The sequence below is a fragment of the Dipodomys merriami genome, unplaced genomic scaffold (genome assembly GCF_024711535.1).
Source record: "Dipodomys merriami isolate MVZ:Mamm:240054 unplaced genomic scaffold, mDipMer1.0.p SCAF_84, whole genome shotgun sequence".
Classification (NCBI taxonomy): domain Eukaryota; kingdom Metazoa; phylum Chordata; class Mammalia; order Rodentia; family Heteromyidae; genus Dipodomys; species Dipodomys merriami.
This window is the reverse complement of record NW_027206446.1, coordinates 3,409,440-3,671,939: the sequence shown is the minus strand read 5'-3', so window position 1 is coordinate 3,671,939 and position 262,500 is coordinate 3,409,440. Positions and strand designations below refer to the sequence as shown.

Here is a 262,500-nt window from a genome sequence, read left to right as displayed (position 1 = left end):
ATAAAAATCTACCCTTTTCAAAGTCCGTCTGGCCGGGCACCAGTGCTAGCGCCTGTAATCCCGGCTACTCAGGGGCTCTGAGGATCCATCTGAGGACAGTCCATGAGACTCTTATCTCCAACCACCAAAAAGCCAGAAGTGGCGCTGTGGCTCAAGTGGTAGAGCGCTAGCCTTGAGGAAAAGAAGCTCAGGGACAGCGCCCAGGCCCTGAGTTCAAGTCCCAGGACCAACAAGAGTAAAATGTTGTTTCATTACACACTTACTTAGTTCAGTTCATTTATTTGTTCATTTGTTTATTGTGTGCCAGGACTGGGGTCAGGCCTCCTGCTCTAGTTGATCTTTAGGTGCTGAAGGCTGGTGTTTGACCCCTTGAGCCACATACGTCCGCCGTAGCTTCTTGTGGATGAATTGGAGATCATAGTCTCTCAGCTGTATCTGAGAGACTCCTGAGGAGCCGGGATTACGGGCGGGAGCCCTGGCACTGGGCCGCGTTGCTAACACCCGCTCTGTGTTGTCAGACCTTTCTTCAACGCTATGCTGGCAGTGCTCCACACTGGATTGAGCTGAGAAATCACGCAGGGCAGAAATGGAGGGGGCTCAATGGCAAGGAGGTTATCAACAGGTAAGCCATCAGAAGATACCCCACTTCCGAGACACGTCTCCCCAAGACTGCTCAGAAACACTACACCTCTCCTCTTTCCTGTTCCCTGCTTTTAATCTTTTCCCTTTCCCCCCCTTGGTCCGTGTGTTAGATAGGAAGGCTGCGTGGGAACACAATGCTGGCCATACGTGTTACATGTTTATAAGGGTGGGATTTTACCTGTTTTTTTAATTTATCTAATTAATTTAATTTTTATGAACAGCAATTGTTTGCACAAAGTGTTTTATTTATTGAACATGCCTCTCTGTGTCCAACGGCACCTTGACCAGAGTCCCCCCACCCACTCCATCCCCTGGCCGACCCCATCATTTCCCTGTTCCATTTTCACACATGGGCATAGCTCACGCGACTCTGTCCGCCGTCCAAGCCCCTCCTGTTCACAGCCCCTCCCCCACCCCAGTCTAGAAAACGCTTCACATTCTCACTTTTCCTTTTTCTTTTCTGTCTTTTTTTGGTGCCAATCCAAGGGCTCGAACTCGGGACCTGGGATCTGTCCCTGAGCTTCCTTTACTGAAGGCTTAGCGCTCTGCTACTTGAGACACGGCTTCGCTTCCAGCTTTTTTTTTTTTCTTTTTTCTTTTTGAGTAGTTTATGAAAGATAAGAGTCTCATGGAATGTCCTGCCTGGGCTGGCTTTGAACTTGGACCCTCAGATCTCAGCCTCCTGAGTAGCTGGCATGAGAGATGTGAGCCACTGGAGCCTGGCAAATTCCTAATGTTCTATTTTGTGACTGTAATTGTTCCAAAATGATTTCACCATGGCACCTCACACCTGTGAATATTTTGAGCTTCTTTTGCTCAAGGCTAGCTCTCTACCACTTGAGCCATAGCACCATTTCGAGCTTTTTCTGTGTATGTGGTACTGAGGAATTTAACCCAGGGCTTCATGCATGCCAGGCGAGCACTCTACCACTGAGCCACCTTCCTAGCTGAATATTGTGTTTTCATGTGGATGATTATGTGCGTAAGTGCACATTCACAAATGCACAGCCATAGATGCACATGAATATGCACAGGGCCCTGTGTGGGTTCATGTGTGTTTGTATTTGGTGCTAACATCCACCTACTCCTTGGAGTTCTTGAAGGAAATCCAGAATTTGGTTACATTCTTTGTTATTACCTAGATCCCATTCAATAGTGGCTTCTGGTACCTATTTCTCAACAGGCTGGAGAATGAGTCATTAGTGTGGAAATAGGCCAAGAGCGATCTCCACCATCAGGAAGGAGATGGGCGATGGGAAGAAATGTCTTCTTTTGTTTCCCAGCTTTATTCCTGTGGGGATAAAGACTAATATTTTTAATACCTAATTTCTTATTGGCTTTTTGGTAAATAAACCTAGAGAACCTTCCCACTTCTGTGGTCATTACCTGTAGTTAAATGGCATTAGCTTCTTGAGGGATGTGTAATCACTTCGGTATTTATCTTTGCTGTTGGAAAATGTAGTTGGACGAATTTCTCAGTCTCTTTAAAAAGAAAAGTATACCAGGCGCCAGTGGCTCACGCCTGCAATCCTAGCTACTCAGGCAGCTGAGATCTGAGGATCACAGTTCAAAGCCAACCCAGGCAGGAAAGTTTGTGAGACTCTTATCACCCATGAACCACCACAAAGCCAGAAGTAGAGCTGTGGCTGAGGTGATAGAATGCGAGCCTTGAGCTGAAGAGCTCAGGTACAGTGCCCAGGCCCTGAGTTCAAGTCCTGCGACTGACCAAAAAAGAAAAGAATCATCCTTTGAAGACATGACAAGGGATGGATGGAGCACTTCACCCTTGGCCCTACCCACCCACCCAGGGAATTCTCTTCCTTCTTGGCTCTTATCTGTATGCATTAAATTATGATTATTTGATTATTAGACTGTCAGACTCCTGACCATAACAACATAGAGGAGCAAAGGCCGCAGAGGCAGAAAATGACATGTCGGAAATAATCCCAGATTGCTTTCTGATTCACCAGGTTCAACCGTACAGAATCGGAGCGGTGTGCGTTTCTCAACAGCACAGATGTGGGTCAGATGGACTGTCAGGAGAGACTGCCGTGGATTTGCAGCAAAGACATCAGATAACAAGGAAGTCGCCAGGTGTGGTGGCTCACGCCTGTAATCCCAGCTGCTCGGGAGGCTGGCGCTACTGAGGACGGAGGTCGGAAATCTGTCCCGGCAGGAAAGCCTTGCCTCCCACAAACTACTCAGAAAACATCTGAAGTGGCACTGTGACTCAAGCAGTAGAGCGCTCGCCTTGAGAAAAACGAATCTCAGGGACAGCACCCAGGCCCTGAGTTCAAGCCCCAGGACCAGTGCACACACACACACACACACACACACACACACACACAACACAAACAGAAACAGAAACAGGTAACCGTGGACTATGTGTACACGAAGGCCTTGGAACTGTGAAGCTGTTGGCATGGACGCTACTCTCTGAACTGGAAAAGAAAAGACTCGAGGAGCAAACTTCGTAGTTCTCTTCGAAATCTAAACAGAAAGGCGGGACGGAGCAGAGAGACATTCCACAAAGCCAGGATGCTATTGGCCTCAAGCTGACATGACAGACGGATGCATAACCATATCCAGGAATGAGTGAATGATGACTGGGGGCGTGACTCAAGGGGTAGAGCACCTGTCCTGAGTTCAAATCCCAGTATCAATCCCCGCCCCCCCCCCCCCGCAAAAAATTGTGATTGTAAAATTGTTGACATGCACTTTATGAACTTTCTTAAAGCCAGAGGTAATATAATGAGCAGATTTAAAGTTATTATTTATTGTTGAATGACTACAAAACATAAGCAACCTGTCAGGCATTCTCATTAATCGGAGGAGTTAAAAGATGGTAGAAAAATATGAGAAGGTAAAGACCTGGTGCCGGTGGCTCACGCCTGTCATTCCAGCCGCTCGAGAGGCTGAGATCTGAGGGCGGAAAAATCCTTGTGATTCTTATCTTCAAGGAAGCAGCAAAAGGCAGACGTGGGTGTGTGGGCCAAGTGGTAGAGCACCAGCCTTGAGCAAAGATCGAGGACAGCACCCAGGCCCTGAGTTCAAGCCTAGTACTAGCCCCCCACCCCAAAAAAGTAAATAAAGGGAATTTTGATTGATATCACAAGATGTTATTTGTGGACAAATGCTTATAAAACTAAGCTTTGTACTATTTTCTCCACGTAGAGTGATTTGTCAAATAACTTTACACATTTTTCCTTAAAAGAATAGGAGATTTTCCATGTTCTCCTCAAGGTAGACAGGTCTGTCTTTAAGAAGAAAACTCTGTGTATTGTTTTTTTCAAAGAAGAAACAGAAGCCAAGAATATGAGGAGTATTTGTAAAACATTTGTGAAAAGCTGGAGCATGTGCAAAGTGCGAGCTGGTCCATATCTGTAAGGAAATACTTTGCAACTTTGGTGAAACTCTGGGTGTGAATCCAGCCGGGGCTGATCATCAGCATGTGCTTTTTCCTAACCAGTTTTGTCCTAAGTATTTTTCCATGTGCAATTTTTTTCATGTGCAATAACGTGTCTTGTTTCTTTGTATTTTTTTTGTATTCAGCACAAGTATAAGCTGCTTTTGTATGTGTGTGAAAATAAAAAGTACAATAAACATCATGGTTTCCAAGAAGTTCTCATTCAAAGTGGACTTTAAAATATGTTACAAGAGGCCAAGCACTGGTGACTCACGCCCATAAACCCAGCTGCTCAGGAGGCTGAGATCTGAGGATCACAGTGGGAAGCCAGCCCTAAGCAGAAAAGTCTGTGAGACTTTCATGAACCACCCAAAAACTGGAAATGGAGCTGTGGCTCAGATGGTAGAGCACTAGCCTTGAGCAAAAAGAGTTCAAGGATAACACTTGAGCCCTGAGTTCCAGCCCGAGGACCGGCACACACACAGACACGCACACAGACATAGACAGACACACAGACACAGACACACACACACAGACACAGACACAGAGACACAGAGACACACACACACACAGACACACACACAGAGACACACAGACACACAGTCACACAGACACAGACACACACAGACACACACACACGCAGACACACACATAGAGACACAGACACAGACACACACACAGAGACACACACAGACACACACAGACACACACACACAGACACACACACAGAGACACAGACACACACACAGTCACACACACACAGACACACAGACACACAGACACAGACACACAGACACAGACACACACACAGACACACAGACACACACAGTTCTATCTGTAAGATCTGCTCACTTTGGGTAATTACAATCAATTGTGGTGAAAATATTATTTATAAGTTGTGCAATCAGTACCGAGGCTCCTCAGAAATCGGTGCTGGCACAAAAGGCACAGAAGAAAATGGTTTATTGATGTCTTTTGGGGTAGCTACTTTTCCCACTTCACTGAGCGAGATCGAGCCACAGATACGTTTATCCAAGGGAAGTGTTTATCAGTGAAAAACCCCGGGGCCATTTATTCCACCAAAACTCAGAATTCGGTGGCGCGGATAGGATTCGATTGTCTGACTAAAGACCGAAAACCACCATGATAATGGTAACAAAAAGAAAAATGATACAACAATGCTCATTTTAAAAAATGAAAAACATGTTTGAAAAGCAGAGGTGTGGTTAGAGCGGAAGAGCACCAGCCCTGAGCAAGAACGCAGAGCCAAATCACCGGAGGCCCTGAGTTCGAGTCCCGCGATGGCGTCAAAAAAAAAAACACAGAAAAAGAATTCTGGTATTAAAACCTTGAAGTCATTGGTGTGCGGGAACACCGGCTGCAGCGCCCCCTGGCGGCGGTGTGAAAGAAGTCTGTGTGTGCATGCTGCGTGTGTGTGTGTGTGTGTGTGTGTGTGTGTTTCTGTATTATTAAAAAGAGTGAAATGGGTCAGGTGTGATGCTGCATTCCTGCAATCCCTGATCTTGGGGGAGCAGAGGTTTAGGAGCGTGAGTTTCGGGTCAGCATGGACCCCAGAGAGAAACGCCCCCCAAAATTCAAAATCAGAAGGCTTCTTAAAAAATCACTTTTTCGATGACTACAAATTTGCAGATTTTAGTCCCGTGTATATTCATTGTGGGATCTAATGTACCGTTCTGCTATCTATCCATCTGTCAATCATCTAGCTATCATCTCCAAATCGATCTATCCACGCAGTTTGGAATGATTAAATCAAGTGGCCTGACGTATCAGTCATCTCCAATTATCATTCAGGGAATCAGACTATTTGAGGTTTATTTGGCAATTTTGAGACGTTCATCACTATGAACTACAAATCTTTACTCAATACCCTACACTTAAAAGTATAGGGACTGATTTGCCAGGCACCCGTGACTCACGCCTGGAATCCCGGCTACTCAGGAGGCTGAGACCTGAGGATCATGGTTTGCAGCCAGCCTGGGCGGGAACATCCATGAGATTCTGATCTCCAGTGAACCACCAGAACACTGGAGGGGGTGCTTGGCTCAAGTGGTAGAGCGCCAGCCTTGAGTGAAAGAGCTCAGGGACAGCGCCCAGGCCCTGAGTACAAGCCTCAGGATGGACACACACACACACACACACACACACACACACACACACACACACAGGCCCAAAGAGAGCCAGCCAGGGACACCTTTAAAGTTGCTACTCATATTGGGCACCGGTGGCTCACGCCTGTCATCCCAGCTACTCAGGAGGCTGAGAACTGAGGATCAAGGTTCAAAGCCAGCCTGGGGCAGATAGATCCCAGAGACTCTTATCTTCCTCCAATGAACCAGCAAAAAGCTAGAAGTGGGGGTATGACTCAGGTGGTAGAGCGCCAGCCTCGCGCAGAAAAGCCAAGCAAGAGGGTGAAGCCCTGAGTTCAAGTCCCTGTGTGTGTGTGTGTGTGTGTGTGTGTGTGTGTGTGTGTGTGTGTGTGTGTGCCAGTCATGGGGCTTGAACTCAGATCCTGGGCGCTGTTCCTGAGCTTTTTGGCTCAAGGCTGGTGCTCTACCACTTGAGCCACAGCTCCACTTGTGGCTTTTGTGGGATCATTGAAGACAACGAGTCTCGTGGACATTCCTGGCCCGGCTGGCTTTGAACCATGATCCTCGGGTCTCAGGCTCCTGAGTAGCTGGGATGGCAGGCGGGAGCCGCTGGGACTGGGCAGGGCGCCATCAGTTTCCTAAGCTGAGAGTTGATATGCAATGAAGAAAGACGTGCACATGGGCTGTGCCGACGAGATTCCTAAGCTCGCCACTCAGGATCAGGAACGAAGCCCGTCCGCTTTCTCCTCGTGGGTCTCCACTGAGAAGCCGCCATGGGAGGCCTGGAAAAGAATGGAAAGACACCCAGAGAAATAAGACTGCCTCTCTCAGGGAATGGCCAAGAAGGCTGAGCGGTCACCCATGGCCTCCAGGAGGCAGCCTCTGTTCTGGGGAGACGGAAAAGACCTCTTGAGGTCCTGGTTTGATTCCTCAGCACCAAAAGGAATCAAACACAATAGCCGAGTCTGTGCGTGAACTTGATCATCTCCTCAGCCTTCCAGATCCACGAAAGGATCGGTACTTTTGTTGTTGTTTTGCTCTGTCGGTCCCGGGCCTTGAACTCAGGGCCTGGGAGCCGTCTCTGAGCTTGGCTCTCCCGCGCTGGGCCACAGCGCCACCTGCAGGAATGGCTGATTCTTGACCTCCAATCGCAGAGGCCGACATTTTAACCCAATGAAAACGAGATTTCACCTTAGGGAGACCACATCAAGCTTTGAACTAAAGCAGACCGCAGAACAAAAGGGTTTGCTTTCCTCGCATCCACACACAACGGCTTTGCAGAGGGCTAGCTAATGTGAGGGAACCTGGTTCTGGAAGTTTCCAGGAAGAAGGCTATACAAGATGACTAAAGAATAAGCAGAAAGCCCAGCACTGGTGGCTCACACCTGTCATCCCAGCTTCTCAGGAGAAGGGGATCTGAGGATCAAGGTTCAAAGCCAGCCAGAGCAGACATATCCTAGAGATTCAGCTCCAATCCACGAGCAAAACGCCAACAATAGAGCTGTGGTTCACGTGGTAGAGCGCCAGCCTGGATGAAAGCAGCCAAGTCGGATAGCTCAAGCCCTGGGAACAGAATGACTATCCCCCACCTGTCACCCAAACCACGTGGGAGACTGGGATGGGAGGATCATGATTCGAGGCCAGCTTGAGTTTCTAGACAAGTCTATAAGCTGCCTTCTCAGTCCACAGCCGGGCACGGGGCCACATCTGACATCCTGCACCGTCAAGCCGGGGCAGGAGAATCTGAGAGATCCATTTCAGTGGAGGGGAAAAGGGTCACTGTACAACAATTGGAGGCCAGAAATGGGTGGACAGCGGTCTAGACTTGCACGGGGGCAGGAATTGAGATCCTGTCTTTAAAAACAGATGGACAGACAGACAGAGCTGGAGGCGTGGCTGGGGAGCAGAGATCCTCCCAGCACACGTAAGGCTAAGAAGAAAGAAGAAAAAGAGAGAGAGAGAAAATAAAAGACAAAGAAAGGGCAAGAATTACAATGCCAAGTCGCCCTGTCTCCTGGGGAATTGTCTGTCCTGGCAAATAGTGTCACGATTGGTCACGACGGGTTTAATTCCCATGTGAACCGAAATAAATAACCTAACTTAGAACTATTAAAACATAGATTGATTGCACTGGTGTGTTTCCATGAGTGAATAAGAGGTTCTCTGATATAGCAATAATAAGAAAAAGAGACAGAGAAAAAAGAAGAGAGAAAGAAAAAGAGAGAGGAAGGAAGGAGGGAGGGAGGGTGGGAGGGAGGGAGGGAGGGAGGGAGGAAGGGGCAGTGAGCTCCCTGGGAAAGGGAGGCCACGCCCCGACCACGCCCCCTCGCCCCGACCACGCCCGCCCCGGCCACGCCCCGGCCACGCCCCTTCCACCCTGGCCGCGGCCTTCCAAAAGGCCAGGCCCCTCCCCGGCCACGCCCCCTCGCCCCGGCCACGCCCCCTGTCCGGCCGGTCACATCCCCTCTCACCCCCTCCGACCACGCCCCTTCTGCCCTGGCTGCGGCCTTCCACAGCCAGGCCCCTCCCCTGCCACGCCCCCGCCACGCCCCCCGTTGGAAGCGATAAATAGCCCGCGCCAAGGCTTCCTCGTGTCCTGGGGAGCCATGGAGAGCACGTGCGTGGAGCCAGGGTGAGCGCGGCGGGGGGGGGGGGGAACGGGGAGAGCGCGGGGGGGCCCGGGGAGAGCACGCGGGGGGCCCCGGGGAGAGCGCGGGGGGGGCCGGGGAGAGCGCGGGGCGACGGGGAGAGCGCGGGGCCCCGGGGAGAGCGCGGGGGGTGGGGACGGGGAGAGCGCGCGGGGACGGGGAGAGCGCGCGGGAGGGGGGGAACGGAGAGAGCGCGGGGACGGGGAGAGTGCGGGGGGCCGGGGACGGGGAGAGCGCGCGGGGAAGGGGAGAGCGCGGGGACCGGGGAGAGCGCGGGGAAGGGGAGAGCGCGGGGACGGGGAGAGCGCGGGGGCTGGGGAGAGCGCGCGGGGACGGGGAGAGCGCGCAGGGACGGGGAGAGCGCGCGGGGGGGGGGGGGGACGGGGAGAGTGCGGGGGGCCGGGGACGGGGAGAGCGCGGGGACAGGGAGAGCGCGGGGGCTGGGGAGAGCGCGCGGGGACTAGGAGAGCGCGCGGGGGCCGGGGAGAGCGCGGGGCCCCGGGGAGAGCGCGGGGGGGGGGGGACGGGACGGGGAGAGCGCGGGGGGACGGGGAGAGCGCGCGGGGACGGGGAGAGCGCGCGGGGGGGGGGGGACGGGGAGAGCGCGGGGGCCGGGGAGAGCGCGGGGCCCCGGGGAGAGCGCGGGGGGGGGGGGACGGGACGGGGAGAGCGCGCAGGGACGGGGAGAGCGCGCGGGGGGGGGGGGGACGGGGAGAGTGCGGGGGGCCGGGGACGGGGAGAGCGCGGGGGCTGGGGAGAGCGCGCGGGGACGAGGAGAGCGCGCGGGGGCCGGGGAGAGCGCGGGGCCCCGGGGAGAGCGCGAGGGGGGGGGACGGGACGGGGGGGGACGGGACGGGGAGAGCGCGGGGGACGGGGAGAGCGCGCGGGGACGGGGAGAGCGCGCGGGGACGGGGAGAGCGCGCGGGGGGCCGGGGAGAGCGCGCACGGGGGCTGGAGAGAGCGCTGGGGGGGGGGGGGACCAGGGAGAGCGCGAGGGGCCGGGTTCTTGAACCCGGGCCTGGCGCCGTCCTGAGCTCCTCCCTCCAGCCTGGTGCTCCCCTGGGGCCGGTTCCCGGGCGCCTCCCACCGGGACCTGCTCCCCCCAAGGATGGGGTGGAGCCACACCGGGAAGCCGGGGAGAGCCCCTCCAGTGAGCACAGCCAGCGGGGAGCTGCGGGCCGAGCGCCAGGGCCGGGGTTCAAGACCCGGGGCTGGCAGAGAGAGGGAGGGGGAGGAGGGGGGCGGAGAGCGGAGGCGGGAGGGGCCGGTGGAATTCACACCCTTAGATCCTTAGTGAATTTTGTGATCACAAAACGAACAATCAAAATCTTCCTCCTCCTCTTTCCCCTCCTCCCCCTCTTCCCCTCCTCCCTCTCCTCCTCCTCCCCCTGCTTCTCCTCCTCCTCCCCCCTCCTCCCCCCCTCCTCCCCCTCCTTCACACTCATCCTCATTGTTGAAGCTGTATCTGCAGCACAGTGGCTTACACACACACACACACACACACACACACACACACACACACGTGTGTGTGCCACTCCCTATCTGCTTGGCTTCTTGGTGGGCTCACTGTCGCCTCCTTGGCCTGTGTCTTTCAGCAGGAGAGAGGCTGGGACGGGGGCGGTGCTGATGACCTCCGTGGGCACCCAGACTTCAGGTGAGCCAGACAGCGGCCAGCGCCCTTCCAGAAGGCCCCAGACCTTTCCTGAAACGATCGGGCCTGCTCTCCTCTCTCTCCACCCAAATGCCTTCAGCCCCAAGGCAAAGGGAAGTTCTCACGAGAGCCGTGGGGTGCTTAGATTTTTCTTTCTGCCATTTTTGGGCAGCTCTGTACAGGTAATGTAAAAGGAAAAAAAAGATAGAGCCAGGCACCCGTGGCTCCTGCCTGTCATCCCAGCTACTCAGGAGGCTGAGGTCTGAGGATCCCGGTTCAAAGCCAGCCTCCAGTGAACCACTCAAAAACCAGAAGTGGAGCTGTGGCTCAAGCAGTAGAGCACCAGCCTTGAGTGAAAAGGCTCAGGGAGGGCTGGGCAGGTGGCTCAGAGTGCTCGCCTAGCATGCATGAAGTCCTGGGTTCGATTCCTCGGCACCACATACACAGAAAAAGCCAGAGGTGTGCTGTGGCTCAGGTGGTAAAGCACTAGCCTTGAGGAAAAGAAGCTCAGAGACAGTGCCCAGGCCCTGAGTTCAAGATCCAGAACTGACCAAAAAAAAATTATAGCTTTTGCATATAGATGCTCAGTTTTCCCAGTACCGTTTATCCACATGGTATTTATTTTGTATCTTTGACTCTTTTTTTGTCTCTTTGGACAAGTCCCCTATCTGCATGAGGGTTTGTGAGATTTCTATTTTTCTATTTTACACCAGTGCCATGCTGAAGTAATTTTTTTGTAATTTCTTTGTTTTTCCTTTTCTTGTTTTATGTTGGTCCTGGGTCTTGAACTCTTAAGCCTGGGTGCTGCCCTTGAGCTTTTTCATTCAAGGCTGGTGCTTTACCACGTGAGCCACAGCTCCACTTCCAACTTTTTGCTAGTTCATTGGAGATAAGAGTTCCATGGGTTTTCCTGCCTGGGGTGGTTTCAAACTGCGATCCTCCGATCTCAGCCTCCTGAGTGGCTGGGATGACAGGCGTGAGCCACTGGCCCACACTTCAACCAGGTAAACCTTCATGAGAAGACTTTATAAAACAGGATTGGTCTAGACTTTACACCGTGTCTTATCTTCTCAATGAACAAACACTGTGCACTTTGTGTCATGCTTAACCATGGGGAAATATTAGTTTGGAATTGAGTGTTGATCTCTGTCCCTTTTTGCCACACTCTACACACACTAGTCACGGCGATGCATTATCTTTTTATAGGAAATAGCATCTCATCCAACTTTTCATTCAAGGTGATCTTGAGACCCTGGGGAATTCTGAAAATGAACCCAACAAGAACAGAAAGAAGACTCGTGTCCAGAGAATCGTCTTGCTTGTCTTCTCTCTGGTGTTTATAGTGACAGTGGGAGTGGCCATACCTTTAATAGGTGAGTTGTAAAACAATGAGATTTGGCAAGCACCCGAGCAGTGGCCCACGCCGGTCATCCCAGCTCCTTGGGAGGCTGAGATCTGAGAATCCAGGTTCAAAGCCTGCCTGGCGGGGAAAGTCTGTGAGACTCTGATCTCCAATGAACTGCTCAGAACAATCCAGAGGTGGAGCTGTGGCTCAAGCAGTAGAGCCCAGCCTTGAGTGTAAAAGCTCAGAGACAGCACCCAGGCCCTGAGTTCAAGCCCCAGGACAGACACCAAAAAAAATAAATATATAAATAAACACCTGATTTGATACAGACTGGGGAAAGGGGAAATGTCTGAGGTAGGGATGAATTGTTTTGTACTTTGTCATAAAAACAGGATGTTCCTTTTTAATAAATGTTAATATGAGAAGGATAACAGGGGAGACATTGGTCAAATGCTCAGAACTCATGAACTGGCATGCTGAATCTGCACCCCATCTGCACAGCGCCATAAAAGATAACAATCTACGAATGAGTAAACAATGCCAGTGCTTAGGTTAGAACAGTCTGTAACACAATCAGCTAAAGACCTAACCAGAACCAAAACGAAAAATCCCGCACGTGAATGCCGGGCACCGTGATCCAACATCCTGCCGGCTGTGGAGCAGGAGAGTGTATTTGAGGCTGGCAAGAATACATAGCGACTTCCAGACCAGCATTTTGAGAAGAAAAACGAAGTCACCCTTGAGAAGAATAGGTGCATGACCGTTGTCTAGCTGGAACTAATTAGGTGCTGTCATGTTTCTTATTAATAGACATGCAGCCTGAGAAGTGAATTTCGTTACTGATGTGGGGACAGCCTTGAGGGGTCTAAAAGTCCTAGTTGAATAGAGTGCGTGCTCAGACGCGGGTTCTGGAGGAGATCCAGGGCCCTAGTAACTGGGATGTCATCTCCCTGAGCACCAGGCGGCTCACGCCTGTAATACCAGCCACTCAGGAGGCTGAGATCTGAGGATGAGGGTTTGAAGCCAGTGCAGGCAGGAAAAGTCTGAGACTCGCCAATGAACCACCAAAAAGCCAGAAGTAGAACTGTGGTTCAAGCGGTAGAGTGCCAACCTTGAGTGAAAAGGTTTAGGGACAGTGCCCAAGCCCTGAGCTCAAGCCCCAGAACCAGCACTAAAAGAAAAGAAAAAAAAGACTCCCAAGGAACCACAGTGCTGCATGTGGTCTGTTACTAGAAGAAATATCATGAGGTTCAGGATTCTCTCTCCCTCTGTATCTGTCTCAGATAGATAGACAAATAGAAGGCAGACAAGTAGCAATAGATAGATAAATAGGCAGAAAGATAATAGATGTGGAGGGAAACAGAGACAGATGAATGATAGACATCTATATGTTATAGATGATACGTTATCCATAACCAGTGCTCGGCACAGGGTGTGTACTGACAGCTATGTTGTTATGGAAGAGCATGGCCCCAGTGGGTAATTCTATGCAGCTGACCTATGGAAAGGGGCCGGAATCACAGTGTGTTTCTGTACAGCGCTGAGGGGAGAGACACAACATTGGCATGAGTGTCTGATAGGAAACGTTTTTCTTCCAACTTAATCATGAAGAAGAAGAGGAGGAGGAGGGTTGAGAAGAAGAAGGAAGAAAAAAAAAAGACAATTATTTAGGAACTGTCCTTACTTGGAAAAATAGAAATAAAAGGGTGTAGAGCCTTGGCTCCTGGAGCGGGGAGGGATCTTGTTCAACAGAACAAATCGACCTTTCCAATTGGATAGAGAATACTCAGGACTTTCGGTCTTTGTTTCCGTCCTATGTAGTGGTAAGCCGGGAATCTCTCACAGTCTCTTTCCTATGCCCGGACAAGTGGATCAGATACCTGGGAGTATGCTTCTTCTTCTCTGACAAAACAGCCAGCTGGGAAGAAAGCCAGAGGTTCTGTGTCTCCAAGGGAGCCACCCTCGCGGTCGTCGACAGCTCCCTAACACTGGTAAGTCGTTTTCTTGGTGCCTGTGCTGGGGCTTGAACTCAGAGCCTGGGTGCTGTCCCTGAGCTTTGGTGCTCTAACACTTGAGCCACACCTCCACTTCTGGCTTCTGTTTTGTGTGCTTTCTTGGAGATAGGGGGTCTCCCATAGTTTCCTGCCCAGGTTGCCTTCAAACCTACATCAAACCAAATCTCATTTTCCTCAGTAGCAGGGATTACAGGTGTGAGCCACCAGCACCCGGCTCGTTTGACTTTTCAATTATGAGTGGAGATACTTAGGAACAATACGGCTCTGAATGCATGGTGCCGTAATCCCAGCTACTCGGGAGGCTGGGATCTGAGAGGATCGTGATTCAGAACCAGCCTGGGCAGGAATGTCTGTGACACTCTTACCTCTGATTAATCATCAAAAAGCCAGAAGGGAGGCTGTGGCTCAAATAGGAGAGCACTAGCCTTGAGCACAAAAGCTCAGGGACAGAGCCTAGGTTCTGAGTCCAAGCCCCAGGATGGGCACCAAAACAATAAAAAAACGGAAGCACGAACACTGAGAGCTTTCCAGGTCTGAGATTTGATGGAGTGCTTCCTGAATGAATACTCCTTCTGAAAGTGTGGCTATGAATCCATCATTCATTCCAGAACTTCCTCCAGTCACATTCAAGTTCTTCTCAGTACTGGATTGGCCTGAGACGGGAGGCAGGATGCATGTGGCGCTGGGTGGACGGAACTCTACCCCCTAACTGGTAAGTTGTGCTTTACCATTCCCACACCTGAGCCAGGTAAGATCACACCTCCCTCTACCCTGCCCTGTTCTTGGAATCTCTGACCAGTACCAAAATGGCCACAGAGAGAGGATGATGGCGAAAATCATCATCAAATAACTTAATCCATCATCCTTCCTTCCTTCCTTCATTATGCTGGTCCTAGGTCTTGAACTCAGGGGCTGGGCCCTGTCCCTAAACTTTTGTGTTCAAGGCTGGTGCTCTACCACTTGAGTCACAGCTCCGCTTCTAGCTTTTTGATGGTTCACTGGCGATAAGAGACACATGGATTTTCCTGCCTGGGCTGGCTTTGACCCATGTTCCTAGATCTTAGCCTCCTGAGTAGCTGGGATTATAGGTGTTACCACTGCTCAGCAATTTAATATGTTTAATCTCCCCAAGCGTGATGCTCCCTGGTCCTCGTACCATCTGATTTCCACGGTGCCAAGAGGGCATCGCATTAGTTCTTACAGACAATACTGATGTGTAGACATCTCGAATAACACAATAATCTACATCACAGCTGGGCACCAGTGGCTCACCCTTGTCATCCTAACTACACAGAAAGCTTGATCTGACAGTCACATTTTAAAGAGCCACCAGGGAAGACCAAGTCTGAAGACTTCATCTCCAGTTCACCAGCAAAAATGTCGGACTGAAGAGAAGAGGGGAGAAATACAGACAAGAATCCAATGTACAGCCTACAAAATTAAGACAAGGGAGGGGAGGGGAGGGGAGAGGTGGAGGACTTGGATGAATAGCTTTCTTAAATAGCAGCTCCTCTATACAACTGCTTAAAGATAAGAATAAAAATTGGGCAGGGAAGGTGGCTCAGTGGTAAAATGCTTGCCTAGCATGCATGAAGCCCTGGGTTCGATTCCTCAGTACCACATACACAGAAAAAGTCACAAGTGGGGGGCCGTGGCTCAAGTGATAGAGTGCTAGTCTTGAGCAAAAGAAGCTCAGGGACAGCGCCCAGGCCCTTAGTTCAAGCCTCAGGACTGGCAAAAGAAAAAAGAAAGTAAAAATAAGGAAATAGGAAAAAAGCTGTACTGGAGGTATGGTTGGAACAGTAGAGCACCAGCATGGAACAGAAAAGGGCAAGCGGTCACCTATTTAAAATATCTGGCAGTACACCTACACTTCTTCCCACCATATACAGAATGTCAGGCAGGTTGTTGGTTCTGGTTTTGTTGTTTATGCAAGCTACATTTTAGAGCAACCTCAAAGCCATGCAGATTCCCTTGGCTTTCTATTTGTGTTGAGCTGCAAACACTACTGGGAGTCAACAAACCTTTCCCTCTCGCCCCTCCCCACCCACAGACACATCTAAGAGTCAGCGGATCTCCTGGCTCTCTTCTGTTGCAGGCTTAAGGTGACCGGGTTTGGAATATACGCATACCTGCACCGAACTGGAGTGGACCCTGCCCTTTTTCACTACAAAAAATGGATTTGCAGCAAATCACTCTGGGCCCCTCCAAGGAGTAAACCCACTGCAACGGGGGATGGGTGCAGCCTGCATCCTATACAGCCTTGTTCCACGTGTGGAAAATAAATATTACATTAATATACATTGGTGGGAAACACATGGGAATATAACACGAATATTAACATGTAGGCAAGGGCATGACATTCATGCAGAAATGTGTTCGCTGTTGTTTCCCATCAATTCTTGGAATTCAAGATGGCTGTGTCATATACACATGTGTGCATCATACGCATTCTATATGGAATGTATATAAGCACAGCGTATGTGGAAGTGTGTGTGTACCATATATCATGTGGAAATGAGAATACTGGGTCTTGTTCCCACAGCCTGGCGCCTTGCTGGGTGGAGGTAGCTTTTCACCCCACTCTGAGAAGCCCAGAGGTAAGACTGGCCATTCTTTGAATTGCAAATGTCCTGCTATTTAGCTCCAGGAAAGCTTTGCTTCTGAGAAGGCTCTTGATTTTCCTTAAATGGTCTGATCTGCTTGCCCGAGTATTTCCCTATTTAGTTTTCTTTGCTGGCCCTTGAGTATTTCCCCTCTAGGGTCTGCTTTGCTGAAGGCTTCATCTCCATGCCTAACACGTGGTTTTAGCTTCATGCAAGTTATGTTGTGGGCTGCAGGTCTTTGAGACAGGAGTCTACCTGCAGACGCTGGCTCTTCAGTAAAGACTCCCAGTTTGACCTCCCCAGGTGTAGCTTGTCTGTTTCTTGCAACTGAATTCTCATATAACAATATCATAGGTTATAAATGTGACATATATGATTGTGTGTGCGTGCACACACACGTCAGTACTGGGGATTGAACTCAAGGTTCAAACCTTAAATTTTTTTAGCTCAAGGCTGGTGCTTCACTACCCGAGCCATAGCTCCACTTCTGGCTTTTTGCTGGTTAACTTGAGATTGTAGTCTCATATCCTTTCCTGCCCAGGCTGGCTTTGATCTTTGACCCTCAGCCCTCTGAGGAGCCAGGCTTTCAAGTGTAGGCCTTTCGATGGATCTCAATAGGGACATAATCTCAGCCCTACAAGCTTTTTTTTTAATAGATGAATTTATGTGGTTGGTACCAACTCAAAAGCTACTGTCAATTAAGACTTTTTTCTGCTCAAAGTCTTAATCCAACAGAGGGTTGGGGGTTTAAATTACATTTACATTTTACGACCTTAGCTTGTACTGTTCACTATCACAGATGACTGGCAAGTTTTGCCCAGTTAGACAGACATGGGCATTAGGCATGCTTACAAACTATCTTTCCATGACCTCCTGGCTCTGATCAGTTTTTTTTTTGGGAGGGCCAAGCTCAAGTAACTCAGGATCCGACACCATTTTTGTCATCTAAACAGTTGCTTGTAAGTGCCTCTGGATGGTTTAACATTGTTGGGGTCCCCGGGGAGCCTTTTTCCATGCTGGGATAAATGCACTTTTGGCATTTTCCTTGGCCAGTCGCTGGACTTGAGCTCAGGGTTTGAGCGCTGGCCCTCAGCTCTCCAGCTCAGGCCTAGCACTTGGCCACTTTTAGCCCCAAAGCAACTCGGCTTTTGAGCACTCTGCTGGCAGATTAGAGACGACAATCTCACAGGGACTTTTCTCTGCCCTGGCTGGCTTCCAGATGCAGTTCTCAGATCAGCGAGTTTTTACAAACTGAAAGCAGCAAAGATGATCATTGGAAGTAGTTCTATACACATGGTCTTTCCTGGAACTTACTAAGTAAGTTACAGTTGATGCACTTGTCCTGTCTTACTGTGTACCTGATGGAAACTGTTAGAAAAAAAAGAAAGAGAAAGAACTAGAAGGGCACACTGGAATGATCCTAATGGATCTTTTCTACTTTGAAATAAACCTGTAGGACTATTTCATTTTTCAAACTTTTTTTGGTTTCAGATTTTCCCAAAGGGGAAACCACTTTAACCCCTTTTTGTAATGTTACTATTTGCATTTAAATGCTCTAGGCCGAAGGTTTAAAATGCCCACTTTTTATCTACAGTCTGAGTTACCTTTAGGAAATGAGCAGTTTTGCTTCATGTCCAAGAATCCAGACTTAGCATCTCTTTTTTTAGAAATACATCCAATTGTAAAACAGATCCTCTGCTCATACACCCCTGATGGTCTAACTTGTGGGGATTCGCATTTGTTTTTATTATCCCGCATCGGCAGGCTTTGGGTCAGGTGTGATGGAGCGAGGTCGGCAAGGCTGTGGCATCTAGCGTGTATGGACTGTCGCCCTCCCGATCTCTCTATATTGGTTAAAGACCTTCTTTGCAGGCTGATGGTTAGGCAGTTAAGACAACTTAGTTCGCTCTTTGCATGGCTGGACACAGGAATGACGTGACCCACAGCCTACGCAGTTACCAATCTCATTGGCCTTGGGAAGGAAGCCATCTTTTCTAACTCCTCTCCCAAGGACTTTTCCAAGTGCTGGTTTTTCCTTGGGCTTCACAGTCAGGTCACACGGTTGAAAGCGATGTAGAAGAAATCACAGCCTTCATGGAGAAAGGGTTTTACTTTTCAGTAAGCGGAATACATGGTAACACCACATGAAGCAGTCAGATCGCCCAAGTCCCCGGCTTCTCGCTCCCCCTTTCCTGGACGTCCGCGTGGTTCTTGGGCTGAGTCTGATGTCCTCTCGCGGTGGTGGTGCATGGCCTGGAACTGGGATTTGCTCATCTCGACTTCCCAGACACCAGGCTCTCCATCACCTCTGGGCTAGCCGCCCCCCTCACCCTGAGAGTTGGGACCCCAGGGGCCTGGGCTTGTGCCAGACCCACACATCCACATCCAGCTCACCGGCCCGGGGTGCGTGCTGGCCAACAGCACTCTCTGCACCTAGCTCCTGGCCGTAAGAGCCCGCACCTCGTTGATCTGGACGACGGAGCCCAGTCTGATGATGACCTAGGAAGCCCATCCAACCCATGGTCGTTTGGGATTTATGCACCCAGGACGCCCCCATCCTGCAGCCTCTCTACCTCCTTCCCGTCAAAGCTCTTAGGATCCAAGCCCTCCTGCCCCCATCTACCCCCACCCCCTTGGCTTACACTGCCCACACAGTCCCCCTCTGCTGTGAATCTCCCAACCACCAGCTCCTAACTTGCCTTGTCCGGTATCCGCTCCACTTCGGTCTCTGTCTCTGTCTCTCCAGACTGAAGATCATTTCCTACTGAATTGCCTCCCACCGACATCGCCCACCCCCAGATTCCCTCTTCTTCCTGTAGCCGTCTTGGAAAACGGTTGGTCAATTACAAACTCCTTCTGCTAACTCCCGTCCCTGCCTCCCTGCCTGCCTGACTCTCCAGCCTCCTGCTCTGGCTAACACCTTCTTCCCTTCCACACCCCAAATCAACGGGCCGCTGCCCTGTCTCCATCACTGGCAGTGGCTGCCTGGCACCCTGGACCAGCTTCTCTCTCCAACGGCTTTTCCTTTCACTGCTCTCTCCTTTTCCCACCCCAAAATGTCTGTGGGACTCAGACCATAATTCAGTTCTCTTTCCTGAGTCCACCCACTTTGGCATCTGAATTCTTTCTCCCTTGAGCCAAACTCCCCTAGGAGGCCACAAAATAACAATCCCTCCCTCCCACCCTGCCTAACGTGGTGAGCTCGCCTGCTCTCTTAAAAAACCCGCTCACCAACCCCTCCCCCCAATCTCTGACGGGGAAACTGAGGCCTAGGAACAGATAAAAGACACCTGGTGAGTTTTCGAGATAGAAGACACTTGGTGGGTTTTCTACACCCTCCCCCACTCTTCCACCGGCTAACTCTTCTTCATTCGTGTAGGTGTTAAATGATTTCAACTCATATTCATATACCTTGCTAACAGAATTCCTGCCTCCCCTCACAGGCTATGGAAACTGAGACAAACAGGTTTCAACTTATTGTCAAATTTCTAATCCTAAGTAACTGTTTACAGCCATCCCGGTACCTCTCGCCAGGGAGGGACTTCTCCACCCAGTGCTCTGATTCTGCATTAACTTCTTGAAGTTGCCAGTCTCTAAATACCTCCTCTTTAAGCCTGGGACGGCTCGGGCATCCGGAAGACGCCATGCCCTCTGCCTCCACGTTCCTTCCCGTCCAGTGCCTGGTCTCCTGGCCTGTTCTGGTCTGGTCGCCATGGTGACCCACTTCAGCTCTCCATTGGTGCTGGATTAGTTGGTTGGTGTTGGTGGTATTGTTTCTATCCTCACTGCTCTGTTTCCTAACTGAATTAAGTGTATCCACGGGCTCCAAGAGTCGACCCTGCAAAATGTGGCTTCTCCTTTTCCCCGCCTTATTATAAAAGTCCCACCCAAATTGCAATGCCAAGGGGGGGGGCATCTGGGTTCCTTAAAGCTGCTGGAGGATGGCAGGGGGTGGGGGGGCCGCTGCCAGGGATGGAAACTCCTACAGGGGAGAGGTGTGCCCTCTGGCACACTCCAGGGCCCTGTGGTCGGACAGGCAGCTCGTTGGCACCAGATATTGCATCCAAACACCTTCAACAATCTTATTTCACACTGGAAGCATGGCTCAAGAGATTAACCAGCCAAATGCTAAAAGTGGCCGTGTGACTCAAAGTGGTAGGGTGCTAGCCTCAAGCAGAAGTGCTTAGGGACAGTGCCCACACCTTGAGTTCGAAGTCCATGAATGCCAACGGGGATGACTTAGCCCAGCAAGGAGCAAACCACAAGAGGAGGCCAGGCCTGACAACCAGGAACTGTGGACGGGAGTAAGAGGAGATGATATGTTTGCCCTTTCAAAATTAACCAGAGCTGGGAAGTCAATGGAAATGTTAACAAGCTTGTCCATCTAATGCCCATAGCTGTCTACTTTCCAACGGAACCACCATTTACATTCTTGCCTAGTAACCTGCTATTTGTAGCTATAATGTCTTAGACCGAGGGCTGTTAGCCTTGGCAGCTCCCTGAGTCTTCCATGTCAAAGGGCTGAAGACGTTAGATCCACCTGGGAAGGGCCCTGTCTGTACAGGTCCAAGGCTGCCTCACCACTAGATTCATCTTAGCACATCGAGTGCCACCTGCCTAACCAGCCTTCTACTCCTGAGTCTACCAGACCAGTCAAGCCAACTTGGATCCATCTAGTCACCCTGGCATCACAGAAACACCAGGTGATAAGGGTATCAAGGGCAGAAACATCACCAGCCATCCCATCCACCCCAAACAAGTAACATCTAACCCATTGCTTCTTGGGCTGGCCCTGTCAAATCTGATATTGGCAACCCAAAATACCAGTGTGGAGAATCCTCTTTCTCGGAGTCCTTGCAGGACCACGTGCATTATAAGGTCTGGTTTCACCTGTCCCAAACTTTTGTCTTAGGCAGGAACTAGACATAGGCTCAGGCCCTGCCTGCTTCTGGTGTGCCAACCCGAAGCGGCTATAAATACCATCTCTGCTGGCTCCTATAACGGGAAAGCCTTCACACGAAGGATCAGCAGACGCGCTGATGCAACGCACGCCCCAGGGGATCATGCCAGAGAATAACACGTGCCCAGGTTCAAAGTTGCACCCGTGACTGTGTGGAATGAAACAGAGATAACTTCACTTGTGCCAATGATGAACACACCTTACATGCGAAGGGACCTGTTTCCTTACCCAACGGCTGGTGTTTTCCCTGTGAGAGTTATACTCTTAATTATATCCCTGCTTCATAACTCCAGTGCTGCCTGAACCGCCTAGCTGTTGGAGATCTTCCATCCTCAACATGTGGTCTAGTGCCGAAGGAGAGCTACACATTGCTTTTCCTCACTTGGGATACCAGGACTGGTGGTAAGAGCCTATCTATTTGGCATGCATAGTAGCAAAAAGCATTACCTACACCTTCTCTGACACTGCACTGCTATCCTGGACAATCACACTGCCCTGATTACTCTTACTCCACCACCCACGGTGCGAGGAGATTAAAAACATGTGCTGATGCACAGTAGCTATGCCATCAAGAAACAAGTCGAACATCTCAGAAAACTTGAGGAAACTAGCCAACAGAATGAAGGGGGAAGGGGCTGATTCCGGCAGCTTACTCCCTGGCTCAGGCCTGTCCCTTAATTGCAAATGTTTGCCTCATACTAGTTGTGCCATTCAGGTGCATGAAGAACGTCCTTATGGGAAAGATGAGACTTCTCATCAGTCAGTCATTCAGATGCTCCTAGGAGGATCATCTGGTCCACTGTCCCCCCCTTGACCAATTCGCCCCTTTCTCAGCAGGAAGCAGCTCTAGAAGAAATGGTCTTTGGCCCTGCCCCCAACCTGGTCCCACCCTCATCCAATTATTAAACGAGAAACATAGGCTCCCGCACGGAGTCATCTGACTACCTTATTGCTTTCTGATGTTTGTTGTTTTGTATTTTCTTGGTCAGTTCTGGGTCTTGAACTCAGGTCCTGGGCGCTGTCCCAGAGCAATTGTGCTCAAGGCTGGCACTCTACCATTATGAGCCATAACGCCACTTCCCATTTTCTGGTGGTTCATTGGAGGTAAGAGTCACACACACACACACACACACACACACAGAGTCTCTCGGTCTTTCTGGCTCTGGCTGGATTTGAACTATAATCCTTAGGTCTCAGCCGCCTGAGTAGCTGGGACTCCAGGCATGAGCCACCAGAGTCTGGCTGTTTTCTTTTCTTGTCATCTTCTTGGTTGGTTTCTCTGTCTCTGGGAGGTTGGGGGGGCACAGAAATGGAGGGACAAAGGGTGAACAAATGCAGCTGTGGCCCTCACTTACATGATGTGACTGGCCGTGAGTGGACAAGTTATTAGGGGAGAAAAGGAGATGGTGCGGAGACAAAACCCACCACAGTTAAGATAAGAGGCGTAGGAGCTTCAGTTGAGGATCTGGACTTGGCCTGGTGGAAGGTGAGAAATCTAGAGGTCAGGAAGGAACTGAGCCAAGAAAAGGGGATTCTGGGTAATTAGCCATTCTTGGGTAATTCATGGATGGGAGGCTTCAGAGTGTGGTAATAGGGAGGTGCACTGTTGCGCGGAACACCCCCACACAGCTCCGACATTGAGAATGGGTCTGACTACTTCTTTCATTTATTTACATCTTTATTTTGTTCAAGACCAGAGACTCGAACCCGGCATCTGACGCTTTCCCTCCTTGGGTGGCGCTCTACCACCCGAGCCACAGCTCTACGGGTGACTTTTTGCAGGGGGGGGGGATGAATGTTCATTAGAGAGAAGAGCCTCACAATCTTTCCTGCCCAGGCTGGCTTTGAACTGTGATCCTCCAGCCTCAGCCTCCTGAGTAGCTGGGATGACAGGCGTGAGCTACCGGTACCCCGAAAGCTGTGTGTCCTGACGTGAGTGTGTATGTGTGTGTGTGTGTGTGTGTGTGGTCCTGGGCCTTGAACTCATGCCTGGGCACTGGCTCTGAGCTTTTTCACTCAGTCTGGCGCTGCACGCTTGAGCCATAGCTCCACTTTTTGCCAGTTCGCTGGAGAGAAGAGTCTCACAGACATTCCCTCCCCGGGCTGGCTTTGAACCGCGATCCTCAGAGCTCTCCCTGGCCTCTTCACAAGGACTTCGATTTAGATGGTTGCACACACCTTTGTCCCCCCATTTCTGAGCCTGTCCCCCCTTCACGTTCCCAAAGGCAGAGATGTGAACAAACAAGATAGAAAGGGAAGAAATGAAAACAGCAACAAAGAAAACAATCCTCTTGTTTCCGTTTCCTGGAGTTCATTTGGAGAGATGTGGTTTCATCCTTCAGTCCCACTGCGGGAATGCCAGAGTCCCGTACACTGATCACGTCCTGGCTAGTTTCTTTATTTACTTTTAATTGTTTTCTGCCAGTCCTGGGGCTTGAACCCGGGGCCCAGGCTCTGTCCCTGAGCCTCTTTGTGCTCAAGGCTAGTGCTCTACCGCAGCTCCACTTCTGAGTTGTTTATTGGAGATAGAAGAGTCTCACGGACTTTTCTGCACCGGCCGGCCTCCAACCATGATCCTCAGACCTCAGCCTCCTGAGCAGCTGGGATGACAGGCGGGAGCCACCGGTGCCCGGCATGTCCTGGTGTGTTTTAGACGCAGCTTCTGAGTATTAGAGAGAGCACATGCGGTCTCTCGGATCCCAGCTGACCTCACTTGACATGAATTGCTCCATGCATTTCCCTGCACATGGCGTGATTATGGAATATTACACAGCCATGAAAAGAACCGTGCAAGGGAGGTCTGTGATTCTTGACCAATTTCCCGACGTGTTCGACTCTGCAGTGACCACCTCGTACCAGGAGGTGTCGCCGGTGAACCACACGCAAATTAAAAACACAGTTGTGGGTCCAAGGCTGAGCCAGGCAGCCAGGCCCGAGACTTCCATCAGGCCTGTGTAATCACATTGCTCCGGATGAAATCCTGAGGGAGGAGACTCACGGGGTTAAACCTGTTCACACAGCCTCTTCTGACATTTGTGCAGACTCCTCATAGGCCCTGGAGTCTGGTGGCTCACGCCAGCTACAGTGTCCCGACCCGCAGGACTTCAACCAGGGCAGTGAACCTAAGCAAGAAGGAATGAAGGGACAAGAGACACAAAGAAGGACAGCAAGACAAGGATTCTGATCAAGCTGCCAAATTTTATTTTTCACACAGGGGTATTTATATGCTTAGAATAAGGAAGCTTTTTCATTGGGCGTAGCAGCTGCAGGATGCTTGCTTAGGGCAATGTGAAAGGGTGGTCAATAGCAGCTACCTGGTCTTTGTTTGGGGCAGGATGCAAAGACCAGATTCTGTAAATAGCCTCGAGAGATGTTCCATCGAGATAGTCAAGCTTATCATGCAGAGAGACTTCCTGCAGGAAGCTGAGATCTGGAGGATTGGGGTTCAGAGCCATCCAGGGCAGGAAAAGACCTGTGGGGCTCTGATCTGCAATGAACCACCCAAATGATACACGTGGAGCTGTGGCCCAAGAGGTGGAGCCCCAGCCTGGAGCAAAAGGGGCTCAGGGACGGCGCCCGGGCCCTGAGTTCAAAACCCAGGACTGACACACACTCACAGAGCGAACTGCGAATCAGAGCAAGATGTCAGGGAAACCAGAGGAAGCTGAGGGGACAGGACGCCGGGCTCCGCGGGTGCCGTGGCCGGTGCTGCCCGGCCCCGAGGCTGCGGCCACGCACGGGCCACACGCGAGCCACGGCGTCCTCCGCTACAGCATGCTAGATCTACATGCACGAGTGCGCATGCGTGCGTGTACACACGGACGCCGAGCTCTGACAACTGTTCACTTCCTGCCCGGCAGAGAGCAGGAAAAGGGGCCGATGTTTGTGAAGATAAGGGAAGGGAGGGGGTGACACAGAGACTTTCCCAGCGCAGCCCAGTGCAGCCCAGCGAGCCAGCCCTCAAAGACGAGTCAGGGGGCGGAGCCGGTGTCAGGGGGAGGAGCCAGCATTAGGGGGCGGGGCTGGCGTCAGGGGAGGAGCCAGCGTCAGGGGCGGGGCCGGCGTCAGGGGGCGGGGCCGGCGTCAGGGGGAGGAGGGGAGGTGATCTGGCGTTTTCTGGAAGGCGCAGGAGGGCGGGGCTGGGGTTCCCCCGGGTTTCCCCCCCCCAGGGGAGACCTGGAAGGACATCTAGAATCTTCTCGGGCTCCCTTTCCCGCGCTCCGGTCCCTCGTTAGCTTGATTGGTGGACGGTGTCACGCGCTGCCCTAGGCCTCCTCTGATTGGCCCCCTCTGGCTATGCCCCGCCCACCCTGGCCAGAAGTGGGCGGGACTTCCTCCCGGGCCGGCGTCCTTGGCCCCGGAGAGGACAGAGCTGCCTTAGGGGCGGCGTGGGGCCCGGCGGCCTCCCCTGCCCGGCCTCCTCCTCCTCCCCACCCGGCCTCCTCCTCCTCCCCACCCGGCCTCCTCCTCCTCCCCAGCCTCCTCCCGGGCCTCTTCCCCGGCCCCGGCCTCCTCCTGCTCCACCGCTCCGGCCTCCTCTGCCCGGCCTCCCCCGGCCCCCGGCGGCCTCGCCCGGCCCGACCGTGCACGCGCAGCCCGGACGGAGCCCCGGTTGCCGGTGAGTTGCCCTTGCGCCCTCTGCTCCGGGGTGGAAGGTTCTGGAATGTGCTCTGGGCCTGGGGTGGGGGTAGGGCCTGACCCCGGGCCTGGCGCCGCGGGTGCAGCCGGTGCTCACAGCCGGTGCTGCCGACACCTGTGCACTTGGCTGTGTCCCGGAGACGAGCCAGCACCGGCCTTCCCGCCCGGCCGGCCTCGAACCCGGATCCTCCGCCCCCAGCCTCCTGGCTCAGACCCGACACCCAGCAATGAAGCACCTTAGCCTAGCGGGTTCCCATCCAGAGGAAGCGTCTGTTCCCCCAGCTAGAGAGAGTTCTGGAAATCCTCCTTAGCCCTTGCAGCGCCCAGAGCCCATCCCCGGCTTGTCACCGGGGGGGGGGGGGGGGGGGGGGGGGGGGGGGCGGGCCTGGTGTGTGTTGCTTTTGTTTTTGTTCCCACGTGGTCTATGTGCACTGACCAGCCACGGCCACCAGGGGGTGAGCGCCCCTCACAGAAACAGACATCGCCCTGACAGACACAGACATCACCCTCACAGACACAGACAGCGCCCCTCACAGAAACAGACATCACCCTCACAGACACAGACATCACCCTCACAGACACAGACATCACCCTCACAGACACAAACATCACCCTCACAGACACAGACAGCGCCCCTCACAGACACATCACCACAGCCCTAGGCGGTGAGTGACATTTTCTTTAACTCACACACACACACAGCGGTGTGTGTACGCTTATACATAGTAGTCATTTTATTTCATCCTTATGTTCTACCTTTAAGAATATTCTACCTTAAGAAATTTGGGGGATTCACTGGGGATCAGAATCTCACACACTTTTTTTTGGTCAGTCCTAGGGTTTGAACTCAGGGCCTGGGCACTGTCCCTGAGCTGCTTGTGCTCAAGGCTAGCACTCTACCTGAGCCACAGCGCCACTCCCAGCTTTTTCTGTGTAAGGGGAACTGAGGAATCGAACCCGGGGCTTCCCGCATGCCAGGCAGGCCCTCTGCCACTGAGCCACCTGCCCAGCCCTCTCGCATTTTTGTGCCCAGGCTGGCTTTGAACCCTGATCCTCAGATCTCAGCATCAGTGTAGCTGGGATTGCAGGCAAACAGCGTGGGGAGGTTTGTTTTGTTTTGTATCCTGTGAGATTTTTAAACAGGTAAGGCACTTGAAAAATGATCAAGACAAAAAGGGACTCGGGGATATTGAGAATCACGCTCCCAAGTCTGGGAAAATAACCAGGGCAACGGGGTGTGAGGCTGTTTCTCCAGGCAACCTGCTAAACCTTCCAGCTTTATTATATGGCCAGGGCCGGCCAGTCTAGGAATGAGCACTATACACCACAGAACAAGAGACCCCTGTCCAGAGATTTTACTTCCTTGTGGGAAGAAAGTAGAGATGAGGGGTTAAGTCAGTAGGTAAAAACACACAGTTCTACTGCAGATTAAACTGTAGCTATATCTTGCTCACAGTTTTTTGGGGGGAGGGGGGAGAAAGGGCTTTTGGTAGTCTGTAGAGGAAGAGGAGGAAGGAGGTTAGTTTCTGAGGACTGGGAGCTCCAGATCTTGGCTCACAGCTCTAGCTCTAGCTCTGCAAAAGGCGGATTTGGTATGGTAAATAGCTCATGTTGTGGTTTTTTTGTTATTTTTGGTGGTGGTGGTGCCAAGAGCTCCACTTCTGTCTCTCCCCCTTTTTGTGGTAAGAACCCGCAGTCTTGCCTGTTGGGGCTGGCTTTGAACTGCTATCTTCAGATATCAGCCTTCTGGTGAAGTCATGGGGCTGAATTTTAAGCAATTTCTCCAGCCATCCTGGTGCCTTTTGCAGAGGAAAGGGAATTCCCCAGTGCTGAAAAGCTTCAGGTGCCAGAGGCCATTCATTGAGTGCAAATGCCTAGCTCAGGGTGAGCTAAGAGAGCTATGCAGATGCTGCTCTGATCCTGCATTGATTAACTCCCCAAATGGCCTTGGGGCAGCCTTTAAGCAGACCTAAATTCTGCTAGTACCTGAGTATGTCCAGAGAGGGTCTGGCATCTTGTCTGCATGCTGGGAGGAGGTGGAGGACTGCCTGGCTTTCTGGAGAGAGGGGCTGATAGGTTACTGAACCTGTCAGTCTGGTGTCTAGGGACTGGGAGTGTCCCGTGACCCCGCCCTCTGGCTGACCCTATTTAAGTCCGGCCAGCACAGAGGGGGGAACTCCATGGGTCCTGCATCCTGGCTCCTGGCTGGTATCAGTCACCATGAAGTGGGCTGACCCACTGGACAAAGTCACAGACGCTGACCAGTATCTTAAAAAGCTGGAGGTTGTTGGGCTGACCGGCCGGGGCTGAACTCAACTCCGGAGTGAGCAGCCTCAACCTCAGATGGCTCAGGGTTTATAAAGGCAAAAGGTGCATTCTTTTAGAGCAGGTGCAAGCAAGCCGGTGTACAGAAGCAGAACTGAGCAGTTATTCTTAGCAGCACTCTCTATTTTGAGATCTGTTTTGTAGTTTTCTGTTCTGATTCTACTTTTCTCTTGTTCCGTACCCTGCCTTCTGTGGGGCTGTCTTGAAACTTATAACTAGGATCTTAAAGGAGCCTTCTTTATCATATCACCAGTGCGATGGGGAAAGAGTCCACCACGCAGACACAGCCTCGTGTAAAACGATGCCTTTGTTGGGGAAGTGGAGGGCTAACCGCCCAGGGACGCAGCAACCGCAAGCGGCCCCCATGTGAGGGCATGTGGTGGACCCTGGGATTGTGACACACATCAGGGTTGCATGTTCGTGTCAGTGGCCACTGGGTTACAGTCCATCTCTTAGGAACAGTTTGAACTGTGGTTTGAATTGGCGTGCACACGTGGGGCCCCACACAGAGCAGGCTGATAGTCTCACTCATGGCGGGCAGAGATAAGGCTGCCCTTTCCTGGAAGCGGGAAGGTGGCTGGGCTGCTTCCCTGCTGATAACCAAACAGGGCTGCAGATCCCCAGCCTTATGGCAGCAGTCAGCAGGCTTCCCACATTTCCTGGGGTCTCAACAAACAGCTTATTTCCTGACCCTGGGGGCCTGTGAGAAACCAGGATTTTTATTCTGGGTGTGGGGTGGGACTCCTGGTATATTAAAAATGGATTCTTTTTGGGTCCTCTTAACACCAGGAGACCCAGAGAGACAGAAGTTTCAAATTATACCAATAAAGAAAAGAAACGAGCAACCCTTTAGGAGTTAGGTGTGGCTCGGCCGTTGGAGCGCTTGCCAGGTCCCAAGTTCAAGTCCCGGCCTTGGACCTAAAATTAAGAACTAATAATAAATAAATGATATCCGAAAGGTGACAGTTCTGACTTGCTTCCTTTGTCAGCATTCCTTGTGTCTGAGTTACTTCCCTGTGTCCCTGCACCCGAAGGGCAGCTTGGAGCGTTTCCTGTCCATCAGTCTTGCTGGAAACGAATCCCATCCATCACTGATGACCCCTGCATTTCCTCTTTATCACCCAGAATCCCACTAGAGAAACAGGACGCTCTTGAGTGTTTACATATTGAAATAGTTAATTAAAAAAGCACTGCTTGTTGACATAGCACTGAAAATAAAACAAGGAACTGGCAGTGGAGAGCTGCAACAAGACTTCCTTCCTGCTTCAAATATAGTATTGCCAACCAGAGATTGGAGCTCAGGACCTTCCACACACACACAGCGCTCCACCATCAAGCCATGCCCCCAGCCCCTTTCTGCCTTGGTGATTTTAGGGTCTCACGTTTGTCCCCCTGAAACCAGCCTCAGACCAGGATCACAGACACAGCCCAACACACACAGCTTGTGCATTGACATGGGGTTCTGGGGAAACTTCCGGGCTGAGCTAATTCAAACCACAGAGCACCCACATCTCTGGCTCCGAGGGGCCAGGGTTGACAGATCACAGACACGCCCAGCCACGGGGAACACATGGCTCACAGGCCTGGGCTGGAGAGCGCCCACCCACCCTTGGTGACAGCCTGTGGCACTTTAGGGCAAGATGGTAGAACCTTCCATGGTGGTGGCCTAGCAAGAAGAAACTAGGCCATTTGGGAGTTCCTAGGGAAAAGACGCTAGGTAGGGCACTGGGGGCAAGGCCAGGGAGCAGTCTGGTCACCGTGGGTGTGGTCCGGGAAGGATACTAGGCCATGGGGACATGACCTAGCAAGGTGAAGGAAGGTATGGGGAGCGTGGCCCTGAGGAAACACGAGTTGGAAGAATGTTCCAAGCCAGCCTGAGCACCCGCGTCCCCCAGAAAAAGAACTTAAAGGGAAAATGGCCCGGCACCAGTGGCTCACGCCTGCAATCCCAGCGACTCAGGATGCTGAGATCTTATGAGTGCAGCACGAAGCCAGCCCAGGCCAACTCTTCTCTTGAAGCACCAAGAAAGGCAGAAGTGGCCCTGTGGCTCCAACGGTAGTGTGTTAGCCTTGAGCAGACAAGCTCATGGACAGGCCCTGAGTTCAAGTCCCAGGACTGGGACCTTCGTCCTTGTGCGAGCTGCCAGTGACCTGAACCATCACAGCAGGTGGCCTGGGCCTGGGTCCCCCAGCTGCAGGCTCCATGGAGCTCAGCCTCAGTTTCCCCAGCCAGTCACCAGTGTGGTGTGCCCGTGCGGTTGGGTAGAGCAACGCAGCACAAGCCCGGATGCCGACTCTGGGGATGAGACCGCGCGTGCGCCATCTCCTCCTCCAACTCCCTGGTGTTTGTCTTGGCTTGTGACCCCGGGCACTGGGCCATGGGGTTTGAGAGCGTCCTAGAAAGTGGGAACACCAGGCTAGGGACTCCACGTTGCCAGGGGAGGTGGAGTCAGGGTTCAGTGCTAGCTTCCCCCGGGGCGGGGAGTGGAGTCTTTTGAAATCCCCTGGAAAAAAAACCCGTAAATGGCAGGCAGGCCTGGGAAACTGAGGCCTGGGCCCAGGCCAGGTGCCCTCAGCGGAGCAGATGCCGGCAGGCATGGGGGCAGGGAAGGGTGGGGACTCTGATGCCACCAGCTCCAGACACACAGCAGAGTGGAATGTCACTGGGGATTTCCTGAAGGTCAGGGCCATGGGCCATGGGCCACGGGAAGAAGAGGAAGACACGACTCCTAAGTCAGAGCTCGGCCTCAGTTACACACACAATGATCCCCCCCGCCCCCACCTTTGGTCAGACATGGGGCTCGAACTTGGGGCCTGGGTGCTGTCCCTGAGCATTTTCTGCTCAAGGCCAGCCCTCTACCACTTTAATTCATTCCTCCCACCTCTGCCCTCTTGGGAGGCGATTGGAGGTGAGTCTCAGGGACTTTCCTGCCCAGGCCAATTGGAATCAACCTCCTCAGACCCCACGCATGAGCCACTGGCGCCTTGGCGCATTTGTTTAATATTCTTCCAACCATCTGGCCTGTGTTTGCGTGCAATTTAATGTTTACAAGTTAATCAGGCATCTGTCCGAACATTGACGTTTAAACAAGCCCTTTCTTTGCTCTGGCACTACTTCAACAGTGAAATAAGCCCTTCGGCTCATATTATTTCTACAGAGTTCAGATGGAGGCAAAGTCAAGTTAGAACTATGTTTATGTTGTGGAAACTTTCTGGGGCCAGCCATGAAGTCTGTGTTCAGAACAGCCTGCACCTGGGTGAGGAAACATCGGAGCACACAGGTGTGCGAGTTGCCCAACTTGTGCTAAGTCTGGGCCAAAGGCTCATCCAGCTCAGTTGTACCTTGGTGTGTGTATGGGTCAGTCCTAAGACTTGGAGCTCAGGGCCCGAGCGCTGTCCCCGAGCTTTTCTTGCTCATGGCTTTACCCCTTTGAGCCACAGCTCTGTTTCTGGGTTTGGGGTGGTTCGTTTTGTCGGAGATGAGAGTCTCCCGGACTTTGGTGTCCAGGCTGGCTTTGAACCGCGATCCTCCATTCTCGGCCTCCTGAGTAGCTGGGGGTCGGTCAGGTGTGAGCCGCCAGTGCCCTGGCTGCCATTTTAATTTTGCCACTTGACTGTGCAACTGTCGCATAAACCCAGGGCAGTCATGACGTCTGCTACTTCCTGCCGCAGGTGCATTTTCCACTAGAGATCTGTCTGAAGGCTTTCTTTGTACTAGGGTTTGTTAGTGAAATGAGCTCCCTTCCCACAGCTCAGCACGCTCCCTTCCCAGGCAACACCAGACCCATGTGGCAAAGTCAGTGAATCATCAGCCTCCAGCCCCCGTACCTTGGGATGGCACTCCTCTGGGGCAGCTACCACCCTAGAAGGCCGCCAGAGCCCCTTAGAGTGACTTCAGGTCTGGGCAGCCGCAGGACCCTTGTCTACTATACATCCTAGTCTGCCACGATGAAGCCCCTGGCCCGCATGTCCACACCAGGGTCTCCGCCTCCTGGCCCCTCCCAGCCCCTCCTAACCCCCTAGGTTACATAGGTCACCCCAGACAATAGCCAGCGCTGCTTCTCACTTCTCCCTTGTGAGAAGGGGTCTTGCTGGTCCCCCTTTCCTGGCAGTAAACCTGTTCGTTGTTCTTTGTACCTGAATGTCTGTGTGGTTCCCTGGATGTGGACCTGGTTACCAGGTGTGATCCCAGTATATTAGATACGTGAAACTGTTGAATCCTAATAGTACTTGGACGCACTGAGTTGACAGTGATTTCTTTCATTACCCTTCCTCCGTAGAGAGAAGGGTCAGTGCTTGTGACTCTTGCCACAAGTCCATTGACAAGACTCAATACCGAAAGCACTTTTGGTTGTTGGTGGTGGCGGTCCTGGGGTTTGAACTCAGGGCCTCTGCACTGTCCCTGAGCTTTCTTGCTCAAGGTTATTGCTCTACTATTTGAGCCACAGCGCCACTTCCGGTTTTCTAGTGCTTCATGGAAAATCAGAGTCTCATGGAGTTTCCTGCCCAGGCTGGCTTTGATCCTCAGATCTCAGCCTCCTGAGTAGCTGGGATGATAGGTGTGAGCCACAGTGCCCAGTAAGATGTTTGTTTGTCTTACGTCGAGAGGCCCTAGTGTCTTGTGTAATTCGAGGTCAAGGCCAAAGGTCAAAGTTGAGTCTGTCTCAGTGGCGTGGGCCGATGGCAGGATGGAGAAGCTCACATCGCAAGGAGCCAAGATCAGTACGATAGTAACCCGAAATGCCAGGACAGTCTTCCTCCAAGGACAGACCGACCGCCTGAGACCTCAATCATGAAGCCCACCTTTAACGCCCCACTACCAGCTACCACAATCATCCAAAGGCAGAGAAACCCACCACTTTGTGATCTTCTCATCTCTGGAACATTCTCACACACACCCTGAGTTTCCTGACCTCAGAGCAGCTCCCCGCCCACCTTCATCCGCTCACACCCAGGCAGGTCTCTACCCACGACTCTGCGACCTTTAACTTAATGAGCGACATGCTCTCCGTCAAGCAGGACAGAACATGACGCCCTGTGCTCCGGGGTAGTTGGATGTCCAATGTCAACTTATGAATAGGCAAGTCCAGTGTTGAAAGTTCAGGAAGCTGGGCAGGTGGCTCCGGGGTGGAGCGCTCGCCTCCCACGCACGAAGCCCTGGGTTCCAATCCTCAGTACCGCACACACAGAAAAGGCCAGAAGTAGAGCTGTGGCTCAAGTGACAGAGCGCCAGCCTTAAACTAAAGAAGCTCAGGATGCAGAAGAAATGGAAGCCAAAGCTGAAGATGAACTTTGTGGGCAGCAAAGTCCAATTTAAGGAACACGAAGCAGCCCCTCCTAGCTGAGAACTCTAGACTTGAAAGTTTTCCAGTATTGAAAACTTCAAAGCTGAATATTTCTTTTTTCCAAGTATTTAAATGTTCCAACAGACCAGAACATCAAATGCTGTTTTCATACAGTAGCTCCGTCACACTAAGTATGTTTTAAGCACATGGCTTAATTTGACTAGAGACAAATAATTAAGCTAAAAACAGTCCTAAAATTAGGCTTGTGATTTCTATCAATTTTATATGTCTCAAAATTGGCACCCTTTGTAGTTCAGTGCCTCCAGGAGATTTACTAGGGCACCCAAGACAGCAATCCCAAACTTTCTATATAGAATGTATTCCAGCAAATGTCAAATAAAGTTCTGGATATTAAAAAAAAAAGAAGAAGAAGAAGAAGAAGAAGCTCAGGGGCAGTGCCCAGCCCTGAGTTCAAGTCCCAGGACTGGCAAAGAACAAATAAAAAGTTCAGGCACTGGACTAACTTGAATAAAGGTTCGCAAATGATATCAATGTGGGGTGTGTGTGTGTGTGTGTGTGTGTGTGTGTGTGTGTGTGTGTGTGTGTGTGTGATGTGTGATGTGTGATGTGTATGTCAGTCCTGGGACTTAAACTCAAAGCTTGAGTGCTGTCCCTGAGCTTTTTGCTTAAAGCTAGTGCTCTACCACTTTGAGCCACAGCGCCACTTCCGGTTTTCTGGTGGTTCATTGTCTAACAGACTTTCCTGCCCAGGCTGGCTTTGAACTGTGATCCTCAGCTCTCAGCCTCCTGAGTAGCTGGGATGACAGGCGTGAGCCACTTAGGATAGTCCATACATCCTTTATAAGAAAGATTTTTTAGTGACGCTTTTATAAAAATAAGTTGGATGGTTTGGCCTATCTAGCTTAACTACCAAGGAGTATGAATTTTTGTGTGCATGCCTGTCTGGGAACTTGAACTCAGGGCCTGGGCACTGTCCCTGAGTTTTTCACTCAAGGCTGGCATTCTACCTCTTGAGCCACAGCTCCACTTCTGGCTTTTGGTGGTATGTTGGAGACAAGAGTCTCAGAGACTTTCAAGCCTCAGTCATCAGATCTCAGCCTCTTGAGTAGCTGGGGAAATACAGGTATGAGCCGCCAGCGCCCGGCTCCGAGATTTATTTAAAATTAATGTTATTCTTCCAATATTTCCAGCATGGGTTTTTGTTTTTGGGTCCGGTCATGGGGCCTGAACTCTGGGCCTGGGCACTGTCCCTCAGCTCTTCAGCTCAAGGCTAGTGCTCTACCACTTGAGCCACAGCACCACTTCTGGCTTTTTTTTTCTTTTTGCTTATGTGGTGCTGAGGAATCGAACCCAGGGCCTCAGGCATGCAAGGCAAGTGCTCTACCACTGAGCCACCTTCCCAGCCCTCCAGCATGGGTTTTATTTCTCACAATCGATGGCGATTATCACATGGGAAGACAACAGGTGTGCTCGGCTGGTCCCTTCCATGTGATTTTATCATTTCATTCTCATTGCAGAGATGATAGAATATAAATCTGGGTGAGTCTCACATTACATGGAAATTTCCACACTGGCAGCAGGACAGATTTCACCTTTACAATGAAACCCAGGCCCTGGTGGCTTGACTTCAGTATACTTACTGTAATCCAGACAGACTGGTTTAAAATACATTGTATTATGAAGAAGACTGAGAGCAGTAACTTTTGCAGGTGATCTTCAAGGAGAGAGAGGAGTTATGTTTGAGTTTAATTTAGTTACTACAGTTTAGGAGACATTTTTTTTCTTGGTTGTGGGGCTTGAATTCTGGGCCTGGGCGCTGTCCCTCAACTCTTCAGCTCAAGGCTGGTGCTCTACCAACTTGAGCCACAGCGCCACTTCCGGTTTTCTGGTGGTTCATTGGAGATCAGAGTCTCACAGACTTTCCTGCCCCAGCTGGCTTTGGACCATGATCCTCAGAAATCAGCCTCCTGAGTAGCTGGGATGACAGGCGGGAGCCACGGGTTCCCGGCCATTAGAAATGTTTGTCACGTTTCAGACCGTCCTGCAGAGAACAGAGGACAACATGACAGTTTCTTTTTTCTTTTTTTTGGTGCTAGTCCTGGGGCTTGAACTCAGGGCCCAGGCACTGTCCCTGAGCTTTCTTTGTTCAAGGCTAGCGCTCTACCACTTGAGCCACAGCTCCACTTCTGGCTTTTTGGTGGTTCATTGGAGATGAGTCTCCCGGACTTTCTTGCCCTGGCTGGCTTTGAACCTGAATCCTCTGCCTCCTGAGTCTCTGGGATGACAGGCGTGAGCACCACACTGGGTCTAATCTCCCTATTAATAGGTGAGACTTTGTTATATTCCCGCATGGAGTTTGGCAGGAAAATACAAACATAACTTTTAAATACTTTCAGTAACTTTAAAGAGTTCGAGGGAAGTTGAGTTAAAACACACCTCCGCCCAAATCCTCTTTCTCTCCAGGCCCCCCGGGGGTGACTTCCGGCTCCTTCTGAAGCCAGAGGCGCCATCCTGGAACCCCGAGGGTGTATTTGTGAGTCTAGATCCTTCCCTGTGTCTGAGCGACCGAGGACCGAGAGTCATGGGTCGGGGAGTGGGAAGCACTCACAGCCAGCAGCTATGGAGTCCAGAGCCAGAGGCCATGCTGCCAGGGTGTCCTGTGACCTGTCACGTGACCCTCAGACGTGTGCGTCAGCTGACCAGCACAGATACCACTGGTGAGATCATCGAGCTTGCCTCATCTCACAAACAAAGGGGGCGCTGGTCCTGGGGCTCGAACTCAGGGCCTGAGTGCCGTCCCTTAGCTTTTCACTCTAGGCTGGTGCTCCACCACTTGAGCCACACCTCCACTCTGGCTTCCTGGTAGTTCATTCGCTGTAAGAGTCTCACAGGCTTTCTTGACTGGGCTGGCCTCAAAATGGGATCCTCAGATCTCAGCCTCCTGAGCAGCTGGGATCGCAGACGTGAGCCACTGGTGTCCGGATGAAAGTCTTCGTGTGTGTGTGTGTGTGTGTGTGTGTGTGTGTGTGTGTGTGTGTGTGTGTGTGTGTGTGTGTCCCTGAAATGCTTTTCCTGAGTGGATCTGAGCCCTTGGGAGGAAGGCAGCTCTAAGCTTTAATGGAAGGCATGGCATGTCTGGTCATGTGTTGTGGTTTGTGAGCTCATGTTCAGTTTTGGTTTCTTGTAAAGCAGGAACTGTTCCCGCCAAGGAAAACGACATTTATGCATCCCTGACTAATCTAGAGAACAGGTCACATTCCTGAGTCCACTGTGATTTTCACTTCAGAATCTCCTAAGCTGTAGTAGCCCTGTTGTCTACACTAGTATGTAGATTAAACTCAGACATCCAGCCACTCTCTCCCCTGCAAAAGTTATCCCTCTCAGCCCCATGAAAACACAACATATTTTAGGCCAGTCATAGATAGGTCTGGATTAGAGCAACTCATACTGACAGACAAGCCACCAGGGCCTGGGTTTCATTGTAAAGGTGAAATCTGTCCTGCTGCCGGTGTAGAAATTTCCACGTAACATGAGACTCACCCAGGTTCATATTCTATCATCTCCGCAATGAGAATGAAATGATAAAATCACATAGAAGGGATCAGCCAGACACCTCTGCTCCTTTGGCATACAGCAGTCAACTTGTGAGAAATAAAGCCCACGTGGAGATAGTGCAAGAGTTGCATCCCCTCCCCTACCCCTCCCCCCACCCCACCTCCACCCAGCACACGAAAAATAGTGTCCATAGCCAGGCCCCGGCGGCTCCTGCCTGCCATCCCAGCTACTCGGGAGGCTGAGATCTGAGGATCACGGTTCAAAGCCAGCCCAGGCAGGAAAGTCCATGAGACTCTGATCTCCAATAAACCACTCAGAAAACCAGAAGTGGCGCTGTGGCTCAAGTGGTAGAGCACCAGCCTTGAGCTGAAGAGCTGAGGGACAGCGCCCAGGCCCAGAGTTCAAGCCCCACGACACGACCAACAACAACAGTTAGACTTATTTTAGGACAACAAGATAAAATAGGGAGACAGGGAAAAGAGCTAACTAAGCCTTTCAAACTCCCTGCCCATCACGGGGATGGTTCTCACCCCTCACTTCCTGGCCAGGATCCTGACACCCAGAGACGTGCCCGGCCACCCCGCAGTGCTCCCCAGAGCCAAGCTGGGTGAGGTGTACCCCGAACGTAAGCGTTCGTCAGATTTGCCATGTTCTCTTCCTGTCCCTTTACCTGGGCGTGGAGACGTGTCAGCACTTTCTATACTAAGGAGACGGATCTAGATTACCATTGTATGACTCCAGTTCTTTTTATCCATTTTGTGTCTCCGTCCTGGGGCCTGAACTTAGGGCCTGGGCACCGTCCCTGAGCTTTTGTAAAGCTCAAGGCTGGCGCTCTACCACTTGAACCACAGCACCACTTCCGGAGTAGATACGAGTGTTGTGGACTTTGCTGCTGGCTTTGAACCATGATCCTCACATCACCGTCTCCTTTACTCTCGGGAAGATGGCGTCCGATCCTGGCTTCCTTGTGTGTCTTGTCAGCAGTGTTGTCTTTGGTGTGGTTCTGTTGTAAGACAAGTTTTCCTTAGAACAAGGAAGAAGCCATCATCCCTCACTTTATGGGTTTTTTTCTAGGTGTGCCACTCCTGGGGCTTGAACCTGGGCGCTGCCCCTGAGCTTTCAGTCAAGGCTGGTGCTCTGCCCCTTGAGCCACAGCTCCACCTCTGACTTGTTGCTGGTTCACTGAAGATAACAGCTTTACGGACTTTCTTTTCTTGGTTGTCTTTGTACTGTGACCCTCATATCTAAATGTCTTGAGTAGCTGGGATTAAAGGCATGAGCCACTGGCGCCTGGCACTTTTTATTTAGGTGTCAAATTTGGAAGGAAAGGATTGAAGGAGAATGACAGAAAGTGTCCCGACCCGCAGGACTTCAACGAGGGCAGTGAACCTAAGCAAGAAGGAATGAAGGGACAAGAGACAAGGATTCTGATCAAGCTGCCAAATTTTATTTTTCACACAGGGGTATTTATATGCTTAGAATAAGGAAGCTTTTTCATTGGGCGTAGCAGCTGCAGGATGCTTGCTTAGGGCAATGTGAAAAGGTGGTCAATAGCACCAATAGTTTGGGGCAGGATGCAAAGACCAGATTCTGTAAATAGCCTCGAGAGATGTTCCAGCGAGATAGTCAAGCTTATCATGCAGAGAAACTCCCTGCAGGGCTCTCGACAGAAAGAAAAGCTGTGACTTGAAGTGATGTTGATTCGTTTCCATGTCTGATGGTAGACAGCAAATTAGGAATCAGTGCAAAGCTTTAACGTAGAAATTATCTGGTCTTGTTTGAATCGGAATGGTTGCTTGTTGCTAGATGAAGAATTGGAATGAGGGAGAAGCGTGGAAAAGGTGACACTGATCAAGATGTATTGTATTATCATGACAGACACTAGCACTCACACCTGTAATCCCAGCGACTCAGTAGGCTGAGCTCCGAGAATCGGTGTTGGAAGCCAGCCTGGGCAGCCAAACTCACAAACCTCTCATCTCCAATGAACCAGCAACAAGCCAGAGGTGGGGTTGGGGCTCAAGTGGTAGAGCACCAAACAGCCTTGAGAGAAATACTAAGGGACAGCACCCAGGCCCTGAGTTCAAGTCCCAGACCAACACACACACACACACACACACACACACACACACACACACAGAGACAATATGTTATATTCCTAAACTGACATGGTGCATTGAAATCCCTTTTTATGGCTATTTGAAACTAAAAGCATTTTGAAATTAAGGACTAAAGAGAAGAGGCAACGGGCATGACTTTAGATGGGAGGTGGAATTCCCCATGACTAAGAAGAGAATTTCCATGTAATGAGTAATTCTATGCAGGGTTCCAGAAGCTAGCTCATCTCACTGAATTGTCTTTGAATGACTTGTTCGAGAGAAGAGTGACACAACGGCTGCTGTTCATTTTAATTTTTCCATAGACAGGAGCCAAAGAGCAAAGCTTTGCCCTCAGCTTCACAGTTCTGAGCAAGTGGCTTATCAGAGTGAGAAATTTGCATAGACATCATCTTGCCAATCTCACATCTAAGCCACTGAAAATGACAGTTTTGTGAGGTGTTGGTTTTGTGGGGAGGGAGGGACAGGCTTACAAGGCTGTTGGTCTGTTGAGTTCACTTCTGCCTTTGCTTAATACTCTCAGGACTCAGTCTCCTTGCCGAGTTTATGGTAGCTAAAAGTCTCATGGATGGGCTGGGCAGGTGGCTCAGCGGTAGAGTACTTGCCTAGCATGCCTGAAGCCCTGGGTTCGATTCCTCAGTACCACATGCACAGAAAAAGCCGGGAGTGGTGCTGCGGCTCAAGTGGTAGAGCGCCTCCGTCCAACCAAGGGGCAAGGGGTGAATGAAGGCACAGCTCTGTTTATTCCCGCAGAAGCCTCAGCTGTCGACACTTTCTACATTTGTCAGAGGCTTGAATCCCCTTGTTCCAGGACCCACCGCGCCAACACGCGCAGATGGTACACCGCCTTCCCTGTTCTGTTTCAAAGGGTCTTTGTCAACCATCTCCTCCCGCAGACAAGCCCCTGACCCAAAGCCAAGGAAACACTTCCTTACACGAAAGGGAAGTTCCTGCAGCCGGAGCGTTGGCGTCCAGGGCCGGAGCTGTGCTCACACAGAGCCAGTCCTGCCTCCTCTGGGTCTGCCACATCTGCCCCTTTTAAATGTTTGTAACTTGAGCGAGTGTCTATCAGCCTGGCCCTGGCAGAGGAGCAGATCAGACATCACGGGAGGAGTGGCAGCGAAAGCAACATCAAAACAACAAACAGCAAAATGCCAAGAAATACCAGAAGCAGTGCGGTCACACATTTCCCAGGTGGAATCAGTGCTGGCAGTGGAGATCTGATGAAGCTAAGTCTTCCGGGTCTGCTACCCTTAGGGTGGAGAGAGAGGCTGGAATCAAACATCTGCCCCCTTTGCTGCAGAATATCAAAACACAAATTACCATGCGGCCCAGTTCCATGAGTAAGTCACTGGCTATTGGCCCAAATTCCACTTCCATGCATTTAGGAGGCCTGACTCAGATGCACTGATAATTAGCATGGCATGCCATTTGTTAATATATTTTGTTATTTAAAAAATACTGTACAGAGGAGTTACAGTTACATGAGCAAGGTACTGAGTCCATTTCCTATCCAGCCTTGTTACCTCCTCCTCTGATTTTCCCTACCATCCCTTCCCTCCACACCTCCCCAACTTCTCCCTCCCCTTCCCCCTAAGTTATAAAGTTCCTTTTCAACATTGAATCCTGTACATCTCATTGTTACAATGGGTCAACCTGTTTACTTATTTCAGCATTTTGTGATTTCCCTTCCCCTCCCCAAATTATAAAAATGTATATACAAGATGCAGGGCACCAGAATCACATACCGTGAAAACGGGTTCTACCATGGGGGAGAACATACAAAAGAAACAAAAAAAAAAATCACATAGTACATTAGAAATATGTTAAAAACAATAGAAAGAAAAAACCACTTGTGTCCCTAACATGGGGTTCATTTCGCTTCATATCATCTTATATGGTCATATGTACAACACTTTTGAGCTTCTCTGCTTGTCCTAGACATATACTAGATATTGCAAATAAGGGAAATCATGGGACCTATGTTTCTTTGGGCCTGGCTTACTTCACTTAATATAATTTTTTCCAAGTCTTTCCATTTCCTAACAAATAGGGCAATATCATTCTTGCTGATGGAGGCATAGAATTCCATTGTGTATATAGACCACATTTTCTTGATCCATTCATCTACTGAGGGGCATCTGGGTTGGTTCCATATCTTAGCTATGGTAAATAATGCTGCAATGAACATAGTTGTGCTGGTAGCTTTAGTATAGTCTTGTTTGTGATCATTCAGATAAATGCCCAAAAGTGGGATTGCTGGGTCATAAGGGAGCTCTATGTAGAGTCTTTTGAGGAACCTCCATACTGCTTTCCAAAGTGGTTGAACATGTTTACATTCCTACCAACAATGCAATAGGGTTCCCTTCTGTCCACATCCCCTCCAGCATATTGTTATTAGAGTTCTTGATTATAGTCATTCTAACTGGAGTGAGGTGGTATCTCAATGTTGTTTTGATTTGCATTTCTTTTATGGCTAGAGAGGTTGAGCAATTCTTCATGTGTCTATTGGCCATCCTTCTTTCCTCTTCAGAGAAGTTTCTTTTTAAGTCTTTAGCCCACTTATTTATTGGGCAGTTGTTTCTTTGAGGATTTGTTGTTGGAGGATTTAATTTTTTGAGTTCTAAGTATATTGTAGATATGAGACCCTTGTCCCTTTTATGGCTAGTGAAGATCTCCCAATCCATGGGCTTTCTATCGATCTTGCTAGCTATGTCCTTTGCCATGCAGAAGCTCTGTAACTTCATGCAATCCCATTTGTCCAATCTTTCTTTGATTTGTTGTGTTTCCAGGTCTCTATTAAGAAAATTTCAGCCTGTGCCAAGGAGACCTAGGATTTCTCCTGTTCCATCCTGTAATGTTTTCAGAGTGTCTGCTTTGACTCCAAGGTCTTTGATCCATTTGGAGTTGATTCTGGTGCATGGGTGATATAAAAGGATCTAGCTTTAGATTTCTACAGCTGTTAAACCAGCAACATTTACTGAAGAGGCTGTCTTCCATTCTATTTTTTTTAGCTCCCTTATCGAATATTAGATGGCTGTAGGTCTGTGGGTTCATTTGTGGGTCTTCAGTTCTATTCCATTGGTCCTCAGGTCTGTTCTTGTGCTAGTACCAAGCTGTTTTGATTACTATGGCTTTGTAGTAGAGTTTGAAATTTGGTATTGATATTCCTCCAGCACTGTTCTTTCTGCTCAGGATTAAAAACAATCCTTAAGACCCCTATTCAGAGTTTTTTATTGTTCCATATGAATTTTTGGATTGCCTCTTCTATTTCCTTGAAGAATGAGGTTGGACTATTGATGGGCATCGCATTGAATTTGTAGATAGTCTTTGGCAGTATTGCCATCTTCACGATGTTGGTCCTTCCAATCCAGGAGCCTGGGAGTTTTTGCCATTTTCTAAGTTCTGCTTTAATTTCCTTTTTCAGGTTTTTAGTTTTTATCGTAGAGGTCCTTCACTTCTTTAGTTAACTCCTAGGTATTTTATTTTTTGTGGGGCTATTACGAATGGAGTTGCTTTCCTGATTTCAGCCATGCTTTTCTCATTGTTGGCACACAGAAAAACCATTGATTTTTGAGGGTTAATTTTCTACCCTGCTATTTTGCCAAAGTTTCGAATCAGCTTGAGTAAGTTGAGAGTGGAGTCTGGGATTCTTTAAATACAAGATCACGTCATTTGCAAAGAGGGAGAGTTTTACTTCATCTTTCCCTATTTGGATCCCCTTTATGTTTGCATCTTGTCTTATTGCTCTTGGTAGGCATTTTAATACTAAATTGAAGAGAAATGGGAAGAGTGGACATCCTTGTCTCGTTCCTGAATGTAGAGGAAATGGCATGTCATTTGTAACTGGATCTTTAGCAGTTTTACCTGATTAGTAACAGGATGTCAGGCTCAGAACTAGTCACAGCACAGGCTCACGCCCAGCCGATTGAATACAATGCCTGGCCCCTTAAAAACAGGTTAGGAAGTTAAAGCAATTAAAGGGTTAATAACACTCATGGAATGCAAGGCCAAAAATATCCATTCAATGGGAAAGGACAATAATAGGGAATTTACTAGGCTTTACAGCACATAAAACAAGTTGGGCTTCACTAATTGTGAGTTTAACAACTCTTAAGGCTTTAGCTGCTCTAGGCATAAGAACTCTTGGGGAAGCTGGGTTAGAGTCGGCTCCGGAGTAACTCGCAATGAGGGGAGACTCCAATGGATGTCCCCAGTAACTTCTGAAAATCATTGAGAGTTTGCAGTTGCTCAGCCCTTGTTGTTTGTGTTTGGGGAGTGGCCCCGCTGTGGGAGATGTGATGTCCTAGATATGACAGAGGATGTTGTCTCTGAACAACAGTCAGGTTGTACAGCCATAAAGACTGCTGCTCATTCTGAAAAATAAGATTAACCTGTTCCTCATCTGATGCTCCAGTCAGGATAGATTACATAGGCAGAGGGGGACTTCCTACATATGGGCTCCATGGCCTTGTCCTCAGGGAGTTGGCATAGTGCGGGGCTGTGGGCCATTTCCTGGGCAGCGCTGTCCATTCGTATTTGTCCTAGGGCTGAATCATATTAATGCTGGGAGCAGAGAAAGCACATTTTTCCCCATCCGCTAGATACAGGGGTATGGGGGAGGAGGAAGCAATCCTTCACCCAGGCACTGATGGCTCACGCCTGTCATCCTGGCTACTCAGGAGGCTGAGATCTGAGGATCACGGTTCAAAGCCAGCCCAGGCAGGAAAGTCCTGAGACTCTTATCTCCAATCAGCCACTAAGAAAACTGGAAGTGGTGCTGTGGCTCAAGCGGTAGAGCATTGGCCTTGAGCTGAAGAGCTGAGGGACAGCGCCCAGGCCCAGAGTTCAAGCCCCACGAACGACAAAAAAAAGCAAGCCTTTAAACCCAGTACCAATAAGGACAAAGATAAGGGAATAGCTGTTGGTGAGGGCAAGCCAGGTTGCAAGACACCCATAGGGAACATAGCTGTATTAACCTCCGGCAGGTCCTGGAGAAGTTTCCATTTCCCTCATTTCTTTTTAATAACAAAGAAAAGGGTATTCCAGGAACTAGCAGAAGGCTTAATTTGGCCTTGTGACAATTGCTCGTGAACCAGAGCCTTGGTAACGTCAAGTTTTTTCCTAAGGCAAAGCCACTGATCTACCCATATGGGTGTTGAGGTCTTCCAGTAATAGGTTCTGCATGTAAAGCTGCCATTATCAGCGGCCTGTTAGAAAACCCCAGCCCTGTCTGTGTGGGTTAGCACCAGGCTGGTAACGTCCCAACCTCCCTTTCCCTTGTGGTCCCAGACCTGACTGTGGATGTAAGCACCCAGCTGAGACCACATGTCACGGCCCCACAGATTTACTGGAAGATCAGGCAAAACAAGGGGTTGGACCATTCCCAAATGACCTTCCTTGGTCAGCCACTGCAGCATGGCAGAATGTTTTTTTTTTGTCGGTCGTGGGGCTTGAACTCTGGGCCTGGGCACTGTCCTTCAGCTCTTCAGCTCAAGGCGAGCACTCTACCACTTGAGCTACAGCACCACTTCCGGTTTTCTGGTGGTTTATTGGAGATAGGAGTCTCACAGTCTTTCCTGCCCGGGCTGGCTTTGAACCGTGATCCTCAGATCTCAGCCTCCTGAGTAGCTAGGATTACAGGCGTGAGCCACCAGCGCCTGGCTGGCAGAATGTTTTTTATGGGGAGGGTGGTCAGTTGTGGGTCTTGAACTCAGGGCCTGGGTGCTGTCCCTGAACTCTGTCGCTCAAGGCTAGTGCTCTACCACTTGAACCAGAGCGCCACTTCCGCTTTTCTAAGTGGTCGATTGGAGATAAGAGTCTCATGGACATTTTTTGTGCCCAGGCTGGCTTTGAACCGTGATCCTCAGATCTCAGCCTCCTGAGTAGCTGGGATGACAGGCGGGAGCCACTGGCAACCAGCTCGGAAGAACTTTAGGACAGGCCTGTGCCCTGCAGCAGGGTGAGGCCCTCTTCTGTTGGTCAGGAGGGAGCCAGTGTAGGACAGATATCACCCAGACATCAGCTCAGGTGTCAACTAGGTCTGAAAAAGCTTCCCTCTGATGGACAGTTCTACCTCAGATGGCCCTTGCCCAATTCTCTGAAGCCCCAAGGCCTTATCAGTTGAGCCACGCCTCAATTTCCATACCAGAAAGAGGAACTAAAGGAAGTGGAGTCAAATGAGCAGTGGGGAGATGGGCAGGGACCAGCAAGGTTCCTGTTTCCAGCCCAGCAGGAATGTGACCCCCCTGGGCAGACTAATCAGTCCTTTCGTACTCCAGCTGGCCCTGCCCAGCACCAACTCTGCTGTTTGCCTCTGTCTTGTCAGAAAATAAAAAGTTGGAAGTCCCCAGTGTCCCTACCCTGCTCCTTGGACTGCAGACACAGGTGGAGGAGTCTGGGTTACAAGAAGGTGGGAATTGCCTCCCCACCCCCTTTATTTTTTGGTCAGTGGTGGGGCTTGAACTCTGTGCCTGGGCGCTGTCCCTCAGCTCTTCAGCTCAAGGCGAGCGCTCTACCACTCGAGCCTCAGCATCACTTCTGATTTTTTCTGTTTCTGTGATGCTGAGGAATCGAACCCAGGGCCTCATGCATGGAAGGCAAGTGCTCTACCACTGAGCCACCTTCCCAGCCTCATGGCACAGACTTTCCAGGCCTCTAACACTCCTGCACTGCAACTGACAGCCCCCTCTCCCTCCACATCTGATGTGCAAAGGAGGGTCTCTGTATTTTCCCCTCCGACAAGGATTTTATAGAAACAATTTCTGTCTGGTGATTGGGGTCAAGACTCTCTTATTCCAAACAGAAAATGTCTGGGGGGCTGGGGGGACAGCATGTTTTCCTCTGAATTTTTAATTCTTGACCCGCCTTTTGTCATGTAGCCAAATCCACCGTTCCCTCTTCAGAGAGCCAGGGACAGAGATTCTCTACAACCTCAAAAAATGCCTCTAGCCTCTTTGAACTTACCCTGCAGCCTTTTTCTTCACAAGGGTCCAGGGCTGTCCGAAACAGTCACCTTTTTTTTTTTTTTTTTTTTTTTTTTTGTCGGTCGTGGGGCTTGAACTCTGGGCCTGGGTGCTGTCCCTCAGCTCTTCAGCTCAAGGCGAGTGCTCTACCACTTGAGCTACAGCACCACTTCCGGTTTTCTGGTGGTTTATTGGAGATAGGAGTCTCAAGGTCTCTCCTGCCTGGGCTGGCTTTGAACTGCGATCCTCAGATCTCAGCCTCCTGAGTAGCTAGGATTACAAGTGTGAGCCACCAGCACCCGGCTAACAGTCACCTTTCTGGACTGGGAAGGTGGCCTCGCACGCAGGAGGCCCTGAGTTCGATTCCTCAGCACCACATAAACAGAAAAAAAAAGGAAGTGGCGCTGTGGCTCAAGTGGTAGAACACTAGCCTTGAACTAAAAGAGCTGAGGGACAGCGCCCAGGCCCAGAGTTCAAGTCCCGCGACTGACAAAAAGAAAAGAAAGAAAAGCAGTCGCCTTCCTTTGCTCTGATTCACCCCCATCTTATGTCTCCTCTCCTTTTCTACTTGTGCGCTTCGCGGTCCCCGTACCCAACCGTTTCTGTGCTGGAGAAGTCCTCCGTGGGGTTTCCTTGGGTCCCTGTTGGGGGCCAGTGGGCCCAGTCCAGTCAGGGCAAAAACAGGGGCTCCCGAGGGGCAAGGGGTGGACGAAGGAGATGGAGAGAAGGCTGAAGGCACAGCGGTGTCTCTTCCAGCAAAAGCCTCCGCTTTATTATTCCAGGACCCACCATGCCATCAAGTGCAGCCTGCATACATCTTCCTCCTCCTATCTCAGAGTTCGCCCATGACCCAGCAGTCCCACTTCTGGGCATTTACCCACATGATTACAAACAAGGTCATACCAAAGCTACCAGCACAACCATGTCCATCACAGCATTACTTACCATAGCTAACATAGGGAACCAACCCAGATGCCCCTCAGTAGATGAATGCGTCAAGAAAATGTGGTATATATGCACAATGGAATTCTATGCCTCCATCAGAAAGAATGACATTGCCCCATTTGTTAGGAAATGGAAAGGCTTGGAAAAAATTATATTAAGTGAAGTAAGCCAGGCCCAAAGAAACACAGGTCTCATGGTTTCCCTTATTTGCAATAACTAGTATAAGTCTAGGACAAGCAGAAAAGGTCAAAAGCTATGTACGTACGACCAGATAAGATGATGTCAAGCAAAATAAATCCCATGTTAGGGACACAACTGGTTTTTTATTTCTGGCTAATGTTTTTATTTTTATTTTTATTTTTTTATTGTGAAAATACTGTACAGAAATAATGTGGCTATTGTTTTTAATGTATTTCTAATGCCAGTCCTGGGGCTTGAACTCAGGGCCTGGGCGCTGTCCTTAAGCCTCTTTGGCTCAAGGCTAGCACTCTACCACTTGAGCCATAGCACCTCTTCTGGCTTTTTTTTGCGTATATGGTGCTGAGGAATCGAACTGGGGACTTCATACTGAAAGACCCCAGACTCCTAGGATACTTTCGTCTATGGGAGGGCACCCCAGAAACCAAGACTCCAAACCAGTAGATGCAACAAGCAAGAGGAGTTTATTCAGCGTTTGCGCAAACGGTCTCTCTGCCCCGGCAAGGGAGAGAGCCCCGAGCAGCGGTTACAGGCAGAAACCCCAAGATTGACACATAACACAAGGCGTCTGGAGATTGGCCCGTTTAGAGGTCACTGTACACTCCAGCTATCATTTTTACTACGTGGGGAAGTTTATAACACTCTTTGTAAAACAGTTGGCTCAGGGCAAGTCTAGGGGGAGCAGTCACCCTGGAAGGGAGTTTACAGAGTTACAGGCTTGTGATTGATTAACATTTGGCCTAGTTTGCTGGACTTGCCAGGTGGTCCTTATCTTGGGTCCCATTCTTGGGTCCCATTTGACGACTTGGGGAATTTACTTGTTTGTTCTTTATTTATGACCACAGACCTTGTCCCGGGGCCGGCATCTGGGCTCCGAGACTTTTTACTCAATTCCTTATTTCCAGGAAAGGGCGGGGGGGGGGGGGGGTTAGTGCTAGGGCAAGCAAATTTACAAAAGCGAAATCAGCAGTTAGCAATTGTAAAATGTAATTCTAATTTTTAATCTTTCAATACATGCTAGGCGAGCACTCTACCACTAATTCATATTCCTAAGCCACAAAAGCGTTTATATACAAATTATATTACAAGATAGAGAAGCTTTATAATCTGCTATTTCATCCTTGTTGGGAATCATCAGTACAGTGTAGCTGCTGGTGGCTCACGCCTGTAATCCTGGCTGCTGAGGTGGCTGAGATCTGAGGATCACGGTCCAAAGCCAGCCCCAGGTATTTGGTTTTCAACTAGCCAGGCACAGCAGGGAGGCTCTTGGCAACTCAGGAGGCTGAGATCAGAGAATGGAAGTTCAAAGCCAGCCTGGGCAGACAGATCGGAGACTCTGATGTCCACTCAGCCAGCAAAAAGCTGGAAGTAGAGCTGTGGCTCCAAGCAGCAGAGTGAAAAAGCCCAGAGACAATGCCCAGGCCCTGAGTTCAAGCTCTAGGACCAGCAACTCACCCAAAAAAAGGAAAACCAAAACCACTACAGCAACTGTAAATAGTAGATTATAAAGCTTCTCTTTGGCCCTCTGTGGTGGTCAATAGAGGCCAAGGCCCGTGGTGGACTTTTGATTATTTCCACTTCCTTTATGGCTAAGGAGCCATGTGCATATATATGTGTCCAGCCAGGATGAGAGGCGCGAGCCCCAGCCAGGAGACCCCATGCAGCAAGGACCCCGAGGTGGCTGCACACTGCACGTAGCTGCTCGGCTTGCTGCAGATCCACTTCCGCTCCGTGTAGAACCGCGCGCTGCTGATGCCCACGCCGTTCAGAAAGCCGCACTCCCCAGCTCCCCTCACCTGAACCCTGCAAACAAGCAGAGAAGGAGTTCCTACTCATACTGGAGTCTATGCTTTTTACAATTTGTCCTTTGTGTCAGTCCTGAGTTTGAACTCAGGGCCTGGGCGCCATCCATGAGCTCCTTTTGCTCAAGGCTGGTGCTCTACCACTTGACCCACAGCGCCACTTCCTGTGGTTCATTGGACATGGAGTCTCACGGACTTTCCTGCCCGGGTTGGCTTTGGACCATGATCCTCAGATCTCAGCCTCCTGAGTCGCTGGGATGGCAGGCGGGAGCCACCAGTGCACAGCTCTGCCATTTTTTTTTTTTGTTGCACTTCCATTCTGGTTTTTGGATTTTAGTTTGTGTGTGTGTGCGTGCCTGGTCCAGGGGTTCGAACTCAGGGACCTGGACCTGTTCCTGAGCTTTTGCACTGAAGCCACAGCTCCACTGCCAGCATTTTGGTGGTAAATGGGAGATGAGGGTCTCACAGACTTGGGCTGGGCAGGTGGCTCAGTGGTAGAGTGCTCGCCTAGCATGTATGAGACCCTGGGTTCGATTCCTCAGTACCACATACACAGAAAAAGCCGGAAGTGGAGCTGTGGCTCAAGTGGTAGAGCACTAGCCTTGAGCAAAAGCTCAGGCACAGCGCCCAGGCCCTGAGTTCAAGCCCCAGGACTGACACAAAACAAAGAAACAAAAAGATGGCTGATACGTACAAGTTGCTGAACTCGGTGTTGTCTGCCCACTTCCAGCTGTGCTGTGGAGATTCCCTTCTGAGACCAATCCAGTGGTCGTATGAATCTCTGTGTCTTTCCAAGAAATCCTGTAATAAAACACAATCAGTTGAAAACAGAAGTCCTTGTCTGTCAGAGGATTTTTTTTCTTTTTCCTTTTTTTCCCCCAGCCCAGGGGCTGGTTTTGAACTGTGATCTCACGTCTCACCTCCTGAGTATTATAGGAGTAATTATTTCTTTGTCTTTGTCTTTTCATGTGTGTGTTTTTATGCCAGTACTGGGGCTTGAACTCAGGGCCTGGGCATTGTCCCTGAGCTGCTTTTGCTCAAGACTAGCGCTCTACCACCTGAGCCACATTCCCGGCCCTGTCCTTGAGTTCTCTTGTTCAAGGCTTTAACACTTGAGCCACAGCGCTCCTTCCAGCTCTTTTTGACTGCTTAATTACAGACAAGAGTCTCACCGAAGTTCTTGCACAGGTTGGCTTGGAAATCACGATCCTCAGTTCTCAGCCTCCTGAGGAGCTGGGATTATAGGTGTGAGCTACTGGCACCCACCCTTCATTCTGTTTTAGCTTTCACCTTACACAACCTGTCTAATTTCGGGGTGTCTTTTAGCATGTCACAGAAAAGAGAAGCCCCCAAAGCGTTTCTTACCAACTCCTCCTTGCTGTCAAACTTGACGAGATTGGCACCAAAGGATGCACAGAAGGCCTGACTGGAGGTCCAGTTCCTTACATCATCAGAAAAATAATAACACTTATTCCCAAATCCAATCCAGGCTCCAGGGCAAGAGGAAAGCAGCCTTGTCTCCGGAATGCGGCTTTCTGTTGGGTTCACTAACACACAGACAACGGATTAGCTACTCATCATCCATTCCTTTCCCTGCCCAGACCCCAGGCCTAGACACAACTCTTCATTGGAAGCCACTCACCTGCCGTAAGCACAGCAAGAAGTCCAAGTGCGGTTGCAAGCAGAACAACATTAATGAGCACGGAGCAGTAAAATTTCCTGGGTGTGATGGGTGACAAAACTCCTAGGCATTTTCCTGGGAGAGCTTTCACTGGAAACACTGAAAAAGGAAGGTTTGAATCTAATGAAATACGAAGAAGGAAGGCAGTCCCCGCACGCCTGAAGCCCAGGACTCGATTCCTCAGCACCACACACACAGGAAGGGCCAGAGGTGGCGCTGTGGCTCAAGTGGTAGAGCGCCAGCCTTGAGCTGAAGAGCTGAGGGACAGCGCCCAGGCCCAGAGTTCAAGCCCCAGCATGATCATCTATGAGAGCTTCTATAAATATGTCATATGACATACTATCTAGTATATGCGCTCATGAATATATACTGTGTATAACATGACATAGTATATACTGTATTACACTACATGGACTCTTACTACAGACTGTTATCTTATAGATCATAATTTTACATATTGTGTTGTATAAAAATTACAATATAAGATAGGTAAAGTGTATAGTCAATGAGATAATATACATACTATTTTCTATAAGATAATATAAAAGAATACTATATGCTATATATCATAGAATACATATACTATGATATAAAGTATATTTAACATGAAATATGAATATAACTACATGCAATAAGTTATAAAATTAAAAACAATATAAAATATAAGTATATGATATATATTTTACAATATAAAATATACATTCTATGTATGTATATACAGATACTATATGATGCTAATTATATGTAATATAAAATATATGTACTGTATATCATAGTATATATGCTATATGATGTATAATATACTATATGATGTATAATATATGCTATATGATGTATAATAATATAGTATGTAATGTATATTGTTTGTTAGCCCATCTAAATACTATGTTAATTAGTATGATATACTGCATAAAACATGTATGATAGGGGTTATGATACATGTTGCGCTACATATATAAAAACACAATGAGCAGTCTTTATGTAAGTATTTTATTGTCACATTAAACCAAACACACAGGGACTCCAGCTGGAATGGAACTTGCACGCACTGTTTCTGGAAACGCCAGTGGTCCTGGCATTTTAGGACATCACTCAGAGAGCACGCCCGTCTACCCTCTTCAGCGGTTACCTTCCACGTCTGCCCAAAAGCCTGCACACAGATGCTCCCTGCAGTTTCTCTTGTACGCTGGCCCCTCCCTCTGTTTGCTGGATTCCTGGCTCTCAGCTTAAAGCAGGCTCCAGAGCAGGAGGGAGAAAAGAAGCCTCACACCTCGGGTTGTTTTTTAAGAATCTGACTAAATTTACTATCGAGACTTCCTTCAAGAGATCAACAGGTGATAATGTCACTCACAGTTTCCTGCTGGCTTTGCTCTGTGTGTGTGTGTGTGTGTGTGTGTGTGTGCGTGCGTGCGTACACTAGTACCTTGGGCCACAATCTTTTTGCCCAGGCTTGCTGCTTGACCTCCACAGCCAGGCCTTGAGCCCAGCTCATTGGTGGTTTACTGGAGATGAGTCTCATGACTTCGTTTGAAGCCAATGATCCTCAGATCTCAGCCTCCTGAGTAGCTAGGATGACAGGCGTGAGCCACTAACTTAAGTGTAATTAATTGCATTTCTAACAGGGTAACAGGGGATATCTATATTTGGAAGCATAGGTGGTTGTTGTTTTCATTTTTACTTGATATGCACTGAGTGTGTTTGTTTTTCTTCTGCTGTTCTTAGTTTGGATAGTTTTCTCTTCCCTTCAAAATTCCTATGCCTCTCATTCGGCCCTCTGAACACAGTTGCCCTCAAATTCTGTTAGGAAAGACTAAAATTGCCTCCTAAAAGACCAAAGAAGTCAGGTACCCATGGCTCACATCTATCATCCCAGCTACTCAGGAGGCTGAGATCTGAGGATCACAGCTTGAAGCCAGCCCAGGCAGGAAAGTCTATGGGACTCTTATCTGCAATGAACCAGCAAAAAGCTACAAGTAGAGCTGTGGCTCAAGAGTAGAGTACTAGTCTTCAGCACAAAAGCTCAGAGACCAAATGCAGGCATTGATTCCAAGCCCCAGGACTGGCACACAGACAAAACAAGGAACAAAGAAATGACAGGCTGAACTTATGAAACCTGTTTTGTAAGCATTACTCTTGGCACGAGGGTTTGCTGAGTTTGCCAAAGGCAGAACTTGCTGATAATCTTTTTTTTGGGGGGGGGAGGGGTCTGGTCATGGGCCTGAACTCTGGGCCTGGGCGCTGTCCCTCAGCTCTTCAGCTCAAGGCTAGCGCTCATCACTTGAGCCACAGCGCCACTTCTGGCTTTTTTTCCTTTTGCTTATGTGGTGCTGAGGCTCGAACCCAGGGCCTCATGCATGCAAGGCAAGCGCTCTACTACTGAGCCGCCTGCCCAGCCCCTTGCTAATAATCTTGTTTCTGCTGGGACAACAAAAAGGATTTTTTTTCCTTCCAAATAAGGAAATTTTCCACTCTGGCAACTGATCCAAACCAAAAGGGAAAAAAGAAAAAGTCAGGGCTCTGTTTCTGATTTTTCACATAATTCTCTTTGCTGAAAAAACAAAAAACAAAAAACATTCTCCCCAAAGCCATATGAGTATCATCTGAAGCTGGGATCTATTTCCAGCAGGAGTTGGACCGAAAGCATTCTCCAGATTCCTACATGTTTTAGTAATTACAAAGGACCTACAATCCATAAGCTCTTCCCAGTTTTGTAGACTTTTTCTCTGTGTGTGTGTGGATATGTGCATGCACAAGTGCAAGTCCGGGGCCTTGAACTCAGGCCCTAGGCACTGTCCTTAGTTGCTTTTTTTAACTGAAGGCTGGCGCTCTACCACTTGAGCCAAACCTCTGCTTCTGGCTTTTGCTGGTTAATCAGAGATAAGAGCCTCACTGACTTTACCTGCCTGGACTGGCCTTATGCAATGATCCTCAGATCTCAGCTAGGATGACAGGCAAGAGCCAATAAAGCCCTGCTTCAGGGCAAATTGTGCAAGGGTTGCAGTAGACATTGCAAGATTATGGTCATTTTGCCATCCTGCCCCAGTGCAAATGAAGAGAGGAAATAACCTGGGAAAGAGAAAAAGAGGAAGAAGAAGAGGAGGGGAGAGGAGGGTGAGGAATAAGAAAGAAGAAGAAAGAGGAGGAAGCAAGTAACAGAAACTCAACTCTGCTCCCCCTCCAAACCACTTCCCATTCCTTACTACCCCAACTCAAGTGACACATCCCAGATGCAACCTTCCCTCCCTCCATCCCAGACTGAGCTGCCTGTGGCAGATGCAATCCTAAGGAGCCTGACCGGGAATTGTCTGCCTGGACTCATGGATCGGGTTACCTGCTTACCTGTTGGCCTGCTTTCTGGGTCCTCTGTGGAAGAGAAATCCCTCTGCAACATTCCCACTGAAGTTTCCAGAGATGTCATTTTTTCCCCTCCCAGCTCTGCTCAGGCGGTAGGACTGGAGCTGGGACTCATGGAGCTGGGATCTTGGCGCTGGCTGCGATCACGTGGGAAGTGGACACATTTCCTAACGCCAGACCCCTGGCTCCTAGCCCTGAGGGAGAAGAAAACAAAACCAACCCCGGGGAGGAATTAGGACGCGAACATGCATTAGAAACCACACGATCCATAAGTTCAGAATGAACCTCTCCATTCCCACCCATTTCAGACACACCTTCCAGGCTAGCACAACGCGGGGAGCAGGGAGAATTCCCAGCTGCCATCGGTTAAAATAGTGATTTTTAAAGAGCAGGGCCTCCCTAAACTGGGATGCATTTTTTAAAAAAATAATCATGAAGCAGGACAGCCGCTGATTGGCCCAGTCTGAGATCTTATCTTGAGCATCTGGAGTCCAAAGAATCTAGGGCAGAAATGGTTGTGAAATTCCTCACTCCTTCACCGACAAAAAGTCAGGAGTTAAGCGGAAGAGAGGTGGCTGGGCAGCAGGGTCTAGAGCCAGCTGTGCGTGAACAAGCTCAAGGATAGCACGTAATCATATACATTAAAAAGAAAAGCAACAAAAATAACCAAGACACACAAAAAAGAGCCCCCCACACAAAGAATAAAAGATAAATCCCTAAAGCATGCGCATGAACAAGCTCAAAGATAGCACAATAATAATAATAAATTAAAAATAAAAGCAAAAAAAAATAACCAAGACACACAAAAGAGAGCCCACACACACACAAAGAATAAAAGATAAATCCCTAAAGCATGTGAGTGAACAAGCTCAAAGATAGCACAATAATAATAATAATAATAATAATAATAATAATAATAATAAGTTTAAAATAAAAGCAAAAAAAATAACCAAGACACACAAAAAAGAGCCCCCCCACAAAGAATAAAAGATAAATCCCTAAAGCATGTGAGTGAACAAGCTCAAAGATAGCACAATAATAATAATTTAAAAATAAAAGCAACAAAAAATAACCAAGACACGCAAAGAATAAAAGATTAACTATGGACGGATAGGAGTATGACTCAAACAATAGAGTTGCCAAAGAAAGAAAAGAAAAAAACAGGAAAGGCAGACTCTTGACCACTAGTAACAGGCACAAAGCCATGAGCTGCAGATGCTCGAACCCACAGGCTGCTCTCAAGCCGGACGCAGGCAGCCCTGCTAACCCGCCCAGGGCAGAGAGAAACCGACCAGCGCCAGGCTCAGTACTCACACGCCACGGTGAAGCCAGTCCCAGAAGCTGATCCCCGCCAGAAAGCGCAACAAATAGCAGACGTTGATCCCTCCCCACATGCATACCAGAGTGCAAAATACTTCCGCATAACCACTGCCAAGTTGTGCAAGTCCTCCTTCTTCCTGGACCACATTTTATACATGCACAACCTATGTGTGTGTGTGTGTGCATTTTAAACAAGATGCAAACTTCATAAATGTCTGGGCTGCAGTGGAGATGTACTCAACTGTCCAAGCCAGTGTGAAGTCCAGGGTTCCAAGTCAGCTCCATGAAAAGAAGAAGCCCAGCCAGCATGGTGGCTGGTATATAGAAATAATAATAATAATAATAATAATAATAATAATAATAATAATAATAATAATAATAATAATAGTATAATAATAATAATAATGGGCAAATGAAACTGGCAGCCGAGGACAGAGCATCACGTGGCATTTGGGAAGGGGCAGGTGGAGGTTGAAGCCGCAGGCAGTCTCTGGTCACATGGCCAGCACCCACAAGCAGGATTAACAAAGATGGAACCAGAATCAGGACCAAGGGCAGGGCAGGAGGTTTGACACACCCGTTTCCTAAGCGGCCTCAGGGAGGGAGGTAACCAGGTAACTGTGGATGGTGGAGACCAGCCAGGAGCAGGAAGGCATCTGCCCTGCCTTCCCGGGCGGCCCGCCAATGCCTGTCATCTGTCAAGATTGAGATCCCAGGATGGCCCTTCAGATGCATCCCGGGCTGGAGAAAAGCCCAAACCAACCACCAAGAAACAAACAAAAAGGCACTGAAGTAAAGGGGTCAGGTCTGGCCACATGGTGAGTGGTAGGGTCTGGCTTCTTGTCTTCATGCTGGGGGAAGAACACACACCCCCCCCAAACACACCATCACCTGTCTCCCAGGTGATGGGCATGCCTGGATCGCAGGAGGCAGGGCTGGCAGTGCCTGGGGCTGGGAATGTCCTGAGGATCCGCCCCCTGTGCCCACCTTGGCCCAGACCAGCCTAGCCTGGAGGCTCCATACCACTGTGTCTGTGATCGCAGCCTGGAGGCTTCATACCTCTGTGTGATCACTCTGTGTCTGCATCCTGGCTCTGGATGTTGGCTTCTGGCTCCTCTGCAGTCATCACCGAGTCCCAATTCAGCTCTCCATCAGAACTGAGCTGGCTTGCTGGTATTGTTCTTTCTTTCCCAGCTGTGCGGTGTGTATCTGCGTGCTGCTGCCCTTGTAACACCTGTTCACTGTATACTACAGACTCCAACATCCTATATTTTAAAAGGTGCTGTTATCAGCACTTTGAGCAAGCAAAAATAAAAGCTCAGAAACAGCCATGAAGCCCCCGAGTTCAAACCCCAGGACGAAGCCAATGTGTACGCACACGTGCGTGCGCACACACACGTGTGCGCACACACGCAAGTCAAAAGCAACAGAATCTTCACATTTTTTGCTCACTTTGAGGAGAGAGAAGTTTTCAGAATGAGTTTGAAGCTTTAATTTGACATTTCTAGAAGTTTCCAATTACAGTAATACCCCATTCGTGCTGATGCTTATAAAGCACACACAGGGCTGTAAACAGTTCAAATATAAACATTTACACAGATCCTAACTACTTAAACAGTAACAGAACCCATAAGGAACAATGCCTATTCCTGATCTTGTGATCAAATGCAAGAATGTTTCATTTCTGTTGTTATTATGGTTTTCCAGTCCTGGGGCTTGAACTCAGGGCCTGGGCACTGTCCCTGAGCTGCTTTTGCTCAAGGCTGGCGCTCTACCACTTGAGCCACAGCACATTTCCAGCTTTTTTTGTGTGTATGTGGTACTGAGGAATCGAACCCAGGGCTTCATACATGCGAAGCAAGTGCTCTACCACTGAGCCCACGTTCCCAGCCCAAGACTGTTTATATTCCCATTTTAATTTTGAGTTTTTAGTGGACTTCTGTTGTGCTTTTTCTTTATCTCTGTGCTGATCCTGAATTTAAGGCCTCTGAGTGTGTGTGTGAGTGTGTGTCTGTGTCTGTCTGTCTGTTTGTCTGTGTCTGTTTTGTTTTGCTCAAGGCTGGGCACTCTACCACGTGAGCCACAGCTCCACTTCTGGCCCTCTTTTGGTGCTTCAGTGGAGATCAGAGTCTCACGGACTTTCCTGCCCGGGCTGGCTTCGAACCCTGATCCTCAGATCTCAGCCTCCTGCGTAGCTGGGATGACAGGCGTGAGCACCGGCGCCTGGCTTCGGCATTGTGTTTGCAGTCACTAGCGTCAGATGCACACCTCCTCTTCCCCTGTGGGCCGGCTGTGGCTGCAGAGGGACCCCCTGCCCTGGGACATGGGCCGGAGGGTGGCCGCGTCGGCTCCCTGGCCTGCTGTCAGCAGCCTTCTACAGTTCAGTTTTGTTTTCTGGGAAGATGAAACTGAAGTCAGTTTTCAAGAACTTGATCCCCAGGAAGGCCAGTAACTGGAAAACCCACAGGATTTCCTGACCCAGTGAAACCTCTGCTCTGGGAGTGGGCCAGCCTCCCCCACCCCACCCCCTGCCTTACATAACAGCCTCATTAGCATGTCCCCGCCCCCACCCCGCCCCTCGGGCCGGCCCCGCCCCTCGGCCTGCAGGCCTCAGTCAGAGGCTGAGGCTGCTGGGTCAAAGCTGCTCTTTCCAGTCTCTCTCCTTCCTCAGATGTCCAAGGCTCCATCCAGGGGTGTCAGAAAGGGGGGAGTCCCGTCTTCCTGGCGACACCAAGGCAAAGGAGTGGAGGGCAGGGGGCTCTGGGAAAAACGGGGTGTGGGACACTGGGGTGCTGGTTTGGTTTTCTCTCTCTGGGCCTTTGGAAGCACGGTCCCCCCCAAGCCAGAGCTGCTGTCCCAAGACAGCTGCTGTCCCCCCAAAAGCAAACGGTTCTGCAGGGCCTTGGTAAGGAGGATCTGGGGCCCACCGTGACCCTGGGTTTGAAGAGGCCTCCATCTCTGTGTCTCTGCTCCATGGCCTGGGCCTTTCTCTCCAGGGGCCATCGGCTGCCGTCTTGAAAGCCTGGGACAGGACACAGCTGTCAGCACCCATGGGTCGCGTCCTCCCAGCCAGGCCTGGCTCTGAACCACTGCCCCCACCCACCCAGCACCCCTGGCCCTGAACCACTGCCCCCACCCACCCAGCACCCCTGGCCCTGAACCACTGTCCCCACCCACCCAGCACCCCTGGACACACCTAGGCCCGTGGCCTCCTCGTCCTCCTCCTCCTCCTCCTCCTCCTCCTCCTCCTCCTCCCCCTCCCCCCCCTCCTCCTCCTCCTCCTCCTTCTCCCCCTCCCCCCCCCTCCTCCTCCTCCTCCTCCTCCTCCTCCTCCTCCTCCTCCTCCTCCTCCTCCTCCTCCTCCTCCTCGCTGTCCCCCAGGCCCCCTGTTAAACCTGAAGCCCGTGTCTGCACCCAGAAGTCTGCACCCAGAAGATTGAAGAGCTGTCCACCCCTGGCTACTGTGGACTACATTAGGTCTTGTGTGTGTGTGTGTGTGTGTGTGTGTGTGTGTGTGTGTGTCCTAGATCTTGAACTCAGGGCAGGGGCGCTGTCCCTAAGCCTGTGTGCTCAAGGCTGGCGCTCTACCACGTGAGCCACAGCCTCACTTCTGGATTTTTGCCGGTTCGTGGAGGATAGAGGCTCATGGATTCCTGCCCAGGTGGCCTTTGGACCCCGACTTTCGGGTCTCGTGAGTAGCTGGGATGACAGGCGTGAGCCACCATGCACTGCCGCGGACCGGGTTCTGTGGGGACGATGGAGGACACCTAGGGGAGGAACCTGGAATAGGATGGGGAGATGGCAAACAGACAACTCACACACATTAGGAGTGGATGCTGAGTGCTGAGTGCTGAGTACGATTTAATGCAGAGGATAACAAACTTTTATAACAGAAGTCTTCATAAGAAAAGGGGCAAAAGGTTACACAATCTTGCTGCAGGGCTTCATTCTTGGGTGGTCACCAGCTGGTCGCCTGAAAGGCACTTGTTTCCGGCTTATCTCTAAGAAATATAATGGGTTTGGACGTTTCCATCTAACCATTAACCTTATTTCTATAGAGGCCTTAATTGTCCCATAAGATCTTTCCTGTTCCTTCTTTAATAGTAAGGTCACGAAGGCCTAGATCTAGCAAGTCTCTTAGTAAATGAGAGTACCAGGAAGTTCTTTCTCCTAAGTAGTTATCTCAGCAATTGCCATACATTCTTTCTGTTCTAGCCGCGCCTAGAGCTTTACAGACAATTCCTTCTGCTGAAGTGACTTCATGAAACCCCCAATACTTTTATATTTGCTTATGGCTTGTCTACTAGCCTCCATAAGAGGGGTTTCAGGGTAGCACTTAACTCTGGTGAGTTAGTCATATTTTTAAGACACTCATCAGATATTGGAGTCGTCAACACTCTTAAGAAAGAGCTTTGACTAAGGGAACGTTGAGCATGAGTAAGTACAATGAACAGCAGCAACAGTAAAAGATTAATAGGCACTCCTATACAGTGAAGAAAAGAAAAGCAGGGCCAGAAACACATCTTTCCCAGGGGTTTGCCAGCCTTTCCAAGAGTAGGCCTCTTAGAAGCCCTATTCTCCGAGGTAGACTTCGGTGAAGTCCCAAAACTTGGAGATAGGTTTCTGTAAAGCCCCATTCTCTGAGGTAGACTTCGGTGAAGTCCCAAAACTCAGAGATAGGTCTCTGAAGCCCCTATCTTGGTCTGATAGATGGTTTCCCATGCTAAGCAGACTCCACTGGAGTAGGCGTGGCAGCGCCCGGCTCGTGGCCGGGCCTCACAGGCCTCCTGGGCTTGGGATCCGACATCTGTAAAGCCTTGGGTTCCGCTCCCTATCTCGGAGGTCCCCAGAGGTGGCACTCTGCCCCCCGGGCCCTATTTCTGTTTATTCCTGTGTCTGTGCCCGCTCTTTATTTCTGTTTCTTCTCTTCCTTCTCCCCGGCTGCCTTCTGGAGAGAGGCCTCAGCTCTCAACCGATCCACCCCCCTTCACCAGATCTGGGGGGCCCAGGGGACCCCGCGAGGTTACTGGCCCCACCTCACTGGACTCTCAGTTCTGAGTTGCCTCAGTGTAGTTTCTCAGTTGAGGGGGTGATGGGCTGAGTTCATCCGTTTAAGGCAAGCCAGCTGCGCCACTTCCTCTTCTGACCCCTCGTGGGGGGGCGGTGCTGGGAGATCTGGGTGGGGGTGGGGGGGACCCCAGGATGTGGGGCAGAACTGGAGGGGTCATGGAAACTTGACACCTGGTTTGGGGCCCCTATTTTCTGCCCAGGAAAGCACAGAGCTTGTGGGAAGCAACTGTCCCCCCTCCCCCTTTCCCCTCCCCCTCCCCCTCTCTCCCCCCCAGGAAGCAGGGGGGTTCCAGACCTCGAAGTGTGCTTCTCATCAATCTGTCTGTCCCTGAAGTGTGCTTCTCATCAATCTGTCTGTCCCTGAAGTGTGCTTCTCATCAATCTGTCCAAGGTGTGCTCATCAATTGTGACCAGGGTTCTAAAACAGAACAAAACAAAAACCCCCCAAAAATCCACCAAGTAACTGCTAGGGGGATTTCAGGATACAAGGAACAGCACCACTGAACAGCTCTGCCCTTTCCAGTCGTTATAATTTACTTCCCTGAAGCAGTTGTACACAAGGATTTCCCCCCATAATGTCAGCCATCCTGTTTTTGTTCAAGAGAACTAAGCTGGCGTTTCCCCAATAAAATCATTTCCTTCACTCAGTCCAAGGGAAACTCCACCACCACGCCCTACTGTGGGTCATTTGTTAATGCTTTTCTGGGTGTGTGTGTGTGTGCGCGGACACGTGCGCCAGAGCTGGGATTTGAACTCAAGGATTCATGGCTTGGCTTTTTCCACTCAAGGCTGAGGCTCTGCCACATGACCCATGCCTCCAGTTTGGGTTTTCTAGTGGTTTATTGGAGAGATGAGAGTCACAGACTTCCCTCCTGCCTGGACTGGCTTTGAACCACGATCCTCAGATCTCAGCCTCCTGAGTAGCTGGGATGACAGGAGTTAGGATGCTACTGGAAGGTTTTAAGTAGAGAGATATAGGTTAACGGCAAGGAACAAGGATATGTAAAGACTTAAAATGCAGACTGAGTTCACAGGATCTCTGAGAAAATACTGCAATTAAACTCTCAGAGCTGGGTCCCTGAGGAGGCCCAGGTCGAGATCTGAGGATCGCGGTTCAGAGCCAGCCCAGGCAGGAAAGTCCACGAGACTCTAATCTCCAACAAACCACCAGAAAACCAGAAGTGGAGCTGTGACTCCCGTGGTAGAGCACCAGCCTTGAGCAAAAAAATGTGCAGGGACAGCGCCCAGGCCCCGAGTTCAAGCCCCAATACTGACATACATGATAAAACTCAAAGAGATTCAAATATGCTACTCACTCATGCCCATAATCCCTGAAGAGCTGGTCTTACAGGCTTCCCCCCCCCCCAACTCTGTGTCTCACACCGAAAATGGAGGAAAACAGAAACAGGCCAGACTCAATCCACAACCTCCAAACCCCCGGGAAGATCCAGGCCCCTCGCTGTTCGATCTCAATAAACAGCCCTCGTCTGTGGAAGATGGAGTCCAGCAATTCCCTCTCCATTCTCCTCCATCTTTCCAGCAGCCTGGACTTGCTCCCAGGTCCTGAGTGATGGCTGTAATCCTGTGGAACAGAAGCTTGAGGGCTGGGCAGGTGGCTCAGTGGTAGAGCGCTTGCCTTGCATGCATGAGGCCCTGGGTTTGATTCCTCAGCTCCCCATAAGCAGAAAAAGCCAGAAGTGGCGCTGTGGCTCAAATGGTAGAGCGCCAGCCTTGAACTGAAGAGCTGAGGGACAGCACCCAGGCCCAGAGTTCAAGCCCCACCACCGACTAAAAAAAAAAAAAAAAACCAGAAACTTAAGATCAGGAAAAAGGCTGAGAGAAGGTGGCAGTTCTGGTGGGTAGCAATGGCACAGGCAAACAGTCCCATGAGAGTCGGTTTGCGTAAATGTCAAGCGGTCGACCACGAGGAATCGGCCACGTGCGATGCAGTCAGGGAGTCGCTCTGTGTTACCGCGGTGGACGCAGCTACACAGGCTGGTCCAGGCAGGATCTAGGCTAGACCATGGCTGGACTGTCACATCGGCTGCTGGGTAGCTCCCAGATTTCTCCCCAGGCTGATTAAAGACACTTGACAAAGAGAATGACGGCCTTGCTGCTGGGGCATCAGTATTTCAACCGCAGCTCGCCGGATTACAGACCCTGTAAGAATTCACAGCACATACCACCTGCCACCTACTAGAACCTGCAGGGCTTCCGTCTTCCAAGGCCTTCCTTACTAGCTTTCCTCCTCCTTGTTTACATGTCCTTATCTCCTTCCCGCTGTCAGGTTTTTAAAGAAGAGGCCACGCTAGGCCTGGTCTTCAGGTGAGGGGTAGGTTTATTCATCGCTCTGGCTGGTACCAGGCCCGGCTGGCATGCTGTGCAGCCGGGAAGGAGGGCGTCTGGCCAGGTGGATCCAGATGTGGCCTCCGCGGATGCAGCTGTGGCCAGCGGCCTCGGGAACGCGGGTCCTGGGCAGGGTCTGCGCACCAGCCGGCCAGGAGCTGAGCTGCACCTCAATCCTGTCACTACTCCCCTGGATAAAGACGGTTCCTTTTAACAAACAGCTCGCTCGGTAATGAACTTCTCTAACACCAAATTTACAGTCGCAGTCCAGGAACACACATGTCAGGGAACACTAGTACCAAGAAATCGAGGAAGATGCTTTTGACGCCATGAGAACAGTTCTCGTGGATGACGGTGGGATTCTGTGGAATGTGTTCTGGATTCTGTGGAACGTGTTCTCACACACACATTTAAACAAAAGTTTTTAGGCACGCTTAGGGTTTTCTTTTTTTTTTTTTTGGCCGTAAGTGTTTTGGCATTCCAGTGGCAAAGGGATATTGTTTTGCCCAACATAAAACCACGTGGTCAGAGTCAGAAAAGCAGGCAATGCCAAACAACATACCAGGCAGTTTTGACACACAGAATTTCCATGCTTACACACTGATAACAAGAACAGATAAACCTTCAAAGTCAGTGTTGGTGATGAGACACATCAGTACATGAATTGGATGTTTAACCCCTTGAAGAGTGAAGAGGACAAAGCTTGGTGGGGGAGTCGGGTTGTAAAAAACCCATCCTGGGGCTTTGCCTCTTCCTAGCTGGCAGCTTCCAGAGAACTGGGGGAGGGGGCGGCGGGACAGGTTTGTAAGGGGAAGAGGCATTTAAGGGGAGGATTTGGCATAATGAGTGTTGGGTCTTCGTCCATCCCACGAAAGATGGACGGGGTCCAAGGAAAGGTAAGTGCGGCACTCACCCATTCCCCAGCCTCCCTCAGCCCAGGAGACAATCAGACACAGCAGGGAGCCAAATCCAGCAGGTAGAAAACTCGTTTATTAACAGAGAGCAGCCCTTTTTAAAGCCAAAAAGGGCGGGTGGCATGGCAAGGGAGGAAGAGGAACCAATCACTGTCAAGGTCACAACCTATCATGCACCTGAGCCTTCACGGGTGGTTAGGCACTGATCGGAAGGTCAATTGGGCTCTGCCCACTCTACTCTCTCCCAGTGCCATCTTTGCTGCCCATGTGCTCTACAGTAAATTAGGCTCTGCACACTCAACCCCCTCCCAGCGCCATCTTTGCTGCCTATGTGCTCCACAGATTCCCCCTTTTTTTTGTTTTAATGGCAGACCCACCTCCCAGTTAGTTATCCTTTTCCCTCCTCTGTAAAGGTTGTTTTAACAGGATTACATTAATAAGGATAGCATTGGCTACACAGGGGATTCAGACAAATCTGGGGGTGAGATTCACCAGACAAGGATAGGGAGGGCCCTTGTGCATGATCCAAGAGCCCGTCCCAGTTACCTCACATCCCCACCTAGCACAGTAATAAACATCAGTCCCACCACAGTTAGAAATGTCCGAAGCAGTTCAATTAATTCCTGGGCACCTGGTGTCTTTTAAGTAAGCCAGTTCCTTGTACGTGCCTTTAAGCTAGCACAGGGGTCAAGATGACCTTTGAGCTTTACTGTCAGCTCCCAATGGCTCCCAACATCATCTCCCCCATCTTTGTTTAAAGAAGCGAACCCGCCTGTCTTAGGTTGGGTGGATCTCCTTGTCTGCCTTACCCGTCATCAGGAACTTCTTCAGAGCGAAGCTGAAGGCTCTGTCTTAGGTTGGTCAGACTGACACCCCCTCTTACCCATCTCTGGCTGCGATTCCTTTCGGGGGGAAATTCATTCATTTGGAGCTTGATAACTGGCTGGCTAAGGTCATAAGAGTTTTGCAGTGCACGTATAATGCAAGGAAGGCATAGAAAAAACCATCAGCAAAAGCATTCCCAGGCCAGGAAATGTCACTACTAGTCCTTTAACCTTAGTGGAGGATGGGATAGCAATCTTTGCCACTTCAGAGTCCAGAGGTGGGGATTGTTCTAATCCAGCTATTTGCCTGTGGGGTTGGACAAAATCTAAGCTGGAAGCATAACAAAAGGTGGTTGTTTAACAATAAGTATGGATTCAATGCTGCTATACAAGCAATTAGTAAAAGAACAATTAAAGCAGGTAACATTAAAATAATTAACTCCTACAAAAATATGAAACAGTCCATAGGGTGGTGATCAAAATGAAGGTCAGGCCACCAGGTCGAAGGGACAGCTTCTCTTGTGGTGATCCTGACGATTTCTGCATTGCCAGTGTTGATCACTGCCCAGGTCACCTGTTGAGGTTGATGCAGATTCCATAGAGCCGTTCACAGGATCGGGAGAGTCAGGACAGCCAACAGCTGGAGTATCGCCATCTGCAATTGTTAGAGAACACAAGAGCTTCTCAAGGGCTGGTTGTCCTTGGGGATGGTTAGTAGTTATCTTTCTGGCTTTCTTCTTTTAAACACAAGCCTCGGCCACCAATGCCATTTTTCTTTCCTTGTTGGTTAGCGTATCCTTAGGCATCCTCCTGTATAGAGGAGATGGGTAAAAACTTAAGGTTTCTGGCAGGGATCCAAATCAGATTTTTCCCCTATGGGAAAAACGCATCCAAATCCCCTGCCCATGGTAACTAGGGGGTCAGGTCCTCTCCATTGTTGTGTCAGAGGGTCCTTCCACCTGACTTTCACTTGGGGCTTAGGGTTTAGTTGTCCCCAGTGCTTCTGAAAGCTGGATTCAGTTGCCCCTTTTGAAAAATTTAAAATGTGAATGGTAAGCAAAGCTATCTGTAGCTGTATATGGGGGCTCACTCCCCTTTTTTGTTTTATAGGCTATCAGAATACAAATTAAAGGGTTTTGAATGTCCTGAAGGGCCATAATTATGGACAGCATTTCTTTATATTGTGCTGACCCTTGACAAGGTTGAAATCTTTGCTGGCTCGGGGTCTTTCGTTGCTCTTCAAAGGCTGCATACGCAGAGCCTGCTTTACCTCCATCAGTAAAACAAGGAGGGTGCCAGGAATAGGCATAGGAGAAAATAGAGGAGGCATTTTGAGGGGAAGTCCCCTTAACATGACAGTCCATTTGGATGGCCCATAATGGCAGTCAATTTGGCCTAGAAACCCCTCCAACTAGAAAGCAAGACAAGCATTGGCTCGAGTGAGCCACTCAACAACTGCCATCCGAAAAGGAAAAACAATGGAGTGAGGGTCGAGGCCATAATGCCTTTGGGATTGGGCCCTTCCCTTGAAAATAGCATTGGCAAGTTTGTCTGCCTGAGAGTACACCCAAGGTGTGCCCCCCAAGGGAGTGTGAACACACTCTAATGGCTCCCCACTTTGAGTTAAAACTGCAGATATGAATGTGACCCCTGCAAACAACCAAAGGGAAATGGGCTCACTAATAGAATACCTCTTTAGGGAAACTTCATCCAGTGCTTTTTGGAACTGCAAAAATATTGCCCTATGGCTGTCTGTAATTGTAATAACTTCTTGTGGCGTCCTGTCTTTTAGCAGGGCAAATAAGGGCACAAGACTATCTTTAGGGACAGAAACCCATGGCAACAGCCAATTGATTTCCCCTAAAAGACTCTGAAGTTGGGTTAAGGTTAGAGAGGCTAGAATATCCAGCAAAGGGTTAAGGGGTCTGGCCTGAGTCAAGGTAAGGTGGGTCCCGAGCACCTTAAAAGGAGCTACCTCTTGAATTTTATTAAGGGCTATGGTAAACCCCCTTTTTTAATATGGTGAGAACCGGGGCCAGAAGGCCCTCCAGGCAGCTTGGGTCTCGGTGCCCCAGAATTATATCATCCATGTAGGCATAGGCAACAGAGGTATCTGAACCCAGCACAGGCCCTAAAAGTGTGGCCAAGTATTGTTGGCAGAAGGCTGGGCTATTGGCCATTCCCTGTGGCAGCACCGTCCATTCAAAACTCCGATCAGGCTGGGAAAAATTAAGAGAAGGGATGGAGAAGGCAAACTTCTCGCAGTCATCTGGATGCAGAGGGATAGAAGAAAAACAATCTTTAATATTAATCACAACCAAGGTATATTCTGAAGGTATGGCGGGAGTCCAGGGCATGCCTCTTAGGGGCGTTCCTACTAGCTCCATCCTTTCATTTATCTTAGGTAGGTCTTGGAGCATGCGCCAAGTCCCAGAGGCTTTTTGAATAACAAATATGGGTGTGTTCCAAGGACTCCTAGAAGGGCGTATGTGCCTAAGGTTTATCTGTTCCTCCACCAGAAGGTGGAGGGCTTCAAGTTTAGGTTTGGTCAATGGCCACTGCTCCACCCAGATTGGGCTTCCTGGCTTCCACCTAATGGGAGATACTCGGGGGACAGTGGCCTTTAGGATTGGGGGTGCACCTGAGCGGGTCCCCTATGTTCCTCTCTGTAATTATGAAAGTTAAAAAATCCTTTTCCTTACCTCCCTCTCGATCCTGTTTAAGCCTTTATGCTTCTACCCCATCCAGGATATCATCATAGGATGCTCGATGGTCTGTAGTGGCCACGGCATCCATTTGTCTTAGCATGTCTTGCCCTAGTAAATTGGCAGTGAGGTTCTTTGCCACTAAAGGGTGTATCTTTCCCTGTTCTCCATCTGGGCTAGTCCATGTCATAAGGGCAGCCATCTCTGGACTGGGAGTTGGCTTCCAGTCCCAGGGCACTTCCTCCTCCCTGAGTATGGTTCGATCTGCCCCTGTGTCAATTCAGCAGTAAAACCTCTTTCCACCTACGAAAGTACTCATTTTAGGGTGGAGTCCATCCACCAGGGAGACGGTCCAACGGGCCTGGGTCGCCCTGCCATGAGGCTGCCTGGGCCTCACAGCCGAGGGGGTTCCTTCTTGAGTGAACGGGGCTGGAGGATGCCCCTCCCCTAGTTTAAAGGCTTCCCATCTAAATCAAACTTGGATCGACAATCCTTTTTCCAATGGTATCCCTTCTTGCACCTAGGGCAGGGTGTAGGGGGCGGTGTGGGCCCCCCTGGCTGGTTGGCGGGGGGATTGTTGTAAACAGTCCCTCTTAAAGCGCCCCTCCTGCCCGCATTTAAAACAAGTCCCTCTCCCAGATGATCTTGGGGTTCCTCAGCCCTGGGCTGCCAAGCACCTGGGTAATAGCCTCAGTCATTGCAGACGCCTGAGCCTGGAAAGCTAAGCTAGTGATTGGGACTGGTGCTGCTGCGTTCCCACATCCTGCGAGGGTACCACCCATCTGCTCAGGGAACTCTCTCTCAATCCCCCACAGGCCATGCGGTGGTCTGCATTCATCCCTTTCCAGACCAGCAGCTTTACAAACTGATCTCAGAGGTTCCCTGCCGGCAGCTTGTGGTGAACACTCTGTTGGACTCAGTCTATGAAATCAGGTAGAGGCTCACCCGGTTTTTGTCTCACTCCTGCTATGGGGGACTCAGTAGGCCCATCATCCAGTTCGTACCACGCGGCAAGTCCTGCCTGCCTCACCTGGTCACAGTACGGGCCAAGTATTGCAGCCTGTTGGACGCCAGTGGAGTGCCTTCCCCCATCCCTGCTAACATAAGTAATAGGTATCTCGGATTGAGCCTGCCGGTTACTCTCCGCTCGCACTCTGCATTCCTCCTTAAAGAAGGCACACCATTTAATAAACTGAGAACTGGTGAGGATGGCTTTGACCACGTCTATCCAGTCCTTGGGGACACACGGGTGATAAGCAATGTCTTGTAATATCGTCTGGGCCCAGGGAGAGTTTGGGCCATCCTCCGCCACCGCCTTGTGGAGCTCTTTAAGATCCATTCCAAGGGCTTGTTAGCTCCTGGTGCCACATTGACGGGATACGCTTGGGGAAACAAATCCTGTGGCCTAGGGTCCGGGCTCTCGGGTGGCCCTTCCCTTCCAGGGTAGGTCTTCCAGTAGGTTACTTCCCCAGCCCTTGGCCCCTCCATGGAAGGTTGGTAGGGGTCTGGGTCTTGCAAGTCCCTCTCGCAGGTCTCGTAGGGCGCCGTACCTCCCCTCCAATCGGGGAACAGAGAGAGGGCCTAGGACCGTCAGTATCAGCTGGGTCACAGAGGGTAACCTTCACCCTCATTTTGACTTCCACTGTGCGTGTTTCAGTGCGTTCCCGATCGGATTTGACCCTTTCCTTTTCCTTCTCACTTCCCAAGTCCTCCTGTACTCCTAGGCCTAATGTTGCCTCCTCCTCCTTCTTCTGTGAGATAGCATTACCCATATTTAGGGTTTCACTTACCCCAAGAGACTGCTTAGCCTCGGCCGGTATCTTTTCCTTTCGTGCCCCACGTTGGGCACCAGATGTTGGGTCTTCGTCCATCCCATGGGCAGGGTCCAAGGAAAGGTAAGTGGCGCTCGCCCGTTCCCTAGCCTCCCTCAGCCCAGGAGACAATCAGACACAGCGGGGAGCCAAATCCAGCAGGTAGAAAACTCGTTTATTAACAGAAATGAAGGTACTGAAAAGTGACTGAGTAACTGGACAGAGAGCGATTGGAAGAGGTGAGAGGAGGGATTTCTCTTCTGTGGCTCCTAGAGGAGAGATCGAGAATGCAGACTTTGAAGAGAGTGGACTCAGGAAAGAGAATAAGATTAATCGTCTGAGTCCCAAAGACAAAAAGGACTGGTTCCTTTCTATTTCTGGGTGGGAAAGGGAGAGAGCAGTAAAAGACAGAGGCCAGCCTCCATGAGTTTCCCAGCCAGACACTGTCAGCCACAGATCAATGAAACCCCGGAGCAGAAGCCCTGGTCTTTAGGGTCTGGAAGGGAAGAAGGTGTATCCGCCATAGCAGGGGGTTGAGAAATGTGGAGGGGCTGGTTTAGAGGGAGTTTAAGAAGAGCCGTTGGCTTGTTGTTTTACCTTTGGAAGTTTATGCCCACCTCCACCTTGTGACAGACAGGCAGACAGACAGACAGGCAGGCAGCGGGCAGGGGTCAGCAGGAGGAGTTTGCTTGGAGCAGACAGATGGTTTTAGCCTAGAGAATCGGGACCAACGGCACATAGCAAGAGTGTAGTCAGAAGAGCAAAGAAGGAGAAAAGGATCTTTGGTGCTGGAGGTCAGCCAAGAAAAGAGAGAGGGAGGAAGGGAGGGAGAGAGACAGACTTACGAGATCAGGAGTTGCTTTTCTAGAGGAGATGTTTGGGAGACTCATGGCAGAGAAGGACTTAGGTTTTGGGGACCTCAGACCCCTCCCTGCTTTGTTGGAGAATTGTTTATGTAAATCAGTCAGAGGAAAAACTGAAGGTTCCAAACTTCGGCCAGCGGTGGCCGTGGTTCAGTGAGAGCAGATTTCAGCAGCAAACCCGTCGGGGTTTTTGCTTTTTGACTGTAACCGGTCAGCCCAGAGTCTGAAGCTCAGACCGCAGGCCTGCCAATGGGGTGTCTGTCTCCGGGAGACAAGTTGGAAAATTCGGTAGGATTTTGGAGCCTGCCCCACTGAGCCAGGCGTCTCTGGTGCTTTGGGAAGGCAGATGGACAGACGCCAATAATTAGGAGAGGGTGTCCTCAAAGGTCCTAATTACATGATGCCAGGGGGTCAGGAATGGAGGGACACCTGGTCTGGGGACCCCACAGACAGGAAGGACCTGACCTTGCCCTGAAGGCTTTTGGATGTTGGATGGAGGTGGTCAAACAGTGAAGATCCGTGCCGGGCACCGTGGCTCCCGCCTACCATCCCAGCTACTCGGGAGGCCGAGATCTGAGGATCGTGGTTCAAAGCCAGCCCAGGCAGGAAAGTCCATGAGACTCTGATCTCCCATGAACCACCAGAAAACCAGAAGTGGCGCTGTGGCTCAAGTGGTAGAGCGCCAGCCTTGAGCTGAAGGGCTGAGGGACAGCGCCCAGGCCCTGAGTTCAAGCCCCACCACCGACCTGGGAAAGGGAAGGTGAAAAGCTTGGTGAGAGGTGGAGGAGGGGACCCAGCTATTCTGGCGCCTTTCCTCACCCGGGGTTCAGCCCCAAATGTTGGGGAAATGGAGGAAAAGGGAACAGGCAGAGGCCGGACTCGATCCCCTACAGGCAAGGGCTGTTGATTGAGGAACAGCGAGGCGCACAGATCTTCCTGTGGGTTTGGAGTCTGTGCCAGGGACGGGATTTGGGGGTGCACTTATATAAGGCTTCACAAAGAAGCAGAGAATTTAAAAAATGGGCTGGGGTCCCTGAAGGGTTGACCCCCACGCTATAGTCCCAGGTCCATGCAGACGCCAGGCGAAATCCAGGCATGTGTGAACTTGTCTGAGGTGCAGGAGGGCATCCACCTGCGCCCGGCCTACACACCCCATTGTGGGCCTCCTTGCTCCCATCCCAACCCTCTGCCGCAACCTCCAAACCCACGGGAAGGTCTGTGCCCCCGCCCCTGTTCTATCTCCATCAACGGTGCTCACCTGTGGATGATCCAGCCCCAACGATTCCTTTTCTGTTCCCCTCCATTTTCCTAACAGTCTTCTTGGGATGCAGGGCGAGGACTTGGCCGGGCGCTCCGTGGAAGGCAGGGCGGGCATTGTCTTTTGGGGGCTCAGGCGGGAATGAGCCAGCAGACCAGCACGCGAGCACACGCCTGTGCTTTGCTCGACCCCGGGGAATTAGGCAGAACCCTTCCTCCATACTCCAGTTGTCTGTGTGGCCATACATCAAGTAGAAGCAGGCGCAGGGCCTGGCCTCTCTGCTTCCTTTTTTTTTCCTATCTTTTTTAGTGCCAGAGCTCAGGGCCTGGCCACTGTTTCTTAGTTTGTTCCCCCCCCCCAACAATGGCGCTCTGCCATTTGAGCCACCGCTCCCCTTTCCGTGTTCCGGTGGTTCACTGGTAAGAAGAGTCTCACAGACTTTCCCTCCCGGGGCTGGCTTTGATCCCGGATCCCCAGATCTCAGACTCCTGCAAAGCTGGGATTACAGGCATGAGCCACAGCGCCCAGCTCTGCATCCATGTTGAGTGTTTCATGGTTCTCTCCACAGTGTCTCTCACAGTGACCTTGGGGTTCAGGGAAGACAGAATGGATAGAAACATCTTTCTGGGGAGTTCCGGGAAGATGGCGGAGGAGAAGCTGTAATCTGAACAAGTTCTCGCATAGAAAGCAGTTTTAGAGTTCCAGTGAACAGTCCTAAGCCAGAGAATCACACCAAGTGTGCCATCACAGGACAGAGAGTTAGACAAGAGAGAGGAAGCCAAGGCAAAAAGAAGCACCTGAGTGCTCGCCAGCAGCCGCGGCCGCGGCGGCGGCGGCGGCGGCAGGGTCGCAAGACCACAGCCGGGGGCCATACCTGAGCGCTCACAGAGAGTCCGGGACGAAGGAGCCAGACGCAGCGGGCGAGCGGATTCTACTCAACACCAGCAAGAACCAACAAAGAGCGGACATCTTCATCCTGCAGCTTGCAGACCAGAGACGACCCAGGATCCAAGACTCGGCGTGAGTAGAAGCCCGACTTCCTCACTCCTTCTCAGGGAGCAGAGGAGGGAAGGCCTCCCCTCCCCCCCCAGCACCGGTGATCTCCATCTTGGATACCGACAAAGCTCGGAGGAGCTGCCAGCTCCAACCCAGGCCTTGGAATAAAACGAGTCATTTAGCAGGTCACAAGAACTTAACGGCAAAGTGACCTGCCAGACTCGGCTCCATCCAGGGAAAAGTCACCCAGCTCAGGCGCCAGCCATTGGAGTGGCTTCCCTCACTGAGTAACCAGAGCCAGAGGCTGCCCCTCCCTCTAGCAGCCTCAACAACCAATTGAAAAACAGAATCCCTGAGAACGGCTCCAGTCTGGGCTCTGGGAGATTTTTTTTTTTTTTGCACAAAACAGCCCCAGGAAAAAGCTACTGATTGTTGAAAGGCCTCAACTCTACCCAGAACCTAGCCTCACCACTGCATCCCTCTCTTTTGTGATTCTCAAAGCAGATCACCCTCCTAGAAAACTAACCTGGGAGGGGGATCTCAAAATCTTGGGTAAAGCAGAGCATTTTTCTGCCTCTTCCAACAAACCGACTTAAGAAACCAATCAAGCCACAGGACCTCAAACTGACCAGAGACTCCAACAAAAGGCTGGTTACAGACAAAAGGGAGATACAGGATTCTTCCCACCCCTCCCCCCCCAAAAAAAAATCAAAGGACTTTTTTTTTTCTTTTTTTCTTCTTCTTTTCTTTTTTTTGTTTGTTCTTTGTTTTTTGTTACCTTATATATATATATAAATTTTTTTCTCCTTTAAAACTTTTATTAATCTTTAATTTTTGCCTCTTCTGAAAAAATAATTGATTTCCAGTAACTTTTTTTTGTTTTTTCTCCTCTTATAATTTTTATTTTAGGAATATGTAAATGAGCGTTTTCCTTTCTTTTCTTATCTTCTTTCTCTTTTTCTTTCTTTCATAATTATCTTTTTGTTTTTTGTCTAGCTCTACTGAACTTCTGATCTTTTCTTCTCCCTTTCCCATCCTTAAAGTTTTTCACATCTCCTCTATGTCCCTCCCTTTCTCACAACATATTCACATTCCTCTCTAAATAGATGGTCTTTTAATCTCTACAATAACATTAATTTTTACGTTTCTATTTTTTTTCTGGTCTCTTTTCATTCCCCTATCCCTCTCTTCTTTTTTGCTCTCTCTCTACTTGCATCCTACCCAACCCATTTCCTGCATTGTGATTAGGACATAGTTAACTCTCCCTGTGCCTCCCCACACCAATCTATTCCTATTTTTCACCCACATCTCCCCCTAATCCTAATAATTTCTGGTTTTCCAAATTCTTTTCTGCGGTTCGAAGTCCTTTAAAATATAGTTGTTTGATGTTGAATAGATGTATCTGTTGAACTAGATTGTATCTGTAGACTATTGACTGTACAAATGCAAACTTTGGTTGATGGTTGCCTTAAGATAGTGTTCTAGCACAAAACTGGTACTATCTTCATCTCAAATGGGCAGAGTAAGCCGGAAAAACACAAGAAAAATGGCAAATTCGGGTATCTCAATTCCCAATCTTGATAATCAGGGGTCAGATCAGATAATGAACAATCCAGAGGAGAGTTCCCAAATAGCTCTACAAACACTGGTGGCAAACATGATAAATGAGAAGATTGACAACTTACAAAGGACACTCTATGAGCGTGATAGGGAGAGAGAGGAGGTATCCCAGAAGTTTATACAGGAATATCATAAGCGTGAGGAAGCTACTCAAAAACTGATACAGGATTTGCATGAACAACTTGGGAATACTCAAAGAGAAAGGGAGGAATGGCGTGAGCAGGCTGAGAACACTCAAAGAGAACTGCAGGAATCCCACGAACGTGAGGAAGCTAAACAAAGAGTAATACAGGAATTGAGAAACCAGGTAGAGAACACACAAAGATCACTAAAGGCATCCATAGAATCCATTAACAAAGAGCTGAAGGAAGTCAGGGAGACCACAAAGGGAATGCTGAATGGAACCCAACAGAAGGAATGGGAGTCCAAAGAAACCATATCCAATCAACTAAGTGATTTGAGGACAAACACTGAACACCAAATTAAGGAAGTAAAGAGATTCATACAAGACCTAAAACAGAGCTTCAACAAAGAACTTGAAGCCATCAAAGCTGACCAATTAGAAGGAAAAGAGATTAAAAACAAAGTAGAGAGTCTTGACAGCAGGTTAGACCATGCAGAAGATCGAATCTCAGGAATTGAAGACAGCCTAGATATTATAGAGAAAGAACATACAACCATCCAAGACAAGTCCAAGAAATATGATAGATCTATCCAACACCTGGAAGACACCATCAGAAGGCCTAACTTAAGGATAATGGGTGTAGAGGAGCACCTAGAAACAGAAGTTAATGGTCTAGGAAATTTGTTTAACAGGATCCTAGCAGAGAACTTCCCAAACATGCAAAAAGATAGGCCTATTCAGATACAAGAAGCCTTTAGAACCCCAAATAGACCAGACCAGAATAGGACATCCCACCGTCACATTATAATCCACACAGGATCAACTCAGAACAAGGAAAAGATCCTTAAAGCTGTCAGGGAGAAAAGGGTAATCACCTATAAAGGGAAACCAATTAGAATCACCTCAGATTTCTCAGCAGAGACAATCAAAGCAAGAAGAGCCTGGAATGATGTATTCCATGCCCTAAAAACAAACAACTATCAACCAAGAATACTGTACCCAGCTAAACTCTCCTTTATAACTGAAGGCCAAATAAAAAGCTTCCACAGCAAAGAAAAATTGAAACAATACATCTCCACCAAACCAGCTCTACAAAAGATTCTTAAAGATGTCCTTCACATAGAAAACCAACAAGAACACAATAAAGGCCAACAAACTGCACCCAAACTGAGAATCCAAGAACCATAGGAAGAACCCAGTTTTCGCAGCCCCCAAGAAGGTAGATAACATGGCAGGAACTCCCAAATACCTCTCAGTCCTATCTCTTAACGTTAACGGACTGAACTCTCCAATTAAGCGACATAGACTGTCTAGTTGGATTAAAAAACAAGACCCTTCTATCTGCTGCCTGCAGGAGTCACATCTTGCCCGTAAAAACAAACACATTTTCAATGTTAAAGGCTGGAACAAAATCTACCAAGCAAACGGCCCTCATAAACAGGCAGGAGTTGCAATCCTAATATCAGATAAAATAGACTTCAAATTAAAAATCGTAAGAAGAGATAAAGAAGGTCGCTACATACTAATTAAAGGATCTCTCCTTCAGGAGGATATTACAATTCTAAATATCTATTCGCCAAACAATGGAGCACCCAAATTTATCAAAGAAACACTACTTTCCCTCAAATCCCAGATAGATCCAAAGACATTAATTGTTGGGGATTTTAACACACCACTCTCCCCACTAGACAGATCAACTCGGCAAAAACTCAACAGAGAAACCACAGATCTAAACAGCTGCATAGATCAACTAGACTTAACAGACATTTACCGAACATTTCACCCAGCAGCATCAGAATACACGTTCTTCTCAGCAGCACATGGAACATTTTCTAAAATAGACCACATTCTAGGCCACAAAGCAAACTTGTCTAAATTCAGAAACATTGAAGTTATACCCTGCATTCTCTCTGACCACAAGGGAATAAAATTAGAACTCAACACCAAAAGCCACCAAAGAAAGTCTGGTATCACATGGAGGCTAAACAACACACTGCTGAATCAAGAGTGGGTCATGGAAGAGATTAGAAAGGAAATTCAAATGTTCATGCTATTCAACAAAAATGAACACACAAATTACCAGCTCCTCTGGGACACAGCAAAAGCAGTACTCAGAGGCAAGTTTATAGCTCTGAGCTCCTACATCAACAAATTGGAGAGATCTGAAACTAGCAATTTAATGACACATCTAAACCTCCTTGAAAAAGAGCAGCAAGATAAACCCCAATCCAGTAGACGGAAAGAAAGAATCAAAATTAAATCAGAATTAAATGAATTAGAATCCAAAAAAACTATAGAAAGAATCAACAAAACAAAGAGTTGGTTCTTTGAAAAACTTAACAAAATTGACAGACCCTTAGCAAATCTTATCAGAAAAAGAAGAGAACACACCCAAATTAATAAACTCAGAGATGAGAATGGAAACATCACCACGGAAACAACCAAGATTCAGAACATTATAAGGGAATACTTCTCAAAACTTTATGCTAATAAGTTTGAGAACTTGACAGAAATGGACCTTTTTCTAGCAAATATTGACATGCCAAAACTAAACCAAGATGAGTTAAACTATCTTAACAGGCCCATATCAAGCATTGAAATAGAAACAGCAATAAGAGACCTCCCAGCTAAGAAAAGTCCAGGACCAGATGGTTTTACAGCGGAATTTTACAAGGCCTTCAAAGCAGAGCTCACACCAATTCTCCTCCAACTCTTCAATGAAATTGAAAGAGAAAGCTCACTACCGAACACATTCTATGAAGCCATCATAACCCTCATCCCAAAACCAGGCAGGGACTCATCAAAGAAAGAGAACTATAGACCCATTTCTTTGATGAACATTGATGCAAAACTTCTCAACAAAATTTTGGCCAATCGACTTCAACAATTCATCCAAAAAATCATACACCACGATCAAACAGGATTCATTTCAGGAATGCAAAGCTGGTTCAATATACGCAAATCAATTAATATTATTCATCACATCAACAGGAGCAAGAACAAGAACCACATGGTTATCTCAATAGACGCAGAAAAAGCATTCGACAAGATCCAACACCCCTTTATGATGAAGGTTTTGGAAAAATTAGGAATCCATGGAACATTCCTCAATACAATAAAGGCTGTATATGACAAACCTACAGCCAGCATTATACTCAATGGTGAAAAACTAAAGCCATTTCCTCTTAACTCAGGAACAAGACAAGGATGCCCACTCTCTCCACTTCTCTTCAATCTAGTATTAGAATGCCTAGCTACAGCAATAAGACAAGATGCAGACATAAAGGGGATCCAAATAGGGAAAGAAGAAATAAAACTCTCCCTCTTTGCAGATGACATGATCTTGTATTTAAAGAATCCCATAGACTCCACTCCCAAATTACTCAAGCTGATTCAAAACTTTGGCAAAGTAGCAGGTTATAAAATTAACCCCCAAAAATCAGTGGCTTTTCTGTATGCCAAGAATGAGAAAAGTGTGGCTGAAATTAGGAAAGCAACTCCATTTGTAATAGCCCCACAAAAAATAAAATACCTAGGAATTAACTTAACTAAAGAAGTGAAGGACCTCTACGATGAAAACTTTAAAATCTTGAAAAAGGAAATCAACACAGAACTTAAAAAATGGCAAAACCTCCCATGCTCCTGGATTGGCAAGATTAACATCGTGAAAATGGCAATACTTCCCAAGGCTATCTACAAATTCAACGCAATACCAATCAAAATTCCACCCTCATTCTTCAAGGAAATAGAAGAGGCAATCCAAAAATTCATATGGAACAATAAAAGACCCCGAATAGCAAAAACACTTCTAAACGGAAAGAACACTGCTGGAGGAATATCAATACCAAATTTCAAACTCTACTATAAAGCCATAGTAATCAAAACAGCTTGGTATTGGCATAAGAACAGACCTCAGGACCAATGGAATAGAATTGAAAACCCAGAAATGAACCTACAGACCTATAGCCGTCTAATCTTCGATAAGGAAGCTAAAACAATAGAATGGAAGAAAGACAGCCTCTTCAGTAAATGGTGCTGGCAAAATTGGTTAACTACATGTAGAAAACTAAAGCTAGATCCTTATATATCACCCTGCACCAGAATCAACTCCAAATGGATCAAAGACCTTGAACTCAAAGCAGACACTCTGAAAACATTACAGGATGGAATAGGAGAAACCCTAGGTCTCCTTGGCTCAGGCCGAAATTTTCTGAATAGAGACCCGGAAACACAACAAATCAAAGAAAGGTTGGACAAATGGGATTGCATAAGGTTGCAGAGCTTCTGCAGGGCAAATGACATAGCTAGCAAGATCAATAGAAAGCCCACCGACTGGGAGAAGATCTTTACTAGCCATACAACGGACAAGGGTCTCATATCTAAAATATACTTGGAACTCAAAAAATTAAACCACCCAACAACAAATCCTCAAAGAAACAACTGCCCAATAAATAAGTGGGCAAAAGACTTAAAGAGAAGCTTCTCTGAAGAAGAAAGAAGGATGGCCAATAGACACATGAAGAAATGTTCAACATCCCTAGCCATAAAAGAAATGCAAATCAAAACAACATTGAGATATCACCTCACTCCAGTTAGAACAGCAAAAATCAAGAACTCTAACAACAACAGATGCTGGAGGGGATGTGGACAGAAAGGAACCTTACTTCATTGTTGGTGGGAATGTAAACTTGTTCAACCACTTTGGAAAGCAGTATGGAGGTTCCTCAAAAGACTTCACATAGATCTCCCCTATGATCCAGCAATTGCACTTTTGGGCATTTACCCAAATGTATACAAACAAGACCACACTAAAGCTACCAGCACAACTATGTTTATTGCAGCATTATTTACCATAGCTAAGATATGGAACCAACCCAGAAGCCCCTCAGTAGATGAATGGATCAAGAAAATGTGGTATATATACACAATGGAATTCTATGCCTCCATCAGAAAGAATGACATTTCCCCATTTGTTAGGAAATGGAAAGGCTTGGAAAAAATTATATTAAGTGAAGTAAGCCAGGCCCAAAGAAACATAGGTCCCATGGTTTCCCTTATTTGCAATATCTAGTATAGGTATGAGTCAAGCGGAAAAGATCAGATAATGTGATGTTAGGAAAACGAACCCTTAAATATGTATTTTAATGTTTTCGTTTCTTTCATTCATGTGTTTCTAACGCATTTATAAGATTATTTCTTTGTTGCTTTGTATGTCCCTCCCCCACAGTGTAACCCCCGCTTTCACTTTATTTGATGTCAGTATAACATGTGGAGGAGATGGGGACAAACAAGTCGTTTAAGGATTCAGGTGGACCTGTTGTAACAAGGAGAATTACAAAATGTCATGTCAAAGCAAGCTTTACAATGTCGGTGTGTGGGGGGGGGTATGATTGGGTGGCGGGGAGGGGGGAGGCTGGGAAGGGAGGTGAAGGGTAAACAAAGGAGGAGGCTGCAATGCTTGGTAAGAAATGTATGCATTATCCTGCCAATGTAATTGTAACCCCTCAGTACAGTGTGTTCTCAAATAAAATAAAATAAAATTAAAAAAAAAAAAAAAAAGAAACATCTTTCTGACATGACCTGTGAAGAACAGTAGAGGCACACGGGGCAGCAAAGCACCCCCAGATGAAGACGGGCCAGGCTGGACCAGGAAGCCACCGCTCCCTTCCCATGGGAGCCACAACAGAGATAAAGATTTCTCCAGAACCCAGAGAACCAGAACGGAGACAGACACCAGCCAAGGTCACTTGTAGCTGAAGGCCACAATCCAAAACCAGCACAGTGGGAAAGTCCCTGAGAGTCTTGTTATTTGTTTTGTGCCAGGCCTGGCCCTTGGACACTGTCCCAGCCCTTGTCCTTTTATTTTTTGTTCTACCACTTGAACCACTTTTTGGTGGCTCATTATCAGTGAGAGTCTTATGAACTTTTCTGCCCCAGCTGGCTTTGAACCACAAATGTCAGCGTCCCGAGTAGCTGGGATGATCGGTATGAGCCACCAGTGCTGGGCCTGTGTAACTGGAATCTCCCGTTAACCACCAAACACACACACACACACACACACACACACACACACACACACACACACACACACACACACACACACACATATATATCCAGAAGTAGAGCTGTGGCTCAAGTAGTAACCTTGAGCAAAAAGTGGAGACAGTGCCCAGGCCATGAGAAAGCCCCATGCTGGAACAATCAATAAATTATAACAAAGCAAGCTTTGGTGTGCTCTAGTAGAGCCAGAGGATCTAAACAGGAGATAAGATGCACATTTGAAGCATTAACCAGCCTCAGGCCATAATGTCTTTGTCTTGTGTTCCTTTTCTTCCCATGTCTTGGCATTTCTGGCATTGTACTATGTATGGGCAGGGGTAAATGTGCCTGAATTTTCTTTTTCTTTTCTTTTTTTTTGAGTCAGTCCTGGGCCTTGAATTCAGGGCCTGGGCGCTGTCCCTGAGCTTCTTTGGCTCAAGGCTGGTGCTGTACCACATGAGCCACAGCACCACTTGCAGCTTTTTCTGTGTCTGTGGTGCTGAGGAATTGAACCCAGGGCTTCAGGCATGCGAGGCGAGCACTGTAGCACTGAGCCACCTGCCCAGCCCTGTGTCTGAATTTTCAAGTTCGGGATCAGAAATTCATTCTTACCCTTTACTTATGCATGAAGCTGAGGGAAATGATCCCCTTCGTAAAGAAGCAAAGGGTTAAATATTCTGCTGAGTTTATGGCTCTCTCCACAGAAAGTACTCCGGCGCCCTCTGTTGGGAAGTTCAAGTATAGCAACTTGGAGGAAACTGATTCATTTGTATCCAGTTTATAAATGGTTATCTTAAAGTGATAGACAGTGCTAGCATGCATGAGACCCTGGGTTCGATTCCTCAGCACCACATATGCAGAACAAGCCAGACATGGTGCTGTGGCTCAAGAGGTAGAGCGCCGGCCTTGAGCAAAAGCAGCTCAGGGACAGCGCCTAGGCCCCAGGACTGGCAAAAAACAACAACAACAAACCCACAAACAAACAAAAAATGAGCGCGTTTCTCTGTGGACCCTGCCCCCCTTCCCTCGTTCTCCCCCACCCCCAGTGTTTCCCTCCCGTCCCCACCCACGCGTGGTGGAGTTCATTCTCCACCTGGTGTCCAGCCAGGACCACGGCTGCCTTGGTTTCCCCCTCTGTCCCCCCATTTCTGCATCCCCCTCACCCTCCCAGAGACAGAGAAACCCAACCAGGAGACAAAAATGAACCCTTCTTGTTTGCCTTTCCTGGGGTTCGTTTGGGTGTGTGTGCTTGGATAGGATCCCGGACACAGAGAAACCCAGGCTCCCGGCTTCCCTCATTCCTGGGAGGGTCACAGACGGAGGTTTAGTGACGCTTCAAACATGGGAACTCATCCCTTAGGCCTTGAATTCAACCCTGAGTAAGAATGTCTGGACGAGTCACAAGCAGGCAAGCAGACAGACCAAAAGACCAGCAGAAGGATGGCAGAGTGTGGGAGCTGTCCTAGGGAGAGAAGACACACACACACACACACACACACACACACACACACACACACACACACACACGTGCACGCAGGCACAGACAGAGACAGGTGGACAATCCTGCACAGAGAGACAGACACACACACAAGGAGACACCCCGAGAGACACACCGCTCCTTGGGCAATTGGGTTTTACAGGGTAAAGGCTTTGGGCCTGCCGTCTGTGTGTTGGGGCATCCTGTCAGGCAGCTGTGAAATCTTGGGTGAGAAATGCATCCCTCAGCAAAGGATGCGTTCAGCGGCCTCTCTTTGAAGCAAAGATAGCAGCGCTTCTAAGTTTCTAAATGCCATTTCTGGGATGCCTTCCCCAGGCCTCAATTTCCTTAAATCACCCTCCTTCGTGTCCCCTAAAATGGCTTTGTTCCCTTCATCTTCAGGGAAATCAGGATGGGCAAGCTCGCAGCGTGAGTCTTCGGATCCTGGGATGACATGGGAAGATGGTTCATGGGATTGCTAGGAGCAGACATCTTGCTCAGCATCCTTTGACTCTGAAAAGGAAGCCAGGTCCGAAAGGAGAGAGGGTAATAAACCACAGAGACAAATACCCCGCATAGTAAGGCCATCAGGAAAACAGCAAGTGTGTTCTCATCAAGTCGCTCACGAAACTACGAACAGGGTCGGACGCAGCACTAACCGGCGCGGGTCCTTCCTGCGGGGCTGGAGATGAGTCTCTTGGAGCTTCCTGCCCCGTCCAGACCAATAGATGGAAATGAAGACAGGGGCCAGGTGATCATCATAGTGGAAAACAGACCCGGGCCACCTGCGTTGTAATGGCGGCAAGTGTACAGGCTTGGCTAACGTTGGGACCCATCTCCCCTGCATCCGGGGAAGCCTCTAGTACAGCATTCTCTTCACCCTGGGGCGGGGGGGGGGGGGCAGCCAGGACCAGAGTCTGGTCCCACAAAGCAATCTGGTGCCCGGCATAGATTTGGTCTCAAGAGCCCATTGGTCGCACACCAGTCAGTGGCCGTGAGTGTTTCTCCTCCAAACTACCTCCCTCGCAGAACGCCGGGCACATTGCCAGACCAAGGCGTTTCCACTTTAGCCCAGGGGGAAAAAAATCATCAAAAAGGCACATAGGTTTTTACACACATTTTAAAATGCTCATTAACACTTGAGACCCAGCCGGGCACTTGTGGCTCACGCCTGACATCCCAGCTGCTCAGGAGGCTGAGATCTGAGGATCTCGGTTCAAAGCCAGCCCAGGCAGGAAAGGTCCTGAGACTCTGATCTCCAATGAACCACAGAAAACCAGACGTGGTGCTGTGGCTCAAGTGGTAGAGCTCCAGCCTTGAGCGGAAGAGCTGAGGGACAGCGCCCAGGCCCAGAGTTCAGGCCCCACAACTGACCAAAAATAAAAAATATATAGCATGCTTAAGGACTGTTTCTATGACCTGCTTGTTTTGATTACTTTTGTTTGTTTGTTTGTTTTGGTTAGTCCTGGGGCTTGAACTCAGGGCCTGGGTGCTGTCCCTCAGCTCTTCAGATCAAAGTAAGCACTCTACCACTTGAGCCCCAGCGCCACTTCTGGTTTTCTGAGTGGTTTACTGGAAATAAGCATCTCATGGAGTTTCCTGCCCAGGCTGGCTTTGAACCTTGATCCTCAGATCTCAGCCTCCTGAGTAGCTGGGATGACAGGTGTGAGCCACCAGTGCCTGGCTTGAAAAAAAAACTCACAACTTTTGGGCTGGGCAGGTGGCTCAGTGGTAGAGTGCTTGCCTACCATGCATGAAGCCCTGGGTTCCATTCCTCAGGACCACAAACACAGAAAAAGCCAGGAGTGGAGCTGTGGCTCAAGTGGTAGAGCACTAGCCTTGAGCAAAAGCAGCTCAGGGACAGCGCCCAGGCCCTGAGTTCAAGCCCCAGGTCTGGAAAAAAAACAAAAAACATGACTTTTTATTTTCATAACACTGGGTGAAATAGTATAGAAAATCTCAAGAATTGGGATTTGGGGGGAGGGGGGACTCCTATCTTAACTCGACATGAGTTCCTCACTAGTCTCATTTTTCTCTTGAAAAAAAAAATCACTCAAACAGGTATTATAAGAATGAGAACAAAGCCAGGTACCCGTGGCTCACCCCTGTCATCCCAGTTACTCAGCAGGCTGAGATCTGAGGATCACGGTTCAAAGCCAGCCTGGGCAGGAAAGTCTATGAGACTCTGATCTCCAACCAAGCACCACAAGTCAAAGTGGAGCTGTGGCTCAAGTAGAGTAGAAAAGCTCAGGAGTCAAGCACTGGTGGCTCACACCTGTCATCCTAGCTGCTCAGGAGGCTGAGAACAGAGGATTGTGGTTCAAAGCCAGCCTGGGCAGGAAAGTCTAAGAGACCTTTATCTCCAATGAATTACAGAAAAAGCTGGAAGTAAAGCTGTAGCTCAAGTGGTAGAACCACCAGCCCTGAGCAAAAATGAAGCTCAGGGACAGTGCCCAGGTCCTGAGTTCAAGTCCCAGGACTCACACACACACACACACACACACACACACACACACACACACACACACACACACACACAGAGTTCAGGGATAGTCCCCAGATCCTGAGTTCAAGTGCCAGGTATGGCACTAAAAAGAAGAAAAAAAAATAACAATAATAAAGAACAATCAAGACGTTCTAGAATGTCATTCCAGAAAGATCAAGTGTGAGAGGCCTTTTCAGTTCAGCCTCTGTCTCGTGTGGGTGTGGGCCGCAGGCGGACAGCAAACCACTCTCCCACGCCACTTCCGCCGGCACTTCTGTCTCCCACAGAACCTGGACCTGGCCTTTGCTGCTAGAAGGTCTCGTCTTCCTCCAGCCATGGACTTGCCCATCATATATGCTGATTTACGTCTCGCCAGGGCCCCCGCACAAGACAGCGCCCCCTCCTCCACTCACCCGCCGGGTAAGCGCTGGGTTTGGTTGCTGGGTTCTGTGCATCTTCCGTAGGGCTGCTTTCCTCCTGTTCTTGGTGTGCGCTTTCGTTGCTTGGCCTGGCCGTGGATGATGATCCTTTGGGAGGTTTAACACCTCCCACCTTCCTGCCCTGTTACCATCCTCTTCTTTCTCTCCTTCAGAATCTGAGCTTTGCGTCTCCCCTTGGAGCTTTGCTCCGTGCCAGCGGTGCTTACGGCTCCCTGCACGCAGTCCCAACTCTGAGATTCCGTGACTGTGTTCACAGGATCTCTGTCAAATACCCCCAGAGTGCCAGGCACCCGTGCTCACGTCTATAATCCCAGCTACCCAGGAGGCTGAGATCTGCAGATTGCATTTGCCAGGTAGCCCAAGCAGGAGAGGCTGTGAGACTCTGATCTCCAAGGAGATGGTGGGAAGAGCCAGACATGGAGCTGTGGCTCAAGTGGTAGAGCGCCAGCCTGGAACACAAAGGCTCAGAGACAATAAGCCCAGGACTGGCACAGAAAGGAGGAGGAGAAACACAATACAAAAAGCTGCCGGAGACTTAGGGAAGAACATTCTCGAATTACAACCTGATGCTCTTTAAGTTAAAGGTAGAACTTTTTTTTTTAAGTCACAGGATACAGAAGATCAGCAATTAACCTACTTACTGTTTCTCTTCCTCTTTCTGTCTCTGTCTCTGTCTGTATCTCTATCTTTCCCTCTCTGTCTCTCTTTCTCTCTCTGTCTCTCTGTCTCTCTGTCTCCCTCTCTCTGTCTCTGTCTGTCTGTCTGTCATCTGTCTGTCTGTCTGTCTGTCTGTCTGTCTCTCTGTCCTAGGGCTTGAACTCAGGGCCTGGGCGCTGTCCCTGAGCTCTTTTGCTCAAGGCTGGTGCTCTACCTCTTGAGCCAAATCTCCACTTCTGGCTTTTTGGTGGTTCATGGGAGATCAGAGTCTCACCAGTTTTCCTGCCAGGGCTGGCTGGGAGCTACGGAGTCCCTGGGATTACAGGCGTTGAGCGACCAGTGCTGGGCCTATTTAATGTGTTTTCAGAGTTCAGGAAGTTCCTGGCGTGAGAGAGCTACTTGGGGATTTCTGGTGCTGTCAAGGATTTTCATCCCTGAGCTTAAAGCAGAAACCTTAAATACCACAAAGTCGGAAATCCCCTCAGAGTGCAGGTAAAAATAAAAGAGAGGAAAATGCAAGGATTCCTTTCAAGTCAGGGAAATCATACATTAGAAATGGCAGGTCTGGAATGAAGGAGAAGAGACTAGAAACTGAGGAAGAAAAGACTTCACTAGCTATATGTTATATTTGCTATGATATATGTACATATTTACACACACACATATATTGTTGTATTTTCTTCTGAATTCAAACTGAATTTTATGACAATATTACCATCGTAATTACATTTCCAATCTAATTCCATTGGTGGAATCTATGTGTTATTATTATGTTTTGCTATTCACCTATGTTTTAATGCAATTAATATGTGTTCAATTATTAATACCATTCCATTGTGATTGTTTATTAAGGTATCATACAGCGGGGTTACAATTCTGTAAGTTGGGTCACGAGTACCGTTCTTGGTATGTCTTATATTTTTAGGGTTTCTTGTAGACACAAATTAAGTTATCCATTTTCAGTGGGACCCTTTGGCTCCCGCCTGTCATCCCAGCTACTCAGGAGGCTGAGCTGGGAGGATCGTGGTTCAAAGCCAGCCTGGGCAGGAAAGTCCATGAGACTCATCTCCAGTGAACCACCCAAAAGCCAGAAGTGGAGCTGTGGCTCAGGTGTAAAACACCAGCCCTGAGCACAGAAGCTCAGGGAAAGCATCCAGGCCCTGCGTTTAAGCCTCAAGACTGGTGTACACACACACACACACACACACACACACACACACACACACACACACTCTGTCATATAGTCAGTCTATAAGCCTTTTTTTTCCTGGTGCCAGTCCCAGTGCTGTTCCTTAGTTTGTATCTTCCAGGCTGGCGCTCTACCACCTGAGCCACAGCTCCACTTTTGACTTTGTGCTTGTTAATTGGAGATGAGTCTCAGGGGCTTCTCTGCTTTGGCTTGGCTGGGGATCAAGATCTTCAGATCTCCGCCTCCTGAGTAGCAGGGATTACAGGCGTGAGCTCCTCTCCTCTCCTCTCTGTTCTTTCCTTCCTACCTTCTTCCTTTTTCCCTTCCTTCCCTCTTTCTTTCATTTCTTTTCCTTCCTTCTCTCCTTTTCTTTCTTTTCCTCTCTTTGGTTTTCTCTCTCTCTTTCTTCTTCCTTTCATCACATGGGGATTTGAACTCAGAGCCTTGCCAGGCAAAGTCTTCCGCTTGACACAGGGCATTCTTGCATCGGGTAATCCGGCTGCCGTTTTCCCTGAGGCTTCGGGGAAGCGTTTCACCTGGGAAACTCGAGACTAGAAATGCAGGGGGGGGGGGAGTCCCTTCAGCATTGTTGGTCCAGGGCCCCAAAGCTGCGAGCGCAGAAAGTCGGACCTCTCAAACCAACCCTGAAGCAACAAACACCTAAGAAGTAGAAGGTGCTCAGAGCAGTGTAGACCTTGGCCACGGGCTGTTGTAAAACCACAAGCAGCCTGGGCCCAGGGCTCTCACCACACACCGGGGGTTGATCTCAGCCCGGCCACAAAGTCCGGATGGACGTGAGCAGCAGAGACCTATTTTTCTTTGTGGCCAAATGGCAAATGGTTTCCTCTGTGAACTTGGGGAATAACACACACCAGAAATAGCCAGTGACGCACGCCTGTCATCCCAGCCGCTCAGGAGGCTGAGAGCTGAGGATCGCAGTTCAAAGCCAACCTGGCCAGGAAAGCCCATGAGACTCTGATCTCCAAAGGACCTGCAAAATGCTGGTCGGAGAGGTGTGGGTCAAATGGTACAGTGCCAGCCTTGAGAAAAAAAATAAAAAAGGCTCAGAGACATTGCCAAGGCCCTGAGTTCAAACCCTCACACACACACACACACACACACACACACACACACACACACACACACACACAGAGTTTTTATTTTGTTTTAGGCTTTTTTTTTCTTTTTGTCCACTGTAGGGCTTGAACTCAGGGCCTGGGCGCTGTCCCTCAGCTCTTCAACTCAAGGCTAGCGCTCTACCACTTGAACCACAGCGCCACTTCTGGTTTTCTGATGGTTCATTGGAGATCAGAGTCTCACAGACTTTCCAGCCCAGGCTGGCTTTGAACTACATTCTCAGTTTTCAGCCTCTTGAGTAGCTAGGATTACAACCAGCACCTGGCTGTTTTTGTTTTTGTTTTTATGCAGGTCCTGGGCTTTGAACTCAGGGCCTGGGTGCTGTCCCTGAGCCTCTTTTGCTCAAGGCTAGTTAGTGTTCTACTGCTTCAGCCACAGCACTTCTGGCTTTTATTGCTAGTTTGTTGGAGATAATACCTCATGCCTTTCTGTCATCCTAGCAACTGAGGAGGCTGAGATCTCAGGACCATGGTTCTAAGCCAAGCCAGAGCAGAAACCCCTGTGTGACTTTTATCTCTATCACCAAAAAGCCAAAAGTGGAGCTGTGGTTCAAGTGGTAGAGCACCAGCCTTGAACAGAAATATTCAGAGGTAGTTCCTAGGCCCTGAGTTCAAGCCCTAAGATTGGCGCATGCACACACACACATACACACATACACACACACACACACACACACACACACACACACACACACACACACACACACACACACACACACACGTCTCATAGACTTTCCTGCCTGGGCTGGCTTCAAACCATGATCCTCGCATTGAGTAGCAGGGATGGCAGGGCTGAGCCTCCAGCGCCCGCTGAACACGTATCTCTTGCTCCTTGCAGAGGGGTGCCGGGGGCCCTGTTGGCACGGGCTGGCATGGAAGCTTTTCTGCGCTGCTGTAACTCTGCTGGTCCTGGGCGTGGCTGGGCTGAGTGTGGCAGGTGAGTAAGGCAGCATCTCAGAGCTCTTCCTCTGTTTCCATGGCCACGCTGAGCGCATCTCCACGTAGTCTGGGCCCTGGAATGAGGGGCAAACTCTGAGTGTTGCAACTCCTATTCCAGACCCATTGTTCACCGCCCTCCCCTTCCCTCCTGAGTCTCCAGATGCCTCTCAGAGTCATTTATGGGGAAATCACACATGTGCCACAAACTTAAACTAAAAAGAAGTCTCCAGTGTTGCTGGGAGCCAGTGGCTCACACCTGTCAGCCCAGCCACTCAGGAGGCTGAGATCTGAGGATCACCGTTTGTAGCCAACCTAGGTAGAAAAGTCCGTGAGACACGTATCTCTCCAACGAACCACCCAAAAGCCAGAAGTGAGCTGTGGCTCAAGTGGTACAGCACCCGCCTGGAACAACAAAGAAAAGATTGTGGCCTGAGTTCAAGTCCCAGGAGCCCCACAGAACCAAAAGAGGTCACAGCTGGGACCCAAAGATGAAAATAGCCAAGCAAGTTAAACTTTCCCAGGATTTACGGTGGACTTCCGGTGGATTCCACTTGGTGGACGCCAACCTCTCCGTGAGAGCAGACAGTGACACTCGATTTGGAAAGGGACGGAGAGTTGAAAAGAGCATTTCCTTAGGTTGATTTATGTCGTGTAGAATAGATAACCCAAGATTGAGGCGTTCCCTCCTTTGATGATTTCCTCGTGTTGTTTTTGGGCTGGCCCTGGGGCTTGAACTCAGGGCCCTGGCACTGTGTCTGACCTTAGTGCCCAAGGCTGGTGCTGGACTCCTCCACTTCTGGCATGGTGGTGACTCAGGGGAGATAAGAGTCTCAGATTTTTCCTCCCCTCTCAAGAGTGAGACAATCCATTGAGCCACCGTGAAAGGTGACAAACACATTTATTCACACTATTTATACCAGAAAGGGGGCCTGCTACTCCCTTGTCCTGAGCTAGATACCCAGAACCCAGAGCAGCCTCAGACACCAAACCTCCAAGCTTCCGTTGGGCAGCCCTGACCTTTATGAGTCGGTCTGCAAACCTCCAACCCAGGCCTCCAGTGCTCCAAAGCTCCAGGGCTCCGAAGGGGCAGGCTTTCCCTTTTGCCCCCTTCCTCCTCCTCTGCAGGCCTCTGCTCGCTCCTCAGGCCGGCCCTGCTCTGCTCCGGGAGGCGTCTCTCCGCGGGCCTCTCTAGGGGAAGGCCCCAAATGGCCTCTCGAGGAATGCCCAAATGGCCTCTGGGGAGGTCCCAGATGACCTCTAGAGGCTTTCCCTGCCTGGCCCAGGCCTGCCCTGCTCTGCTCCAGCAGGCTGGCCCCTCCGCTGTCCCTCCCTCCACGCCATGCCTTCCTGTTCCATTGCTCTACTTCTTCTTTGCTCTCTCTCCCCTCCTCCCCCAGAACTCTCCCAAGGCCTCCCCTCAGGACTCCTGGTCTTCCCCCTCCTCAACCAGGACCCAGAACACTCTGCCTGTATATCGGCTGTCTCCCCCCCCTCCCGGCTTCCTGGCATGTCCAATGGGACAGTGATGTCAGCTCATCATTGATGCCCAGCCCCCTCCAGCGGGGGGAGAGGGCTGCGCCATTGGGCCAAGCTGATCTGCGGGCCTGCTGATTATTGGGGCACTGGTTAATTACACTACCAGGGCTGGCTTTGAACTCAGATCCTCACATCTCAGTCTCCTGAGAAGCTGGGTTACAGGCATGAGCCATAGCACCTGTTTTGTTGTTGTTGTTGTTGTCTGTTTATCTTTTTGGGTTTTTTAAAAAAATGGTTTTCATCTCTAAATCAGGCTCATTGTCACCCCACCGGTAATACTTTTTATTTTCAAGCCTGTGGAGATAACTTGACTCTGGCCATATGCGTGTCATAACATGTAACATCCATTCAAGTGCATATTTCCATATATACCCCTCTTGCTGTGTTCTTTGCTAGTGGTACTCTTAATGCAAAAATCACCGGCAGAAGAGGGCACAGTGGACATTCAAGAAAACAGAATCGAAACAACAGGTAACTTGCCTTGGCTTGAAGTTCCTGCCAGCTAACGTGGGGTGAATATCACATGCTCAATAACCACACTGAGGACCCCAGTCACGAGGCTTTCATGCTTGACTCAACTAAAGGGAAAAAAGTTAAGGGCTGGGAATGTGGCTGAGTGTTCACCTAGCATGCATGAAGCCCGGGGTTCGATTTCTCAGTACCACAGAAAAAGTCAGAAGTGGTGCCATGGCTCAAGTGGTAGAGTGCTAGCTTGAGCAAAAGAAGCTCAGAGAAATGCTCAGGCCCTGAGTTCAAACCCCAGGACAGGAAGGAAGGAAGGAAGGAAGGAAGGAAGGAAGGAAGGAAGGAAGGAAGGAAGGAAGGAAGGAAGGAAGGAAGGAAGGAAGGAAGGAAGGGGAGAAAGAAAGAAAGAAGAAAACCCTTCTTGGGGATAAAAAGATACCCAGTGAGTTCTATTAGTGTATGAATACATCATTTGGCAGAAATTTTCTTACAATACTCCCTGTGGTCTTTCTCGTGGATTTACTGAAATCGGTTACAGTTGGTCATATACTTTGCTTTAGGTTGTCTTTTTAGGTGAGTTAGATATTCCTGTCTATTTAGGGAAATTAACACTGATAAGGAATTTAATTAAAGTAAGAAATAGACTTAGTTGTGAGCGTGAGTGTGTGTGTGCACGTGCGTGTGCATATACTGGGCCTTGAACTCAGGGCCTGGGCACTGTCCCTGAGCTTTATTTCCCAAGGATAGAACTCTACCACTTGAGCCACAGATCTACTTCTAATTCTTTTGCTGGTTCATTGGATATAAGAGTTTGACAGACTTTCTGGCCCAGGCTGGCCTTGAACCATGATCCTCAGATCTTAGTCTCCTGAGGAGCTGGGATTGCAGGTGAGCCTTAAGTCTTGATCAGCATCTGTTTTATCAGCTCATCTGGAACCAGTAATTCTATCTCTTGGTGTCTTAAAAAAAAATAAGATGTGGCTCTTTGAGTGGTTTCAATGGCATTTTTGTGTATTCTAATATCATGTAATTTCATTTATACTTTGCCATATTTCTGGTCACTGACTCTACATTTTCTGTGAACAAATTGAACATGATCTTGAAAATGTCAAAGTTATAATGAGCCTCCTGTTATTACAGCAGTATTGTACTGGGGTGTGTGTGTGTGTGTGTGTGTGTGTGTGTGTGTGTGTGTGTGTGTGTGTGTGTGTGTGTGTGTGTGTGTGCGTATGGCGGGCTGTTATTCATCATCGTCTTCCAGTTTCTCCCATAGAGAGACCAGCCATGGCAGCGTGCCCTGTGTCTTGGCATCAACTTGGAGACAAGTGTCTGTTTCTATCATCCACACCTTTGTCTTGGAATGACAGTTTGACCGACTGCTCCACAAAGCAATCCAACCTGTTGCTGATTCACGATGCGGAGGAGCTGGTGAGTGTGAGGGAAACGCCGTCCTGGCTCTCAGCACCCGGAGGCCTGTGCCAGGACCTCTGTGCTGTTCACCAAAGGCTCCATGCGGTGGAGGTGGAGACCTGCGATTCCCAAAGCTTATCCTGCAGGAGGATAAAGAGCAGAGACTCAATATGCCTGTGTCTACATCCATCCATCCGTCTGTCTATCTGTCCATCATCTACCATCATCCACCATCCATCCATCATCCACCATTCACCATCCATCATCCATCATCCACCATCCATCCATCATCTACCATCCATCCATCCATCCATCATCCACCATCCATCATCCATCATCCACCATCCATCCATCATCCGCCATCCACCCATCCATCCACCATCCATCATCCACCATCCACCATCCATCCATCCATCTACCATCCACCCATCCATCCACCATCCATCATCCATCATCCATCCATCCACCATCCATCATCCATCATCCACCATCCATCCATCATCCACCATTCATCCATCATCCACCATCCACCCATCCATCCACCATACATCATCCATCATCCACCATCCATCCATCCATCCATCCACCCATCATCCACCATCCATCCATCATCCACCATTCATCCATCATCCACCATCCACCCATCCATCCACCCACCATCCATCATCCATCCATCCACCATCCACCCATCCATCATCCATCATCCACCATCCACCCATCCATCCATCCATCATCCACAATCCATCCATCCACCCTTCATCCATCATCCACCATCCATCATCCATCCATCCATCATCCATCCATCATCCACCATCCATCCATCCATCCATCCACCATTCATCTATCCATCCATCATCCATCCATCATCCACCATCCACCCATCCATCCACCCACCATCCATCATCCATCCACTCATCATCCACCATCCACCCATCCATCCACCCACCATCCATCATCCATCCACCATCCATCATCCATCCATTATCATCATCTACCATTCATCTGTCATCCATCTATCCATCATCCATCTGTCATCCATCTATCCATCATCCATCCACCATCTATCCATCCATCCATTATCCCATCCACCATCCATCCATCCATAATCCAATCACTACCCATGCATCCACCCATCATCCATCATCCATTCATCATCCACCACCCATCCATCCACTCACCCACCATCCATCATCCATCCACTCATCATCCACCATCCACCCATCCATCCACCCACCATCCATCATCCATCCATCCACCATCCACCCATCCATCATCCATCATCCACCATCCACCCATCCATCCATCCATCATCCACAATCCATCCATCCACCCTTCATCCATCATCCACCATCCATCATCCATCCATCCATCATCCATCCATCATCCACCATCCATCCATCCATCCATCCACCATTCATCTATCCATCCATCATCCATCCACTCATCATCCACCATCCACCCATCCATCCACCCACCATCCATCATCCATCCACTCATCATCCACCATCCACCCATCCATCCACCCACCATCCATCATCCATCCACCATCCATCATCCATCCATTATCATCATCTACCATTCATCTGTCATCCATCTATCCATCATCCATCTGTCATCCATCTATCCATCCACCATCCACCATCTATCCATCCATCCATTATCCCATCCACCATCCATCCATCCATAATCCAATCACTACCCATGCATCCACCCATCATCCATCATCCATTCATCATCCACCACCCATCCATCCACTCACCCATCCCTCCATCATTTCTATCTCTATTTTTGTATTTGTGTAGCTATGTCTATATCTATTATCTATCTCTCTATCTGGGTATTCTGTTTGTATCTGTTTCTGTGTATATGTGTATGCATGCATCTATCTATCTTTTTGTGTCTATCCAATTTTTGTATCCATGTCTGTATAACTCATCTATCTTTATTTTTGTATCTATGTATTTGTGTGTGTATGTATCTACCTATCTATCTTGAGAAAGAGAAATACCAAAGAGAAGGCAGAATGAGGCACTTAGAGACGTGAAGAACTTCTTACTGTGGGGGTATTGCTACACTGGGTTTTAGGGGTGCACAGAATAAGATCAGGTACACCTGAAATCTCAGCTCCTCAGGAGGCTGAGAGCTGAGGATCATGGTTCAAAGTCAGCCCAGGCAACAAAGTCCGTGAGACTCTTGGCTCCCAAATGCCAGAAGTGGGGCTGTGGCTCAAGTGGTAGAGTGCTAGCCTTGAGCAAAAAAGCTCAGGGACAGCGCCCAGGCCCAGAGTTCAAGCCCCAGGCCTGGCACCAAAACAAAAAGCACCATGCTGTCCTCTGTTCCCTTCTATCCCAGAGGCTCCTGTGGGAGTTTCTGGAGCACGGCAGACATCTCTACTGGATCGGACTACATCGCTCAGTGTCAGGCAAGACGTGGAAGTGGACCAATGGCTCTGAGTTCAGCTCCTCCAGGTGAGTCCTGGTGACGTCATCTGTCAGGCTTGCAGTACAAGGTGGAAACCCCGTTTCTCCACATCTGAATTTGGGCCAAGAAGTCTCCAGAAGCCGGAGCGGCCGGAGGAGATGGAGGATTCCCAGGCGGGGAGCGGATTTTCACCAGGAAGCGCGCGTTCACCCTTCACGCTGGTCTTCAATTGATTCCTTTATTTTGGTGCTGGTCCTGGGGCTTGAACTCAGGGCCTGTCCTGATGCTTGGCTCTTTCACTCGAGCTGGCGCTCTGCCACTCGAGCCACAGATCCACTGCCAGCTTCCTGGAGGTTCACTGGAGATAAGAGTCTCATGGAAATTCCTGCCCAGGCTGGCTTTGAACCATGATTCTCAGATCTCAGCCTCCTGAGTAGCTGCGATGCCAGGCTTTTAATGGAGTTTGAAAGGACCAGGAATGGACTGATAACTTCTTTGGAAAGGGTCTGTGAAAATGTCACAGAGCAGCTGGGCACCGGTGGCTCACGCCTGTCATCCCAGCTACTCAGGAGGCTGAGATCTGAGGATCAGGGTTCAAAGCCAGCCCGGGTAGGAAAGTCCATGAGACTCTGATCTCCAATTAAGCACCAGAAAAAGCTGTAAGTGGATTGTGGCTCAAATGGTAGACTGCTGGCCTTGAGCAACAATAGCTCAGAGATAGTGCCAGGGTCCTGAGTTCAAATCCCAGGACACACACACACACTCTCTGTCTCTCTGTCTCTGTCTCTGTCTCTGTCTGTCTCTCTTACACACACACACACACACACACACACACACACACACACACACACGAATGATTCTTCCCCAGTAAAGATGAGATCTAGAGTGTCCCAAGCCTATCTGCCGTCTGTAAAAGGCGGCATCCTGTGGCCTTGAACCGGTGTCCCTTGCGTCTCTGCAGCTGAGCCTGTGTTCTGTGGTGGCCTCGGGCGCTGGGGGGAGGCGTGGGGAGTGTTCCACGCTCGCTCACGCTCACGCTCACGCTCACGCGGGCGTGTGGCTCTCCCCGCAGCCTCCAGCTGATGGGCGTGGCACAGGACACAAGCGTGTGGCAGGACAAGGACACAAGCGTGTGGCAGGACAACTGTGCGGTCATCTCCCACAAGCGCTTGTACCCTGAGAGCTGCCAGGCCGAGCTGAGATGGATCTGCCAGAAGGAACGTTCTAGAAAGAGATCACGGCGGTGACTGGCATCTGCCTCCAGCCTCCCTGCATCCTGGGAGGGAAATGGGAGGCATGGAGGGTTGGAGAGAGAGGGACACGCGCCGGTGAACAAAAACAGGCAGAAGGTCAGCACACATGGAAACTGGGCTGGGCAGGTGCTCAGGGCACAGTGCTCGCCCGGCATGCACGAGGCCCTGGGTTCGAATCCTCCGCACCACAGACAGAGATCAAGCCGGAAGTGGCGCGGTGGCTCAAGGGGTAGAGCACCAGCCTTGAGCACGGAGAGGCTTGGGGACAGCACCCGGGCCCTGAGTTCAAATCCCAGGACTGATTAAAAACAAAAAACAGAAACCTGCTCGCCTTCCGCTGTGTTCATGATGCGCGCATTTCAATGTTGACCTCAGGAACCCTACAGAGAATTTTACCACCTGTATTCCTGCACAGACCGGTGTGGAACTGTAAACCGCCCGTGTGTGTGTGTGTGTGTGTGTGTGTGTGTGTATGTGTGTGTGTGTGTGTGTGTCCTGGTGCTGTGTAGGTGTGTGTGTGTGCTGACACTGTGTGTGTTGGTACTACGTGTGTCTGTGTGTCTGCGTGTGTGTGCTGGACTTGAACTCAGGGCCTTGTGCTATTGCTCGGCTCTTTCTCTCTACACTAGTGCTCTGCCACAGGAGCCATGGTTCCATTTCCCACTCTTTCTGGCTAATTGGAGATCGGGGGTTTCACACACTTTCCTGCCTGGGCTGATTTTGAATTTCGATCCTTAGACCCCAGCCTCCTGAGTAGCTGGGATGAGAGGTGTGAGCCACCAGCACCTCAGTGTGTGTGTGTGTGTGTAATATGTATTATGTATTACACATGCTATACACATCACATATAATTTATATTGTATATTTGACATATTTATTCTATTTATTGTTATACTTTACATAAATATACACATACGCAAATAAAGAATATGCTTTGTGCTGAACACAGGACCTGGGTGTGATCCCTGAGCTTTTGTGCTCAAGGCTGTTGCTTTACTACTTGAGCCACGGCTCCACTTCTAGATTTTTGCGGGTTCATTGGAGATGAGAGTCTCACAGAGCCGGGTGCCGGTGGCTCCCGCCTGTCACCCCAGCTACTCAGGAGGCTGAGATCTGAGGATGGTGGCTCAAGGCCAGGCTGGGCAGGAAAGTCCCTGAGACTCTGATCTCCAACAAACCATCAGGAAACTGGAAGTGGTGCTGTGGTTCACATGCTAGAGCGCTCGCCTTGAGCTGAAGAGCTGAGGGACAGCGCCCAGGCCCTGAGTTCAAGACCCACCACCGACCAAAAAAAAAAAAAGAAGAAAAATGCTTTGATTTGTTTCTGCAACAATAAAATTGAAATCTCGCTGGGGAATGGGAGAACGCTTTTAAGCAAAAAGAACATCATGAATGCAGAGGTGAGTACAGCTTTTGTTTTCCCTCTGAAGCATTCACTCCCCAAGCCTCACAGGTGGGAATTGCAATCGAGCAATTTCCAGGTAGTTTACCATGCTCTCTTGACTCTCTCCTTCTGTCTCTCTGTCTCTGTCTCTGTCTCCTTCTGTCTCTGTCTCTCTGTCTCTGTCTCTGTCTCTCTGTCTCTGTCTCTGTCTCTCTCTGTCTCTGTTTCTCTGTCTCTGTCTCTATCTCTCTGTCTCTGTCTCTCTGTCTCCTTCTGTCTCTGTCTCTCTGTCTCTGTCTCTGTTTCTGTCTCTGTCTCTCTGTCTCTGTCTGTCTCTCTGTCTCTGTCTCTCGGTGTATCCGCCCTCCACTCATTTTTTGTGCAGTTCCTGGGCTTTAAATCCAAGGCCTCACCATCTGGATTGATTTCCACCCCAGTCTGCAGTCTACCTCTTCCGCCACACCTCCACGTCCAGCTTCTCAATGGCTCGTTGGAGAGAAGTCTTGGGCTTTGCTATCCGGGCTAGCTTTGAACAGGGAGACGCAGAGCCGGAAGATGGCTGGAATCCCGTGACAGATCACTCTCGGAATCCACCGTAGGCCAACGCTGTCCCCACCGAGAAGGACTTTGCAACGTCCCCGAGCCCACGGCGAATTCCTTGCCTTCTGTCACGGCCTCCAGATGATGCACTAAGCATCCTCAGCTGCTCATGCTACCACCCTCCTGCCAGATGGCAGCGTTCCTAGGGTCCACACCTCCCCTCACCTCCCACAGAGGAGGAAGGAGGAAGAGGAGGGAAGCATCTCCCTCCACAAACGGAGACGTCCCGGCTGCTGACTGAAGGAGCCACGGATTGCTTTGCTAAGGCAAAAATACAGCCCATTTCCAGCCCCCAGGATGCACCTGCTGCCCCTTGGCCTGTTAACGATCTGAAACAGGTGTTCACAATCCAACAACGACCTCCTGATTTTAGCTTGTTTAAGTCTTTCGGAGTGGGTTTTCCCCCTTCTTTTCCTCTTTGTATGCCAGCATGGGGGCTTGAACTCGGGGCTTGAGTGCTCTATCCCTTAGCTTTTTTGCTTACGGCTGGCACTGTACCACTTGGGCCTCTTTCTCCTCTCCTCCACTTCAACTTACCTGGAGGTAAGACTGTCTCGCTGTGTCTCTCTGGGATGGCTTCGAATCTCATTCCTTAAGGCTAGGATCTCAGGCGGGAGCCATCGGTGCCCACTGGAGTGCATTCTTAAGCCGAATCCTGAGTGAATAAACTTCTGGCTGGTGTAACCACCTGCAGCTGGCTATAGACAAGCTGAAATCCACGCACCTGGATGCGGCTTGGGCTCTGCGGGTGGAATGCTGTAAAGCAGAAGGCCCACGCAGTGTGTTTTTGGTGCCTAAACGGAAGTTTGAACTCACAACCCGGTCCTGTTCCATAGCTTTTTCATTCAAGGCTAGTGCTCGACCACTTGAACCACGGCTCCACGTCTGGCTCAAGTGGTAGAGTGCTAGCCTTGAGCAACAGAAGCTCAGGGTGAGTGCCCAGACCCAGAGTTCAAGTCCCAGGACCGGGGGAGGAGGGATGTGTAGAAGGGAGGAATCCACAAAGAGGCCAGATACCAGTAGTTCATGTCTATAATCCCAGCTACTCAGGAGGCCGAGATCTGAGGATCACGGTTCAAAGCCAGCCTGGGCAGGAAAGCCCGTAAGACTCTGATCTCCAATGAACCACCAGAAAATAGGAAATGAAGCTGTGGTTCAAGCAGTTGAGCACCAGCCTTGAGCTGAAGAGCTGAGGGACAGCGCCCAGGCCCAGAGTTCAAAAGGCAGATTCTAATTCTATTCCCATTGTCAGACCTTTAACAGCTGCACCAAGGCCTCAAGATCTCTTAAACATGGCACCTTCCTGTCTTCTTTACAGTTAAACAAAAACAAGAACAACAAAGTGTGGCTTTGTTTACCTACCAGCAAAAATTCCTGTCTTCCACAAGGTCAATGTTAACCAAAGATCCTGCTTCCAAGTCTGTCCACCAACAATTGCTAGCTGTAAATTGGGAAGAAACCACAGGGTGGCGCTAGCTCCCTTTAGTTTAAGTCTAAACCTAGACGCTGCTCTTAAACCTCAGGATTTGGAAAGTGCCCTGACTAAGAAAAGATTTAAACTGAAAGATAAAGCAGGCGCTGGTGGCTCAGACCTGTAACCTCAGCGACTTAGGAAGCTGAGACCCGAGGACTGAGGTTCAAGGCCATCCAGGAAAATCTTTTGAGACGCTCCACTTAACTACCAAAACCGAAAATAGCCAAAAGTAGCACTGTGGCTCAAGTGAGCAAAATACCTCCAGGACAGTGCCCATGCCCCGAGTTCAAACTCCAGGACCAACACACGCACACACACACACACACACACACACACACACACACACACACACACACACACACACACACACACACACACACACACACACACTAAAGCTAATAGGAACGATATCTTTATCTTGCCTGAAGGGAAGACTCTCAGCCAAAACACAGGTGAACTACAATCTCTCTTAACCACACTTTCCCAAAGCCAACAGCAGAGTGTGTTTCTTCCACTGACAGATTTACATCTGTTCCTTTGAACATTGCTCACTTTTGTTACTTGATCACTTTAAACCTATTTCTAGAGATTTCTTCCTAATGTCTATCTCACTGTGTGTGTGTGTGTGTGTGTGTGTGTGTGTGTGTAAGGACTTTTTTCTGTAAGAACTCATAGCTACATCCCTTATGCAATACTCACATGTCACCATAATGTTTAAATTGCTTTAATTTTTTTCTGTAAATTCCCAGCTCTCAGTTGATTATGAATATCCTACAAATAGTAGTAACCATTCGTGAGTAAAGCATCACATTAAATAGTACAAGTCTCAAAAACTCATCTCACACACACACACACACACACACACACACACAAGGTACATTTCTGATCTCAACAATGTCATTTTGACTTTTAATAGGCTGGCAAAATTCCCTGCTAGCCTTTTACATAGAAGCAATTTTAAAGTATAACTCCTACACATGTACTAGTTATTGCAAATAAGGGAAACCATGGGGCCTATGTTTCTTTGGGCCTGGCTTACTTCACTTAATATAATTCTTTCCATTTCCTAACAAAGGGGACAATGTCATTCTTTCTGATGGAGGCATAGAATTCCATTGTGTATATAGACCACATTTTCTTGATCCATTCATCTACTGAGGGGCATCTGGGTTGGTTCCATATCATAGCTATGGTAAAAACATAGTTGTGCTGGTAGTTTTAGTATGGGCTTGTCTGTAATCGTTTGAGTAAATGCCCCAAATTGCTGGGTCATACAGATGTACAAGACACTATGTTGAAACGAGTTTTACAACTTTGGGGGGGATTGAGGGGGTGGTAGTTGTGGAGGTGGGAGGGAAGGGATGGTAGGCGAAAAACAAAGGAGGAGGCAACAATGCTCAACAGGAAATGGACTCATCACCTTGCTCAAGTAACTGCAACCCCTCTGTACAGTATGTTTACAGTAAAAAAGTACAAAAAATAAATAAAGTGTAACTCCTAATGCCTTATCTCGAGTAGATTTTCAGCCAATGAATAAACTTCAGGAATGTCGAAAGGCAGAAGACCTGGAAATCTCCAGTGGTCTAAGAATGTATCTGATGCCCATTACCACGCTTTCTTTTGAGCCCCAATTCCCTAGACATGCGTAAGTCGAATATGCTGGTGCCTTGGATATTTTATAACACACAAATTCAGTGTGACCCACTCGCTCCATTCAGAACCATGTTTCTACGCAGACCCAAGAACTGTTCCCACAACACTGAGTGTGTCTGGCGTTCAGGTTTCAGAAAGTATAACAGGTGCCGTCTGGCTTATCAGCTATTTTTCTTTTCTTTTTGCCATTCCGGGGCTGGAACTCAGGGCCTGGACTCTGTCCCTGAGGCTTTTCTGTGCTCGAGGTGAGCACTCCAGCACTTGAGCCACAGATCCACTTCCAGCTTTTTCTAAGAGTCTCAGGGACTTTCCTGCCCAGGCTGACCTCGAACTGTGATCCTCAGATCTCAGCCTCCTGAGTAGCTAGGATGACAGATGTGAGCCACCGGCGCCCAGCTTCTACTTTTTATTAATTCACAAGCCCACTGAATACAAAGCACAGTGCTCCAAAGACCACGTCTCAAGAATACACTCATTATATTTGACAGAGCATTTTATATGTGCCACGTTCAAGAGATTTAAGGAGCATGCAATGTTTAAATACCTGTTTATTTCTAGAAGAAATGGTTGTGATCTTCCTAGGCCATTTGTTTAGAATTTGAAGAGAAGAGAAATATTCAAACACACCAATAACATCAAGAGTAGACACTCGTCAGTTCCGAGATGGCTCCAGTGCTCATGGACACACGCGGGTCAATTCCATTGTAAATCCAAGGGTTTGCCGCTCTCCACGAGTTCAGGAAAGAGGGCAGATGGTGTGCAGACATGAATGAAGACCACAGACTTCACAACTGGGGAGGGGTTGGTTCTGTTGTGAAAAAATACTCTGGGAAGCAGCAAGCAGCCCTTGGAGAGGGGAGAATCCAGGTTTGTTTTGCAGGTAGGCCCCCAGAAGCTCCTACTTCAGTCTATGACCCTGATCCATAAGAATACAAGCCTTTTAGAGAGCACAAGTGTACCCCAATATTTGAGTTCCTCAAAAACGACTTGCAGGCTTTTCCTTACCAGTCTGAGCCAGTTCTGATCATGGCAGGCTTTCCTCTTATTCATGGCAAGCCCTGAGGTCCTTACAAACCAAGAAAGAATGAGACACTGTCACGGACCGCCAGAGACCACCAAGCTCAGCGTGGGCTCCTAAAAAACCAAACTATAAAACGTTTAAGGAGAACATCGTCTTGTTTTGTTTTTTTTAAGTGACGCCTGTGTCTCACGCCTGTAATCTTACCAACTCAAGAAGGCTGAGATTTGAGGATTGTGGTTTGGAGCCAGCCTGGGTAGGAAAGTCTTGAGATTCTCACCTCCAATGAGATCACAGAAAAAGACGGAAATGGCACCGTGGCGCAAGTGGTAGAGAGCTAGCTTTGGGCAAAAGGAGCCCGGGGACAGCGCTCAGGCCCTGAGTTCAAGTCTCAGGACTGGCAAAAAGAAAAAGAAAAAAATCCAATTAATGTCTTAAAAGGCTTCACTACAAATTGCCTTTAAAAATTTTTTTGTGCCAAGTAAGAGATTTCCTTACGACATTTACACACACACAATAGTGAACTTACATAAAACTCACGTAAGAAATCATGTAGAAACTCAGATAAAACGTACATAGACACGCATGCTGACACCCACACTCATTCTTGGTAACTGCTCTTTATGATAAAGAGAAAAGTAATAAAATCCCCATAGATGTATAAATTGGTGTCATCACGATAGTTTAAACCTGAGATAAACATACTCAGATCCAGGCACCAGTGGCTCACGCCTGTAATCCCAGTTACTCAGAAGGTTGAGATCTGGGGACTGCAGTTCGTAAGCATCCTGGGCAAGAAAGTCATGAGATTCTTTATCTCCAATTAACCATCCAAAGGCTGGAATTGGAGGTGTGGCTCAAGTGGCAGAGCACCAACTTTGAGCAAAAAAAGCTCAGGGGAAATATCTACTCTCTGAGTTCAAGCCCCACTATGGAAGGAAGGAAGGAAGAAGGAAAGAAGGAAGGGAGGGAGGAAGGGAGAGAGGGAGAGAGAGGAGCAAAGAAGGGAGGGAGGAAGGGAAAAAGATATTGTACATCTTGAGTTGGCTCATAGGGAAGGAAGGAAGGGAGGAAGGAAAGAAGGAAGGAAGGAGGGAAGGAAGGAGGGAGGGAGGGAGGGAGGGAGGGATAGATATTGAACATCTTGAGTGGGCTTGAGTCACATGTTCATAATTATTAGAGCTTATCCAAACGTACACTAGGCTGTGTACATTTTATTGTATATAAACTATTTCTCAATAAAACTTATTTTTGAATTCGAGAAAAGTAATATAGATCTGGCCTAGGGTTGCAGGGACTTTATGACCATATATTTGAAAAATCCACAGCTCCAGCTCCATTAACCAGGAAAAGAGCATGGCGATTAGGTTCCTAGAATTCCAACGTGGAAGGATCACTAATCCACTGGCTTAAACAACAGACATATATTTGTCCATGTTCTGGAGATCAAAAGCCAGGATCACAGGGTCAGATTTTGTTTCTCCTGGTCTTTTCCTCTATACACATCAGATACCTTATAAAGACACCAGCCATACAGTATTAGGCCCCCAAATTAAACCTTCATTTAACTTTATTTCTAAGAAGGTAGGTGCTCTGTAAACACACACCCAGTCATGCCTTATGAAACCTGGTTTTGTGGGGACAATAGTGGCTCACGCCTGTAATCCCAGTTACTCAGGAAGCTGAGGTCGGAGGATCACTGTTCAAAGCCAACCTTTTCTCCAATGAACCATCTACAAAAGCTGGAAGTGGAGCTGTGGTTCAAGCGGTACAGTGCCAGTCCTGATGGGAAAAGTTGAGGACTAATTAATGCCCAAGGCCTGACTTCAAGCCCCAGAACCAGCACAAAAAAGAAAGAAAAGAAAAAAAGCAAGTAAACGAATGGATCCATTTGGAAACGTTGTCTTCTCTAGCCATCTAAAGTCCAAGTAACTGTGACGTTGAGAACTACTTTGTGTGTGTGCCAGTCCTGGGACTTGAACTCGGGGCCTGGGCGCCGTCCCTGAGCTTTCTCGCTCAAGGCTGGTGCTCTACCACTTCAACCACAGCTCCATTTTGCTGGTTCATTGGAGACAAGAGTCTCAAGGACGCTCCTGCCCAGGCTGGCTTTGAACTTTGGTCCTCAGGTCTCAGCCTCCTGAGGAGCTGGGGTGGCAGGCGTGAGCCACCGCAGCACCCGCCTTTCAAGGCTGATTTTAGAGTTTGAAGTGCTGCGCACAGACCGGACGTTCTCGGTGACAGTGCTCAACCTCACGCTGGAGATGGTCAGGGGCCCGGTGACAGCAGAGGGCGCTCGGGCTAAAATCCAGGCTCAGTCCCAGGCCTCGCTGGCCTTCAGGTTGACAGGGTCACGCAGCCACAGCCGCAGCAGCAGGAGACTGCAGGCCGGGCCGCGCCTGCCAGGAGGCTGGGGTCTGAGGCCCACCGCTGGAGGCCAGCCCGGCCAGGAGAGGCCGTCAGACTCTGGTCTCCAGGGAACCAGCAGCAATCCAGCCGGAGGCTGCGGCCCAAGTGACAGAGCCCAGAGCACACACTCACTCACACTCTCCCTCTGTGTCTGTCTGTCTCTCTGTCTGTCTCGGTCTCTCTGTTTGTCTCTGTCTCTGTCTACTTATCTGTCTGTCTGTCTCTGTCTGTCTCTGTCTCTCTGTCTGTCTGTCTGTCTCTCTGTCTGTTTCTCTGTCTCTGTCTCTGTCTGTCTCTCTGTCTGTCTGTCTGTCTCTGTCTGTCTCTGTTTCTCTGTCTCTCTCTCTGTTTCTCTCTCTGTCTCTGTCTCTCTGTCTGTCTCTGTCTGTCTCTCTGTCTGTCTCTGTCTCTGTCTGTCTGTCTCTCTGTCTCTGTCTCTCTGTCTCTGTCTGTCTCTGTCTGTCTCTCTCTCTGTCTCTCTCTGTCTCTCTGTCTGTCTCTGTCTGTCTGTCTGTCTGCTGGGTCCACGGGTGGAGAGGACGAGGCCGCCGGGGACCGGAGCTCACCGGGAGGCTCAGAACCGTCCAGAACCTCCTCCCCGGCGGGAGGCGGGGCTCCCGAGCCCAGCGCCGGCCTAGGCGCGGAGTGCGCAGGCGCAGCGCCGGGCCTGAGCGCGAGCGGCGGCGCCGACGGGACGCACGGGGGGGGGGGGAGGGAGGGAGAAAGGGAGGGGGAGGGGGCAGGGGAGGGAGTCCGAGAGGGGAGGGGGGAGGGAGGGGGAGAAGAATGAGGTTTCCCAACCCCTGACCCTGCTGGCCCCGCCCCCCGCAGGGACCCAGCGGCGGGATGACGTCACCGCCGGCCGGGCCCCGCGGATTATGCAAAGGAGGCCTCCGCGCTGGCCAATCGCAGGGCGCGACGCGCGGTGACGCAGGGCGCGCTCGGGGAGTATTTATAGATCGTATTTAAAGAGCCCCTGGGAGCCTCCCCGGGGCTCGCGCCGGCCGGGCGGGCGGGGTGGGGCGGGGCAGGGCGAGGCGAGGCAGGGGGTGCGTGCGCCGCTCGGGGGCGGGGCGAGGCAGGGTGTGCGGGGGGGGGGGGGGTGCGCGCGCCGCTCGGGGGCGGGATGGGGGGGTGCGCGCGCCGCTCGGGGGCGAGGCGGGGGGGGGGTGCAGGGGGGGTGCGCGCCGCTCGGGGGCGGGGCGGGGGGGGTGCGCGCGCCGCTCGGGGGCGGGGCGGGGGGGGTGCAGGGGGGGGCGCGCCGCTCGGGGGCGGGGCGGGGGGGGTACAGGGGGGGGCGCGCCGCTCGGGGGCGGGGCGGGGGGGGGTGCGCGCGCCGCTCGGGGGCGGGGGGGGTGCAGGGGGTGCGCGCGCCGCTCGGGGGCGGGGCGGGGGGGGTGCGCGCGCCGTTCGGGGGCGGGGTGCGGGGGGGTGCGCGCGCCGCTCGGAGGGTGGGGGTGCGGGAGGGGGTGCGCGCGCCGTTCGGGGGCGGGGTGCGGGGGGGGGGGTGCGCGCGCCGCTCGGGGGGTGGGGGGGTGCGGGAGGGGGTGCGCGCGCCGCTCGGGGGCGGGGCGGGGTGGGTGCGCGCGCCGCTCGGGGGCGGGGCGGGGTGGTGCGCGCGCCGCTCGGGGGCGGGGCGGGGGTGCGGGGTGGGGCGCGCGGCTCCCCGCAGCTCCCGGGATCTGGGGATCTCACCAAAGGCGGCGCGGTCCACTTCTGGCGTTGGTGGGCTTCGTTAGAGATGCGCCGGCGGCGCCCGCCTGGCCTCCCTGCCACCGAGGAGGCTGAGAGCTGAGGACCGTGGTTCGAGGCCAGCCCGGGCGGGAACGTCCACGAGACGCTCATCTCCCAGGAGCCAGCACAAAGCCAAGCGCGGAGGGGTGTCAAGTGAGATCGCCGGCCTCGGACAGGGCCTGGGCCTCGGGGTCAGAGCTCAGGGCCTGGGCCTGGGTCTCGAGGTCAAAGCTCAGGGCCTGGGCCTGGATCTCGAGGTCAAAGCTCAGGGCCTGGGTCTCGGGGTCAGAGCTCAGGGCCTGGGCCTGGGTCTCGGGGGTCAGAGCTCAGGGCCTGGGTCTCGGGGTCAGAGCTCAGGGCCTGGGCCTCGGGGGTCAGAGCTCAGGGCCTGGGCCTGGGCCTCGGGGTCAGAGCTCAGGGCCTGGGCCTGGGTCTCGAGGTCAAAGCTCAGGGCCTGGGCCTGGGCCTTGGGGTCAGAGCTCAGGGCCTGGGCCTGGGTCTCGAGGTCAAAGCTCAGGGCCTGGGCCTGGGCCTCGGGGTCAGAGCTCAGGGCCTGGGCCTGGGTCTCGACGTCAAAGCTCAGGGTCTGGGCCTGGATCTCGAGGTCAAAGCTCAGGGCCTGGGCCTGGGCCTCGGGTTCAAAGCTCAGGACTTGCACAGAATAATTAATGAATAGAAAAAAGGAAGAAGACACCTCCCACTGAACGTGAGTCTCCCACAGTGTCTGCGCAGCCTTGTGTCTTGGAAGAAGGCTTCGTAGATGCGTGTGTCACCTTTCAGTGAACTCACCGCAGGCCCCAGCCAGCTGGGTTTAATGTCTGTGCTGCTGACACGTTCAGGCTGACCCGGGCCGGGACCGACCTGGTCCCCGACAGCTCCTCTGCAGCTATGACAAGTCACAGCGTGGTGGAAGCTGTAATCAGCACTCAAGGAGCACATCCTTCAACACAGAGGCCTGCCTGCCCGTGTCACAACTGGGGTCATTTTTTGTTTCCTCTCTTGAGTTCGAAATCCTTACCCCAAAAAAATCAAAACATAAAAATATCACATAGTTAGTTGTCTGACAGACTGATTCATGGGGGTCCAAGTAACGGTTACGGTGGCAAAAGCAGGCTGGGCATGGAGCTTACACCTGTAATCCTAGCCATTCCATGGACTGAGATCGAGGCCGCTGGGGCAGGAAGGTCCCTGAGACTTATTTTCACTGAAACACAAAAAGCCAGCAGTGGAGCCGTGGCTCAAGTGGAAGAGCTCTAGACGTCAGTGTAAAAGCTAAGGAACAGCATGCCGGCATTGAGTTCAAGTCCTAGAACTGACCCCCAAAAGTGTAATTTTTAAACTTATGCCCTGTGTTCAATTTTAGGCTTGAAGCAAAACCTTTCAGAGAAAGGGGGGCAATTTCTCCTTTTTATTTTAATATTTGCTTGCTTGCTTTTTTTTTTGTCAGTTGTGGGGCTTGAACTCAGGGCCTGGGCGCTGTTCCTGAGCTTTTCAGCTCCAGGCTGGTGCTCTACCACTTGAGCCACAGCTCCACTTCCGGTTTTCTGGTGGTTCATTGGAGATCAGTCACGCAGACTTTTCTACCCAGGCCGGCTCTGAACCTCCTAAGATCTCAGCCTTCTGACTAGCTATGAGTACAAGCGTGAGCTACCAGCACCTGCCTTTAATACTTGCTTTTTAATCTAATGTTTCCCATTTCATCTTGGGGTGGGGGCTTGGGGGGTTTTCAAGCATCATAAGATTTATGGTCATGTCTCGTGACTAAATAAAATCAGTACAGTTTCCTATACTTAGCATTTCATAGAAAAGTTTCTTTCCCAAAGCATAAGTTTGCCTTAATTCAGGCTTTCATTTTCGTCTTCTCTGACTTAATTGTGCCTAATGTCACTTTTGAATAGTGCCACCAAAAGGAAAATGCAAGTCCAGTGCTAGTGGCTCACGCCTGTAATCCTAGCTATTCAGGAGGCTGAGAGCTGAGGATCAAGGTCTGAAGCCAGTGCAGGCAGGAAAGTCCACAAGACTCTACCTCCAATCAACCCCCAGCAGAAGCTGGAAATGGAGCAGTAGTTCAAGTGGCAGAGCATTAGCCTTGAGCAAGAAACTTCAGGAACACTGCTCAGGCCCTGAGTTTAAGCCCCAGAACCAGCACAAAATATAAAATAAACAAATATAAATAAATGTATTTATATTTGTATAATAAAAGGAATCTTCTCTCTCCTTAAAAATGTTTATATTATGTTTATATATCGTATATATATATTATATATACTATATATTATATTATGTTTATATATAGTCAGTCATCAAAATCTAGTCAACATTCTTTTTCTTGTCAGATGGCCAAAAGAAAAAACAAAACAAAAGAAAAAACCAAACCCAGCTATAAAACAACCATCAATTAATGAACATAAAGAAGAATGACTCTTTGCCTAGGAAGGTAACCTATTAGCAAAGGATTTCTCTGTAATCCTTGGAAAGAATTAAAAGGCAAAATAACTGACCAACTTTCTTATGCTTACTCAAATGTCTATTAAAAAAACACACATTCATTTTTCATTTGGCTGAGTTTCTGTTTTGCATTACTCTTTATGAGTGAGTTTGAAGTGTATCAAATTTATTGTATGAGTGAGCTCCAGGAAGCAAACTTTCAAGCTTAAAGAATACTCCTAGGGGCTGGGAAGGTGGCTCAGTGGTAGAGCGCTTGCCTTTCATGCATGAGGCTCTGGGTTCAATTCCTCAGCACCACAGAAACAAAAAGAAAAAAGCTGGAAGTGGCGCTGTGGCTCAAGTGGTAGAGCACTAGCCTTGAGCTGAAGAGCTGAGGGACAGCGCCCAGGACCAGAGTTCAAGCCCCATGACTGACCAAAATCTTCATTTGAGAGATGATTTGATCATCGCAAAACACCCATTTACAGGATACAACAGCTTTTAATAAATTGAGAGGGTATGATACAACCAGCTTCCTATTCTAAACTTTGAACGTATTTGTCACCTCAAAAGAGAAGACTTGGACTCATCCAATCACCCCTAAACCACCCCAGCCCCAGAAAAACACTAATCTACTTCATAAAGCAAAATAATTCTATTCTGTGTGCCAAGACACGGGCTTGAACTCAGGGCCTGCTTCTCTTCAAAGATAATGCTCTACGGCTGGAGCTACAGCTCCACTCCTGGCTTCTTGGTGGTTCATTACTAATAAGAGTCTCATAGACTTTCCTCCTGCCTGGGCTGGCTTTGAACCACGATCCTCAGACCTCAGCCTCCTGAGTAGCTGGGATGACAGGCGGGAGCCACCGGTGCCTGGCTGGGCAATCATTTTTAACTTGGTGAATTTTTTTTAAAATGTGGCCACAGGGCCGGGCGCTGGTGGCTCACGCCTGTCATCCTAGCTACTCAGGAGGCTGAGATCTGAGGATCGCGGTTCAAAGCCAACCCAGGCAGGAGAGACCGTGAGACTCCTATCTCCAATAAACCACCAGAAAACAGAAGTGGCGCTGTAGCTCAAGTGGTAGAGCACTTGCCTTGAGCTGAAGAGCTGAGGGACAGCGCCCAGGCCCAGAGTTCAAGCCCCACGACCGACAAAAATAAAATAAAATAAAATAAAATGTGGCCACAGAGGGGTCATCCATGATACACTAACGTCTGTGATTTTTGGCAGTTTATCCTTTTCATTCCTACAACGCCTAAACCACCTTAACATTTCTAAAACCAACAAAAAAAAATAGTGTTGTTTTTTTTAAAATAATCCCTCTCCCTTTCTTTCTCTCATTACAATTTTGAACGCTATTTCTTGGAATCTTTTGAAACAGCAGCTGCTCAGGACAACAAATATTAGCTTGAGTAGTTCTAAAATAACTCCTTTCTTCAGCCATGAAAGGGAGGAGAGTCTGCGTCAATAAAAATATTCCAGTGGCTATGAGTTTTCTCCACAAGTGACTTAGTGAAGGTAAATACCAAAAGCTCTAAAATCGATCATAGTAGCACTTTTGTGAGCTGTCTTCCCTAGGGGTGAGGTCGGTTTAGCTGTTAAAGAAAACCCACTGGGCGGGGAAAAGCTAAACCTGGGCTTTGACATTTCAGTCTTTTTTCGCTAGTGACCTCGGCTCCCTTTCCTGAATTATTATTGGTTTAAAAACAAAGCAGTGTTTCTAAGTTTCTCTCTTTCCTTTTGGTGTCAGTGTTGGGCCTGGAACTCAGGGCCTCATTCAAGGCTGGTGCTCTACCGCTTGAGTCATAGCTCCATTTTCAGCATTGTTTTGCTGGTGGACTGTAGAAAAGAGTCTCACAGGTTTGTCTACGAGGGGTGGCTTTGAACCTGCATCCTCGGGTCTCAGTTTTCTGAGAAGCTAGGCTTACTGGCATGAGCCACGGCCACTTGGCCTGCGTCTCTTGGCTTTTGCTGCAGTACAAAGCTCATGAGCTGGACACGAAGGTCTGATCACTTGAAATAAGAGCCCCTGGGAGATTTGTATCTCTTAGAAGGGGAAATTCAACAGGAAAAGGAAATCAAACCACATGCTCCATTTCTGATCCTGTGATCTATTTTACACCTGTATTGTTGACTTGGTATTTCTGAAGAATAGGGGCCCAGAGTGAATACTACAGTTACACAAAGGCCAGCCGCAGAGTCCTCTACCTTCAGAAACACTAACTTGTTTACCAAGCTCCAGAACATTTCTGGCTCCTGAAGATGAGATCAAATTGACCAAAGACACAAACTCCTGGGAGATAAAAACCACTGGCCCATAAGAGCTTACAGATAATGTGTGTGTGTGTGTGTGTGTGTGAGCGTGCACAAGCACACACATGCACACACACACATGCATGAGTATGCTGGTACTGGGGTTGGAAGTCAATGCCTAGACCCTGCCCCTTAGGTTTTTGCTCTACCACTTGAGCCACGGCTCCACTTCTGGCTTTTTGGTGGTTAACTTGAGCTAAGAATCTCAAGGACTTTCCTGCCCTGGCTAGCTTCCAACTGTGATCCTCAGATCCTAAGTAGTGAGCCACCAGCGCCTGGCTACAGATCGTTTTTCGTTTTTAACACTTGGCCTAAAAATGCAAAGGCATTAACTCCTTTTAGAATGTAACTGTCTGTGTGTGGGGTGTGTGTGTGTGTGTGTGTGTGTGTGTGTGTCTGTGTGTGTGTCTGTGTGTGTGTCTGTGTGTGTCTGTGTGTGTGTATGTCTGTGTCTGTGTGTGTGTCTGTGTGTGTGTGTGTCTGTGTGTGTCTGTGTGTGTGTGTCTGTGTGTGTGTGTGTCTGTGTGTGTGTGTCTGTCTGTCTGTGTGTGTCTGTGTGTGTGTGTCTGTGTGTGTGTGTGTCTGTGTGTGTGTGTGTCTGTGTGTGTGTGTGTGCAGGTCCTGAGCCTTAAACTCAGGGCCTGAGCCCTGTCCCTGAGCTTTTGTGCTCAAGACTAGAGCTCTAGCACTTGAGCCACAGCTCCCCTTCTGGTTTTTGGGTGGTTCCTTGGAGATAAGATTCTCATAGACTTTCCTGCCCTGGCTGACTTTGAACTGTGATTCTCAGATCTCAGCCTCCTGAAGCTCTAGGATTACAGGTGTGAGCCACTGGCTCCCAGCTGTATCTCCAGTTTCCTTTGGGAAATATTATTATTGTTGTTGTTGTAAAGCAGGAAGATTGCCACCTATTCAGTTCATGTCAGCAGGTTGGTTGGGGCAGGAATGGAACCCAGGCCCTAGTGGAGCTTGCTTAGCCACAGACTCTACCACCGAGCTACACCCATACAGCACCGTAGCCCAACTTCACTTCAAATACTGAAATATGCCGAGCATAAGAAGACACATGGGTATTTTCTAAGTTTGCTCAGAATAGAAAAAAGTTGGGAAGGATATACTCCAAACTGTCAACAAAGGAAAACAAAGACAATTATTGCTTGTTGTCCTCTCTTTCTCTGTCTCTGTGTCTGTCTGTCTTTCTCTGTCTCTCTGTCTCTTTCTCTCTCTCTCTTTTTCTTGTGCTGATACTGGGGCTTGAACTCAGGACTTTATTTCTTGCTCACCTTTTCTATTCAAGGCTGGTACTCTACCACCTAAACCACACCAGCATTTTTCTGATTAGAGTCTCATAGCTTCCAACTCCCAGCCTTAAATCTCAGCCTCCTGAGTAGCTGGGGTTATAGCTATGAGCCACGGGGCCCAGCTTACGCTTCCTCTTGAATAGTAACCCAGTGTCTGATAAACAGTCCTTTTTCCTACTTTTTTCAGGGGATCTAGATAGGAGAGCGGGAATCGGCCGCCTGACTTGTTCTGACTACAGAGATTTGTTAGCCTATCATCTAAAGTAAGAGCAGAACACTTTCTGAATGTTTTGCTAAATGGCTTGAGAAAGAGAGAGAGGAGGGGGGAGAGAAAGAGAGAGAGAGAGAGAGAAAGAGAGAGAGGGGGAAGGCTTCTCTTCTTTTTTCAGTCACAAAGCTGATGCTTGAACTCTAGGCCTCAAGCTCTTGCTTGGTTTTTTCCCTCAAGGCTCTGAGTAGCTAGAATTACAGGCGTGATCATCAATGCCCAAAAAATCGCTGTCTCTCTGATTTGCTCTTCTTATTGAAAAAAATCACCATAATCATAATATTCCTCATGTTTTAAAATTAACCCAGATGGGAGCCAAGATGGAGATTGTAATATTTGGTAGCATTTAAATTATTTTCTCTGCATGGTTATGAAAATGAAATCCATTCCACGAAGGTATAAAATTAGCCTGAAGGATTGAGTGGTAATTTAGTTTTATTGGGTATATTATTTAGTATTTATTGAATACCACCGTGTTCCAGAACCTTGTAGGGGACAATATGTGGTCTGTGTTCTTTAGCAAGAACTCTGTTTGCTAGGTTAGGAAATCCCACTGTGTGGGCCATGAAATGTTTTGCCCGGATGTAAACTGAATTTAGAAGGGCCAGAGACAGTCAGAACTGTGAACATTTCAAGAAATTCACATCCAATAATAAATCTTTCCTTGGTAAAACAGAATAACAAGCACACACACAAAAAAGGCAAGAAATCTAAGTTGGGTGCTACTTGGAGATTCGAGTCTCACAGACTTTCCTGCTCAGACTGGCTTTGAACTTTGATCCTCAGATCTCAGCCTCCTGAGTGGCTGGGATTACAGGAGTGAATCACTGGCACCTAACAATAGGGAATAGTTGCTATCTTCTAGGTCTTAGGTCACTATATAGGTTTATAGCTTTGAATGGGGGGAACTTGGAGGTTGGGTAAAACACCTCACTCCTGTAATCCCAGCCAAGCTACGCAGGGAGTTAAGATCTGGAGGGTCTTAATTTAAGACCAGCTCCAAGCAGAAAAGTCCATGAGATCTCAGCCTTCTAAGGAGCTAGGTTGACAGGTATGAGCCATAGTCACCTGGCTCATTTTAATTGTAGTCATTTAATCCATGAGTGTCCTCTTCCTTAAGCAACTAATAGCAATAGTTCTGAACAAAACATGTGTGTTGTAATACTCAGCTTCTTTTCTAAATTAAAATTGCATTGGTGGCTCACGCCTGTCATCTAGCTATTCAGGAGGCTGAGACCTGAGGAACACGGTTCAAAGCCAGCCCAGGCAAGAAAGTCCTTAAGACTTGTATCTCCAATGAACTAGCAAATAAGCTCAAAGTGGCGCTGTGGCTCAAGTGGTGGAGCGCTAGTCTTGAGCATATAAAGCTCAGGGACAGCGCCCAGACCCTGAGTTCAAGTCCTAGAACTTGAACCAAATAAAGATAAAATAAAACAATTACCTTGTAGAGCAAAAGGAGCTCAGCGACAGCGCCCAGGCCCTGAGTTCAAGCCCCAGGACCTATCTGTGTGTGAAATATGCAGCTATTACTAAATATATTCTTTTGCTAAAATCTGTCAAGATTGATCCCACGGACTTTTTTTTTTTTGTTCAGTCTTGGGGCTTGAACTGAGGGCCTGGGCGCTGTCCCTAAGCCTCTCTGTGCTCAAGGCTAATGCTCTACCATTTGAGCCACACCACCACTTCTGGCTTTTTCTGTGTATGTGGTTACTGAGGAATCAAACCCAGGGCTTCATGCACGCTAGGCGAGCGCTCTACCACTAAGCCACCTGCCCAGCCCCCAGACGTGTTTTTATAGGCCAGCAACCTACCCCTGAAAAAGGACAGCCACACACAAAAGCACCCATGTCTCCAACCACCCAAAGCTATTTTATCCAAGAGAAAAGAACGCTGAAGAATCTCAAAGATGGTAACATCTTTTACTAAAAAGAAGCAAGGAACAATCCAATCCCGTGAGGAGAAAAAACCCCAACACCTACCAAGAATGTTTGTGGAAGTCAAGCATGTTCATTGTATTTATAAATAAAAATATACCACCATATATTTTATGCACACAAGCACCATAAATATCGATGGTATTTGCTCAGCAGAGGTCGAGCTGTAAATGTCTGACAGGGCTGAGCCTCCTTGTTTGTGTGTATGTATTTCTGTCTCCCTGGACTCAAGCTACTAACCACAAAGTCACGTCTGTGATTTACACTCGCAGCCTAGAGCAATGGCAGCCGCCATCCCTCTCAAACTTCACTTGCTTACAACACACACTGCGTCCATGTTCAACCTACAAGAAGAGCCTTAGGGCCTTGTGCTCTTGCTTGGCTTTTTCAACTCAAGGCTGGTGCTCTGCCGCATGAGCCATCCCTCTACTTCGGACTTTTTGCTGGTTCACTAGAGATAAGAGTATCACAAATTTGTCTGCATGGGCTAACCTCAAACCACGATCCTCAACTCTCAGCCTCCTGAGTAGCTAAGATTAACAGGTATAAGTCACTTTTGAAAGTATGTCCTTTCAAATTTACTACTGGTCCTAGGAGGATAAGCTCTGTAACCTGTAATGGAATATATGTTATAGTCATTTTCTCATTTTCTCCCAAGAATTATCCTTTTTTATTATCATGCATTGAATGAATCAGAAATCACATTTGAAAAATGAATGTAATTGCACCAGGCACTGGTGGCTCAGACCTGTTATCCTAGCTAAACAGGAGGCTGAGATCCGAGGATCACAGTTTGAAGCCAGTTTAGGGAGGAAAATCTATGAGACTGTTATCTTCACTAAACTACCAAAAAGACCAAAAAGAAGGAAGGAAGGAAGGAAGGAAGGAAGGAAGGAAGGAAGGAAGGAAGGAAGGAAGGAAGGGAGGGAGGGAGGGAGGGAGGGAGGGAGGGAGGGAGGGATAGAGGGAGGGAGGGAGGGGGAGAAGGAGGGAGGGAGGGGGAGAAGGAGGGAGGGAGGGGGAGAAGGAGGGAGGGAGGGGAGAGGGAGAGGGAGAGGGAGAGGGAGAGGGAGGGAGGGAGAGAGAGAGAGAGAGAGAGAGAGAGAGAACAGATGAAGGTATTAGAAATGACAAAGCAGTGGACCTGCTGATACTACAGGAAACCTCACTAGGACTAGACCCCTAAGCAACAAACAACTCAAGGAGTTAAAGCAATCCAGTTTTGGTGGCAGTTATCCAGAAAACTGTGATAAAAATCTGTAGCTTTATACTGTTAAATTTTGGAATAATGTATTATATAATGAAAACTCAGGAAGTGTGAAGTCCAAAAGGAATAGTGTGTGTGTGTGTGTGTGTGTGTGTGTGTGTGTGTGTGTGTGTGTGCCAATATTGGGTCCTGAACTTTGGGCCTGTGCACTGTCCCTGAGCAAAATACTTTGCTCAAGTACTCTACCACTTGAGCCACAGCACCACGTCTGGCTTTTTGTTAGCTAACTGGAAATAAAGTCTCATGATCTTTCCTGCCTGGGTTGACTTCAAACTCTGATCCTCAGAGCGCAGCCTGCAGAGTAGCTGAGATTACAGGCGTGAGCCACCAGGGCCTGACCCACAAGCAGTTATCTTAATCCCTTGGGCTGTGAATACCTTATTGTATGTCCATTATATTGGATGAGGAAGGACTTAAAGGTGACTTGAAAGGACCTCATTTATCCAGCCTGATGTCAAATGTCTTCCAGAGGACCACTGAGAAATGTCAAGACATTTGAAATCTATAGTGTACAGCAGGATTGTATGTTGTTATTTCTGTGAACTGTGATAGGAAAATCCTTATGAAGTTCGAAAACGCTGCCCACATCCATGAAAATAGTAGCGTCTCATTTCCACAGTGGAAACAGAGTTCCCAGGGCAGAATGGCTATCAGCAGAAAGCTCTGTTCCAATGAACTCATCCTGTCTAGACCAGCCCAGCATCAAAAGTGAAAACAGATGACTGAGCTATTTCCTTTTCTTTGAAACTTTGACCCTGCAATGTTCATTGATATGGCTTCAGAGCTAAGTATATGAAGGTTCATCAGAAAAATCAAGGCGAAAATTGCAAAGTCAGAGCGGGCAATGTGGCTTAGTGGTAGAGTGCTTGCCTTGTATGTATGAAGTCCTGGGTTCGATTCCTCCGTACCAGATAAACAGAAAAAGCCGGAAGTGGAGCTGTGGCTCAAGTGTAGCGTGCTCACCTTGAGCAAAAGAAGCTCAGGGACAGTGCCCAGGCCTCTAGTTCAAGCCCCAGGACCGGAAAAAAAAAAAAAAAGAATTGCAAAGCCAGAAGCACTACTTTAAATGAAGAATTAGAATAATTTAGTCAGGTGCTGGTGGCTCATGCCTGTAATCCTTCCTATTGAAGGGGCTGAGATATGAGGATCATGGTTCAAAGCCAGCTTGGGCAGGAAAGTTGGTGAGACTTTCCAATTATCTAGAAAAAGCCAGAAGTGGAGCTATGGTTTCAGCTGTAGAACGCTAGCCTTGAGCCAAAGAAGTTCAGTGCCCAGGCCCTGAGTTCAAGCCAAGGACCAGCTCACAGACACAAAAATATCTCACTTAAATTAGGGTACGTCTGGCTTCTGATGTAAAGCTGAAAGTTCTTTTAAGCAAATGTTATTTTTAGTTATTGCTGTCATTGCAAAAAGACTAATATCAAGAAATAGAATGATACAGTATGCGCTGCCAGGGACTGGTGGCTCACAGCCACAATCCCAGCCACTCAGAAGGCTGAGATCTAAGGACTGCAGTTCAAAGCCAGCTCAAGCAGGAAACTCCACAAGACTCTTACATCCAGTTAATTACCAAAAAGCCAGAAGTGGTAGAGTGGTAGCATTCAGCAAAAAAGCTGCCTAGTTTGTGAGTTCAAGCCCCAGGACTGTGTGTACACACAAAAAGAATTTCACGCCAGGTGCCGGTGGCTCATGCCTATAATCCTAGCTACTCAGGAGGCTGAGATCTGAGGATCACGGTTCAAAGCCAGCCCGGGCAAGAAAGCCCGTGAAACTCTTATCTCCAATAAAGCACCAGAAAACTGGAAGTGGCACTGTGGCTCAAGTGGTAGGGCACTAGCCTTGAGCTGAAGAGCTGAGGGACAGTGCTCAAGCCCAGAGTTCAAGCCCCATGACCGACAAAAAAAAAAGAATTTCATATGCTGAATTTCAGAGAATGTTTCATTTAAGGCCTTCACTCATAGCAACTGCTTAGAATCTCCCATGGATAAATAATCCACTTTGATTTATTTTTAAACTCAGCCTTTATAATAACTTCTTTCATAATAAATGCTAGTAAAAGCATTTCTTATCTCCTCTGTCACTTGACCTGAGGTTTTCAAAGTATTCCCACCAAAGAATTTGATGTCAAAAGAAGAAACCTTTTGATGTCAGTATACAGAATTAATCCACTGTCTGGAGTTTGGCTATACAGACCGGGATATTAACAACTGTTCAATTAAATGACAGCAGTTGTATTTGAAAGTTCTCCACGTGACCACAGACAAAGACTACACCCCCACTCACCACTTTCCAACTTTATTTTTCAGACTTACAAGCTGTATGGAAAGAAAATGAGCACAGAATGCAAAACCAGCTAAAGCCACCAGCACAATCATGTTCATTGCAGCATTGTTTAAACATAGCCAAGAGCTGGAATCAACGCAGACGCCTCTCAACAGACAAATGGATCAAGAAAATGTGGTATATGTACATAAGGGAATTCTATGCTTCCATCAGAAAGGATGGCATTGCCACATTCATAAGGAAATGGAAATACTTGGAAAAAAATATATTAAGTGAAGTAAGCCAGGCCCAAAGAAACATAGGCTGCATGGTTCCCTTCATGTATAATAACTACAATGTGCCTTTACTGAGCAGTGTGTTTGATAACACAGATGGGTGTAGAATGTTTTAGAACCATGCATCTAATTTAGTATTTAAGCAAATGAACATTCATTGTTTTCTAGCATCATGGCTACATTTACTCACTCATTTATATGTTCAGATAATACTTACTATTCATATATATATATATATATGTATATATATATATATATATATATATATACATATATATATATATATATATATATATAGTTGGGCATGGGGCCTGAGCTTGGGGCCTGGGCGCTGTCCCTCAGCTCTTCAGCTCATGGCAAGCGCTCTACCACTTGAGCCACAGTGCCAAATCTGGCTTTTTCTGCTTATGTGACACTGAGAAATTGAACCCAGGGCCTCATGCATGCCAGGCAAGGACTCTACCACTGAGCCACCTTCCCAGCCCTATTCATATATTTTTATATCAAGCAATAGACAAAACTCTGGGGTGGTAATGCCGGACAAGGCCGGTAAGATCTTCATGAAGAGTAGAGGCTTTTCTGAGCAGGCTTAGACAGTTCAAGCTATTGAGAGATATTTCTAAAAGTCGTCCAAATCAAAACAGATCTTGAATAAAAGAAGGAAGGAGGAAGGAAGAAAGGGAGAGAGGGAGGGAAAGAAAGAGAAAGAAAGAGTAGGAAGGAGGAACAAAGAAGAAAAGAAAAAAGAGAAGAGAAGAGGGGAGGGAAGACAGAAAAGGAAGGAGAGAGGAAAGGAATGAAGAAACAAAGAAAGAAAGATCAGGAAGGAGGGAAAGAGAAAAAGAAAGAGAAGAGAGGGGAGGGAAGAGGGGAAGACAGAAGGAGAGAGGAAAAGGGAAGGAAGGAACAAAGAAAGAGAAAAAGGAAGAAAAAAGAAAGAAAGAAAGGAAAAGAGAAAGAGAGAAGATGAGCAGGAGAGAGGGAAAAGAAACAGAGAAAAAGGAAAAGAGAAAAGAGAGGAGGGACGGAGGGAAGGAGAGAGGGAAAGAAGGATGGAAGGAAAGAATGAAGGAAGGAAGGAGGGAAGAAAGGAAGAAGGGAGGGAGGGAGGGAGACACAGAAGGGAAAGAAGAGTTAGAGATCAGAAGTAGCCATATAATCTTCATAAGGACCTGGCATCCCCTACATAACTCACGTTGCATTTCAAGAAGGATTATCTGGGAAGTTTCGGGCAGAGGTGACTTTGCCTTTCAGGGTGAAGCGGAGGCTTGCTCCGTGCCTGTGTTTTCTCTCCATAGATGATGAGCCCAAATCGATGATATCATCTGCCATTACACCTTTGCAAATAGTTCTGCCGTTATGAAACGGAAACTGGAACACACACAGGGGGGAAAGAGCACCGCAGACTAACAAAACACAATCCGCAAATGAACTCTGTTTGTGTTTCATAAAAGAGACATTTTCACACCTGGGAGACAGCGGTTACGGTTTTATAGCCAGATCATTTATGCAACTCTCTCTGTTGACGCTACTATTTTACATTCAATATTTGCTTGGTTTTTTTTTTTCTACTGAGAAACATAAACCAAATTCATCGTTATTTATTTTGCAAAATGTGCCTATGAGGTCTATTCCTTGCTTCGTTTGAGAAAAAGTTAAAGCCTTCAGGGTTAGAAATAAAAATGATCTTACAAAAAGGTTTTCTTCATGAGAAATGCATTCAAACAGCAATTTCTATTTATAGGTAAACATCTTCAAGTTGCCTGAGGAAATCTTAACCAGGAGCCAGTGGCTCCCACCTGTCAGCCCAGCTACTGAGGAGGCTGAGATCTGAGGATCGTGGTTCGAGGCCAGCCTGGGCAGGAAAGTTCCCGTGAGATAGAGGCCCTGAGTTCAATCTCCACAACTGACCAAAAAAGGAAAGAAAGAAGGAAAGAGAGATGGAAGGAAGGAAGGAAAGAAGGAAGGAAGAAAAGAAAAGAAAGAAAGAAAGAAATCTTATACAAACTCATAGTAAATCTAAGTGCTTTCCTCCTACCTGATCTGTGATTTGGTGTAGTCCAATTTGATGCATCCCAAGGAAAGCTGGACCAAGAAATAAATGAGAATTGTGGTTTAAAGCCAGCCTGGGCAGGAAAGTCTGTGAGACTCTTATTTCCAACTGATCACCGAAAAAGCCACAAGTGGAAGAGTATCAGTTATGAGCAAAAAAGCTAACAGACAGCACCAGGCCCTGAATTCAAGCCCCAAGCAGGTGTGTGAACACACACATGCACACACACACACACAATTTTATAGTAATAATCCATATAAACATTGCCTGGATTTGACTTTTCTCTGTCTCTAAATGTGGATCTATTTTTGAGCTCTCAATTCTGAAATATGCTTGTAGCTTTATAATAGCAAGTCTTGAAGTCCTACAGTAGAAATATTTCCATTTTTTTCAAGTTTGCTTTGCATTCTAGGTGCTTTGTATCTCCATATAAATTTTAGAATCATGTCAATTTCTCTTAAAAAATAGGATGCTTCTATGTATGATATAGATTTATAGATGAGTCTTGTCTCAATATTATATTATATTATTTATTTATTTATTTTGTTGGCCATGGGTGCTATTCACTGTCGCTGAGCTTTTTTTTGCTCAAGGCTAGCCCTCTACTACTCTGAGCCACAGATACACTTCCAATTTTTAGTGTTTCATTGGAGATAGAAATCTCAAGGCCATTCCCGCCCTGGCTGGCTTTGAACCCTGATCCTCAGATTTCAGCCCCCTGAGTATCTAGGATTACAGATCTGAGTTACCAGCACCCCGCTCCAGGATATTTTTCTTAAAGATTATGTTCTCTATGATGATTTTTCCTAAAGGCTGGTGCTGAGGCTTGAAATCAGGGCTTCCGACTTGTCCCTTAGCTTTTTCATTCAATGCTAGCACTCTACTCTTGGAGCCACAAGTCTACTTCCAACTTTTTGGTGGTTTAATGGAGATGAGAATCTCATGGACTTTCCTGCCCAGGATTGGCGTAGAAACATGATCCTCAGATCTCAGCCCCCTGAGTAGCCAGGGTTATACCTATGGGCCACCAAAGCCTGGCTTCTGAGCTTTGTTGCTAGTCTCTATCTGAAATTCACCTTTTCTCTCTTTACTATACAGTAACTCTTACTTACTTTTCAACATGTAGGTCTAGAAATAGCACTCAGGCAAGTCTTTCCAGCAAGTTCCTTAATTAATTCCTTGTTCAGAGCTCCATGATTAAGTATACATACATTACTGCCAGTTGGCTATGTTGTTTTATAGTCACGTAGCTTATTCAATAACTTGCACATAGTAAATTATTCTTGCTTTTCTGTGTGCATTTGCCATTCCTGGGACTTGAACTCAGGGCCTGAACATTGTCCCTGAGTTTATTTTGCTCAAGACTAGTGCTTTACAACTTGAACTACAGCTCCACTTCTGTCTTTCTGCTGGTTAACTGGTGGTGAGAATCTCATTGACTTTTTTTGCCCTGCCTGGCTTTGAACCAGGATCCTCAGGTCTCAGCCTCCTGAGTAGTAGAGACCACAGGCACAAGCCACCAATGCCTGGCCTCCTTACATATTTTTATCCGTCAAAGTCTCTATTGTCTGCCGAACATATTCCAGAGATTACATCTTAGCTGGGGGAAACAGAAACAAGCCTAGGCAGATAGGTGAATAGAATAATCACAGATGATGCCAGGTGATACAGAGATTAAAAAAAAAATTAAAGGCCCCAGACAAGGCACAACTACTTCACCTCAGAGGGAAGTGGGATTTTCAGGAAGTGACATCTAACCTGAACCAAAACCAAGGATACAAACAGTACCCGCAAGAGCCTGTGTGGGAAAAGAGTCTTTCATATGAATGAAGCAGGAGGTACAAAGGCCTTGGTGTGAAATCAAGGGCAGACAGAGGAAGTAATTATTGAACAAGCCAGCATGTATAGCAGAGGAGAGAGTCTGGAAAAACTTCTCAAAGATGACACTCGAGAAGATGAAAAGGGGTTATCCTGTCAGTCAAACCAGAGGGAAAATAGTCAAGGCAGAGCAAGTTACAAAAGGCAAAGAGAAATGCACAGCCAAGAAGACTGCCCAGTGGCAGTGGCTCACACCTGTCATCTTAGCCACTCAGGAGGAGGAGATCTGAGGATCAAGATTCCAAGTCAGCCTAGGCAGAAATGCCTGTGAGACTCTTATCTCCAATTAGCCAGCAGAAAGTAAGAAGTAGGGGTGGGTAGAAATGGTAGAGAGTAGAGCACCATCCTCGAGCAAAAAAAAAAAAAGCCTAGCAAGAACATGAGGCCCCGAGTTCAAGTCTCACTACTGGCACAAAACTAAACAAAAAGAAGAGTATGGTAGGAGGGATTTCAGAGGAGCCAAAAAACAGCATGGGTTTGGGGATAAAAAGAAAATGGGAAAACAGAAACTCTTGTGATGGACATTGAGATCAATAGGTAGAACAGAATATGTATGTGTATGTGTGTGTATGTAATGTGTGTGTGTGTATGTATGTATGTATGTATGTATGTATGTATGCATGTATATGGCTCACAGCTCACATCTGTAACCCTAGCTACTCAGGAGGCTGATATCTGAGGATTGTGGTCTGAAGCCAGCCTGGGCAGCAGTGTCCATGAGTCTCTTAACTCCAATTAACCACCTCCCCCCCCCCCCCAAAAAAAATAAGTTGAAGTGGAACTGTGGCTCAAGTATAGAACATTAGCCTTGAGCACAAAAGCTCAGGGATAGCATCCAGGGCCTGAGTTCAAGCCCCAGGACCAGCCCCAATTTAACAAATAAAATAAATAAAAAGAGCCAGACACGAGTTTCTCAGAGAACTGTAGGCCAGTGATCATGACTGACTGTATTAGTGATGGAAGAACAGGATCTTGTGTCTGAATTTAACGAGCGATGATCAAGCTCCGGTTCTGGCCTGAGTGTGTTCTGAACCTAGATCCTGAGATCTCAGTCTCCCAAGTAGCTAGGTGACAGGAGTGAGCCATGGGTGTGCAGCATCTTTAAGCTATCTGAGTACGTGGCTATATGAAGAGTCTGGAGCCCATCTTTGAAGCAGACCCTTTAACACATACCAGTTGGGTGACCTTGGAGAAATGTCACCCAAATCCAGCCTTTTGGCAAAATGGTAATAACAGGAAAGGGAAGAAATGCACCCACGAAGGAGTGAGGACCCAAGAATGTCTGTGGGCTGTGCCAGGGTGGCATGTTTGGCTAGAATGCCTTGTTAAGGGATGCGTAGGGTGCTCAGGGACAAGGGACTCCTCTGTATGCTTCATTGTCACCTCCAAAGTAAGAGTCCCTCATTATGTGGCCAGTGAGTATTTAAACGTGACTGGAAAGCCAGGCGCCAGGGGCTCACGCCTGTCATCCTAGCTGCTCAGAAGGCTGAGATCTGAAGTTGGTGGTTCAAAGCCAGCCCTGGCAGGCAAGTGTGTGAGCCTCTTATCTCTAATGAACCACCAGAAAACCGGAAGCAGAGCTGTGACTCAAAGTGATGAGTGAGAGACTTGAGCTGAAGAGCTCAGGGACAGTGCCCAGGCCCTGAGTTCAAGACCCACGACCAACAACAACAAAAAAGTGACTAGACTGAAATATACTGTGAGTTTAACTCATACTGGATTTTAGCAGGGTGTCAATAGCTCATGCCTGTCATCCTAGATACTCAGGAGGCTGAGATCTGAGGATGGAGGTTCAAAGCCAGCCTGGGCAGGAAAGTCTGTGAGACTCTGATCTCTAATAAACCACCAGAAAACCAGAAGTGGCACTGTGGCTCAAGTGGTAGAGCACCTGCCTTGAGCTGAAGAGCTGAGGGACAGCGCCCAGGCCCAGAGTTCAAGCCCCATGACTGACAAAAAAAAAAAGATATTTCCAGAGTACTGTTTTTAAGAATCTTAAAACATTTAATTTTTTAATATAAATAACTCACCTACCACACAGCTCCTCCTCTACTCTGCCTTATGTCCAGCCACAAATCAAACCTACAAAAAAGCTACCATTGTGCTCACTGTAAAACAAAGACTAGCAAAAGAAAGCATTTCACTTCCTCATTCTGACAGAACAAGAAAAAAGCTGAAAGGGATCATATATTTCAAGGAACTGTTTTTTCTTATTGGAATATAGAATTTTTTTCCTACAGCAAAAGCTCCTATGCACATACAATATAGGTATACATTTTTTTTTTTTTGGTCAGTCATAGGGCTTGAACTCTGGGCCTGGGCGCTGTCCCTCAGCTCTTCAGCTCCAGGTTAACGCTCTACCGCTTGAGCCATAGCACCACTTCTGGTTTGCTGAGTGGTTTACTGGAGATAAGAGTCTCACAGTAGTTTCCTGCCCAGGCTGGCTTTGAACCGTGATCCTCAGATCTCAGCCTCCTGAGTAGCTGGGATGACAGGCGTGAGCTACTGGCGCCTGGCCATACCTTTTTATTTTATTTTTTAAACAACCTCTAGACATTCTAGTTACATAGCTGGCTTTGCTGTTTTACTGCTCTTCTTGTTTTTGCCTTTTACTGGATAGTAACATTCTCAGTTTGGAAATTGCTGCATTCTGTCATAGTACATTGTTACTGTTTTGCTAATTTCCATCCTCATATATAACATATTGCATACAATGCTGTATATACTATGTAGTGTGTATGCAATATCCATATACTACCTATATTATCGAATAGTTTATATAATGCATTATATACATATTATATACATATATGGCATATATAATATATACTATTACTATACAGTAATATATTATATATACTATATATGTATTGTATATAACATAAAACAGTATATACTACAGATAGCAGATACACTACATATAGTGTATATATACTATATTCTATAGATACACTATATAGTAATATACAGTATGTTATATAGTACATATAGTAATATATATTATATACTATATTGTATATCATAATGTAGTATATACAACCTATATACTATATATAGTACTACATATTATACTATACAGTATATACTAATACTATATATGCCATATATAATGCTATATAAACTACATTAGTATGCATACTATATACTATATACAATATATATTACTATACACACTATATGTAGCATAGATAGTATATTCTAAAGAGTACAATAGTGCACTATATATTATGTATAGTAACATATACCATATATAGTATATGGACTATATACATATATATTGCATATTGTGTTATATACATTATATATGTGTATAATACACTGTGCATGACATATAGTATATATTAGCATATAATGCCACCTATTTAGCATAGTGCAAACTCCTCTCTCCTGCCAAGGGTATTTAACAAACCACTTTCACCATGCTTAAGCTGTTATTAATCAAGGTGAATTGATTGACGGTGTTGATCACTTGGGGGCTGATGACAATAATGATGAAGACAGAGTTCACCTTCTAGAAACACTGGCCTTCGCTTAGTTTGCACAGCTGAAGACGACTAGTTTCCTCTTTCTTTCCCTCTTACTGATTCTTGTGTCCCCGCTGGACGAGGCATACATTTCACTGCTTTCCTCCCTGCGGCACAGGAGGCCCTTGGTTCCCCTTCATCCAGCCATAGGTGCACCAGCAGTGAGAACACTGCCCAGCAGGCCAGGCGGCTCCCCACAGGGCTGCTACCAGGTGGTTGCTGTTGTCTTTGCTACGTGGCTCTCCAATGAGTCAGCGCTGCAGGGCCGTGCTGGAGCCTGGCACCAGGAGAGGGCTCTTCCTTGTCTTCAGAGTTTCAACGGGAAGCTCTAGGGAGGCACACGCAGAAGTGGAGAGAAGGGAGAGGGGAAACGGAAGCCCTGAGTCAGCAGGGCGGAGAGGCCCAGAGAAGGCGGGGAGGCCGGCAGCAGCAAGGACTGGAAAGTTAAACAGGGTGAAGGAAGTGGAGGCCAAGAGCTTTTGATCTGTGGTGGCTCAGTGGCTTGAGCTGACTCACGTATGCGCCAAAGCCAGGGGTCTTTATCTAGTTTTCTTCTGGTGTGTGTGTGTTTTACCATTTGAGCCACAGCGCCACTTCTGGCTTTTTCTGTGCATGTGGTACTGGGGAACTGAACCCAGGGCTTCATGCATGCTAGGCGAGCGCTCTACCACTGAGCCACCTTCGCAGTCCATGAGTCCATTTCTTTTAGAACAATGTCCCTCCCTTCCTTCCCTCTCTCCCCGTTTTCCCCTCCTGTGCCCACCCACAAATCACACAGTTCATTTTCCACGTTGTCTGGTGAGGACCACGGCTTCATTTGTTCACCCTCTGTCCAGTTCTGTGCCCGCTCCCCCTTCCAAACACAGATAAATGAGCAAATAAGACATAATGAACATAAGGCCTCTGGTCTCCATTTTGTGCAGTTCGTTTGGGTAAATATTATTTTCAATGATCAGAGGCACACAGGCCTTGCACCTTTGTATTTCTCTCCTAAGAGCGCCCTCCTGTTGTCTGTGTGTCTGTCTACAGTCCTGCGTCATGCACCATGTCCTGGGTATTTTACATCTAGCTTCTGTACATGAGACAACATGCACCGTTTGTGTCTCTGAACTTGACTTACCTGGCTTAACGTGATTTGTTCTAGGTCCATCCACTTCCCTGCAAATGACATTTACTTATGGTTAATTATTCTTTCTAATGGCTGTGTAAAATTCCATTGTGTATAGGTACCACTCTTTTCTGGATTTATGTCCTATCTTTTAAATGAACCTGGCTTCACGGAATTGTATGGTCATTTCTCTGTTCTTTGAATCCCTAAAGAAATGAATTAGCACACCACTAATTGGAACATTTACACTCTTAGTCGTTTTCGTTGAGCTCCTACAAGCCAAAGCAAAACCTGTCAGCTAACTCTCAAGTCCAAGTCACAATTGTTTGAATTTTCAATGTGTGTGTGTGTGTGTGTGTGTGCCAGCACTGGGGCTTGAATTCAGGGCCTAGGTGTTGCCTCTGAGCCTTTTTGCTCACTGCTAGTGCTCTGCCACTTTAGACACAGCTCAACTTCTGGCTTTTTGAAGGTAAGTCTCACTGACTTTCCTGTCCTGGCTGGCTTTGAACTGCTCTCCTCAAATCTCATACTTCCTGAGTATTTGGGATTACAGGCGTGAGCCACCAGCACCTGACAACACTGGGATTCTTCTAATGCTCTCTAGCTGATGATTCTACTTGAGGCAAAGGAGTGATCTTGCTTAATCTGCAAATGATTGACAACCAGGTGATGTGAGTGATTTTTTAAATACAAGGCCGTTTGGATTATTACCATTCTCATAATGGGAAGAAAATGTGGAGCAGAATGCAAGTTTGAGTAAAAGCCAAAGCAGGTGTGTTTGTGTGTGTGCGTGTATAAATTGTGTAATTCTGAAGCACTGTGTTACAAAAACTTAATTTCCTAGGTAACAAGATGTTTAATATGGATCTAGTATGCAACCTTTCTCAAGTGGATTCAAGAGGTGGAAACGAAGGTCATACACAGGAATAAGGAGACATCTTGAAGAATTTATTCTGATTTTTATTGCCAGTAGAAAGTCAGCCCTCCCTCCCTCCCTCTCTTCCTTTCCTCCCTCCCTTTCTTCCTTTCCTCCCTCCCTTCCTTCCTTCCTTTCTGCCTCACCCCCCCCCTTTCTTTTTGGTGCTGTTCCTGGGGCTGGAACTCAGAGCCTGGGTGCTGTCCCTGAGCTTTTCTACTCAAGGCTAGACTCTACCAGTTGAGCCACAGCACCACTTCTGGTTTTTTGGTTTTATTTTCTGGTTCATTGGTGATAAGAGTCTCATGGACTTTCCTGCCCAGGCTGGGTTTGAACCACGATCCTCCGATCTCAGCCTCCTGAGTAGCCAGGATTATAGGTGTGATCACCAGCACTCAGCCCAAAATCTATTTAGTTTTTTAAATGCTTTAGCATTATTCAAGTTTAAACTTGGGTTAGTGACATTTCTGTAAACATTTTCTTATTGTGCATGTAGCACATCATTCAACTCAGGAGTAATGTTTCTAATAAAAAGAATTTCAAACTGTCAAAATGATTTGATATTTCTCTTCTGCAGTGAGGTAATCAGGCAAAAAATAAATCATTTTTCTTCTGCAGTGAAAGCATTCACATTAGATAAGTAATTTGAAAGTGAAATGAGATTTTTACATAAACATTTTTATGCATTAATCTTTCTTGGCATTTTCCAGGAAAAAAATCATTATAAAAATTATGCACATATCAAAAATATGCATGACAAAGGGAAATAATGAAATCTTGAGAAGTATAAACTCACAACTCAGTGAAGGAGGGCAGGAGGAAGGGCAGAGGGAGGAGGGTAGCGGGAGGAGGGGGAGAGAGGAGGAAGAGAGAGAGGAGGAAGAAAATGAGGAAAGGGAGGAAGAGGAGGAGGAAGAAGAGGTAAAGGAGGAGAAGAGAAGGGGGAGGAGGGCAGGAGGAAGGACAGGAGGAAGAGCAGGGGAGGAGGGAAGGGGGGCAGGGGGAGGAGGAGGAGGAGAGGCAATGGAGTCTGAGCAGCTGAATGTCCAGCTGAACTCCTGAGGCCAGAGTGTCTGCCATGTCCAGGCAAAAGTCCTTTGAGTGCTGGGCCCTTTCTTGTTTCTCTGTTTTGTTTTGTTGTTGGTCATGGGGTTTGAACTCAGGGCCTGGGCGCCATCCCTGAGCTCTTTTGCTCAAGGCTGGTGCTCTACCACTTGAGTCACAGCGCCACTTCTGGCTTTTTTTTATGTGTGTGATTCACTGGTGATTAGAGTCTCATGGAGTTTCCTGCCTGGGCTAGCTTCAAATGGTGAGCCTCAGATCTCAGCCTCCTGAATAGGATTACAGACGTGAGCCACAAGCTTCACAGTACACCAGGGAGTGGCTTGGGGGTGCCTGTTCCTTATACCTAAAATAGTCCCCTCCTACCACCAAAAACACACAGGAGTGTGACATGCTTAGCAGCAAGTTTCTTAGGACCGACATTTTAACACCAGCCATAGATTGGCAGAATGAATGAGAAAAAGAGCTTGAGCCAGGTACCAATGCTCACGCCTGTCATCCCAGCCACTCAGGAGGCTGAGATCTGAGGATTGTGGTTTGAAGTCAGCCTAGGCAGGAAAGACTCTTTTCTCTAATGAATGAAATGGCGCTGTGACTCAAGTAGAAGAGCACCAGCTTTGAGCAAAAAAAAAAAAAAAAAAAAAAGCTCAGGGACAGTGCTCAGGCCCTGAGTTCCAGTCCCAGAGCTGGCACAAAAAAATAAGCAAAAAAAAAAAAAAAAAAAAAAAAAAAAGGAGCTAAGAAGGAAATTGTATTTTACCACATTCACTATCTCTAACAACAGTAATTTGGGTGTCCTATTTCTAAAATATTATGTCGTGACATTTTTAAGGCTAGAATGAAAATAAGAGAGGGAATCTTGTGAAAATAGAGGTGCTGTGGCTCAGGTGGTAGAGGGCTGGCCTTGAGCTGAAGAGCTGAGGGACAGCGCCCAGGCCCAGAGTTCAAGCCTAGACCGACCAAAAAAAAAAGGTACGTATCCTGTCAATGATTTCACTAGTCTTACTGGTGCTCCTCTGCCCCTACAATCACTTATGACAAGTGGGCTGTGTGTGTGTGTGTGTGTGTGTGTGTGTGTGTGTGTGTGTGTGTCCTGGGGCTTGAACTCAGGGCCTGGGTGCTGTCCTTGAGCTTTTTCACTCAAGGCTTGTGGCTTTACTCTTGAGCACCACTTCTGGCTTTCTGGTGGTTCACTGGAGACAAGAGTCTCACAGACTTTTCTGCTCAGGCTGGCTTTGAACGTAGTTCCTTGGATCTCAGCCTCCTGAGTAGCTAGGATTACCACATGAGCCATCACAGCCCAGTCTGGCCATTAACTTTTAAAAACAAAATACAAAAATGAAAAATACAAGGGACATCACATTCTGATACCAGGAGAAATGGACAAATGGACAATTCTCTTACCCTTGCTTGTTTTGGGGCGATTTTTCCCCCCAGAAACATATTTATTATACCTGTTTTCTTGGTTGACTGCATTTTTACTCAGTGCATTTTAGAATATCTTTGAAATTTTTTTTTTTTTTTTTGGTTGGTCATAGGCTGGAAGTCTGGGCCTGGGCGCTGTCCCTCAGCTCTTCAGCTCAAGGCTAGCGTTCTACCACTTGAGTCACAGCGCCACTTCCGGCTTTTTCTGCTTATGTGATGCTGAGAAATCAAACCCAGGGCCTCATGCATGCAAGGCAAGCGCTCTACCCCTGAGCCACCTTCCCAGCCCTAGAATATCTTTACCTGTTTTCTCAGTTAGCAAATTTGTTCGCTGGAAAATCCACAGTGAGCAGAAACAGAAGCAAACCTCAGGTCTTGCACAACCGAATTTCTAGTCAAAGAAGACATACATTGCAAAACCTCTAGGGTGAGCAACGGTGACAGGTCCTGTGGGAACAGACACAGAGAAGAGGGTTCTGGAATAAAAGTTGCTTCTTAAAAAAAAAAAAGTAGCTTGCTGGGAACTGATGGCTCACGCCTGTAATCCCAGCTACTTAGGAGGCTGAGATCTGAGGATCACAGTTTGAGGCCAGCCTGGGAAGGAAAGTTCATGAGACTCATCACCAATGAACCAGCTGAGGGACAGTGTCCAGACCCAGAGTTCAAGCCCCACAACTGACAAAATAGAAAGAATGAAAGAACAAAGAAAAGAAAGAAGGAAGGAAGGAAGGAAGGAAGGAAGGAAGGAAGGAAGGAAGGGAAAAAAGAAAATGAGACAGGGAAGAAAAAGGAGAGGAAAAAAGGGTGGGAGGGAGGGAAGGAGGAAAAGAGATAAAAGAAAGGAAGGAAGGAAGGAAGAGAAAGAGAAGAAAATGAGAGACAGGGAAGAAAGAGGAGAGGAAAAAAGGGAGGAAGGGAGGGAAGGAGGAAAAGAGATAGTTGCAAGGAAGAAAGGAAAGAAAAGAGGGAGAAAGAAAAAAACAGAAAAAGAAAAACGTTAGAGGAAAGGTAGGCAAGGAGGTGAAAAAGACAGAGAATGAGAGAAAGAAAGAGAGCTAGGTTCCGGTGGCTCACACCTATAATCCCAGCTACTTGGGAGGCTGAGATCTGAGGATCATGTTTCAAAGCCAGGCTGGGCAGAAAAGTCTGTGAGACTCTGATCTCCAGTGAACCACCAAAAAGCAGGAAGTGGTGCTGTGGCTCAAGTGGTACAGCGTTCCCCTAAGCTGAAGAGCTCAGGGACAGTGCCCAGGCCCTGAGTTCAAGCCTTAGGATTGGCAAAAAAAAAAAACAAACAAAAAAATCTGGAAGTAGAGCTATGACTCAAGTGGTGGAAGGCCAGCATTGAGCAAAAAAGCTCAGGAACAGTGCCCAGGGACAGAGTTCAAGGCCCGGAGTGGCACTCATGTGCACGCGCGCACACACACACATACACACACACACACACACACACACACACACACACACACACACAGAGTTATTTAGGAAGAGCTGGGCTCTCTCAGGAACAGCGCCCAGGGACAGAGTTCAAGGCCCGGAGTGGCACTCATGTGCACGCGCGCGCGCACACACACACACACATACACACACACACACACACACACACACACACACACACAGAGTTATTTAGGAAGAGCTGGGCTCTGTGGCTCTTCCCTATCATCTTAGCTAGGCCAGCCAGGGCACATGGTTGTGTGATCCTATCTTAACCAGTGGGCTGGGCATCATAGCATATGCCTGGACATCCCAGCTATCTGGAAGGTATAAACAGGAGGTCAGAAGTCCAGAGACCAGGCATGGCATCTGAACAGAATAGAGCAGCAGGTGTGTACAAAACAGAGGATTTCTAGAGGTTATCAAAGTACGTTATCATTAAAAAATGGATGTCTCCTCTAAAAATAAAAAAATATAGTGACCACAAAGTAATCTTTAAATAAATGGATGTTTATTCATTTAACAAAACCTGCCCACTACCAGACACTTTTCTAAATTCCGTAAGAAGTGATTTATCAGTGAGCTGGGTCAGTTTAAAAGCTGATTTTACAAGATGACCCAAACAGACAGGAGGATTAGAACACTCTAAATAAAGATCTAGGCTCAGGGGTCAGAGGGTGCAGAGATGCTGTCATTCAGCAAGCCACCATATGATGGAGTGTCTTATTTAGGTCAGGCATTTCAGTGTTAGCCCTAGAAATTTAGTAGCAAAGTACACAAAAACCCCTGCTCCTCAAGGGTTACAATTTGGTAGAATGAGAGAGAGAGATCAGAACACAAATTAAGTTCATACATTTGCGGGTGGCAAGTGTTCTTTAGTTTTTAGTAAAGCAGGAAGGGAATTAGTATTTGGAAACTGTATTTAAAATGACCTTTGGGCTAGGCATGTAGCTCAGTGGTAGAGTGCTTGCCTAGCATACATGAAGCCCTGGGTTCGATTCCTCAGTACCACATATACAGAAAAAGCACTGTGGCTCAAGTGGCAGAGCGCTAGACTTGAGCTGAAGAGCTTAGGAACAGCATCCAGGCTCTGGGTTCAAGCCACAGGACTGGCTATAAAGACATAAATAAGGAAGACCTTATTTTCAAAAAAGGACCTGGGCACCAGTGGCTCATGCCTGTAATCCTAGCTACTCAAGAGGATGAAATATAAGGACTGTACTTCAAAGCCAACCTGGGCATGAGACTCTTATCTCCAATGAACCATCATAAAACTGGAAGTGGTGCTATGGCTTAAAGTGGTGGAGTACTTGCCTTGAGCAGAAAGCTCAGGGACAGTGCTCAGGCCCTGAGTTCAAGACCCACAACTGACAACTGACAGAAAGAAAGAGAGAGAGAGAGAGAGAGAGAGAGAGAGAGAGAGAGAGAGAGAGAGAGAGAGAGAGAGAGAGAGAGAGAAACATTGAGCCAGGTGGCAGTGACTCAGGAGGCTCAGATCTGAGGATCAAGGATCAAGGTTCGAAGACAGCCTGGAAAGATAAACCATAGAGACTCTTTAATTAACCAGCAAAAACTGGATATGGAGGTGTGGCTTAAACAGTACAGCACTAGCCTTGTGTGAGAAAGCTAAGAGTGCTAGGCCCCCAGTTTAAGACCCACGACCAGCACAAAACCAAAACAGACATAAAACATGTTTGAACAAAGACTTAAATGGTGCCAGAGGGGGGACAAATTCTGTTTCTGCTCAAGCACCGAACCTGGGATTTTCTTTTTCTGTGTGTGTGTGTGTGTGTACTTGTACTGAACTCAGGGCTTTATGCTTCTTTTATTTTATTTTTTTGCAGAAGACTGGTACTCTACTACTATGGCCACAGCTCCACTTCCAGCTTTTTGCTGGTAATTGGAGACAAGCGTCTCAAGGACTTTCCCTTCTTGGCTGACTGGAATTGTTCTGACTGGTTGGGATTACAGGCAGGAGCTACCAGTGCCAGACTATAGCACGCTCTTTCTTTCTTTTTCTTCCTTCTTCCTTTCTTAACCAACTTCCTTCCTTTCTTCCCCCCCCCCCCCCCCCCACTCTTTGTCTTTCTTCCAATTCTGGGGCTTGAAGTCAGGGCCTGGGCACGGTCCCTGAGTTTCTTTTGCTCAAGGCTAGCACTCTACCACTTGAACCACAGCACCATTTCTGGCTTTTTCTGAGTAGTTTATTGGATAGAAGAGTCTCACAGACTTTCCTGTCTGGGCTGGCTTTGAACCTTGATCCTCAGGTCTCAGCCTCCTGAGTAGCTAGGATGATAGGCGTGAGCTACCAGCTAGCATTTTCAAACAACACCAGGGACCAGCGTGCCTATCTGAAAGCCTGGGAGGGAGAAACAGCTCAAAGGCAGAGGAAGGGAGGACCATACATTCTAAGATGTTATGCAGGATTTTGAGAAGGACTTTGCTTTTATGTTAAGTGGAGTGGTGGCTATGGAGTTGTTCAGAAGCAACTGAGTCACTGCTCCCTTTCTGGCTAATTTGTGGTGGTTCATTGGAGATGAGTCTCATGGATTTTTCTGCCCAAGCTGGCTTTGAAATGCAAACTTTAGATTTCTGTCTCTTGAATAGCTAGGATTACAGGCATGAACCACACCAACACCTGGCTAATTTTTTGTTGTTGTTGTTGGTCATGGGGCTTGAACTCTGGGCCTGGGTGCTCTTCAGCTCACAGCTGGTGCTCTACCACTTGAGCCACAGTGCCACTTCCAGTTTTCTGAGTGGTTTACTGGAGGTAAGAGTCTCACAGACTTTCCTGCCTGGGCTGGCTTTGAACGGAGATCCTCAGATCTCAGCCTCCTGAGTAGCTGGGATGACAGGCGTGAGCCACCAGTGCCCGGCTTTGGCTCAATTTTTTAATCTCTCTAGATTACTTCATCTGCAAAATCATGTAAAAAAAATATCACTCAACTCCTCCGGCTGTTATGATGATTAAATGGTATGTGGGCAGCATTTAGCAAATACTTGGCATCAACCAGGCCAATTCCTTTCTCCTCCTTGTCTGTCATCTGTCTCTTCTGCCTCCTACCTGGTGCCAGGAGAGACAGGGTGGCAGGGAGAAGGCTGGACTGTGAAGGTGTGAGAAGTTTCATAAGGCTTTCCTTAGCTGACTGCCATCCTCGCAGGGTCCAGTGACTGTGTCTGCTCTGTGTGTGTGTGTGCGTGTGCATGTGTGTGTGCGTGTGTGTCAGCTGTGTGTCTACTCTGTGTGTCTGCTGTATGTCTGCTCTGTGCGTGTCTGCTCTGTGTGCATGTGTGTCTGCTGTGTGTGCGTGTCTGTTTTGTGTGCCTGCTGTGAGTGTGCATGTCTGCTCTGTGTGCGTGTCTGCTGTGTGTGTGCCTGCTCTGTGTGTCTGCTGTGTGTGTGCGCGCGTGTTTGTCTGCTGTGTCTTATGTGTGCGTGTGTGCCTGCTGTGTCTGTTTGTGCGTGTGCTGTACGTGTGCGTGTCTGCTGTTTGTGCGTGTGCTGTATGTGTGTGTCTGCTGTGTGTGCGTCTGCTCTGTATGTGTGTGTGCGTGTGTCTGCAGTGTGTCTGTGTTTGTGTCTGCTGTGTGTGCATGTGCTGTGTCTGTGTGTGTCTGCGCTGTGTCTGTGTGTGTCTGCTGTGTCTGTGTGTGTGTCTGCTGTTTGTGCATGTGCTGTGTCTGTGGTGTGCTCGCGTGTCAGTCCAGGAGCTGGGACGCAGGGCCTGGGCGCCGTCCCGGGCTTCTGTGCTCACGGCTGGCTTCTCTCCCGCCTGTCCCAGACCCGCTTCCCTCTCCTTGGGAGTCTCGGGGACCTTCCTGCCCGGGCTGTCTGTGACCTGCGGGCCTCGGACGCGGCCTTCATCCGGGCAGCTGGCTGTGACCCGCGGGCCTCGGACGCGGCCTTCATCCGGGCAGCTGGCTGAGGGGCCCGCGTCCCTCAGCGCTCGCAGGCCTGCGGCTGCTTACCTTCCACCGTCACAGCCCGCCTCTCACGAGCGGCCCTGCACACTTCCCGTCCGACCTCACGGTACCTACGCCGCGGTGTCACCGCGGGGCCCAGCGGCGCACGGCGGCAGGGCGGCCGGCGAGCCGCGGGCGCGCGCCTCCCGCAGGCCCCGCCCCTCCGCGCACTTCCGCTTCCCCCCCCCCCCCCCCGCCGCCTCAGGCCCGCCCCTCCCTCTCGGCCGCACAGCCTGCCATCCAAGCCACGCCCCCTTCTCCTCCCCGCTACCTTTCTCTTCCGGCACCGCCCCCTCTCCCTCTCTCTCCCCCCGCCTGTCCTTGGCGTCGGCTCCGCCCCCTCCGCACTTGCCCGCCCTCCAGGCTCCGCCGTCCGCGTCCTCAGGCCCCGCCCCCTCCCCTTGCCCCGCCCACTCCGCGGCGTCGCCCGCGCTGCCCGCCCTCGGCTCTCCCCGCCCCGCCCTCCGCCGCTCCCTGCCGGGCGCGCGTCTGAGGCGGCGTCGAGCGCCGAGCGCGTCGGTCGCTGTGCTCGGCGCGGCCGGCGGGCCTGCAGGCGCTCATCGGTGCGCTCGGAGCTCGGCGAGGCGAGGCGGCGGCGGCGGCGGCGGAGGCGGCGGCGGCGGCGGCGGCGGCGGAGGCGAGCGGGGAGTCCGGGCTCCCGCCGCGCCCTTTCGGAAGCGGGAGCGAGCTTGGCGGCGCGGGCCCTGGGGAGGCGGCCGGCCGGAGGCCCGAGGCCCGGCGGCTCCAGGTGCGGCGGGCGGCCGGGCGGGCGGGCGCGGGGCCTGGGCGCGGGGCCGGGCCGGGCCGGGCCGGGCGGCGGGGCCGGGCGGCGGGGCCGGGCGAGGCCGCTTCCTGGCCCCGCACCTCCGCCCTCCGCCCCGCGCCCCGCCCCGCCGGGCCCGGCCGCCGTCCCGGGGGGGGGGGGAGGGGGAGGGAGGGGGAGGGCGGACCCCGGACCCCCCCACCCCCCCAACCCCCCCTCCGGACTCGGGCTGCGGGTCCCCCGGGGGAGGGGGGCTCGGGTCCCAGGAAGTGGGGGGGGCGGGGGTCCCCTCCCCCCCGCAGGTCATTGTCTGGGGTGGGGGGGCGCCCTCCCCCTCCCCCAGCCGCTCCCCTCCCCCGGGCTGTGACATTGCGGTGGCCACAAAGGAGGAGGTGAGGGAGGTGATGGCGATGATGATGATGATGGTGGTGATGATGATGGCGGTGATGGTGATGATGGTGATGATGATGATGGTGATGGTGATGATGATGGCGGTGATGGTGATGATGATGGTGATGATGGTGATGGTGATGATGGTGATGGTGATGGTGATGATGGTGATGATGATGGCGGTGATGGTGATGATGGTGATGATGATGGCGGTGATGGTGATGATGGTGATGGTGATGGTGATGATGATGGTGATGATGGTGATGGTGATGGTGATGGTGGTGGTGGTGATGGTGATGGTGATGATGATGGTGGTGGTGGTGATGATGATGGTGATGATGATGATGATGATGATGATGATGATGATGATGATGATGATGGTGACGGTGATGGTGAAGGCCACAGCCGTGAGAAGGAAAAAGTTCATCCTCCACCCCCAAGCCGGGTGCTGGGACCCTTAGCTCCCCAGGGAGGCTGAGAGCTGGGGGGGGGTGGAATCAGGGGGTTCGAGTACACCTCCAGGCAAGAACGTCTGGGAGGCATCGAGCCGTGGACAGCCGGTCCGTGGAGGCATGGCTCGAGTGGGAGAGCACCATCCCTGAAGGAAGCCTCTCGGGCCCTGAGTTCAAACCTCCAGACGAGCACAGGATGGATGGATGGGTGGGGTGGGGGGGGGACGATGGGCGGGGACGTTAACCCCTGAAGAAAATGTGCTTTGTTTGTTTCCAGTTCAAGCCCAACACCAGGAGGGAAAAATAAATAAATAAAAAGGAAGGAGCAGAAGCTGGGCCTTTTCCTGGATTATTTGAGTGTTCACATAGCCCAAGCTGAAACAGTGCCTAGCGCTGGATGCGCCCTTCTTCCTGTTTTACCTGCATCCCTAGCCGCTGGTCCCTTCTAAAAGTTAGTTCATGCCCGATGGCACCAGCAAGGAAATACCTAGGCCTATGGAAGTTCTAAGCCAGCAAAGCCTGGAGTTAAAAAGACAAAAAAATAATAAGGTGTTTTGTGTCACACAGTGTAAGATGCTGTGCTTGTAACATCACCGGGAAAAAGGATCTAACAAGACATTTGTCAAGGGGAAGAGAAAAGTCTTATTTGCAAGAGTCATCTCAGAATGTAACCATATTGTGCCATATAACAACCTTGCTTTCCCTCTTCGGTGACTGGGCTTCAAAACTGACAGCACATTTCTGTGTCTGAGCTGGGAACCACTGGGTACTGTGTCGCTACCCATCCAAGGCTGGGCTTTAAGAGATGGTAGATCATAATTTAGCTTCAAGGCAAATAAGAGGCAATAGTTTGTCTTCATATTAACTTGGTGGGAGTGAATGCCAGTTACATCTCCTCACTTGTATAACTTGGGGTGAAGAGACACTTTGTGGCTCATAATCTACCTGAATGAGACTCTGGAGCCCTGTTCATCCCTGTGAATTGAAATATTACTTGGTTAAAAAACAAACAAAAACCTGATTCAGGGTTTCTTTTTCTTCCAGTTAACACCACACAGTATAGGCACATAGACCAAGATGTGTGTGTCTTATTAGAATACATACACAACTAATATGTAGTCTTTCCTCTATCCTAAATTAGCAAACTTTTCTAGTCTTTGCTTTATATTTAAAAATTATGGAAGGACTTGAAATCCTTTGCTTGGAGACTTAACTATTTACCATAGTAGGAAAACAATTTCAAAATTCTGTCAACTTAGAACTAGGAAGATCATGCCTGATTTGGTAGCAGGAATAATTTTTTAAAAAATGAAAAACAACTTGTCTAAAAGCAAAATCAAAAAAAAAAAAGTAGCATTGATTCACACTTCAGCCAATCTGTCTCATGTCCCTGTTCTTGAACACAGGACATATGTAATCGCCTAGCTGCAGCTGTGTATTCAGCCTCTAGTTTTTGTGAGCGCAAGAGCAACTCAGTATTACCGTGAAAATAATTTCGAATCCCCCTTCTTTGCCATCTAGAAGGAGATAGCAAAGGGAAACTCCTTGGCTTGCCTTCCTTGCTATCCCATTTGCCTGGGCCTTCTTTCCTTCCTTTCTTTTTGTCGCTCCTGGGGCCTTGATCCTGTCCCTGAGCTGCTTTTGTTCAAGGCTAGTGCTCTGTCACTTGAACTTGGTAGAGATGAGTCTCATGGATTTTCCTGCCTGGGCTGGTTTCAAACTGCAGTCCTCAGATCTCAGCCTCCTGAGGAGCCAGGATTACAGGTATGAGCCACTGGCCCCAGGCTACTGTGGCCTTTTTTTTTTGGCCAATCCTGGGATTTGAACTCAGGGCCTGGGTGCTGTCCCTGAGCTTTAAGCTCAAGGCTAGCGCTCTACCACTTGAGCCACAGTGCCACTTCTGGCTTTTTCTGTGTCTGTGGTGCTGAGGAATCGAACCCAGGGCTTCCTGCATGCTAGGTGAGCACTCTACCACTGAGCCACCTTCCCAGCCCCTGCTGTGGCCTTCTTTTAGAATAATATGTAGGGCAAGATAGGCTTGTGGTAGTTCTCAGCCCTGCCCACACAGCAGCTAGTGTGAAGGTGGGCCAGAATAGAGCAGAAGCTGGGCTGTACAGTGCTCTTTGTGGGCAAGGCGGAGGGGTACGGAAAAGGGAGATGCTTAGCATGTTGGTGAGACAAATGACTTTTAAAAAACATCCTGGTGCCTGTTTGAATAACTCTTCAGTCCCTAGGAAACTCCGTGGGTCCAGCATTTATGTACCACGCGTACACATTCATATCCTTGTGACGTCTCCCTGCATTTTGTCCCGTATTTGCAATGATACGTTCCATGGGAAGAGACACAAAATTGGACATACTCATTTCAAAGTGTTTTCAGTAGCTGACCAAACACTGTCCACTGTTTTTCCAATCCTGAGATGGGCCAGTGTCTAGATTGTCCATATGTATTCCATTTGGGAGATTAGCACGCTGGGGGGTTGGTCAGAGTCCCACGAATCGTTGAGAAAGATCCACTTGCGTCTTCAGAAGTTTTTTTTTTTTCTCACTGAAAATTGTGTATGTCGATTTGCATTTATTATATCTTTAAAGTTGTGTTGACTTCCACCTATTCCATTTTTGCAGTTGTGTGGACAGCTGTTAGATATTTTTCTTGTACTAATGTAGGATTGTATATTGATGGATGATGATCCGATCAGCTAGTTTGAATAATCCAAACTTCTCTGAACACTCCCCCTCCTCCCCTTTTAACCTTTTTTTTTTTTTTTTTTTTGCCACAAATACTTTCTAGATCAAAAAGTCTTATTAGAGGCTGGGCGCTAGTGGACTCATGCCTGTAATCCCAGCTACTCAGGAGGCTGAGATCTGAGGATTGCGGTTTGAAGCCACCCTGGGGAGCAAAGTCCACAAAACTCCTATGTCCAGTTAACTACCAAAAATATGAGAATGGAGCTGTGGCTCAGGCACTAGTGTTGAGGATAAAAGCTCAGGGATAAGCGCCCAGGCCCTGAGTTCAAGCCCCCTGAAAGACTAGGCACAGAAGCAAAAACAATCACCAGTTATTCTGTATGCATTTCTCATAAATATCCATGGGGGATTTTGTAACTGAAGCGCAGCTTATTGCTGTAAGTCAATTTCAGAATTACCTTGTACTTTTTCATTTCAAGGTGAGTTCATGATAAAAGGCTGGCACTGGTGGCTCACACCTGTAATTCTATTTACTCTGGAGGCTGAGATCTGAGGGTCACCATTTGCAGCCAGCCAAGGCAGGAAAGACAATGAGACTCAACTCCAACAAACAACTTAGAAAAAAAATGGGAAGTTCCATTGTGGCTCAAGTGGTAGAGTGCTGGCCTCAACTGAAGAAGTTGAGAGACAGCGCCCAGGCCCCGAGTTTAAGATCCATAACCAGCACCCAAGGAACAAAAAAGCATGCGTACAGTTCTTTGGTAGAGTATTAACCCTGCGTGTGGCACGTACTCATTGACTCACGGTTCCATTGTTTTTTCTGTTATAAGGTCTGCTGAAAATGACTGAATATAAACTTGTGGTAGTTGGAGCTGGTGGCGTAGGCAAGAGCGCCTTGACGATTCAGCTAATTCAGAATCACTTTGTGGACGAATATGACCCGACTATAGAGGTAACGCGTGATTTAACGTACTCCATCCTGCCTCACAGGTCCAGGACCATCCTGGGTACCAAAAACAAAGAAGAGGAAAGAATCTCCATGCCGCCTCACAGGTCCAGGACCATCCTGGGTACCAAAAACAAAGAAGAGGAAAGAAAGAGGTTTCTCCGATTACTTCTGTGTGTCCTTAACTGGAAAGGGAGTGACCTGATGACTGAAATGTCCTTTGGTTTCAAATAACTAAAGAGAGGTGCAAATGTAGATATGGGAGCCCCCTTTTTTTCTGCGGCCTATTCTCATGGTGCTCCCTGTGCATTTTGATTGAAAGTGGCTTGCAGGGTTTTTTTGAAAGGGTGAGAATGTGCCTGTGTATTCTGTCTGTACCTGAACGTCATCCTCCTGAATATAGCTTTGTGTTTATGTGCTTCTCAGCAATTTGATGTGACACGTAGAGGTTTGATTGATTGAAGTGGATTGCTAAAATACAGTCATCTGATGGTTGAGGGTTTTTTTTTTGTTGTTGTTGTGTGGGTCAAGAGTTTGAGCTCAGGGCCTTGAGCTCTTGCTCAACTTGTTTGCTTTTGACTGGTGCTCTCCCACTTGAACCTCACCTGTAATCCAGCGTTTTGCTAGTTAATTGAAGGTAGACTGTCATGGAATTTCCTGCCCGGGTTGACATTGCACCCTGATCCTCAGGACTCAGCTTCCTGAGTAGCCAGGATTATAGGTATGAGCCAGGAGTGCCCATGTATTATTTGTTTTTTTCTTTGGCAGTATGAGGATTGGAACTTAGGACCTTTCTGTGATTTTTTTTTTTTCAGGCTGGTGAGATTCCACTGAATCACACCCCCAGCAAGATTGTTAAATTTAGTACAATTTGATTTAGTAAGCTTTTCCGAATTACTTTCAGACTTAGACAAGTTTTATGAAAACTTGGCAAAATAAAGACCAACTACTTATTGTTAGAAAGCAGCCTGGGAGACATCAGCCAGGATAGTTGTGTTTGCTGGTGGCGGCAGACCGCTTGTATTAACCAAGCTCATTGCATACGGATTAACCTAATCTCAAAAACCTGCAAGAAGCCGGGCAGCAGTGGTTTACATCTGCAATCCTAGCTACTTGGGAGGCTGAGATCTGAGGAATCAAAGTTCAAAGCCAGCCTGGGCAGCAAAGTCTGTGAGACTCTTATTTCCAGTGAGCTGTGAATCAAGTGGTAGAGTGCTAGTCTTGAGCACAAAAGCTCAGGGATGGCGCCCAGACTCAGAGTTCAAGCCCCAGGACTGGAGGAAAAAAAAAAAAGTTTATATAAGGCCGCGTACTGTAGCTTCCCTTGTTAACTCATATTATATTTATTTTTGTTCCTCTGGTATTAACTGTATCAGCTTGACTTTGAGGTAGATTCTTCCTTAGACATATTTAACCTTAGGCTAAACAATCTCAATCCCTTTTAAGTCATTTTCAAATGTATCAATTTTTAAAAATCCCTTCTGAAGAATTTCCTAGATCTTTCTTGGAGTCAGACAGTGGGATAAAGAACACATCGAAAGGCCCTCTTGCCCACTGTGGTTTGTAATGTTTTGTGGGTTTTTTTTTGCCCAGTCTTGAACTCAGGGCCTAAGTGCTGTCTCTGAGCTTCTTTTATTCAGCCGAGTAGTGCTCGACCAACTGAGCCACAGCACCACTTCCTGCTTTTTTTTTTTTTAATTGGAGTTAAGTCTTATGGACTTTTCTGCCCAGGCTATCAAGGAACGCAATCCTCAGATCTCAGCCTCCTGTGTAGCTAGGATTACAGGCGTGAACCACCACTCTGGCTGTTGGTAATGTCTTGAAGAAACATTGCTTAGGTAGATTCTGAGGGCATGGCTGAATTTGGGCCATAATTGAGATAGACTTTAAGGTTTGATTGTACTAACCTCATAAGAAAGTAGTACATACTTTTGACAGTACCAAAAAATGGTGAAATAATGCTCATTTTTGCCAAGCTTTGACTTAGAGTAGAGACTTGTGTTTGACTTCTAGCTTTCAGAGTTTGCCTTCATGAAGGAAATTGTCTTACCTGAAGTGGCTGCCTGGGTCTTTGTGTATTTGTGCTGTTACAGTTTTCGTTTTATCTTGATTGATGAGCAAGAAGTTCATACATTTCAATCTGTAGTCCTAACCCAAGATTATTGGGCATGCCCTCTTTGAATTCAGATGGAAAAGGGAGTTTTGTAAATTGCAGGCAAAACGTTTCCTGAGATTTGAAAGATGTTGTGAAAGCCTGAGACATCTTATTTTTCTCTTTCCCACCAGTGATCATAAATGTCCTAAGAATGCAGCAGTGCATGAATATGATAAAATTAGTTAGAAAACGCTTTACTGCATAGGGATGCCATTGACCAAAGTACCTTGCTGTATTCATAAACTGTTTTGTTCAGTGACAACTCCTTTGTACAACTACTTAAAGACAATAATAAGAAAAAAGATAAACCTTGTGCTCAAAATTGGTGAACTCATTCATTTCTTGAAATAAGCTTCAGCCATTTATGGTCTTAAACCTGTTACTCTGAACGTGATGTTTGCCAAGTGAGAAGACTTCATTGGGAAACACTAGTTACAAACTGTGAACTTTGAAACGGACATTCCTTCACGTAGCTCAGCTACCTGGGGAAAGGGATCTGAGATGATCACTTATCTCACGCATAATAGTGTGTGTCAGGGAACTGTTAAGATCTTGGTGTAGGTCACTTGTAAGAAATGTAAGAGACGTTGTTTGAGTAAAAATGCTGAGTCCATGTAACTGTAAAAACTAAAAAGGAGGATGAAAGAGTTCACTGTAACTGTTCGGCTTGGGGTTTTGTTTTGTTTTGTTTTGTTTTTAGTCTTAGTGAACTCAGACTGAGGGCTGGCCCTGAGCTTTTTCTGTCAAGGCTCTATCACTTGAGCCACACTCCCACTTCTGACTTTTTGGTGGAAAGTTGGAACTAAGAGTCTCATAGGCTTTCCTTTCCAGGCTGGTTTTGAACCTCCGTCCTCAGATCTCAGCCACCTCAGTAGCTAGGATTACAGTTGTGAGCCACTGGCACCTGGCCGCTATTAGGTTTTGATTGCAGATTCATGTGATTGGGGAGAAAATTAGAAATGGTATAAACTCTGCAAATCTGGAAATCTATCCCATTTTCCCCCGCCCGCATTCATGAATTAATACTATTCATTTTTAATGATTTGGAATTTGAGAGCAGTTTGCTTGTGGCAGGTAAGAAAGGGTAATCATTGCTTCTTTTATGGATAAAAACTGGGTCTCAGAGAGGTCCAGACGTACCTATGAAGACTCATCTATAAGCATACTTAAGGTTTCTGAAAACAAGTAGAGTTTCCGCTGTATCTTGTATCACTCTTAAAATAGGACAGTGAAGTGGAGCTGTGGCTCAAGTGGTAGAGCACTGCCCTTGAGCAGAGTAGCTCAGGGGACTGCGCTCAGGCCCTGAGTTCGAGCCCTGACACAAAAATGAATGAATGAATAGATAAATGAGAAACTGATCTTTCATATACCAAGAAAAGAAACTTTAGCAGAATTTGAATTTTTGCTTTAGAGCTATATCTTTATAGCAGAGATATGATCCCAAAATAGAGGCATGGCACATGGGGTGCATTCACATTGAAGCCAGGTCTGTGATCACCTACTGTCACTTCTGTGTTGGAAGATTTTATTTTTATTTTTCACAAAGCCCATCAAAGAATATTGAAAGAAATCATGAAAGACCTTGTTACTGGGGCAAGATGATCAAACCCTCATAGGAAATCCCCACAAATAATATGTAATCACAGTTTGATTAGAGGGTAGAGGTCACTTAATATCAGTATGTATCCCCTGAAATACTTCGTACCAAGGCAGAATGAGGTGGAAGAAAAATTTCTTGTTCTTTTTTTTTTTTTAAATTACTTTGTACAGATAGCAGTTGATCATTTAGTAAATGTATGTTAAGTGTCTACTGCATGTAATGTACCAATAAGATAAATGCAGCAAGAACTACTTCCAGACTCTAATTCTTTGACATCTGCGTATGTTGATATTTTGGCAGTTCAGATTCAGCCCAGATATTATGCTCTTGGATGAAACTGACCAAAGAGTGGGTTCATCACTGGTTGATTTGTCCCGTATTTTAATGCTTTGAACTATGGGGTATTATCTAGTTCTCTATTTTGTTTCCCTGTGTTAAGGATAAAAGTCCATTTTCCTGGTAGAAAATGCATTTAGCTGATAATAGAGAAGAACGAGACTGGCCTAAGTGGTGTTGCTTTTCTGATCTTATGTATGAATGTATCCATAGCTACCAGGGCAGGGTGTACAGGGCGTGGCTCCCTGGGGGTGACTTCTGGCCATGTCTGGGGACACTTTTGGGTTGTCACTCTGGGAGGGAAGGCTGAGGCCGACACCTGTGAGGGCAGAGGTCAGCACTTGGAATTCCGGCAATCACAGCACAGCCCTGGGCCCCTCAGAATTATTTAGGTCCAAATGTAAATAGTTGTGAGCGTAAAACCAAGATAATGTGTGTTTAAGCATCTTTTTAAAATTGTCCAAATCACACCTTTAAGGCAGATTTTATGTTAGCTTTCAAGTATAACAAGTTTAGGCCTACCTTTTGCAAATACTATCTTAATTAGCATTTGTACATTCACCTGTTTACTTACTAAGGCCCTACTGAAATGTCCTGTCTTGAAAATAAGATCCTGCATTTGTCAGTGCCGGTCTCCAGACCACGCAGCCTGGCCTTGTCTGAGAGCGCCCTCTACTGGCCGTTTGCTTCTTTACTAAATAACAATGAAATCCTTGGTTTGGGTAATCCTTTAATATTTTGATCTGTAGTTGTGGTTCTGTCCACTGATGCATATATCCGTTTTGCTTCAGAGTCTGTAATTGATGCTATTAAGAATTTGAAATAGCAGTTTGACTTGGTACGGTTCATATAAACACCACTGTGGACAGCGTAGGCCCTGGTGAGTAGATGAAGGAGGGAGGAGGAAGGCGGTACCTTGCTGGGGCCATGTCTGCCTCCTGATGCACCCGGCAGCTCCTTGTCATGCTCGAAAGCCTGGTGGTAGGTTGCCAGGGATTTGGGAAGGATCGCCTCAAAACCAGTGAACTCCGAAGGAGGCTCCTCATATGCTGTTAGATCATTGCAGGTTAGCCACGGGACAGCTCAGTTTTACAGTAAACGAACACAAAACTCAGACATTTTATCCAGGTCAATTTAAGAATACATAGCTGGGGGCTGAGATCTGGCAGGGAAGTCCACGAGACGCTTACGCCAGTTAAGCCAGAAGTGGGGCTGTGGCTCAAAAAGCTCAGGGACAGCACCCAAGCCCCGAGTTCAAGCCCCACTATAAGCACAAACAGTTACGTGTTTACTTAGTATTTCCTTAGGACTGGATTTTTAAACTTACAACATCTGCGTTCAACCTTAGATTCTTATAAGTGTAAATCTTTCAAAACAGAACTGGAAGTAAGTAAAACAAAAATGTTTTTGTGATTGCTGACCCCTAAGATTGTGGTTTTAACAGTGCCTCTAATGTCCAGGACTGGGGTTTGAACTCAGGGCCTCTCTAGCCCCAGCCCTTGCCTGGTTCTCCTGGGGCTAGAGTCACATCAAGCAGCAGAGCCTGGCTCTACTTAAGGAAGGCCCTAACCTTAGAGGTGTTTGGAGGAGTGCTATTTTAACTCAGGGATCCAATGCTTTATACCTTGAGAGAGCATCGCATTTCTTTCTTTAGTGTCTTGTAGTGCCTAGGTCAATAGGAGTTACATTATTGTAGTCTTAATATATAATAATTAATATGAATGAATAATGAAAAATATTGGGGGGGGGGCTGGGAAGGTGGCTCAGTAGTAGAGTGCTTGCCTAGCATGTATGAGGCCCTGGGCACCACAGACACAGAAAAAGCCAGAAGTGGTGCTGTGGCTCAAGTGGTAGAGTGCTAAGCCTTGAGCAAAAGAAGCTCAGGGACAGTGCCCAGGCTCTGAGTTCAAGCCTCAGGACAGGCAAAAAGATACAAGAAAACTATTTGGGAGGGTTAAGGATGGATGTTTCAACTACGTTAATGTTTCCAAAGTTTTATTTCCCCAAATTTCAAACCAATGAAAATAGCAAAAATATGTGTATGTGCCAGGTAGCAGCTCCTGCCTGTAATCCCAGCTGCGCAGGAGACTGATGAGATCTGAGGATTGTGGTTTGAAGCCAGCCCAGGGAAGAAAGTCCACGAGGCTCTTTATTTCCAATTAAGCACGGAAACAACTGGCTGTGAAATTGTGGCTTAAGTAGTAGGGCACCAGCCTTGAACTCAGGGACAGTGCCCAAGCCCAGAGTTGAAGCCCAAACCAAAATACCTCTCAAGGAATACTGCCCTTAAACTAGATTCCCGTATTAATATTATACCACCATCGTTTTCTGTATGTCTACATGTGTGTGTGTGTATTTCCCTCTCTCTCTATATATGCGTGCACATACATACTTGGCTATATTTATACATGTGTGTAAGCGTATATATATTCTTGCTGAACGTCTGAGCATACACAGTTTATGCCTTTCGCCTCTAAACGTCGATCTTCTTTGATAGCTGTGCATATTCTGCCAGTGAAGGAAGTTTGGAAGGAAGTTTTCATTAGGCTGCAGTCACGCTGTGTTTACGGGCTGTTTTGCAGCACAGTGACACAGTGGCATCCTTCCCACACAGAAACCCCAAAGTATTTACTATGTGGCCAGCTAGAGACAGATTTTGGCGGTGCACTTGAACAATGCTTCCGTGTAAAGCTATAACACACTGGGTGAAATCTAGGAACTTCAACATTGGTTTACTTGTTTTATAATCTTGAGTCATTTGTTATTTGGTCTCACAATGTCTTTTAAGCAAATCCTTTTTCTGAGTCAGGATGAAAAATTAGTTGTCACGTCCCAAACTATCTTTTGGTCTAGAACTGCTTCTCAGCTTTTCTTCACAAAAATGCAGCCAGGTTTGTAGAAGGACCTCTAGGTCTCTTTGTTTTCTCAAGAATAGGTTTGAGTTAAATAGTTTGGGCAGAAATTCTTTGTAAGTGATGTTAATATTTCTTCCTCATTATTTCACATCTGGGATCCTATTATTAATGAAACAACTAATTTTTTTTAAAATTGTGTTCCTTAATGTGATACCTGTTGGGCTTTTTTTCTGTAAGATTGTCCTTAATTCCTTTATACCTAGTAAGGCCTCTTGAGTAAGATTAGAAGCATCCACTGATAATTCCTGCCTGCATGAATAAATTGTTACTTAGAGGTGGTAAAATGGCAGTGTGTCATTATATCTGCATTAACTGGCATCTGCCATAAATAAGGGGCCCCTCTCTTCTTCCACCCCCTATTCATTTGTTAGGCTGGTTTTATTTGCATCAGCAAAGGCTCCTGGATGCTTGCTTGCTTGCTTGCTTGCTTGTTTTCCTTCCTCCCCTCCCCTCCCTCCCTCCCTCCCTCCCTCCTTTCCTTCTTCAGTGTATTGAGTTTGTTGCTGTGGTTGCTGATTTGGATGCCCTGACTTTGTCTTGTCCGCAGGATCTAGCTAATGGAGGCGTTTTCAGGGGTGGGGAGACCTTTCTCTGCCCCAGGGCCATTTGGGTATTCACAGTATCCTTTTCAGGCCACACAAAATCACCAGCATCCACAGACGGCTGCCGACAGCTAGCCAGTGGCATATATCACTGTATGAAATGATTCCGAGGCCTGTGTGACCTGCAGCCAGCAGTTCCTTCTCCTGGACTTTAAAAAGACAGTTTAGTGATAACCTATACTTGAGCCCTTTCCCCAGGATTAGTGGAGAGTTCATCTTAATTCTTCCGCATGCCCTTAGCAGAGTGTACTTGGAAATGCCAAAGCCCTGGAGTATGGAAGTGTAATTAAGTGGTGCTGTAATTAAGTGTGCCCACATGCCAGCATGTCTGCCATAGCCCGGTGCGGCTCCTTGGGATGGTTAGAAATCAAGGTCCGGTTCTGTTTTCCGGAGGATCTCCAGTGCCAAGCCCACCAGCACAGAGCTAGGAAAGACATGTTTGGTGTATGTGTGTGTGGTTTAAAATGCAAATATGTTATTCTTTATTTCCCTCCAGATCTTTTTTTTTTTGGGTCTGGTCGTGGGGCCTGAACTCTGGGCCTGAGCGCTGTCCCTCAGCTCTTCAGCTCAAGGCTAGTGCTCTACCACTTGAGCCACAGCGCCACTTTGCTTATGTGGTGCTGAGGAATCGAACCCAGGGCCTCAGGCATGCAAGGCAAGCTCTCTACCACTGAGCCACCTGCCCAGCCCATCCCTCCAGATCTTTTGTGTTTGCTGTGTGTACATTTTAATGTTCAACTGCACACAACTGAGAAATGACAAATGATCCTGTCTGTGAACTCTAAATCTCGGTCTTTCGGAGTGCTGTATGTGCATGGCACAGACTAAGAAAATTGATAATAGTTTCGTTATTGCAGGAGTGGGATTATTTTTTTCTCCCTTAAGAGAAGTGAAGTCCTTTTTCATTTTGAGAGTGTCCTTAAAATGTTTTTTTTTTTTTTTAATCATTGATATGAAAGACTCAATTGTCTGGAGGAATAAAGATTAAGGTATCAGCTGGGAGCTGGTGGTTCACTTCTGTAATCCTAGCTACTCAGAAAGATGAGATATGAGAATCTGTTCAAAGCCAGCATGAGCAGGAAAGTCTGAGACTCTTATCTCCCAATTAGCCACCAAGAACCTGGAAATGGATCTCAACTGGAAATGTGGGCTCCACGGATACAGTAGAGCACTAGCCCTGAGCACAGAGAGGCTCATGGATGGTGCCCAGGCCCTGTGTTCAAGCACTAGGAAACCCTCCCCTTCACCCCCTTCATCTAATGGCTGGGTGCTAGTGGTTCATGCCTGTAATCCTGGCTATTTAGGAGGCTGAGATCTGAGAATCACAGTTCAAAGCCAGCCCAGTCGGGAAAGTCTGTGAGACTCTTTATCTCCAATGAACCACCAGAAAACCGGAACTGGCACTGTGGCTCAAGTGGTAGAGCACTCAAGGCCCAGAGTTCAAGCCCCATGACCTACACACACACACACATATACACACAGAGGGTATTTCTAAGAAAATTACAAATGAAAACCCAGAAAAATATGGGCTCCTCCTAGTAACAGAAAGCTGTGAGCCAGCCCTGTGTATAAAAAAAGATGTAGATACATAAAAAGATACTTGATTAATATAACACAAGTTCAAACCAACTCTTTTTTCTGGTGCGTTTTTGTCCCGGGGCTTTCACTGAGACCCTGAGTGCTGTCTTTCTTTCGCTCAAAGCTGGTGTTCTCCTGCTTGAGCCACAGCTTCTGCCTTTGTGCTGGTTAGTTGGAAAAAAAGAGGCTCATGGACTTAACTGGGCTTCGATCCTTCGACCTCAGCCTTCTGAGTAGCTAGGATTATAGGTGTGAGCCATAATCTCGGAGCCATCCCCTCTCCCCCCACCCCCATTTTTTTTTTTAATACTTTAACATTGGTTAAGATTAGAATGGTAACAATTTTGGCAACATCGTTACCAACTCTTTGTGCTGTGGTAAACTTACAAACTTTCTGTGGGTCATTTTGGAAATATGTGTCAGAACTTGTCCTTTGACAAGGCAGTTATGTTTCTCTGAAGTTGAGGATTTAACTGATAAATACATAACGTGTATTTATATACATGCACCACATACATATGAATGTTACTTGTGGTGTGTTATTTTTGCCAGTCTTGGGGCTTGAACTTGGGGCCTGGGCGCTGTCCCTGTCTCTGCTCAAGGCTAGCATTCTACCAGTTTGCGCCACTTCTAGCTTTTTCTGAATAGTTACTGGAGGTAAGAGTCTCATGGACTTTCCTCCCTGGCGGGCTTTGAGCCGCGATCCTCAGATCTCAGCCTCCTGAGTAGCTAGGATAACAGTTGGGAGCCACTGGCTTCTGTTTTGTCCTCTTTTTATAAATTAGGTAATACAAATCTATTCTTGGCCTAAGGAAATTGACATAAAGGCCAAGTACAGAATAAGAAGCAGATGAAAACATGAAAATTACGCTTATTGTGTAAAAAGCACCACATGCGATGTTCATATGCTAATTTTTACAGTTAAATCCACAGAACAAACTTCTGTTGGCGATTGTGTTGGATCTCTGACCATTCTAGCCTTGCCTCTTCTTGCCTTTAGTCTATTTGTGGGGGATGCTGCATGACTCCCACGAACTATAGATGTGTGCTTGTAGCATCCTTATTTTCAAAGTCTGTTACTCAAATATTGTTGAGTTGAAACACTTATTTTTGGGAGGAGAGCAGTACTGGGGTTTGAACTTGTCAGCAAGCACTCTACCGTTGACCCGTGCTCCCAGCCCTCTCTTTCCTTTGTTATCTTTTGAGATAGGGTCTTGCTTCCTGCCTGAGATGCCAGGTACCTGCTGTTAAACCCAGCTTATTCCTGAGATGGACTTTACTATCTGGCCTGGAACTACAATCCTCCAACCTCAGCCAGGTCCTGTGTGCCCAGCTATTGGTTGAAAAGGGATCTTGGGGGGGGGGGGGGTCTTGTGAAATTTTTGGTTCTTTAGCTTTTTTCTTTGGTTCAGGACTGGGATTTGAACCCTTGATCTGACACTTGCCCTCTACCACCTGAGCCACACCTCCAAGCCCTGCTAAAGAGCAGAGTCTTTAAACCTGATCCTTCTCGACCTCAGCCTCCCAAGTAGCTAGGATCCTGTGAGCCATCCAGCACCTGTTTAATCATGTTGAACTCATGGTTTTTGTTTCTCTTGGGAATAGTATACATTGTATTCTCTATAGTCCTGGACTAATATGCAGTGTTGTCATAATTCCAGGTACCTAGCATTTGAAAAAGAATTCGTTTCCTCATCTGTACTTGTAAAAAAATGTCTTAATGGAAATTTTTGTCATGAGAACCAGTTCTTTCTATCCTTGTTTCCTAATCAGTTTTAACACTCTTCCCCTGAAACTTGTCCAGCTCTATTTTGTTGCTGTTGTTGGTGGTGGTGGTTGTGGTGGGGCTTGAACTCAGGGCCTGGGCACTATCCTCGAGAACTTTCTGTTTGAGGCTAGTGCTCTACCACTTAGAGCCACAGTGCCATTTCCAGTTTTCTGGTGCTTCATTAGAGATAAAGTCTCATGGACTTTCCTGCCTGGGCTGGCGTTGAACTGTGATCCTCAGATCTCAGCCTCCTGAGTGGCTGGGATGACAGATGTGAGGGCCTGGGCGCTGTCCCTCAGGTTTTTTTTTTTGCTCAAGCCTAGCGCTCTACCATTGGGCCCAGCTCTACCTCCTTCTGTTGTATTTTGAAGTATGGTGATGTTTTGCCGTCACTACTCCCAACTGTTGTAGATGTCTTTTGATTTTACAAGAACAGAATAGGGTTTGTGGACTCTTCCAATGGAACGTGGCAGCGGCTCACCCCCTATTTGGGCTTAAGAATAGAATAGCAACGTGCAGTGTAATAGACACAAGAATCCAGGTCACTCAGCACTGTGGAGGGCTTTTCCCTGATCTTTAACCTTGATGGATGCCTGGTCCTGTGTGGTAGCACTCCCTTTTCCCTTGGGACACAGTGGCTGGGAGTAGGTGGCCTGTGAAGTACTTTGCCCAAGTCCACACCACAGACAGTTCTGTGGACTGCAGCAGTACTGCAGAAGGAAGACTCAAGGAATCCCATCCTGGGCTGTCACTCTTCCTGTCAGGATGTGACTTTGGAGGGGGAGGTGACCGCCTCTGGCTGCGCCAGTTACCTGGCTGACACGGGTAGTGGGCCGAGACTCAGCCACGAGGAGGGTGGACCTTACATCACCCCGCAAAGCCAGCCCCAGCAGTGGGGATTCAAAGAACCACACCCACCTTCTCTTCTCCTCTTGGTCCTGTAGTGCAGAGTTCTCTTTTGGCTGTTCTGAGTAATGCTGTGATAAGCATTCATGTGATCCTAGAGTTCAGTTCTCAAAAGTACATATGTACACATAGATCGGCGAGGTCATATGATAACTCTCTGAAGAAGTTTTAAGAAGCCGGGCGCCGGTGGCTCACGCCTATCATCCCAGCTACTCAGGAGGTTGAGATCTGAGGATCACGGTCCAAAGCCAGCCTGGGCAGGAAAGTTCAAGAGACATTAACCTTCAATAAACCTTTAGAAAACCAGAAATGGCACCGTGGCTCAAGTGGTAGAGCGCTCGCCTTGAGCTGAAGAGCTCAGGGACAAGTGCCCAAGCCCAGAGTTCAAGCCTCACAACCGACCAAAACAAACAAACAGAAACCCCCAAACTTTTAAGATTAAAATGCCAAGTGTTTTTCTTAGTGGCTTAGACCAGTTACATTCCTACTAGCAATTTATGAGGGTAGTTCTACTGCTGGGTAGTACCCAGTGCTAGGGCTTGAACCCAGTGAGAGTAGTTCTGCAATTTATATTTGTCTACTTTTTTATTTATTTGAGAGCTTTTATTTATTTATAGAGCTTGAACTCAGGTCCTGGGTCCTGTCCATGAGTTTTCTTTTCTTTTTTTCTTTCTTTCTTTCAGTGCTAACGGCTCTACCACTTAAACCACAGCCCCACTTCTAGCTTTTTGGTGTTTAGTTCGAGATTAGAGTCTTACAGACTTTCCTGTTCAGTGTTGGTTTCAAACTGTGATCCTCAGATCTCAGCCTCCAGAGGAGCTAGGATTAGTGCCGTGAGCCACCGGCCCAGGCTTTTCCTGCTAGTTTTACCGGTTAAATACTTACCACATCAGTTCGTTTCCCTTGCCCATGCTGCTGCTGCCTTAAAAGTTCTCTTGTTTCTTCTAGAGATTCCCAAACACACGTCCCAGTCTCCATTCTGTTTCTCCATCTTCCTTCTTTCCTTCTTCCTTATAGAGGTCAAAAGTACAGTCCAGAAAACAGAACACACTAGATCTTTCACTAGGGAGAACTTGATATGGAGAATTTGTTACAGGTGTCAGAAGTTAAAAAAACGAACAGAAGCCGGGTGTCAATGGCTCCCGCCTGTCATCCCAGCTACTCAGAAGGCTGAGATCTGAGGATCACGGTTCGAAGTCAGCCTGGGCAGAAGAGTCCCCGTGAGACTTTTCTCTCCAATGAACCACTCAAAAACCAGAAGTGATGCTGTGGCTCAGAGTGGTAGAGTGCTCACCTTGAGCAAAAGAGTTCAGGGACAGCAGTGCCCAGGCCCTGAGTTCAAGCCCCAGGATTGACCAAAAAAAAAAAAAAAGCCAAAAGAGAACCGTGAGGTGACACAGTGACATGGAGAAGTGGCCAGTGCCCTGGTCATGCCGGCGAGGTCTGGGAATGAGGACTGGGGCACGGGGCCTAGAGGCTTGGAGGAGGGCCAGTGTGTGTCCAGGCTGCCCTGGCCCAGCCGGCCTTGTGCGCTGCGGGGCCGACACAGTGTCCCAGAGCGCACAGAAAGCCGACTCCTTCCCAGAACCCATCATAGAGTACTGGCGCTGAGCACGGTGAATCTAGTGCTTTCAATTGTTTATTAATCCTGCGTGGACTTGCAGGTTCCTGAGGGATGGCCTACAGGACCCCTGTCGCCTGCTGTGGCTGAGCTCTGTTCACACCTCTTGCTCCTTTACCCATGATCCTTGAATTCCTTGTGCCCACAAAAGCTGACCTGTACAGATGATCTCTCCTGCGTGCTGCCATCTGATTTTGTTCTGATTCAGGTGTTACCATTTAGTTCACCTTTTATGTTGATTACATGCACTTTCCTTTTTTTCTTTTTTTTTTTTTGCTAGTTGTGGGTTTGAGCTCAGGGCCCAGGCACTGTCTCTGTGCTCAAGGCTAGCACTCTACCACTTGAGCCACAGTGCCGCTACTGGCTTTTTCTGCTTTTATGGTGCTGAGGAATGGAACCCAGGGCCTCATGCATACAAGGCAAGCACTGTACCACTGAGCCACCTTCCCAGCCCCTGCACTCTGTATCCTAACGCTTGGGAGGCTGAGGAACTTGGCAAGACTTTTCTCCAACAAACAAGCAAATAATGAAACATATACAGGTTGAATCTACCAAACGGGTCCGATTTCAGAGTTTTTGGGATATAAAGCTGTTTGTGCAAATTTTTTTACCAGTTCAAAAATGCAGATGTTCTGGAGTTCAAGGCATTTCTGATTTTGGCTTAAGAAAGCTCAAAGTCTAATGTGTACAGAACGTTTCTTAGCTTTTCAGTAATTAGTCTCATGGCGCAGTGGAGAGTGTAGTGGATACTTGGGAATAGATTCATAACCTGCGTACATACTCCAAAATTTCTTCTGCCCTGAGTCATCCTTGTTAATTCTACCATCCCAGGCATTAGGATGTATTGCTCACTCCCTTTAAGAATGGTCTCCACGAATTGTGTGGAACGCTCCATTCTGCAACGGAGTCATGCAATCTTGTAGAAGAGGAACATAAATTAAGAAAGTAAAAATAAATGTTCCATTTTCCCCAGAGGTGAGCACTCACAACTACATAGCTCATTAAGAAAACTGCAAACAATTTCCAGTAAGTCCCCAAAGAACACATGGGCTGAGGAGATGATCTAATAATGCTTGTGGAGAGATTCTTCTAGTGCCATTGACTAAGTTAAGATTCAGTAAGCGCTGACTGCTGTAACTACTATTAATGAGTACGATTCCCTTTAGTAAAAAGTCCGTTAGTTTTGGTGCTTGTTGTGTGACATAGTATATGTCTGCCCACACTCACGTTACTGTCTGTTTTGGGACCCAATTGAGTACGTTAACGTGGATGTGTTGAATAACAATATTAGTTATTGTTACTATATGTTGTTGTTGTAGATTTACCCTATCTGAGTATTTAACCTTAGCTTCCAAATGTACAGATGAGTTTCTGATCCTCAAAACAATTAAAGGCATGTAATCAACTGGGAACTACTTAGAGAAGACTCATACCAAAGTCAGTATGAAAACATGCAAAATGACACGGGGGATGACAATGTGATGTTATGATATTTTTCCTCAAGTAAATTGCTATTCAAACAGCAAGAATTTTTTTAGTCTGTTGAACTCAAGAGAAATTTAAAGAAAACTAAAAAATACAAACTCCTAATTACTGGTAATGAGTAGGTATAAGCTTAATGCTGTGTAGAAAAATTTTAAAAATGCACATCAAGTGTGTACCAGCTTGCTTTACCACATCTTTTTGGTTTTTTTTTTTTTTTTTGGTTGGTTCTGGGGCTTGAACTCAGGGCCTGCGTGCTGTCCCTCAGCTCTTCAGCTCAAGGCAAGTGCTCTACCACTTGAGCCACAGCGCCACTTCTGGTTTTCTGGTGTTCTTTGGAGATAGAAGTCTCATGAACTTTCCTGCCTGGGCTCTCTTTTTGAATTTTGAGACAGGGTACCCTCTGTGTACCCCAAGCTGGCTTCAGCCCACCACCCCCTCGCCTCAGTTCCCAAGTGTTGGGATTATGGGTGTGTGCTGCCGGTTGCCTTGTCCTATCGCAACATTTTTACCACCTTTGGTTTAGTGCTTTGTCAGTGTGCAGTTTTCATGTCTGTGTGTCTGTGCACATGCGTGTGTATGTATGTCTCAGTGTGCAGTTTTCATGTCTGTGTGTCTGTGCACATGTGTATATATGTATCTGTCACTGTGCAGTTTTCATGTCTGTGTGTCTGTGCACATGTGTACGTAGGTATTTGTCAAAGTGCAGTTTTCATGTCTGTGTGTCTGCACATGCGTGTGTATGTATTCGTCAGTGTGCAGTTTTCATGTCTGTGTGTCTTTGCACATGTGTGTGTATGTGTCTGTGCAGTTTTCATGTCTGTGTGTCTGTGCACATGCATGTGTATGTATATGTCAGTGTGCAGTTTTCATGTCTGTGTGTCTGCACATGCATATGTATGTATTTGTCAGTGTGCAGTTTTCATGTCTGTCTGCACATGTGTATGTATGTATTTGTCAGTGTGCAGTTTTCATGTCTGTGTGTCTGTGCACATGCGTATGTATGTATGTGTCAGTGTGCAGTTTTCATGTCTGTGTGTCTGTGCACATGCGTATGTATGTATTTATCAGTGTGCAGTTTTCATGTCTGTTTGCACATGTGTATGTATGTATTTGTCAGTGTGCAGTTTTCATGTCTGTGTGTCTGTGCACATGCGTGTGTATGTGTCAGTGTGCAGTTTTCATGTCTGTGTGTGCACATGTATATATTTGTCAGTGTGCAGTTTTCATGTCTGTGTGTCTGCACATGTGTATGTATGTATTTGTCAGTATGCAGTTTTCATGTCTGTGTGTCTGTGTGGTAGAGAGCCAAACATGAACAACAAAAAAACAACTAAGGGAGAGCACATAGGCCCTGAGTTCAAGACCCTGTACTGGCCCACACCAAGAATAGTTGGGCTGGGACTGTGACTCACTCAGTGGTAGAGCGCTGGCCTCGCGTGCATGAAGCCCTGGGTTCGATGCCTCAGCACCACAGACACAGAAAAAGCTGCAAGTGGCACTGTGGCTCAAGGTGACAGCGCGCTAGCCTTGAGCTAAAGAAGCTCAGGGACAGTGCCCAGGCCCTGAGTTCAAGCCCCAGGACTGGCAAAAGAAAAAAAAAATAGTCATGTGGGATACCAGCTGGGTAGGGGAGCTGCACCAACAGAATCATCACCCTGGCCAGAGATACCCAGAGGACCGCAGGCAAATGGTGTAAGTGGCAGGGGGTGGGGGGTGAACCGGGGGAGCGGGGGGCGGGGGGGGGCGTTAGTGCCTATGCAAGTTTTCCTTATAAGACACTTTAGGATACGGTATTATGAATATATTATAAATATCTTTAAGAAAGGAAATAGTATTCCTTAGAGTCCTTTAAGTGGCACTGTGTCAGTGGCTGTGGCCATTTGTATTGCTCTAGATAAATGTTGCAGTGGCTTTCTGGAAGGATTTGCCTGTTCATTGTATTACAGATATTTTAATTCCGTCTCCAATTCACTCTTGGAAGCATAGTGCATTTCATTCCGAAGTGTCATACTTTGAGTAAATGGGGGGAAAAGGTACTTTGGTTACAAGTGAGAATATGTAAAGTCGTTTTATTATTTGCATTTATTATATTCAGTTTTAGTGACTCAATTTTGTTTTTATTTTCTAGGGAAACTAGAACAAAAGATAGCTTTTAGTTGAGATATCTTACCTAAAAGTTGATTTGTAACTCTGAAAGTAATGGCTAACTTAGGATGTGTGTGTATGTGTGTGTGTTGCTGTGGGTCGTGCCCTGAGCATGCTGCTAGACATGCAGTATGTGTGTGTGTGTGTGCATGCATGTGGGTGTGTGCATGTGCGTGAGTGTGTATGCACGTGTGCGTGCGTGTATGCGTGGTGCACACATGTGTGTGTTGCTGTGGGTCGTGCCCTGAGCATGCTGCTAGACATGCAGTGTGTGTGTGTGTGCACGTGCGTGCATGTGTGCGAGTGTGTGCATGTGTGCGTGCGTGTATGCGTGTGTGCATGTGTGTGCATGTGGGTGTGTGCATGTGTGTGTGTGTGCACGTGTGCGTGCGTGTATGCGTGTGTGCGTGTGTGTGCACACGTGCGTGTGTGTGTTGCTGTGGGTTGTGCCCTGAGCATGCTGCTAGACATGCAGTGTGTGTGTGTGTGTTGCTGTGGGTCATGCCCTGAGCATGCTGCTAGACATGCAGTGTGTGTGTGCGTGCATGTGGGTGTGTGCATGTGTGCGCACACGTGCGTGTGTGTGTGCGTTGCTGTGGGTCGTGCCCTGAGCATGCTGCTAGACATGCAGTGTGTGTGTGTGTGCGTGCATGTGGGTGTGTGCATGTGTGCAAGTGTGTGTGCACGTGTGCATGCGTGTGTGTGCACGTGTGTGCGCACGCATGTGTGTGTTGCTGTGGGTCGTGCCCTGAGCATGCTGCTAGACATGCAATGTGTATGTGTGTGTGTGCACACTTGCGTGCGTGTGTGTGTTGCTGTGGGTCGTGCCCTGAGCATGCTGCTAGACATGCAGTGTGCACGTGTGCGTGCGTGTATGTGCGTGTGTGCACACGTGTGTGTATGCATGTGTGTGCATGCATGTGTGTGTGCACACATGCGTGCGTGTATGTGTGTGTGGCTGTGGGTCGTGCCCTGAGCACGCTGCTAGACATGCAGCTCACGACTGAGTTCCACTCCCGTCCTCTTTGCTCAGTGGTCAGCTGTCCATTAGCGATCTCTGTCTCAGAGGCGCCGCGGAGTGTGCAGATGAAGTGGGGACCCATCGAGTCACAGTGTCTGTCCGGTGGCATTTTGTCAGGGTTTTCAGAACTAGATGAGGCCACTAGGATCCCTTGTGCTGCCTCTTTATTCTCTTACATATTCCACGCTCCTTTGACCCTAAAGTGCAAGTGTGACAGTTTGCGAGTTGCTGCGCTGTTCCTGTCATTTGACTCACCCTGGGTAAAGAGCTGAGAGTGATTTTTGTAGTAGATTTTTGTTACTGTTACGTACATTTGCTTTGTGGAATCTCCATACAACAACGTTTATAAATACTTTTATAGCGAAGTAGTGCAGTGTAAGAGATTACAACTCAGGGGACACTAAGTATGCTCGCATCCCTGCGTGGCCAGCGCTGGGCTGTGTGGTCATGAGTACCCGCAGTCACTTTCAAAACCTGTACCTCACCCCCCCCCCCCCCCCCCCCGTGAAGCCCCATACCCATCAAACAGCTCCCCGCAGCTCCCGGGGAAACCTCTATTTTACATCTGCCTGATCTAGTCCATGTCTGACACCACGCGGAATTTGTCCATCTGTGTCTGGCTTCTGTTACTTCGCCGTGTTTTCAAGGTGCCGTCTGTGTTGTCGTGTGTAGCAGAATCTCCTCCCTTCTTGTGACTGACTTGCACTCTGTGTGTGAACTCCGCTCTGCTTATCCACTCTTCAGTTAATGGGCATTGCTGTTGTTTCTGGACTTCAGCTCTAGGACCTAATGCTGCTGGAGGTAGGGCATGCTGTATCTGCACTGGTCTCTGCTTTTTCTTAAAATTTATTTTATGTGGTACAGAAGAATTGAACCCCGGGCCTCATGCATGCTAGGCAAACACTCTACCACTCAGCCACATACCCAGGCCAGGTAGTCTCGCTTTTGTTTCTGATTATATACGTAGAAATTGGATGGCCTGGTCACGTGGTAACTCTTAAATTCACTTTTCAGGAACCGCCAGACCTTCTCACATTGGCTGGACTCACCATCCACACACACACACTCACACACACTCACACACTTGCTTTTGTCTTGTTTCTCTTTGGCTTAATACCAGCCGCCCCATGAGTGCTAGATGGTGCTTCATAGTTTGCATTTCCCTAGTTAATGCTGAACTGTTCGTGTGTGTATTTTCCGTGTGTGTGTGTGTGTGTGTGTGTGTGTGTGTGTATTGGAGACTGGCCTATTCAAGCTCCTTGCCCACTCTGAATGGGGTTGTTTACGTTCCTGTTGTTGAGTAGTGAGTGGCACTTAAAGGCGCACTGTAATAACCCAGACTGTGTTTCTCCTTTCCCAGGATTCCTACAGGAAACAAGTAGTAATTGATGGAGAAACCTGTCTCCTGGACATTCTCGACACGGCAGGTCAAGAGGAGTACAGTGCCATGAGGGACCAGTACATGAGGACTGGGGAGGGCTTTCTGTGTGTCTTTGCCATAAACAATACTAAGTCATTTGAAGATATTCACCATTATAGGTGCGTTTCCATTTGCATTAAGGAGTCATCGTAGCTCTCGATGATTGAGTCTTTGCTTAAGTACCATATGCCTATGCGATCTAAGGTAGAATGAGTTAAAAGTGAATGTTGGTCTTCTTTTACAAGTGAAGTCCTTGACGATGATAGTCCCAGACTGTATGAGCAGTAACGGGGCTGGGATTGGGAGGGAGGAACGTGGGCCCACTGGACTCCAGGGACAGGAACGCTTAGCTCTTCCAGAGGTGCAAGATCCATTGTAAAAATGCGGACTATAAACAGAAATATGGAAAGGTAACGTGAGTTGCTACCACTCAGATATCTTAAAAAACACTCACCTACCTACAGCATAGGATCTCTTGGGTTGGATTAAATATGATGGCTTGATAATTTGAATGTTGAAAAAGAAGAAGTTAGTGGGCTTTTTTTTTTTTTTTTTAAGAATGATGAATCTGCATAAGACTGACTACCTAAATAATCCTTGTATTAAACATACTTCTTTCTTTAGGAGTTTACAGTTTTTATGAAACTGCACTTTTAGCAATATTCCATGTACTAGTTAGCTAGCCTACTTCGTGTTTTATTTAAGAATATTTATGGCCGGGCGCTGGTGGCTCACGCCTGTAATCCTAGCTACTCAGGAGGCTGAGATCTGAGGATCGCGGTTCAAAGCCAGCCCGGGCAGGAAAGACTGTGAGACTCCTATCTCCAATAACCCACCAGAAAACCGGAAGTGGCGCTGTAGCTCAAGTGGTAGAGCGCTTGCCTTGAGCTGAAGAGCTGAGGGACAGCGCCCAGGCCCAGAGTTCAAGCCCCATGACCGACCAAAAAAAAAAAAAGAATATTTATGATAGCATGTTTAGTCTACAGCTGGAGAAATCTGGATGAAGGGTAGTAGTTGTAGTGTTTATATAGACTAGTATATGGCTGAAATTTTTTATTGTCTCCAAATCTATTCAGAAAATAAAGGAACTGGGAATTTGCACCAGTTTGGGCTGGTGTCTACTATGTTCTCAAGTGCTATCTTTGAAATTCATGGCAAATCCTGAAGGATACTCATTTGGCCTCAGATTTAGAGTTTATTCACATTGTGTACCAAAAAGTAGCAAAATACAGAAAGACTTAACAGAATACAGTGTAGTTACTTCATTGTTGGCCTTCTAAAAAATCACTCTTTCCAGCTGCCATTTCCTTTTTTTGAGACAACAGAGTAGTTCTTTATGCTCCAGCAAAGTCTGAAAAAAATCAGATGAAAAACTACAGAAATAAATAGTTCTTAAGTTTTCAGTACCTCTTATTAGAGTAGATTGCTAGGATTGCTCTGGTAATTCATGTATTACTGTGCTAGAGGTATAAACTAAACACGGCCATTGGTGTGTGTTGGCTGCTGCCTGCAATTTCAGGTGTCCGCTGGGGTTTTGGACTGTCTGTCCATCCCAGGCGGCAGGTGACAGAAATGTGACAGTTACGTGACTGCTAAAGTATGTCTTGGTGAAGGTATCTTGTGCATATGTGCATTTTTTACCATATCAATATATGTGTCTAAGGTTAATGCTCTTTATTCTTCAAAAAAAAAAAAAACTTAGGCTTCTTATTTTGGCCTAGAATTTTCCAGAATGTTCTCTTGTCTTTGCTATTTACATAGAAACTTTTTAGATGATAGGTTTTACTCTTATAGGTATTTGATCTGTAAGGGAGAGAAAAGTGTTCGATTAAGACAGGGGAAGAATAACAGAGAAACCCCGGGGGAAGTTTGTAGGGTGGAAAGAAGAGATTCTGTGGGACCCTCATTGCACTCAGTTTCCTAAGGCAGAAGGATTGCTTTGTGACTAATGCCTCTCCTACAACTTTTGTTTTTTCCCCAGAGAACAAATTAAAAGAGTCAAAGACTCTGAAGATGTACCTATGGTCCTAGTAGGAAATAAATGTGATTTGCCTTCTAGAACAGTAGACACGAAGCAGGCTCAGGATTTAGCAAGAAGTTACGGCATTCCTTTCATCGAGACCTCAGCCAAGACCAGACAGGTGAGTAAAACGCGAGTAACTTGTCTGTCCGCAAAGCCTGTCGGGAGATGAGTAATTGAACTAGCCACACTGTCACGGCATCCTGCTTGGGGCAGGAACACAAGTGGACGCACCTGACCGTGTCGGCTGCTTTTTGCCTGTTAAATCACCTGATGCGATTGATGGGTTCCCTTCCCTTTTGCTGAACTTCATCTAGCGTGCACAGCACTTTGGGCCTGGTTTTCTTTCTTCTTTTGGATAAGGAATGGATTGGAACAGAGTCTGGGTCTGTAGTCCAGGCCGGCCTGAAACTCTTCATTCTCTCATCTCAGCCTCCTCTAAAGGTCACCGTGCTGGGCATTTTGTTTTCTTTTCACAATGAGAATTTTTATTTACCTCTGGTCCTGTCTTCCAAATACAGGATTCAAGAAATGTGGATTCCTTTTTTTTCAATGATATGTTAAATACAACAGCACAGATTTTGAGTTTCTCACCTGTTACACATACAAAAGCACAGTCTAGCTACAGGTGTATCAGGTTTTATAAACTGGACTTTAGAAAAACTGTTAAGCTCCTATAAATGTCCTGACTTCCCTACTGATCCTTGTATCTCTTTTTGATTAAACAAACTCTGAAGCATGAAAAGAACACAGGGAGTTCTGTCTGAAGTCTTTTTTTAAATTTTGAGATTAAAATCCGAGCTTTCGTCCATGGACCGTCATACACAGCAGTTTAATGACCCCTCATGAACAGGTTCAAGGAGGGCTTGGTAGGCATTATCTCAATGTCTGAGACTCAGAGGAACCAGGATTTCACCCAGTCCTTTCCTAGGGTTCCCAAGGACTCCAAAGAGTTTTGTGTTTTCATTATCTTTTTTATTAAAAACAATTTTTTTTGACAGTCCTGAGGCTTGAATTTAGGGCCTGGGCGCTGTCCCTGAACTTTTCTGCTCAAGGCTAGCCCTCTACTACTTGAGCCACAGCACTACTTCCAGCTTTTTCTGAGTGTTTTATTATAGATAGTTTCATGGACTTTCCTTCCTGAGCTGGCTTCAAACCGAGATCCTCAGATCTCAGCCTCCTGAATGGTTAGGATTATAGGCATGAGCTTCTCATGTCTGGCTCTTTCATTTTCTTTTCACTGTTTTTTTCCCGACTTGTTGGTTTTTCTCAAGAGAGAAAGATCTCAGGAAACAGGAGTATATTTATAACTTCTCTGCTTACATTTCTTTATGAAACAAAAAAAAAAACCCAAAAACTGAATTGAAAACATTTACAAACCCTACTAGCTAGATTCTGCCAAGCATTTTTTTTTCTGCTTGTATTATTTATCACTTTAAAAGATAGGTTTTAGATTCGTGAGCATTTTAGTTGACACTTCCCAAGGTGTGCATGAACCAACTCCATGTAAAAGGTCACAGGGGAGTCTCTCAGACTTGTAGCAGGCGCCCCAGCTGAGCCCACGGGACCAGGAGCGGAGAGACACCGGATTGGGCCACACTAAGGAGCCCGCTGGTGTCCTCCCCCACCTCCCCACACCCCCTGGGCTAGCCTGACACCACTCATAGGCATCTTCTAGGTGGCTGGTTGACTTTACCCCAAAAGTGCTCATGGATTCCTGCTCGGTGTCAGTGACTTTATGTACTGCACTGATCAGATTGATCTTACATCTGGGGCTTTTACACTGGTCTGTAGCCTTGAGTTTCTCGGAATTTCATTTGGCATTTTGAAGGCATATGATTCACTTGAATTGCTTCACAGCCTTTATGTGGGTCAGCTGATTAATATGAAGAGAATATCATATATAAAAAGCACTATCTTGCATTTATGTTGTTTTCTTAATGTTTTTTTATGAAATATATGTCCCTAAGCTGTAACTAAGATCTTTAATTTCTCTGTGATTTAAGTGGGCTTGTTGATTTCGCTTTGAAATAATTTTCTTTGAGAAATTTATCCTCCTTGAAGTGAATTTGATAATTGCATATTTGGAAGATGCAAAAGAGCTGTTCAGAATAACTTTAGAAGTTGTAATCTAACACCTCTGTTTTAATAAATTCTACAGGTCTGTTTTTTGTAAAGTTTGAAGTCCTGCCTTTTATAGAATGTCTTGTTACTCATCTGATAATTTGCAAATCCTTACTGTAGTCCACTAGCAATTTCTAACATGCTTTGATTTTAGCCTTGTTCCTGAGCCTAAGATAGAAATACCAAAAAATTAAGATTAATAGGAACTGAAAGTTAATTCAGAAGTTGTTGTAGATAGAAGTCCAGGTTTGGTAGATTTTTCTTACAGAGGGCTAGATAATAAATCCTGAGGACTCAAAGTGATTCCTATTGAATTTTGACTTTTTCCCCTTGGTGGCCCTTTAAAAATGCCAAACTCACTGTCGGCTTGTATGTGGTAGAACTAAATAGGCTCTGGCTATATAAACAAATTCTCTTCTAGTACTTTTAAAGATAACTTAATGAGAACTGTAGATTACATATATACTTATATATATATATATGTGTGTGTATATCTATATTATGTGTGTATGACATATATAATTTTTTCTTAAAAACACCCATTACCAGGCCAGACTGTTTTTCCCTTTATGACCAGGCTGATCTCAGACTCCTGGGCTCAAATGATCATCCTTCCTCCGTCCCTCACCCCAGTATCTCGGTCTACAGGCACACACCACTGTGCCCAGCTGTATTCCATATTATTTGGTCAGCCTTTATCTAAAAGGAAATGAGTTAGGTTTTGCCATTATGCAGTGTATGGTCTCTGTGTTCAGTCCTCTCAAATTAGAAGTAGGGACCGAGCCAGGCGCTGGGGGCTCACGCCTGTCATCCTAGCTACTCAGGAGGCTGAGATCTGAGGATCACAGTTCAAAGCCAGCCCGGGCAGGAAAGTCTATGAGACTGTTATCTCCAATGAACCAACAGAAAACCAGAAGTGAGCTGTGGCTCGAGTGATAGAGGGCTCTCCTTGAACGGAAGAGCTCAAGGACAGGGCCCAGGCCCAGAGTTCAAGCCCCACGATTGACCAAAAAAAAGTAGGGACTGCTCAGCAAAGCTGATGCTGACAGAGCAGCATTCTTGTGCCCGAGCTCCCACTTTAAGCCTTTTGCATTCTGGAAGTCCCATTTTGGCCATAATGTAAAAATTAATTTTCCTCACTTAGAAATGGTGAGTGGCTTTGGGCCGCTCATTTTCAGATCTGCGAAACCAGTGAACAGAGGACCTCTTACCATAGGTTATTTAACAAACTGTGTAAAAGGATAACTCGGGTGCCCTGGCACTAGCCGTGCAATCGAGATTCAGAGCTTGACCTTGACTTTATGAGTTATCACACTGGTGAGATTGGAGCACTGCTGAGTACCACGAGTGACTGTTTCACTGGTGCAGGACCTGCTGCGTACCACGAGTGACTGTTTCACTGGTGCAGGGCTGGGTGGAGTGGGGCACTTCTCAAGGTTGCCTGAGAAAGGTGGGATCCCACGTGAGTGAGTTTTTAGAATGTCTGACAGCGTGTTTCTCTATTTCCTTAACCCACGAAGGCTGACAGCCTTTCAGCTTTCTGTAGTTAGGGTATATAATGCGGTACTTCCTTGCAAGGATTTTTGTAAGTTCAGCAGGAATACTTGATAAAATGAAATCCCTTAAAGAAAGCCAAGACAGAAGGATCCAGAATATTCTTCACCAGCAATTGCCTTTCTGTATGGGATCCTTTATGTCCTTGTTCTCGTGGTGCGTTTTGTGTTAAAAATACCATCAAACCTGGGCTGGGAAGGTGGCTCAGTGGTAGAGCGCTTGCCTTGCATGCCTGAGGCCCTGGGTTCGATTCCTCAGCACCACATAAGCAAAAAGAAAAAAGCCGGAAGTGGCGCTGTGGCTCAGGTGGTAGAGCACTAGCCTTGAGCTGAAGAGCTGAGGGACAGTGCCCAGGCCCAGAGTTCAGGCCCCACGACCGGACCAAAAGAAAAAAAAATACCATCAAACCTTTTGATTCAAGCGGGAATCATATAACTATGTTTTTTTTTGTACATATTTTCCTTGCTTAGAATTTCTTAGGCATTTAGAGTACATGTATGTGTTACAAAGCTATATCCTGTTGAGTGCTAATCAAGAACTTAAACGTCTTGTCACAGTGGGTACTAAATGTTTCACTTTTTTTTTTTTAACAATTATTTACAATTTTGGAGTATCTGTATGTGCCCGATGCTCTTGTTTTCCACACTGTGTCCCATTTTAAATGAAGAGCCAGCACAGGGCAGGCCCAACAAGACTGGCCTGTCATTTTCATGTCAGAAGGACTTGGAAATTGTTACCAACTAATAACTAACTTAAGTCTTTAAAAGGATGATAAATGACTGCATTAAAAAAAAAATCTGGTTTGGATTTCATACGAGGACAGGTTTCCAGGTGCTAATCGGCCCGAATCAGGGGGTGGGCGGGAAGTGGTCTCTTCTTTGTGATTCTTGCTTCCGGTTCTCTCTCTGCATTGCTAATGACAAAATCAAATATTGTGATGCTGGTGATGGGCTGCTCACTGAAAAAGCAGACACACCCGAACTGATTGTAGAAGTACGTTTCAATCAGAGTCTGCTCCCGCGATGCATAGATGGTCACCATGGGCAGCGCTCTCAGCATGGTAAGGCTGAATAAGGGTTTACATCCCTGGAAAATTCCCGAAAATATGAGCTTTTGCCTGGTTTGTCTCTCTAGAACAGGGTGAGACAGTCTTGAGATCATTTTGACAGCAGCCTGGACTACCGAGTTAGACATTATCTCAGAAAACACAAAAGAAGGAAGTGGCGCTGTAGCTCAAGTGGTAGAGCGCTCGCCTTGAGCTGAAGAGCTGAGGGACAGCGCCCAGGCCCAGAGTTCAAGCCCCACGACCGACAAAAAAACAAAACAAAACAAAATGTTCAGTTTGCCAATCATAATCTTGGGCTGGGAAGGTGGCTCAGTGGTAGAGCGCTTGCCTTGCATGCCTGAGGCCCTGGGTTCGATTCCTCAGCACCACGTAAGAAAAAAGAAAAAAGCCAGAAGTGGTGCCAGACTCAAAATAAAATAAAATAGTTAAAAAAAAAAAAAAAGAAAACACAAAAGAAAATTTCAAATACAGACTTTTCTTAAGGAAAAAGGAACAAAAATAACCCCTTTTCTCTTGAACATTAATGATAAAGCTATGAAAAAGCTTATATGTCTCAGTAGAAGTAGAGATTTAATTTTAAAAGCTTACATTGAATGATTTCTTTTTTAAAGATCCAGGTATTTTTGTGGTTGTCTCAGCTAGTTAAGTCTATTCCATCAAAATTAAGATAAAACCTGGCCCTGGTGGCTCAAGCCATAATCATGGCTACTCAGAAGGCTGGGATCTGAGGATCAAGGTTCAAAGCCAGCCAGGGCAGGAAAGTCCGAGACTTATCTCCACCATAAAACCAGAAGTGCTGCTGTGTGGCTCAAAGTGGTAGAGCTTTAGCCTTGAGCAAAAGAGCTCATGGGCTATGCTCCAGTCCTGAGTTCAAGCCTCACAACCAACCAAAAAAAAAGAATTAAGATAAATTTTTTTCTTGGTCGGTAATGATTTTGCTACTGATTTATGGACAGAAATACGTATGAGAAGCTGGAGGTATACATTTTAATACATAATATTTACATACCTGCTTCTTCACTGACACCTAATTTTATGGGTTTACTATTGTACTTTACAGGTAACACGTGGTGAATTCCACCAGAGCAGTACTTTTTCTTGCACCGTGTGTAAAAACATGCCTGAAGGAATCAAAGTCTTAGCAGCTGTTCAGGCAGTATGTAGATATACACAGGTGACTCTGAACAAATAAGCCCTGGTTGTAGACGCTCTTGTGTTTGCTACCAGTGTGTGCTTCTCTGTGCTCAACTGGATTTAAAACTACAAGTCAGATTTTTGGTATTTATTAGCTTTTTAAGTGCTGGGTTCATTTTGTCAGCCACTTCCCAAAGTGAACAACGTATTCTTAAAATCCAAAAGGAACAAAATAAGCTCAAAGCTTTCCTTAAGTGTTTCCATCTTTTAGAAGAATGGTTTGTTGTGGGGCTTGAACTCAGGGCCTGGGTGCTGTCCCTGAGCTTTTTCTGCTCAAGGCGGTTGGATGCTCTATGTCTTTATTCTTTCATTCATTTATTTGTTTTTGTGCCGGTCCTGGGGCTTGAACTCAGGGCCTGAGCACTGTCCCTGAGCTTTTTTTGCTCAAGACTAGCACCCCTTTGAGCCACAGTTCTGTTTCTGGCTTTCTGGTGCTTAATTTAGATAGGAGTCTCACGGACTTTCCTGACCAGCCTGGCGTTGAACCAGGATCCTCATATCTCAGGCTCCCGAGTAGCTGGGATGACAGGCGGGAGCCAGCAGCACCTGACAACTCAACTGCAAGTCATTTTTAAGGCTGCAGCAAAGATACAAAGAATCCATCATTTTCTGTTTCCTGTTTACATACTGATATTTTAATATTTGGCAAACAGCCCGAGTGTCACCTCTCCCGTAGACGTAGAAATTGACTGAAAAAGTCTAAGTAAAGACTGGAAAGCCTTGGAAAAAAATTACATTAAGCGAAGCAAGCCAGACCCAAAGAAACATAGGCTGTGTGGTTCCCTCACTTGTAATAACTAGACTATGAATAGGATATTCTTAGCAGAGGATCACAATAGCTCAGTAGCTTTGTGCACATGAACTGTAAAATGGTGCTTATCAAAATGAACCCCCCCCAAAATGATTGGATGACAGGACAATCTCCTGACTTGTGTTTGGTTTTAACAAAAGCCTTATGCTCTGTTGCGCTGCATGAGTTAAGAGATACAGGATAGCACCGCAGAGAATTTGTTTTGAGTTAGAAAACATTTAAACCTAACCTGGAGCCTTTTAATTCCACCACTAATAAATGAAAATGCTTGTATAAATAGGTACTGAAAACAGTTTTCATACTCTTATGCCTAATTAAATTCTTGAGAAGTTCCTAAGCTGACTTTAAAAGAACAAACCAGGTTCTAGCCCATATTTTAAAACTGCATCCTCAATGGTATTCAGTCTTGTTTCTAAGAAAATACAATGGAAGCTCATAATCTCAAACTTCTTGCTCATGGCTGCCCCAGGGAATTACTCTTCCCCACAAAACAGTCTTTAAAGACGTTGTGTTTTACAATGCAGAGAGTGGAGGATGCTTTTTATACATTGGTGAGAGAGATCCGACAGTACAGATTGAAAAAACTCAGCAAAGAAGAAGAGACTCCTGGCTGTGTGAAAATTAAAAAATGCGTAATAATGTAATCTGGTAAGTTCAGCATACCACTTTGGGCAGAAAGCAAGATGTCTTTCAGAAGTAACAAAGTAGCAGCCACCTCGAACTGCTTTTAAGGGTGGTGTTCTAATTTGAAGTATTACAAGAAGAAACCTGGGGTTTATTTCCATAATCGATCTATTTATTGTGACTGTGATGAGTGTGATCTTTGAGACTGTTTTGATGATCGTAGTAGACTAACCTCCGGTTGCCTTGCACTCTGATGGTATAATTAGTCCTACGCTAGATATGCATTGCCTTTTTTCTTTTTTTTTTAAGGGGTACTCAGAGTCCTGTATTAAGAAACCAGCTTTGACTCTTTATAGAAGAGAAACTAAATGTCGTGCAGCGTCTGATGGAATGGGCTCTCAGGTGGAAAAGGCCCCTCTTGGAATGTGTTTTTTTTTTCCTTTTGGACATTGTCTAAACAAAACCACTGTCCTCCAGTGTCCTCCAACATGGCGGTCCCAGCTGCTGCTCCATCCCTGTGAACACCCCTGCCCTTGCTACTGGCTTGCCACATCTTACCCACCTTTGTTCAAGCCTCTCTGATTTCCTGCTGGGCCGCTCCCTCTCCCCACCTGTTGTGTTTGATGTGTTGCCACTATCATCCACTGGGCATGCAGAGATACTTGGAGGTAATAGCACCGGTTTGAAGTCTAGCATCCTATAGCCAATCATACACCGCCTTCCCGCCTGCCGTCTGACCTGATTTCATTCCGGCATAAAGGGACGCAGTGTCTCCTCCTCCCCGTGAGTGTGTTTCCTGCCCCTGGCCATGTCTATGGCCATGGCCCCTGCTTCTCTTGTCTCGTCAGAATCTGCAGCCCTGGAGCTCTTGTGTCTTTCCAACGTCCCATTTTGAGTGATCATGGCTTCCTCTGTTGCACTGAAATCACCTTTTTGTGTTTCATTCTTACACGAGCAATAGAATCTTGCCTGCCATGTGTGGCTCTTGGCACACAATAGCTGCTCGGGAAAGATTGATCGAGCACAGCCCAATAGGACTTTTCCTTTATAAACTAACCAGTATTCAGTTCTGTCTAGCCCAGCAAGTGTTTCCTTCAGGAGGTGACAGAAAATTCATCACAAAGCTTGAACGTTTGCCCTGACCTGAATTGTTGTATGATGTAATGTTCTTTGAGGACATAAAATCCAAAACAACTAGGACATCATTTATCATACTAATGAAACTAAAAATTGATTTTGTGACTTTTAGGTCTGAAATAATTTAATATAACCCCCCAAACTAGACCTATTTCTAAGACTTGTAGAATACTAATCTATTAGCTCAGAATAAACACAGCATTTCTGGAACTTTTGAGATGTATGAGTTGGCTGTTTTTGTATCATTACATAAAGCAACACTTTAAAAGCTGTGGCTGAATTTAACATTACAGTACAGTTTGAAAACTTAGCACTTTCACAAAACAGTATCATGGCTTTTTAGATTTAAGTGACGCTTTGCATTCTTTCTGTTGTCTCACTAGGATTTTTTAAGACAACTATTTGGAATAAAGTTTTATTCATTTACATTTGAAAGGAAGCAGGTAGCGTCCTGGTGGCTTGTACCTATATAATCCTAGCTACGCAGGAGGCTGAGAGCTGAGAATCAGGACTGTGAGCCAGGTCAAGCAGGAAAAGTCTGTGAAATTCTTATCTCCAGTTCCGCTCCAAAAAGCTGGAAGTGGAGCTGTGGCTCAAGGGTAGCTAGTCTTGAGCAAAAAAGCTCAGGGACAGCATGCAGGCCCTGAGTTCAAGCCCCATGCATGTGTGCACACACACATCACCAGCACCACCACCAACCACCAAAAGGCAAAGGACAGAAACGCATACTATTTTAAGGTTTTCATCTGTGTAGTTCTCACCTTGTATGGAGTGTGAAGGTCAGGTTATTGAATCCTTGCTTTTTAAGCGGACTCAACACTTGTATGAACAAGTATGCTAACGACAGTATCCTTTCTAAATTGTGCACACATCAGCTTTTCATAATCCTGAAGGGGGTGCATCTGAAGTCATCGCTGGGATGCTGTTTTTGTCTTTTATGTGAACATACGGAGAGTGATTCTTTGCCCTTCAGGCAAAAGGAAGCCATTGGCCTACAGAAGCAAATGGTGGCGTATCCGCAGTCCGTGCAGTGATCTAAGCTAGTGAGTTCAGCTCAGGCCATCCTAAGGCTTAGGAGTCTCGGTTGTCAGAGCACCGGCCGGTTGGACGGGTTTAGTTCTGTTGTCCTCCTATGTGGAAGGCTGTGCGAGGAGATAGTGACTAGACCTCCATTGTGTGGCCCCAAGGTTTACACTGCCCTCCCCAACCCCAGGGAGGCCTCTGGGGTCAGAAGCCTCCCCTCTGTCCCGTGCCACCGTGTTCGCGGACGGCCCGTGCAGGTGCTAATTTTGAAATCATGATGTTGAAGGTCATAGTCATTATCGGTCAGGAGCAGATCATGTAAACGTTGAAGTGATTGTCAGTACAACATGCTTCTTCCCGTAGGCTGTTTAAATGCACATTATAATACTTGGCTGCTGATCCTTTTCAACACAATGGCTACCACTGGAAAAAAAACCCAGCACTTCTGTGTTTTTTGTTGCTCCTAGGCCTTGAACTCAGGGCTGGCACTCTCTACCACTTGGGCCACAGCCCCGCTTCCTCATTGTTTGTTTGTTTGTTTGTTTAATTAGCTTATTTTAAATCAACTGGGATCAGTTGTAGGGTGTGATTGTGACACACTCGGTATGTCTTGATCCAGCCCTCTCACGCGCTCCCTCATCTCTTCGGCTTCCCACGCCGGTCTCAACCAGCTCCACTGGCTGATTTTCATGCCGGTGCATAAAGTATTTTGATCCCAAATCCCGTGGCTCCCTGTTTTGTTCACTCTTACACTCTCTCCTCCCTCCCCTTCCCTGTAGTTCCCTGATTAAATCACTTCATTTATACAAGTGTGATGTTGGGTACTTGTTTCCAAGTTGCCCCCTAGTGGCCAAGGCGTGGGAGCGTTAGAATTCTTTGTGTAGTTCCGCACAGTAGGTTGGACCGATTTTAAAATGAGGATGGTATTTTTCAGGGTGGGTTTTGTTGTTGTTATCAACATCTAGTTTTCTTTTTAACAAGAGACCAGGTAAGAGTTGACGCAGGGATCTTGTGTATTGAAAGCCCCACCAATAGCCTCTCTGTAGGTGACCACTTAAAAGTGGTCATAGTCATATTATGGGCTGTTAAGTTCTGCCTTGGACTCATTTTTATTCACAACTGACTTAAATACCATTTTTGATAACAAATAGATGCAGGCTTCCATGGCCAGACACTGAAGGTGGTCCGCATTTATCTGGCTAGTTTGGGGATTTTCTGCCAGTCCTGGGGCTTGAACTCAGGGCCTGGGCGCTGTCCTGAGCTGCTTTTGCTCAAGGCTAGCACTCTACCTCTTGAGCCACAGGACTGACTTTTTCTGTGTATGTGGTACTGAGGAATCGAATCCAGGGCTTCATGCATGCTAGCCAAGCACTCTACCACTGAGCCACCTGCCCAGACCATGGCTGGTTTTGAAAACATTATATTCTAAGCTAAACAGAAACTAAAATAATACAAAGAGAATCTCTTCCAGCACCATCTGGTGATGATACTTACTGAGCTCATTTCTCCTTAGGTTAGAGGGATTCGTGTTTTCAAAGTTATACCCTTTGTTGGAGTCATTTTCAGCCTCTTTGTTAATTAAAAGTTTTGAAATGAAGAACATGTGAAAACTGAACACGCTGTCTGGATTCTGTGTATTTCTTGGTAGACCTTTCAGAGGATTTTATGTAGGTACAAAATGAGAAATGACACCTCTTTCATCTAAAGTCGAGCAACGCGCGGTAGGCCGGCATTTGGAGGTTGGTGACTGAGGCTTGCCAAGAAGCGCACCAAATTCATGTGTTCTGGGGAGAAAGCCCTTTGTTAAGCTTGGGTATGATTCGGGGCCACTGTTACTGCCTGTTGTGAATGCTGTTGTTCCTGTTTTATTAATTGACTTTGCTTCCTGAAGAGAAACGTTCAACTGAACCACCATTTCTCAGTGGCATTCTACCGCCGTCAACATCTCACTTTGTTTTTAAATTTCAGGGTGTGGACGATGCTTTCTATACATTAGTTCGAGAAATCCGAAAACATAAAGAAAAAATGAGCAAAGATGGGAAAAAGAAGAAAAAGAAGTCAAAGACAAAGTGTATAATTATGTAAATACAGTTTATACTTTTTTCTTAAGGCCTACTTAAGTAAAAGTGGTAATTTTTGTACATTACACTAAATTATTAGCATTTGTTTTAGCATTACCTAATTTTTTTTCCTTCCCATGCGAACTGTTAGCTTTTATCTTACATGCTTCTTTGAAAATGACAGTGGAAACTTTTTCCTCTTAAGTGCCAGTATTTCCCTGAGTTTTGGTTTATGAACTAGCAATGCCTGTGAAAAAAAAATTACTGAGCACCTGAGATTTCATGCCTCGGGTTTTGGTGCATGCAAGTCGATTTTTTCCCTCATTTTCTTAACAATGGTGAGCGCTGGTGTGAAACACCAGGCTCTGGAATCTTCCCTCCCGTGCGTTCATCTAGTCACATCAGTGGGCTCCGGAGTCCTTACAGCTTCAGTAATGACTTCAGCTTCAGGCTGGTCTTTCTGGAACAGGGAAGGATCACAAACGGATGGGCTTCTGGGGCCTCATCTTCACGTTTCCTGCCCTCATGTCCCATCGTTCGTCATCCTGGCCACTCTCCCAAAGATATATTTTTTATAAAAAGGGGGGAAAATGGGGGGGGGGATAAGAAAAAGACCCAAGGCAATGAAAAATCTTAAAAGACCATTGACGTTTTTCTACAATGGGTAAATGACTGTAAGACTTCTCTTAGCTTTTCCTGCTAAGACAGACTCAGTACAAAAATGGGGATCCCAGCAACCATTTGGTGGGGGCATTAACCCCACACTCCTAAATGTGTATAGTGATCCAGAACCATTTTAACATATTAAAAAAAAATTCTCATGGGAATGAAATGTAGTCCCCCTGTGTCTGACTGCTCTGTCTAGCCTGTTAGTCTGTCTTTGAAAATCACTTTAATTTTAGTCGTGATACTTAAGATGGTTTGAGCCAGTTCTAGAGAAGCGGGGGATGAGGAGACGCGGGTTGTGAGACCAGCCCCCCGCGAAGCTTTGTGCTTCACCCAGGTTTCACAGCACAGCCCACTGCACCTCCACGATCAAAGCGTGAATCAGCAGAGGGAGTTCTTGGAGAACTTAACAAGATGAATTCTCATCATTTGGTGGTCCTACCAAACATCGAGAGCCTCACTTCTTCGTTTTTTCTTATTAGAATTAAAAAAAAAAAAAACACCACCTTTGAAATATAAACTTAGAAGTTGAGGTGGAGAAGAGTACAAAGGGCAGTAATTTTGTTTTTCTTTTAAGAATGGAAGTTCAGTTTCAGACTGTTTCATCCATATTTACAAATCTAATGCTTTAAAAATGAGATGAGTCACCGTTCATGAGAACAGTTCTTTCAGTGAATTTCAAGAATGACTTAAAAATCTTTGCAGTGAAAGGCTGTGGTGAAATGGAACGTACTGGACTTTAGATTTTAGATATGTCTGACTCTGGGCACATCGCTGTCCACTTCAAATCATCTCCAAGGCACCTACCATGCGATTTACATGCAGTTTACATACAGACTCACTCGTTTGTCCGGCTCAGCACAATCTGTAACTCCTTACTTGGATTCTCATCCTCAGTGTCCGTCTCCTGGTCAAAATTGTGCAAGAGGTGAAGTTTTTATCTGAGTAGTCTTTCTCCAGTTTGGGATTTCCTCCTCTCTCAGCTGTCACTTTGCTTGCCTGGCCTGCTTTTCCACACACCTGTGGCTCAGTGTAGCTTAAGACGGTGCCATTTCCCCCACTTCCGGTTCTATTGCTGCTGTGGAACTCAGCGTATGAGGTTGTCAAAGGTACATCAGCATTGCTCTGTGTCTTACTTCCTCGCGGCCTAAAATAATCTGACAGATACCATAATGAGATGCATACGCCCGAGTTACGCCTTCCCTGGTGTGTGGTTGCAGTTTAACCTTGACTCTTTCCGCCTCCTCTCTGCTGTCTGATCCGTTCGTTGCTGATGATGGAAGAGGGACTTTCAGAGTAGTTTACCGAGACCCCCCTATGCAGTAGGAGGAAAACTTAGTAAAGGAGGTGCTGAAATGTGCATCTCGAACTCAGTCCTGATTTTTAAAAAGGATACATTCCATTGTACAAGTCAAAACTCTTACCATGAAAAGGAACTTCCACAATTGAATGAATAAAGGTGTTTTTTCTTCAAAAAAAAAAATCTGTTCACCAAGTGTTTATTCAATGCCTGTCGTAAAGTAGCCACTGCACAAGGCCCTGGGGCTGTTCTGTCTCTGTTTCCCAGTCTTGAGTAGCAGAGTCATCTGGAGGATTTTCATCAGGCATTCAGCATGGGATTGTTTTTTTAACTTTGGGGGGGGGGGATTGGGGGGCCACGTGGTGGCTGAAGGTTCTTGTTTTCTTCCTTTGTGCGAGGGGCTGGTGGTGTAGCCGGCACGGTCCTGTGTGCCAGGCATGTTCAACTCCATTCCCAGGCCCGTCACAGTGTCGGTGGACCCCAGCGCAGCTCTTGCGTCAAGCCGCCTTATAGAGAGTACTAGTTTTAGAGGGAGTGAAGTTGCCCTGGTAGTTTAGCTTTTCTCTGGGGTAAGTAACCGAGGCTTTAGGATCTTTAGGTAGGCATGCAGCTTGGCGTCGCGCCCGAGGAATTCCAGCGTGTAATGGACATTTCAGACTCTTGAATTTTGGATGCTGCTGGGCAGTTTTTCTAAGGTGGTGGTAATCCTGATGTGCATTTTGACTTACGTGAACCTTCTGTTAACGAAAGGTTTTAGTAGAGATGTTCACAGGGGCGGGGGGGTCCCAGTCGTGCACATCATTACCTGATGGATTAGTACAGCCTGAAGTCCACGATGAACTGAGAACTCCCGATTCTGTAGTCGTAGGCATGAACGTGGGTGGGTGGGGCATAGAGGCATAGATAGTATAGTCTGAGTGAGTATATTCAGTTAGGAACTTCATGCCTGCTGACTGAGTCACACTGCATGGCAATTTAGAACCTAACTGTCAGTAGGTTATCACAGCCATGGCCACCATTGCACAATTTTGTCCTGAGGTTTGTAGCTTTGTGAGGCATGTTGAATGAGTTTGCACCAGTTCATCTCATTGATGTTCTAGTAATTTTTTCTCCCCTCCCAGCCATCTTTTCCTCACAAACAATTTAGGTGAGGTATTTTTTTCCCTCTTGTTCGGTAGCAGGCAATATGTAGTCATTTCCATTGGACAAGAGTAGTCATTCATTATGTCGTCATCTTTTTAAAACCCAGCAATGACTTCAAAATTGAATTTATATCTACTAGCTTCTGTATTGTTATCGGATAGCGTGAATTCTGCATGGGGAAACGGAGTAGCACGAGCTGGTAGCTGGAAAATTCTGTCAAAAATGAAAATGATTTCTTCCTAACAACAAGGCATCTGTTCTGAAAGAATAGTCCTAACTCGGTGGCAAGCTGTGTACTAGCTTGAAGTGCCTCTGTGGGATGGGGAATTTGGGAACACAAAGTGATCTGCAGAAAAGGTTCATTTCAGAAGCCTCCCTCCCCTGTGGAGCTCATTGGGTTACACTTTCTCTGGAAGTTTCCAATTCCACTGTCTTGTGTTTTCATGTTGAAAATACTTTTGCATTTTTCCTTTTGAGTGCCAATTTCTTACTAGTACTATTTCTTAACGTTATTACCATGTTTACCTGGGATGTATTTTGACTATTTTTGTATAGTGTAAGCTGATACATGCACACTTTGTGCATTGTGCTGTGTGTGTGTGTGTGTGTGTGTGTGTGTGTGTGTGTGTGTGTGGGACATGCACAGTGTGATCCAGTCTCTTCCATCATTTGGTTGCTCTGACCTGGGAACATCGGTCATTTCAAACATTAAATTTTAAAACGACCATTCCTTTAATTAACTTTTAATGTTTATAGGAGTATGTGCTGTGAAGTGATCTGAAATTTGTCATATTTTTGTCATGAACTGTACTGCTCCTAATTATTGTAATGTAATAAAAGTAGTTATGGTGACTTGTAAGTGTCTTCTTTCCTTTTTAAAATTCAGTCTTTAATTTTTACCTTGCTAGGTGCTGGAACGTTAGCCAGGGCCCTGTGTGCTGGGCAAGCACTTTACTATGAGCTACACCCCCAGCCCTGGCCCTTTCTTACGGGAAACTGGAACTGGAGGTCTTATAAGAGCAGGGCCCTGGTGGCTCAGGCCTGTCATCCTCGCTGCTCAGGGGGCTGAGATCTAGGGGTCATAGATCGAAGCCAGCCCAGGCAGGAGTGTCTGTGAGAACCTCCAGTAAACTACTCAGAAAAAGCTAGAAGTAGAGCTGTGGCTCAAGTGGTAGAGCACTAGCCTTGAACACAAAGAGGCTCAGGGACGGTGCCCAGGCCCTGCCTTCAAGCCCCAGGACCAGCAAAAAATAGATCTTGTAAGGCAGACACTAAAGGATACCAGTGAGATCTTTATTATTCAGCTTTGAAATCAGAAGTGTTCTCTGTACGGTCTTCAGACTGTTAAAGTACTTGCTTAAACTTCAAGGCAGGGGTGGGCCTTGTCGCACTAACTCACTCAGGAGCTTTTACAACATTCCTGATGGCTTGTCGGGATGCTGCAGCCAGATTTCTGTGGAGTCCTCCCTCACGCAGCTCTGTGCTGGGCTGGACACACCCTGCGGAGCTGCTGGTGGGTCGGGAACCTGGAAGCTGCACCTGCCTGTACCAGCCAAGGGACGTAGGGAAGTGCTTTGACGGTAAAATGGAGAAATTGGCCAAGCATGATTGGCTAAAACATGTAAGTTAGGAAACTTAAGTATATTATATTTTGTTTCCAAATTGGGTACTCAATTCATGAATTGGTAATATCACTAAATTGTTCTTTAATGATATTACCTGATAACGTTTTAATAATTTTTTATTTATAGTATTGGTAATAAGATTTTGGTAGTAAAACAACATAAAGACTTATGGATATAGCTCATAGTGTCATTATGATTGAATTCTATTAATTGTACTCCAATAGGTCAGCTCAGGTAGAGTACTTAATAATACCTGGTACGCACACAGAGTTGCATTGATTTTTCAGCCAATTTATAGTGTCATGATCAGTTAGTGCTGGTATCTGAATAATAGCGTTGTTTCATGGCCCTGTATTTCCTAAGGAAGTATAAGGCTTCTAGCTCTTTCATTACAAATTCGCCTCGCTTAATAAGTTCTTTGATCTTCTCTGGATCTTTCACGTCTTTGTTTTTAAGAAAAACATTCTTCAAACGCCTTTTAAAATAGTCTGCTCCTTTCGGGTAGTCCCGGCCAAGATACAGCAGCTTGAAAAAGAAAGATTTTATGATTTTCAACACCGCACATCACACAACCTACTGAGTAGCAAGCTAGAAAGCTGACAGCGCCATTACTTACATTCTTATACAGATTCAGAACTTCTCCTCTTAAAGGATTGGCCATTTTCACTTAACGTGGAGATGGACATCACACCTAGAGAAAAGGAAGATTGCTTTTGTAAAAACCATCGCCATCTTTCTTTAAATACTGGGAAAACGGAGTATTTCAGGCACAGTTTGAGAAAAGGGGGTGCTTCAGAAGAAGGGTAAAAACTATTTGGAAGAATCTGGATGTGAAGAGAAAAATGGGAGACCAAAACTGCAGCGACCAAAGGCTGAAGGCTGCTGGAGCGATTCTTCAGCACCTGCTTCAGTGAGCAAGCTCAGCGCTACAAAAGACAGATAGCAGCAGCTTGTATTCCCGCGTCTCACGAGGCGCGGTGAGCCTTCAGATCTGTCAGGAATATGCTCGGCTGCTTTAGGTTTCTAAGGCTGTTGAGAATCTTCTGTGGGGTGTTGGGGGGGGTAGTAAGCTCAATACAAGAGCCCAGGGACTCTTGGTGGAACAAAGGTTCCCCAGCCCTGGAACCCAGGCACGCTGTCCCCGGTCTCCCCAGAGTTGTAGGGGTTCCGTGTGCGGTCCGTGTTTAATATGACTGCCCGATGAAAGGGTCTCCACCCTAAAGTCCTTTCTTCAAGGAGCCCCATCGCATCTAAGACCTAGAGAGAATGTTCTAGAAAGCAAGCTGCTGTGCTAGAAGCACTCATCACCTTGCTCAGTGAACCGAAGTTGCGTGTGTGCGTGTGTGTCTCGTGGCGCACGCACACAGCCCGATTCTGCACTCACGTCTGTGATCTGTTGGCACCGAGTCAGTCCGGACACAGTGGCCTTATTTTCACGGGCTGCCTCCTTCCAGGTTTTCAAAAAAAATCCTGGCCAACAGTGAACAATGTTTGTCAGTCGTGGGGCTTGAACTCAGGACCTGGGCGCTGTTCCTGAGCGCTTCTTTGCTCAAGGCTTGTGCTCTACCCACAGCTCCACTTCGTTTTCTGGTGGTTCACTGGAGATCAGAGTCTCACGGACTTTCCTCCCCGGGCTGGCTTTGAACCGCCATCCTCAGACCTCAGCATCCGGAGTAGCTGGGATGCCAGGAGTGAGCCACCACGCCCGGCTGAGCTGTCCCGGTCACTGCCACCTCAGACACCTGCGCTACCGCGGGGGGACAGCCAGCACCGCCTCTCTCTCCACCAGGGCCGCCTCCCTTTCTCCCCCAGAGACCACTCCAGAGCTGGTGCTGGGCTGTGGCCTACACCCCATCACCCCTAGAAGCTCACGGTGCCCAGCTCCTCCGAATGCCATCTGCACTGAAGTCGTGAAGGAAGCAATGAATTTTAAAAACAGATGTTGCCAGGCGCCGTTGGCTCCCGCCTGTCATCCTAGCTACTCAGGAGGCTGAGATCTGAGGATTGCGGTTCAAAGCCAGCCGGGGCACGAAAGTCTGTGAGATTCTGATCTCTACGGAAGTGGCGCTGTGGCTCAAGTGGTAGAGCGCCAGCCTTGAGCTGAAGAGCTGATGGACAGTGCCTAGGCCCAGAGTTCAAGCCCCACGACAGACCAAAAAAAGATTTTACATCAGCTCTATGTGAATCATGACAAGTAGATTCTGTTAAAACTCGGTGCCAAGCAAGGAGTGCTTGTCTGTCATACTCAGGAGAGGTCAGAGGAAAACCAGTTGAGGCCAGCCTGGCTATACAGCAAGACCACTGTGGTAAGAAACCCCAAACAATAATTGAATAAGTTAAGACCTCCCGTTACTTGCGGGTGCCAGTGCTGGGGCTTGAATTCAGGTGCTGTCCCTGAGCTTTTGTGCTTAAGGCTGGTGCTCTACCACTTGAATCACAGCTCCACCTCTGGCCTTTTGCTAGTTAATTGGACCCAAGTGTCTCACAGACTTTCCTGCCTGGGCTGGCTTTGAACAGTGATCCTTAGATCTCAGCCTCCTGAGTATCAGCTGGGATGACAGGTGTGTGCCAACAGTGCCTGGCTCCATTGCTTGTATTTGCTCCCTCTCTTAGGCATTTTGACAAAATCGACATCACTTACAAATTCCCAGAGCAGAGTGCCCGAGCCTCCAATAGCCCTCAGGGGGTCTCGTAGAGCCTAATTTGAGCCGAGTCCCTCCCATGCCCTCCATGCCCGTGCCCTAGGAGAATTCACATGCGGACCGAGCCTTTCCTGCATGCTCAGTCATTCGCTTTCCAGCTTCTGACTTCTGGCTTCTACTGAACTCCTAACGACAGTATTTCACCTCCACCACCAACAAAAAACATCTCTTTGGGTGGCCAGGTGGCAGCATGCACCTGTCATTGGTTGCCTGGAGACTGCAATCCGGAGGTTTACACTCAGGAAGCCCAAGCTGGGAATGTGCGCACCCTCCCGGCTACGGTAGGAAGCTAAATAGGAGGCCTGCAGTCCAGGCCAGCTCCGTGAAAAGGGGGACCCTAGCTCAAGATAACCAGAGCCAGCGGGGCTGGAGGTGTGGCTCACGTGGTCAAGAGCCTGCGTAGTCACCACAAGTTCGAATCCTAGTACCACCACCACCAGACGGGTCTTGGGCAGAGTGATGTCTCTTCTTCTGTGTGAACTGAAGCAACTGACTTGCAAATGTTTTGCAATTGATTCTGCATCAATGTCATTTCATAGAGCAAACTCTGGTGTAGTCAGTCACCTGGCGGGTTCGGCTGCAGCAGTCGGTTGTGTGATATGTGAAAGCTTGCGTGAGCTCTGGCTTCGGCTGGGCTGAATTTTCAGTTGGCCTTTTCATAAGTTAGGAAGGAAGAAAGAAGGAAATAGTACGGCCGAGATAAATGGGTCTGGTTCTCTGATGCTAACATAGATAGATCAAGACAGTTGTTCATCATCATCGTCATCATCGAACTGACTTTAATTTCCAATTCAGGAAACACACCAAGTGTAGGAAGGGGCTCTGGCCGCTTCCTAAACCCTGCACAGCATCAGGGAAGACACGAGTGAGGGAGAGGAGAAGCGGCTGCCACCCGGAGCCCCGGGGCCTCGGTCCTGCAGGCCTCGCTGCCCAGGCTGCCCTCCTGTGGGAGTCTGCGCGGGGGGCTTTTCCTCCTTTGGGCGAAGGGGTTAAGACTTCCGCTCCAGTCCTGGACAGACAGACAACTGTCCCCTTACCAGAACACTGTGTGGACAAGGACTAGGTGTTTCATATCCGAATCTGGCAAAGATCACTCTCTCAAGCTTCGGATAATGGTAGAAGCTAAAGGAGAATCGCCAAAGAGAAGCAGCCTGGAGCTGTCTGAGGTGCATTCCCAGACCAGCGCCTGTCGGAGCCTCAGCTGGGTGCCAGGCTGCTGGAGCCTCTGATCCTAGCTACTCAGCCAGGCTGAGGTCAAAGCCAGCCCGGGCAGAAAACGGTGACATCCTCATCTCTACTAAACCATGCCATGGAACAAGTCTGAGCAAGGCTCAGGGGGCAGAGCCCCAGCCCCAGGGACGGCACCCAGCCCCAGGGACGGCACCCCAACACCAGCACCAGAGGGTGTGCGGCCCGAAGGGTCCTGCGGTGGTGGTCAGCCTGGAACACAGGCCACGCGCACTGGGGTGGGAACAGGACTCCCCACACTCCAGGCCTGGGCGGGGAGCTGGGGCGGCCAAGGGCGCCGGCCCCAGCCCTTCTGGCACATGCTAGAACATGATCCAGCGTTCCTAGGAATCTCACATGGTGTAAAAGACAGCTTTCCCTGTGAAACACGCCGTTCCCGGGGCATTTGGAATTATTATATATTATGTATTCTATTATATATTATATGTATTGTATAATTCTATATATTCTATATATTACATATTCTATATAGTCTATACACTATATGCAATATATTATGTACATATTATGTTATATATTCTATTATATATGTATTGTGTATTCTATATATTACATATTATATATTATGTACACTGTTATGTATTATGTGTTATATATTCTATTATATATGTATTGTATAGCCTATTCTATATATAGTACATATTCTATATTCTATACATTACATTATATGTAATATGTATGTCTTATGTTACATATTCTATTATATATTGTATATTCTATATATTCTACACTATATATTATATACATTGTTATATATTATATATTGTGTATATTGTTATATATTGTATATTCTATATATTCTTTGTATTCTATACTATATACATGTTATATATCTATTATGTATACATTGTTATATATCTATTATGTATATATTGTATGTTATATATTGTTATATATGATATATAATGTAAACCTTGTATGTTATACATCTATTATGTATACATTGTTATATATTCTATGTTGTATATTATATCTATTATGTACATGTTATATATTAGGTGTTATATATATATTATGTATACATTATATGTCATATCTATCATGTATATATGTTATATATTAGGTGTTATATATATATTGTATCTATCATGTATATGTTATATATTAGGTGTTATATATCATATCTGTGTATAACATATTGTTATATATGATGTATACATTATACGTCCTATATATATCATGTATGTATGTTATATATTAGGTGTTATATATATCTAGTATGTATATATTATATATAGTATATATTGTTATAATGTATATATACGTCATGTATCTATCATGTATGTTATATATTAGGTGTTCTGTATCACCCATATCATATCTATCATGTATCGCAGCGTCGTCGGGCCCCGCGCGGGCTCCCGCCCCAGGGCCTTTGCTCGGCCCGCGCCGGGTCACGCGGCCCTGGGCCCGCCGGGGTCAAGGTCGCGCCCTTGGGGACGGGCGCCCCGGGAATCGCGTCCCGCAGGGGTCACGGGACGGGCTGGTCAGACCCGCGGGCGAAGGGAAGGTGCTGGAAGGCGCGGCCCCCGCCCCGCTCCCACCGCGCGGACCCCGCGACGCTCACCCGGCGCGCGCTCCGGCTGCGGCTCCGCTTCGCCGAGAGCCGTAAAGCGCGCCCGCCGTGACGACGAGCGCTTTCCGGCCGGCCGCGAGCCGTGAAAGCGGAGGCGCGGCCCGACAGTCCCCGCCGGGGCCGGAAAAAGCCCCACGCGACTGCGCGGACCTGGGGGGCGGGCCTGCGAGTAGGGTCGGGTCTGGGGTAGGTGTGGCCTGTTGTCTTGACAACCGGGCGTGGGCGTGGCCTAAAACGTCAGGAGCCACGGGGACGGAGACCGGAAGTGCTCCAACGTGAGTGTGCCTCTTGGTTCTTCCTTGTGGGTGGGTGGGGCCTGTCGTCCGGGCAACTGGAGTCTGTGGGCGGAGTCAGCGACCGGAAGAGCCCCAATGCGGCTGCGCGGAGGAGGCGGGGCCTGTTGTCCTGACAACCCGGGAGCGTTGGTGTCGCGGAGCGGAGCGGCGCGGAGGGGCCGGGCGCCGTGCCTCGCCATGGTGAGCCGGGAGGGCGGCCGGGGGCTGACGGGGCTGACCGGGGGCTGACCGCCGACAGCGGCCGACGCGGAGTCAGGGAACCCCCGCGCCGGTGGGGGAGGCCCCCCCGACCCTGGGCCCGCGCCCCGCCACCCCGCCGGGAGGCCGCGCACGGCCCCGCCCGCGCTCTCGCGAGGCTTGGGTTTCCCCGCGGGACGCGGCGCGCGCTCCGGTTCCCGCCGCTTCTGGCCGCGGCCAGACAGACCCCGCCGGCTGGAGAGGAGGGTCCCCTGACCACGGGGGCCGTGCGCGGGCAGGCAAGAGCGGATCGCCACGAGCAGTCACCCATCAATCACCAATCAATCACCAATCAATCATCAATCAATCAGACAGGTTCGGGTATCAGGAAAGACCGGACCAGGCCTATGCCTGCAGAGCCAGCCAGACACCATGATCAATCAATCATCAATCACCAATCAATAATCAATCATCAATCAATCAGACAGGTTCGGATATCAGAAAAGACCGGACCAGGCCTGTGCCTGCAGAGCCAGTCAGACACCATGATCAATCAGGTTCGAATATTAGAAAAGACCAGATCAGGCCTGTGCCTGCAGTTAGCAGGAACACCATAATCAATTGATCAACCAGATAGGTTTGTATATCAGAAAAGACCGACCAGGCCTGTGCCTGCAGAGCCAAGCCAGACACCATGATCAATCAATCAATCAATCATCAATCAGGTTTGAATATCAGAAAAGACCGGACCAGGCCTGTGCCTGTAGAGCTAGCAGGAACACTATAATCAATTGATCAATAAATCAGTCATTGGTATCCGTGAGCTGTGTAAGGGCCACTCCCTGACAGATGATCTATAAGAAGGAAGTATTGGGTGTGACTTCAAGTTCAGATTTAGGGAAGAATGGCCATTCCTCTTCCCCGTCTCCTGACACCTTAGAGCATCTTGGTACTTTATGAATTTACAAACAACAAAGTATTTAATCTTTTCTTCTTCTTTTCCAATTTTCAGGGTCCCAAAGCAAAAAAGGTACGTGGAAATTATTTCTGGATGTAGATCTCTGAAAACACTTCCCTCTGCAGTTTCTTTTTTTTTTTTTTTAAAGCGCTTGTGTATCTTGTAGTATAGTTTATAGAACTTACTGGACTTCTTAGAGGAATTGGCCTGTGGCCAGTGGCCAGGCCCACTATCATCCTAGCCACCCAGGAGGCTGAGATTGTGGGGCCGCCCTTCAGCCAGCCTGGATAGGAAATTCCACGAGTGAGACTCTTATCTCCAATTAACCAGCCAACAGCTGGAAGCGGAGCTGCGGCTCAAGTGGCACAGCTGTAGTCTGGAGCAAAAATGCCCAAGCAGTGAGTTCAAGCCCCAGGACCCCCCCTCCCCCTCCTCCTCCACACAAAAAAACAGAATAATGCTTTACAGTCACACACGTATTGCAAATTTGAGATGTGATGTTGAGTTTCACAAATATATTTACTTTGCCAGAAAACCACACAACTATCCAGTCACAAAGAGCCAAGGAAAGGTTTATTGCCAGCAAAGGGACCAGCAAGACCCCCTTCTCCCAAGAGAGAAGAGCCTGCTGTTGTCTGAGGAGACCTGTGTAACTCCGTGATTAGGGGTGGAGACCCCGGTGGAAATGTGTGGGCCAGGGCTTCATCATGGCGGGCTGGGGCTTATGGCTGCCACCCAAGTACTAGGTAAGGGACCTTGCAGCTGCCCAGTCCTGAAGGCAACTCTAAGAGGACCCTGCTGCCTTATATATATGGTGGTAGCTGCCCCCAAAGAGCGCCATCTCAAGGTAAAGGGTAAATGGGCGCAGGGTTGCCTAGGGAAAGAGCCTGCTAGGTTCTGAGAGTGGAAGCTACTGAGCCAACGTTCCCCACGTTTTGGCTTACTAGTTGTACGAGGGAAGCAGGTCGGGAGCAGGGCGAAGGTGCTTTGTTCTGGAGATGCTTCCTGAGAAGCTGAGAAGGGGGCGAAGGAGCCAGTGGGGCTCGCCCCACCAAGAACCCTCCTAGGAGCATTGGATCGATGGATTGGAAAGTCTTGTCTTTCCCATCAGGATAGTTTGTAGGCGCAGGTAAAAACAGGAACAAACAAACAGCCACTGGATAGGTGATGTGGCATTCGTAGGGGGCACAAGTAAGCTCGCCCCTTCTTGGTTCTATTCTGAAGCTGGGCAGGAGTGTCCTTTTCCGACATTGTTTAGTGTATCATCTATTGATTTCTAACGTATAGCATCGGCATCGGCCAGAGCATCCCGTGGGGGCTCTTCCCGCTCGCAGGAGTCAGCATGGCTAGCCTGTGGCGTGGTCGGGGCAGAGGAGAGGCTGGTTTAAGTTTTGTAGGACTAACAGTTAGAGAGGTTGCAGTCCTTCGGGCCAGGGGGGACCAGACGTCGTAATGCACGCGGTCCTGCAGGACACCAGCTAAACACAGCGGATGAGGGACCCCAGCCTGGGACAGCAAAGCGTCTGCAGCTGTGGCAGGAGCTGCCTTGCAGGAAAGGTAGCAGGAGACGGACAGGATGTGGTGTTTTAGGTGAGCAGCATTTGAGGAGGCAGGGGGGGTCGTGGGGGGGTCGCTGCCCCTCACCCCACCCGGGGGCACGGGTTGGCTGTCACCTGTCTGGAGTGCATACACCGGCCGGCCATGGTGTGTCCTGTCTACCCCTGCCCCTCTGCAGTGCCTGAGGACCACGTCCCAGCTGCCTTGTCCTTGGAGACACTCAGAGCAGCGAGGTTGCTTAGGCCAGCAGTGCTTGTGGTGCCTAGACGAGTCCAGAAGGGGGCAGTCTCAGACCGGCACAGCCGTAGACCCAAGCAGAGTCAGGGTCCTTTCTGCTTGGCAGAAAACTGAACGGCCGCTGTGTCTGCGACCCACGCTGTTCAGGAATCTTCCTACGGTCTCCAGCGTTCATGGAGAACTCAGAAGGCTGCAGGCACGCAGATGCTATAGGAGGGAAGCCACGGGCTGAAGCGAGTGAGGCAGAGGCAGGTGACTTTACAAGGGCCAGGCCGCCGGGCACCGGTGCTCACACCTGTCATCCCAGCTGCTCAGGAGGCTGAGAGCTGAGGATCGCGGTTCAAAGCCAGCCCGGGCCGGAAAGGCCTTGAGACTCTGATCTCCAGTGAACCACCAGAAAACCAGAAGTGGTGCTGTGGCTCAAGTGGTAGAGTGCCAGCCTTGAGCTGAAGAGCTCAGGGACAGCGCCCAGGCCCTGAGTTCAAGACCCATGACCGACAAAAAAAAAAGAGTATAAAGTTTATTCTGACCATTCTTTCCTAAACAATAGGATGACAGTATTTACACAACATTTACATTACGTATTGTAAGTGATCTAGAGAACATTTAGCTGTATGAAAGGACATGAGTAGGTTATATGGAGGTAATAGATCCCTTCCTTCCTCCCCTTCCCTTCCCACCCTCCCTCCCTCCCTTCTTTCCTTCTTTCCTTCCCAGTCCTGGGGCTTGAAATCAGGGCCTGGGCACTGTCCCTGGGCTTCTTTTGCTCAAGGCTAGCACTCTACCACTTGAGCCACAGCACTGACTTTTTCTGTGTGTGTAGTTACTGAGGAATGGAACCCAGGGCTTCATGCATGCTAGCCAAGCACTCTACCACTGAACCACATTGCCAGCCTCGAGTCTTGTTTTGTTTTGGTAATGTTTTTTGTTTCTATGGTGCCAGTCCTGGGGCTTCGAGCTCTTGCTTGACTTTTGCTCACACCTGGCTTCTACCACGTAAGCCACAGTTCCACTTACAGTTTTTAACTGCTGGGGTTACAGGTGTGAGCTACCAGCACCCGGCTAGCACAGATTTTATTGCCAATTGCTATATAAACATTGTACTTGATCTCTGCTATTAAATAGCAATTTACCAAACTGGTACATTTGTTCTTCAAGTACATTTGAGTCATAAAAATCCCTTTCATGTTTACAGACAATTTCTGAGCTGTATTTACATACGTATTACTTTCTTTCATCAATGGGATGAGCTTCTCTTTGCTATTATTTTAAAGCTAGGAAACTAGAAATGAGCAGCTTACTTAAATTGTGTATATATGTCCTTCTCTGCTTTTGAGTAATTTACAAGCTGATCTGTCTGTCTGTCTGTCTCTGTCTCTGTCTGTCTCTCTCTCTCTGCCAATCCAGTGGCTTGAACTCAGGGCCTGGGTGCTGACTTTGAACTTTTGTGCTAAAGGCTACTGCTCTACTCCTTGAGCCACAGCTCCACTTCCAGCTTTATGGTGGTGGTTCATTGCAGATAAGAATCGCATGGACTTTTCTGCATGAGCTGGCTTTGAACTGCGATCCTCAGGTCTCATCTCAGCCTCCTGAGTGACTGGGATGACAGGCGCGAACCACTGATGTCCAGTCAAGCTGATTTCCCTCACTTGCCTCCAGATGTGTCTTTCGATGTCTGCACACTTTGAGGTTATCTTGTCTGCACGAAGAGTTGGTTTCACGAAAGCAGAAGTGTTTGAGGAATGTGTGTTTTGTAGGTAACTTGGAGGCACGTTAGTAACCTTTGTATATGTTGTGGGCTTTGTTAAGGGTCCGGGTAAGAAGAAACTCACCAAAGCCGAGCGTCTGAAGCTGCAGCAGGAGGAAGAGGAGAGGCGACTGAGAGAGGAAGGTGCAGAATCTTCAGTGTTCTTTGCATCTGTAAGGGGAGCTGACAGTAGGCTGGTATTTCCATGCCCAGCCATCTTCTTTTCAAAACTCTTCACATAGCGTGAAAAAGCTAAGGGCCAGCACCTGAGCCCTGCATTTTCACCCTGGTACCATCTTGAAACCCTAGTACAGTTCTCTCATTTCAATCTCTTTTGTTGGAGTCTCACAGACTTTCCTGCCTGGGCTGGCTTTGCACTCTGATCCTCCTGTCTCAGCCTCCCAGGGAGCTGGGGATGGCGGGCCTGCCCCAGCAGCTTGAGAGCCTAAACCAGCAGCAGCCTAATCCCCGAGCTCATTCTTGATGCTTTGGTGCTTTAGAGGAAGCCCGACTGAGATTTGAGAAAGAAGAGCAGGAAAGGCTGGAGCGCATGCGAATCGCTGAGGAAAAATGGCATCAACTTGAAGAAAAAGTGAGTAGAAACGAGCCATGATCTTTGTGGGGGGAGAGGCAGAGTTTGAAGTCAGAGACTCAGGCTCACAAGACAGGCAGCTTACCACGTGAGCACGAATGTTCTATTTTTTAAAATTTATTTTTCTTATCATTAAGAAGTTGTGCAGGGGGCTGGGCAGGTGGCTCAGTGGTAGAGTGCTTGCCTTGCATGCATGAGGCCCTGGGTTTGGTTCCTCAGCACCACGTACACAGAAAAAGCCAGAAGTAGAGCTGTGGCTCAAGTGGTAGAGCGCCCACCTTGAGCTGAAGAGCTGAGGGACAGCGCCCAGGCCCAGAGTTCAGCCCCCATGACTGGAAAAAAAAATGCACAAAACGGTTTCAATCCAGCATGTCTGTCTGTCTGTCTGTAAGTCCCAGGCAGCTTGATCAAGCCACCCCTCCGTTCTTCTCCGCCCTCAAGTTCCCGGACTTCACATCACCTGTGGCTCAGAATACCGGCTGCATTTGCCTGCCCTTCCCTTCTCGCGCATTCGCCCCCCTTGCCTGGTAGTCGTTTGGTTCAGCTCTTGGAGTGAGTTACCCATCGGAGCCTCCCCTCTGTGCACCGGGCTTCCGTTCACAGGTTCCTGCAGTATGTTAACATACGTTCATAAGTTAGACCTGACTTCCACAGATGAGAGAAAACAGACCTTCCTCGTCACGCTGGACCCGACTTACTTCAGTTAACATGCTTTCAGAATGAAATCGTGTCATTCTTCATTATGTATGAGTAATCTTCCATTGTATATACATAACACATGAGTGCACATATATGTATATATATGATATATAACATACTAGTGTTATAAGTAATATATGTTATATATTATATACTATATGATTACATATAATATATATCATATGTGCATGTTATATATGATGTGCCATACTGTATCATATATAATTATAAAACATAATTATATGTACATATATGTAATATAGTATATGCTATATACTATATGATTACACATAATGTATATCATATATGTGCATGTTATATATGTGTCACACTATATCATACATAATATGTACATATATGTAATATATAATTTATAACATCGTTATATAATACAAATATATATACTATAATAGTATAATTATATAGCATATTTATATAATGGATAATATATATTATATATTATTATGTGTGTCGTTATCTATATTACATATTGTATGCATATAGATTGATATATATAGATTATATAATATGATATATATCATTACATACGTATATATATATATGTGTGTCTGTGTGTGTGTCTGTGTGTGTGTGTCTGTGTGTGTATATGTCTGTGTTTGTCTGTGTGTGTATATATGTGTATATGTGTGTGTCTTTGTGTGTGTGTCTATGTGTGTGTGCATGTGTGTGTATATATATGTGTCTGTGTGTGTGTGTCTTTGTCTGTGTGTGTGTCTGTGTGTGTATGTGTCTGTGCGTGTGTGTGTATATTCTATACATAGGCAATGCTGCACTGTGCATTCAAGGCCTCAGCTTGCTACCCAGGAACTCTTGCTGCCAAGTGTGACCCCAGCCATATTGTTTTGCTGGTTCATGTGACGCATCCCTTCCTGCGTGGGCACGTGTGGGTGTCATCTGCTTATGCTGGGCTTTTTCTTTTCTTTTTTCTTTTTTTGTACCAATCCTGGGGCTAGTACTCAGGGCCTGGGTGCTGTCCCTGAGCTTTTTTGCTCAAGGCTGGCATTCTACCACTTGAGCCACAGCTCCACTTCTGGCTTTTTGGGTGGTTCCCTGAAGATAAAAAGTTTTATGTCTTGGGGCCAGGCGCCAGTGGTACATGCTGTCATCCCAGCTACTCAGGAGGCTGAGATCTGAGCATCACGGTTCAAAGCCAGCCCTGGCAGGAAAGTCCATGAGACTCTTACCTGCAATGAACCACCAGAAAACCGGAAGTAGCACCGTGGCTCAAAGTGGTAGAGCGCCAGCCTTGAACAAAGATCTGAGGGACAGTGCCCAGGCCCTGAGTTTCAAGCTGTATGACTGGAAATGGAAGAACAGAAAGCGCAGGCCCACGGGTCTATTTCTGCCCCACAGGATCTCGAGAGGCGCAACCAGGAGCTGCAGGAGCTGAACCTCTTAGAGGAGTGCTTCCTGGAAGCAGAGAAGTTAAAGCAAGAAATCCGATCTCTTTCCCAGGTGAGACGATCTGCTTCCTTTCCTGAGCTGATAGCTTCCTGAGCACGAGGGAGGTCTGACACCACGTTGAGCCCAGGAAATTCAAAGTTACCCAGGAAAAGTCTCGGGCTCACCCTCCCGTGCCCCTCCCCCACCCCCCCATTTGTCTTCTCTGCCTACATTTGACTTTGGATCCCCAGAACCAAAGAAGACAAAAAAGATACAGTTACAAAAAGAGAGTTCCATAGAGCAGGGATCAGAGGCAACAAAAGGCAGAGAAGGCTGGAAGAGCCAGCCAGGAGGGACTGGGCGCCGCCGGGCGTTAACTGTGCCGGGGATATGCCCTGTCCCGATGGCCAAGCGTGCAAGCACTTGAGGCTCCAGAGCCGTGACCCTAACTTCTATGAGGAGCCAGGGGCCCCGACACTCAAAGGCTCGGGCTGTGGCCCTGGCTGATTCTGCCAGGGAGTTCGCTAGCTGCCGATGCCCGGCCCGCTTAGGACTCTAGAGCTTGGATCCAGAACATCTCACCCTCTGGGCTCCGAGCTAGAAGATTCTGTCCACCCCGTACATGATACTTTGGCCCTCAAGGCATAGATCCTCACCTACTGGTGATTTCCTCTGAGCCAGGCACCGGTGGCTCACGCCTGTCATCCCAGCTACTTAGGAGGCTGAGATCTGAGGATCCTGGTTGGAGGCCAACGTGGGCAGGAAAGTCCGTGAAGCCCTTGGGTCTAATTAATCAGCAAAAAGCCAAAAGTAGAGTTGTGGTTCAAGTGGTAGGCTAGCAGCCTTGGGAAAAAAAGCTCAAGGACAGCATCCCATCTAGGCCCCATGTTCAAACCCTAGGACTGGTACATAAACACTCACACACACACACATTATTTGGATGAAAGCAATCTGATTTCATTATTATTTGGCTTGTATAGAATTACTGGTTAGCTCACAGATGGCTCACGCCTGTCATCCTAGTTACTCAGGAGGCTGAGATCTGAGGATCACAGTTCAAAGCCAGCCCAGGTAGGAAAGTCTATGAGACTCTTGTCTCCAGCAAACCACCAGAAAACCGGAAGTGGCGCTGTGGCTCAAGTGGTAGAGCACCAGCCTTGAGCTGAAGAGCTGAGGGACAGCGCCCAGGCCCTGAGTTCAAGCCTCACAACCGACAGCAAACACACACACACACACACACCTGGTTAAAGCCATCAAAACCTGTTGACCCTGGGAGAGGAGGAGGAGGAGGAAAAGCAAAGGTGTTGAGAATCCCGGCCTGCGGCAGGTGGCTGGGCCGCACCGTGGTCAGGTCTGCCAGCCTGCCCTTGTGCTCGCTGGGCCGCACCATGGTCAGACCCGCCAGCCCGCCCTTGTGTTCCCTCCGCAGTGGAACCACTACATCGCGTGCGACGGGAGGCCCGACCCGTCGGAGTCGCAGGAGATGAACACGTTCATCAGCCTGTGGCGAGAGGAGCCCGACGAGACCTTCCAGGCCGTGATCGAGAAGAGCAAACTGGTCCTGTATGTAAGTCCACAGCGCTCCCGGGCTTCCAGCATTAGAGCGCCCGGGCGAGGCCAGGCGGGCAGGGCCTGCCGGGAGGCAGAGGGGCGGGCACCCCCCCCCCCCCCCCCCCGCGCTGGGCACGGGGCACCGTCCTGCCATCCCAGCTGCTCAGGAGGCTGAGATTTGAGGATCCCGGTTTGAAGCCAGCCCAAGCCACAGGTCTTCCTTCTGCTTCTGGGATGACTCACATTAATGGAAAGGTCCTTTGGCATTCTAGTTAATCGAGAAGATGAAGCTGATTCTGTTGGAAACGCCGCCGGGTGACTTGGACAGCAAAGCTACGGCGCAGTACACGGGGTCCGTGCGCCAGCTGCAGGAGCTGCTGCAGCTCAAGCTGAACAGGGCCACCGAGCTGCTCCTCCGGGTACGCGCCCCCCGCGCCCCGCCGCGCACCACTGCGGCTCTGCTCTGCATGCTGCGGAAGGAAAGCCTCTTAGCCACGCGCCAGCGGCCCACACCTGTCATCAGACCCTGAGCTCTGAGGATCGCGCCCCAAAGCCAGTCTGCGCTCACAGACCCAGAGACCCTGATCGCCAGGCAGCCACCAAAACGCTGGGGTGGAGCTGTGGCTCAAGCGGTAGAGCACCAGCCTTGAGCAAAAGAGCTCAGAGACAGCGCTCAGGCCCTGAGTTCAAGCCCCAGGACCAGCACTAAAAAAAATGGAGAGAGAGAGAGGGAGGGAGAGGGAGGGGAGAGAGAGAGACAGAAGGAGCAAGAACCAGATGCCTAGATCACAGTTGGAAGCCAGCCTGGGCAGAAAAGTCCCAGTTAACCACCAAAAATGCAGGACGTAGAGGTGTGGCTCTAGCAGTATAATGCTAGCCTTGAACAAAAAAGCCAAGCAAGAGCATGAAGCCATGAGTTCGAGCCCTGGTACCACCACCACCACCACATACATATATAACATAGAGCCTGAGGAACCAGGGATTTAGACCCTGGGCTGAATCATGTGGTAGGAAGGAAGGAAGGAAAGGAGGGAGGGAGGGAGGAGAAGGCAGGGAAGGAAGGAAAGAGGGAGGGGAGAAGGAAAGAGGAGGGAGGGAGGAAGGGAAGGAGGGGAGGAGTGTGGAAGGGGAGGAGCAGGACTAATTAGGCCACGTGGTGGGCTCAGGTCTTGCCCCAGCTGGATTAAGTCACTGCGCTAAGTGGCTAGTGGCTGCAGAGATGCAAGTGGTCCCGGGAGAGGTCTTACTGGGCACGTGTGGGATAATCTGATTATCTCACGCAGTGAATGCAGGGGCCCACGACGTGATCAATCAGCGAAAGTCCCGAGTGTGTAATCATGCTGTGTGAAAATCATGCTGTTTTCACACAGGGTGAAAACATGGTGGCAGAGCCCGCGTGCTCACAGTAGAGGCCCTCGGGGTGTGCGGAAGGAAAGACTCTCTACAAAATCAGTGCTTTTCAGTCTCCAGCGCCGCAGTGGGCTCTGGAAAGGGTCCGCGCGCCGCCCAGCCGTGAGGGCTAGAGCTGTGGAGGAAGACATTGTCCACAGATCACACCGGCCATCCTACCTGCTGAGGCTGAGAGTGAGGATCACCAGGCAAGGCCAGCCCGGGCGGCAAAGGCTGTGAGACTATATTCACTAGCGAACCACCAAAACAGAAGCCAGAGGTTGGAGGTGTGGCTCAGGTGGTAGAGCACCAGCCCGGATTTCCCCATATTGACACAAATGTACATTCATCAATAGAACAAGAAATCCTCACTTACACAAGAAAAGTTCTTTCCACTTAAATTCAGCTTTTCATGGTACAATTCCGTAGGTGTGTCGAGTGTCCTTTTCAAACAAGTGTATCTCTTCTGTTATATACCCTTGCTCCCTTCCTTTTTTGTGATTGCAAACAGGATTTTTTTTTTTTTTTTTTTTTTTGGTCAGTCGTGGGGCTGTGGGGCTTGAACTCTGGGCTTGGGCGCTGTCCCTCAGCTCTTCAGCTCAAGGCGAGCGCTCTACCACTTGAGCTACAGCGCCACTTCCGGTTTTCTGGTGGTTTATTGGAGATAGGAGTCTCACGGTCTCTCCTGCCCGGGCTGGCTTTGAACCACGATCCTCAGATCTCAGCCTCCTGAGTAGCTAGGAGTACAGGCGTGAGCCACCAGCGCCCGGCTAGGATTTGTTTTTTTAATGGTATCTTTTTTTGTTGGTTGTGGGGCTTGAACTCTGGGCCTGGGCGCTGTCCCTCAGCTCTTCAGCTCAAGGTTGGTGCTCTATCACTTGAGCCACAGCACCACTTCTGGTTTTCTGGTGGTTCATTGGATATCAGAGTCTCATGGACTTTCCTGCTCAGGCTGGCTTTGAACCACGATCGTCAGATCTCAGCCTCCTGAGTAGCTGGGATGACAGGCGGGAGCCACCGGCGCCCGGCCTTAATGGTACCTTTATACTTGAAATATTTTAATCCTCCTCTTCACCCCCTAGTAATATTTCCTCCCCCATGAATCCCTCCCACCAAATTGTCCCTGTTTTCTACTTATGTCCTATCATCTGCATCTTCATAACCACCATCATTTTAGGTTCAGATTCTGCAGATTAATGAAGGCATGCAAAATTTAGCGTGTGTGCGTGCATGCGTGTGTGTGTGTGTGTGTGTGTGTGTGTGATTACTGAGGCTTGAACTCAGAGCCTGGGTGCTGTTGCCTACCTTTTTTCAAACTCAAGACTGGCACTCTACCACTTGAGCAACAGCTCCACTTTTGGCTTTTTGGTGGTCCATTGGAGGTAAGAGTCTCAGACTGTCATGCCTTGACTGTCTTTGAACCTTAGTCCTCAGATCCCAACCTCCTCGGTAGCTGGGATTACAGGCGTGAGGCACCAGTGTCCCCCTAGTACTGACTTTGGGAGTTTGGCCCATCTCGCTGCATTTCTCTCTCGGCGACAGTCTCGCTGGAGAATTGTTCCGGACCCCTCCTGTGCCATTTTCATTTAACCTTGATGTCACCAGGTGATGGGTAAGCTAACGCAGGGACTCCGTGAGGAGGTAACTTGGCCCGATTCCGGTTTTTCCTGAGTCCTGTGGGTTCTTGTTGACATGATCTTCTTTCTCTTGCAGCAAGCTAGTAATTTAGCCGACATGGACAGTGGAAATATGGAAAAAGTCATTCGGGATGAGAACATTAACCTGTACCTGTGGGCAAACCTCAAGAAGAATCCGAGGTAGCGGGGGGCCACCCTTCCAGCGGCCAGAGCTTGGGGTAGGACGGCAGCCACTGAGGGCTGGAGCTGCAGGCCGCCAGGCCGAGCTCCGTCACACACTGACTCTCCCTCAGATGGCTTGACAGGTGCACACTTAGCGCAAGTAAATTCTGTGAAGCCAGGGCAAGGCCAGGAGCCGGAGCTGAAGCCACCAGAGCCCAACACGCTTATAATCGAACTGCTACCTCCACTGAGCCAGCACACAGCGAGCAGGGCTGAGTGACAAGCCTGAGTTCAAGCGCTACCACAAAAGAGACACAGACACACAGACACTACGGGAAAGAGAACATGATTGTGGAAGTACAAAGGAGAAGGATGACATCAGCCATTTGGTGCAAATGCCGCACCACCTGCTGGGCACGGGCGGCTCAGCCTGTCATCCCCGCTACTGGGGAGGGAGGCTGAGGTCTGAGGATCGCGGGTCAAGGCCAGCCCAGGCAGGAAAGGCCATGAGACTCTCATCTCCAGTGAACCACCAGAAAACCTGAATGGAGCTGTGGCTGTGGCTTAGGTGGTAGAGCACCAGCCTTGAGTAAAAGAAGCTCAGGGACAGCGCCCAGGCCCAGAGTTCAAGCCCCAGGACTGACACACACACACACACACACACACACACACACACACACACACACACACACACACACACCCGGGAAGGGTGGGTTTCCCGTGGGAAGATGCACTGTGAGACATGAGTGTGAACTCCACCCGGCGTGGGCCCGGGGCTCACGCCTCCTCTCCCCATGGATTCTCCACAGGAACAGAAGTGTCCGCTTCTCCGAGACACAAGTAGGATTTGAAATCCCGAAGATCCTGGCCACGAGCGACATCGCCCTGCGCCTCCTGCACACGCGCTATGACCACCTCACCCCTGCGATCCCGGCCCTCGCCCCCAAGGAGGAGGGCCCTGTCGAGGCGGAGCCCAGCCAGGGCTTGCTGGACACCCAGGACGCCAGCCCGCAGGACCAGGAAGCAGAGAACCGGGAAAGCGAGCTCACATTAACTCAGGAAGAGGAGAAAGAGGCAGAAGAACAAGTCAAAGCCAAAGTGCAAGTGGTAAGGAGCAAGTGCTGAGCGCCGCTGGCTCCCGCCTGCCATCCCAGCTGCTCAGGAGGCTGAGGTCTGAGGATCGCAGTTGGAGGCCAACCTGGACAGGAAAGCCTGTGAGACTCTTCTCTCCCATGAGCCACCAGAAAACCAGAAGTGGTGCAGTGGCTCAAGAGGTAGAGCGCCAGCCTTGACTGAAAGATCATTTAAAGAGTTAAAGCACAAAAGTCTCTCCACGAGAGAATGAGCCAGGTGGCCTCTTAAAGCCCAGGCCACCAGGGGGCGCACAGTACCATATCTGAACTCGTGTAAATGGATGTCTCTAAAATACACATGCAAGTATAAATTTGATCATGTATGGTATGTAATGGCAGGGCCGGGCAGGTGGCTCAGTGGTAGAGTGCTCACCTGGCATGTGTGAAGTCCTGGGTTCGATTCCTCAGGACCACATACACAAAAGTGGTGCTGTGGCTCACACGGTAGAGCACCAGCCTTGAGCCAAAGAAGCTCAGGGACAGCGCCCAGGCCCTGAGTTCAAGCCCCAGGCCTGGCAAAACAAAAAAACAAATACCCAGGGTTCAAGCACTCAATATTGACACAAAAACAGCAAAAACAAACAACAAACAATAGCATGTAGACTATATACTAATACATTACCGTACTGCATATACTATAGTTATCATGATTATATATAACGTGCACTACTTTATTTATCACACGTTTATGATCTACTATGAGGGCTTCAGCATGATCTTGCTATTATTGTTCTTAGAGTTTTCTAGAGAATGACAGCTGCATAATTCTGGTCTGTGCACTTACATTGTCCACGATAATTAAGGGAGAAAAGCCAAGCTCTGGTGGCTTTGTGTATTTATGTATTTATTTTTGGTCCAAGGCCAGGACTCAGGCTTGGTGCCTGACGCTTTTACTCATTGGCTAGGCAGCTACCAACCGAGCCGAGCCTCCCACCCCAAGGATTACCTCTTTCTTTTCCTTTTTCTTTTGGCCCATGACCCAGGAGTCTCCCAGCTTGAACCCTAGCTGCCCAGGAGGCTGAGACCTGGAGGAGGCTGGAACTCAGGGCCTGGGCGCTGTCCCCGAGCCTTTTGTGCTCAAGGCTAGCGCTCTACCATTTGAGCCACGGCTCCACTTCCAGCTTTTTTCAGAGCTTAACTGGAGATGAGTCTCATAAGCTTTTCTGATCAGAAAGGTCTGGGAGACCTCATCTGCAACTAACTAGTAAAAAGCTGGGCTCCAGGTGTGGCTCGAGCAGTAGAGCATCAGCTGTACGAAAGAAAGCCAGTTGAGTATGAGGCCTGATCAGGTTCTGATGTGGGGAGGAGAAGAGGGAGGAGAAGAGAGGGAAGGGGAGGGGAGGGGAGGGGAGGGGAGGGGAGGGGAAAGGAGAGAAGGGTTGAAGTGAGGAGGAAAAGGAGAGGGAAGAGGAAGAGAGAGATAAACTTACCCGGAGAAAAGATCCATTTCTTTGATCCCATATTATTTGGGCCGAACCATTTCTAGACGGTCCTGGGGCTTGAACTCAGGGTCCGGGGCTGTGTTCCTTGGCTTATCATTTCTCAAGGCCAGCACCCTACCACTGTGAGCCACAGGGCCACTTCTGGGTTTCTGGTGGTTCATTGGAGATCAGATTCTCATGGAGTCTACCACCTAGTCTGGCTTCGAACCTCCGTCCTCAGCTCTCAGCCTCCTAAGTAGCCAGGATGACAGGCGGGAGCCGCAGGTGCCTGGCTTTGGGCTGAATCTTCTTGCCGTCGTCTCTCGGATCAGCAGGAGAGGAAGCAGCTCTGGACAGGGGCTTTGGAGATTTACGGCCTTCTTGTGGTCGTTGTGGAGAAATGAAAATCCACGAAATCATGTCATGTTCAGCTGGTGTTACACTCCATTCTGCTCTGGGCCTCGCAGACAATGCTGCAGGGTGATCGGCTCCCCCGGCTAGTATACACGGTTCAGGAGAAACCAAGATAAATTCAAACACGGAAAGTAACCGCATAGCAACAGATGACACTGCAGAGGATTAGAGAAGATTCATCTGGTGATGACGTGTGTGTGTGTGTATGTGTGTGCATGCGTGTGCACATAGCACGTGCCAACGCTGAGGCTTGAACTCCAGGCCCAAGCGCTGCCCCTGAGCTTTTTTTGCTCAAGGCTGGTGCCCTACCACTTGAGCCACAGCGCCACTTCCTGCTTTTTGGTGGTTCCTCGAAGGTTAAGAGTCTCACAGACTTTCCTGTCTGGGGCTGGCTTTGCACCTTGATCCTCAGCTCTCCACCTCCCTCCCGAGTAGCTAAACTTATAGACACGAGCCCCCAGCATTTGGCTCTAAGTATATTTTATTACAAAGTTTAGCCAGCTGTCTCAAAGCTACAAAGCTATTGCTCTGAAAATGCGGTCTTGTAATTTTGAAGCCTCTACTTTAGAGGCTATATTTGAGTTTCACTTATTTGTCTGTTCATAATACAGCTTATGTGTCTATCTACTTCAAACGGCAGAAATAACAAATAGTCATAAAATAGCAGTGCATCTGTAGCTCGCCAACAAAAGCTTCTAGTGTGGTATGACTTTTCTTTTTTTTTCATATTTGAAGCCAGGGAAACAGAAGTGGGGCTCAATTGGTAGCTCCCCAGCCCTGATTGTAAAAGCTCAGGGACCACACCCAGATCCCAAATTCAAGCCCCAGATCCAGCACACACACAAAACCTCTAGCCAGGTCCTGAGATCTGAGGATCGTGGTTCAAAGCCAGCCTGCGCGGGAAAGTCTGTGTGACTCTTGTCCCCCATGAATCACCAAAAAACTGGAAGTGGAGCTGCGGTTCAAGTGGTAGAGCACCAGCTTGAATGGAAAAAGCTCAGGGACCTTACCCTGTGTTCAAGCCCTAGGACCAGCGCATGCATGGACACACACACACACACACATTGTTGATATCCACGTTTCTTCCAGAGCAGTGTGGGCCCTAGAGTTAAGATGGCAGACATGGAAGGGAACAGCAGAGGGCTGCCCTTGGGCCGAGTGCACCCTGTTGATCACCACCCCCCCTGCCCCCATCTTTGTGTTTCTGTTTTTCTCTTTTGTAGATTTCTATCGCTGAAGACCTAGAAGCCATGAAGAATGCACTGAAGAAGAAATTACTAAGTGACAAAATATTAGAAGGTATTCTAAACGCGCTGGTCAGAGGGCGGCTGTGTCCAAGTTTTCTTCACACACACACAGAATAATGCAGGGCTCAGTGCTGCTGGCTCCCGCCTGTCATCCCAGCTACTCAGGAGGCTGAGATCTGAGGATTTGCGTTGGAGGCCAGCCCCGGTAGGAAGGTCCATGAGACTGTCATTTCTAATTAACCAGCAAAATGCTGGAAGGGGAAGCGTGGCTCAGTTGGCACAGTGCCAGTCTTGAATGAAAAACAATTAAAGGACAGTGCCCAGGCTCTGAGATCAAGCCCTAGCACACACACACACACACACACACACACACACACACACACACACACACACACACACACACACACACACACATATTAATAGTGACGACAATTTAACATATATCAGGAAAAAGGATTTGACTCTGATGGTAGAGGTAGGTCGACCCTCGAACCCCTTCCCATGTTCAGCCTCAGCCTCCAGCCATGTTTGGTCCTGTTGCACAAGCTCACAGGAAAACCGGAATTTTACACTATCTTCAAGGCCAAGCACGGTGGCTCACACCTGTAATCCTAGCTAACTCCCCCAGGAGGCTGAGATCTGGAGATTGTGGCTCTTCATCTCCTATTAACCAGCAAAAGGCTGGAAGTGGAGCTGTGGCTCAAGTGGTAGAGCACCAGCCTTGAGCCAGAAAGCTAAGGCTAGTGCTCAGGTTGTGAGTTCAAGCCCTTTAAGGTGTGTGCATGCATGCGCGCTCGCACGCGCGCGCGCGCGCGCGCACACACACACACACACACACAAACATCTTCAATTTATAGGTAGTAATGTTTTGGGTCTGATAAGAAATGAATCTAACAATGAGGAGTTAAAAAACTAAAATTCACACCTGTTCACGTCCCGAATCTGGCAGGCGCAGTGCTTCAAACCTGCCAGTCCCTGGGTGCGCTCCCTGCGCTTTTCCATTCAAACGGCCCCTTGAACCATGACTCCACTTGTGGCTTTTTTTTTTTTTTTTTGGAGATTAATTGGAGAGAGGATTCTTTCCTACCCAGCCTGGCTTTGAACTGCAGTCCTCAGATGTCAGCCTCCTGAGTAGCTAGGATTAATGGTCTAAGCCACCAGTACCCAGTACTGGCCTTATTTTATTGAAAAAACAAACAAACCTGTAATTTCATATGTGAGCCAACATTTACGTTTTAATGTTTACTTGTTTTGCCTCTTGGATTCTTTGCCCTATGATGTCCAGTTTTAAGGAATTTGCTACTTATCACGTGTGTGTTACGCTGTTTTATAAACGCAATCAGGGCTTGCTGCTCACTTCCATTGGGATGATCCTTGCACAAGGACAACAGGCCAGTTCATGCAGGGCTCCGTGTTGCTCACATTATTTTCATGGTAACACACACTTACGCTATTATTCCTGAAGAGTTAGCAGATCCTCTGTCTAGATCACCCGCTCCCGTGGACGCTAGGTCTGTGTGAGTTCATGTTTGGCTGGGGGTTCAGTACAAGCTCCCTTTTCTAGGAGTAGAATTTTTTCATTCACTCCCCCCAATGCAAAGACATTGCTGGGTACAGTGGCTCACGCCTGTAATCCCAACTACTCAAGCGGCTGAGATCTGAGGATCGGGACCTCCAAGGCAGCCTGGGCAGGACATGCTCCGGCACTCTTATCTCCTATTACCTGGCAAAAAGCCGGAAATGCAACTATGGTAGAACACCAGCTCGGAACAAAGGGGCGAAGGCACAGCACCCAGGCCCCCAGCGCCCAGGCCCCCAGCTCCCAGACCCCGAGCTCCCAGGCCCCGAGCGCCCAGGCCCCCAGCTCCCAGACCCCGAGCTCCCAGGCCCCGAGCACCCAGGCCCCGAGCACCCAGTCCCCCAACTCCCAGGCCCCGAGCACCCAGGCCCCCAGCTCCCAGGCCCCCAGCTCCCAGGCCCCGAGCTCCCAGACCCCGAGCACCCAGGCCCCCAGCTCCCAGACCCCCAGCTCCCAGGCCCCCAGCTCCCAGACCCCGAGCGCCCAGGCCCCCAGCTCCCAGGCCCCCAGCTCCCAGGCCCCCAGCTCCCAGACCCCGAGCGCCCAGGCCCCCAGCTCCCAGGCCCCGAGCTCCCAGGCCCCGAGCACCCAGGCCCCGAGCACCCAGGCCCCCAGCTCCCAGGCCCCCAGCTCCCAGACCCCGAGCACCCAGGCCCCGAGCGCCCAGGCCCCCAGCGCCCAGGCCCCGAGCTCCCAGGCCCCGAGCGCCCAGACCCCCAGCTCCCAGGCCCCGAGCTCCCAGGCCCCGAGCACCCAGGCCCCGAGCTCCCAGGCCCCGAGCGCCCAGGCCCCGAGCTCAAGCCCCAGTGACGGCCCGCGCGTGCGTGCGTGTGTGCGTGCGTGCGTGCGCCCACCCACACGTCACGGTCTGTTCCAACCCCGTGTGCACGTGCTTGCCTTCAGCCCAGAAGCTCCTGGTGATGAACGACTCTGAAGTGCCAGAGATGAAGGACGCCTTGGAGGTGAACCTGTGCCAGTTCTCGCCGCTGGGCGGCGTGTTCTACCTGGACATCCTGCAGCTGCCCCCGCTCTGCAGGCCGGCCAAGGGCTGGATGATGGTGGAGGTAGGTCGGCCTCGAACCCCTCGAACCCCTTCCCACATCCGACCCCCCCTCCCCCCGGCCTCAGCCTCCAACGACGCTGGGCCCCGCTGCACCAGCTCACAGTCCCCGGAGGCTGAGGCCTGAGGATCGCGGCGCTAAGCCGGCCTGGGCAGAGAAGCCCTGGAGACGCCTCCTCTGTTAACCAGCCAAGGGCTGGAGGTGGCGCTCGAGTGGCTCCAGTGGCTCAGGGCTAGCGCTCAGGTCCTGAGTTCAAGCCCTCTAACGAGCATGCGCGCGCACGTGGTCTCACACACACACATCTTCAGTTTATAGGTAGTAACGATTGGATCCGATAATAAATGGATCTAACAATAAAGAACTTAAAAACTGAAGTTCACGCCTGCTCACCTCGTTGGACTCGGCAGGAGCAGCGGTGTGCAGCCGCAGCTGCGTGGATGGCGGGCCAGCTCGGCTGAAACCACGCAGCCCGCCAGCCCAGCACTGCTGTGCGCACGCGCGGCGGGACCCTAGCGAGGCCAGCCCAGCACTGCTGTGCGCATGCGTTGCGGGATCCGCGCGAGGCCCAACACTGCTGTGCGCACGCGCTGCGGGACCCGAGCGAGGCCAGCCCAACACTGCTGTGCGCACGCGCGGCGGGACCCGAGCGAGGCCAGCCCAGCACTGCTGCGCGCACGCGCTGCGGGACCCGAGCAAGGCCAGCCCAGCACTGCTGTGCGCATGCGCTGCGGGACCCGAGCGAGGCCCAGGGCCTGCAGTTGGCAGGCTGCGCTCGCTCTGAGGCCGGTGTTTCTCGCTCAGACTCATGGCCAAGGGCCGTGGGGCACATGGCGCTGTGGGCGCGGTCCGTCCTGGGGCTGCTGCTCTAGCACTCTGAGCCACAGAGCCGCTGCCGAGGCTGGCCTTGAACCACGATCCTCAGAGCTCAGCCTCTTGAGCGGCTGGGATGGCAGGCGGGAGCCCCGGGTACCTGGCTACATAGAGATTTTCCCTTGTCCTCTCCCCCCAGCTAGTGTTTTTGTGGGTTTTGGGTGGTGGTTCTTATTTTCTGCCAGTCCTGGGCTTGAACTCAGGGCCCGGGCGCTGTCCCTGAGCTGCTGTGGCTCAAGGCTGGCGCTCCACCACTTGAGCCACAGCGCCACTTCCTGTTTCTTCTGTGCACGTGGTGCTGAGGACTCGAACCCGGGGCTTCATGCATGTAAGGCGAGCACTCTACCACGGAGCCGCCTGCCCAGCTCCAACAGTTTTTGATATTACTCTTCCTCTTCTCTGCCTCAAAGATCCCCCCAAACCAGTGGTACACTGAGGCAGGCATCTCTGTAGGGTTGATGCTGAGGGGAAGAGTCCTTGTTCTCTCCAGAGAGAAGACCAGGCTGAGCGGGCACGTTTCTAGGATTCACCCAGACCGTTCTCGAATTTTCTGGAGTCATCTAATGGTACCACGCCGTGCCCTGCCGTGTACTCACACCTGCTCCCCCCACGTGTCCTCCTCACCTCATCATCTTCATTTCCGGTCTTTTCTCACACTTGTGACCTGGCCCCACCTCCCAGATGCATCCCTGCTCCGTCCAGACAGAGCCTGCGCCGGCCTCGCCCGCGAAGCCGCCCCGGCCCCGTGCCCTCCTGGCCCCCAATCCTAGCTCCTTCTCTGCTCAGCGCAGGGCTTTGCACAGGGCTTTGGCTCCGAGCGGTACGCACCTGCCCAGCCAGCTCCACGGCCTGACGTCAAGACCCAGTCGCACAAAGCAGAGGCTTCGCAGGGCCGCTGAGAGGAAACTCACCATAAGCCATAGTCCATAGAGCCACATGCCCGGGGCTCACGCCCGACATCCCAGCCTCTCAGGAGACACAGCTGAAGGTCCTGGTTTGAAGCCAGCCTAGGGACTCTTACTTGCAATGAGCCACCCAAAAAGCCATAAGTGGAGGTGTGGATCAAGTGGTAGAGCGCCAGACTTGATCCTAAAAGCTACAGGACAGTGCTCGGTCTGTGAGTTCAAGGCCCAGTACCAACACACACACACACACACAGATTCTGAAAAGAATTTATATGATCACACTGAAATGTCATTATCTTTTGTCTTTCAATATTGTTGTGGCATTGTCTTAGTCAAATCTGTAGATTTAAGGTCACACCGTAATCCCAGCTACTCAGGAGGCTGAGATCTGAGGATCATGGTTCAAAGGCAGCCCTTGGGCAGGAAAGTCTGTGAGACCTTTATCTCCAATGAAACCACCAGAAAGCCAGAAGTGGAGCTGTGGCTCAAAGTGATAGAGTGTTCAGCTTGAGCAAAAGAGCTCAGGGACAGCGCCCAGGCCCTGAGTTCAAGTCCCATGACCGACAAAATAAAGGAAAATGAAATCTGTCGATCAGAGAACCTGTAAAACCAGATCTTTCTGTTGAACAGCAGGGGAGGCTGGGAGGGAGGAAGAGTGGGTCAGATTAAAGTGTGTGTGTGAAATACCGTGATGAAACCCCACTGAAAATTAATACACCCCTAGATAAAGACAATATGGGAGGGCTATCCATGCCGACCTTCAAACTCTACTACAGAGCTATAATAACAAAGACAGCATGGTACTGGCACAAAAACAGACCCGAAGACCAATGGAACAGAATAGAAGATCCAGAAATAAATCCACAGGCCTACAGCCAGCTGATACTCGACAAAGGAGCCAAAGACATACAATGGAAGAAACACAGCCTCTTCAACCACTGGTGCTGGGAAAACTGGGCAGCCACATGCAGAAAACTAAAAGTGGACCCCAGCCTATCACCATGCACCAACATCAACTCAAAATGGATTAAAGACCTTAACATTAAACCTGAATCTCTGAAACTACTGCAGGACAGAGTAGGAGAGACACTTGAACTAATAGGCACAGGAAGGAACTTCCTGAACAGAGTCCCAGGGTCACAACAAGTTGGAGAGAGACTCGACAAATGGGACTACCTTAAAATAAAAAGCTTCTGCACAGATAAAGCTATTGCAACCAAGCTAGAAAGACAACCAATTGGGAAAAAATATTTACCAGCAATATATCAGACAAGGGGTTAACATCCTGTATATACAGGGAACTCAAGAAACTAATCCCTCCCAAACCTAACAAACCAATTACTAAATGGGCAAGGGAACTAAAGAGGGACTTCTCAAATGAAGAAATAAAAATGGCAAAGAAACACATGAGGAAATGTTCATCATCCCTGGTGGTGAAGGAAATGCAAATAAAGACAACCCTGAGATACCACCTTACCCCAGTCAGAATGTCCCACATCCACAAATCAGCCAACGACAAATGCTGGAGGGGATGTGGAGAACGAGGAACGCTATTACACTGCTGGTGGGAATGTACACTCATACAACCACTTTGGAAAGCAGTCTGGAGGGTCCTTAGAAAGCTAAAGATTGACCTCCCTTACGACCCAGTCATACCACTTCTAGGCATCTACCCTGAACAACAGGAACCAATATACAAGGACACGTGCACCTCCATGTTTATTGCAGCACTGTTCACAATAGCTAGGATATGGAAACGACCCAGATGCCCCACCACAGATGAATGGATCCAAAAATTGTGGTATCTATACACAATGGAATATTATGCAGCCATTAGAAATGACAAAATAATGGCATTTGCAGGGAAATGGATGGAGCTAGAAGGAATCATGTTGAGCGAGGTAAGCCAAGAACGAAGAGACAAACAGTACATGGTCTCCCTGATAAGTGGATGCTAAATCCAAAATGTTAGGTGATATGACAAAACTAACAGGACTTAAGAAACAAAGAACTCCCACTCATCTGGTTGAACCACTACCAAATATCCCCATGCTGCTGATCACATATATGGTATATAACATGTGAGCACCGTTATATATTACAGACTGTGATAGACAATTTGCTCCAGGAAAGTTAGAATGAACTTGTGACTTTAAATGAGCATCATCATTCCACAATACTGTGAATTTCTGGAAATTATGTAATCACTTAATCACAATCAAAAAAAAAAAAAAGACCTCGGGGAAGGGAGGGAGGGAGGGGATGGTAGGGGGAAAACAATGGAGGGGGTAACAATGTTCAAGAGGAAGTGTACTCATTACCTCACTCATGTAACTGTAACCCTCTGTATAGTATCTTTACAATAAAAAAAATAAAAAAAAAAGAAAATTAATACACCCCTAAAGCGGGAATGGCGGGAATGTACAGAGCCGGTTGGGGGGTTATGTGTAGTAGAGTGTGGCGGAGGGGGGAGCGGGTAAAGAAGATGGGCTGTGATGGGAATTCATGGGTCCACGTGTGACCGTGGAGTCGTGGGGAGAGAGGGGACTGGTTGCGGGGGCAAGGGGATGGATGGGGTGGGGCGAGTCTGGTCAGGAACAAGTCAGTGACCCCCCCCCCAAACAACTCACCAGCCAGAGGAAGGCCTTTATCTCCCCAGCACGCGTCTGTGTGTGTGTCCACTGCTCTTCTAACATGCTGCTGTTGTGATCCTTTTTAACAGCTGCTCAGAGGAGGATTACAGAATTTTCCGTATCCTCCAGAGTCGGTGGAAGAGCTGGATCCGGAGAACGCCTTTCCGCCCATCGAAATCACCCTGCAGCTCCCCGAGAACATCATCTTCTTCGAAGAGCCGATGGTCGTCAGGTGGGACGCCGAAGGTACAGTGGCGCTCGACCCTGGCGCTGATCCCCGTGTCATTAAACCAGAGCTGGCGCTACCCAGGAAGCTGAGATGGGGAGGATTGTGGTCCACAGCCAGCCGGGGCAGGAAAGTCCACGAGACTCCAGTTAGAAGTGGAGCTGTGGCTGTACGTGTAGAGCCCAGGCCTTGAGCTCCAGGCCCTGAGTTCAAACCCTCGCACTGGTAGGATAACAGGAAGGGAAGAAGCAAGCAAGCAGCTGGGCACGGGTGGCTCCCGCCTGTCAGCCTAGCTCCTGAGGAGGCCAAGATCTGAAGATCGCAGTTCAAAGCCAGCCCGGGCAGGAAAATCTGTGAGATGCTTATGTCCAATAAACCACAGAGAACAGGCTGGAAGTGGCACTGTGGCTCAAGTGGTAGAGCGCCAGCCTTGAGCCAGAGAAGCTCAGGGACAGCGCCCAGGCCCTGAGTTCAAAACCCCAGAACAGGCAAAAAAAGGAAGGAAGGAAAGAGGGAGGGGGAGGGAAGGAAGAGAAAGCAAGGAAAAGACAAGATGGTAAATCCTTACATAAACCAGGATTTTTCTTCCTTGCATCTTTTTATGCCAACTTTTGCTGCTGCTGTTTTTTCTCTTTTGAGATACTGGGTTTTGAACTCAGAACCTTCTGCTTGCTCGGCAGACGCTGCACGCTGAACCCCACCCTTTGCCTTTTTGTTTTGTTTTTGTTTTTAATAGGAACTTTTTTCTCTGGCCCGGGCTGGATCACATCCTCCAGTTTATTCTTCTCGTGCAGCTGGGATGAAAATTGAATCCCATTAGACCTAGCATCTTCCTGGTTGAGATGGGGGGGGGGGGGTCTCAATCGCGTTTTGTACACACTGACCTCCAACCTTGATCTTCACATCTCAGCCGCTCAAGTCGCTGGGATTACAGGCGCGAGCTACCTTGCTCAGCTTCTTATGTGCTTTTGACAGAGATGAACACAAGTTGTGTTTTTAAACGGATTTTATTGGCTTTTCTTACCCTTAAGATCGTCATGTCCTCCATAGTCTTTGGCTATATTATTAATGGCTTTTAAAAAGGAAATGAATGAAAGAAATGATTGTTTGAAAAGCCCAGACAGGAAAGTCCATGAGACTGTAAGGAGCCAGCAGTGAGCTGTAGCTCAAGCGGCAGAGCCTGTAATTCCAGCTAATCAGGAGGCTGAGATGTCAGGATCCAGGTTCAAAGCCAGCCCCGTAACGTAACGTGGTAGAGCAATAGCCTTGAGCCAAAGAGCTCAAGGACAGTGCCCGGGCTGTGAGTTCAAGCCCCACAACCAACCAAAAGCAAAAACAAAAACCCACAACAACTGAGGGAGCGTTTGAGGCATTAAATTCAGGTCCCAGTACCGGCATGAGAGAAAAGCACCACACAAAGCAGGCGGCCTCACACACCCGGAAATTCCCGGGGCAGTTTTACGCGTGCGTGCTCTCTTTCATAGCGAAAGATGAATGCAGTGCCCTTCGTCCCGTCATTCTCAAGGTCAGTGCTGGAAGAAGAACGGCATCAGCGACGTGTATTACAAAGAAGAAGACAAGCTCCTGTCCTTCAGCCTGGAGGTGCCCGGCCCCTTCACCCTGGTCCAAGACGCTCACATAAACATGCCCTACCTGTCGTGGGAGATGGAGCCTCTGGACCTGAACAGAGTCCTCCTGACGGTGACCACGGCGTTCACCGAGTTCCAGATCCAGATCAAGGTAAGACTGCCACGACCTGACAGTAGTGAGTGAGCCCTGCTCTACACAGGACAGAACCCCAGCCATCAGGAGGCTGAGATCCCAAGGCCACCATTCAGAGGCAGCCTGGGCAGGAAAATCTGTGAGACTCTTAGAGACAGTGAGCCACTCACAAGCCACAGGCCACAAGCCGTGTGGGGGTTGGAGGCATGGCTCAGTTGGTAGGGCGCTAGCCGATGAGCAAAACAAGTGTTACCAAGTTATCGCGTTCAAGTCCTGGTCTCAGGCCAAAAAACCACCAGCTAAACATGGAGCTGTGGTTCAAGTGGCAGAGAGCTAGCCTTGAATGAAAAAGCTAAAGACAGGGTCCAGGCCCCGAGTTCAAGCACACAGAGACACATACGCACACGTGCACATTTATCTATATGTGTATATATCTATATATATAAACTTTATAAGTGCATATGAAGTATCCCTTGAGCGGGAAATGCCCCATTTCTAACTGGGGTCTGGGGAGAGCAGTACCACTTAATCTTTGTGGCTGCCAGCTGGGGCAGAGAAGTCCGTGAGCTATCACTGATGAGTGACTCACACGAGTAGGTCATCCTCCGTAAATGGTGCACCCTACATTCCCTGGGGATAGGTCAGGGACCAGCCCACCAGCCTGGGGCTGGCGTGAATTCCCAAGGGCCTGGCGCACCCTAAGGAGCCCCCTGGCCCCTTAGAGAGCCCTTGGAACCCCCTGTGAGGTGGCTCTCCCTCTGAGAACCTCTCTGTCACAAAACACACAGCCCAGCCGGGCCCCGGGGCTCACGCCTGGCATCCCAGCTACTCAGGAGGCTGAGATCTGAGGATCGCGGTTCAAAGCCAGCCCAGGCAGGAAAGTCCATGAGGCTCTGATCTCCCATAAACCACTCAGAAAACCGGAAGTGGCGCTGTGGCTCAAGTGGTAGAGTGCTCGCCTTCAGCTGAAGAGCTGAAGGACAGCGCCCCGGTCCCGAGTTCAAGACCCACAACCAACAAAAAAAAAAGAAATAAAATAGCAGCAATAATAATAACTATATAGAAGCCGAACCTGGAGCAATAGCACAGCTATCATTGAAGGTTTTTAAAATTAAAGCTGCTTTTTTTTTTCTCTTGTTTAAACTTAGGAAAACCTCTGTATGCTATCTTCAGTCAAGCTGAAAGACCAAAGGCCAGTTTCCAACCTGAAAGGCAAATGGCTGGCTCTGATCCCCTTCATTACTGCGCTGAAAGAAGTTGGGCTGAATATCTTCCCGACCCGATACTCTCATCTATATGTGATTATCAACAGTAAGGCAAGCGCGAATCTCTCAAACTTATTTGGACATTGTTGCCTTTAGCTATACCATGAGTTGTAGGTCTTGTTTGTTTGTTTTTAACAGTATTGGGATTTGAAATCAGAGCCTTGTGCTTGTTTGGGGTGGTAGGCTGGTGCTCTTCCACCTGAGCCATGCCTCCGGGCTGGCATTTTGCCAGTTGTCTTGGAGATGGGGTCTTGGGGACCTTTCTGTCCAGGCTGGCTTTGAACTGTCCTCCTCTGACTCTGCAAGCCTAGGATGACAAGCTGGTGTCGCACCTGTTTGATATTGTGAGTTCTATATGGATTATATTTGGGAAGGAAGGAAAGAATAAGCAAGAACAGAAATTCAGAGTTTGCTCAGCTGAATGGTCTTCCTCATGCACTAGACCAGTATACATACGTATTACAGTCTTCATATTCACCAAAGGAGCAAGCTTAATGCAAAAATGTCCTGAGCTCCTCATTTTGTATCATTTCTTTCCTTTTGTGTGGCTAAATGGGTGGAAGGTTTCTTTTCTTTTCTTTCCTTCCCTTCCTTCCTTCTTTCCTTCCTGTCTCTTTCTCTCTTTTTCTCTTTCTTCCATCCCTTCCTTCCTGTCTCTCTCTTTCTCTTTCTCTTTCCCTCTCTCCCTCCCTCCCTTCCTTCCGGGTGCCAGTCCTGGGGCTTGAACTCAGGGCTTGGACACTGTCCCTGGGTATTTTTGCTCAAGGCTAGTGCTCTATCACTTGAGCCACAGCTGGGAGGGGAGGGGAGCAGCTCACAGACTTTCCTGCCCAGGCTGGCTTCTACCTTGCTGGGTAGCTAGGATTACAGGCCTGAGTCACCAGGCCTGGCAGAACGTGTCTTAAAAGGGTAAATAAACCTGTGCATTCTCTTAATGGGGATAATTATATAGCCACCAGTGTGCACATAAATGCATAGGCTAAAACAAACATACACACACACATATAAAACCAGCGAGGCGCCCGTGGCTCCTGCCTGTAATCTCAGCCACTCAAGAGGCTGCACTCTGAGAATCAGAGATGAGGCCAGCCTGAGCAGGAAAGTCCATGAGACTCTGATCTCCAATAAACCACCAGAAAACCAGAAGTGGTGCTGTTGCTCAAGCGGTAGAGCACCAGCCTTGAGCTGAAGAGTGCAGGGACAGCGCCCAGGCCCTGAGTTCAAGCCCCACGACCGACAACAACAACTGAATGAGCAAATGGGTCCTCGTGTGAGAATAGCCCACAGGGGGCCAAGGTGGAGGGGACTCAGGTGGCCCTTCAGGGTGTCTGCTGTGTCCCGTCCGCAGGTGGCTCTGGTGGAGGTCAAGGCCTACCGACAGATCGCCCTGCTGAGCCCGGCCTTCGCCTTCGGCTGGAGCAAGTGGAACGCAGTGTGCGACTCGCAGAAGGTGGTGTTTAAGGTGGGTGCGCCTCGCAGGCCCCAGACCCCGCACGTCACAGGACAGGCCGGACACTCTGAGCCAGCTGTGATCCCCAAGTCCTCAGAGGGGGTGTCTGGCCACTTACCAGCCAGCAGTGAGCCCCAAGTCCTCAGAGGGGGCGTCTGGCCACTTACCAGCCAGCGGTGAACCCCAAGTCCTCAGAGGGGGCGTCTGGCCACTTACCAGCCAGCGGTGATCCCCAAGTCCTCAGAGGGGGCGTCTGGCCACTTACCAGCCAGCGGTGATCCCCAAGTCCTCAGAGGGGGGGCATCTGGCCACTTACCAGCCAGCGGTGAACCCCAAGTCCTCAGAAGGGGGACATCTGGCCACTTACCACTCGCAGTGTCCGCCCGTGTCCAGTGTCGCTGGCGCCCGTGGCTCCCGCGGCCAGCCCAGCTGCTCAGCGGGCTGAGGTCTGAGGTCGAGGCAGGAAGGCTGAGACCCCTGACTCCCCACCCTCAGCGAGTGGAGCTGCAGCTCGGCCCCCGCTCTCCCCCAGACCCGGGCCCCTTGGCCCCCGCTCTCCCCCAGACCCAGACCCCGCGGCCCCCGCTCTCCCCCAGGCCCAGACCCCGCGGCCCCCGCTCTCCCCCAGACCCAGACCCCGCGGCCCCCGCTCTTCCCAGACCCAGACCCCGCGGCCCCCGCTCTCCCCAGACCCCGCGGCCCCCGCTCTCCCCAGACCCAGACCCCGCGGCCCCCGCTCTCCCCAGACCCAGACCCCGCGGCCCCCGCTCTCCCCCAGACCCAGACCCCGCGGCCCCCGCTCTCCCCCAGGCCCAGACCCCGCGGCCCCCGCTCTCCCCCAGACCCAGACCCCGCGGCCCCCGCTCTTCCCAGACCCAGACCCCGCGGCCCCCGCTCTCCCCAGACCCCGCGGCCCCCGCTCTCCCCAGACCCAGACCCCGCGGCCCCCGCTCTCCCCAGACCCAGACCCCGCGGCCCCCGCTCTCCCCAGACCCAGACCCCGCGGCCCCCGCTCTCCCCCAGACCCAGACCCCGCGGCCCCCGCTCTCCCCAGACCCAGACCCCGCGGCCCCCACTCTCCCCAGACCCCGCGGCCCCCGCTCTCCCCAGACCCAGACCCCGCGGCCCCCGCTCTCCCCAGACCCCGCGGCCCCACGCTCTCTCCCGCAGCCCCTCTGCCTCTCCCCAGGCCCCGCAGCCCCGCTCTGTCTCTCCCCAGGCCCCGCAGCCCCGCTCTGTCTCTCCCCAGGCCCCGCAGCCCTGCTCTGTCTCTCCCCAGGCCCCGCAGCCCCTCTGTCTCTCCCCAGGCCCCGCAGCCCCTCTGTCTCTCCCCAGGCCCCGCAGCCCCGCTCTGTCTCTCCCCAGGCCCCGCAGCCCTGCTCTGTCTCTCCCCAGGCCCCGCAGCCCCTCTGTCTCTCCCCAGACCCCGCGGCCCCCGCTCTCCCCAGACCCCGCGGCCCCACGCTCTCTCCCGCAGCCCCTCTGTCTCTCCCCAGGCCCCGCAGCCCCGCTCTGTCTCTCCCCAGGCCCCGCAGCCCCGCTCTGTCTCTCCCCAGGCCCCGCAGCCCCGCTCTGTCTCTCCCCAGGCCCCGCAGCCCCGCTCTGTCTCTCCCCAGGCCCCGCAGCCCCGCTCTGTCTCTCCCCAGGCCCCGCAGCCCCGCTCTGTCTCTCCCCAGGCCCAGGAGCAGGCGCCCGGCCAGCCCCGCACCGCGGACTGGGCCCTGCTCCTGTTCAGCGGCCAGCGGGCGCAGCGGCTGACGCTGACGGAGGACAGCGACGCGTTCTCGGAGGCCGTGGAGGACGGCACCGAGTTCCACTCGAGCCTCTTCCACATGGTCAGCGACTTCGCCTCGGCCGACGCCCTGGACAGGATCCGGGCCGGGGCCGGCCGGCACGTGGACGCCGTGTGCCAGCTGCTGCTGGCCACGCGCCTGCTCAGCTTCTCCTAGGGGCGGGGCCTCCCCAGGGGGCGGGACCTTCCCGGGGGCGGGGCCGGCCGGCACTGCTGCTGGCCAGGAGGCTGCTGAGCTTCTAGGGGGCGGGGCCTCCCGGGGGCGGGGCTGTGTGCCCTGCCGGGGGCGGGGCCGGTCAGGGCCGTTACCAATGACCAGCGGCCGCGCCCTGCGCGCTGCGGAATCCACCCAATAGCATTGCTGACGCCTCCTTCGCGCTCACGCCGGTGCGGCTTCTGCTTTTTGCTTGGAAGGTGTGGCTCCATGTGTGGCGGTGTCAAGCCGTGCGTGTGTGTCAGTGTGTAGGTGTGCACGCGCGTGTGTCAGTGTGTAGGTGCACACACAGGCATGTCTGTGTAGGTGTGCACACGTGTCTGTAGGTGTGCACACGCGCCTGTCAGTGTGTAGGTAGCCGTCCACGCTGGCTATGGAATGGATCTTTATTTGGATACATTTGGGGAAGCCATGGCCGTCCTCCCTGAGGGTCATCCCGCTGGGGAGCACTGGGGGAGCACTGAGGAGCCTGGGGAGCACGGGGAGCACTGAGGAGCCTGGGGAGCACGGGGAGCATGGGGAGCACTGGGGAGCATTGGGGAGCATGGGGAGCACTGGGGAGCACTGGGGAGCAGTGGGAGCACGGGGAGCACTGGGGGAGCACTAGGGAACACTGGGGAGCACTGGGAGCATTGGGAGCACTAGGGAGCACGGGGAGCACTGGGGGGAGCACGGGGGGCACACTGGGGAGCACTGGGGAGCACTAGGAGCATTGGGGAGCACTGGGGGCACACTTGGGAGCAGGAGGAGCACTGGGGAGCACGGGGAGCATCGAGATCAGCGCTCCTTCAACTCTAGCCCGGCGCAGGGCCGCGGCGGTGGAGTCCAGGGCCGCCGTGCGGGCGATCACGTGGGCGGTCACGGGGGTCACATGGGCGGTCACGCGGGCGGTCACGCGGGCAGTCACGCGGGTCCCTGCGGGCCGGGCGCGGCCTCGGCCGGCCTCCGCAGCCACCACCCGGCCAGGACGGCGCAGGCGGCCGCGGCTGCGCACAGCGCCAGGAGGAGCCCGCGCCGCAACTGCGCATGCACCGCTGCGCCCAGGGCCAAGCGCGCGCGGCCGGCCCAGGAGAAGGCGGGGCCCGAGCTGCGGACACGGGGCTGCGTGAGCAACGGCCGGACCGACCGACGGACAGACAGCATGCCTGGCCGCCCCCTCCCGGCCCCCTCCCGCCTCCCCCAACTCCACCGTGTCTGTCGCACGGGCCTCACAGGGAGGCTCAGGGACGGCCAGAAAACACCCACTTGGTAAGGCAAGCTCCATGAGCATGTGCACAACACACATGTGCATCTACACGTGTGCACCATAATGTGCATCTGCATATGTGCACGACACACATGTGCATCTGCATATGTGCATGACACATGTGCATCTGCATGTGTGCACCACAATGTGCATCTGCATATGTGCATGACACACGTGCATCTACACGTGTGCATGACACATGTGCATCTGCATATGTGCACCACACACATGTGCATCTACACATGTGCACCACACACATGCGCATCTACATGTGCACATCTACACATGCGCATCTGCACATGTGCATCTGCACATGTGCACGACACACATGTGCATCTACACATGTGCACAACACACGTGCATCTACACATGTGCACCACACACATGCGCATCTACACATGTGTGTGTACACACGCATGCGTGTTTACATGTACACATGTATACACACATGTATGTATATGTGAATTTATATTATATAACGTGTATGTGTGTGTATAATATATATGGTATAGTCACATCTTATATATAATATATACTTATGTATAACATGGTTACATAAGATACATGGCTGTATATATATATATATGGTTATATATTTGATGTGTATTTGATGTTTAGATGTAATATTTGTGTATATATGCTGATGTGTACTCACATATATACACATACACAATACACAATGTATAATATATATAAATACATGAATATGCTAGCTCATTATTTTCTGTATGTCTACTGTGCTGAAATTTAAGCTTTTTATTCTTAAAACACCCAGCAAGATGAGCGCCGGCAGCTCCCGCCTGTCATCCCAGCAACTCAGGAGGCTGAGATCTGAGGATCCAGGTTCAAAGCCAGCCCGGGCAGGAAAGTCTGTGAGACTCTGATCTCCCATGAACCACTAGGAAACCAGAAGTGGCACTGTGGCTCAAGTGGTAGAGTGCCAGCCTTGAGCACAAGAAGCTCAGGGACAGCACCCAGGCCCTGAGTTCAAACCCCATGACTGACAAAAAAAAAACCCAAACACCCACCCTAGGGTAGGTCTGATGGCTCGTGTCTATACTCAGCTAATCAGGAGGTGGAGTTGGGGTGGGGGAGAGGATCATGATTCAACATCAGCCTGAGGAAACAGCCAACCAAGACCCCACCTGAACAGAACACACAATGGGGCGTAGCGGTTCACCCTCTGATCCCGGCTAGCCCTGTGATCCGAATTTGAGGCCAAAAGCCACGAAAGAGCATGCAGGACCTACCTAAGAAATAACCAGGGCTAGAAGCATGGCTCAGGGTAGACATCTTGCCTAGCAAGAGCAAAGCAAATGGAAGCGGAAACACGTTCCGGAAGCCCACACTTCATCTGACCTCATTTAACTCTGTGGCCAGGTAATCCCAGGCCTGAGTCCCGTAGCAGAGCACACATCTGTTGCGCATTCAACAGCGTGGCCCGGCCTCGCGTTTTAGGTTTCTTCGTTGTTGGTGGTGATCACGGGTCTTGAACTCGGGGCCTGGGTGCTGTCCCTGAGCCTCTTTATGCTCGAGGCTGGCGCTCTACCACTTGAGCCACTGCACCACTTCCCAAGAGTGTCCTGGGCCTTCCCGCCCAGGCTGGCTTCCAACCATGATCCTCGGCGCTCAGCCTCCCGAGCAGCCGGGATGAGGGGCGGGAGCCACGGCGCCTGGCTGTCAGCAGGTTTTGCTTTGATGGCCTGGTGTGACCCTGCACCCCCCTTCCCCCGCCACGGTGCTGCCTGGGATGAACTTACAAAGATGACACGTCCCACTTGGGTGGAGCGCCCTTCTTTTCAGAGAGGCTGGCCTTCCTTGTTCTTTCCACCGTCTCTTCTCCAGCAGGCTCTGAATCAACTTTGGCTCTGCAAACAAGTACTGGGTTCAGACAGTGGAAATCAGAACTGCTACTCCCCACTATTCAACACCCATGGTGGTGCTTCACCGTATGACTCAGTATCCATGAGTATTTGTTTTGCGTTCTAAAATGTTGATATCTAATTCTAAAAGACATGCCATCAGCTGTGTAGGAGTGTGTGTATGTGTGTGTGTGAGAGAGAGAGACAGAGACAGACAGACAGACAGACAGACCTGAGATTTGAACTCAGGGCCTGGGCACTGTCCCTGAACTTTTGTGCTCAAGGCTAGCGCTCTGCCACTTGAGCCACGGCACCACTTCCAGCTTTTTTTTTTTCTGGCTAATTGGAGATAAAAAGTCTCATGAACTTTCCTGCTCCAGGCTGGCTTTGAACCATGATCCGCAGAACTCAGTCTCCAGAGAAGCTACAATTATAGGCATGAGCCACCAGCACCCCGCTGTAGGAATTTAATTGAAAATTAGCTTTCTCAGCCGAGTCTGGGTGGTTTGAGCCACTCAGGAGGCCTGAGATCCAGAGGATCGCCAACCCAAGACTTCAGGAGAATCCACCTTCAACTAATCAGGCAGTAGATGAGCAAGAGGTGTGGCTCAAGGAGTAACAGCGTCATCTGTGAGAAAAGCATAGTGATCTCCAAGCCCTCAGTTCAAGTTCAGGTTCTGGAACAGTAGCCAAAGATACACAAAAGCAGAAACTCATCATTAACCAGCATTAATAACTGTGATTTCTTTCCCTACACACACACACACACACACACACACACACACACACACACACACATTTACACATCTGTAAAAAATGTGAATACCATTTTTCTTCCTTGGAAACATAGTAAAATTTTTTCTCATTAAACATTCTTCTAGCACACAGTTTTCAGTATCCCATATTCGCTGTTGATTTTATTTCCTCTGAACGATCGTTGATCACATGGAATAAAATCAATGTCATTTCTTTCTCTAAGAATTTTATGTATTCGTTTTGTTGGTCGTGTTGGTTCCTGAACGCTTTTGCTCAAGGGTGGTGCTCTACCACTTGAGCCACAGTGCCACTTCTGTCTCTTTTGGGTGGTTCACTGGAGCTGAGTCTCATAGACTTTCCTGCCCCGGCTGGCTTTGAACTGTGATCCTCAGATCTCAGCCTCCTGAATAGCTAGGATGACAGGCATAAGTAGATGGAGATTTTTCTTTTTTGGGGGGTGGTCCGTGGTGGGGCCTGAACTCTGGGCCTGGGCGCTGTCCCTCAGCTCTTCAGCTCAAGGCTAGCACTCTACCACTTGAGCCACAGCGTCACTTCCGGCTTTTTTCTTTTTGCTTATGTGGTGCTGAGGAATCGAACCCAGGGCCTCAGGCATGCAAGGCAAGTGCTCTACCACTGAGCCACCTTCCCAGCCCCTGAGATTTTTACTTCTGTGGGTCATCATTGAACTTTTCCTCTGACGGCAGACACCTGACATAGGAAAGAATTGACCATCGCAAAATCTGTAAAAGTCAAGCACTTGCCTAATTGAAGATCACAAACGTGAATTACAACAACAGAAATCAACCACCAGGGTCTCCTGCTGTCATCATAGCTACTCAGGAGGCTGAGATCTGAGGATCACAGTTCAAAGCCAGCCCAGGCCAGGAAAGTCCATGAGACTCTTATCTCCAGTGAACCACCAGAAAAGCCAGAAGTGGAGCTGCGGCTCAAGCGGTAGAGCACCAACCTTGAGTGAAAAAACCACAGAACACTGATTTCAAACACCTCCACGCACACATAAAAAGAGCTAAGACAAAAAAAAAGTAAATATTCACCTATGACATGGAATGCTATACGACTGTCAATGAATTGTCCTCTGAGTGCAGCATTGGTCTCTCCATGGAATTTCATACCCAGTGTTTATACCCTCTCCCCAGTCTCCAGTTCCACCTACTTGAGCTCTTGCTTTTCATCCTCCGTGTCTGCCCAGGAATAGGTGCTAATGAACCGGTACAGTGACGGACGGTGCTCACTCTGCTTGGACCCCAGCGCTCGCCTGTATGAAGAAGATGAGCCGTCCAGCAAATCAGATGTCTTTTCAGTGCGGATCATGAATTGCCTTACATCAACACAGATGCGACCGCACTGTCTCCCCATCACGCTCCCTTTAAGTGTCAGGAGTCCACCCCAGGCTTTGCCCTCTGAGAAAGTCTCGGGACTGTAGCGACTATCCCAAAGGCTGATCCAATTCTCACACGAGAAGGTTCCCGTGGTGAGTGGCCAAGTCAGACTTACCAACTGCTGGCCCTTCTGCTGAATTGGTCACTGCTGTCCAGCCCGGCGGCCTGCAGAGGTTCAGACATTAAAGAACAAAACAGGGATGTGACAAGGGACATCGTTTTGTTAGACAAAAATGAATGTGCGTTTGAGCGAAACCCAGGAGGTTTGCTTACCATGCCTGCACTGCCGAGGCTTCTGGGTAAAGAGGCAATCGTCACTCTCCGGAGGGAAGACGGCTGGCCAAAGGTGGAAATGGACATTGAGAGCATTCTCCAGGCTTGGGCGCGGGTGGCTTATTCCCTGTCATCCCAGCTACTCAGCGGGCTGAGAGCTGAGGATCCCAGTTCAAAGCCAGCCTGGGCAGGAAAGTCCTTGAGACTCTGATCTCCAGCTCATGTCCCGAAAACTGGAAGTGGCGCTGTGGCTCAAAGTGGCGGAGCACCAGCCTTGAGCAAAAAGCAGCGCAGGGACAGCGCCCAGGCCCTGAGTTCAAGCCCCAGGACCAACACTGATGGTTGTCTTTGTGGATGTAATTTAAAGGCTTGCTTTCCTGTTATTCCGGCCATGGGGCTTGAACTCAGGGCCTGGGTGCTGTCCCTGAACTGCTTTTTGCTTTTTGCTTAATGCTAAGCACTGTACCATTCATGCCACAGCTCCACATCTGCTTCTTAGTGGTTAACAGGAAATAAGTCCCATAGACTGTCCTACTGGGCTGGCTTCAAACTTCAATCCTCTGACCTCCGTCTCCTGAGTAGCTAGTATGAGAGCTGCAAGCCACCAGCACTGACTTGGAAAGGCTCTGAATGAACAACTTGCCGCTGACTTTCATTTTAACCAATTGTATTCCACTTTTCCCAACACCACATTATTATTATTATTATTATTTGCCCACAAAAGAATATAGAAGTTTCTTATTTTCATTTAATTGACTTCTGGTAATAAACCTTGTTTTTCCCTCGGGAATTACCAGGACTTTCCAACTCTGAGAACCACCAACCCTTTCTATATTGTTACTTTTATTTTTCTAAATTTTCATGTCTTTACTGTTGTTATAAGAGGGCTTACTATATCTCATTTTATTAGTTATTTTGGTCGGTCTTGGGGATGGAACTCAGGGCCTGCACTCTTTTGCTCAAGGCTAGCGCTCTACCACTTTGAGCCACAATTCCACCTCCAGTTTTCTGGTAGTTTATTGGAGATAAGAGACTCGTGGACTCTTCTGCCCAGGCTGGCTTTGAACCGTGATCCTCAGATCTCAGCCTCCTGGGTAGCTGGGATGACAGGCGGGAGCCACGGGTGCTCAGCTACCGTATTTTATTTTTATGGAAGAAAACTTACATCATTAACCCAACTAAGTGGAGTCTCCTGTTTTTCTTGCTATCATTGATTTTATGCTAGAACAGATTTCCCTCAACTTGGGTAAATGTACATCTACATTTAGAGCTTTCTCCTTATTTTATCCATTGAAGACTTCTTTCTTTCTTTCTTTCCTTTCTTTCTTTCTTTCTTTCTTTCTTTCTTTCTTTCTTTCTTTCTTTCTTTCTTTCTTTCTTTCTTTCTTTCTTTCTTTCTTTCTTTCTTTCTTTATTTTCTTTATTTTCTTTTCTTTCTGTCCTGGGTCTTGAACTCTGGGCCTGGGCGCTGTCCCTCAGCTCTTCAGATCAAGGCGAGTGCTCTACCCCTTGAGCCACAGCACCACTTCAGGCTTTTTCTGCTTATGTGGTGCTGAGGAATCGAACCTAGGGCCTCCTGCATGCAAGGCAAGTGCTTTATCACTGAGCCACCTTCCCAGCTAGATTTCATAATGTTTTTTAGGAATGGACACACACACACACACACACACACACGTATATATGTGTGTGTGTGTGTGTATAATATGTATAGACACACATGTATACACACATATATGATGTGTATGTGTGTATATACAGTTATCTGCACACATATGAATTGAAATCAGTTTCATTAGTTACATTTAAAGGTTATAACTTCATACTACCTCTGAAAACTAAGCATTTCATGCTAAGCAAGTGACTGAATACTTACCTTAGAGTTTAGAGACGCGGAGCGTTTTTTAATTTGGCAGTCATCTGAAAGGGGGGAAATGGTTGAACATTTTAGAAGACATACATGCAAATCTGTGTTAAAGCAAAGGTCAGAGTGACATGAGGTATTAACTCATGGGCAATACGAATATCCATCTCCTTCCTTCCCTCCTTCCTTCCTTCCCTCCTCCCTTCCTTCCCTCCTTCCCTCCTTCCCTTCCTTCCCTCCCTCCCTCCTTCCTTCCCTCCTTCCCTCCTTCCTTCCCTTCCTCCCTCCTTCCTTCCCTCCCTCCCTCCTTCCTTCCTTCCCTCCCTCCCTCCTTCCTTCCCTCCCTCCCTCCCTCCTTCCTTCTTTCTTTCCTTCCTTCCTTCCTTCCTTCCTTCCTTCCTTCCTTCCTTCCTTCCTTCCTTCCTCCCCCTCCACTCTCTCTTTTCTTTCTTTCTTTTTTTGTCCAGTCCTGGGGCTTGAGCTCAGGGCTTGTGCACTGTCCTTAGCTTTTTTGCTCAAAGCTGGTGATTTACCACTTGAGCCACAGCTCTACTTCTTGCATGCTTGCTAGTTAATCGGAGATCAGAGTCTCACTGACTTTCCTGCCCAGGCTGGCTTCCATCCGTGATGCTCAGATCTCAGCCTCCTGACTCACTGGAATTACAGGCGTGAGCCACCAGCGCCTAGTTCAAATACCTTTATTCTTAATTTATTCTTAATTTAGAGATCCCTCCACTGGTAGATGGAGTCCTCTGTGCTCAGGCCAAAGTCCACAGAGCCACTGGCTCGGCTGAGCAAAGGAAAGGTCCAAAACTGCTTATTTTAAAAACAGCAGGGGCTGGGAAGGTGGCTCAGGGGTAGAGCGCTCGCCTTGCACGCATGAGGCCCTGGGTTTGATTCCTCAGCACCACATAAGCAAAAAGAAAAAAGCCGGAAGTGGCGCTGTGGCTCAAGTGGTAGAACGCTAGCCTTGAGCTGAAGAGCTGAGGGACAGCGCCCAGGCCCAGAGTTCAGGCCCCACAACCGACAAGAAAACAAAACAACCCAAACAGAACAAAACCATAAGCAGGGCCACCAGCTGTAATCCCGGCGACTCAGCAGAGGGAGAGCAAGACCTGGAGCAATGTGTTTCGAAGACAGCGAGGGCAGAAAACTCCATGAGACCCCATCTCAATCAATCAGCTAAAAGTCAGGCTGGAGGTGTGATTCAAGCGGTAGAGCGCCCCCACGCAAAATTGACAGTGAATTCCCAGAGCCATCATCAAAGACTCCTTCAGGTCTTGTGATCTGTTTTCTGGAGTTATACTTGGAGCTATCTAATAAACAGGAACCTGTTATTTTTTCTAGCAGTTGGTGTGTGTATGTGTGTGTGTTCCTTGGATTTGAACTCAGGGCCTCAGGCTCCCTCAGCTTTCTTGCCAATGGCTGGTGCTCTACCACTTGAACCACACCTCCAGTCAAGCTTGTTCGTGATTAATTGCTCCGTCATTATGATCATTGTTATCATTACCCTTAAGGAGCGGTATGAAGGAAGGGGGTGCAATTCAGGGTGCCTGTGCCTGTTGATTCACGTCACCCCTTCCATCTTCCCATCCTCCCTCCTTTCCCCAACGTTATCTGGCTGCATGCTCACCCATACTTCAAATCCCATGACTGTAAACACCCACACCTCCTCTCTCCGCACATCGACCCCGCTGTCTCTGCCACACATCTTCCAGCTTTCTGGCATTCATGTTGATAAAGTGTAAATCACTCCCACCATTAGAATCCCCCCCTCCCAGCCTATTCTTGGGGGTCAGTTTGTTTATGCATACATGCATATGACCCTGTGTGTGTCTACACATATACTTATCATTTAGATAGACTTTCCACGTGTGACAGAAAACTCAAGTCCTTTGTGTCTCTGAGCCTGGATTACTTCATTAAAATACGTTTCCTAGCTTCATCCACTTATGTGCAAATACGGTGGATGAGCAAACTTCCATTATATCTAATATGTGCACTTACTATATATACATGTGTGTATAGTGTATCTTTATATGTATTACATGTTCTCGATCTACTCATCTATGGTAGGGCATCTGAGCTGTTTCCATAGCTTAGCTATGGCGAATAGTGCAGCAATGAACATGGTTGTGCAATTGTCTCTCCTATATCTTTTGGATATAGGCAATTGGCTAACTTTGAACTGTAATGATCAGATCTCAGCCTCCTGAGTAGCTGGGGTTACAGGCGTGCGCTACTGGTGTCCAGCTCTATTTTCCTAATGAAATCTTAACTTAAGGAGTTTTATTCTAAGACAATAAGACAGTCAGAGAGCCTGAGAAAAAGGGAGAATATAATGAAAACCATAACATCATGTTAAATTTAAATATGATTCTCTGAATACTAGGCAATCTACTACGTTAATGCTTTATTACCATCGTCTTCCAGAGGGTTAAAGGACCTTTCATTCTGCAGAAGAACCAGTCTCAGCTCTTCTAGCTCAGCATGCTCCTTAGCATACATTCTCTTCAGGTTTTCTACATGCTGAATCATTACTTCGACAGCTTTGCTCACCCGGCTTTCCTACGAGGAGAAATGAAATGAAATTGCTATGGGAAATACCACTCTCCATACTTAACTCAGTAATAGGGATGACCTCCACTCCATTCCTAAATCCAACTAAAATGGCCATCAAGGTCTTTGAGGGTTCAAGGCAAAACAGAGCAGAAACGGTCCACTAGCAGTTGGCTTTGCCACGCTAGATAGTTCAAGAACGAAATGGGAGATCATTAAAACTCAGAAAACAGAAACCTTCAGAATCAGTTAGAAAAGTCAAGAAACAGCTATCCAGAAAAAAAAAATCCCAGCTGCTTAAGGATGCGGGACAACCTGTATTTAGGAGGCTGAGATCTGAGGATCACAAATGGAAGCCAGGCTGGGTGGACACAGTGGAAAGAAAGACTCCTTCAACCGACTAATGCGAAAGGCTCAATGTGGGGAATCGCTGACATGGTAGAGCTCCAGCCCGAAGTGACAACGCCAAGGGAGTCTTGAGGCCTAACGTTCAGGCTCTAACACCAACACACACACACACAGACAGACACACAGACACACGTCTGAAGGTGAATACGTGACAGGAAGAAAATCTAGAAACAACGAGAGCCCAAGATCCCCTCTTACTCCAGCCAGGAGAGTCTCGCTGCCATTTTGGTTATCCACTGAGGGCTGGAACAGAATAAATGGTGGGTGGTGAGAGTTAGCGCCCTGGAAACAGATTCCAGAACGTGGGGGCATCAATGGCGCAGCACCGTCTCTGCCCACGCTTCCAGCTCCCGTACCCCACAGGTTTGGAAGCTGATGGAAGGCCAGGATGGAATACTCTGTACAGAACGTTCTAGGTGGAAGAGTCCATTTTGAGTCAAGCTCCGAGTGAGCAAGAACCTGTTCCCCAGACGACACGCAGACACGACTCCCAGCCAGGGCCATGTTGCGTTGTGTGGCCTCCACTGAGAAATCAGGGCAAAACTGGAGCATGTGGGCTCACACTCCTGAGAAGACTCCAGAAGACTGGACTGTTACAGGGAAGACGGACGGACCAGCGTCCGAGAAAAGAGGGAACTCACACTATTCACAAGAGAAGAAGCAATGAATGCTGCGCCCCCCCCCCCCCAAGCCGGTCCATCCATGCTGGACGACCGATTTCCAAGCCGTAGCATGGGCGAGCGGAGAAGGTGACTTAACACAGCTCGTGAATCTGGCCAGTGAGAGGACCAGACTGAAGACCGGAATGTCGCTGGGGAGTCTGCGCCTTGGTGGGGACCTGGAGGACGAAGCGGGGGAGTGAGTGGAGAAGGACTGGAAGTGAAGGCTAAAGGCCGAAGCAGGCGAATCACTGAAATCCAGCGTGAGCGTGTTACGTAGCAAATAGCAAACAGACAAATATAAAACATAAAGAAGAATCGAAGGGACGTAGTCTAGAACTTAAAAACAAGCGCTGGTACACGTAACTTCACTACCAAACAGTCAAGAAAGGCTTTACGGAGGGCCAGACAGGAACCAGCACACAAGAATATACCAGAAAGGCTGGGACTAAGCTGACCGCCAAGTCTCAGCGTCTTCCTTCTTAAGGAAATGCTTTTTACTCAGTCTGTTTGGCCTGGATGTTGAGAAGTTAACTCTCCTCAGATTTTTCCAGACAGAAATTCGGGAATTTTAACCTCCAGATGGATCGGGGCACAACGGCACATGTACAAAGGAATTTATGGGGGCCTTGTCTCTTCGCGGGGTATCCAGGATGTCTGAGATGATCAAATATGTAAAAAATTGGTTAGATGCGTCATAGATATCTAACCTATACAATGCCACGTAATGGAGACATGTATACCTATAAATAAATGTGCACACATGTAGATATACATACACATGCATATGCATGTACATACAGATATGTATACAGGTATAGACATATACACATATGTATACACATACACGCATGTGCATGCATATACACACGTGCATGTACATATATGTATATAAATAAAAGTGTATATATGTGGATTTGCATGCATATGTACATATATGCATATATGTATACAGGTATAGGCACACATACACATATGTATACACATATACATACGTGTAATGCATATGCACATGTGCATGCACATATATGTGTGCATACATAAATGTGTATATGTTTAGATATACATATACATGCATATGCATGTATATACAGATATGTATACAGGTACAGACACATATACATATATGTATACACGTACGCAATACACATGCATATGCATGTACACATATGCATGTATATATGTGTACAAATAAATGTGTATATGTGTAGATATACATGCATACGTATGTATATAGGTATAGGCACATATACATATATGTACACATATATACACACGTGTGTGTATACACATATGTACATTACACCCATGCATGTTACATATATGTGTGTATATATATCTTCATCCCATGGAAAGTTGTCCGTGCTATACAGAGAAATAAAAAGGAACCGCATGCCGGTGCTGGCGGCTCACACTTACAATCCTAGCTAGGATTGTAAGCTAGGGAGGCTGAGATCTGCAGTTCGAAGCCAGCCCATGAGACTCTCACTCCTAATGAACTACTCCTCAAAAGCCGGCATGGGGCCGTGGCTCAGTGGTAGAGCACCAGCCTGGGGGACAAAGAGGCTCAGAGGCGAAGCTCAGGCCCTGAGTTCAAACCCCAGCGCGGAGCCCACCCCCAGCAGACACGGAGTGGATGGGAGTGTGCACTGCACGGCTCCCCATCACCCACGGCCCCCAGACAGGCAGCGTGCCCTGTGGGCGGTGCGCTCGGACGGGAGGGCTGGCCAGTCACCTGATGGATGGCTCCCAGCGTCTCGGCCCTGCTGGCCGCCCGGGTGCAGCACTGGCTGAGGAGGGAGATGCTCTTCCCCAGCTTCCGGATGATGTCCTGGGCCTGCTGGTCGTCCTCGCACAGCGGCATCAGAGACTGCGCAGACAACAGAGGGTGAAGCCGCACGCACAGGCCAGTGCCACCCCCAGCCCCCAGCCAGGACCACGCTCAGGGACCTGGCGACCTTGAAAACAGGCCAGTGCCACCCCAGCCCCCAGCCAGGACCACGCTCAGGGACAGGACCACGCTCAGGGACCTGGCGACCTTGAAAACAAGCCCAGTGCCATCCCAGCCCCCAGCCAGGAGCACGCTCAGGGACCTGGCGACCTTGAAAACAAGCAGAAAAGATCAGGAGTTGTTAAGAGGGCGGCTGGGAAGGTGGCTCAGTGGTAGAGTGCTCGCCTAGCATGCATGAAGCCCTGGGTTCGATTCCTCAGCACCCCATAAGCAGAAAAAGCCAGAAGTGGTGCTGTGGCTCAAGTGGTAGAGTGCTAGCCTTGAGCTGAAGAGCTGAGGGACAGCGCCCAGGCCCGGAGTTCAGGCCCCACAACCGACAAAAAAATTAAATTTAAAAAAATAAAGAAGTGAGGTACCCGCCGCTCACACTTGAGTTGAGCTCAGGACTTCACACCTGATGGACAAAGGCTCTATCCCCTTGAGACATACACCTTAGTCCTAAAGAACTTTTTTCCTTTTTTGGTTGCTCATGGGACTTGAACTCAGGGCCTGGGCGCTGTCCCTCGGCTCTATCTCTCAAGGCTGGTGCTCTACCACGTGAGCCACAGCGCCACTTCCGGTTTTCTGGTGGTTCATTGGAAATCAGAGTCTCACAGACTTTCCTGCCCGGGCTGGCTTTGAACCAGTATCCTCCGATCTCAGCCTCCTGAGTAGCTGGGATGACAGGTGTGAGCGCCGGCGCCCAGCTCTCTTGGTCGTCACACTTTTCATCTGATCTTGCTTTTGTGCTTTCCTCTGGACTTGGTATGGGTCTCAGTGTTTCCAGAATCTTCCGGGGAAGCCATGAGAATGTGACACTAGCACGTGTGTGCGCAGATTCCCACCTCGACCAGCTTCAGGCAGTGCGTGATCTCCTCCCTCAGATTCTCCTCAGCCAGGTCCCTCGAGCGCTCCTCCAACTTCTTTCTCTTCTCCAGGGTAAACCAGTCACACTTAAACCCCAGGGACAGGCGGAGGAACTCTGCCTAGTGAGACGGGAGGATTCGATCACCTGAATTTACAACAGCCAAGCCAAGCCCCCGCATCGGTGTCAGGACGCACCGACCGTGGCGGGACTGGGTCTGAGACACTGGGTCTGAGACGCCATCCTAACTCTGCTACGTGTGGCTGGCGGAGATCGGGGGGATTACGATTCCACACCAGCCAGCCAGGAAAAGTCCAAGAGACTCCATTTCAACAGAAGAAGAAATCAGGGGTGGTGGCGCAGGCCTGGCACCCTCGCTCTTCAGGAAATAGGAGGATCGTGATTCCGGCAGCTCTGACCGGAAGGAAGGCCTTATTGCAAAATAACCAGTGCAAATAATAATAATAATAATAATAATAATAATAATAATAATAATAATAATAATAATAGAGAGGGGGTAAGAGCACCTACCTAATCTAACGCCTGGGGTTCAAGCCCCAGTTCTACCAAATGAGGATCCTATGAAGAGAAGGAAAAGCATTATCTCTGGACTCACCTCCACCTCCTTCTCGTTGGCAGACGTGCTGGGAGAGAACACAAAGATGGTATTCACACTGAGTTCCAAAGGAGCAGAAAAACCCGCTTAAAAGACAGCCCGGAGAAAGCACTTACTTGTCACTTGGCCTAAAGTTAACTGATTTCACGGCGGTCACGGGAGCACAGGAAACGTCGGTGTCTGGGAAGACGAGAAAAGATTATGAGGTTAAAATCTTTCACTGACGGGACACCAGTGGCTCACGCCTGTAATCCCAGCCACTCAAGAGGCTGAGACCCGAGGATCCGGGGCAGGAAAGCCCATGAGCCACGCATCTCCAATGAGCCCCAGAAAACCCCGGGTGGAGCTGTGGTTCAAAGCGGTAGAGCGCCAGCCTGGAGCAAAAGAGCTCAGGGACAGCACCCAGGCCCTGAGTTCAAGCCCCAGAACCAGCACCTAAAATAAATAAACGGAAGTGACTTTCTTTTTCTTTTTGCCAGTCCTGAGGCTTGAACTCTGGGCCTGGGCGCTGTCCCTGAGCTGCTTTTGCTCAACCACTTGAGCCACAGCTCCACTTCCGGGCTGATTTCAAACTGTGATCTTCACAGCGCAGCCTCCTGGGTAGCTGATCCAGCATGAAGCACCAGGCCCGGCGTTAGCAGTAACTTTCCTTCTGTCCTTTGAGAACATTTCTGGTTGAATATTGCCATCCCCTCCCTCATTTTCTCCTGCTATCCCTTCCTTCCTCCCCCCCAAGTCAATTTCTAAGAGAATTAATCAGAAATTGCTCCAGCCTGGCAGGCCTGGGTCTCCTAAGTGTCCCGTGCATGCGCCGCTTCATCTTAACTAGGAACTCTTGCTTTGCAGATGTGGGCACATTGACTTTTCCGTGGTCTATACCGCAGACAGGCCAGAAAACAGTGGAGCCTTTATGAGCACCTTGACTTGGTTTGGGGTTCACAAGAGAACACAGCTGCTGCTCCTCAGGGACTGGGGATCAGTCAAGATCACGGCCATGCAGGTTTTCAGAACGGGTGTGTAATCCCTTCACCTGGGGCAGGAAGTGCACGTTGCTTACCTCTTGCAGCACCTTCTTTGCCACGCGCTTCTACTATTGGGGGCTCCTCTGGGATGTCCTAAAAGCACAAGGGATACGTGTGTCTGTCCAGAGTAGAAAGCCTTCCTTGGCAAGCATCCCTCAAACTTCCTGTCCCCTTGGGTACTTTGTCAAAAGCACCCTACGGGATTTCCAGCTGTCATCAGGATCAAAGGGGGTGGGGGGGGGAATCATTCTTGCTAGGCCTTTCTAACCCTGCAGAACTACACCCAACCTTGCTTCTACTGGGTAAATAGTGTCTGATTTTTTTTTTCTGTCCCAACCGCCCCATAATCGCATTCCTTTCAATCTTGTTCCCCCACGGAACTGATAGAAAGGATCTTGCAAACGTTTTTTGTCCAGGCTGGCCTTGAACCTTAAACCTCTTATTCTCAGCTTCTCAAGAATGATAGGTATAACATATAGCACCCAGACATATGAATCCTATTTTATTTCATGTTATTTTTGTGTCGGTTGTGGGGCCTGAACTCTGGGCCTGGGTGCTGTCCCTCAGCTCTTCAGCTCAAGGCGAGCACTCTACCACTTGAGCCACAGCACCACTTCTGGCTTTTTCTGTGTATGTGGTGCTGAGGAATCGAACCCAGGGCCGCATGCATGCAAGACAAGCACTCTACCACTGAGCCACCTGCCCGCCCCGACCTATGGATCTACTTTAAGATTGATAATCAGCTATCATATAATACATTTGTTGTGTGTATATGGGGCAGTCCTGGACTTGAACTCAGGATCTGGGTGCTGTCTCTGAGTCTCTTTTTTCTTTTTGCTCAGGGGTAGTTAATGCTCTACCACTTGAGCCACAGCTCCACCTCTGGCTTTTTGGTGGGTACTTAGGCATAAGAGTCTTATGGCACCTGGCTAATATGTTTATTTATATACAGAAAGGTTACAATAACCGGAGGGTTGTACTTTAAACCAGGCCTCATTGTACGACGGTATTACACTTTCTTCAATGAATGGGAACTTTTAAAAGCTAAAGGTAATTTTTATTTTAAAAAGTCAGCAAGAACTTTTTCCTTGGCAGAGTTATTGATGTCTGATTTGTTTAATGCAATTGAAACAGGGGCTTCGGACATAATAATTTAGGCCGGGCGCCGGTGGCTCCCGCCTGTCACCCCAGCTACTCAGGAGGCTGAGATCTGAGGATTGTGGTTCAAAGCCAGCCCGGGCAGGAAAGTCCAGGAGACTCTGATCCGCCATGAGCCACCAGAAAACCAGCCATGGCGCTGTGGCCCAACGTGGTAGAGCGCCAGCCTTGAGTGAAGCCCCACAGCAACCAGTAATGATCCATAAATACATTCAAAAGAAGTGGAAGTGAAATAAGAGCAGCTGAAATATACATAAAAATAGGAAATAGACTGTTAGAGTAAAATAAACATAAAGGAAAAACGGGGGCCAGGGAGATGGGCTGGGCCGTGAGCCGTGTCTCCGGCCTTGCGTGGATGCTGGGCTGTGCCCTTCCTTACCAGCGGTGGCACTGTTTTGGTCTCTCCCGCTGCCTCCTGGTTGGCCTCCTCAGAAGGGCTGGTGCCTGTCCGAAAAGCAGACAAAATAAACGAGGAAGCAAAGGGTGGAGAAGGCAGAAGGGCAGCAGCCACAGAGGTCAGCCTGGAGCTTGCATGCTTGACCTTGAACTCAGAACCCGAGGGAGCAGGAAAGCCCCCCTGAGCTCCGCAGAGCTCCCCACACCAGCCACGCACCGCGGGCTCTGCCAGCCAAGGTGAAGGCCAACGCCTTCATCTCTTAGAGAGGGCCTGCTGCCTTCCCGGCTGACCCCCTTACTGCCGTCCCTGCGATCAAATCCCCATGAAGGGAGGAGGGAGGTGGGTCACTGGATGTCGTCCCAGCGCAGGGCTGACACACGGGCCTATGCCAGCCGTGAAAACACAGAGCGGCCTGCAGACGCGGCAGGGCATCTTAGCCCAGGCCTCGGCTGCGCAGGGTTCAAACGCCCAGCGGATGCCAGCCGGCCACTGTGATGCCCGCCCTCCCCCCTCCCCCCTCATCCTCCTTCTTTCCCCCCCTCCCCCCTTCACTTCCCTCCAGCCTCCCCTCCTTCATTCTGAGCTACATAATTTCCCCCTTCATATCCTAACTAACAGAATACAATTCATATTGTATATCATATGATTACATTATCAAATATAACATTAATATGTTAATATAATAATGAATATAACTATATTAATGTATTAATATTTATATCATATTTGTATACAATATAGATTGCATACAAATAATAGACTAACATTGTCTAATACTATATTAATATATCAATGCATTAACATATTGATTATAATAGAAATAATTATTATATTAATATAATTAGTAGAATAGTAACCACCAGTTAATGATTAATACTAATTAAGGTAATTAATAGTGATAATTATAATATCATATCATAATTATAGCATTAATATAATGTATACAATAATATAATTATAATATATTAATATATTGTATAATATATGGATTGTAATATATAATTAATATAATATATAATGTAAAATTATATTAATAATTACTCACGATAATAAACAATTATAATAATGTATTAATACTATATCACGTATACTAATCTTTTATGGATATTTTATAATATGCTATATTTATTTATTTTTATTTATTTTGGGGGGGGGGTCTGGTCATGGGGCTTGAACTCTGGGCCTGGGCGCTGTCCCTCAGCTCTTCTGCTCAAGGCTAGCGCTCTACCACTTGAGCCACAGTGCCACTTCCGGCTTTTTTCTTTTAGCTTATGTGGTGCTGAGGAATCGAACCCAGGGCCTCAGGCATGCAAGGCAAGCGCTCTACCACTGAGCCACCTTCCCAGCCCCAATATATACCATATTTATATGCTGCATAGTGTATATCTTTTATACTATGTATGCAATGGAATATATTTATATCTAATATTTCTGTATATTGATATTAATATAATAAATGATATCCACATAATAAATAATATCAATATAATAAATGTACGAATCGTTCGTGTGATATAATCACACCGGGCTCAAAATGCCTTTATAGGAATCATTTCTCAAAATCAAGATGCATGTCGAGTGTCCGGCTGCGTGTCGAGGGCAGTTGCGTCTCCAGCTTTCCCGGCTGGGCGCCTGGCCTGGCCCCACCCGGCCCTGGGCCCTTACCCATGGCGGTGGCTGCTGACTCGGCCTGCTCCTCTTTCTCGCAGGCTGATTGGCCGTCAGGGTGGCTGCAAGCCATGGGCACACCGTCTTCCGGGCACTCTGTCGGCAGGAGGAAGTGCATGTAAAGTTTGCCACAGAGAGGGAGAGCGGGCGGGCGGGGAGGGACTTGGCTGCTGCTCTATTTGCAAGCCCCAGAGCGCAGGTGCACTGCGGTCAGTCAGCCTGGAGAGCAGGTGCACCTTGGTCAGCCTCGCCAGCTTCTGCCCATCCCAACCCACTCACCCCTGGGAGTCCGCGTGTCCTCGGTGGGCTCTGGGATTCCGTCCCTGCAGGAGCACACGGGAATGAGAAATGTGAGCGTCACCCAAAGGCAAGCCAGCCGCACCTGCACAGACTTTCCACCCCCCCGCACAGCTCACCCCACAAACCTGGCTGGAGGCTGGTTCCCGGGCTTTAGGGGTTCCATACCATCCTCCTGAGGGGGGACAATAAAAATGAAAACGCTGAGATACAGCGCCCGCAGCTGCTGCTTCTGAGTTCCAGACACACCTGTCTTCCTGCACCTGTCAAAGCCTTCGTAGAGAGGCTCTTTCAGAGAGGCCAGGGGAATCCGGTGGATCAGACTCTAAGCTCTGCATCAACGCCTCACGCACGCGCCAGCGGCCAATCGGAAGGGTATTTACAAGTGTGATACGTAAAGGGAAGACGATACATCCGTAGGCCAAACAAGTTCTCAACCCAAAGGCCAGGTTGAGCTGATGTCATGGACTTCGGTGGTGTTTTGTTTAAATCGATGATTTTGCATACACATGAACCCACATTCTGCTGATGGGAAGATCAGCCAGATTTGACAAGCATATGAAAACATTCCTCAGGTTTCTAGCTACCCAAATAACACATTTAAACAACAACACCTTAATCCATACCTCATACGCCTGAAGGATGATATCTAAGTTAGCCCCTAGGACTCGGCATTTGAAAAGAACTTTACAAAACTAGGGTTCTAGCCTGCCAGGGCAAGTGTGTGTGTTTTAAGTTTTAACCTTAAAATGCATTAAGAATTCCTAACTTTAGGACATTAGAACTGTTAGTGTACACACTGCCTTTCAACAAAAACAGTGGTAATTCCAGGCTTTAATATCTCCCGCCTGACATCCTAGCAACTCAGGAGGCTGAGAGCTGAGGATCCTGGTTCAAAGCCAGCCCAGAAAACCAGAGGTGGAGCTACGGCTCAACATGGTAGAGAGCTAGTCTTGGGAGAGCACCTAGGCCCTGAGTTCAAGCCCCATGGCCAACAAAGAAACAACAAAAAATGGTAGTTTTGTTCTAATAAGGTCAGCTAATAACTATTATTACATATTTAGGATAACCTATTAATACTTAGTAAATCAAAACTGAAACCAGCAAAGACAATACAAAAATAATGATATATATATATATATATCTATATATCTATATATCTATATTCCATGAAGTATACACTTATATATTCCATAACCAAATGTGGAACTTCTTATTAAATGCCACAATTAAAAACTGATTTCAGCCGGGTACTGGTGGCTCACGCCTGTCATCCCAGCTAGTCAGGAGGCTGAGATCTGAGGATCACAGTTCAAAGCCAGCCTGGGCAGGAAACTCCATGAGATTCATCTTCAATAAATGGCCAGAAGTGGTGCTGTGGTTCAAGTGGTAGAGCGCTCACCTTGAGCTGAAGAGCTGAGGGACAGCGCCCAGCCCAGAGTTATTATCTGATATAATACTAGTCAGCAGCCTGAGTCTGTATAAAATATTAACATTTACCAAAGCTCTTTTTTATGTATTATCTAATTCTTCCCAAACCTTATGCGGTGAGTTTTGTTTGTTTAGTGCCAGTACTAGGGCTTGAACGCAGGGCCTGGGCACTGCCCCTTAGCTTTATCACTCAAGGCTGGTGCTCTACCACTTGAGCCACAGCTCCACTTCTGGCTTTTTTTTTGCTGGTTCAGTGGAGATAGCGTCTCCTGGATGTTCCTGCCCAAGCTAGTTTTGAATCATAATCATCAATGGTAAGGATTACAGGTGTGAGCCACCAAAGCCTGGCTATTTAAAAAATGTAAATGTTGAAGGGACAAATAATAATGGCACCTATAGGGTACAATCAAGCTTCAGTGCTGCATGCTGCAGTGTGGAATGATCAAAGCTAGGTAGTTAGCACGCCCACTGCTTCAAATGCTCCTGGCTTGAAGGGTCTTTGGTCAGATATCTGGGATCAGAACCTTGGATGACATCAGTTTAAGTTCACAAATTTTCATCAAGTGAAAAAGGCTGGGCTTCTCCTAGCCCTGGAGAGATTACAGGTAGTCAAGGGGAACAAATACGAAAACAGATCCTTTTATCATTCATTAGCAACGTTCCACAGGGGGGACAGAACCAACAGAGTATTAAATTCTGGGGAGCAATGGCTCACGCCTATAATCCCAGCTACTCAGGGGACTGAGATCTGAGGATCGTGGTTCAAAGCCAGCTCAGAATGAAAGTTCCTGTGAGATTCTCATCTCCATTGAACCACCAGAAAACCAGATGTGGAGCTGTGGTTCAAGTGGTAGAGCTCTAGCCTTGCATAAAAAAGCTCAGAGACTGAGCCCAGGCCCTGAGTTCAAGCCCCATAACTGAAAAAAAAAAAAAAAAGAAAAATTCAGGGGAGAAATTGTACCTTACTTTCTGTAGGTCATTAAATAATGATGGTCTTCTTTGTATGGTATTAAAAAATTATATCAGTAATGATCAGTTTTTATTGTATTTACTTTTATATATCGTATTCAATATATTATATAGTGTTATATAGCATATGTTTTACAACAATTACATGATACATTATTATGTATTACACACCTTATTTGCATGTCACATATCTACCATACGGCCTTACACACGTTATTGTGTTATATTACTTATGTTATTGTATTTTACTATATTTTTATCCACCTGTGTTCAGACACGTGTATAAAAGGAAGCTAAGACAATTGGAGAAAGTTAAAGAACCTTAAGTTTCTTCGGATAGTGTACTTTACCAAAGATCAACAAGAATCTGTTTCTTAATAAAAAAGCAAAGGCATTTTGCATTTCCTACATAGAAAAGTTGTTGTGTGGTGTCACGAAATACCATTTCCTCCTGCCCTGTGACTTACGAGCTAACTCCCTAACAGGCCACGATCTTCATACTGAAATTTAAGAAGTAGGGAAGAAAATAGTGGGATTATTCCATGTTACTTGGTTTCCAAGCTGGAGGAAAAGGGAACACACCGTTTTGTACATGTATATGGAAAGACATCTAATTATTATCCTATTTAAAATCAAAACAGTAACTTCAGAAAGCAAAGGACTCACTCCTGATGCCACCAGTGCCCACAGGACTCCAAAGAAACCTTCTCTTAACGAAGAATGCTGTTTTGGTTTTGGTTTGGCTTTTTTTGTGCCACTCCGGGGCTCGAACTCAGGGCCTGGGCGCTGTCCCTGAGCTTCAGTGACCAAGGCCAGTGCTCTTGAACCACGGCTCCACTTCTACTGTTTTAGAAGTAAATTGGAGATAAGAGTCTCTCTCATGAACTTTCCTGCCTGGGCTGGCTTCAAACCTTGATCCTCAGATCTCAGCCTCTTGAGTGGCTAGAATGACAGGCGGGAGCCACCTGTGCCCAACTAGAAAAATGCTTTCGATAAGTGTGAAATATTTACAGATCAAACTACAAAGAATCCTGTGATTTGGAAGAAATCTATTATGATTATTATTATTATTGTTGTTGTTGTTGTTGTTGTTATTTTGTCAGTCCTGGGGTTCAAACTCCAGGCCTGGGCGCTGTCCCTGAGCCTTTTTTGCTCAAGGCTAGCCACAGCGCCACTTCTGGCTTTTTCTGTGTCTGTGGTGCTGAGGAATCGAACCCAGGGCTTCATGCATGCTAGGTGAGCACTGTACCACGGAGCCACCTGCCCAGCCCAGCTGTACATTTCTTCATGATTCTGCCAGAGCTACAAAGCGAGAAAGGGAAAGGGATGGCAGACGATCTAAGTACGGCCCATCATTCCGCTTCCTGTGTTTCCAGAGCTCAGAAAACAAGCTAATTTTCTCCAACCTGTCTCAATGTGAGCTTGTCCTGCGTTTGCTCTAAAGACGCTCCTCTAAGCAGACTCGGGAAAGCTGTGTTTGCTTTTACATGCAGGACTTTAGTTAGCGCCAGAGAGCTGACCGTGCGATTCCTGGGGTGTCTGTGATCTGTGCTGGCTTGCTCCCCCCAAACCTGCCCCCTGTCAAGTCCAGACCCTGAAGCGCACCACCACCCTCCGAACCACACGCCTGGCTTTGGAGGCTGGACAATGGCACAAAAAGACACCTGACCAGCCATAGTGGAGCCAAGGAAAGACGCAGACCGAGATCACGGAAGGGAAAGTTCTGCCGTGAGTCTGACTTACCTGGGGAGGACGCGGAGGGCCAGCCGGGGCCTGGCGCAGCGCAGGAGGAATGCTCACCCTGTGGGTCATTCAAATACCCCAACACCCAGATAGCCCGCGATTTACATGACGCGCCCTCCTACCCGCTGGCCGCCCTGCAGCTGCGCCCCATGAAGGGTGGGGCAAGCAAGGCACAGGACGAGAGACAGACAGACAGACAGACAGACAAGGGGGGAGACAGACAGACAAGGGGGAGAGCCAGAGAGAAAGGGACAGTGAGAGTTGGAGAGACAGAGGCATGAGAAGAAAAAGAGGAGAAAGAGAGAGAGAGAGAGAGAGAGAGAGACAGAGAGAGAGAGAGAGAGAGAGAGAGGAGAGATGCAGACAGCAAAGAGGAGATAGAAAGAAAGAAGGGAGAGAGAGAATGAGAGGAGGGGAGGGGAGCAGGAGCAGGGCTGAGTTAACAAACCCACACCTGTCACACACACACCACACACACACCACACACACACCACACACACCACACACACACACCACACACACACACCACACACACCACACACACACCACACACACACCACACTCACACACACACCACACATACCACACAGACACAGACACACACACCATACACACCACACACACACCACACACCACACACACCACACACACACCACACACACCACACACACACCACACACCACACACACACCACACACACACACACACCACACACACACATACCACACACACCACACACACACCACACACATATACCACACACACACACAACACACACACCACACACCACACACACACCACACACACACCACACACACACACCACACACACACACACCACACACACACCACACACATACCACACACACACCACACACACACCACACACACACACCACACACACAACACACACACAACACACACATGTACACATGCACACACACCACACACACACATGTACACATGCACACACACACACCACACACACACACCCCTGGGAACTTAGTCCTCAGGCAGATTTGCTGGGGCAGCCGAGCTTTGGGGATCTGGGTCTCCTCAGTGAGCACGTGTGTGCACGGCCAGCGTCACAGCGGTGGGGCCATGTGCTTTCACTGTTGGATCTACCCATGAACGAGAGGAAGATGGCAGACGCGTCCACACAGACTTCAGCCTGGACTTCAGGCCTGAAGACAACTTCTGGGGTGTGTGTGGTGTGTGGTGTATGTGTGGTGTGTGTGTGGTGTGTGTGTGGTGTGTGGTGTGTGTGTGGTGTATGTGTGTGGTGTGTGTGTGTGTGGTGTGTGTGTGTGTGGTGTGTGTGTGGTGTGTGTGTGGTGTGTGTGGTGTGTGTGTGTGGTGTGTGTGGTGTGTGTGTGTGTGGTGTGTGTGTGGTGTGTGTGGTGTGTGTGTGTGTGGTGTGTGGTGTGTGTGTGTGGTGTGTGTATGTGTGTGGTATGTGTGTACGTGTGTGGTGTGTGTGGTGTGTGTGTGGTGTGTGTGTGTGGTGTGTGTGTGGTGTGTGGTGTGTGTGTGGTGTGTGTGTGGTGTGTGTGTGTGTGGTGTGTGTGTGTGGTGTGTGTGTGGTGTGTGTGTGGTGTGTGTGGTGTGTGTGTGTGGTGTGTGTGTGGTGTATGGTGTGTGTGTGTGTGGTGTGTGTATGTGTGTGGTGTGTGTGTGGTGTGTGTGTGGTGTGTGTGTGTGGTGTGTGGTGTGTGGTGTGTGGTGTGTGTGTGTGTGTGTGCATGTGTGTGTGAGACACATGCAGACAATACACACTGACACAGAAGGAGGAGCACAGGTAAGGACACAGATGCACAAGAAGGGGCATCAAGTGTGTTCACTGCACATCTACTGGCAGATTGTGCTGCTCACAAACCCGGGAAGCCATGCAGCCCAGGTTTCTCTGGGTCTGGCTTATTTTGCTTCATGTAATTACTATTTGTCAGTTGTGGGGCTTGAACTCAGGGCCTGGGCGCTGCCCCTCAGCTCTTCAGCTCAAGGCTGGTGCTCTACCACTTGAGCCACAGCACCACTTCTGGTTTTCTGGTGGCTTATTGGAGATCAGAGTCTCACAGACTTTCCTGCCGGGGCTGGCTTTGAACCGCCATCCTCAGATCTCAGCCTCCTGAGTCGCTGGGATGACAGGCGGGAGCCACCGGCGCCCGGCTTTGCTTCCTGTGAGTTTCCCACGTCTTTCCATTTCCTCACACATGGTACGGTGTCATCCTGTCTGACGGATGCGTAGAATTCCACGGTGTGTGCACACCTCATTCTACAAATATACTGGTAAACACACTGAGGCGTGACACTCACTGAACGCTACGTGGAAAATGAACTGTCTCTCTGGCAGGCAGCGACTGGAGGGAAAACACGGGACAGAGACAGTGCCCAAAGGGGGGACATGATTCAGAGAACTGTTCTTGTGACTCATCACCCCGTCCATGTGACTGTCAGACCTCCAATAGCAACTTCAAATAAAAGGTCGCCTGTCATCCCAGTGACTCAGGAGGCTGAGATCTGAGGATGGCGGTTCAAAGCCAGCCCCGGCAGGAAAGTCCGTGAGACTCTGATCTCCAATGAACCACCAGAAAAACCAGAAGTGGCGCTGTGGCTCAAGGGGTAGAGCACCAGCCTTGAGCTGAAGAGCTGAGGAACAGCGCCCAGGCCCTGAGTTCAAGCCCCACAAATGGACATTAAAAAAAAGTAGAAAGGGTCAGGCACTGGCGGCTCCCGCCTGTCCTCTGCACTACACAGGAGGCTGAGATCTGAGGATCGCAGGTGGAAGTCAGCCTAGGCAGGAAAAGTACTTGAGACTCATCTCCAATGAACCAGCAAAACACTGTGCACTGTGGCTCACGTGGTAGAGCACCAGCCTAGAGCCAAAGCAGCCCAGTGACAGTGCCCAGGCTCTGAGTTCAAGCCCCGGGACTGGCAAAAAAAGAAAAAGAAAGAAGAAAAAAATAGTGTTGAAAATACAGAGAGGTAATGAGTATAGCCGCAAAATGTACCCTGAGCACGAATTTCTGAGTCTACAGAAATGAAACCTTCATTTCTTCCAGAAATCGACATGGTTTTCCAGGAGTATCTGACAGGACTTTCTATTATTGTTTCCTATGTATTTAGCGTGTGTGTGTGTGTATGTGTGTGTGTGTGTGTGTGTGTGTGTGTGTTAGGACTTGAACTCAGGGCCTGGGCACTGACCCTGCGCTTCTTTTGCTCAAGGCTAGCGCTCTACCTCTTGAACCACAGCCCCACTTCTGGCCTTTTCAGTAATTTATGAGCGATACGAGTCTCACAGACTCTCCCTCTCCTGACTGGCTTTGAACCTCAGTCCTGGGCGCTCAGCATTCACGGCAGCTGGGATTACAGGTGTGAGTCACCACGCCCAGCCAGCTGGCTGGTAACTCCTGTTTCTGCGTGGTTGTCATGAGCACAGACCAAACAACGTGTCTGCCTTCCAGCGAGAGCGGGGCCCTCCTCAGCCAAAGAAAAAGACCTGCAAGGCATCTTTATGAGGAAAATGTCTACACGGGGTCTGAAGAGGGGCTGTAGAAAGGGCATCTCAACAGACTTGAAGCTCAACGCACTTGAACGTGAAATCAGGTTCGACATTGCTTGGTGGAGAGATTTAAGTCAAGTGGGTCAAGTCTTAACAATTTCAAGTAAGATGGCTCAGTGGTAGAGTTCTCGCCTAGCATGCATGAAGCCCTGGGTTCGATGCCTCAGTACCACCTACACAGAAAGAGCCGGAAGTGGAGCTGTGGCTCAAGTGGTAGAGCGCTAGCCTTGAGCCAAAGCAGCTCAGGGACAGCGCCCAGGCCCTGAGTTCAAGTTCCAGGACCGGCAAAAACAAATAAACAAACAAAGCTAACAAAAAAAAGCCGGGTGAACCTATGGTCTGAGCTGCTTGAGAGAATTAGCCTGGAATCGTTCTGTTCCAAATGCCTGGTACTTAACCGATGCCCGCGTCTTCCTCCTCAGTGAAAGATAAAAGGGAAATTACTAATAACCAAACATCCCCTTTGCTCCTAAGTCAACTTCCTTTTTAAATCTGCAAAGGAACTGCTAAGTAATAGCAGGACAGAATCATTTCCTTTTTTTCTTTCTTTCTCAACTAGGCCGAAAGACATCATGGGCAAAATATCAGATGAACCTCCCTTAAAATGAAGGCAAAGAACGATTTCACAGCAGGCAACAGTGAAACGCATGATCATCCCCATCTATTCAAAAACACAATATAAAAATCAGCTGAGCACCAGCGGCTCCCGCCTGTCATCCCGGCTACTCGGGAGGCTGAGATCTGAGGATCACGGTTCAAAGCCAGCCTGGGCAGGAAAGTCTGTGAGACTCTGATCTCCCATCACCCACCAAAAAGCCAAAAGTGGAGCTGTAGTTCAAGCGCTAGAGCGCCAGCCTTGAGCAGAAAAAGCTTAGGGACAGCAACTAGGCCCTGAGTTCAAGCCCCAGGACCAGAAAAAAAAATAAAAATAAACGAAAAGGTGAATTTTCCCTATGGAAATCACAGTGATACTTGTGGGACCAAGTATCAGTATATTATAAGTATCAATAACATATAGTATATAGTTACATATAATATATACATATACGTATACCCACATGTATAAACAAGTAGGTATACATACACGTATATACATACATATATAGATACATACGCATATGTGTGTATACATGTGCATAGGTAATGCACACATCACATATATTATTTATAGTCATATATTTGTATACATATATGTGTATTGTGTGCACATATAGATGTACATATCATTTAAAATGCTATAGATAATATAATCATATACACATGTATGTGTCCATAACATAATGATACACATATATACATATATTATTATATGTATATGTATGTATGTGTGCATTTCTGTTTCAATGCCATCCATTGAAGAGGATCAGGGACCTGTCCTATAGAAACAGCCAGTGTGGATACTCACGTCCATTCTTTTGTCCAGGTTCATCCTGACTCCAGCTGGACAATCCGATCTGGGGACGGGGCCGGTCTTGCTTGGTTCCTGGACCTGATAGGACAAAGCACTTGCTCACTACGAGGAGACAAACTGGCCATGTTAGCATCTACCAAACCGGGCCTTGGCCCCCCCTGGCCCCCACAGCCTAGGGGATTTGAAATGAAGCCACTGGTCTGAGCAAGACACGATAAGACAAGTGTGCAGATACAAGTCAGCTGGTCAAAATGACACCCACAGACCATTACAAGTCACCCTTGGCAAGTGACTGCGGAACTTCCCGGAACCACTCCCTAGGATGGTGAGCCCAGAGACCTCAGGGCCTGTCTTCAGCTGAAGACACACTCGGGGCCTGGGCTTTGAGGCTCCATCCAGGACAGGCTGTAGCCACGCACTGGTGCACATGCCTGCCATCCTGGTTAGCCTGAGATCTGAGGATCGGGGTTCAGAGCCAGCCCCAGCTAGAAAGTCTGAGCCTCTGATCACCAATAAACTTCTCAGAAAAATCAGGACGGGGCGCTGTGGCTCAAGAGGTAGAGCACCAGCTTTGAGCACAAAGAAGCTCAGGGACAGTGCCCAGGCCCTGAGTTCGAGTCTCAGGACCAGAACACACACACACACACACACACACACACACACACACACACATGTGCGTGCGTTGCGGTGTTCCCCAGTAAAGACGTTAGGGTCTCAGGTTAAACACATGCAACTGTGAGGCCGGTAGCTTTTGAAGAACAGGGCAACTGGACTGCGCTGTCCACTCACTGAGATAATCGCGTCACAGACACGTTCCGCCCTTCATTTCTCCATCTTCCGGACTTTCACACAAAGCCAGGCCGGGCTGGGCTCTGCAAGGAAGAAGATGCCACTTAGAAGTTGCTTAGGGGGGCTGGGCAGGTGGCTCCATGGTAGAGCGCTCGCCTCTCATGCGTGAGGCCCTGGGTTCGATTCCTCAGTACCACAGACACAGAAAAAAGCCAGAAGTGGTGCTGTGGCTCAAGTGGTAGAGCACTAGGCTCTCAGGGTCAGTGCCCAGGCCCTGAGTTCAAGCCCCAGGACTGCCAAAAAAAGAGAATAGATTAGAGTTTTAAAGCGTAGTGAGATGGCTCACACCTGTCATTCTGACTACTCAGGAGGCTGAGATCTGAGGATCCTGGTTCGAAGCCAGCCCAGGCAGGAAATGTCTGGGAGACTCTTGTCTCCAATGAACCAACAAAAATCTGGAATTGAAACTGTGGCTCTCGCCTTTAATCCCAGCTACTCAGGAGGCTGAGATCTGAGGATCTCAGGATCTGGGCAGGAAAGTCCATGAGACTCTGATCTCCAATGAACCACCAGAAAAACCAGAACTGGCGCTGTGGCTCAAGTGGTAGAGCGCCAGCCTTGAGCTGAAGAGCTGAGGGACGGCGCCCAGGCCCTGAGTTCAAGCCCCAGGAACAACACAGATGCACAAAAACACTGTCACTAATCTATATGGCAAGAAATAGGTCATCTACATTTTAAGCTTTTCAGGAAGAAAACAAGAGATTTTAAAGGCTTCCATTACATACAATATTACCCACAGAACAATTTTATCTTACAAGGATTTTTAAGGCTAATTAATTTTTCAACTAAGTTTAACATATCGATTGATTGATTGATTTTGTGCTGTTACCGGTACTTGAACTCAGGGCCCTGTTCCTCTTTCCCGCTCAAGGCTAGGCCGTATCCTGTGAGCCACAGCTCTACTTCTGGCTTTTTTGGTGGTGAGTTGGAGCTCAGCCTCTCATGATCTGTCCTGCCCGGGCTGGCTTTGAACCACGATCCTCAGATCTCAGCCTCCTGAGCAGCTGGGATGACAGGCGGGAGCCACCGGCACCCGGGTGGAAAACATATTAAAGAATATTTTGAACCAACTGAAGCGACTTTTTTCAGTAGTCTTTAGTATTCACAGATGTGTATAGATGTGTGTCTCTGTATATATATATATAGATGTGTGTATGCATATGTATACACACGCACACACACGTGCGCACATTGTAGCAGTACCGAGTTTTGAACTCAGGGCTTCATGATTGATAGGCAGACACTCTTTCCACCGATCCATCTCTCCACCCTTGTTGATTCTCCTTTGAATAGGGTCTTGTGTTTAGTGGCTGTGATCCTCCTGTGTACACGTTGTGCGTAGCTGGCGTGGCCCCCGGCTTCGCATTGGTTGAGATGCTCATCTCGTGCACTTTTGTCTCGCTAGCCTCTAACAGGGAGCCTCCTAATCTCTGCCTCCCTCCTAACTGAGATGACGGGCCTGAATCACCACGCACAGTCGAGTTTGTAGATTGCAGGGGGAAATAAATCTGTGTTAACTAGGCTAAGCAACAGGGCCCTGGCCTACATGCAACGCTCAGAAGTAGACATGGTGTTCTGGAAGGGTTCGTATCTCCAAGTGATAAAACCAGAATACCTTCTCTTTGTGGTGTGTGTGTGTGTGTGTGTGTGTGTGTGTGTGTGTGTGTGTGTGTGTGTGTGTGTGTGTGTATGTGTTCGTCGTGGGCCTTGAACTCTGGGCCTGGGCACTGTCCCTGAGTTTCTTCGCTCCAGGTAACCTCTCTTGGAGCCACGGCTCTACTTCTGGGTTGTTTTGGTGGTTCACTGCAGATCAGAGTCTCCTGGCGTTTCCAGGGCTGGCTTCGAATCCTGATCCTCAGACCTCAGCCTCCTGAGCAGCTGGGGTGACAGGCGTGCCCCGCTGGGCCCTGGGCTCAGAAGTAAACGAGGTAGCGTGGCCACGTGCGCTTTCCCACCTGGGCTGGAGACACGCCGGGGGAGGCGTTCAGATGGAAGCCTTAATCCCACAGGTGTTTAGTGCACGCCGGAACTCTATTTCCCTATCTTTCCAGCAGCCAAACCAGCCGGCTCTGGACCGGGTTTGCATACATCTGTGCGGGGAAGGATTTCTTGTTTCCTTCCCAGGGAAAGCAATGAAGCCCCAGCCTCTGCCCCCCGCGCTTCAGCTGTGGACACGCTGTGTCGCTCAGGAAGCTGCTGGCCAGCCAACGGGACCCCAGGCCGAGGCCTTTGGAATTGGCTGTAAGAAAAATACAGTAAGGCCAGGCCGCTGGTGGCGCCCGCCTGTCATCCCAGCTACTCAGGAGGCCGAGATCTGAGGATCACAGTTTGACGCCAGCCCAGGTAGGACAATTCATGAGACTCCGATCTCCAATTAACCAGTCAAAAAATCCAGAGATGGAGCTCTGGTTCACATGGTAGAACACTGAGAGGCAGGGTGGGGGGAGCTCAGGAATAGCACCGAGGCCCTGAGTTCAAGCCCCAGGACTAGTCAAAATCAAGAATAAGTAATAAGTAAATAAAACCATCACACGGTTAGAACATAACGCTAGTTTTCGATCCTGGCTGACGTGTATTTCGGGTCTCACGGGTTACAGCGCCAGTTTACAACTTCAGCCAACTATTGCCAGGAGGAAAAGCCGATCTCTTTCCCAAACAACTTCTCCCTTCAGTCCGGCACTAGTGGCCAACGCCTGTCAGTCTATCTGCTCAGGAGGCTGAGGTCTGAGGATCGGGGTTCAAATTCAGTCTGGGCAGGAAAGTCCGTGAGACGCTTCTCTCCAAGGAACCACCGAAAAGCCGGAAGTGGAATCATTGCCCAAGTGGTTGAGCGCCAGCCTTGTCCACTAAAGCTCAGGGACAGCGCCCAGGCCCTGAGTTCCAGCCCCAGGATGAGCAGAGACCAAAAAAAAAATAGATTATTTCTTCAACCTAAATATTGATACTTGTTATCGATACTGAAAGTGGGAGACTTTGATGTTATTCGGTATTATTCACGTCATAGTTGATTTATCATTGCATTAAAAAAGCTTTGACAGGCCAAACAAAGAAATGATGGGAAAGAAAGGTGACATGGATCTGAATACATTCCACTTCTAACGTGCCAGGTTGAACTGAAACCCCTTTGTGCTCAAAGATAATTTAAAAAAGAGTCAGGGTTCATTAAGAGAAACTTCACACACATGTCTCTAAAGATGAATAAATCTAAAAGAAAAGAGGCATAAATCTATAATCAAAGTCCAGATATCATGATTTTTGTGTGTTTGGAGTGTGATCCTCCTATTTATACTTCCGTGATTACAGCGGTGAGAAACGGCACCTGGTTCATTGGGTGAGATGGGGTCTCTCATTGTTTCTCTTCTTTAATCCAGGCTGGCTCTGAACCTCATTGCTTCCCATCTCAGCCTTAAGCATCAGGAATCAGAGGCAGGAGACGGAGGCCTGGAACCTTCTGCAGAGTCTCAGGGCTGTTCTTTCTTCCCAGCCTCCAGGCATGGTTATCTATCTCTGGGTGACTCAAGTGAGATTGTGGCGTGTCAGACCGGGAAAAATGGTGAGGAGTGGATCAGATGGACGAATGGATGTGTTCTGAGATAAGATGGCCCCAAACAACAGGTCCTGCGCACACCCTAGTCCTGAGAAACACGTTAAACTTCTTTGTCAACGCAAACCTCTGGAGCTGGGCAGGTGGCTCAGTGGTGGAGCGCTCGCCTCGCATGCACGAAGCCCTGGGTTCGATTCCTCAGTACCACATACCCAGAAAAAGCCGGAAGTGGTGCTGTGGCTCAGGTGGTAGAGCGCTAGCCTTGAGCAAAAGAAGCTCAGGGACAGTGCCCAGGCCCTGAGTTCAAGACCCAGGACTTGGAAAGAAAAACAAAGCACAAACCTCTATTATGTGAGCAAAAATAGGCAGGGTCACCACTCAAGAGCTGAGCACTTGCAGGTGCATGTGGTTGCACATGCCTGTAATTTCAGCCCTCGGAGACTGGAGAATATGATCTACATAGCAAGACCCTATCCCAGACACCCCCCAGGCAAATGAACAAACAAATACGTTGTTTTGTTTTCTTGTCGGTGGTGGGGCTTGAACTCTGGGCCTGGGCGCTGTTCCTCAGCTCTTTAGCTCAAGGCTGGCGCTCTACCGCTTGAGCCACAGCGCTACTTCTGGTTTTCTGAGTGGTTTATTGGAGATAAAGAGTCTCACAGACTTTCCTGCCGGGGCTGGCTTTGAACCTCCATCTTCAGAGATCAACTTCCTGAGTAGCTGGGATGACAGGCGTCAGCCACCAGCTTCGCTACTGATGAATCTTAGTAGACGCGTCCCAAAGCAATGGTCCCAACACATTCGTTGATTCGAAAGCCAGAGACCCTCAGAAGGGCAGATTGAACTATTTGTTTTTCTCTCTGACTCAGAATTCAAATGTCTGACTCAGAATGCAAGTAGCACGGGGGGCGTGGGCAGGGTGAAGCGTGGGCTAAGTAGACTTTTGCTCTCCTCCTCTACTTTACAAAACATCTCATGTAAGCCAGGGGCCGGTGGCTCCCGCCTGTCACCCCAGCTACCCAGGAGGCTGAGAGCTGAGGATCCTGGTTCAAAGCCAGCCGGGGCAGGAAAGTCCGTGAGACTCTGATCTCCCATGAACCACCAGAAAACCAGAAGTGGCGCTGTGGCTCAAGTGGTAGAGCGCCAGCCTTGAGCAAAAAGAGCTCAGGGACAGTGCCCAGGCCCTGAGTTCAAGCCCCTGGACCACCAAAAACAAAACCCAAAACAACATATTTGTGTGTGTTTTCTGTGTGTGTGTGTGTGTGTGTTCATGTGTGCCAATACTGGGGATTGAACCCAAAGCCAGGATGTTGTCCTTTAGCTTTTGCGCTCAAAGTTGGTGCTCTACCATTAAACCACAGCTCCATAGCTTACTCTTTTTTGCTGGTTCATTGGAGAAAAGAGTCTCATGCACTTTCCTGCCCAGGCTGGCTTTGAACCATGATCCTCAGATCTCAGCCTCCTGGGTAGCTGGGATGACCGGCGGGAGCCACAGGCGCCCACATTATACAGAACATTTTGAAAATAGGAACCAAATTTTCTTCTTCCTTCAAAGGTTGAGTTTTAAGGGCAGAGTTATTGCTGACGAGCAAAATCCTGACACTGACAGGAGAGACTCGAAAGATGGATTTCATAGATCTGAAACATCTGTGAACAACTTGTCAGAAACCAAGAATTCCCCTTCCTTCCTCCCTGCTGGAAAAGCACAGCAAAGCACATGCATTCCACCAAGGTAGCGTTTATGTGTGTGCTGGGCCTGGGGCTTGAACTCAGGGCCTGATGCTCTTGCTTGGCTTTCTCACTCCAGGTTGGTGCTCTACCACTTGAACCACGGCTCCACGTCTGGCGTTTCTGGTGGTGCATGGGAGATCAGAGTCTCATGGACTTTCCTGCCTGGGCTGGCTTTGAACCGCGATCCTCAGATCTCAGCCCCAGAGTGGCTGGGATGACAGGCGTGAGCCACCAGCACCCGGCAGGGTGATTTTTTTTTTTTTTACAGGCCAATTTTGGATATTTGAACCAACTCTTCCCTGGGGACAAATTGGGGGGAAAAAAATAAGCACAGGTTTACATGATCCAGAGTGCTCATTTTGTACAAAACTTGATTCTTCCAGGAAGGCACTAACAAGGAAATCCACGGAGAGACAGACACATTGGAATAGTTTCGGGTATAAATCTGGCACCCGTGGCTCACACCTATAATCCTAGCTATGTGCCCGAGGCTGAGAGCTAAGGATCACAGTTCAAACCCAGCCCGGGCAGACAAATCCAAGAGACTCTGATCTCCAATGGATTGGTCAAAACCTAAGTCGAACTGCGTGTGGTTCAAGCGGTAGAGCATCTACCTGGAATGAAAAGGCCTAGCAAGAACGTGAAGCCCTAAGTTCAAACCCCACCACACAAGAAAAGCAACACAACAGCAGCAGCCACCACCCAGGGAGCTCAATATTGATTTAATCCAAAGATAAATACGAACCAAAGATTAGTCCTGTCAGCACTGGGGTGAAACCAGCCATACCTTAACCCCAGCCTGCCGCAGTGACTATCCAAGAATTACTCAACACTGGCAAGTTCACACAACTGAGAAGTAATAATAAGGTTTTAATAACCATTGCTATTATTTATTTATCTTGCCAGTCCCTGAGCTGCTTTTGCTCAAGGCTAGCACTTTCCCACCTGAGCCACAGCACCGTTTCCGGCCTTTTCCATGTCTGTGGTCCTGAGGACTCGAACCCAGGACTTCATGCATGCTAGGCGAGCGCTCTACCCCTGAGCCACCTGCCCACAGCCCCACCATTGCTGCTTTAAAGCCATGCAATTTCTTCAGCAATATGGGTTCTGTTTGCTCAGGAAACAGCAGGAAAGTCCAATCAACCACAAACACAGTGGGGTCCTGAGACGTGTCATTCCAACGCCACCAGGAGCTGGGTTCGGTCGTTCGTTTCTCAAAACAACTTCCGGTTTAAAAAAAGACCATGTAGGCTGGCAAAGCCAGAACAGAAGTTGTCTGATAAATGGCTGAATAATCAGACGCTAGGTTTGTTTCTAGAACAAAGCAGGCTTAGAAACACTCTGGCGTCTGTAATCTGACCATTGCTTCTTAGCACGTGGTTTTCCTGCCGGCTCTGGGCCTTGAACTCAGGGCCGGGGCGCTGTCCCTGGGCTCCTTTTCTTTTTTCCTTCCCTCCAGGCTAGCCCTCCACGACCCGAGACCCAGCTGTACTTCCTGCTTTTGGTTCATTGGAGATTCGCCACTGGGCTGGCTTTGAACCGCAATCCCCAGACCTCAGTCTCCAAAGTAGCCAGGATGCTGGGCGCGAGCCACCGGCGTCCGGCCATTTCTGTCACTTCTAAGTGACCGAAGAAGGACAAATCCCCCAATACCCAAAGTATCTTTAAATTGTACCGAGGGATTCTTGCTTCTCCAGGTCAAAGATTCCCATTTAAACACTGCAGCAGGCAGGGGGGACATTTTGGAAGACTTTCCACCCAGGTGAAATGGGGTGCACACAGAATTCACCCCCACTTCCCTCCGTCTCCTGCTTTAGGCCTTTCCCTACCAGTTAAAGAACTGTTGAGAAGAACAAAAGCAACAACAACAACAACAACAAAGTCACCCGTACAATGGCCCCACCGCTTCCAAGTTCAAACACCTCGGGATGGACGTGTGTCTCTGGGTGATCACTTCCCATGGGTTGAGGGGTTGTTTGACTCTGCACACGAAACCAGCCATGAGAAACGCAGCTCACCCGACGCAGCCCACGAGGGAGACCAACGGCCGAGCCCGCGGTGCTCAAGCTCCTACGCTACCTTCAAAACCCTCAGCTCCACTTCCCAAACCTCGCTTGTAGCCAGAATAGTGGGGATGGCGAAAGGTTGAGAAAGGAAAAGAAAAGCGAAAATGGCTGGAACCCCCTGGCTGGCTGCTCAGCCACACTCACCGGCCGGATCTTCATCCCTCACCTTGCGAGTTTTCTGGCTGTGCAGTGATCCATCAGAACGCCATCTGTCTGTTTGGGTGGCCCGTGTGTGTGTGTGTGTGTGTGTGTGTGTGTGTGTGTGTGTGTGAAATCGCTTCCTCTAATTCAGGCAGGAAAGGTGTCGCGTTCTGCACAACAGGCCTGTCTCTTCACGCACGCACACGCACGCGCTCAGGGCTGGTGCACACGCACTGATCGATCACCCCGGTGCGGCTGGAGCAGCTGCTTTTCTTCCCAGGCTGGTGATAAGCGTGGAGGGCCGTGCTGCTGGTGGTGCTGGGTGTGTTGGCGTGCGCAGCAGGGCCGGGCCTGGCGGGTCCGGCTGCGTCTTGGCATACACAGACCGCTGACAGCCCTCCCCGCGCCCCTGCTTTGCTTCCTCTGCCGGAGACCCGCCGGGGACTCACGCTGCAGTTCCTCTTTTTCTTTGTTTTTACACTTTTTTGGTTCCTCCTCCACGCACTGCTGTGCCTCAGAGGGGCTGCCAGGAAGCTGCCCTCGCCAGTCCATCCCACACGCCGCCCTGTCACCTGCCACACCGGCCAGGGCTTCCTGGGCGACCCCTTCTGCTGACCCCATCTGCTGACCACTTCTAGTGGTTTCTGACGGAAGGAGGAGGAGGAGGAGGAGGAGGAGGAGGAGGAGGAGGAGGAGGAGGAGGAGGAGGAGGAAGAGGAGGAGGAAGAGGAGGAGGAAGAGGAGGAGGAGGAGGAGGAAGAAATGGAGAAAGAGGAGGAGGAGAAGGGGAAGAAGAGAAGGAAAGAAGCAAGAAACAGGAAGAAGAGGAAGGAAGGAAGGAAAGAGGGAAGGAAGGAAGGAAGGAAGGAAGGAAGGAAGGAAGGAGGGAGGGAGGGAGGGAGAGAGGGAGGGAGGGAGGGAGGGAAGGAGAAGGGGGGGCTAAGGGCCATGCCGTCAGTGACATCCCAGCTGACAGTCGCTCTGGGGAGCAGTGACAAAGCCACACACACTTCCTGACAGGTCACAGGAAGAGAGAAAGTTCTTCCGCACAGAGAAATGCTTCCTAAGGCCGTTGTTGGAGGTGGGTGAGTCCTGAGGGCCTCCCGGATTCCCACGCCACTCCACACAAGCTACTAGGATCCCAGCACCCAGCCTGGATCAGCTACTAGGATCCCAGCACTCAGCCTGGATCAGCTACTAGGATCCCAGCACCCAGCCTGGGCCGGCTACTAGGATCCCAGCACCCAGCCTGGGCCGGCTACTAGGATCCCAGCACCCAGCCTGGATCAGCTACTAGGATCCCAGCACCCAGGCTGGGCCGGCTACTAGGATCCCAGCACCCAGCGTCGTCTGTGCTCCGATGAGGTCAGCACAGGTGTAGTACTGACGCCACCACCAGCTTTTTATAGACAGAGGAAGGGAAAGGGGGGGGGGAGGAAACCCAAAAGTCGTTTGTTCCATGACACGAATGGCTTTCTCCTCCTCAATTGTCTAACGATGCCACGAGCCCCAAAGGGACCCCTCCTCCACGGGGAAGAGTTGTGGAGAGCCCTGCTCCCTCCCTCCCTCCCTCCCTCCCTCCCTCCCTCCCTCCCTCCCTCCCTTCCTTCCTTCCTTCCTTCCTTCCTTTCCTGTCAGTCATGGGTCTTGAACTCAGGGCCTGGGCGCTGTCCCTCAGCTCTTCAGCTCAAGGCTGGTGCTCTACCACTTGAGCCACAGCGCCACTTCTGGTTTTCTGGATCTCATGGCCTGCCTTTCCTGCCCGGGCTGGCTTTGAACCTCGATCCTCAGCTCTCGGCCTCCTGAGTCGCTGGGTAACAGGCGTGAGCGCCCTTCTGTGCCTGGGTCGGGTGGAGATTGCTTGTTCGGAGGGAAACCATGCGGGGCCCGTTACGAGACAGGGTCTCAGTGTACAGCCCCGGTTGGCCTTGAACTCACGAGAGACCAGGCTGGCCTGAAACTCCAGGTCCCTGGCCTGGTCCTGCCGGTGCTGGGGTTATAATTGTGTGTGACCCAGCCCGGCTTTGCTTTGGAATTTGCCGGATTGGTTTCCATGGGGACGGTGCAGCTGCAGGCTCAGCCACAGCTCCTGGAGATGACCTTTGCCTTCGCTTCATTTGCACCCGTTTGCATGTCATTTACATACCCCCGTCACCCAGAGCAGCTTTCCCTCTGTGGTTTGGGTTTATCTTTCAGGAGAAGCTTGGCCTTTTAAACTCAGTCCACCAGGGCTCTCTGGGCGTTGGGGATGGCGTGCTCGGCTCTCCCCCTTCGCTTCCAGTAGCTTCGTTCGTGCACAGCCCTGAGCATCTCAGGAAGGGGCCAGCCCTGGCACGCAGCATCCACCCAGACACAAGTGCACACGTGTGGCCGGCGGAGGAGGGGTTAAACTCGCAGCTACCGTCATCCACTCACGCTTCACGCGTTTGTGTGGGTCTTAGAAAGGCCTTTCTGCCATCAAGATCATCAACTGGACCCGGCACCGGTGGCTCCCGCCTGTCATCCTAGCTGCTCAGGAGGCTGAGATCTGAGGATCACGGTTCAAAGCCAGCCTGGACAGGAAAGTCTGTGAGACTCTGATCTCCAATGAACCACCAGAAAACCATGAGGGAGATGTGGCTCCCAGGGTAGAGCGCTAGGCTTGTGCAAACAGCGCAAGGGGCCACAAGTTCAAGCCCCAGGACTGGCACACGCAAAGCAACCACAGCAGCAATAAAACCCCCAACCCCCCCATGCACACACATGCACACACACACACGCACATGCACACACACGCACACACGCACGCACACACGCACGCACACACACACATATACACACACGTGCACACACACACACGCACATGCACACACACGCACACACACACACGCACACACACACATATACACACACGTGCACACACACACACAGCCAGAAGTGGCAGACACGAATTTCAGCTAATGTCAATTCGAACGCGTGTCCTTCGCGCCCTCTACTGGTCATTGGTTGAAACACAATATTTTCCCTGTTTTCCCCAAATCATCAATACATCCAATCATCAATGCATCCAATCAACAATACGTCCAATCATCAATGCATCCAATCAATAATACATCCAATCATCCATACATCCAACCATCAATACATCCAATCATCAATACATCAAATCATCAATACATCCAATCATCAATGCATCCAATCATCAATACATCAAATCATCAATACATCCAATCATCAATGCATCCAATCATCAATGCATCCAATCGTCAATGCATCCAATCATCAATACATCAAGTCATCAATACATCCAATCATCAATGCATCCAATCATCAATACATCCAATCATCAATACATCCAACCATCAATACATTCAATCATCAATGCATCAATACATCCAATCATCAATGCATCCAATCATCAATACACCCAATCATCAATGCATCCACCTATAACTGAGCCTGGGCTCCATCTCCAAACAGCGTATCAGAAGGATAAAGGGTGCTTGGGACTGTCATCCTAAGGCGACCACTGTGGACATTTTCCAGGTACGAAGATCACACCAAACTCACCCCGCTCACCTCCGCCGTGTTTAAATCAGACGCACACGCTGGCTTTCATGGATGGGCTTTTCCAGACAGCATCTCGTGGGGTGACCCCAGGGGACCTCCAACTTCGGTCCTCCTCCCTCGCATCCTGGATCGCGGGGCGACCGGGGCCACACCCAGCTCATGGGGAACCTGGCATTTGATGAGGTCCGTGAGCAATTGTTTTCAAGCATAGTTATTCCCGACTTTTAAAGAATAAAAGCGAGCAGACTTGTGTCTGCTTTCCTTGTCAGAAGGTGTGCTATGAGCTGGTGATTCACACCTGTCAGCTCAGCTACTCGGGAGGCTGAGATCGGAGGATCACAGTTCAAAGCCAGCCTGGGCAGGAAAAGTCTGTGAGACTCTGATCTCCAATAAACCACCAGAAAACCAGAAGTGGTGCTGTGGCTCAAGTGGTAGAGCGCCAGCCTTGAGCTGAAGCGCTGAGGGATAGTGCCCAGGCCCAGAGTTCAAGCCCCACATCCAACAACAACAACAACAAGTCCTGTTTCCATTTCCTGGAGTTCACCCGGAGCAATGTTGTTTTGTGTGATCAGACGGAGAATATTCTTCTATTTCACCAGCCACAGGGTGCGGGTGACTCATGAGCGACACCCCGCAGCTCAGAGAGAGGAGGATCGGGAAGCTCTTGGTGTCCTGAGCTAGAAAGAATCCCAAGTGCATCCTGACGGACTTTCCTGCGGCCCCCAGATCCCCCCAACCCGCACGTACCCACTTCCTAGAGGAAATCCCCACGGCTGGGGAAAGGGAGAAGCAATGTAGACTGCGTGGAACTTTCCAGTGTAAAAATAGGCACCTCTATAATTAATGAGGGTATAATTAATTATGTATGATGTAATCCACCTAGGACTCAACATTATTATATATCATTGATAGATGTCATTAATTATAAATAATATGCTGCATATACATATATTTATATGTATAGCATTTATAAATATATAAAACAATATATATGATATATAATTATGCATAATGAAATAACAAATATATAAATATGTACTTATATATCACACATAACATATATGTCATATAATTAATATATAAATAATATAATATATAATTCAATATATAATTCAAATGTATATATGCTAAGTGTATAAAATATACATAATTCAAAAATAGATAATTCAACATAATTCAATATACTTCAATATATATATAATTCAATATATCTAATTCAATATATCTAATTCAATATATCTAATTCAATATACTTCAATATATATCATCCAATATATATAATTCAATATATATCATCCAATATGCATAATAAGCTATGGGTTCTTCAGTGTCTTATATGGAATGTACAATGTGGTTGTGCAGTTCGGGTCAGAGTGTGTGGATTTAGGACGTTTTAATGTATTCTGTGAGATCCTCTTTCCCTGAACATCCCCAGATCTGCAATAAGGCCCTGACTCGAGTGTGGCGTGGTCAGGTGCACGTTGACTTCACCACCAGAGCCAGCGGCCCTGCGAACGTGGCGGATGCTGGGGCGTCGGCCCGGGGCGGCCGTGGCCGCTGCGCTCGGGGCAGTGATTTCCCATGACATCCTGACTCACAGCGCGCGCCGCTGTGCTGGCCTTGGCCCGTGGGCTTCGGCCTCGCTGCTGCTGGCCTGAGAGGCTGCAGCTCCCCACCATGGGGGTCGGGGGGTCAGATGCCAGGTCGCTTTCCTAGCAGGCCTGGGTGGGCTGCAGCCGCCCCCTGGCCCCTCCACCTGGGCTTCTGATTGAATATCTGGCCCTACTTTTTCTTTGTGTCGGTCGTGGGGCTTGAACTCAGGGCCTGGGCACTGTCCCTCAGCGCTTCAGTTCCAGGCGGGTGCTCTACCACTTGAGCCACAGCACCATTTCTGGCTTGTTGGTGGTTCATTGGAGATAAGAGTCTCACGGAGCTGGGATTATAGGCGTGAGCTACCGGTGCCTTTGCTTCTAAACACAACCACCATTCAGTCTCTCCCTGCCAACCAGACGACCTCTAAGAACTGGAGACGCGTCTGGCTCCAGGGCTGGCTGGGTTTTGTCCCTCCCCAGATCTAGTTTTAAGAGAATTTGTGTTTTCTGACGGTACTTAGATTCTCAGCCTTAATTACAGTGATTCTTTTTCTTTTTGCCAGTCCTGGGGCTTGAACTCAGGGCCTGGGCGCTGTCCCTGAGCTGCTTTTTGCTCAAGGCTGGCGCTCTACCACTTGAGCCACAAGCGCCACTTCCGGCTTTTTCTGTGTCTGTGGTGCTGAGGAATCGAACTCAGGGCCTCAGACATGCTGGGCGAGCACTCTACCACTGAGCCACCTGCCCGGTCCCCACACAATGCTCCTTAACAGGACCATGGAGTCGCGTGTGGGCAGCATTTTGAGATCACAGGCGTGAGCCCAGGGCCTTTCCCGGGACCCGGGGCGGGGAATCCAGCCCAGGCTGCTCCCGGCTTCCTGTCCAGCGCCCCATCCAAGGGCTGGGGAAGCCATGCCTGCAATCCGGAGGATCGCAGACCAAAGCCAGCCTGAGCAGGGAAGTCTGGCGCGACTCCCATCTCCAATGAACCGCAGCCAAAAGCAGCCGGAAGTGGCGCCGTGGCCCATGTGGTAGAGCGCCAGGCTGGAGCCCGAGAAGCTCAGGGACAGCTCCAGGCCCTGGGATCAGTTTGCTACACACACCCAGAAGAAGCATTTATTCCTTTATGAGCTTTGCTCCCCGGTAATTGCTGCTTTTACGGTTGGTTTTCTGTTCTCCTAGATGCACAGACACCATAACTTCTGACAGAAAAATATTAGGTTTTATGTGACCAATAAAATATATACGTATGCACGTGGGACTTTGATTTGTATCTGTTCCCTCCAACAGGTGCTGAGGTTTAGGAGTCAGTATGATAACAACGCTCAGCTTTTCTCTGATCACCAGTGGCTCAGGCCTTTAATCCCAGCGACTCAGGAGGCTGAAGGTGCAGAGGATGGAAATTCGAGGCCCGCTTGCTTGGGCAGAAAAGTCCTCAGGACATCATCTCTAAACTAACCAGCAAAAAGCCCGGTTGGAGTTGTGGTTCAAGTGGTTCCACACCAGTCAAGCCAGCAGCAAAGCAAGCAGGCTGAGCAAGCCCAAGGCCCCGAGTTCAAATCCCAGTACTGCAATAAAGAAATAGAGGGTAAAAAAGCCTTTGAGACTCTTATCAGCAATTAACCAGCAAAAACTGGACACGGAGCTGTGGCTCAGGTGGTAGAGCACCAGCCCTGAGCAGAAAATTTAGGGAGAGGCCCTGAGTTCAAGCCCCAGTAAAGGCATTAAAAAACACACCCCCAGTTCAAATAGGTTAGCATTCCTCTCCCACATAATGTTTAACGATACGGAGAGTATATGGTATTACTCTGACACATTTTCACATTAGCAGTAATTGTATTTTGTGATGTGTTAGGGTAAAGACCCAAAGCCTCAATTCACTTCCAGTGCTGGACAGTCAAATGAACATTTAATCTGTGGCTAACTAGACAACTTTGGGTAACACTGAATCACCGTCTGACAAATACCATTTTGGAATCGAATGTCTTCTTCTTTTGATGGGATGGGATGAGTCATTTTACGTCAACCCACAAAAGATATGTTTGTCCTGAGCTCTGGCCTCACGCCTGTAATCCCAGCTCCTCGGGAGGCCTAGATCTGAGGCTTGAGATTGCTGTGGTTCAAAGCCAGCCAGAGCCGACAAATCCAGTAAGCGCCTTATCTCCAAAGTAGCAGCCAAAGCTTCTTGATTGATTTATTCTGGTCGGTGTTGGGGCTTGAACTCAGTGCCTGGGCTTCTTCAGCTCAAGGCAGGCGCTCTACCACTTGAGCCACAGCTCCACTTCCGGTTTTCTGGTGATTCATTGGAGATCAGAGTCTTCCCGGCTTTCCTGCCCTGGGCTGGCTTTGAACCTCGATCCTCAGATCTCAGCCTCCTGAGTAGCTGGGATGACAGGCGTGAGCCACAGGCCCCCCAGCCAAAAGGACTTTAGTTTTGCTCTATGGCTGGAGACACACACACACACACACACACACAGACACACACACACACAGACACACACACACAGACACACACACACACACACACACACCAGCTGGCCAGGCTTCTGTACTTTTGGAGACCCTGAAAAATACCATTCAGCCTCGGGGTGACTCAGAGAGGTTCAACCAGCGATCGGATCCACGCCAGCAAATCTTTCTCACCTGCTCCTCCTTCTTCCTAAACCCACCCCCTCCCAATCATCAGGACGTGGCCTGAGGGGGGACTCAGCAGCCAGCACCCACCCCCCCCGTGGGTGCTGGGCGCTCGGTGCTCTCTTGCGGGGGGCGGGCTGTGGCTGCGGGTGCTGAGCGGCCGCTGGGGGGCAGCAGCGTGCGGTAGCCTGGCGCATGTGACCCGCAGAGCTTAAAGCCAGCGGACAGACACACAGACACGCAGAGGCGCGCCCAGCCAGCCAGCCAGCGCGGTCAGCTGCTGCTGGACGCCACGTGTCTGCGACCGGCCTGCTCCCCAGCATCCGGCTTTCCCCCCGCAGCCATGAAGGTGAGCAGCTCACGGAGGTGTGCATCAGTGGGGGGAGGGATGGGGAGACCACCACCAGCTCGCTTTGTTCTGGAAAAGCCCAGAAGGTCCTGGCCTGGGGTGGGAGGAGGGGGGTGGGGCGGGGGGGGCGGGTGAGCCTCAGGATGACCGCGATCCCCCCTTTGGGGGTCCCCCCCTCCATCATCTTTCTCCATGGTGCATTTCAAGCTGTCTGGAATCAGAGCACGTTGTGCTAGGTCCAGGGCTTGTGTGTGGGGGGGTTCAGGGGCGTCCCCGGGCTGTGAATTAGGGGGTGCTGCCTGCTGGTGTGGGGGGTCTGAGCCGTCCCCAGGGGGAGAGAAGCCCCGAAGGGCGGACCATGTCCTTGATCGCAGGCTCGGGGCGTGAACTGTCCGGCTGGGCTTACAGGAGGGAGCCCAGGGGCCAGTCGCTTCCCACATGGTGGGGTGCAGGCCGGAGGGGGGTGGGGGTGACTCTGGGAGGGGGGGAAAGGGATTTGTGTGGTCTGAATGCCGGCGCGGTGGCATTTCCAAACCCCAGGAGGCTTTTGTTCTGCTGATGTGATTGTCTGACTTCATTTGGATTGGATTGGATGTTTTTCCAGAGACACAAAAAACGCAGACAGTGGCCCTGCTTGTGCTGGGTCACACCTTGGAATAATAATAATAATAATAATCATCATCATCATCATCATCATTATCATTATCATCATCATCATCATCATCATCATCATCGTCCTTGTTTTTTCTGCCCCCTGATATTGGGACGCACGGGAATCGGCGTTTGTGTTTCAAAGGAAGTGGAGAGGAGCTGGCTTTCTTGGAACTACCTTCGCCCCAATTTCATTTAGCAGAACGAAGGGATTAGTGGTGCTGCTTCATGCACATGTATAGATAAATAGATAAATTATAGATCTATAGATACATATAATATCGTGGTCCTCCAAACCCCAAACCTTTCCACGCCAGCCATCAGGAGGATCTTGGAACGCGATCCCGAGGATTGCAAAGATTCCGCTTGTGAGTCACCGATCCGGTTAGTAACTTCCCGGGTGCAGCGTGGTGGAGGGCTGGCTCTTTCTTTCCTGCTTCACCGGGAGTGGAAAAATTCCCTCTGACCCAGTGAGCTTCAGTGAGTTAAACCGAAGTTAGGACCCCAGAGGAGACATCTTACCTTCCCACCACCTCGGGCTCCGGGGTGGAGCTGTGGCTCGGGTTTGTTTTTGTTTTTCCCTTTCACTGATTCCCAGATTTTATTTTAACCTGAACTCCTCAGCCTTATCTCCTTTTTGCTCGTTGAGACGGCTGAGTAAAACCTGGGTGGGTGCTGTGTCTGCCGCCTGTAATCCTTGCTAGTCGGCAGACTGCGCGTTCTGGAGTGTAGAGTTTGGGAATTCCAAGAAACTCTTATCTCCAGTGAATTAAGAAGAAGCCCCAAGTGGCGGTGTGGCCCAAGGGGTAGAACTTCAGGCTTGGGGCAAAGTATAAAGCTCAAGGATAGTGTCCTGGGTCCTGTGTTCAAGTCTCAGGACCTGCACGTGTGCACCCGCACCTGGGATTTAATGAATGAAAGTGGATCCATCTGTAATGAGGGATTCAGTGCTGGAAGGAAGAGGCTTAGTCCCTCAGGGGGTACTGGCTCTGGGTTGCTCCAGGCCAGGCAGCCTGACATCCCTGGGCCCACCCATGCCCCGAAGGCCAAGGCTCTGAGGCCAGAGGAGTTCTAGAAACCTCTCTAGGTCTGCACCTATTTCCTGCTGGGGAAATGGGGAAAGCAGGAAATGGAGTGTGTGGGTTGGGGACCGGAAGTTCCCCCAGCCCGAGGTTCACCTGGTCTGTTTCTGTGGCGAGCAGCTTCTGACTTTAGAACTACAGGAAGGAAGGAGCCTGGGAAAGGTGGCTATGTATGGATGTAGGACCTGTCCCATTGGGGAGCTCTTTAGAACCAACCGGAGACTACGCTCTTAGTGATCCAGCGCTGGCCTTGAACAGCAACAACAACAAAGCCAAGCAGGGTTCTGAGTTCAAGATACAGTAGTAGCACAGATACCCCAGGAAGGGAGGGAGGGAGGGAGGGAGGGAGGAAGGAAGGAAGGAAGGGAGGGAGGGAGGGAGGGAGGGAGGGAGGGAGGGAGGGAAAGAAAGACAGGAAAAAGAATCTGATCTGTTTGAAAGAAGTTCTGAATTTAAGATGGGTAAGTGTGAACACACACATAATTGCAACAGCAAAATCCTTGAAAAGTCATTTGAGAAAAGTCATTTGAGTCTCTCAGAGATTTATACTTTAAACTTACAGCCCGTAATCCTAGCTAGTCAAGAGCTGGGATCTGAGGATCCCAGTTCAAAGCCAGCCTGGATAGGAAAGTCCTTGAGATTCTGATCTCCCATGAACCACCAAAAAGCTGGAAGTGGCGCTGTGGGTCAAGTGGTAGAGCACCAGGATTGAGTACAAAAATTGAAGGACAGCACCCAAGCTCTGAGTTCAAGCCCCAGGAACAGTGCACACACACATGCACACGCACAGAGACTTAAAATACCCGTGTAATTATTTTCTCTTTAATTGTTTATTTTTTGCTAGTCCTGGGGCTTGAACTCAGGGCCTGGGCGCTGTCCCTGAGCTTCTTTTGCTCAAGGCTAGTGCTCTACCACTTGAGCCACAGCTCCACTTCTGGCTTTTTCTGAGTAGTTCATTGGAGATCAGAGTCTCACAGACTTTGCTGCCCAGGCTGGCTTCGAACCACAATCCTCAGGTCTCAGCCTCCTGAGTATCTAGGATGACAGGCGTGAGCCACAGGCTCCCAACTGTCTAAGGGGATTTTTAATATTTCCTACCAAGGGTAAATAGATCCACGCATAGATGCAGACTCCAGTTTAAACTGGAGTTTAGTTCCAGGGCTGGGGTTGGTCATAGTGATGGGGAAAAGCTGCCATGATCAGAATTAGCCCAGCGTGATAACAAGGCCTGTTAGTACCACACCTGGCTTGGCTGGGCGGGTGGCTCAGTGGTACAGCGCTTGCCTGGCATGCACAAGGCCCTGGGTTCGATTCCTCAGCACCACAGACACAGTAAAAGCCCAAAGGGGCGCTGTGGCTCAAGGGGTAGAGTGCCAGCCTTGAGCAGCAGCAGCTCAGGACAGCGCCCCGGCCTGGAGAGGGAGAATCTGAGATTCTCCTTTCTATGGAGGTGCAAACAACAACAAAAACCACTGGACGCTGAAGACTTATAATTCCAACCCTCTGATCAGCCCGCCCTGACCTGAACCTGGACAGTATCTAGCTATGCAGGGCTTTCTAGAAGCCCTGTGGCTATCCGGTAAGACCTGATCCTTTGGCGAAGGGGCAAATTTGTCTTTGGTGGTTCCGGGATTTGAACTCAAAGCCCTGCAGTCTGCTTGCAGGGGTGTCTCCTCAGCCACGGTGTGCGGCTGGACTCTTACTTGCCGGTTGCCCTTTTTATTTGTGGTGAACAGCACAGGGGCAAAGCTGTTTGCTGGGGAGGTTGCAGGGGATTCTGGGAGAATCCCTATTCAACAATTCTCTGCAGCCAGGGAAGAGAATGCGGCGGGTCCGTGCGGGGCTGGTCCTGCAGCGGCTGGTCCTGCAGCGCTGTTCATTCACGCTGTGTGCACACAAACCCA

At 48.8% G+C, this 262,500-nt stretch overlaps 9 protein-coding genes and 2 long non-coding RNA genes across 36 annotated transcripts in view; 7 read left to right on the top strand and 4 right to left on the bottom strand.

The window, feature by feature from the left end:
• Window positions 1-4,240, top strand: part of Cd69 (CD69 molecule) — a 9,445-nt gene extending 5,205 nt beyond the window's left edge. Inside the window, exons 4-5 of the mRNA XM_070011573.1 lie at window positions 519-622; window positions 2,613-4,240. Coding sequence (XP_069867674.1) covers window positions 519-622; window positions 2,613-2,721 — 213 coding nt within the window. The 3' untranslated portion in view covers window positions 2,722-4,240. The remainder of the gene's footprint in view (window positions 1-518; window positions 623-2,612) is intronic.
• Window positions 4,241-8,723: 4,483 nt separating this feature from the next.
• LOC138819982 (C-type lectin domain family 2 member D-like) lies at window positions 8,724-20,300 on the top strand. Of its 9 annotated transcripts, none has more exons than XM_070011580.1 (6): window positions 8,724-8,773; window positions 10,403-10,458; window positions 11,694-11,828; window positions 13,622-13,791; window positions 14,424-14,527; window positions 15,914-17,405. In XM_070011580.1, exons 1-6 carry the CDS (start codon window positions 8,763-8,765, stop codon window positions 16,098-16,100), a joined length of 663 nt encoding a protein of 220 aa, XP_069867681.1. In that variant the 5' UTR covers window positions 8,724-8,762; the 3' UTR covers window positions 16,101-17,405. The 9 variants fall into 9 exon arrangements, with proteins under 9 accessions (XP_069867681.1, XP_069867679.1, XP_069867683.1 ...); XM_070011578.1 differs by having other exon boundaries at window positions 8,746-8,788; XM_070011582.1 differs by lacking the exon at window positions 15,914-17,405 and adding an exon at window positions 19,934-20,300 and having other exon boundaries at window positions 8,757-8,788; window positions 10,400-10,458.
• Window positions 20,301-25,812: 5,512 nt separating this feature from the next.
• On the top strand, window positions 25,813-51,889 carry LOC138820000 (uncharacterized). Of its 2 annotated transcripts, none has more exons than XR_011369721.1 (2): window positions 25,813-25,999; window positions 50,722-51,889. It is a non-coding gene; the product is annotated as an uncharacterized lncRNA (long non-coding RNA). The 2 variants fall into 2 exon arrangements; XR_011369722.1 differs by having other exon boundaries at window positions 50,559-51,889.
• On the bottom strand, window positions 47,876-55,672 carry LOC138819999 (C-type lectin domain family 2 member H-like). 2 transcript variants are annotated; one of them, XM_070011620.1, is made up of 6 exons: window positions 55,582-55,672; window positions 54,253-54,461; window positions 50,875-51,012; window positions 50,598-50,779; window positions 49,927-50,033; window positions 47,876-49,233 (listed from the first exon to the last, which is right to left on the bottom strand). In XM_070011620.1, the coding sequence occupies exons 2-6, from the start codon at window positions 54,329-54,331 to the stop codon at window positions 49,020-49,022; spliced, it is 720 nt and encodes a 239-aa protein (XP_069867721.1). In that variant the 5' UTR covers window positions 54,332-54,461; window positions 55,582-55,672; the 3' UTR covers window positions 47,876-49,019. The 2 variants fall into 2 exon arrangements, with proteins under 2 accessions (XP_069867721.1, XP_069867722.1); XM_070011621.1 differs by lacking the exon at window positions 55,582-55,672 and adding an exon at window positions 54,582-55,149.
• Window positions 55,673-82,160: 26,488 nt separating this feature from the next.
• LOC138819968 (killer cell lectin-like receptor subfamily B member 1) lies at window positions 82,161-95,876 on the top strand. Its single transcript, XM_070011561.1, has 7 exons — window positions 82,161-82,180; window positions 84,407-84,539; window positions 88,380-88,478; window positions 90,413-90,487; window positions 91,743-91,909; window positions 94,244-94,359; window positions 95,385-95,876. The coding sequence occupies exons 2-7, from the start codon at window positions 84,455-84,457 to the stop codon at window positions 95,557-95,559; spliced, it is 717 nt and encodes a 238-aa protein (XP_069867662.1). The 5' UTR covers window positions 82,161-82,180; window positions 84,407-84,454; the 3' UTR covers window positions 95,560-95,876.
• Window positions 95,877-125,189: 29,313 nt separating this feature from the next.
• LOC138819972 (uncharacterized) lies at window positions 125,190-135,332 on the bottom strand. Its single transcript, XR_011369711.1, has 4 exons — window positions 135,267-135,332; window positions 130,167-130,310; window positions 126,473-126,510; window positions 125,190-125,680 (listed from the first exon to the last, which is right to left on the bottom strand). It is a non-coding gene; the product is annotated as an uncharacterized lncRNA (long non-coding RNA).
• Window positions 135,333-135,886: 554 nt separating this feature from the next.
• Kras (KRAS proto-oncogene, GTPase) lies at window positions 135,887-177,625 on the top strand. 4 transcript variants are annotated; one of them, XM_070011647.1, is made up of 7 exons: window positions 135,926-136,008; window positions 140,384-140,505; window positions 159,992-160,170; window positions 162,033-162,192; window positions 169,345-169,460; window position 169,553; window positions 173,573-177,625. In XM_070011647.1, the coding sequence occupies exons 2-7, from the start codon at window positions 140,395-140,397 to the stop codon at window positions 173,687-173,689; spliced, it is 684 nt and encodes a 227-aa protein (XP_069867748.1). In that variant the 5' UTR covers window positions 135,926-136,008; window positions 140,384-140,394; the 3' UTR covers window positions 173,690-177,625. The 4 variants fall into 4 exon arrangements, with proteins under 4 accessions (XP_069867747.1, XP_069867748.1, XP_069867745.1 ...); XM_070011646.1 differs by lacking the exon at window position 169,553 and having other exon boundaries at window positions 135,887-136,008; window positions 169,345-169,468; window positions 173,573-173,659; XM_070011644.1 differs by lacking the exons at window position 169,553; window positions 173,573-177,625 and adding an exon at window positions 169,754-173,566 and having other exon boundaries at window positions 169,345-169,468.
• Window positions 177,626-178,045: 420 nt separating this feature from the next.
• Etfrf1 (electron transfer flavoprotein regulatory factor 1) lies at window positions 178,046-184,023 on the bottom strand. Of its 4 annotated transcripts, none has more exons than XM_070011803.1 (3): window positions 183,916-184,023; window positions 179,015-179,089; window positions 178,046-178,923 (listed from the first exon to the last, which is right to left on the bottom strand). In XM_070011803.1, exons 2-3 carry the CDS (start codon window positions 179,057-179,059, stop codon window positions 178,705-178,707), a joined length of 264 nt encoding a protein of 87 aa, XP_069867904.1. In that variant the 5' UTR covers window positions 179,060-179,089; window positions 183,916-184,023; the 3' UTR covers window positions 178,046-178,704. The 4 variants fall into 4 exon arrangements, with proteins under 4 accessions (XP_069867904.1, XP_069867905.1, XP_069867907.1 ...); XM_070011804.1 differs by lacking the exon at window positions 183,916-184,023 and adding an exon at window positions 181,665-181,865; XM_070011806.1 differs by lacking the exon at window positions 183,916-184,023 and adding an exon at window positions 181,484-181,640.
• A 257-nt stretch (window positions 184,024-184,280) lies between these two features.
• On the top strand, window positions 184,281-214,214 carry Dnai7 (dynein axonemal intermediate chain 7). Of its 7 annotated transcripts, none has more exons than XM_070011798.1 (16): window positions 184,282-184,400; window positions 185,410-185,427; window positions 188,959-189,040; window positions 189,397-189,488; window positions 191,562-191,663; window positions 193,021-193,158; window positions 193,415-193,561; window positions 196,245-196,348; window positions 197,140-197,437; window positions 200,522-200,597; window positions 203,028-203,188; window positions 207,683-207,839; window positions 209,345-209,559; window positions 210,690-210,857; window positions 212,155-212,268; window positions 213,903-214,214. In XM_070011798.1, the coding sequence occupies exons 1-16, from the start codon at window positions 184,296-184,298 to the stop codon at window positions 214,203-214,205; spliced, it is 2,280 nt and encodes a 759-aa protein (XP_069867899.1). In that variant the 5' UTR covers window positions 184,282-184,295; the 3' UTR covers window positions 214,206-214,214. The 7 variants fall into 7 exon arrangements, with proteins under 7 accessions (XP_069867900.1, XP_069867899.1, XP_069867896.1 ...); XM_070011795.1 differs by lacking the exon at window positions 184,282-184,400 and adding an exon at window positions 184,779-184,954; XM_070011797.1 differs by lacking the exon at window positions 184,282-184,400 and adding an exon at window positions 184,780-184,954 and having other exon boundaries at window positions 213,933-214,214.
• Window positions 214,215-214,634: 420 nt separating this feature from the next.
• Window positions 214,635-251,192, bottom strand: Irag2 (inositol 1,4,5-triphosphate receptor associated 2). Of its 4 annotated transcripts, none has more exons than XM_070011555.1 (19): window positions 250,746-251,192; window positions 243,201-243,283; window positions 242,406-242,489; window positions 233,419-233,474; window positions 233,282-233,325; window positions 233,000-233,098; window positions 231,317-231,381; window positions 229,815-229,872; window positions 228,874-228,937; window positions 228,758-228,785; window positions 228,122-228,262; window positions 227,022-227,156; window positions 224,081-224,228; window positions 221,673-221,716; window positions 219,800-219,862; window positions 219,642-219,691; window positions 219,301-219,402; window positions 217,269-217,376; window positions 214,635-215,349 (listed from the first exon to the last, which is right to left on the bottom strand). In XM_070011555.1, exons 3-19 carry the CDS (start codon window positions 242,427-242,429, stop codon window positions 215,166-215,168), a joined length of 1,413 nt encoding a protein of 470 aa, XP_069867656.1. In that variant the 5' UTR covers window positions 242,430-242,489; window positions 243,201-243,283; window positions 250,746-251,192; the 3' UTR covers window positions 214,635-215,165. The 4 variants fall into 4 exon arrangements, with proteins under 4 accessions (XP_069867656.1, XP_069867655.1, XP_069867658.1 ...); XM_070011554.1 differs by having other exon boundaries at window positions 250,768-251,192; XM_070011557.1 differs by having other exon boundaries at window positions 233,428-233,474; window positions 250,768-251,192.
• Window positions 251,193-258,751: 7,559 nt separating this feature from the next.
• Bcat1 (branched chain amino acid transaminase 1) overlaps window positions 258,752-262,500 on the top strand; it is a 33,276-nt gene continuing 29,527 nt past the window's right edge. The window contains exon 1 of the mRNA XM_070011844.1: window positions 258,752-258,863. Within this exon, the coding sequence (XP_069867945.1) occupies window positions 258,858-258,863 (6 nt within the window). The 5' untranslated portion in view covers window positions 258,752-258,857. The remainder of the gene's footprint in view (window positions 258,864-262,500) is intronic.

Excerpts from the sequence above, each read along its gene's own strand:
- LOC138819982 (XM_070011577.1), top strand. The coding sequence starts at position 8,763 with ATGGAGAGCACGTGCGTGGAGCCAGG. Across the intron at positions 10,459-11,693 it reads CGTGGGCACCCAGACTTCAG|GTGATCTTGAGACCCTGGGG; the intron begins GTGAGCCAGACA and ends TTTTCATTCAAG. Across the intron at positions 14,528-15,913 it reads GGAACTCTACCCCCTAACTG|GCTTAAGGTGACCGGGTTTG; the intron begins GTAAGTTGTGCT and ends CTTCTGTTGCAG.
- LOC138819999 (XM_070011620.1), bottom strand. The coding sequence starts at position 54,331 with ATGACATCTCTGGAAACTTCAGTGGGAATGTTGCAGAGGGATTTCTCT. Across the intron at positions 51,013-54,252 it reads CCCAGAAAGCAGGCCAACAG|TGTTTCCAGTGAAAGCTCTC; the intron begins GTAAGCAGGTAA and ends TTCCTTTTTCAG. Across the intron at positions 50,034-50,597 it reads TTGACAGCAAGGAGGAGTTG|GATTTCTTGGAAAGACACAG; the intron begins GTAAGAAACGCT and ends GTTTTATTACAG.
- LOC138819968 (XM_070011561.1), top strand. The coding sequence starts at position 84,455 with ATGGACTTGCCCATCATATATGCTGATTTACGTCTCGCCAGGGCCCCC. Across the intron at positions 84,540-88,379 it reads CTCCTCCACTCACCCGCCGG|AGGGGTGCCGGGGGCCCTGT; the intron begins GTAAGCGCTGGG and ends TGCTCCTTGCAG. Across the intron at positions 88,479-90,412 it reads GGCTGGGCTGAGTGTGGCAG|TGGTACTCTTAATGCAAAAA; the intron begins GTGAGTAAGGCA and ends GTTCTTTGCTAG.
- Kras (XM_070011647.1), top strand. The coding sequence starts at position 140,395 with ATGACTGAATATAAACTTGTGGTAGTTGGAGCTGGTGGCGTAGGCAAG. Across the intron at positions 140,506-159,991 it reads AATATGACCCGACTATAGAG|GATTCCTACAGGAAACAAGT; the intron begins GTAACGCGTGAT and ends CTCCTTTCCCAG. Across the intron at positions 160,171-162,032 it reads GAAGATATTCACCATTATAG|AGAACAAATTAAAAGAGTCA; the intron begins GTGCGTTTCCAT and ends TTTTTTCCCCAG.
- Etfrf1 (XM_070011803.1), bottom strand. The coding sequence starts at position 179,059 with ATGGCCAATCCTTTAAGAGGAGAAGTTCTGAATCTGTATAAGAAT. Across the intron at positions 178,924-179,014 it reads TTCTGAATCTGTATAAGAAT|CTGCTGTATCTTGGCCGGGA; the intron begins GTAAGTAATGGC and ends TTCTTTTTCAAG.
- Dnai7 (XM_070011795.1), top strand. The coding sequence starts at position 184,805 with ATGCCTGCAGAGCCAGCCAGACACCATGATCAATCAATCATCAATCAC. Across the intron at positions 193,159-193,414 it reads AGAGCAAACTGGTCCTGTAT|TTAATCGAGAAGATGAAGCT; the intron begins GTAAGTCCACAG and ends TTGGCATTCTAG. Across the intron at positions 207,840-209,344 it reads CGTCAGGTGGGACGCCGAAG|GTCAGTGCTGGAAGAAGAAC; the intron begins GTACAGTGGCGC and ends GTCATTCTCAAG.
- Irag2 (XM_070011555.1), bottom strand. The coding sequence starts at position 242,429 with ATGAACCTGGACAAAAGAATGGAC. Across the intron at positions 224,229-227,021 it reads CGCTGGGAGCCATCCATCAG|GAAAGCCGGGTGAGCAAAGC; the intron begins GTGACTGGCCAG and ends TTCTCCTCGTAG. Across the intron at positions 217,377-219,300 it reads GATGAAAAGCAAGAGCTCAA|AGCCAAAGTTGATTCAGAGC; the intron begins GTAGGTGGAACT and ends ACTTGTTTGCAG.